We start from the raw sequence: 250,321 nt of genomic DNA, 5'->3' as shown, positions 1-250,321 counted from the left end.
AGGGACCCTGTGGTTCTGCATCACTTGAAGACTTTAAGTCAGCCCTAAAGGCCTCTTTCAAACCTATGCTCCAGTTCAGCCAAAAATTATGGGCTTGCAGCAGGAGCAACTGGACAAATCTCCACAGGTTATGCTATACCAAAGGGCCAAACTAGATAATCATTGATGGCTCCACACAGCCTTCATAAAATCAGGAATCTAGAAAAAAAGTACTCAATTGCAGTGAGACAATGACCTGATATGTTCTGTATTTTTCCAGCTCCTTGTATTTTGCCAGCCTTCTTGAGTCTTTATACCTTTAACACTGAATTTTGACAGAAAAATGTGTTTTGTTCCACATCTCTTTTCATTCAATATTTTTTCTGATTGTATTTATTAGCCCCTAATTCTGTTAGTTCTACAGGTGAGTTTATATGCAGGAAGCTGCTGGGGCTTGTGATTAGGAAAAGGGATTGTTCTTCTATGTGTGAAGGCTCCTTGATGGTTCTTACAATTCTCTAATGTGAGAGTGGCAATGAAGGCAGAGCTGAGAGAGTCTAGGGTACAAATTCTCATCACAGGTGTTCTCGCTTGGTGGAAACAATTCTTATCCATATGGTCTTTATAACAGTGTACTATGTTAGTGAGCATGAGCAATTGCTGGATTTTGAAGTTTAGTAACAGAAGTCCTGATTCTGCAAGCAAGGCGCCAGCTTCTGCTCACAGCAGCTTCTATCAAGTAGATGTGACTGATCTCATCCAAAGCCTTTCATGGTATGAGACACACTTGTTTTTTCTTGATTTGTACTTAAGGTCTATAAAAACCAATGTATGATAACACTAAGGAAGAAAATGATTTCCCATGAATAACTAAGGATGTGGTTCCACAAAAATTTTAGCTAATGAAAACCTGGCCTGCTGCAGCTTCATCTTTCTTTCTGTCTCCAGTTGCATGTTTCCCCCATTCTCGCCCTTTCTAGTGCATTAGTGCTTGTCCGGCTGCGTGGTGGGATAGATCAGGGAGCTGATTTGGCTAAAAGAAATTTGTTGTTTCAGTAAGCTTAAAACTCATCAACATCAGTTCCCTGAGCCCGTGCGCCAGGTGGTTACACAAACACTGACGCTGATGCAGGAGACAGTTGGGGAAAAGCAGGGCGCAGACTCCGGCAGTCCAAACTTATCCCTGAGCTGCTGTGGCTCAGCATCCCACCCTCCCACCCCCCTCAAGCCTGTCATTCGCTCTCCCCGAATGTGGTGTTGCTCTGAAACACGGGCTCTGCATGCTACCTGGCCTCCTGTGGGGCAGGGGTTGGCCCAGCTCTGTCCCTGACAGCCTCCTCCTCTTCTGTGGAGTGGGGAGCTGGCTGCAGGGTTAGTCTGAGCGTAATGGGAGAGGACTGCACTTCTCCCATCTCTGCAGTTTAATTTGGATAAAAAGGAGCAGTGTCCTTATCAAATCAGGATAAGAGAAAACTGTAATTTGGGGGACATTTTCAGAGCTTAATGCAGAAAATAAAGATGGATTGTACCATATCACACAGGACTTGGTCACTGTTTTCATGCAGAGTGAGATTATGAATGAAGACGAGCAGAAACTAGTCCTTCCTTATGTCTGTGACAGTAAAATTTTTCTTCTTCTTATCAGAAGGAAGGAGACATGAGTTATAAGACCTGCAAAAGGGCTTAAAAGGGCACCGAACTACATGAAGTTACGTACAGGAGAAGGAGGCAAGTGAAACTGTACCTGTGTGTATGGCAGAACCAGAAATATTGATGAACCAGCACTTGTTCAGAAACCTCTCAGGTGCTGTATAGTGGAACTGCCTGTTTTGTGGGGAAATAACGAGGGGAATGAAAAAGGACCACCTCCCCTAGCACAGAGGCTGGTGTTGGGAGTACCCCTGAGAAGCTGGTAAGACTTGCCCTTGTGATGCAGGGACGACTGATAGTTCTCACTTGGTGAACACAAGGGTGGGAGAGGGGAATCAGCCATGAGGAACCTCCTGTTTCATTCATTTTGTTCATTTGAAGAATGGATAATGTATGTTACGAATACCTAGAGACTGGCCTATGTATAAGAGCTATTATCAAAGAGTATTGCAAGAGCCAAAATGCAAGGATGAAAGCAACGGACTTTGTCCGTAGTGGGGACGATTTCGAAAGGCATGCAGTGCAGGTAGTATCTGCTGTGAAGCATGCAGAAGAGATCAGAGAAGACTGTACTTGGCAATAATAGACAAAAAAGGTTAGTGTCAGAGGAGGTTACTATGCTGGTATCAGTTACTGTAGTAGTGCCAGCAGCCATCAGCAGTGTACAGGAGAAGTCCTCCATACTCACCTCGCAGAGCCCACTCAGAGGGAGGGCTTCTCCCTGTACCCTTGAAAACATCAAAGCAATAGGAGAAGTTAGCGGTCCTACTGTCTCCAGGGAAAAAGCAAAATCGGTTAGGCAGTTACCAGTCTCAAGAACTAAAGCTGAATTAAGGGGACATGTCCAAACTAAATGGTAGAAGGGTACCAGCTTCCCAGAAGATCCCTAATGTCCAGATAGCCAGGAGGCAAGAAAGCCTAGGATTTCTGTCTATGAAGAGGTTAAGCAAAAAGACTTAATTCCCATGTCCTCAGAGGGAACTAAAATAAAATAGCCCTAACAGAGACTAAGTTAAGCTGGAATAAAGAGGGAGTTTACCAACCAGTTCAGTATTGAACTGCATTATATTAGCCATTCAGCCACATAAGACCATCTCTGCCTGCAGGGACTATAGGTCCAGGGCCTCACATCTCCATGTGACAGAGTTATTCCCTCTTGAGAGGTTTTGAAGCTGGCAATGGGTGAGAGGTCAAAAAATGAGTATCTTAAATATTTATGCTCCAGAATATGAACAGACAGCAGATCGGTAAAAAGTTTACCATTACAAACTCTCTGAAGAGTGTAACCCAACACAGAAGATGATTGACAGAGAGAGAAGGAGAGAATTGTCAGCACCTCAAGGAATTCAGAGCCATGAGGAAACTGTTGAAAGGCATGCGGTATGCATCAGCAAAGACTAAGGACATGTACATCACAGAGAGAAGCAATATTGATCCTGGGCATGGTACTTCAGAGACAGAAGGAAGCTGGATTCAAAATGTACAAAAAAGCAAATGCTTTCTTTATGAGACAAAAAATGACTTTCCTAAGACATGGAGAGGATCTTCCTGATGCAACCAATGTCATGTCAGTCGGAAAGAGCCACCTGGGCCAGAATTATAAAGTGAGTGCATCGAGATGGGAAACTTTCTTTACAGAATTTTTCTGAGGTATGATGAGTAGACTTTGCTTTTCCCTCTTACAAATACCCTTTTACAGAACCCTCTTCCCTGCACTGCGCTGGTGTCTCTCTTTGCTTCTTTCCCACGTTATAAACCATAATGTTATGATTTGTGCCCATCTTCTTGCCTTTGCTGGGAAATCCTGCTTTGGAGCAACCTGACTTTTTTTCACCTCTCCATCTGACTCCGGATCTGTCCTACAGATGTTTTAGGCTGCCTTCAACAGGGAAGGAAAAGGGTGACTCTTAAAGTGGCAACAGTGTTTTTGCCTTTGTACTCTCATCGAGCTCACTAGCACTCTGTTTTCTGATGCAAAGAACTGCCCCGGACATCTAATTCACAGCAGAGAGATGCGCGCGCTTGCAAGACTCTGCCCAGCAGTGGCAAGCGGGCTCAGGGGTGCTGCTCTGCAGGGCCAGCAGACCCATGGTTTTTCTGCTGCCTATGGTATGCTCCCTGTGCACAGCTGGATTTGATTTGCTGTGATTTGTATGTAGTGGGTTAACAGTGAGAATTTTTTTCTTCTTTGGTAATAAAATCACTAGGCTGTATGCTGTTAGTTGAAAACTGACTCCATCAGTGTTTCACTATGATGTGAAGTGTTTTAACAAGCATCCACCAATCTCATGGACTACTTATTTAAACCAAAAACTTCTCCTTTAAAAAAGATGTGTTCTGAGAAAAGGATGGGGCAAACTCTCTCTACAGCCTAAACCAAACTTCGCCTCAGCACAATCATTAAGAATTTCCTTAAAAGAAAAGAAACCTGTCCTGGCTCCTCACTTGGAGATTAAATTGTTCACAGCTTGTCTAGTGTGATCTCTCCAGGTCAAGTTTTATTTTTGTCCTTTGCCATTGGTCCTACGGGGTTTGTAAAAGCACTAGATCCAAACCTACTGTGAGAGCTAGAAGCAGCAGGCTGTTTTATAGTGTTAAGGAGAGAGGTTTTCCATGCCCATGTCATCCTAGCCATGTGTGGATAAGTAAATGCTGATTATGCAGTCATCCACATCCTGCCACTGCCTAAGCAAACAGTATTTATGTGTAGCCAGAAGACAACCCTCCAACGCCCCCTTTCCCTTTAGCCACATAAAACTGCACACTTTTATTTATGGCTACACAGATTCAAAGTGTTTCTTTGCGAGGGACTTAAAGGCTTAGGGATCATTGCTGTTTTTTTTTTTTTTTTTTCCTTCCATCCCAACATGTACGCAGTGCGTTAGCAGGCAGGATAGAGAACTGCAACAAAAAAAGTAGCATGCAGTTTGTTCTGGGTTTTGGCTAATGAGCCCTTGTTAGCGGAGTGTTATAAACCTTAGCCTTATCCAGGTGGCTGATTTACCTCCCTCCTCCTCTTTAGCTGCAGAGTCCTGGCTCTGGCTGCACAGGAAAGTCTCCAGCCTTGGGATCTCTTCAGGTGGGGCCTCAGCCTACGAATTTCTGAACCCTGAGGGGTTTGGCCAAATGCCTGGTCTTTTGGCTGATACCAGGAAGGAGGGGGCCTGTCTCTCTGGGGAAAGTGTGGAACAACTTTGCAGGCCAGGGCTGCTGCCTCTGATTGAGCATTTTGTGGTACCTGGTTTGCTTTTGTTGTATAAGCTTTGTGTTCATGTAGGAGTACCTTCACTGACGTGATGTGCAGAAGAATTTGGTCTTTAGAACCATGGTGCTCTTGTTCCTCAAAGGACGTCCCACTTGCTGATGGAGGCCCTTGTTTTAGAGGGAGTCTGGAAGGAGCACGATTGGACAGAGTTTCTCCTTGGAAAGACGTTGTGGGCAGTAATGTTTTGTCAGTACACCAGATTCTCATGAGTAACCAATTATCTGTTTGCTTTTGGAGTTATATTTGGTGGTGTTGGCAGAAAATATTTCAACTTTCACACTTTCATTCATTAATTTATGCTGTCAGCTACGTTCCATGTCAGTGATAAGGTGTAGGCTTCACCCTCAGAATCTCTAATAATAATGATTAGAATTTGGTAATTGTTTTCATTTTGTTGTTTCTTTTGATTTTTTTTTTTTTTTAATGGTGGGTAGCCATTTTCAGTTGTGCTAACCTTGTTTCTTCCTGCATGAAGCTCTTGTGTGTGAGTGTGAGATAGTATACAGCATCTGACCACTGAGGAGCTGCTGTTCACAATCTGGTTTCACTATGTTTCATGAGCTACTTTGTGCTCAATTTTCCATTTGGAAAAATTCTGCCAGAGGGACCCTGCTGTGGTACGTCTGCAATTTGAAGGTACTCGTGTGCTCTCAGCCTTGCTGCCTCAGACGCCCAAAATGCTGTGGATGGCTCAGATTTCATATAACACTGGCCAAAAAGAAAGGGTGGAGTCTGTGGTTTCATGGACCTTCTAGTCTCACTCTTCATCACTGATTGCTAGAGGAAAGTTGAGGCTCAGCACCCTGCTTGCTTCTCAGAACAACAGATAGAAATAAAATGTACTCTTGTGTTGATAGCTCCATGTACAGCTTTGCCCGGAAGTGTAAAATGGCAGCAGACTGTATCATCTCTGAAAAGGCAGGGGAGGACACAAGTTAAGTATCATAATTAGGAGAAGACTTTGTGGGACTTGGCTTTTTCCTTCTCATTCTGGATAAATAATATGTGAGTTATATATTATCATGACACATTACTGGGAATTTTATTTCAAAATTTGGGGAAAATTACTACATAGAAGTCTTTTAGATTTGATTCTGATCAACTGGAAAGAGTTGGTTGGAGCTAGAGAAGAGCAGTGTTTGTGAAAGTGACAATATATCAACATAGTTTTAGAGCGAGAAATGTGTCAGAGTAACAGAAAAAGAATGGCTGACAATCTCTGCCCACTTTTTTTGGGGGGGGGTAACTAAAGAATTTGACAACTTCTTTAATTTCCACAGATAAAACTGCATTTGACAGTTAATAATTAACACTATTGATAAATACACATATACTTCTAAACAAGAGGCTGAAGAGAAAGATTAAATCTATGATTCCCAAGCTGTTGTCTGCAATTGACTTGCGGAGCTGTATAAAGCATTAGCAATTATGAGCTACCCATCTATACCTAATGGCTGTCTGTGAGAAAAACTGACATTTGAAACTCTTTGAATGTTAAAGATTAGCTAATTGAGCGAATAAAGTTAACTATATAAGAACTTGCTGAAATGATCTGTCACTCACTGACAGCTATCATTGGGAGCTTAAGAGGATTTCTGTGATCCCAGAAATCTGGGAGAGTTAGCACTTGACTCACCTGTTGCTACAGAGATGTCAGTCAGCCTATGCTGGTGCAGAACAACCACATTTAATTTTGAATCAGCTTTTGGGCACCAAAGGGGTAATAAGGTGATCATTTACCTTTTTTTTTTTTTTTTGATAGGATAACTTGCAGAGGATCAGTTGGAAGCAACAGATGCATCTCTGGTAATAATATTGATATAGTGATGTATGTCCTTCTTGGAGCATATCAGGATTCACTAGATTATACTTCACTAATAATGTTACCACACTAGAGGTCAGGAAACCTGTTCCTAAAAAGAAATTGACAAGTTGCAGTGGCTGTTTCAAATGGTGATGCCATAAAGACCCGACTCAATTCAGTACCTCCTTTACTACTTCTGGTACTTGCTTAGAAACTGAAATAAAGAACATACTTAAGAGCTCTGTGGCTAATGGCAAAAATCAGGATTCATGTCTTAATAATGTTGATAGACTGGGAAAGCGGTCCAATACCTAGTAAAGACAAGTACGAAACATCAGATGAGAAAGAGAAATCAGACATACTGGAAGTGTATAAAGTGACCAAGTCAAAACGAGAGGCTATTGCAAGCAGAACTGTTGCTCTAAGGGGTGGTTGCAAAACATCCAAGACTAGTTCTTCCGTTCTTAGTGCTGGTTATGAGTTAAGAGTGTGTGCGTATTTTGTGCAACCAAAACAGAGAGAATGCAGCCCACCTAGAGAGCGAAAAAGGAAGGGGAGATTTAGAAAGTAAGATTTATAAAAGAAGCTGAAGGAATGAGTTCATACAGATTACAGAAGAGAAGACTAAGGACTGGGCAAGAGGGAGGGGAACAGAAGGGGTCTTCTAATACATAAAAGGCAACTGCCTTTTAGAAGAATGAACAGAAGAAGAAAGAACATGTGTTACCTTCTCTATCCACAGAGAAGAAATTAGCTTAAACAACAACAACAAAAAAAGGCTTACATTACAGCCCATATGATTTAGGCCACAGAGTAGGAAAAAAGTTTCCAAGTAAAAGTTACCTTGGAAAGCTCTGCCTATCGCTTCTATGGTTTTAAGCACAGAGTAGACATACGTGTCTGGAATGGTTTAACTGTGCTTACCTTGCCACAGAGCGCAGGACTGCATTAAATGTCCTGTTGGGAACCTTTCAGCACCGTGTTTCTGAGCTTGTTGCGCAACTGTTGAGAAGCATTTTTTTTCCTTAAGGAAAATTAGTAGGGAGGACAAAACTGAAAGCTTGCTATGAAGTCTTTTAAAGACTTTTTGCCTTGATTGGTTACTACAGCCGTATGCATAAAAAGAGAATAATTATTCTCTGGGAAACCTAACCTGACCTGCTGTTTATAAGTAACACCAACTTTCCTACTTGTTTCACTCAGAATGAATGACAGCATTCCCTCTGTCTTTAGTACAGTCAGATGGCAGTCTTGGGTCTTCTCTTTGCCTGCATTTGTGTGCGTGCACGTGTGTGTGTATATACATCTGTGAGGTATTCCTCACCTGCTGTATAGATGTTTAAAAATATAGGCAAGAAAATCATACTAGGCCTCAAAACCACTGTCCCCTTTTAAAAGAGACTTACTATTTGTCTGAAAAGGGCTACAGCAGAATAAGCTTAGTTTTCAAAACTGGATTTTGTCTTTGTTAAGAGTAAATGCATTAACTCGATTCATGCTTTGGCAGTAATTCTGATCATGACTATGCCTTCTTGTAAGTACATATTTGATGCTTCAAGGAGTTGCAAACTCCTTGAGTGAAGGCAGCAGGAACCTACAAGGAAAGACTGAAGTAACAGATGGTAGATCACGTGTACTTTGTGTAAGAGATATCTGCAGCTATTGTAACACAGAATAAAGTCAAAGGACACCACAAACTTTGCTACTTCATTTGGCTTTTGTTTTTAAGGTTAATAAAGAACACATCAGACAGCAGTAGTTAAATAAATAAGCTGCATTATCTGTACAAAAACTATATAAATACAGTTGTTGGTTTGTTTTTTTAGGGAAGGAAAGCCTCCTCCTGTATAACATTCAGTAATCCTTATGTTTCTGAGATGCTGCCAAGTCACAAATCACAGGACAAACACGTGAAATTACATTCATACTGTGCAAAGGCTACACAGTGGCCTCTCTGGATCTGGTCCCTCATGTTTATCCTAGGCACAGTTAAACAGCTAATAATTCAACATGTGATCATCTGATTATATTTTGCTATTAAACAAATATAAGTAATTCCCCATACTCCTTTTTGTTAACTACAGTACTAGAAATATCCACCACATTATTATTATTATTATTAACAAATTTGTCCTTCATTCCATGCATAACTATCATTTCACAAGTTAAAAACACTGTTCCTCCCTCCCTCATGTCATCGTTTACAAAGCACTCCGTATACAGTGAAGCAGATCCCCAGTTAAATGCAAGTGCTATTAAAAATAAGAGAAATACACTATTGCCATTGATTTTAGAGGAACAGAACTCTGAGGAGATTAAAAAAAAACCCAAAATATTTTTATCCGGACAGCATGATGTACACTTATTAATATTGCACTTTTTATACAAGAAATCCTAATAAATATACACAAAAGATATACATTTACATACATAGAAAGACATTCTTTTTTTAAATAAAAACTTACATTGATGCTTAGCAACACTAATTCTTAAAGACCCGCTTGTAGTGAGAGTGTTCATTGCCAGATGTGTTTTGGAATAGGCAAATTAGAGGCAGTTTAATATCATGAACCCGACACTGACCTCAAAAGAGGACTTTCAGGTTTGCTGAGAAATTCATGACGTGGAAGTTGTAACACAGCAACATCTTAACGTTGTTTTACTAACGTACCACAAGGGCTGAGTCTGCTGGGAGTGACAGGAGATGCGCAGCCAAGCCTTTAATTTAGAGACGATGATGAACCAAAATCCCAGATCCAGATAGCTCTCCTTTGAAATTTCATGATGCTCAAACCCCAGCCTGGAAGCCTCTTCTTATTTTAACATCCTATTCTGAAATTGGGTGTCTTTCTCTGAGAAGAGTGTGCCCAGGAACTAAAAGGATGAAACACTTCACTGTCTGATTACCACTGCAACTGGCTGGGGTCAAGACTCACAATCAGCACGCAAAGTCATATTGTGGGTGTGATGTCTGAGTCTGACTTTTTAGATCATCTCTTCAGGGTGTTATATATGCGCTTAAAAATGCACTGCTTTAGAGCACACATTTTGTTGTGGGAGACAGATAGAGAAGAGCATGTTTCTTAAAAACCACTGGCATCAGTCCTCTGGGGCTGATGCTGAATCCATCCTGTTTCTACCTAGTAGGAACAGCCAAAACAAAACAGAAATCAGCTCTTTTCTACCACTTAACTAAAAGGCTTGGCTGTCAGGAGAGAGAAATTCCATATTAGCAGGGCAGGAAAAACCACTTCCTCAAATTCCTTACTAAGCCCCAGGTCTGAAAGTACCTGAGCTCTGGCAACCAGTACTCCTCTCTGCTCCAAACAAGTGTTAGTCAGATGCGCTGTGCTAAGCAGCTTCTGCCACTACAGACATTTACTAGTCTTCCTGCCTGCGCTCGGCACAGAACAGCATTTGCAGGTTTGCATTACAACCTGTCAATAGCAGATAATTCTTTCTCTTCTCCTGGATAATACTTTACATCACCATCTCTCCTTTATGCCGGAGGCTGCCTCCCCCCAGCCCTCCCACCCACCAAGCATAACCCCCAATGAACTTTCTCAGATATATTTTAAATTCATTTGCATTGCACAGCAGTGTTCCAACTTCCTCAGCTATCAGATGCCAGGTCCTCAAATATACTAGAGGGTCTCCCACTGAAATCATGCGAAGGCTAGGGATGAGAGGGAGAGAGAGGTATCAAAAGAAAAAAGGAACTCAAACTTGGATGCAACAAGTAGATTTATAAAGCAAAGTCATACGCTTATATCCCCAAACTAGTCTATGATAAATGAAGTATCTGCACACTGCACAGTTGAATGTTTGCTTCAGTCTTTTTTTCTCCAGTACCCCATGATCTGTCAAGCTGTTTGATTCACGTCGTGGTAGTCTGATGTGATGCTAGGTTTTGACTTACATCTGCTTCCCCATCCATCTCCAGCTGTATACATAGCTTCTGAGACATCTCCACTCTTCTCAGGTCGATCTTGCTGGTGGCATGTGACGCACCTACTCTTTCTGGTCTACCCACTACTCTTTCTGGTCTACCACCAGGACTGTATTTTGCTACATTCTGTCTCCCAGATGTATAGATGGGAAAACCTGTCAAATCCCTTTATAACAATGACTTTGTAAAAGGTTTCTTTTTTTTTTTTAAAGGGAAATAAATAAATAAAATGAAAAAAAAAATTCCATCCCATTTGTGTTTTCTTGTAAGAGTCTTTGCCACAGTGAAGCAAAGGCTGTGATCCCCTTTTTCCCCCCGTTTCTTTGCTTTTGTCTTCAAGCTTTTCCACAAGTCCCACAGCAACGAGATTTGAACTGGGTGAGCTGGCAGAGTTTGAGCTGCTTAACTTTCTCGCAGTATCTTGTGGTGTCTCTGCACTCCACTGGCAAAAGGGAAACAAAAAGGAGAAACGGGGATGAAGCAATGAATGAAAGATTCCCTACCTGAGAACATTTTGCAGGGTGTCCAGGAGGAAACCAAGACAACTTTGTGTCAGAAGGTCTCCCTATGAGCCTGATCATGACTTTGCTGCAAAAACTTAGTGGGGAGTCCATGCAGCCAAAGGCTCAGAGGAGAACAGAGTGGCCAGCCATCGCTTCCAGAGCATGAGGAGAGGTTCCCAGCCTGCTTCAGCACTCCTGTCAGCTTTTCACCTATCCTGATTTTGGGGAAGCTGTCACTCCTCTGGAAAGAGTTTCATCCTCTACCTAGCTGTTCTTAAATTGAAGATGAAGTAGTAAATAAAACTGGAAACTTATTTAAATAGAGTAGACCAAAGGCACTCTGTATACTCAAGCACTTCACAAAGACAGCGCACAGGAAGGCCATCCCAGCCGACCAAGTTTTGTGCTGTGCTTTTCACAAGTACGTTACAGAACATTCAGCCCTGGGTGAAGATGTTAAGACAGTCAAACTGCTTTTGAACTTCTCTAGGCCTGAGTTTCCTGGTACTATTCAGGCAACTTTTGAGGCCCACAGCCTCCTACTGTTGAGCCCCTGGTTGGAAAACGGTCTGGTACCTCTGCAAGACCTTGGGTATGTTGTAGCCCCAGGGAGTCCCATTTCCTGTACTAAGGCATGAAAGTGGGGGCCTTCAGAGAGTAGTTGTACAGCTCTCTCCGATAGTATCCATGGCAAATAACTCCTCTCTTGACTAGATGCAGGACCCTTTTATGTAGCAGGAAGCAGCAGAGGGGCAGTAAGGGTACCTTGGTACCTTTAAACTCCCTCATTCCTTCCACTTTCATTAAGGGACCCCAGCCTCAGCTCAGTTGTTTGAACCTACTGAGTTATCATTTTCCTGTAGAGAGAGGGACCATCTCGTGTGGCAGTAGCAAAGTGCAGGCTGGTTCTGCTGCTGTTCATGGATCCCAGCTCCTGTGAAGACTGCATGGGAACTGGGTTGCAGTTATCCTTTAAAATCAGCAGTGGGAGCCATGGCAGATGAAGAGACAGTGCACACTTGCGCTGCCTGGTGTTTCCCAAGCAGATGCTGATGTAACAGTGCTTGGTTTCAAACAAGGCACATCTGTTCTGTTTTTTTTTTTGTTTTGTTTTGTTTTGTTTTCCTCTAATATGCATGACTTGTCTATTTATTTGGCAGGCCCAGTTAATTGCTTGTCACCTGAAAGCAACCTCCACTCCATGAATTCAAGGCTTTAACTTGCTCACTAGGTTTAGACTTATTTAATTTTATCTTCAGCCAACAGTTAGTTTATGTAGTTCATGTATTTTTTCTGTCTCATTAATGGAAAGTTAAGACTGCACCAGCAGTTTTTCATACTGTTAGCTACAGTTTTTCCATTTCTTTACAAAATGGAATTTGTAGAATTCCATTTCTTACAAAATACCACTGCCAACAAACAGCAATGGGCACCATTCCCTTGCAGGAATGCTGAGTTTTAGACACTGCATTCTGCATGTGATTAGGCTGGTGGCTCCCCAGCCCAGCTGTGAGGCCCAGCACTGCACTTCTCAGAGGCAGTTTTGTGTTGAAGAGCTGCACTCCTTCCCACTTTGCACCATTTCCCTTCCTCCCAGAAACATACTGTTTTCACAAGGTGTGATGTTGCAGCGTTGCCAGTTTGCAGGCCGTGGTCTCCAGGAGCAGTAGTGCTCCAGCACAGGTTTGTTGGTGTGGACATGCACACACTCCACACGCCGGGACTGGAAACCGTAATTCCCACACGTAGCCGTACACACCGTCCATAGGCTGACCCGCCAGTGCACGCCACACACTTCAGTCCAGCAGTTCTGTGTACCTAAAGGCCTGTAAGCAGAAAGGGAAGAGTGGCTCAGGATCACACTGCAGAAGAAACAAAGGCAAACCACTCTTGGGTAACATGGGAGCTTTGGGGACTGTAAGCCTTGCATGTCCAAACATAACTCATTCGGAGCACTGCTTGGGCCAGATCTTCAGTGAGTGGAAGCTGAGGAAACGCCAGTGTACTGAAAGGCAATTTTATAACTGAACTCAAGGACCAGACCCTCAGCTGGTGTAGAATGGTATTGCTCAAGTGGAGTTACATGACCATTTGAACTACTTGAGGAGTTGGCCCAAGTAAGTGCTGAACCAACACATACTGCCCAAAAGTCCACTGAAGTGGCAGCCAGTAAACCTAGCAGAGCTTTGTTACTTTTTTATGGCTTTATGAACAGGGAGAACAAGAACTAACAGTCAGAAACCCTCCTTTTTCCTTCAACACAGTCTCACAGAAGATATGCCAGGCACTCTTTGTTCCTATTTAAATGACACGGAGATAATGAAAATATATGACTGGAAGCCAAAAACATTACCATATTAAGTTTTAGTCATGATTGGGGTATGTGTGTAAGTCTCATGTAAAATAACTATATCTTTATAACATTAACAGTGGAATTCATCTGCAGGAAAGTGAAAATTATGCAGTTTCTTTTTTTTTTTTAATCAGAGTTTGTGTTTAAATGAGAGGTAATGAGACTACCGGCCTTTCAGTCAGTGTTTGACATCACCAGAAGAATTTCCAGTTGTCAGTCAGTGTATTTTTATTCTGGGGCTCATATGAATGAACACTGAAAATCTGAGCCTGTTCGGTGAGATTTTACCATGTAACTACCCTGGCTGCAGCATGGCTTCTTTGTTACACAGAGAAAACCCAAAAGATACCAAGTCACTTTGTTCATTCAAAATTTCCAAAGCATAGTGGTTTTCAGTCATAAGGGATATATCTCCTACCTTGGTAAGGCACTGCATTGATCAGAAGACACAGAAGTCCCGTCTTTGGTCTGGCAAAATATCTGTCTGTGTTGCACAGCCTGTCGAGGTCCAATGCAAGGCCCATTACACTATGAACAGAGGAAGAAAGAGGAGGAAGAAGGAAAGGCATATTTCTGTTTTCTGAGGTGGTTGATGAAGCAAAGAACACATCGTTGTGCAGTAATCATGAAGCTTTCAAGCACTTTCTGCAGCTCTGTAGGCTTAGCACACAGTCATCTTGTGTCCTTCCTGACCCTCCTCCAGCAGTATTGAAACTGCATTTTTGTAACAACTCTGCAGATTCATTCCCCTTTCCTCTTCAATAGCTCAATCTCAAATACATCTGTCAGGGCAAATAAAATGCTCTGAAGTCATTAGCCAAGAGCCTATGATCCGTACAGGAAATCTCAATATTTTCCTTTTACTGTGCATTTTGCAGCTTGCACTATCATGATTTATGAGCAAATAGTTGATAACCACGAATATACTGAACCAAGAACATAGTCTCCTCAAATTAATAATTTAAAAGCATTGCAGGACAATACACGAAAGCAGCAAGCATGACGAACATAGCAGATCTACAAGCTAGTTCCAACACTAAAGTTATCCTAAGCTATGCAAGCACATCAGTTACGTACTTGCTGTTTAACTCTTTCTGCGCCTCTCCTTAGATTAAATCGTAATTAGCTGAAGGTATGAAGCATGTGATTGTGTGGGGTTTTTTTAATTAAATTAACCAGTAGGAAACTAGTTTCTAAGTATGTGGAAATTATATTCAAGAACAGAATGAGGGTTTGAAGAAAGAGACCTTAAAGCGAGGACAGAGGATGCCCTAGCAGTGCAGAGCCGCTGAGCTGTCCCTCCTCCCCGGCCCACCAGGAGCGCTACTTCATGCTGCTGTGCCCTCCTCACACAGTACTCACTTCCTGCTGCTATTTCTTCCCTCCCTGACAACTGGAAGAGAGAAGCAAACAATTGACAGTTTTCCAGTTGCTCCCAGTCAGCCCTGGGCCAGACTCCTCATGGAGCAAGGTATATGGAAATGGCCTTTACTGAAGTACGGGGAGCCCTTCTGCAATACCTATACAGGTTAGAAATCCTCATCACCAACAAGCCCAAGTGAATATTCTTGAAGCACTATGTGATTACAAGGAAACCCAAACTTTGGAGGTCAAATAGTCCACAAAATTCACCTTACAATTAAATGAAAGAAGATGGAAGGGAAGGCAAAGGAATCTGGAGGAGTGAGAAGAGGTCATCTTTTTATTTTCTTTGTCCTCTAGAAAGTTAATCGCTAAGCCTAGGGCACTGGAGACCTCAGTGCACCCTATGCTACTACTTAACATGCCACTGACACCCAGTCAGCAATCTGTTCCTAACTATAATTTAATAATGGTCTTGTGACTTGGAGACTGAGCTGTATAGGCTCACATGAAACCTGAATTTTTTTTTAAGCCAGGTAGAAGAAATATTAGATTATTATAATTCACAAAGGTCAGGTATAACAAATGAATTCAGACCTCTTTGATCATCTCAGCTAGGTAAGCTGTCATGGGGAACAATATAACCCACAAGGATCTACAAAGCAAGGGTGAGGTTTTTCGCAAGAATAAACCAGTCCTTACCTGGAATTCCAAAGGGAGTGAAAATAGGGCAGTATGCCTCTTTCATACAAAAGATTTGTTCCACAAGATTTGTCTTGGATTGTACTAAGCCTAACTTCCTTATCTTTACCTGACTCATTATTCTGATTATATCTTTGACTACTCTGGATTCGTAAACTGTTCTTTCTTCTTCCCTTTGACAACGTTAGTTCCACCAAAAATGATGTTAAAGTAATATTAGTTATCTGGCTTTAAAATCTAGCAAAATTAGCTTCCGTGGTTTTAACCCTGCCTCTCATTTACCCTTCTGGAGTGCTTATATGTCTGTGTAAATCACCACAATGAGTATCACTAGGCTTAAATGCATAGGCTTCTACACCTAAACTGTAGCAAACTCATCATATGGGTCAGCCGTATGGGAGTGGAGACAAAAAGGAGGAAGGCACATAGCAACGACTGAGCCCATGTTATAATTCACTATGTATAGGCAAGTGTCCTTTCAGGAAATCTCACAGTGCACAGAGAGATAAAGACAGAACAAACTCTTCACTGGATTCCCTGTGATAAGAAGGTTTAACTCCAAATACTTTGGAACATTTGCTATTTATGGAGGGAAACTTTTAAAGATCTGGTCACTGGATGAAGCTGTAAGAAGAGAATTTCAAGATCTGCAAATCAGCATGAGGTAATCTTAAAATGACTTTAGCCCTCCATTCTGTATATGATCATGAAGCAAATCAAGAAAGCTCCTGCTTTAAGAGGTTCTCAGGCAACACTGGAAACTTTGTAAAACTGGGCTGTTGCAGTATCTATCACAATCAGCAGTCCAACCAAAACTGAAACAGACTAACCAGGCAGTAAAGAGCAACTCTTGACTTAGAGAAGACTATTTCCCATACACGTCACCTGCTACCATAACGAGGAACTGAAAGGACAAACTTTTCCAGTGAGGACAATACACTGGTCTGCAGTGAAGGTCCTGTTTACAGAAAGTTCTGCTAGGGAATACAGAGGAAGGTCAGTACCCAAGGATGCAGTGCATCAAATATGAGGTTCACAGAGCTGAGGAAACTAACTGCCTCCTCAAAAGCCTGCAAACCATAATGTAAATATACCAGGGTGCAAAATTATTCCTCTCATCTTCCGTCCCGCACTACAAGGCTCCCATGTCCTTGGACTGCCTGCTTGCTCCTTACCTGGCCCCAAGAGGAGGCCACCCACTCAACACAGGGCTGCCTGTTACAGTTTTGAGTATCCACAGGGTGTTTGGATCCCTGGGCACAAGCTTCATTCGACATTGGGACAGAATTGCCTTTAGCTGTCAGTCGCTGACACGTCACTCGCCGAGTCTGGATGCCTCCACCGCAACTCCGTGTGCAAGAAGACCATGACGTAACCATCCACCTATTGGAGAAAGGCAAAAAGGCCAGACAGCAGACACATGCTATAAATGCAACAGCTGCAGGAACATCAGTGTCAATACAACTTTACAGATTGGACTGAAGAAAGCCAGCCATGGCTTGCTTCATTTTGGACACAGTCCTGGAAGGTGCTGAGTGTCTCTTCCTCTTATAATAGTCACTAAAAACTGACCTCAGGGGGTGAAAGTTGAGAAAAAAACACCTTTTTCATTTAAGTGTCTCTTTCAAGTTTCTTTGGGCCCAGAATTCACTTTTTTGTTTTTTTGTTTTTGTAAGACTGTTTTTAAAAGCTCAGTAACTATTTCTAGCTCAGATACTGGGGTGGGACATGGCTGTTTTTATACCACTGTGCCATAGAAACCTTGGCCACAGGCTACAATCACAACCCCGGCAATGACCATCTTGTTTCTACTCCTTTACAGGCTATCCTTTCCCTGTAAAGAAATTGGAGTAGCCCGTAAGCCACTGTGAACCTGCTGCTGAGAGAAGAGCCAGGAGCCTGCTAGCTCGTGCTGGTCCCGGGCCTTCTCTGTTATCTCCTTGACAGCTGGGAGAATCTAGAAAAGCCTGAAGGCTGCTTAGGGGTGGGGGTTGGTGTGTCATTACCCCAGGGACAAAGGACACCTTTTTTCTTTCCTCTTAAACTGCACTATGCATTCAATAGTTGAGGCTGAGACGTGGGGCCAATATATTGAAAAAAACAGTCTAACAAGTTAAAAAGCTGTAACAACACAAAATGATAGCCCAGGTTCCTAACTTTACCATGAGTGACAACATACTTTGTATGTTTTAGGATCATTAGCCTCCTTCCCTTGGACAATACAAAAGAGCTAGGCTCTCTGGCTACCATACACTACCGCTTACTGCTGGCTGTTAAGCTTCTCTGTGAAAGAAGCAAATCCCTTGAGAACTACCATCTGTGGTTATATTCATGCACACAGGCTATCAGCAATGGTGAGGCCCGACAGTGCAAAATTTAGGTCTGCACATGGGAAGAAGCCAATATGCTCATGGCAGAAAACCCTTTCCAACGCAGTGGTGAAACATTCATATAATATCTTGAGAAAGAGATATTGGTAGGAGCAGGAGGGAGGCAAGTTATTACTAGTTTCCTAAAGAGATTTATGGTCAAGTCAGCAGTTTACTTCTTTGTAGTGTCAGGATACTCTGCAGGATTTGTGTGTTACTGGGAGGAAAATAATGCTTCTCATGTCCCAGGCCAGTAACAGTGTTTATCATTACAGTACGTAATAGACAATAGGTATTCTCTAGCCTTATGGAGAGGCAGCCATTATTCATGGAGTTCTGCAGATTAACTCCCGTGGTCACAGGAACGTGAGTATAAACAAACATACTCCTGACATGAAAAATAAAAATAATACTACTTTTTTCATGCAGTTTGATGAGGTTGAATCTGAAGCTTCTCTGGCCCTTGCCCAGCTCTGCTCTGTATTTCAATCAAGTTTTATTTCCAAGCATACATCTCAGCAGTTCCTCAGCAGCTGAGAGGCGCGTGTGGGTCGCATTACAGTTCAGGAAAGAGATAAAAAGACATAAATTCTTCCCATGGAAATACTGCCATCTCCAAGTCAAATTATAGTTAATGAAACTCTTTCGGATTCCTCCTTAATGAGTCAGCTGGCAACTCAGAAAATACATGCCTGAAAAGAGGGACAGGGGCATATTGTTGAAGGTAATTAAACAGAACCTTGCCTTATACCCAAGACACAGCCAGAGTGGTAAATCTGGCTGCTTTATTCTCATCAGACGGCTTAGCACCACTACACACATCAGATTAGACCCCGTTTTTTAATATGGGGATACAAGTCCAGAACTGCTCCGCTTTAATGAGAGAAGTTGCACTAAATTTCAAATGAGATCCTGACCATTTTCCAAGCGCCTGTATACCGAAGCACAGTATATACACAAAGGAAATAAGCTGCAGGGGGAGAAAGGAGTAAAAAAACAGAATATGGAAAGCGTTTATACCCATCTCAGCTGAGTCATCACTGAATTGCAGAACTATGGCATTTTTGACGTGCACAGGGTACAGCAGAACACTGACTCTCTGTGTAGATGCTTAGGTTAAAGTCTCTTTTGCAACAAAGAGTGGCAAAGGAGAAAAGTGTTGTGTCTGAGGAGGAAGGAAAAGAGGAAGGGAAAGATCTTAGTGCAGTCAGAAGTTTTACAGGCTATTCCGGCTCCAGGGTATTTAACTGAAAGACAGCTTTAACTTATGACAGCAGGTTACAGTCCCTAGGAAACTACAAGCTAGCAAATTCTAGAAGGAGGCAAAGCTCAGTTTGACCTCTTTCATGCACACTGGATCCAGGAGGTGTGTAGCTGCAGCTATAATCTGGCCCATTTGGCCACTACAGGAGCTCAAAAAAATGGAAGCTATCTGCTAAATCTAGCTTCTGTCTGCTATGCTGTTTGGGATAAAATGGTATGAAGCCTTGCGGAACACAAGAAAGATACGACCCTGCCGTTCTTGGGTGAGGCAACTCCCATGTATACAGAGCTCACAACCAGATACTAGGTTTATGTGCTACACAGAAAAAGGCTGGGATGTACCTGAGCAAGCTCAGCCCATACAAGTGCTTGGGGCTATGCACGGAGGTGATGAGAGAGCTGGCTGATATTCTTGCAGTTGCTGTCTATCGTCTCTGAAAGGTTGTAGTGATTGGGGAGAAATGATAGAATCTGGGGACAAGTTTTGCTTTGAGTCAAGATGTTGCTCTATGTTTTTACAATGAGTAGTATCAATTGGCATGGAAAACGCTTTGCAATATTGATGCGCTATATTTTTTTGTACTGTATTTTGACTAAATGTGAAACAAAGCTGGAAGCCAATATTCAAATGCACTTAACCTGGCAGAAAGATTTTGGCTCTCGGTTCAGATTTGGCACTTGTAGCTTAGATAGACCCATCTCTAACTTTGACTTACTTCATTATTTTGATCTCTTAAAAAGGAGCCATCACATTTTTAAGAACACATAGAGCTCAAAGGAAAACGGTGTTAGTTTAAGACATGTCTATTCTGAATGCGTTGACAGAGGCTCTATGGTGGTCAGCCATTTGCCTTATCTTTCCTAACCAGAGTCAGCTACTGGGACTGACTTGTTTCCTAGGGCCTGCGTTATTACAATTGAGGCTGAATTTCTTCTGCTCACTTTGCAATCCTCTCTACTGTATGTGGAGAATATTTAGGTTACACCAAGAAAATACATAGATATCAGGTCAGTGTTTGTTCTCTAGTGAGGAACTGACCTATAAGGGCCTGAAGGTCTGCTAATACTTAATAGGAGGAGGAGGACATCAATTTCTTCTGCTTAACAATTTCAACTTACAGTAACACAGGAAGGCTCATCCATTAGGATGAAATCTTTCCTTTCACAAAATAAATCAGTAAGGAGAAGGCACTGCCCCTCCCCCAGGTAATTTAAACTTATGGTGAAGACAAGAATAGTTTAAACAATCAGTGAGGTTTGAAATACAGACAAAAACTGAGTTTCCTACTTAACCACAAAAGTCAAAAAGCAGTCTTGGCTACTAACACTGTCTGGGAAGAATTACAAAATACTATTAGGTTGTGAAATTTGCTAACAAAGAGTGGGCAATACGTCCTCTGTGCTCCTAATTACTGAAGGAGTAGACACAGTCTCTGCCATGCATTGTCCATGTTTTCTACAAATCTCAATACAAACTCCTGTCTCTCTAGGTTAAGCACCCTCCCTTTTAGTCATGATTTTTTCCCAGACAGACATTAGAGAGCCTATGATAGCATGCTGTCCAGTGCAAACAACTACTGAGGGTATCTTAAAGGCACGTATGACATCCATCTTAACGTTAAATGGACGAACCGTGAAGGGCAGTCTCTCCTGTTACAGGCGATGGGCTGCAGGGCTGGCTTGGGCTTCCCTTTGCAGTGGGATATGTTGACTTCAGTCCCATCCAGTAAGCACCTCAGCTGGGGCAGCTGAACGCCTTTGTGGCCACAAGAAGCTGAACAAGCCATCAGCTTGTCCACTGACCATCGGTATTCTGTCAAAAAGCACAGGAGAACCGTGTTAGCACTTAAGAACAGCCAGCAGGAGACCCTTATAAAAAAAAAAGGGTGATGGATGGTCTCCATGATTAAAATTACACTAAAATATGTGTACTCAATGCCTCAGTGAAGGGGAGCTATTTATGCCTAAAAAGCCATGAAGAATGCAACAACAAAGGAATAAAATTCCAGCTCACTTAAGCCATTGACTGTCTTTGGTATAACAAACCCCATTCTTTGGAGCTAAGAAGTATCAGAGTAGGAAGTAAATGATAGGGTAAAGCTGTAAAGGCATTAGCCAGTGATGCAGGGCATTGCAAATCCCTGCATTTATGCAAATGTATTTGGGTAATTCATTAAGCCTGTGTGTCTGTAGCTACGTGTAAAAAGGAGTTAGCAGCTTCAGAGGGCCATTGTGAGCGTGCGGCTGCCAGATACCATGGCAATGGCAAGCATGTAAGCTCCTGAGATGCTGCCAAAACAGCCTTACAGTTGGTTATGTATGGTATGTGTGGTACACATATTTCTCATGGAAAAGCCTAGTAGCATTTATATGAAAATAACCACCTTTTCAAGGACTTCTGGAAAAATATAAGAAAGGGAATTTTATAGTGGCACAGAAAAGTAGAGCCTGTATTTAATATTCCTATATTAAAAGTAATATAGGAACGATTTCACAGGGTATTAAGGTCTTCATACTTTTTTTCTTAAAAAGTATCTGTAGTGCCCAGGGATTTCTTCCTATCAGTCCGATATTTCCGTTTGGCCTATGAAAAAAAGGCATTATTAATCCTTGTGGGGGTACATCTTTTCATCCCTTTGCAAAGGTCACCAATTCCAGTATTACAGGCCTCTAGATAGTTCAGAAGATATGCTCGGAGTGCTAGACCTTTAATAGATATCAAACTAGTATGGTCTGCTTAAGTCCCCAGAACTCCAATGATTCATTCCAGTTGATTTTTTTCAAGTGCTTCCACATCATGAAAACGCAGTGCAGTGTTTCAAAGGACGTCAATACAGACTTCAGTAAACATTTCACATTCCTTATTGCAAACCTACTTCTAAAACTGGCAAAATTTATTTTAAAACCAAAGTTTAAACTGAAATAGAAAAAAGCAGTGGGTAAAGATGTGGGCTAAAAGGGTGAGACAATTCCATCTTGTCTTTCCGTTTTGTTTGATAATAGCTTTGAGGCTGTGGTGGAGCTGAAGACACAAGTCCAGCACATGGCCAAGCACTTAAAAACACCCACCCTACTTTCACATGGTCTGTGAAGCGGTTTCCTGAATCTTGTATTCAGACCCTGCCATCAAGATTGGATCAGCCTGAAATAATTGAACGAAGGAAAAATTTGACAGATAAGAGCATTTCATTTTAACATCCTAAAGGCATACTTTCTACTTCTAAGTCATATATTTAAAAATAAAACGTATCACACTTTCACAGCAGTAGTGCATGGGACTCATTCTCAAGCGTTCGTATTTCTAAAGGGGCGTGATTTACTGGAGATGTGGTTAGCTGTAGTTACTAGTGTTACCTTACATCAGTGTGTTTCTCACCTGGTATATCATATAGATCATCCAGCCTCAAGGTGAACAGGGGAGTTGCAACACATTTAAAATTTTAGTGGAAAATTTAAAGAAAAGTTAAATCTCCGTCTGCTCGACCCCCCACAATTACAGCAATGAAAGCTGCATGTTCTGTGCCAACCTATCTTCACTGCTCTCTTCTGTGGCTTTATTGTTGGTACGTACATTCAGTTTGCTTCTAAGATAAATGTAACAAAGTGATGACATTTTTCCAAAGGACGGCTTTCCAAGCCATAAGAGAGTATGAAATACCGATTTAAGAAGATTAAGGGGAAGGGCTTCTGATTTTGGAGGTTTTGTTCTATGACACATTTGTCTTCAGTTTCTCGCTGGCTCAGTATACAGAGGTGCAGCTTGATTCAGTAAGTGCCATGCACTCAGCAGACCAGAAATATCAGGTGTCACTCTCAGAAAGTAAAAATCAAGATACTCCCATTTAAATACTCAGTAGGCTTGCAAAACTATCTGGGGCAGTAAAACATCATAACATCTATTTGCTACTGTGCATCACAGTCATAGCTTTAGAGCTGAGAAATCTGGAATGATAAAGGCAATGCAAGGAAGGCCATGCCAAGAGCTTCAAAGGACAGCAGGACTAAAACCAGAGAGTTACCTTGTATTGCCAGGGATGTTCTCTGTGTGAGTGAGCCAGCCTCATTCTCAGCAAGGCAGCTGAATTCACCTTGCAGAGCATCACTAACGTTGAGTATCTGAAGAATGTGACCTGCTGCCAGGATGCGATGTTTCAGATTGAGAGGCTCACCAGCAAAAAGCCAGGTGATGTTTGGAGTGGGATGACCATCCACAGCACAACCTCAAAAATACAGACATGAAATAAAGCTGTTGAGTGTGGGCAAAGTTAGATTATTTGAAATGATCAAAATTATGAAAAAAATTGCTTCCATCCAATCTTACCCTCATTTCTTCATAATTAAAAATATAAATACTGTGGTAGTGAGTACCTTCCCATCAGCTGAGAGAAAAACCCCAAAGTCACAATATCAGCCACATAAAAATCTCAGATCAAATCAGAAATATTATGTTTTCCATGGCTCCCATTAACTTAGGTCGTTCTCATCTCAGTATTGAGGAAGATAGGACAGGAAAGTTACATACCTAGCATAAGGTATAAGCATGTTTGAATGAGAGGCACAAACCTCCTACATAAACCACAGAGCTGCCTTCCTCTCTTGTTTTTTATGACAATATGTCAAAGTTCAGAAGTGACTTTTACACAAAAAGTGTACTGAAAAAACAAACAGATCATAAAATTAAGCCTTCAAAGGTTACAAAATGCCAGTAGTCCAGTAGTAAGACAACATACGCATGTCTTACCTTTCTCAGGCACACTTGCTCTTAAATGAATTTGTGTGCATGTGCAACTCTTTTAAAATAAAAACCCCAAACTGAAAAAAGTACCATCCTGAAGCATCACTTGGACATGCCTATGGATGATCAGCAAGGCTGATGAGGTTTAGGCTCACAGTTCAGCCTTTGCCCTTTGGACTAATAGAGTAAGAGTATCCATAAGTTACTATTTTCAGGGGTCCTCGCACCAGCTACACACTTTGCCAGTTTCAGTGATAAGCTGCTTACAAAAGCAGATTTGTGAGACTTGCCTGTCAAGGGAAAGGCAGGTAAATTACTTTATATAACTTATTTCCTTGTGAAAATGACAGAATTAGGGCAATTTCCACAGTGCAGCCAAGCTACACCACTTGCAGGGGCAGGGAGCCAGACAAGCCACGCTCACAGGATCCCATGTATCCCTTGGACTGCTTGTGGCCTAGGCAGGTCCTGCACCTCCATACATCACTGGTATATAAAAGGTCTGGCTAAGTTTCTCTGAGTGCAATCTGTACTGTTTGTTACTTCATCATACTGTAGATTTTTGCTTTTATTTTTAAATTAATATGTATCTGTAATGAATAGCATTCTTGTATACAGTACTTTACACACAAAGCCCTTCCCAAAGAAGCTTGCTATGTAAAGAAACATAACACAGGCACATAAGTATTCCTACTAGCACTGTTCAAACAGAAAGGGATAAAAACAAGAAAGGGAATAGGTTTACAATTCTAAAACACAGAAGACTTATCTAAGGGAATCTAAGGCATTTGGGGAATAATTTAGACAGATTCCATCAGCTGATACTATTTCATAGTCAGCTCCACGACATTTGATTATTATTTATTGCTCTCTTTGACAAATAAAGATGTGATTATGGTGCCTTTGTACCCGTTACACAATGGACTGACACTGTGATGCAACATTTGTCACTGTTCTTCCTTTTAATATAATCCTCTCAAAACTCAGTGCAACGATGTTTCAGAAGTGCCTCATTTGAGCATAACTTTTGTAAGTCAACCATACGCTACAACCCTAAGAATGAAATTAACCTTTGAGTCCATTCAGAAGTTATTTCTCACGACTGCAAATGATTCTTCTGTAACTTCTTTGTTCTGACCACTAAAAACAGTATAATCAGTCTAGGGGCGAGATTAGGTGTTACTATGGTGGACACCTATGACATGGAAGCTCTTTCACAAGTAAATTGATCACAATTCTTCATTTGAATGTTTAAGATGTGTTTTGAAATCCTCTTAACTGAAAGACGATGAGTCTACAAATGTGCCTGTCAAGCTAAATTAAAAGCAAAAACCAGGAATAATTTAGTAGAAAAAAAGAATACCTCACAATGTAGCCTTATTTGTAGCAAAGAAGGAAATCAACTCTATATATTTGCTTCACTATCAAGTGCTGCTTTTCCAGGATGCTACAGATTTTGGTCAAATTCTCACCCAATGTAAATAGCTCCACTGATCTCAAAGAAAACATGGTGATTTATGCTAGCTGATAAATAAACAAACAAACACATAAATAAATTACTACCATATATTTTGGAAATATGTCACATATGGACTAGTCAAAGTCTTATGATTTCATATAATACTACGTTCCTACTCATGCTCTTCCCAAATAGGTTCCACTTCAGAATTTTTTCCTCTTACCGTCTCTTAGCGTTGAAGGCGTTCTAAGCTACTTTTTCAACAGATGTGGACGTTGGGTGTTTTTAAGAGTTGTTGCAGTAACCATTTCTGTTACCTTCTGCTATTTAGCAGAGGAGGCTGTGTTAGACATTCACTTGTTATGACTGTTCTGCCTAACCTAGACTGATGGTACTCAAAAAAATATTTGGGGTTTTCCAGTCAGCAACCTCCTACAAAGCCAAGCCACCACTGCTATAACGCAGCACGTACTATGTAGTCTTGCAAAACCTTGCAGTGAACTGCATGTACTGCTGTCTTTCACTTTCTGATATTTCACCATACAGTGTACTAACTGCAACAAGCGATTCAAACACATGCGTGGCATTATTACTTGAAGGACCTTGACTGACACTGATGACAGAGTTAAATGCATGCTGCACAAACAGATAAGAAACTATGACTTCAAACCTAACCAACAACTCAGTCAGAAATGCTCAGGAGTATAATTAAAATCCACACACACAATTCTACTAGATGTTTCAATTCACAGAAAGAAGAGGTATTTTGTGTTTGTGTTTATTTTTCATTCTCACACTCGGAGGCAAGAGACGTTACAACCATGATCTTCTTTTTTGCCAAAAGTTCTATTCTTCAAACTGTATGTGTTTTTATCACAGGTACTTTCAGTGACATCCTGCTTCAGAATGTCATTTTACTTTTGTGGGCAAAGTTGCTACGTGGAGCAATCGCCCAGCATCATAGCTGAGAGGAATGTGCTATACAACTATGTCAGTCCATCCGGAGAGATCCTTCACTGACATAAACTGAGGAAGCATCATTGCTACAGGACTCTATTTAAATACACATTTTATACTTAAAAATTTATCTAGACCTTACTGAGGCGTATATCACTGCAAGAAGAAAACTACCATTTTCACTAATCTGCCCTGAAGGCTGAACTGGCTGATTTCCAAAACATAGTCTAGATCAAACCCTGAAGCAGACTCCAGATGCACATCACACTGTTCGCAAAGTTTCAGGGACAAAAGAGGGATATATCAGTGCAGACTCGGGCTACCCTCCTTTTGGCTTTGATTGCTCCTCTAAACTAACACCAGCAATTCAGCTGCTATAGTATTTCTTGTCTGGCTTTTGCTGCTTGTCATACCTGTATAACAGGATGATCCCACTAGGTTCAATCTCACTATTTCTGTAGCATAATATGCTGCTTTGCACACAGAAACTGAAGCTTTCTCGCCCACACAAAACAGAAGAAATTACACAACATGGAAAAAGCCATCTCTGACTTTTGGTAAGTTCCAGCCACTGGAGAGATATATGCAGGCGCAGTGGAAACCCCCTCGGCAGCTAGTGAGTGCAAATACTTGGCCATTCACAGGCACAGAAGCTACACTGGGCTTTGCACTGTCCCCGTCACTGACAAACCCTCCTAAGATCCAAAGTAGAAAGGCTGTAGGCTGGATAAAAATGCTTGTCAGGATTGGTTCACCCTGCATAAAAAATACACTGTTGAGAGGAAGGACTCCCATGTATAAGGTGAGCGACAGACACATTAGAATGTGCAGTCACAATTACAATGTTTCACTGGCAAAGAGCTAGGGAGCACAGCTAATTTAAAAAAAAAAAAAAAGAGGAGAATGAGCAAATGCATGTTGCTCACAGTGCTCCCCCTTTTTCCTTTGTTCCCCTTTTATTTATGTGGCTAAAGAACCTTTACCATTTGTTTTAATTTCCTTGGCAAGGTCTAATAACGTTTCATTCTTGGCAGTTTTCACCCTAGCTCTATGCTTCCTGACCACAAAAATATTTCTTTGCTTTCCTTGCTGAGAGAGGGAGAGACAATCACTCCTCTTCCCCATTGCGGAAAGCTCCCTATTTATTCCTGTTATGCTTCATTTTGTATTATTCCTTTTGTTCTTTCTCAGTATTGATGTATTTTTTCTCACTCTTGTTCTTCAAAACCACTCATCCAGTCTCCAAAAGACAGTCATTCTCAAGTAAATGAATGACATGAAAGATTTCAGTGTAACTTGTTTAAGGGTGCCAAAGCTAAAAGCAATAAAAAACAAAGCAATATAACAGGAAATGGATAAAGTTAAGAATAAGTGGCTATTGACTTTTGCCTATAGCATTCTAATTTACATATAGTCTGTGGGTCTTCTAAGGGACTTCCATAGGTCAGCATATAGCCATGACAACTGAGAAACACATGCTGTGTTTACAAACAGTTTTACTCTTTCTATTTGCAAAACAGACTGCACAAGATAAATGAAGAAAGCAGAAAGGTCAGTTTGATGTTAAACACAAAGGCACTGAAACTGACTTCGGTGTGCAGCTTATCCTAGTTTGTGCCCTTTTTTCTTTTAAATGTTTTAATGCCAAACAAATCAATAGTCCTCCCATCGCTATTTTGCTTGCCATATATATTATTTCTTCTTGTAAAGTATATATGTAAATATTAACAAAGGAACAGCCAGTAATCAGTAATATTAGGGAAAACAGAATCAGCCCCCTCTTCCCTTGGTATCTGTTACTAGTGAGTAATTACTACTTTTTTTCCGCATTTAACAATAAAACCTTACTGACACCGGAGACTCACATGTAATGGATATTCCTTATTTGTGTATGCAGAAGGAGCATCAACCACATTTCACAAGTGACATTTCCTACACGTTTCCCAGATGTATAGATACCTAAGGTATGGGATAACGTATTATGCATATTAAATAAGAAGCAAAGCACAATGAAAAAGTATGACGTTCCAAAAACAACCCCGTCTCATCTCTCAGGAATAATTTTAATACCATTTAAAGCAGATTACCAACACTTATTCTCTATTTCCTCCAATCTCTGTGGACACTGACTGCTTTATCCTCGCAAAGCTTAACATCTGTCCCTAGAATACAATAGACAGCTGAGGAAAGAAACTGGCTTTATTTCCAGACAACAGAGCTATTATAGAATGTTAATATATCAGGAATATATGAGGAGGTGGGAAGGGAACACTGTTCGGGATGATATCTGAGTCGTGAAGGCCCTGGCATGACAGGACCTGTCTCCATCAGTCCTTCTTGACTACTGAAAGAAAATATCGCCTTCAGCCTCCCTTTCCAGGTCTGCTGTGATTCTGAACTGATTCAAAGCCGGGGTGAGCCACAGACATGCAAAGACTGGAGAGATAAAAAAAACCTAATATAAATTGTAGTTTTTAGTAGGGAAAATGTGAATATTTCAAGGATACCTAGGGAGGTATTTGGAGGGGGTAGACCAATGTTTTACAACAATGCTAATCATTGCTTGAGAGGAAAGAATAAATTCACACTGTGAGCCAAATTCAACTCTCCACTGCGCTACATTCACTGTACGACTGTAACTGCAGAAAGGCTCTGGACTACTGTGCTAAAGCTAAAAAAAGCAAAATATGTAGCCTACGTAACTCTTCTTCCTCACCTGCAGACTTGAAGGACAGAATCAAAAGAGTATTAATGATACCGGTTAAAGGTATCATTAATACCTTTGGCAGCCTGCTACCTCAAATCAGTCTAAATGTATGATAAGCAATGGTGAAAACATTAAATATACTATACAAGCACTAAACATAATTTGGAATAAAAATTAAAAATACAGAATCGCCTTTAGATCTTTATTCTTAAAACATAGATTGTTTTCATGTGTTTAAATCTGTCTAACAAATAGTTCTTTAATGTACTTACTGACTTGCTGAGCTATCCCAGATGATCTTTCCAGTATTTATTAAAGAAGAATCCAGAGCAAAGAGTTCAGTTCCAGATGATGAGTTTTCTTTGCAAATTCTTTAAGTGAAATAGTCCTACAGTCTGAGCTCGACAGACTTGACTTTCTTTAATTTCAATCTACTTAGCTTTCCCACCTCACTTCTTAAGTTGTGTGGAAGGAAGGAAGCTCATCTTTTCCACTCTGCCAACAGCTAAGTGAAGCATATGGAGGTGCACTTTTTCTTACTGAGGGTCTGGCCACAAGCCAACAATGGAGCTGGCAGTCAAACTCTTGTCCTCTTAGTCTCAGTCTAACACTTCAATCTTTGGGAAGTACTTTCTATTTAAGAGAGAGGTCTGGGCAGCAAAGCCTAGATACAAACACATGCTATGGTACGCAGCTTGGACTCACTGGTATTAATGTTCAGCTACATGCTGGCACCTAACAGTTCAGTTTTAAACAAAGCACTGCTATTCATCAGTAATCAGTTCGTGCAGTTAAGGACAGATGCATGTGCCACATTACTTCAGAATACTTGAAATCAACTAAAATAGTCTGACTTCTTTAAGAGTAAGAATCTCATTTGGTTAGGGACTGCATGTTTCAGGACATCATAAAGTATGGTAACTGTAGTTTATTCAGCAAAAACTTCAGTTAGATTTGCTAACTAGAAAGCCTATTTCCTTATCTCTGCAACCCACAGAAATATACCAAACCAAACGTAAAACTGGGAGATGGAAGACAATTGCCAGTGATTTGCAATCCTAGTATTTTAGAAGAGGAAGGCAGTGACCTAGAAGTAGAATTAGTAGTTAAATTAAAACCGAAAGAAGACTACAGTTAAACACTTCTACAATTCTGTATATATTTTACTGAACACTGTACCAAAGCATGATACATTAGCATACACTCTGCTAAAGCAATAAAGATAATGCAGCTATAGGATATGAAATCTGACATAGTTCATCATAATCTCTATACTCAAAAGAGTTAAAGAATCCTTTTAAAATAGAAATAAGCTCAAGGATGAAATGAGGTCCTGGTAATGTTATTTGTCTTAAACAAAATGGAAATAAGTCACAGACTAATTTTAAATGAATATAAACTAGATAGTGAATTCAGTCCAACTGATGTAAATTGAGTTCTGCTGTATTTCCTGGATTCACACTACGCAAACGAGACCAGACCGGCATATACAAACGTCTCATCAATTTCTTGGTACACCTATTTTTTTCTTTAGGTGATTGAAATGAGAAGTGCATGTTAAACTTAAAGGAGGTAGTTTTAATTATTACTGCCCTCCTATATCTAACGTACTGGATAAAATTTGGCAGGTTATGTTAAACTTACAACTTTATCAAACTAAACTAAGCTGAAGTAGAATCACGTCTTAAAGTCTTAAAATCATCACAAAAAAGCTATTTTGCTGAAGCAGCAAAACTAAGAGACAAATTCTCATAGCTTTAGTTAAATTGTAAAGATTTTTCAGTGTGAAAAAGGGTAAATTTAAACAGATAGAGCTAATTCATAATGCTATGCACGCCACTTCACCTCTCACTACTTTCTTACACTGAATAACATAAAACTTTAAAGGGTATTGTGATACTTGAAACCTCCAAAAGAAAGAAGAAGCGTAAGTATAATTATAACCTTTTTCATTAGAGATAATTTGAATGAGGCCAAATGAACATGAATTTATGCTAGACAAGGAGTTATGTATTTAGGAACTCTTGAAAGAGGCCAATTCAGCTGACAACAGTAGCTTTTAAAAAAACAGTATTTTAAATAACTATTTACGGCTCCAAAGGAGCAGTTTAAGTTTATTATATTAAATATGACATGGCTTTCAAACAGTTCTCAGAGCACTTAAACCAGTTAGCCAATGCCACACATGTTGTTGCTCTTACAAGCCATTTATATAGCACTGTCAATTTACATCGTATTCGACAAACATTGAGTTAGGCCCATTCCCTGCCCCACAGAGGTTGTTAAAAAATGTTCCCAAATATGTAGCGACATGGTGGGCCCATTAAAAGAACAAGTGGGTTTTCAAACTGTAGTAGTAATACTGTTTTCAAAAATGACGTTCATTTTGAGAATCTTACATGCTCAGAATCCTCTATTACTAAGGACCGGGTGGAAAACAATTACCAATGATAAATCATGAAACCAAAGCCAAAAAGAATGGATACAGTAGGCTGAAATGCCCTCCTCAGCTAACTCTATTCAAAGAGTGGCAAAGGTTGAAAAGCAGTGTACTTCAGTCTAAACCTCTGCTCTACCACTTCTACAGCTCCGGGAGAACTGTAAAAATAAACCTTTAGAGGAAAAATAACACTCAAAACAGGCATGCTGAGCAATCACTGAGCAACACTGCAGCAGAAGGAGTTCAACAGTAAAGCGCAGGAAGAGCTAGTACACGATATTATTACCAGCCCAGGCTGTGAAGGGCATTGCTGTTGTAAAAGCACAGAAAGCATTTCTATATTTATTAAGCTGACCTAAACCTGCTACATCCTGTGACTCCAGAAGCTGAGGAAACTTCTTGTGATGCAAGGAAAATAGCGAACAAAGAGCAGAGAAGGTGGAGGACAAGTAGGTGAGGGAAAGCAGTGCTGCTTCCTGCAGAAGACGCTATAACTTCTGTCTGGTTAGCAAAGTGCTCTGGTAGTTTATGGGAGGTTTTGAAAAACGACACTTGAGAGGAAAAGGTTTTTACAACTACAGTGTCCTCAGGTCAGAAATCCCACAGTCTTTGAAAGGTCTCTTGCACTTGCTCTAGAGCAAAGCTGAGGTTGTGCAAGAAGCAGAACAGAATCTATGCTAGTGGTCCTGAAAAGCCCTGAAGTCATGAGTTCGAGGGCTGCAGTTCTTACTACAAAACCGTAATTAAACAGGTACAGCCCCAAAGGCCAGTGATACTATTCTGCGTGGCAGCGTTTTGACCGCTGCTACAGAAGGGTGGTTCTCCCACAAGTTCATTCACAGCACCAGGTTGAAACAGCAGATTGTCTTGAGGACCTTGCTCTTTTAACCATGATTTAAGAGTCTGGCAGCAATAGGAACAGTGCTTGACTCTCTGAAAAACAAGTACTATATGAGCGTGGTCAAAATGTTTGACCAGGCAAAGGTATTATTGTACTGAATGTACGCTATGAAACGTACATAACAGGCATGACCAAAAGAAAAGCCATACATTTCAATGACAATGCTAATATGTAGAAGGAAGATTGTGCAATATTATTAGAACTTTATACAATATTTTGAATGGAATCTATGTGATAGTGTCTGATTGGGGAATTAATCGCTATGATAGGGACATGCTCTGGATATGTGTCCAATATTTGCATTTGGCTTTAATTTCGATCTTTTCTAGAGACGTAACAAACATAGGAATTCTCCTAACTCCTGTAACAACACGGAGTTTTTGTAGAGATAGAAATGAATGGGATGGACAGCTAACTTAATTGGACAGATTATTCCATGAATGCACCTGGAGCTTTATCCTCACCAGAATGGAAATACTACTATTGTGTAAAACAAAGTTTCTCAAAAAACATTCTTCAGCATTAAAACTACAACTTCTAAAACACACTGATGTCCAATTTATTACACAGGGGGAGGCAGATGGGAAATACTGATGTTGTGATAAATACTTTCTCAGATAGCTGTGATTTTATCTGACTCCTACTGCACAATGTCTGCAGCTGTGTGTTTCTCTTTCCCTAGGGGAGTACAGACACTGGTTTAATCGTAATTACTCAAGAGTTTTCCCTTTGCTGACTCTTTGTGCAGACCGTAAATTATTTTGTATTTCTAATTCAAATTTTTCAACTGTAACAGTAATTCCAAAACCTAGGAAAATCTAGAGGGAGCTCATGGTACTGTGGGGAAGAGTAAATGGAATAAAGGAAAATTTCTGATGTTTCAGGCAGAAATGTTCCTGCTTCTGTCTATAACACCAAACATTGCAAGACATTCATACTGGTGGGATCAGTTATACGCAGCTGGTTCGTTTATTGCTTTCCACAATGATTTTGAACAAATACCGACCCTATATTTACAGGTGTTTCGGCTCAAGAGCAAGGCACAGAGCAAGCAATGGCAGCACTAACTTTTCTGCCTCTGCTAAGAGATTTCAGTCTTGAAACATGAGTCTGAGATGTTTCTTCTCCTAACACAGCCCATTGCATGGTACTTGTCTCAATATAATGCACTGCAGAACATCCAAAATGTTTTAGGTCAATTCTTCTGTTCAGCAACACATCTAGACAAACCTTCAGAGACATAAATACCACCAAACTGAACTGATTCACTAGACTTTGAAAACACGCATGAACTCCAGGTCTTGCCTCTAATACAGTCGACACTTTCAGAGTACGTCATTTATTCCCACTTGGAAGGCTGGCCATTGCGAGCAAGACGGCTGCACAAATTATGTTTTAACCCTCTGCCTTCTGGGGCCTCTTCTGGGCATCCAGGGTGACCCCGAGGGAAAACGAGTAGAAAATACTATTGTTGTTAAAGGGAGTCCTTCGTATCTTTCAGGTGAAAGGTTACCATAGTTGTTTTGTTTTAAGAACACCTCATCACTACCAAAGACCTCAGCTCTTTGCAGAAAAGGAAACTGTAGTCCAGCTCTTCTGTCTCCTGAATCAGTCGTGAAATTGGCAGTTAAGCTCTAACTCTGTGGTCACTGGGGATAAGATACAGAAAGAGAAAAAAGTTTGCTCTCCAGAACTGTGCTCGCAGTGCTGGCAGTTAGTAAGATCGTATTCTGATCTGTGAAGTGAGCAGATTTGTATAGAAGCTATAGGGGAGAACACAATAAATATGGTACAGCAGGACTACTTTTTATTTTTTTTTATAGTTCACAGAACTTTCCTGGTCATCAAAAAGTACACTCCATCACCTAACACTTATTTTCAGTTATTTTCAGTATCTCCTACACGTAGGTACCTTTTCTTCTTAAATATGCAGTATTTAATACATGTAGCATAGTCTGGATAAATGAAAATTGAGTCCTAAGCTGAGGATGAAAGAAGGTTCCCAATGAACAAGCTGAGGAATCTCGTAACTATATTTCCCAGTCCCAGAAGAGCTGACCACATCAGTGTCTTTCACTGTCTTCATGATCCTAATGCCTCCATGAGGTAGAGAAGTGCTACTACCCCTCTTTAGAAGTGCAAAAGTACAGCTGAAACAGACTTCAAGAAGCACCAAGAAGTCTGTGAGATAAAAGGGAATGGAAACCAGATTCCAAATGATTTGGAAATCATTTTTTCCAAAGGCTTTGGCTTTTTCTCGTGTATTCAGTTACCTCTTCAGATTCCCTGTAACAAGCACTATGCTCCAGGAGTTGCATTGCATTCATTTCATCAGAAGAATAAAAACAGAATAAAGGTCAAGAATTTACCAAACGATGGCCTTTGCTATCTTTGAATAGGTATATGCCAGTAAAAAACATTTCTGCTTTTTCTTTTCCAAAATGTGAACACTTCACTGGCATTCAGTGAGCCTTAAAAAAGAATATTTGCATGTATGCACATCAGATAGGCTGGCTACAATTACTAAAATATTACAATACTTAATTTTTCTTGAACGTCTTCCCTTTTTAAAGGCATTGCCCAAGTCTTGCATTGCGTCACGTAAAAACTAGATTCACTATTTGTTTCAGACTCTAGCTATTTCAAACGATTATGCTCCAATTTCTTTTTAAATTCACGAGCTTGTGCTGCATTCCAAAATAAGGCTGCATCCCTTCCTGTGGCTAACTCATAAATGCAGTACAAAAGCTTTATTTAATTATATACAAGGTGCAATACAGCATTCCTCCCTCTTTCAGTACACGTATCCTCAGGTGCACATTTTATTTTCAGAAATTACAGGAAGATTTCTGCTGATGTGAAAAAACATGTGGGGCTTTTAACCTGCAGCTCTGAGGAATGATTTATCAGATGTTTTCACAGCCATTTTCTGTACAGCTCAGGAGTCCATCTTTAACAAAATGCTTCAACAAAGCGGCAGATGGCAATAAACACAGTGCTGTTATAAAAGCAGTAAAAAGACATTCTCCTTCCACCTTGCTCTCTTCACTGTGACATCTTATATGTAGTCCTGCACTTCTATACTTCCATAAATATTCATTTCCAACTCATCTTCCCATGTTCTTGCAAGAATCCTCACTTAGATATTATATTTCAAGTATATAAATTGAAGTCTTTACGGCTTCAGTTTTAACAATGGCATGTAACTACACTAAACATGGTATCCTAGAGTAAGATGAAGAGATATTTTGTATCATATTTTGCATATATTTTGACAAGACTGCAGAGGTTTCAAGCACAGTCACAACAAATTTGATAGACTGTAGTGAATCCTCAGCAGTTTGCAAGACCTTCAGAGTTTCTCACTGAAACATTTTCAAATATAAGAAATAACAAGCTTGAACCTGCCAACGTGCCTTCACCTCTCCAAATGAAAACAAGAGTTCTTGATAGTCCCAAACCCTCATCTGCAGAAAGTCAGAAGTCATAAACACTGTGTCTTGCAACATACATTTTGCCAAAATGAACATGTACAAAATTTAAGACCCATGAACGTGTGTGCCCCAGTTGCCTTAAAGAAATCAATGATATTGGTACCGTAAATGAGGACATTCTGCTGAAAGTACATTAACAAAGATATTTCTTTAATTCAAAAAGATGATTCCGCAAAGTAATCAGGGCTTATAAAATTCAAATGGTCATGAATATTGTAATAAAAAATCTCATCAGGGATAAGCAATACTGGAATATTTTTCTGAGAAAAAGGCAGTGTTTCTCAGAATAGTTTCATCATCAACACTCAGAAAAACTGTACTCAAAATGAAAAAAAATCTTCAAGAGAGAAACCCTCATAAGGTTAAGATCTAACCCGAAAGCTTTCTAAAGAAATACAAACCAGTGTAACTGCAGAAATTTACTTCTGCTTTCATGTATTAAGATTTTTAGTTAGTTTTCCATGTCCTGAGATGTGCTGCTACACCTGTGGCATTTTTAAGCTCTTCTGGAGAGATAACTCAAAGAAAAGTCCATGTGGTATAAAATCTTATTGTTGCTCCTGCCATGAATCGAAGATATCAGAAAGTGTCTGTCGCTCATCACTGTACAGTAAGGACAGTAAGGACAGAAATATTCCCAAGTTAACAAGTGCTCTAGCTTTTGCTCTGAAGGAAATCCTTGTCTTTCAGATCTGTGATCTGAAGATAACACAGAAATGTCTACTATTCAGCCTGCTAATGAAACTTAGGGCTAGGGAGGAAATCAATATTATATATGCCTTTACAACAGCTGCAGAGGAGTAATATAAGTAGGAGTCTGTGTAAGCCACTATCCACGTCATGCTAACTAATCAGAAGATGGTCTGTGCCTACAAAGCCAACTGAATTCTCAACCCTTAGAAGTAAATGTAAGAAGTACATAGGACGGAAGCGTTTCCGTTAGCTCATCTGAAAAGGCATTTTACATCAGATACTGATGCATGCTTTGCCAAGTCCACTAGGCAAGGCATGTATCTTTAAGAGACCTTTCCCTCCGTTTACCAAGTGAAAGGCGCACAAGTGATTGCTGAGTCACTTGTGCTTGCTTTAATTATGAGCAAAAAAGATCTCCAGACTAGACACCCATGTTAAGGCCCTAGTCTTTCCTTTTGCAAATCTCCTAAACTTTGCGTAGAAGAAACCCACAGGAACTGACTTGGGAGAGCAAACTCATCGCTTCAAACAATTGAAAATATGATGACAGCAGTACGCAATTCCACCTATACGTAAAAGAAAACACATGACAGTCTGGAGGCTCCAGTTTTCTCATTTCAGCTCAGTCTGATTTAAAAAGCAAGTTATCGATTTCCAAGCAAAATCTTATTTGCAAATTTAATCTTCTCTTCCTGTGCTGATTTCTTCTCTTTTTTTCAAGCCACAAAAACTGCGTTTAATGAAGTTCTACTTCCCATTTTTCTTAAACCTTAGAAAACTTGTATCTGAATTTATCCAGGTTTCAAAGTTTTCTTCTTTCTCTTCTCTTCTAACTTTATTTTTCACCTCTGATGCCCTTTCACTCCTTTGAAATATAAATTTTCCCCATATCTTGCTTTTCACCCCTTTTCTTCACATTTCACTGTTTCTTCAGTCATGTCCTATTTTCTTTCTTTACTCAACAAATCCTCCTGTCTTCAAATCTTCAAGTTTCAGGTCTCGCTCAGCATCTCCTGGGTCCCAAGAGATGCTGGGGTCTGTCAGCAATGGTGCAAACAAGGGAGGATATACACAGAAATTCAGATGTGAAGCTCTTATATGTGGCATCCAGAGCACATACAGCAAATAGCCCAAGATAATGAAGGATGAAAGACTTAAAAGTAAAAAAATCCATCTGCTGTACACCGAAATGGAAAGAACTATCAGCCTGTTGAGAGGGAAAGCTGTTGAGAAGGACGACAGAGACAGACGGCTTAGTACTTCTTCCCAAATCACAGTTTGCAGCATACACATGAATCATATATATGTATTTTATTTCCAAGGTGGCAATACTTCAATTAAAGTTTGATCAAAATGTATCACAGGAATCCATGATAAATTTAGCCACTGTGTAAGATGACTGTGGAGAGAGAGAACCTGGGAGTATATATATGGCCTTTCACGGCAATCCACAGGCTACAGGTTAAAAAAAATGCTGAGATGTGGGGTTTTTTGTTTGTTTGTTTGTTTTTGTAATGGCTATGCATGAACCCAGAAGCTTTGGTACAAATACAGACAATGTATTGAGGTAGAATACATGGACACTGAATGCATTGCGTGCTTGCTTCAGCGATATGGTTAGTTACAGTGTACTGGTCTGCAGGCATTCTAGCTGATCGGATAAGCCCTTTCAGGCTGATTTTTCTTCAGAAAAACCTCTCTGGAGCTTTCCTTACGTTCTAATAACACTAGCTTCAAATTCAAGTCAGTAAAACTCCAGTGAAGTTGAAGGAACTGCCTCAAGAATGAACCAGCTTTGCTATTTTGCTATTAAGGTTCATGGAGCTTCCTCGCCCCTGAAGTGAAAAGGCAGGGTACAGGGTAACATGGCCAAATGAAATTAATTTAGAGGTGGTTATATACAGGCACTGCAAGAACACACTTTGCGGTTCCATTATTGCTTTCAAACAATAAAAAAACCCTACAACTACTCAAGATCACTCAAGATCAACTACTTTGAAAACCTGAGAGGAAATGGATGAAACAGGAGTGTGATCCAGTCTTACAACAGTGAGTCCATTAAACCATGCTCAGAATGATTTACTGAATGCTAATAAATACCTTCAGCTATTCCCCCCAACAAGGACTATTTCACTGCAGTTTTATGCAAGCAGAAATGTGACCCAAATGTAATTTGCATGCTAAAAGCCATTGCAAATGTATGCAGCTGTTGGCAGTGGGGAAAAGTAAGCCCCACAAAAGCAGAAACGTAAATAGAAAGCCTCCACTGTGAAAAGAAAACCCTGAAATTGCTACCAAGTATAAGCAAATAAGGGTTTGGAAACCTATGAAAGGTACAGATACCAGGAGTATAAACACTCAAACCAGCTACAGATCCTTTGCATCTAAAAAGGTAAAAAATTGTTCTGAAACTGCACGACTTCACAAGATTTCACCATATGCAGTGACAAGGCTGTTTGCCTATCTGAGCCTGACACCAAATAGAAGCTCAAAGTCAGTGCGGAAAATGAAATTTTAAAATAAACCTACCCTAAACTTTAGACAAGGATGAGATTCTCTTTGTAAACAAATTGTGCCCACAGACCTGAAAAGACTTCACTGTGTATATAACCGAACTTGAAGTTCGGAGAAGAGAAACTTATACGGAAGGTGGAAAACGATAAAAAGCAGAAAAACCTTCCACTGAGGATTATGGCCTTGTATGGCTCAGAGCACACACTGGTTGTGTGCATATTTCACAGAAGAATAAGATGAACAGAATGAAACAGTGTGCAAGATAAAAGCAAGTCTAGGTTGACAGGTAAAGCTATAGGAAAAGATCTAGAAGAAAAAAGACAGAACAACCCCCATTTCTTCTCTTGGATTCTTTGGCACACTACTGTGCAATATCCTGCTTTGAATGAGACTGCCGGACCATCAGAGCAGGGCTCGCTTCTTACATGGTATTATAAAGTGCGGCGTAATGGTTCTCTACTCTGTACAAAGTTTTGGGATATAACATTAATAAGAAGATGCATATTTTTTAAATGAATAAAAAAGAGTTTCTGAGTTCTGAGGACAACTTGGTGATGATTATATCTGACAGTAGAGTGTCAGTCTCATCTTCTTTGTCTCCACAGTCCGCATCCAGACAACCAGCAGGATGTAATAATGCACTTAAAATACACATTACTATAATCTAAACCCTATGAACTAAACAAATCTGTTTAATCTAAAAAAATCTTAAAGCCTTTGACTTACCTATGAGGACAGAGCTCCCAGGACTGATGGTCATTTTGGTTCCCAAAGGAGAGGTCAGCACTGAAGGAATGGTGGTCCCAGCGCTTGAGAGCACCGCTGTCAGGTCTTCTAGGTGAGGAAGGGGTTGTGGACGTTCTGGATGCAAGATTGAGAGACTTAGGTGTAAGCAACAATATAGCAGAAAACATCTCAGGGACATCACCACCACGTGCTGCATTATTTGCCGTGCCGGAACGTTACCGTTTGAAAGCGGCAGTCTAAACAACTTTGAGCTATTACTATTGGTATGCTACCTAATGGTATGCTTCTCCTGATGTTTCAGCTAGGTATGGCTCAGTATGACCACATCAAGGAAATCTGCCTGAAGGCAACCATGGCATTCTCATCGTATCGTTTTTGTTTGTGATTAGGCTACATGGTATCAGGAGGTACCGTGTACAGGTATCTGTTCCACACCTGGAACAGACAGCAAGTTTACGCTGCATAGCAGTCTCATCAAACGCCTATGGAAGTCAATGGAAAATATTTCATTATCTGCTAGAAAATGATCAGGCCCGGAATAAATACAGTTATAACACTGCCAAATCCTATCGTATATTTAGGCAGAGCTCCAAAGGACTAAGAGTTCAAAGAGCTCAAGAGGATCGGTCTGTGCTAAGAACTGCAGGATTTAGTCCTTCGCTAACTATAACGCTGTCTTTAAAACTGACTGTGTTGCGTGCTGCTCCCTATTTTGTTTGTCACAGAAATGACGGGATATTTTGATTTAAGTGAATGGTGGCATCATCCCCTTTAATTTAAAGTCAAGATACACACAGAGCAGGTTTTCTTCCGCTGAGCACATTCAGTGCCAGAAGCATGACTCACGGATGCTTGAGCTATCTCTTTCCATCAAGAAACTAAGAAAGTGATTTCCCTACAAACATAAGGAGCTTGCATAACTTACAGTAATTTCGCATTTTTAAAAATTAAGCCATTTATCAAGATCAGGAAAGGATCTAAAAGCCATGTAGGAGTTCTGATTTACAGTCTGTAACCTGGCTGATTTTTTCTGTAGAATTTTTTAGATCAAGTTTCCATAGCCAGTCTGGAGTCATAGGGGATCAGTACGAAATGCAGAGAGGGGCTTTAGTGTTGTCGGTAAAACTGTGAGACCTCTCACTTCAAAGCTTCCTCTTGAAAACAGCATCGTCCATGGGCCCTATGCTTACCCCAGTCACGAAAGCTGAGATCTGTAACGGATGCTTTAATGGCGTAGCGCTAATAACACGGACAAGGTTACAAAGTTGAGCACTTTGGTGTCAAAGGCACAGAAATATCCACATAACCTGCTTGGATTAATCATCTGCCCAGCCCTGAGAAATGATAGATACCACTTAGTAGGAAAGGAAAGCCCTTTCCTACAGGCCTAGTTAATTACCAGTGGAACTGGTAACGCTTTTCATGCATGCTTCACAGCTGACATTGTCCTTTCATAAGATCCAGCTAACCTTTCTGTCTGCTACCCAGAAACCCAAGATAAAGTAAACTTTGCTCTTCATTGAATTCACTTAGTGCTTTCTAAAAATGCATTGGGTTTATGCACCTGTAAGTGCACCTGTTAAGAGGTGTGAAACTGGTCAGATTCACACAGCTATGTACCAGAAAGGGCGCTGATCAGAAGCAGAGCATTTCATAGGGAAAAAATGTCATGATTTTCCTTTCAGGAGAGCCACCATTTAAGAGAAGGATAATAAATGAGTTTCGTGCTTTTCTTAGCCAGTAGGTCTGAATAAGTGAAACTGAAAATCTCAGGATGGGGGAAGGTTCCTATGCTTAAACAGTTTCTCATTGTCCACTGAGCTCCCTTTTTCACCACCTGGCTGGTGATGCTGCCCAAAGAACTAACATAGACAGATTTCTTTTCCAGGCAGGGTTGTCTGTATGTCGTTCCCTCTTTCTACACTCTCTAATTTGTTCTGAAGGCTAACTGCTGCATAGGCTGTGTTGCTACTGCTGCATATGTAAAACGTCATAACTTACCAAGAACCAGCAGCTGGGTGCTTTCAGTTACCTCACCACGAAGATTGGCTGCCTTGCAGGAGTATAGCCCCTGGTCTGACAGAGATACATTTGCAATCAGCAGTGACCCATCACGCAGGTGGTGAGCAGAGTACAGCTTGACTTTATTCTTAAACCAAGTAACTTCTGCTTCAGGAACACCTGGGAAAACATTGACAAAACAAAACATAAGCAGGATTAGCGGGTACTGAGTGGTGCTACGGTCACTGCAGACAAAATGGTTAAGATAGAACAATTAAAAGAAGTTTTTAACACAACTTCTGAATGACATTTTTTGCATCTCAGAAGTGCTTAGTCAGCTCTTTCACGACATCTGCCTTTATATTTATTAGCTCTCTCTGAGACAGAGCAGAAGAGTTAAAACAGAATTGAAGTCTTCCCTATTAGTATCCCAGAACTGAACAAGTGAACTCTGAACTCACCATTCTTAAAGCAAGCCCGTAGTGGATCAGAACAAAGGTTAATCTAGCCTAGTCTCCTGTCTCTGACAGCAACCATAAGCTAACGCCTAGGGAAAAGTAAGAACAGGACAAGCATATACGATGCTTTCTGCTAATACTCTCCTAACCTCCCACTACTTTCAGCTCAGGAACTTCCTGAGCCAGAAGTCATTTCTGTGAATTTAGTAACCCTCAATGAATTTTTCTTCAGTGAATTTGTCCAACCTTTCTTTGAATTTATGCAAACATCTTTAGAAAAGCAGTTTCACTAGCCTAAACAGGACTCTTCAGGCAACATGTTACAGATTTGCAACCCGCTGCATGAAGAATTGCGCCCTTTTGTGTGTTTTGAGCAAAGGTCCAACTAGCTCTGTTCGGTACCCTCCTGCAGGAATAGGCTCTGATCTGTATTCGGCAGGACTGCTCTCTCGGTAAATGGTGTTCCTTAAGTCTAGAGATTACTGCCTCGGTTTAAATGCCCACCAGGTCAGGTAACTCAGTGTTGCCTGACTGCTGAACAATTGGTTTATGGGAAATGGTATCTGGAAGTCTGAACAGACATCAAAGACCTGTGCAGCTGTGGCTGTGAGGAAACAGTTACCGTGTGGACCCATGGCTGCGAGGATTAGTACGTTGCTCATTGTGGTAACTGCTGGAGCGCATGCCCTCCCATTTGCTCTCCCACTTGTGGTACTCTCTGTAAATTGGACCCAGTCCATCTTCCACATGACTGTGCAGCTTCATTGTATTTATTGTTAGGTAAGGACCTGCTCATAGGCAGTTATTTCACTGTGACATATTCCTCTGTCCATCACCAGCACCTTTCTGATTGTATATTCACATCACAAAACAAAAGTCACTCTTTTTTGGCAATTCCGTGGCCATGGCAGCAGACATACCTCAGACTGCACTTGCTGAGAATGACCACCCGCTCTTCTGTGTTTGCACTGACTGGCTGATTGCAAATGTATCACTAAGCAAGAGCAGTTATAAGTGGAAAAAGAAATTTTTCCCTTTCTTCCAAGTCAAAGCATTCGGCTGATTTTCCACCTCCCCCAGAGCCACCTGGTGACTTTGCCCGGATGCATACATCCACGTTTGGTGGCTAGGATGGAAAACTGAAGCCTTGTAAGGGCAGAGGGTCTCATCCACATTCAGGCAGTAGCAGGAAACAGGCTATACAAAATACAAGTAGGGTTTTGTTCATTTTTTGTCCAAGGGTAAATAGAATACACTAATCTGGACCCCTCACGGCATATCTAGGGTAGTAAACACTCTTGTCTATGTTGCTATTTTCAAATACTTACCTAGCTTTTTAAAAAGAACAGGCTGTCAGCCTATTTCTGAACGCCAGCCAGGACAGGACCAGTATACTACTTTCCATCTGGCTGCTCCTCTTTGGCCTGTGTGGCTTGGGTGGGCCAGTCATCACTTAAAACCTCACTCTGATTCTTTCCATAGTGTCAAGGCATAGTCCTCAGGGGAGTTGTACCAAACAACCTAAATCCTTGAGTTCATTCAAGCCTGCATGTTTATGGTGTGTCTGTAGCAAGGAAAGCAAGTTTGAGAGGTAATTTCTAGAGGGCAAAGGAGAGAAAACGGAGACTCTTCCAGTTCCGCAGTTCTTGAGATGGCAAAATACTGGCATCTCAGTGCTTCACCTTTCAATGCCACCCTCGTGCAGGGACGATCTTCTCTCTCTTGTGACATAAGCTGCTCACAGTGCACAGATTTTCATGTTACGGTATCAACAAACTCAGGCATGAAAGTATCAGAAGTTAGATCTTAGAAAAAAATAATCCCGAGTTTATAAAATCATAAAACTGAGCTTTCTCCCACCTCCACCAGGACTCCTCTTTATTTTCTTTGAGCTTTAAGACTGAGCTTGGGTAGCACTTTCCAGTTTTTCTCGAAAATAACAGAGACTAAGTGTGACTAGTGGGAGAAGAGGAGGGATAAGCAGTGCTGAGAGGAATAAAGAAGGACGGAAAGAGACACGAAAGCTGAGGATCTTACATGACCACAGTGTCGAAGAGCTGGGACTTAAAGTAAATAAACACAGACAAACAGAATTAGTGACTATGATAGCTGACAACATTACGTTACACCAATTTGCTTCCTGCAGACACCTACTCAGGTAGTCTTAGTTCAGAGAGGCAGATTCTTCTTGTATGCACTTGTTTCAGTAGGGGAAAAACCAACAGGGAGTGAAGGGTAAGACCCACTGTTTTCAATATAGGAAAGATGCGTTAAATCTACAAGAAGTCCAGCAACTCTGCAAAGACCCTCTGCAGTATACAAGGTTTATTCTTCCCTTGTCTTTAATCGGAGGTTTCCAAAACTAAACGCAAATGATTTGAAACCAAGTATAACTGTTCCTACAGTTCAGTTTAGCAAAGATAAGCAGTGTGGTAAGTGGCAGTGAGTAGCAACTTCATTTTCCTATGTGCTTCCACCTTTAGTGACATATATAGGCCTCAAATAATTCAAGACAGGAATAGGATACAGCCAGCATAGACGTGAGCAAACCCACTATTGCGTAGCATTACCATGAGGGGTAGCAAGAGCATTTCAATTAGTTTTGCTGGACAATGGTGAATATCAGAGGACAGAAGGTTGAGCTTATTTGTTTTGCAGAAACAATCACAGACACTGAATGTCTGAGAGGTGTGAGCTGGAGACAAACCTCACTTTGCTAGGCAGGCAAGACACTAGGTGATGAACAGTTATCCAAGTCTGTTTTCTTCAGCCTTCCCCTCCACCATTGTTGTGCTGGATAAGTGCACAAAGGGTGTCTGGAATACGTAGCAAGCAGAATTGTGCATGCCAGTCAAGATAATTTTGCTAAACCAGGAGCATTTGGGAAAGGAAGAAAAGCAATACAAGGATCTATCAGTAATTACTTGTTTTTCCTACCAGAAGGTTCTGAAGTAGTAACTTGCTTGTCATAATCTGGCATAGCTGATGAACAAATATGTGTCAAAAAGCAAGGTAAGAACTTGAAAAAAGACAACCTCCAGCATATAAATGAAAGAATATATAGGAGAATTGAAGAACTGTGAAGACGGTGAAAATCAGACAAAAGGGTACACAGGGGAAAGACCACTGTAATATATATTTAGTCACTATTTCAAATTAGCTCTGAATCAATAGTGATTACTGGCATACTGGTATATGATGCTTTGCAGGCAGGTGTCTCTTTTTAGAAGTCCTGTGGCTTGAAAAATACCATGTAGGGATGACCTAAGGATCAGGTTTTTAAAACTGGTTTCCCCTTTCACATCCAACTTTTTTTTCCAATAACAACTTGATGCAGGTTGAGCAAGTGAATGTGTGTGTGAAACTATACGGTGCCAAAGAAACATACCCCAAGCACTGAACTCAACAGAAAGCTTCCTAACCATACTGATGTGATCCAAACTGTTCCCTATCTGGAAATGAAGCTGGCCACAAAAATCAAATCGCCAATACTAGAAAGGTTTCTGGCTTTCGGCAGCTCGTGCAAAATCCTCCAACTGGAAGTCACTGACACCTGCAGAGCTGCTGAGTGACAACTGGGTGGGAATTATTTTGTTTAGGCACAGCTTTGCAGAAGTCTGGGGTAGAACATACTCACCTAATCATGTTTTTAAAACATGCTTTGCCTCCACAGACAAAAAGGGTAAAGTCATATCACATGAAATGTGATGGATTTTTCCAGGTTGAACAAACCCATAGCACAGTTTTCCGCTTCAATCAGAGGAGAGTTTGATCCTGAGGCAATTCATATCAGGGCCAATTAAACTGTAATATGTCCAGGATGATTGTGCTTGCTCTTGTCTTATTACTAAGATCTACAGATTTCAGTTCACAGCACAGATTCTGACAGTGCTTATGCCTTTCATAAAAGGTTAAAGAGCTATACACGATGACTCCCTAGGCTCTGTTAATATTCTTTCATTATCGCTTATTTTTAAGAGCCCTCCTCCAGGCATATCAGCACCTGTCACCAGCAAGCGTGTACTTCTGTCTTGTGACAGTAGGAGCAGCTTTAGATAATGTCATAATTAACCCTTACACTTAATATTCTTACAAATATTCATTCTGCTGTCCTGCTGATTCTCAATAAAGGCCCTTCCTTACATGAGTCAGAATGGCAAGATCCAGCCCATGCATAGAACTGCAACACAGATTACACAGCACAGTGATAGATATGCAGCTTTGAATGATGATATAAACCGGACAAGGAAAGGCACCAAAATCTCATCCGAAACAACTCTCAATTGTCGTATTGGTTCTGAGGCATCCTGAAATAACAAGAGGGAAAGTACTAGAGGAGGAAAAGAACATGGCTTTACAAAGCTGTATGAAGAGCTTTTTTCATCTAGATGAGCCTCCAAATAATTTCTGAATCTGCCTTCTAATTATATTCTCCTGTCATTCTCACCTTCTAATTTCTTTCTGGTTATCAGATGTTATTGCATTAACCACTGCACTTTAATTTACTATGCTTTGGTAGTCATCTCATTGCTAATGCTTTCTGGGAACTCTGGCAAACTATATAGCCCTCAAGTTCATCTGTACTGAAAAAATTAATTAGAAATTTATTAATATGATACATTTACTGAAGCAATAGTGCATGTTATTCTTGTCCTTATTCTGAAGGGAATGATCAAAAACATTAAAAGGTTGGGTAATCATAATCCTGATGCAGATGATCAAAACCAAAGAATTGTGCTTACACTAGAAGCAAAACTACGCTTAATATCAGGTTCCTTAACAGCTTTTATGAGAATGTATCTTTTTCAGGCATAGGTGAGGCAGCTAATAGAATCACTCTAGTCCTGCATCTTTGCCCATGTGACATTCTTTATAATTCTTACTGATGCTGACTTATTAACACTATTTGTATGAAAGTAAGATTAGAGGGCCTCTAAAATTCTCCCACCCTAACTGCTCATTCTCTTATTCCCCATGTAACACCACAGCTTGTGGTTTATGACTGTATCATAACTTCAATAGTATTAATCTCTGGTGTCACACAATAATTAGTGTTTTCTGTGGGGCAGCAGCAAGAGATTAAAAACCCACGAAGAAAATTACGATTTAAGCAAATTTCTTCAGTATCACACATGAAAGCAGTATCCTCTGACATTGGTGATGCTGGTGAGGCAACAGTGATGTTAGTGGACAGTAAAAAAGCCTGGGCAGATAGATCACACACTCTCCCTTGGGAGAGAAGGCAGTGATTCTGCTGTGACACTGCTAAAATTTTCCATTGTGGATATACAGTCTCATGGTAGGTAGGCTTCATATATTGCTGTAGGTGATTTTCCTGTCAGAACAGGTACCGAATCGGTGTTCCTCCCTGTTGCCCTAGCCATACTGCGCTCACCACCTGTAGTTTTCTGATGCAATAAGGAGTGCGACAACTTTTTTTCTGCCGCATCCTATTCTTTTCACCATATATTTATATTACTAGAAAATGGCCACATTTCCTAAACTAGCAGTCACTATCTACAACTATAAGTCCTTTCCATCTACCACTGCTGACAGAAATCAAAGAGAGAAATCGAAAATAATTGATGTTCCTGTTAAACTTAGTCTCTTTTATACCCTATCAGTGCAGATGGCCATGCAGGGGCTTTAGGAAGAAGAATACAACTTTTCTCTCCTTCCCTGAAAAGCATTTGAAATCGATCTTCTTGCAATGGAGTGAGCGTGCTGAGAAGACAACAGGATTACTGAACACAATCCTTCATGAACCAGTAGGAAAAATGATAATGTAATTTTCTTTCATTAATCCCACTGAGTGTGATTAATTCATCAGGATCACAGTCTAATATTGAGTTCCACATGTCATGCAGATTGTCTTTATCCCCAGGGACACTCACCGTGAGTGCCTCACTAAATAAGAGATGACCAAATAGTGCAAATGTGAGTCAAATACCCACTGGTATTTGACCCTGGAAGAAGGAACCCTCACAATCACTAACTGCTTATTGGAGCAGGAAACATCCCAGGGAGCAGAAAGCTTGTCTATTTGCAGTACAGGCATCTATTTGCAGTAATCTGAAGGAGCTGCTAGAGACAAGGAGCTAATGCAAAGATAATACGGAGTTTTGTACAAGCCTCCACAGCAGAGGAGTAACACCTACATGGCTCACTTTGGGTTTTGTAAACCTCTTCCCTCCCCCTACCCCTCACACTGTGCATAAAAGTATAATGGATTTAAGATTTGGTTTTGGGTCTTTAGAAATTTCCCAGCTCACCCTCTTTCTTCCCCCGCTGTCCCCCCTCAGCTACCTACCATTATCTTTCCCACCAACAGCCTTAGGACTGCAACATGCAGAAAAGGTCAACCTTATTTTGTAGCTATTGAAAACGGGCAAGCTACCATTGTAAGAGCAAAGCGCATTAAGTCTCTGGTTGTAAAACAGAGTCAGGGAAATTCCAGTTGCCCTGGAATTTCTCTGAACTTCTGCACCTCAAGATGAAAAAAAAAAACAATCAGAAAGAGTGCACTAACATGACTTTCATTTTGAAAATAGTTTGGCAATAAAAGCAGGAACTAACTGAGGTGTACTTTCTGAGCCCGTCACTGAGGAAATGAGTCAGTCCATGCTTATGTCTTCTCAGCAGATATTCCCAATAGGTAAGAAAGCCAATTTTGTTCTAGCCTCATTGTAATGTGTCTCTGTAATAAAAACGATTGCTGTACAGTCCCAGATCAATTTTCTTAAGCCTCCATGCTTTTCTTGTTGGTGTTGATAAAAGCAGGACAATTTCTATACTAAGATTTAATGGAAGGAAGAAGGTTTGGCTGAGTCATTGAAAACTAAGACCATGGTGTTTCATCTAACCATACATGAAGACAACAATACAGAAAAGAACCTCACAGAAAGTTAGAGCTGCAGGAGCCAGTAGAACAGACAGAGTCATTTCTCACCTGCAACCTGGCAGCTAATGGTAACGTTTACTCTCTGGATTGTTTTCACTGTGCTTCCAATATCAACAGTAACAGCAGGCAATTCAGTGTTGATCACAGTAGCTCTCGATGCCTTTATCAGAGGTTTTCCTGTGTAAAAGAAGCACCACAGTTTATCAGATCAAGCACACTAGACTCCCACAGTGCATCTAGCCAACAGTACACTCTGTAAGGAAGTAGTTAAAATGGACAGCGAGGTAGCTGCACATGGGGCAATGCTGGTGTATGAGGTGACCTGCTCTTTATGATATTACAATACCACTGAAGTCCACGGGAAAGATGCCTCTGAGGAAAGAAAAAAAAAAAAAGGGTACTTAGAGCAGATTCAGAAGAGTATTAAAGCCATATGGACACACGAGAACCAGCTGAATCAATAAACAGTGGTACAAGTGGATCGTTTTCACTAGACTTCCAGCATCGGCAGTGACAGCAAGCAAGTGGGCATTGGTCAAGACGTCGCCCTACTGTTGTGCCTCTCTGCGTGAAATCAGCTATCCACCATCAGGGATGCTAGGACACTTTGGCAACTTATGATACAGCGGCATTGTACAGATATCTGTACAGAAAACGTTACAATTCAGAGACACTCAGGCTTAGCTCTGAGTGACGGGAATGAAGAAGTACCAGAGGTGCCCACGTTACATTAAGACAGTCCTCTGACTGAGCTAAAATGCTCTGCAGGCAGAATACTGGCAGAAGGAAGAGAACACGAGTGAGCCCAACATGACAGCATTGCTTTAAATGGCATGGGACTTAGGTGTTTTTGTCGCAGTGTTATATTTTCAAACTCATCTTTATCCAAAAAATCTAGGAGTAGAATTTTTTTCTCCCTTTAAATAAAGGGTCAGTTACAAAACGGGTTCAAATATCATCATTTGACTCCAGAAGCTGGAGTTTTAACCTAACGTGTACTGCTGGTTTCATTAGACTGTCAGTCTGGAAGTGGCGTATGAAGAACAGACGCAGGTGTCAAAAGGAATGTTGTTACACTGAAGTCGTAGAGAGTCCTGAAAATCTCATTTAGCCCTAACCATAAATTGCTGCACATAGCTACATTTCCAGGGCTTTTAAAATATGCTTTTCATTTGTAATCTCTACCTGATTAGTATATTTTTCTTCTTTTCTTGCTTCTACTGCTTAAGAACGGTAAAGTAAAATACTGCACCTTATTGCTGAAATTTTTCCAAAAGTTTTGATGTTTTGTGGTAATGACTAAATCACAAAGAAAGAAAAACACTTGAGCTATCAACCAGCCTTTTATTTGCCTGATTGGCTTTCACAATCTCATCATAAGATTAAAGATCCATTAGCTGTTCAGCCAATTAAAGAGTAGCAAACCATTCAGAAAAATGGAAGCATATTCCACTGTCTTTCTTCTCTCCATATGCTAAACTAATCACAAAATTCTTCAATGAAATAAGCTTTCAGCCACATTCCTGATCCCTCTAAAGATGTTCTCAGCTTTCCAGTCTTTTGGAGAAAGTATTTCCATTATGCCAAAAGGTTTGTTGCTTTGTTCCAAAAACTGCTTGGTATCTTATTTTGATGTTATAGCCTAATTTTATAAGATGTTCAGGTTGGATAGGAGATGAAAATGTAGAGCAGAGTTTAGCTTGAGTCTGGGAGGCGTGAATGTAAATTCCTCTTAAACAATTAATGTAATTTAACTATGAAGGTTACAGTTTAAAAGAGCTATTGGCTTATCTATCCCACACGTATACCTATTGCTCAGCCTATTTTTCTATAGCTTCATACCAACCTGTTTTTCACAAATTAGATTATACAAAGGCTACAATTTGACTAAGAAGATTTCCAAACCCACTGGAACTACGTGGATAGTATAGCTGCTTTGACTGACCACTTTCAAACTTTATGTTCAGATTCCTGTTGCTGCCTCACCAGAGTTATACTGTGGAACTGCTACTCATAAAGCAGTGTACCACCTTAGCAGCAGTACCACCGCCCTGCATTCAGCAGAGATACTCCTGATCTGCATTACTGTAAGAAGGGTCAGTCTCTCTATTTTTACCTACATAAATCGTACATAGCTCTCATGTAGCTCTTCCCTTTCTGCCCTAGAGATTCAGCTCAAAGGGACAGACAGGGTCTCTTTGCAATTGGTTTACTGACCGTGGGAGCTTTGCTGCTGGCCTTTCCTGCATACTTAGGTTTCCTTATGCTCCTCTGCTTGGAGATTATCTCCGTGTTTGGTGTCAAAAAAACTCAAGCTCCTCAAAATCTATTCCTCCCTCTAGTCATACATGTATGCATTGATAGCAGACGGTCACACTCTGCACACTGCAGGCATCCAAATACTTCCCCATTTTGGAGCTAGCACAGTGAACACAGCAGCCTGAACTGTCAAACACAGAACTACAAATAAGATTTTTAGTATTCCTAAAGTGTTTCCTTTAATCTTTGTAGTAAATAGGATCCTGCTTTTCGTAGACCTCCCTGCCTTATCACAGTCTTTCAGTGCTGACTGTCTTCTTTCCCTTCATCTTCTGCAACAACTTGCCATTCATCCTCTTGCTGCCTAGTGCCTCTTCTACCAGCCCTGCTGCGGCTGTCAGCCTACTGAAATTGCCTACCAGCTTACTTGGAAGAAGTTAGATTCGTGTACAACCTCCTATTTCTCTTTATTTTTTATTCGGGTGGGTTTTCTTTAGAATTGAAATCTAAACTAACAAAGGATATTTAGTCTTGTGTAAAACTGAACCATGACTAGAGGAATATAAACACAAAAGTCAATATTTTGTGAAATTCTATTTGCCAGCAACTGAGAGCGCGTCAACCGCTCTCGTGCCACAACAGATCAGACAGGGTGCCGGGCTTGATCTCACAAGGGGATAGCTCTTCAGCTCCGGTATATTTCAGGCTTGCTTAACTTACACCTGAATAATGTACTGCTCATGAGCAGCAATAACAGGGCCTGAGGGCTCATTTCGGACATGGAAAGTGAGGAAAAGCACTCAGTGCTTGCAGACTAACCCACTAATCTCATGAACTATCAGTGCAAGTTTGGACTGTGCCTCAGGGCTTTCCAGGGCACCCAAACTAAGTTTGGGCTCAGAATCTACCTCCTTCCAGACAGCTTGCACACCCTTGCTTCCAGACCCATCTGTACTCCCGTAAACTCTTTCTGGCCAGAATCACACAAGTGATAGGGACGATCCTGCAATCACATATTACAAACTATTACCTGCTAGAGTCACAGCAATGGAGACAGAGTCGGATCCCAGGGCATTAGATGCATTGCAAGCATAGAAACCCACATCAGCTTCCACAGGTGCTAGAATCTGCAAGGAGTCATCTGGCTGAAGTAGCATCCTGGAATAATTGGGAAAGAAAGAGGTAAAAGTCTCTTAGCTCATGTGAAAATGAGCATGTGTTCCAGGATCTATACATATTTAGGTCATTTTTAGGTCATCCAGGCCTATAGGTTAATTTAAAAGCCTACTGAGAAATTCAAACCCTTACATTACTGGCTTGAACTTACTTGAAGTGCATTTTAACTTCATTACCAGTTCTGCTGCTGTTGCTACCTGTATATTAGAGAAAGTACTTAGAACATTAGTCCAGAGCTTGTGAAATATCTTCCTCCGCTATGTCACTTTGTGTGTGATACTGAGCAAGTCATCCAACCTCTCTGTATCGCAGCTCTTCAGCCCCAAAGTAGACATAGTAATAGTAAAGAAAAAGACAAATTATTGCAAGGGAAAATTATAAGATGTGGCAAAGCTGGGCAGGAAGAAGTGAAGTGAATCACAGAGTCAGTGTCAGAGCCTGTAATAGACTAAAGCTCCTTGATTGCTAGAAACTATGGTTTTACGTGGTATAACTCCCTAACTTCTGATTTACACCTGTATAAGCAGAAATTTGGTCCTTGGGCTCTTATCAGTGCTCGTATACCCTCATTTTCTGCACTGTATTTTTCTTCATTATTTTCATGTATTTGATAAATTTTGGCTGAAGCTGTTGATAAGATCTAATGATAAATTGCTTTTCTCATCAGAAACTTTTGGCAGCTGTTCTACATACACTTTTTAGTTGGGGCTGTGACTGACAGTGACAAGCGTGAAAGTAGGGGAGGGAAAAGCCCATTCAAGACATCTAGTAAGTGTCTGCTCACAAATACTGGAACTGAAGAGTTACTTTTTCCTGCCTTGGAAGAAAACTGCCGTCTCATGGACCAAAAAGCTGGAGATACCTGATCTTGCTCAACACTGTGGGTGGTAGCTGTCTAAAACAAGTTAGATTAGGGCCACGCATCAGAATCTATTATGGGGGAAAAAAATGGAGTTAAATTTATTTTTTGATTTTTTAAAAAGTAATAATGATTAATAATAGGAGGAAAGAGCTGTCTTTTGTCAACCTAGACTTGCAAGTGCTTAGTAAAATGCACATTTGCAAAACAAATGCTAATCATTTTTAAACTGCATGCTTACTTGCCCAGCAAAAGAAAACAGTGGTGAAAATTCCTTCCCCACTTCTACTGTCAGAAGTTGTTGTCTCTCTTATGACTTGGACAAAAAAGGGGGTATAACTTTCTAGTTAGCCACTGCTAACAGTGCCAGCAACCAGCAAATTTATTTGCTTACAGAACACGTTAGCATGCATCAATATCTCACACATACAATTGTTAGTTTAACACTGATTGGTTTAGTCTCTACATGGAATTCATTAGAGCTTCAGATTTTGTCCTAATTTATACCAGTATACTACAGCTAAAATTGTGTATGTATTGCTTGCATGTGTGCAGATATAGTACATAGTCTGATCAGCCAGTCCTACATCAAACACATAAAAATTTTTTTTTTTTAAAAGCACAATTTAGAAATTTTTCTATCACCTTCAGATTGAGAAGTACTTCTTTAACCTAACATGCTTTATTGTTATTTCTACTTAGGAAAGAGTTTCCTTCATATTAGATGTTGTAAAACACAAGCGATCACAATTTGTTTGTTGTTAATCACCTCTGCTGATGTAAGTCTCTCTTTGTCAGTTTAAATTGCCTCAAGAGCCACCACAAATATTTTTGAGGGGAACAGAAATAGGCCAGGTAGCTAATTGCCTTAAAAAGCGAGAGGGGGGGGGGGGAAAGTGTGTCACAATTTGTCTTAGCTGCTTTTCTTGAAAGTAGATCCTTTTTTATCCTCCCTCGCTCCCTTGTAGACAATGATTTTGGCTGGGTTTCCTATTCCCTATAGATTGCTATTTTTGTTAGGTTTTTATTTGCTTGTCAGTGGTGCAAAAAAATACAAGATGTAGCAATTCTTTCCACTACCAATGTCTCTTCAGAATCTCATTTATGTATTTAAAATAACACAGCTTAATGTTTAATTAGTCTCATTTCAGTTGTTCCACACTGTGTCAGCTCCAAGATGAAAATATATTTTGCTTGACCTAGATCAGTGACTAATTCAGATAGCACCTTGCAAACACCTACCACAGACTCTGTATCACCTACAGTTTACATTCTACTTCATGTCCGTTTATAAAATATAATGCCATTTTCAGGTACCATATCCAAGTGATTCTCACCAATGGAGATTACAGCACACTTGGAAGAGAAGATACTTCTCACTGGACTTACTGAACAATGCATAAATTCCTCAAAGATTTACACTTTTAAATTTGATTCCTAAGAAAGCTAATCTGAAAGTTTTATGAAATTCTCATAATTTACAGAAGTCTCCAGACATTAGCATAGATAGTAGCAGGCTCTGAAACTGCACTGGCAATGAACATGAGAGGTAAACAGATCTGAATCCATGCTAGTATCAACCTGACAATTTAACCTTAGAAGAGAATTTGAAAACTCATGTTAAACATGTACTCAGGTTGAATACACAAACTTGAGTTAAGGGTCAGTATTTCTTTTGCTGTAATCATATAGATACTTTCAATTGCTGGAGTTTTTTGTGTCATATGTTTTCGTTCACTTTTGTTGGCCTGCGTTACATCTGACTGTGATAGTACATAAACTAAAGCTAAAGAAATTCATTTTTCCAAGTAGAGCTATGTAGTAGGAGTCATAAATTTACCTAAGTGATTTTAGGCAGATAGCACAGCTCATGGAAGTAGGTCACAGGTATAAAACCCTTCATTGCTACCTCACTGATCCAAACAAAACCCATGGCTACAGTGCATGAAAGTGAATGTCTTTACCTCTGAGGACTTATCACCTCTACGTTTGGTAATACACAAAACAGATAAACATCATCCAACCTAAAAACAGTAGTCTACTACATAATATCAAAAAACAACCCAGATGTAAGACAAATTTTAGTTCAGTGAGGGCATCAGTTGGACTTCAGCACAACTCTCTGACCCCCCTCACCTCATTGTCTTTTCAGTGCTGGTACAGGATGCAGGATCTGTATTAATTTTCAAAATCCATGTAGGACAGAGATGGGCTAGATAACTGGCTCCTTTTCTCCGTTCTGTGGTTGGCAGAGTATGAAGATGACAGACTGCGGAGCTGAAAGACAGCTCAAGCATACCATGCCCCACTGTGTGCAGATGGCTTTGCAGTTTACAGCAGTACATGAGGAGATTGCTTAACCTGTGGCTTTCATTTACACAGCTGATTGGCAGAAAGCAAGAACATCCTGAGCCAAAAAGAACAGTACTGCTGTCAACAGCCCAGTAAAACACCTGTGGTCCACTTCTGAGATGCACCATGATCACTAAACTTCCACTAACTCCAAAGTTACAGGTGCTGAGTATTTATGAAACTCAGAGGACTGCTCACTTCTTTCCCTACTTGCCAACCTAGTGGAAGCATCAGCAATTGAATGCAGAAAAAAACTTGACAGAGTGAAAGCTGTCTTGGCCTTTAAAGATGAAAGATCAATGCATAATGCTACTAACCAGCAAATAAATTGCACTTTCAGGGTTTTTGATAGAAAATTTGGGCAAATATAGTTGCCTGATATTCAGAAATACAGCACATCATTTAATACTATTTCAGCCAAGCTGACTGGGGGAAAAAAAAAAAGATTTATAAGCATTGTAAAGTTAAAAAAAAAAAATTCAAGCTAAAGTTTTAGAAATCATAAGACTGTGTTATTACCAACAAACCAGCAAACTTTCTGTTGCTACACCATGCCTCCTTATATGGGGTGGGATAAACTTGTAATTTTCTCATGAATGTAACATCCTGCATTAACCACATATGGACTTTATGTAACCTCCATTCTCTTTCAAGCATGCCACAGAAATCAATCATTTCAAATGGACAGAAAAAAAAAATAACTGAATGGCATAATTCCAACAGGATGTAGCCAGTTTCAATAAAAATATGTATACGCAACTTTTGGGGAGCCAAAAGGCCAGGAAGATGTTTTCACAGAACTACGGCCAAACAAACAGATACTCTGGGCTCGAGTCTTATCCAGGACTGAACGGGATTTCCACAAGAGATACATTCTTGCTCTCAGTGGCTTCCTTAGCCTTCTAAAGGTTCCCTTTTCTTATGAAACCTTGCTAGCTGCCAGGCACAGAAATAGAGAAAAGAATCAGGAAATTCAATACATTAAAGAAAAAAAATTCTGGAGTGATTCAGCTGCGGAAGTGAGAAAGGAGCTAGCACACTAAGTCTATAATTACACAGAAGGACCAATTGCATCTTCGCTAAATCAAGACTTCACTGGATGATCTAAAGGCCCTGCAATGGAAATTGTCTTGACTCTCTTTTAAATTTCCCAAGCTGACCTGGTGACCAAACTGAGATCAACACCTTGTGCAGAAAGAGCTGGCAGCAGATCCTCAGACTCTTGTCTTATACCATGTCAGTCACTATAACTGTGTCCATATGCATTTCTGCCTATTCTTATAGCACACCTTCTCACAAAACAGGACCAAGGCACAAAATCTTAATCATCGAGTCTCAGTTACTCAATACAAGAGGGGAAAAAAAAAAAAAGTGTGCTATCCACATGATTAAGCATGTAACTAGCACTTAGTCTATTTTGTCCGCTATTGCACTGAAGCATGTATGTAAATAATGGCCATTATGCACTCAGCTTTCATTAGACTTAGGAATTTGCTGTAAATGGGTGAGAGGGTCAGTCCAGAACTTTATAGAAACGTGCATTTCTTCTGATTTAAGATGTAACAGAAGCTGAAAGGCAGCATTCTCTGTCTGATGAACTATTTGTGACATTTTTACAGCACTTTTAAAGAAAACTTCCAGATATGTGCTAAATAATGTTTAACACATTTTTCTCACTAATTTTGTCACTTAAGGTCTTATGAAGTGAAGATCTGTTTAAAAAAAAAAAGGGGGGGGGAGAGGAAGAAAAAAAGTTGTTGGTCCCATTCAAACCTTAGAGTGGCTATCAACAAGAACAGTATTGCTACCAGTTGGTACCGATACAACAGTAATACCAGGTGCATGCATGCTGCATATGTAGGACGTATCTGAGAAATGGTTGAACTGAAAGACACTGAGCCATCTATAGGTAAAGGATACCTATAGGAAAAATGGCATCATTTTTGCAGTACATTTATGAGAACATTTTGTTGCACAAGTTCTCAAGCTATATCCAGGGGCAAATAGTGCCACACTGCGAGTCCTGCACAAGGGAGGATACAACAACTCACATCAGAAAACTAATGCTTTGAGGTCAGCATGTTCAGCTGACAGTGATAATTGCAAAAATCCATGAAAAACGGCTCCACAGTATTTAACCATTAATGTGCCCAGCATCTGTTTTCTAACAGCCGTAGCCAGCACAAGTTATGTTCTTCTGTACAGGTTCAGGTTTGCTGAAATGTCAGATTATCTGAAACCATACAGAAATACAAGAAAAAAAAATTCTTCCCTACTGTAGCTTGTGTTTCCAGCTGCTGTCAGAACATACATAAGGAATAGTGATTGTAATGCAAGCTGAGTTTTATCCCAGGACAGTTTTACATGCGGATACATGGGCTGAAGGCACAAGTCTCAGTTTGGTCATGTTCTACAGCATAACTCTGTTGGAGAAAACTGACTGAGGCACAGTTAGAAATGCAACTCAAATCTCAAACGGAGAATGAGCCTTTCCCTGGGGAACTATACTGTACGCTCCTTGACAGAAAGCTAAATTCCAGATCTCTTTTCAGGTATCTTTAAATACTGTGATCAATCATGAAAATATGTGCTGAGTGTAATTCCCTTCATGAACATCCCTCTGAATCTGGAACCAGTCTAAAAACAATACCTGAGAGAGTCACAAAAACAGCCCTATTCATGTAATGGATTAACCCTGAAACCTGAAAATGATGATCTAGATATAATCAATCTTAGTATTTCAAAGCCTATCTTTGTAGCAGAAACCTCCACCTTCAGACAGGAAAATACACTAGAACTTCCAAGCCCTCAAACATAGAGAACTCTACTGACTATCTATTTACCTACTTTAGCACCCTAAACCTTTTTTTTTTTTTTTTTATTTTATTTACTGAAATAAATGTTCTGTTTGCCCCACCAGACGGGCACATCATCCAGATTTTGCAGCAGAGGTACAGTATGCTATGCTGTTTGCCACTTCATAACTGTTTGCCCTTCTTTCTGCTATGAAGCCACACTACAGCAAAATGCGATTTTGCCAGCAGCACTGAGAGGCATTAAAAAAATGGAAACTGAAGAGTCACAATGTTAACTATTTTTTTTAAAAGTTAAATAATCTCTTTTACCTATCATTGTATTTCACCTCCTCTCCATTCTTCGCCCAGCTGATGGTGGGCTTCGGGTTTCCCACTGCTTCGCAGTGAAGCAGCACACTGAGTGTGCCACTGGCTAGGACCACTGTTTGTCCCAGGTGGGTGACAACCTCTGAGGCAGAGAGCTGTTGTGCTGCTGAAATTTTTCGGAGGATGGCAGGCTTTCGAGGAGGTCTGCGTGAACCGTTTGCCAGGTCCACAGAGGTGGGAAGAAGTGCTTCAGCAGAAGTAGTCCTCAGGGAGCTGGCAAAGCCAGAAACACGTTTGTGAAAAGGGTACTCTACTGAGGTGAAATCAACTCTTCGCCTTGGCGCTTTAAGGGCAGATTCCTGACGCTCCAAGTGGCTCTTGAAAACTTCACGAGCCAGCTGTACAATAAGTTGCTCAGTGTAGACCTCTTTAAGCTCCTCAGGCTGCTGAGACAAATTCCTTATGATATCATCCAAGTGTTTCTGCTCAGTGACCATAGTGAATGGGAGGCTGTACTCCTGGCTCTGGTCCTCTTCTGAGGATACATTTCTCTCCGTAGACTCCTGGGCTTCCCAGGACTCTGGATTTTCCCCTGGCCAGCCCTTGTGCTGTAGCAGCTTTGAGACAATTTCATCATACCAGCTACTGAGGTCAGCAAGATGTCCTCTTTTTTCAGCCTTGCTCCCATTGAAGAGAATCCCATTGAGATGTTTCTCCTGAGTTCGCAAGGCTTCATTTAAATTGGCCTTTTTCATAGCTTCTTCCTCCCTAATGCCAGCTGGTTGCCCAGCAATGAGCTTCTTGTTGCTTCCAATTAGTTTAATTACAAAATACTCCCGGGCTGGCCCTGCCGTGCAGGTGTATGTCCCAGTGTCTGAGGGCTTCAGACGATGAATTTTCATATAACCATAGGGTACAATGGTGATGTGAGCTGAGCTGATGAGTCTTTTGTCATCCTTCTCCCAAGTGATCATTGATTTCCGGATCCTTCTTGCAGGGCATCGGACAACAATGGAGGTTTTAGGCAGCAGGTAGGCATACCCACCCACAATAAAATGTAGCTTCTTCTGCTTCCTTGTCTGGATGTAAACTTTCTTTGCAGCCATAATATGGGGGCTTTGCTTATGAGCTGGCCTGTTGTGCCCTGAAATATCATTAATACTATTAGTATGCGATACTATTAAAATAAAACAAGCCGTTTACTTTGGCATGGGCAGCATTTGATCCATTAACGAGCAGTGGGAGAAAGTGGTGACCGACTGCCGGAAAATAACAGAGCACACTTTAGGAATGCCAATGTCCTGCCCAGGGTACATGCAGAAACTAAAGTGCCAGGGACAGAACTTCACGAGAAGGAAAAACTGCAGCGGAAATGCAGTTCTCGTTGTTAAAGTATCTGAATGAAGCCAGTTGCTTAATAAATACATAAAAAGGATAAAGGGAGGGAGCCTAACACTTTTATACGTTTATCATCCAAACCCTGAAAGGCAACACAGTTTTGCAGTGCACAGCCATAAGGACAAGAGAAAGCACTGTTACCTAAGGGAGTAACACTGAACAGAACAAAACTGTTTGGAATAGGTTTAAAAACCATAGGATAGATACTATTAAGCTACATTAATTCAGCATGTCCTACCAGTTTCCAGACCTCTATGATAGAGATCTTCCTTACAAAGCACAGAACAAAACAGGATAGGTGCATTATTAGTAAATAACACAAACATTTGATCCCAGCTTTGGCTCCGACCGTTAGCTGTCCTCCCTGAGGTACCCAACGTTTAGCAGGTTTTAGAGCTCACATTCTGCTTTAAGCTGAAGTCAAGTTCACTTTCTAATTTGCACATGTCCAACTGGATTACTGTAAGCCAGGGCACATAGGGAGACTACTGCTCTTGTGAAAGGCAGCATAAAGTATATGAAATCCCAACATAAAATATGTCTAACTTATGTTGCATGGTTCCGTGGCAATCTCAAGTCATACAGGGTTCTGTGTGATTTTAATGAATGAATGTATTTTTAAATCATATTGAACAAAATCCCTTACCAACTATTTTCTTTGAGGCCATTCTGGTAGAGTGCTAATTTGCACCTGCCATCAGGCTGCTGAGTTGTATCTCTGAGCCCCTATATTCCAGTTGTGAAATTTAGACCTTAGAGCTGGGTCAGAATTTTGAGCCAATTCTTCCAGAAATGAGTAGCTGCCTTCCAGCATATGGGCTTAGACCCAGTTCCAACAGTAAAATTTATAGCTTTCATCCATGGGTTGCCTTGTTGCTACACAAGACAGAAATTCTAACTCAGTAACAGCAAATACTCTGCAATACTGAACAACACTAGAGGAAGAGATTGTTATGGAGCATGCGACGGCATGAATTTCTTAGTGATGGATTTTCAAGTCCCCTTTCCCCAAACACTCTCAAATGTCTTGCCCACTTACTTGCACAAGTAGCTAGTGCACAGGGCCTGACCAAGGATGAGAATGGCAAAGGTGGGCACAGGGAGGAATTGATGATAACTGAACCACCAGTTTTCAGCATCTTTCTGCAAATGGCATTTCGAGTCTGGGTGCCCTCTCCACAGCTCACTGAACACTAGGAAGAGAGTAAGGACCATTAGGAACAAGGTATATTAAAAGAAAGGAGTGCTTCTGCCCCTTACCCCATCCCCCCATAGCATACTCATTGTCTGTACTCACTGTACAGATCTATAACAGCTTCCAAAACACAACAGTGGAAGAAAGCAGAACAGTGCCTGGCCATTCAGTTACAGATAATCACAATGCAGGCACGCTGGGGCGGTGAAACAATAAGTATTTTTTGTCTTTTGAGTGCTTGACTCTTCCTGCAGTCTCTTTAGCACTTTATTCTCTAGGGTGGTGTCCCTTGTTTTAACAGTAGTGTGCCACAGCATAAAGCTTGTCTTTGCATATTGTTTCTGTATGTCTGTGTAACTCCTGTTCACAGCCAAGAGCGGACCACATCGAGTTTTACCTCATAGATAAAATATTTTTCTGCTAAAATCATTTAGGTTGGGCCAAACAACTTTCAAGCCTCGCTGTTGTACTGCTATTACGAATAACACACGTGCATCAGATACCAAGAAGTTACTTCAGCTTGGTGGGTACCAGACATGTTCTACACAAAAGAGTATAGACCATCTCATCCTGGACTGTAGTGCTCAGCGCACATGTGTGCATTGTTCAAGGGAATTTAGCATGCCTTCTTTATTTTATATTTATGTACACAGCATCACAGTAAGTGAGAATACAGGCAGTGTTATCGCACTGGGACCCAGGCAGCAACCTGTAAAGGTGCTGGAAAGTGGCTGAGCCCTGGAAGGTTGGCAGCACAGAGCAATACACTCATTGCATTAGAACCCATGTTCATGACATTGTACACGTGTTTGTGCTACCCACAGGTGCATACATACAGAAACAGGAACCGGAGATGGAATTAGAGCGAGGAAACAAGGGTGAGTAGAGTGAAAAAAGGATAGCCTTCAAAAGAAGTGGAGAGGAAGGGGAAAGTGAAGTTAGGCTTGTTTTTAAAAAGTGCTAGCATGTAAAAATGTGAACTGTACAAATATTAACATAAATCATTTAGTAAAAATGTTAAAATCCACTTCTTGTGAAGGAGGACAGGTTGAGAATAGAATTACCATCTTTTCTGCCAGAATGGACGTGTGTCCTGGCAATAGATTTCATGAGAACATCTGTTTATTTGACTAAAACTTCAAGACAGATCAGCATATGAAGCGTCAAGGTGGAACAGCTACCCGAGGTGACTGGCGTTTCCTTCACAATTAAGTACCAGTCACCTCCTCACATGAAGAACCAGGAGAATGGTGGCAGAAAGAGCAATTAGGGGAACAGTTTTTATCCTTACAGGTATTAAAAGACTCAATTTTATTTTCAGTTATGCTGTTATAAATATAACAGACATTTTTCTCAAGTCCAGGTGGGACTAGAAAGGAAGCCTGGGGAAGTACAAATGACTCCAGTACAGTAAGTCTATTTTGCCATCCCTAAACCGAAGGAAGGAAATAACCGCAATATAGCAAAAGGAGTGTCCTAGAATGAAAGGGACTATGCTACCCTGGAGGCCTGGTGCGTGCACCCATGCTGATACACCTACAGCAGGCTGGAGTAATTTTTCCCTTCTTGTCTCTGCATCGTAGGGAAAAGCTGGAGAGGTCCCAGGCAGAAAAGGCTATCGACATCAGAATTACATCCACAGTGCCAGGCTTTGGAAAGAAAAAGCATTTAGCCTGGGAAAGTAAAACTTACTCTTTGTGGATGCCTTGGATGAACAGAAGCAAAGGACAGAGCCAGGGATGTATTGTTTGGAGCATGGCTCCTGTTTACCCCAGAAGGAAAGTCTTGATGGTTGGGCTGGAAGGCTAAAACATCTGTGGACGCAATCTCCAGAGAAGGGACAATGAGCCAGTGATCACATCCCCCACCAGGATGATTAAGAGCAGATTACAGGACAAAACTGGGCATAGCAGGTTTTCTGCAGCCCAAACATGTTTGGATCCTTTATCTCGAGTGACCAAGAACTTCATCTCCACGAACAGCACAAAACAATTCCATCAGACAAGGAGACAGACATCCAGCACTGGACACCTCATTCATACAAGTAACATACCTGTGTCCAGTCAGAGAGAAGCCACTCATTGGGACAGTCCTCAATTCTGCAGGCTTGTTGGGAAACGGGTCTTGGAGCAGAGCAGAAGGTCTCTGGAAGCTCTAGAAAGCTTCCATCTGCCAGATGCTGCTTGCAAAGTGTATCTCGTTTCTGGACACCACCTCCACATGTCTGTGAACACTGGGGGAGATGGGAGTCAGCCACTCTACATTACCCTTGCACCATGGCAACTTGCAACAAAAATTAATTTACGAATTCGGGTAGGAATTAACATGCAGTTTTAGCCAAACAGAAAATATAACCAAAAATTTCAGACATGTCAAAGCAGACTTCCCTTTAAAATGTCAAAAATATTTTGGAAAGTGAAAGCAGCTTATTCTGCTGATATTTAGAGAACTGCTTCAGCATTTCTGAAATATTTTCTTTTCAGACATTTGTACAAAAGACACAGAAACAACGGGTTAGAACTGCAAAATGGAGGTGGAAAAGTTGTCCTTTTCTATAACCAGCAGCTGGAAAATGAGCAGCTTATACACGACATGGAGGATCTAGATTCCTATGCTTCTGCTTGAAGCTGTAATTGTGCTACTGGAAGTTTTAGAGCAGGTAGAAGAGTCTTCTCCAGCAGCAGATGATTCAAGGCCTTCATTTCCAGGATTTTATTTTACCTCTTAGATCACATTAGCCAGGAATCAAATATTGAGCTTGAAACAAATATTCAAATTTAGCTTACTAAAAAGAGGGTTTAGCAAAAAACAAACAGACAAACAAACCAAATCCCAAACCAAAAAAACCAAACAAATGAAAACAAATGAGACTGTGTTAAATAAAAATTTCCTCAGTATTACTTTGCCTTTTCTTCCTTTTGTAATTTTCTAGTTGCTCATCCCTGACCTGCAGACACTAACTGTTGTTAGTGCAGCCCAAAACATAACTGTTCCGCCCTGAATTCCTAGCTTTGCAGACCTCTTGCATTATGGCATTTCTCTGTTATTTAATTCATGTGAAATCTGTATATCAGCTGTGATACGTTCACAGATGTTAGTCTCAACAACTGATTCACAAGGTTAGGGCAATAAACCATTAAGTAACCATGCAGCCCTTTTCTATTTAAGGCTGTCACGACAGCAGCGTGTGCTCTTTCCAAAAGGTAAGGAGAAAGGTTTATTTGAGTCAAAGCAAATCTGGGTGATTAATATCCAGAGAATCCAGTTCCCCTCTCTCCTTAATGTAAATATCCCCTCTGTATCCATTTTCCACACATGCAAGGCAGGAAATTTTGAACAAGCAGATATAAGTGCTTTCCCTGACTCTTTTTGTCAACATAGTGGCTCATCCCCATTTCCTGAGTAGCTTTTTCCTGAGGCTGGTAACAGGCTCCCGTTCTTCTGCTCAGTCCAGGCAGCACAACTCCACTTCTCCTCTCTTAGCAAAGTGGAAAGGGGAGCTTGCGCTACACTGAAATTAGCAGGAGCTGTTTTTAGCTTGCAACAGGGGAATTATGCCTACGAAGTGGAAAACCACATGAAGAAATGTTAAAACATACACTTAAGTAGTTAAAAAAAGGAATTATTTATAAAATCTTGCACACATGAGAGAGCACTGCATGAACTTTAATGCTAGCTTTATTTTTAGGATATATGTTTTCCTTGAAAGACAGAACACAAGGTGCAAACTTGAACATTGTGAAGAAAGAGTATCTATATTCAATTTAGTTTTCTCTCTAATGAGTAAAAATAGTTTTATTTTTAATAAAACTATTACAACTAGTTTTATTAAAATTTATTACTAGACTCATTATCCCACTTAGAATGCTACAAAGCTCAAAAGCTTTAAGAAATATTAAACTAGTAAAACAACACCCGAGTTTTCAACAAAAGAAAACATTTATCAACCTTTAATTCAAGTACAATTCATTCCCGAGGAGACAGTAAGTCAAGGGAAATACAATTAAAAGCAGTATTTCGAGGTTGCCTAAGGACTGCAGTTATATATCAGAGCCAGCATGGTTTAAGCTCTGTAGGCACACAACAAAAACATGTTCCCTGTTGCAGTCAAACAAATCCCAGCAAGTCTCTCTGCTCCTCCATCGCTACCAGATAAAACAGTAAGACAAACAGATTTTTTTTTTCTTGTCTCTTGCCCTTCAATCATTCACACAGCTTTTTTCCAGGAAGAATAATTAGCTACTCAACACTGAACTCTCTTGCCAAATACCAGAGAGAGACAAACACAGTAACAAGATTCCCTGCTGTCCACAGTAACTTTTCTAGGACAGTACTGGATTAGTGCACAAAAACGACTACTTTTTATTATCCTGGAATCGTCACTGATTTTTCTCTAACGGAAGCTCGCATTTGCTTCCAAGAAAAGGGGTAACTAATGAAAGCAATGTCTGCCTGGATCTACAGATAGTGTAAAACAGTAGTTCTGAGAAAAGCCTCCTTTGATCACATTCCATCTGAATTAACGTGCTAACTCTCCCTGCTGTTCAGAAAGATCACACAATGCTGTTTCAAGTACTGTTGTGTCTCAGAGAGGAGGTAAGTGCAGTGGTTTCATCCCACCAACCAAACTAGGTGAAGTGTCTCCTGCTATTCCTACAGCTTCTTAGCAGAGCCAAGTCCTGTATCACCCAGTGTTCCTTTAGTGGGGATCTGAGACTTTGCCAGGTTACTCACTCAGAGGGCTACATCACTCTACATTGCTACTTATTTACGCCTAGTTTAATAACTAGGTTAAGCAAATGTAAGCTAAGGCTGGGACCAAAGAAGACAATCTCTATACCCAAGTCTGCCAGCCACTCACTCCTGGTTTTGTGCTGCCCGTTCCCACATACTGGCATTTGCCCAGCTGCACAGTGAGCTAGACTGGAAAGTTAACCTAGTTTAGAGCCAGTTATATTTCTGGCTAGTTTTAACCAGGACCATTGTGTGATTGTATAGCAGTTCTGGAGATGTAAGGGAGGGGTTGCTCTAAGGGCAAGAAAGAGCTGCCCACAGCAGTTATTGTCTCCTTTAATAGAAAGGATGGCATGTGTTATCTTAAACTACTGGTGGAACTGTGGCCTTTGCTTCTCCCTCAACAGTCACTGCTTTAATTTTTTTTCCCCCCTACAAAAATCTGTAAAAAATAACTAATGCAAAGAATTGATAACCATTAGTGAAAGATGAGGGGGAAAGGGATCCACTCCACTTCAGCACAAGCTTACGGGCATCCATGCACACGCATAGGCTGCACGGGATTCAGGCAGAGCACCATTTCCATTATTTAGGAAGCAGGAAGGCTGGCTCCTTCTTAAGCTTGTGGGAAAAGGGCAGAAACTAATGGAAACTAAAGGGCTAGGCAGTTGTAGCTCTGCACCATAACTGTTAGCGGCTGGTGGAGGTAGCTGAACGTTTCAAAGCACGTCGTTGTTTGGTCAGTCCTCCTGATAACAGAGGCAGTCAAGGAAGGGGTTTCCCTACCCCTCAGTTTGGCCAGGTGTTATAATTTTGCACTACCCTCTGCTGAGCACCGTGGGATTAGCTCACCACAAGTTTTGGCTTTACTCTCAAAAACAACTTTTCTCATACCTTTTCTCTATAGTAAGCTAAAGCATTCGCAAAGGGAGTAGACATTTTTCTCTGTAGGTCTCAGCTGGTTTCTAAGGCTTGCCACCTGCAAAGGACTTTTTAATATATTGTAGAAATAGAGAAAAATAGCTAGGAAAATATCTGAAAAGGATACCAGTTTTCCCATGCTGACTATATTGCCATGTCATTGTTCTATCTTGTAACTGTCACGGATAGCACTAAACAACACGAAAAGAATACTGGGATTAGAGACTATAGCTTTTATTCAGTAATAAAACAAGCAGAGATGAAGATTCATTAATGGATGTCTCCCACTTGAGGTCTGCAGAGCAGATATCTACAGGTGCTTGTAAAAATGAAAGCTCATATCCATTTTCCTCCAAAAAATACACTACTGGGAACAAGATAAATATCCTCATGGATTTAGCTGAGAAACGGAACTATTTGAAAATAAACAGCTTCAAACCTGTAGAGAGGTACTGTAAAAACCATTTGGAAGGTTACAATACTGGTAATTATTGGGTGTTTATGTGCCAGGAACACTGGGGCTTTTAAAGGCATTTAATTCAGATAACTCTTCTTTAACCAGCATAAAGGGCCATAGAAAAGAAAACACTGGGCATTGCAATTTAAATCTTCTGTTTGTTTGTTTGTTCAAAACTATTGTGAGAGAGTGCTTGGAAAAGCACTATGAACTCCATGGATGAGAATGGAGAAATGGCTTCAGATCTGGACTTCCTGAGAACAGATTTCACCCTCTGTTCATCCTATCACTGGTGAAGCTTTGAAAGACACTTCGTAGCATGAGAAAGACACCTTCCTCCAGGGGTTCTGTTCACCCCACATGAGGGAACCCATCTCATACCTTGATGAGGGGTTCAGGAATTTGTTTGTTTTTCAGTACAGGTTCTGCAGTTTTAGCTTCTAAGCAGCCTTCTGCAGGATTTCTCCCTGGTGAAATAGTGAACAGCTGTGCTGTTCACCTCATGATTGGGCAGCTACGCTGGATAGCTTACCTTGAAGAAAAGAATCACCAAGAGTCTGAGCTACCACCGTGCAGTCTGGATTGCTTCTTCCCTAGCACATTTCATGAGCCAACCAGCTATAATAATCCCATGGTGCTACACGCTGGCCTGATGGTGCAGTTTTTCACATGGAGATCATCCACAGGTAAATCTATGTGGGGCAAAACCGTGAGGCCTAGCTTTCCTACTGATGGAAATAACAATAGAGGTTGGTGGTACAAACAAGGGAGACAGAAGTATTTAAGAATAAGTGGGTAGAAATTCATTTTGACTGGTTGCACTGCACTCTTTCCTCCTAACCTGAGGCAGAAGACAGGAGGTGGAGTACACGGTTTATGCCATTTTCTTCTGGTGAAAAGTAAGCACGCTCAGTGCCCACACAGTAAGGAGCAATGTGCTCCACGGGGAGTTCAATCCTGCAAAGCCCACAGAAGTAAGAACAGAAGAGCTACAGTCTGGCCTTTGCTAAATTATGGCTATGAATTGCACCGCTTGTGCTCTGTCTCCATCCAGTACCGAGAAGTCAGCAACTAACACAAGAGATGTGAACTGAGCAGTCGTGGCGTCATAAGACAAAATCAGCTGACTGCTGAGGAGCCCCCACAGAGCTAACATGAACTTTTAGGCTATAACAGTAGCTTTCTACTTAATGTGTTAGACATTCTCTCATAGAGAGTGTCTGTTAATAAGTTTAGTTCAGAGAACTACAAATCTCTATATAATCTCATCAAGGAATAATTTGCTAACAGCAGCAAACCTCTTACGTCCACCATGTGCTGAAATATGGAGAAAAACTAGTGTCTCTGTGTCTACTGCCCATCCTGAACGAGTCTACACTGAATCACAGAATAAATATCATATGCAAAAGTCCATGTACCCTTTAGCAGGTTTAGATTTCATAGCAGAGAAGGCACCCCTAATCCAATTGCTAAGATGAAGCATGACAAAAGCTTTACACTATCATAGAACAAAAATGAATACCAACTGAGATAAATAATTATATTTTATCTGATAGACAAAGGATAGAGGTTAATATTGTACTCTAACTCATAAACTTAGTTAACAAATCAAATCTGCTGTAAAAATTTTGATTTAATTCCTGATTAATATGCTTGTTAAAGCCTTTATGCTTCACTGAGCTCCATCTTCCATAAAATATAATATACCTTTTAACAAGACTCTGTATTTGAGCGCCCCGGAGCGGGTATAAAAAATGGCTGAACTGTTATATAGATAGGGGGAAATACCTGTGTTTACACTTTGCAGAAAATGCCTGACATGAAAAAAATCAGTCTAGAAATTACTTTAGCAGAAACTATTTAGGTAGCTTTCTAGGGTGACCTATAGTCAATGGTTACTGTTAGCATGCCGAGTGCCAATTTTTCCATGTACAGTCATGTACGCCTCTTCTGAGTGTGTTCAGATAAACTCAAACAAAATTGCTATCTTAATTATAGGCCTTTTAACTTGGATAGGCACTCCTCATTCTAGCATATCCGAACTTCGAAATGCTTGACTTTATCATGTTGTGCATTAATAGAATACTATTGGATATTTACAAACGTACCAGTGTAAACTAGAAATATTAAGAAGTTCAACTAAATCAATATGCATACATGAACCTCAGCAGATAAATTAACATTAAAGCATTAAATATCGCTGAATTATTTACAACAAGGGACTAATGCCAGAGGCTAGTCATCTGGCTTTGATAGAACATCAAGCTGGAATAAATTTTGGTTACAAGGACAGCAGCCCAAGCCCACAGCTTGCCCATGAACTATAGCTTCACAGATCTAACAATTTCATTAGGTAACTACATTAACATCTCCCTGGCTGTTAAGTAACTGGTAAATTTTACAGATGGAGACCTGCTGCGCATATTTAAGCACTGTGCCAAACGCCCATGGTTTTCTCATAGGATGGAGTGAGCCCTTTCACCCAGCAGAAAGTGGAAGTTCTACTCAAATTGCACTGTTAAGGTTTAAATCAGCCTTTTTCTGGCATCTCCACTAGACAGCAAATTTTAGCTTTCCTCTTGACAACAGAGCACAGTAATTTCTCCCTGTGCAATAGTAAATCTAACATAAGTACTCTTAAGTGTTCTGAATAGCACAGGCGTTTTCATTTGCAACCAGTTGACAGAAAATGAATTTATTTCACTTGTGATTTATAAAAATAAACATTTTCAAGTTACCTTCCAAAGACAAAAAGCCTTCTACAGATGCACCGCAGAGACAAGAACTTCCAGTGTTAGTATAATAGGACACAGAGTCCCTCATGCGAAGTGCCTAACGCTCATTTGTGACTATGGACAACGAGGAGTGTTTCTTGCCCTAAACTTAGTTATTACTTAAGAACATAAGGAGTACCTAACATGTTCTACAGATTCTCTGCTCCCTGATCTTTATAACTGCACATTTCTAGAGACGCTGGCATTGCTACATCAAACTACTGGTGGCAGCAGAACATTAGATTCAAGATCTTTTCTGCTTGGAACCTATATTCAGCGGTTAAGAGTTTTCTTTAATTTGGCGTTAGAAGTAGCAATACTGATTATTTACCTTTAATACACTTTTCATTAAAAAGGAAAAACCTCATTTTTTTTGGTTTTTTAACAAACAACTCACCAGTGCGACTAATGAACCCTCTTGGTGGGCTAACCTAAAATGTTGCACTGGTAATACAGGTAATGTCTACTTTTAACATGGGATTACTTATGCGTTCTTACCTCTTGCCATTCTGTAGGGTACCAGGAAGGTGGGCAATCAAAACGATTGCAGGCTTGCACAAGAGACGGTTTGGGTTTATAGCACAATTCATCTTCCAAAATCACCGTTTCGTTAGTTTCTCTTGATAGTAAGTGAGCACAGAAGACGTCTCTTGTCTGCAATCCAACCCCACAGGTAAGACTGCAGGTGCTCCACTTCCCAATCTCCCATCTGTGAGGGGGTCAGGAAAGAAAACTTTAAGCACAAAATAAAGTTACCTTAACCAATCTCTTTTTTATAATGACAATGGAGTGTGGGAACAGTAAATACAAAGGAGTATCCTCTCATGGCATCCCTTCTGCCAGCTGTATGATGAAACTGAGAAGAGTCTTTACTATACCTCTACATTTTCACATCAAATGCTTTTTTTCTTATCAAAAGCTCTTGGACTTCAAGTCTCTAGGAGACCTGCCATATCGTGGGAACAACTTTGTGTCTTAAATGAAAATCTACACTTGGCAAGAGACTGGCTAATGTACTTCAAGACCAAATAGACTTAACTAGATGGTTCTTTTCTGTCTTTTAAAGAAAAGGAGGAACCTAGTAACAAAACCTATCAAAGGACTATATCAGGGAAAGTCCCTAGGAAGGAAATTCTTCCAGAAGATCCTTTTGTGGAGTTCCTGACTGACTTTTTCTCACTGTGGAGGTAAGAAGTGATAAGGCCTTAAGAGACTGAACAGGGATGTGAGGGATTCCTTTTCATCTCCTGGGTGAACTCCTACTATCGAGCCAAACCTACCCCAATTTAGCTGCGCAAATCCTTGATAAACACATGGGCCAACAGAAGCATAGCCTGAATTTTGTCTTTAAAGACACCCCAATATTCATCATGTTAAAACCAGATTTCTGCCATATGGGCCATTCTGAATAAATTTTCTAATTCTGTCAGCCATACAAAGAAAATTGCATAAAATGCTAGGTCCCACTCTTGTACCTTACTAGAGAGCACTTCAGATAGATGCAGAAACATGTACACAACCACGTCCTCTATTCACAGTGAAAATATAAGGAAAAATCCCTCAACCTTACACGAAACAGTAGACTGACATGGAGACGCTTCTACACACAAAATGAATGTATGAGGGCAGATGATGTCATTTTTTCTAATACAGAAGAAGAGCTTCCTTTCTTGCACAATGCTCTGAAATTGATTGCTGCAGGAATAAATTAAACATTCAGGACATGGATGGCGCTTGAGAACACAAAGCCATACAGAAACTAAAAAGACAGATTACGGTGAAAGACACCTTTTAGAATCCAAATGCGGTAGAGCTAGACAATTAAGGAAAGTTATGAAACATAGAAGCAGCATGAAGTAGAATTTGTGGAAGGAGCAGAGGAAAAACATCCTGACAGTCTAAGAGCAAAAGTCAGTAGAAACTAATGAGCACATCTAAAATGCACAATGTTAGTAAACATATTACGGAAAAAATTATTCAAGGTCGTGACATCCTACAGTCAAACTATTCTAACTTCTTTGTTTATTTTATGAATCTGTGTCGTGCATTTGTTCCCTCTTTCTCTCTTTAACATCCACATCAAATTGAAACAGTTTTTAAGAAAGATTTTTTTTTTTCCTCCCAAGATGATAAAGTTGAGGAAACAAGCAGTGCAGGATCTCTCTCTCCCTCTCTCTCTCTATTCCTATATATTTATATATATATATATATATATACACACATAGATACACATATACATATATATACACACAAATATACACACACACACACATATATATGTATATAAAAAAATCACATTGCTCTCCTTCTGTGCTCCATCTGCTGATGGCATTCTGAGATTTTATACCAGGACAGGATGTGCCATGAGCATCACCGTAAAAGATACAGATATTGTAGTCTGCATGTAGATGACAGCATTGGTCGTGAAATACATCCTCTCTTCCCAAAATGGCATGGCACTGCTCTCCTAGGAACAACTATACACATGTGTTTAACCCTTTCCAAGGATGAAGACATACTGCATACTGAGGTAGCAGTTGTCATTGTCACTTTCCAGGCCATGATACGCTAAAGGCCAATTAAGTCCTGAAACATGTGCTGGAAGCTATTTAGCTGTGGCATAAAAATTACATTTGGCAGCCAGTGAAGCTAATCTGGAATACGTTCTCCATAGGAACGATCTTGGGAGAGAGGTCTTAAAGCAGATTTTCCCGTAAAATTGTCAGTCAGAATTAAGGTGGGTATCAGCTACCCTTTACTTCTGGCATAACCTCAACTAAGGTATTTGAGTAGGTGCAGAAAAGAAGACATTTTGATTACATAGCTAGTTATAACAGTTGCCAGAGTTTTTTTATTCAAATGAGAGTAACAGCTGTTGCCTTCAGCAACTCATTGTTTGTTATTGGTATAAACGCACAATGTTTCTGTTGGCAATTCACAACTCAGTGGCTATCACACAACAGAAACTCTTTGGAGATGTTGTCTTCTGCAGAAGAGAGTGTCCGTTTTTCCTTCTAGAAAGAAATGTTGTGTTTTAGTACAGAGAAAGGATTTGTTTTTCCAGAGTTTAGATTTTCTGTTGCAGGTTGCGTCTGCTGCCCTATCCATAACACCAGTTCATTCACAATTCCTGCTCTAAACAGGAAACTGCTTAGAGGGGCTAAGGAAATATGAAGTCAGATTCTCTCTTCCTTTTATACTTTCATAGTCCCCAGTAACTTTTATAGGGTTTCACAGATACAAAGTAGAGGAAAAATTTACTCCTCAAGAGGAAGGTGCAAGTAAGCAAAACCATAAATAATATATATATGAGCAGTAGAATTTCACAGCCCTAGAGAAAAAAAAAATACAGAGCACCTCACTGATTCCTGTGAGAATCACAGGAATGCAGAATTATTTTATAACAGCTAACATTAACTGCACCACTTTGTACTATCGCTGTTCTATTCTAGCCAATTTACAAGCTAGCTTTTCAACTTCTTTTAATGTTGCTGTACTTTAACATCAACTTTTAAAATGCTGCCTTCCTGTAGTAACGTGATTTCTACTAGGACATAGGATGGATTTTCCTAGAGGGGATTTGTTGAAAAAAAATGCTGTCACCTGAAAGATTACAGCTCCATTTGCTGGCAATAAAGAATACTGTGGAATGAACGAGACTTCGCCTTGCATGAAGACATAAGGTAAGATAGAAGAATGGCATTGTAAAATATCAGATTTATTCTTACTGTAAACTGATACGGGATGGTGGCTCAGACAATTTTTATCTTCTTTCAGATGGTCATTGACTGTGCATTCTTCTGTCTTTCGGGGGGAGGGTAAAGGGAGGCTGTTAATGAGCATTGCAAACAAAAAAGGAATACAGTCATGATAACCTGTATGCAGCTATCCATGCTGCAAGAAAAAAACTGAGCAGGATTAAATCCTATACTTAAAAAAGGTGAATTAGATAGTTACGGGATCAAGGTAAAGGAAGCTCGGGGGACTTTCCTGGCATCTTTATGAGCTGACTGTGGTTGTAGCTAAGGTATAGGCTTCAGAAAAGGCTGCATTCTTGCTAGCTGAAAATCAGGTTTGGTACTTCGTGTATTGTTTCCCAAAACCCAGGGATCCACTGATGGTTTTCATATGAAACATTCTTTTCATCCTTTCTTTTTTCTCCTCCAAAAGCGGAAAGCTATATCAATACATAGCAACAGAGAAACAATGTCCTTTCAACCTTTTCATAGAGCAAAACTGTGGAACATATGTGCACTAAACCCTTAGCTTCGCCTGGCTCTAGGTCTATCAGTTCATGAGTCACCTCTCCCACCTCCTAAATACCTAAGTGGCAGTTATTAACCACAAACTAGGCCTCTGAAAGATTTCAACCAGTGCAATTTGGGAATACCAAAATTAGCAAGTTTTCATACTTTGCAGAGACTGACACACATATATTACCCTGAATTTTTGAACTTGTTGAAGGAAAACTGTTAATATTAATACAAAAACACAGAGATATTTAGAGATGACTAACAGATAAGAATATAGAAAAAAGACAACTCACAGGGCTGGATGTGTTCAAATAAGTGAGTGTATATTAGTGATACTAATCACTAATATTGAATAGTGATGTTTGTTAGAACCAGAACACACACATATGTACACATTTCAGATGAATATAAATAAAGTTTCCTCTGGAAATGCAGAATGAACAGAGGATGGTCCTAAAATACAGCTCATTTCAGGTACCGTCACAGATTGAAAATCGAAAACTACTTACAGAAATTTCTCATCTTTCAAATGAACAATCCACTGCTTCCAGCAGACTGTTGTAGCAATCTAGTACTCTTTTTTTTAAGCACCGGGGACGTGTATGGAGACATACCATACACAAAGATGGTAAAACTAAGTAGTGAACCTGGTCGAACTGCTGAAGATAATAGTTTTGCTTTAGGTTCTTTCATATAACTATAAAGATGGATTAAAATTGGAGAGAGGTTCATGAAAAGCCCAACCAATCAGAGCAGTACATTTCTTGCACCTCCAGGAACTATAAACCGACAAAATGGAGGTACTAATGGGTAGATTCTATGAAAAGGAAAAGCACCCAGTTAGGAAATCTGTCGGTAAATTCATATTAGGAATTAGACTAATAATCTGTAATAAATTATTAATTTTATCCATTAAACTTCTATTTTCTATAGGGTCAATGAGAAATTGCAATTTTCAGGAACATACTCATCAACTAAATTGGGCTTGACTAAGCAGTGCTCATGCACGTGTTTAAGCATGCAGTAAGCATGTAATATAAGCAAGCAGTCTGCACAAGCTGTCACGTTTATTATCTTTTAGAACAGGGATATTTGCACCTCCCTCAAGTAAATCAAGGACAACAATTGTGAAGATCCACTGCACCAAAGAAGGTGAGTGACTTTGAAAAATCTTGATTTTAGTTTTTAGCACAATTAGTCTATATCTTTAATATTAGTCTAAAAATGTTAGAGATGCTTTAAAACAACAACTTGACCATGTTATTTCATAAAAAGGAGTTTCTCTTAAAATGGTTAACAGGAAACTTGCCTGCAATCTCCAAATTAAATTTTAAGATATCATGTCTTGATAGTTACTATTTTTGTGAGGGACCATACATTCAAATAGACTACAGCCTTGGCGCTTGTAACCAAATTCAAGCCAGAAGGGGGGCAAAAAAAAAAAAAAAAAAAGGAGGAAAAAGTTTATCACCTCTCTGATAGACTCTAGAGGTGACTGAGACCAAAACTGCTAAAACAGCAGCTAGCCTGTGAATATGTAAGCAATCCCTCCAAGTCCAACAGGTGCTAGGCTGGAATATATTTTGTCCCATTTGTGCCTCAGCTTCACATCTGCAAAGCCTCAACAATATTTTCTTTTCTCTTGGGTTTTGTCAGTGCTTAGGCAGTAGTCCTACAGCAGGGATGATCGCCTACCATGTCTTTATATACTGCCCAGCACAATGAGACTCAGCATGATAGCAGCCTCTGGACATTAGCATGTTACAAATAACAACCTAGATGACAATGCACTGTTGCCTCAGTTTTGAAACTTCCCTATTATTGCTACAGGAACTGGAGGCCACATAATAATTCTGCTAGCTAAACCAGAAAATTACACCAACTAGTAACCAACTACTCCTGGCAGGAGAGCCTGCCAGAATTAAAGCTGCTGTCCCAATGGAGCCATGAGTCTCCCGAACAAAGCACTCTCGCACCCGCATAGTCAGCCTGGAAAAAGTAAATGATATAGGCAGAAGTTAAAAATATATATATATATCTAGTCTTGAGCCAAAGCACTATGGAGCCAATGGCTGTGGATCAGTCCCTATATACACAAGTATATATGGTTTAAAACAAAAACGAAATACATGGAATCCCCCCAAAAAGCATTCTAAACTGTTAGGTGTTCTAAGTGAACAGTTTCTAGAGATATATGACCGTGAAACTGATGGAATCCCTTCAAGCACTGCCAAGAAAAAACAAACAGTGCATAGCAAACGTAAACAGCCTTGGGCTCTACACAAGGACCTCCCAAACTAGTGCTAAAAAATTAAACTGTTTTAAATTTTTTGTAGTTAAATCATATGAAAGTGATACAAAAGTTATTTTATTATTTCTAAAATAATCATCCATCAGTTTGGAGAGGGGTTTGTTTGGAAACATCTTATAGTTAACACCTCTGATACCTGTCTTCACAGAGATGTTCCACAGGGGCAAGGGCTAGGTGACAGCTGTGTATGTATGCACATGTGACAGACTGCATAAACTGTGCACATCAGTACTGGGCTTTCTCTTGTCCTCTCTCAACCTGTGCATCCTATACTTGACCCTGGAGACTGAGAAGTCTTTAATGTGAGTGCATATTCTCTTCCTTTTCTGTTGTAGGTCTGGAACTGTGCTTGTGGCAAATCTTCACATTTCACAGGTGGGAAGAGCATTCTTGAGGCCTTTAAAAGACCTCTCTTGGGTTGATTTTGTATCCTCAGTATCAGGTTTTAAATATCATCCAGAATGAGAGCTTAAACTTTGAACAGTAGAGAGATTTAGCATTCGTCTTTTACAGGAAGCATGTTTCCTGCTGTGAGGTTACAGTATCGAGATGAGGATTTCTGGATCCATGCCTGGCTCTATAATCAAAACTGCTTTCAAAGAAAGGGACATAAAAGGCAAGAACTTAGCTATAACACCTGAAAAAAAAGGTTAGTTAAGTTACTCCCCGTAAGATTAGGCTCCTTTGAAAATGCGTGTAAGAGCTAAGACCTCCACCTAGGTTCAAATGTGGATCTGAGTCTCTAGGAAGTCATTTAATTACTTCTACAACTCAGTTGGTACTAGAGAGAACATTACAAATTTATGCATAATATACTCAGAAAAACCTGAGATTTAACTAATCTTTGAAAATAAACCCAATACCGATGAAGAAATAAAACTGAAAAGGTAAGGTACCATTAAATTAGCAGCAGCAGCAGGAGCAACAACTTTACTCTCAGTTGTTCAATGCTATTCTGACTGAAGTCCAGGGATAAAATTTTGTAGTCTGATTTTCAGTATTACCTATCTGACAAGGGAGCAGATTACCTATCTGACAGGCAGGACAGTTTTCTGGTATCTTTGTGCACAAGGGGGAGGGATATGCTTTTCTTCAAAATAGATCTTCCTTGCAATTGAGGGGAATCCATGAAAGGAGATGCCAGTGCAGCCAACACATGCAGACATATCAAAGCCTTAACGAGAGAGCTTTAGGACTTGATAGAAGCAGCCGCTACACTGGCTCTGTAGACTTATCAGTATCAATGAACATTGCAGCCCATTAGAGCTAACCATGGCAAGGAGCCAGTATTTATATAACAAAGCCAAACAGAAAAAGGAACAGGAGGTTCTTTACAGGAGGAACTCAGAAGTTAAAAAAAAGAACAGAAGGTAAATAGATCAAGTACGCCACAACTCCAGAAATGGCAATTTTGGTTGCTGCTGTGAGGTGTCACCTTCTGACATACTTTCAGCGATACATATGGTTCCTTACAGTAAACAAGTCCTATTGCCTGCTGAGCAGAAAGCAAACACCAACTACTACAGAAGGTCAGAAAAGAAGCTTTGTGTTTTTCTGCCAACACTGAGTAGCGGGAGGTTGTCCAGTGGGTCTTTTGAGAGATTACTGCAGACATAGCATGCATGAACCACAGAGGAAGATGCAAGGACAACATAAACTAAATGAACCGTTTTTGGCTGAGAATTGTTTTGTGAGATTAAGAAACTGGCTATAAGATGTATCTCACAAGGAACTTCTGCCCTGTTTGATAATGGAGGCACCGATAAAAATGACCGCAATGGCTGGCTCTCTTTGAATACAGATATGCAAGATCAAATTAGGCTTGACAGACAGATGAGTAACATTTTGTGGCTCAAGTTTAGGTTTGGGGTCACGCACAAACTTTGTATGAGAAAGGTGTTCAATGTTTTACGTGAAATACAATAAAATAGATCCTTGATTGCCCCTTTCACTGAAAAGTCCAATGTGAAGATAGGAAATAGTTGCAGAGTAGAAGTAAATTACTGTAAAGGTGGTTAAAAAGTAGTATCAGAATGCTGGAGGAATAGGATAGAAATTTCACACACAGCACTTGAAGCAGCTTTGTTGCAACGGCAGTTGGCAGAAGCTAAATGAGAGGTACAGGAAGGAATACAAATTTGGGGAGTTACAGCAGGGTGTGATCATACCCCTTGCCACAAACCTACACCAAAATAATGTAAGAGCACCCGAGCCACCAATTTATCAAATAAATGGTGCCTACTGGTCTTTGAAGCACTTGGAAGTAGTACTTCTGGGAAGAAGCAGCGGGAGAAGTTAACACCCTGTTCCCCACGCCAGAGCTGCTTTGTGCTTCAACGCTCTCTGGCACTTTTCACATTGGTATACTCCATGCTAGGCTCTGCCTTACAAGCCAACACTTCTTCTTAGGCCTAAGTTTATGTCATGTGTCAAATGGAAAAAAATAAAATAAAACAAAACCAAAAAAACAGCTGTTCCCTCAGAAGAAATTGACAAAAAGCTTACAAAATGAAAGAATGAAAAAGCTCAGTGGGTGAAAGACACCTGCAATAAACTGATTATTTATTACTTGTAATAGAGTCTAAAACAAAGCACTTTTAAAGTAAGATCGTTAGAAATTCATGTAAGTAACTTGAAATATGCAAGGAGCCTGACTTCACAGCCTGTAAGATCAGTATGCATGAACATGTGATATTGTTCCACTCTGTAGCAAGACTCTCCTCAAGTCAAAGGCTGCCTTTGCTGAAACGATCGGTGAGGGAAAGGAAGGAAGGAGATGTCACTAGATTGACTGACAAAGAAAGCAGAATCAGGAATGAAATGATGTTCAGATAACAGTGAGTGGGCTTAAGTAATTCTCTAGCAAGTCCACGTTTTATAACCAGTGCTGCCACAGAAACAGCAGATAACACAAGCTTCTTGCTGATCTGGCTGGCAGAATTACAGGGATAATATTTTCACAAGGATGAACTGTTCCTGAACTGTTTCCCCCAAGCAGGAGGTACAAACAGGCTGTTTCTCAAAATCAGGCATATAAGGTTTTCCTTCACTTTTTTGTGGTGGGAGGGGAGAATACATAAGCATAGGTATGTATTTATGGTATTGTAGCTGAGCTCAGGAAAATCCCAGTTCCTGCTTATGCCTGAGCTCTCTTCAATGTCTCTTCCTGCCAACATGCTGACAGTAAGGGAGTGCAAACACGTTGTTCCAAAGGCACGTCCACACCCAGTATTTTGTCTCTAATTCATCCTTTGAAAACTTAAAACCATAACTGGTAATCTATTTAGTAACCAGTTCACGCTTCTGGAATAGAAGTTATTTTTCCTCTTACTGACATGCAGCGATCCAAACACATGCAGTAGCTTCTCACACACAGGGAGACATTTGAAACTTGTGTTACACCAAAATGAATTGAAAACAACTGTGGTAAAGTCTTCAGATTAATGAAGGTATTTACCAAAATCTGAAGCTGACTCAAAAGGTATGAAAGTAAAAAGTTAGAATTATATTCAAAGTGATAGTGTCAAAAAGTTACTATATCTATAAGCAGACTTGTACTAAAGCAGACTTGTACTACAGAACTTTGTATCTCCATCCAAATAGCTGTAGCAACACAGATTTGAGCACAGAGTCAAGAGACTAAGGAATGGCAGTTAAGTACACTTCTCCCCTATAATGAAAAACGAGCTTCTTAGACTTTGGAGAAAATAATGGCTTTAGATAGTACAGCTTCCATCCTCACAAGAGAGGGAGTAAACTTGCCTGACATACAACAACAACTGTGTTCAGACCAAGAGCTGTGACAGTGTAGCTATTACAATTAAAAAAAATAAAAACAAAAACTCTATCCAATATGGTTGTAACAATATAAATCCGTGGACTGATCAGGCAGTAATTACATATATTGCTGTTCACTGCTGTGTTAGTGACTCAAATCCTTCCCAAGGCTATTAATGATTAAAAATTCATTAATAGCTGGTGACTGCCTGGAGTAAGCCAGTTCAGTGATGCTCCTAATGGGTAACAGTGCACATTGCAAACTCTGCTTTGTCACTGAGAATGTTATGTTCAGCAGTGTTAGCAGAGAGACCAAGAAGTTAAGAGGAATAGAGATCACATTCCCCAGCTTTTTAAAACAAATTATGATGAACAGCCAGATAAAACAAATACTAGACCCTGTGAATGACTGCATAGGATAAAGCTGCACTGAAGAAATTAACCCTGGTTATCACGCTACAAAATATGTGACTTAACTTCATATTTGGCTTCATATATGTCTTTGGCAAAGACATACTCTTTATCATTACTGCTGTGAAATCTTTTTTTTTTTTTTTTTTTTTTTGGAAAATCCTGCTACTGAGACAGTAAATCAATACTCAAGAAAACCCAGAATATTCAGAGAGAAAACCAAGATTAAGATGTTAATGTAAGAGATGTGGAAGTGAGAGCATATTTTTTCCAAATGATGAAAATATTAAGTAGCAGTGAATATTAAGTTCTCACTAATGCAGGCATTGGAGAAGACAAGGGCAGAGAGAAGTAGACTGGAGTAAGTTGACTGCAACCATAAAATTAATACTATCAGGAAAAAAAAAAAAGAGGGGAAATTGTCCTCTCTAGAACTAAGTCACTGCCATGGCTATAAGCACACACTCATCACAAACCAGGCTATAAAAACCTGTGGTAGGCCATGGTCAAATTAGGCTTCAAATCAAGGGTGTACTGACTTGACAAGACTTGTCACCTCAAGATTTGCAAAAAGGAAAATTATCTGTCTAGGTATATAGGTGTGATCTGGCATCCTTTGAAATAAGATGGAAATATGGTATGCCCAGAAGTCACTAAAACAGTATTATTTACACATGCTCTAATATTCTATGAATGTAGTGATCTATGAATCGACTATGAGCTGAAGTGGAAGAAAATATCTACGGATGAAGTCCTATCTAATAAAGGAACTATCACATTATTAAAAAAAAAAATCAAAATGGCAGAGGAAAAGCTTTGAGATTTTAAACCAGATGAGCTCAATTTGAAGAAATAGACTGTAATGGAGACTCTAGAGCTGCTTCATTGACCCTAGCGACTTGGAAGGTGCTTCACTATTCACATTTAAATGTGACACTCTACTGCAAAATGAGCACTCCATATGGGTACACACGGCTACTTTGCAGTGATGGCCACCAAACAAGACATGCCAAGGAACAAGCAGTTACTGCTCCATCACAGCTAATGCATCCAGCAAGGACAGGGAAGGGTGGGCAGTTAGGCACATCTTGGGCAGTCCCTTAACTACTGGGGAAATGACATGAAGTCGAAAGAGATTATATTATAAAAAAAGGAAAGAAAGAGAAATGGTTTTAGGTGACAGACCAGTATATTTTAAGGCCAGAGAATTTATTATGATAATACAAGAGTATGTTTGCACCACAGAATATCACCTAGGGACAGCAGCCAAGTTAAATGTCTCTGTATGGCACAATCTTAAAAAAAGTAGGATTACTTCCTAAAGTTAAGTATTCTTGCACTGAGCCCACAACTCCAGTTTGAGCTGCTTGTTGACCTAAAGTCTTCGAATAAGGGTGAATCTACTGTACCAAGCAATATATTTTCTTCTAATATCTGATTCTCCAACCTACTTTGCAAATGGTTCAAGCTGTGGTCTTCAGATCCCAGGAAGCTCTCTGGACTGCTTCTTAGGAGTACACATTCTCAATACACTTAATTTTTAAAATACATTTTAATCTACCTGAGTGGAAGAAAAATTAGGGGTACCGGAAAAGGTGAAAATCTTTCAGTGGAACAAAGAGTAAGACTACTACCGCCAACTGTAAGTCACATTTTCTTTGAAAAAAGACCACAACAAAACAAGAACTAAAGCTATACTGCAGTAAAGCAGTAAAGCTGTACTGCAGTATCTATTAACATAATGACCCATAAATGCTCTTCATGAACTATCCGGAAATGCTCTAATATTTCACATGGGTAATGCAAAACGCATGCATTTGACACCTATCCACGCACAGAGGTCATCTGTAATGGATCAGAGAAAGTTCTGACTCTTCTACACATACTGGATTCATTTCAGATTCTGGTTTGGGAGCACAGCTTCCACCACGTCTGACTCACCATCAACCTAACCTCTCCCATCTTCAAATACACAGAAAAACCATGTTGATTTTTTTCTTTATAGTTTGACCTCATCTTGGAAATGAGATAGAACAAAACAGATGGGCAATACAGCACCCACTAAAGAAAAATTCAAATAATAACAGGTAATATATTACATAAAGACAGAAGAAGCAGATGCCGGGTTAAAAAAGAAAAGAAAAGAAAGATACTGGGAAATCATTTAGAGTCCAGGCTAACTCAACTTATCTTAACCTTCAGTCAGGTAGCAGGACCACTCAGATGGTTTACAGTCTGTTCTTACTAACAAAAAAGGCTTGAAGAAGTAGAGGGAGAGCGCTGAGGTGAAATCTTGTGCTATTCCTGGAACAGTCTACTTTTTCTTCACTGTTTATCAGTTCTGTAGCATTCAGCTGTTCTTTGTCGCACAGGAATAAAAGTTCAGCTTTGAAAATATGCAAGAACAAAGCCATAGAAATTGCCTGGAATTTCCTCCATTCTCAGCCATCTGGCTTTCATTGCTTTGCCTCTCTCCCCACTCCTCCATACGTGTTTACTGAATCTTTTCAGCACGCATTGACCAAGCTATTGAGCAGCTATAATTAATAACACAGTTATGCCATTCTTTTTCTCCCCTTACCTTGTTGGCTTACCGTGAACTGCTCATGCTGCTGCTGTTATAAATAAGAGCAATTATATCTGATTAGATGATGACTGCCACCGTATTTTGGGTTGTGGAGGCTAAGGAAGAGACACTTTGGATGTGAGTCATTTTGTTGTCCAGACAGTGAAATCAATACTGAAACAGGTTTTTTCTGGCTATTTTTAGAATAATTTAGAATGCAAAAAGCAATCAACAAAACTAAGTGATTTGCCCTCTCATTTCAGAGCTCAGAGAAGAAACTTTTAAACACTGAACAGCCAATCTATGTTTACTTCTGGGAAGACCGATGCTGTTTTCAAGTACTGCTATGTGATTTTGAAAGTAGTACATCTTCATTGACACAAATCAAATGACTGAATTACAGTGGCCATACTCTTCGTTCTTTTCTGTGTGTGACACAGTATGCTGTCTCCCAATTTATCAAAGCAAAGGATACCCTGTTTACAGAAATTTCAAACAAGGTTATACCATCTTAATGATAGGAAATGTTATTTTATACCTACTGTGCTGAAAACTAGTTACTAACTACAAACTTAGCAACCAGCTCTGTAGCGCTTCACTATTTCTGCGTTCAATTTGCAATGAGAAATTTTGTTTTACTGTATTCAAGGATAAAAGGGACTGAGCTCTTTTTCTGCCATTGTTCTTGTTACAACAAATAAAAAAAAAAATCTCTCAAAGTCTAAAATCACAGGAGACTCAGCAGCTGTGGAGATTGAATATGGATGAAATCAGCCAATTTTTTGTGCAACTTTTCTTAGTTCTAAAAATCTTATGTAAGAATTCACAGCATTAGATTTTGCTGAATCCATATAGCTGTGAATCTGAAAACAGACTTCTGTTTTGTTTTTGTATCTCCTACTCAAACGTACTCAGAACAGTAATGTACTAACACTTTAAGTCAGAATTTCAATATAAATTATAAAGTTATCTCAGGTGCTCTACAAGCACATATTTTAGGGTGTTTATAATAATTCTGAAGTGTTGCCAGTATATTCTAATTTTTGCCATATGCTGTTGCAGGAGGGACCAGAATAAACTGGGGGAGGGGGGGGATAGGGAGGGGAAGACAGTGACACCACAGACTAATTTCAAAGTGAAGTGTTAAGTGGGTATTGGAGCCTACCCACCTTTATTCTTGGCAGGGAGCAGAGAGGACAGCAACAGTGGAGACCCTTTAGCATCATTTATCTTAAATGTCCAGTACAAAAGATGAAACAAAACCAAAATAAAACTACTTTTCATCAGTTCCTCCTATGGTGTCCGTCTTCAGGTGTGCTGGTTCTCCAGAAAAGCTGACTAGATTCTATTGTTCAATATTTTTATTTATCTGTAGGTAATTAAACCAACTGCTGCCCAGGAAAGATTAACCCTTTGAGAGGCTATGGAGAAGGCCGCATGTAACAAAGAGTGCCTGGAACAAAAGCAACATCTTTATGCTTGGAAGTTCTAATTCTTAAAGTCAAAGAATTCTCACCCTTAAACTAAACAATATCTTAAAGTGTATTAAATTCTAGACATAGCCATGCTCTGCTGTTTTGGCATCAGCAGCTTCATTGGAATAATTTCTCTAAATATATCAGGAGAGAATTTTCATTCTCTTAGGTAAGATTTCTTCATGGTGTGGACAACGTTCCCGCATCCTCTGAGACATTCATCACTGTCTTGGTTTCCCTCTCATCCAAATAGATGGCCTCCCCCACTCTCCACCGCTGTATACTCCAAGTTACTTACATGCCACAAACATTTTAGGAAAGTGCTTTTTATATTTCTAGCTGCTGTTAATGCACTTCAGCAGCTGGAAAATAGAGGGAAGAGCAGCTAGCTCTCTCTAGGCCGTCAGCAAAAGCTCTGGGAACCATCAGTGGTTAATAGACTTCATTTCGGGAACTTCTGTCATAGAGTCATTAAGTTCATAGCTACAATGTATTACATGTCAAGTTTTGCACTTGTTAGTGTGTAAGAGCAATTCTTTCATCAACGTCATCTTGAATTAGAATCCTGAAGCATCTTCTTATGATTAAAAAGAAAATCTAAAAGCCTTCTAAATGTTCTCTTTTTGCTTCTTTGCAAGTCTTAAGATTGTTGTAAATAATAACTGTAAAATATTAATCTTTACATACTAAGTGACATCAGTTTAGTGAGTATGAATAAATATATTTAATATAATACCATTAGCATAGAGCATGCTTCAGAAGCTTTTAGGAAATAAGGAACTTGACTTGTTACACCTTGCCTGTAGCTATATGGCAAATATATCAATTTTCCTTTTTGCCTCCTTTTCCATTAGTCATGCTGCCTGCTGGCTTGACTTTTAGGCCTCCTTGCTCTTACCAAGGGAGCCATTTTGCAAGCCATTTACTGTTCTTCATCCTGTGCCACTTAAATCTCTGCAGATAGGCAATTTCTTCCAGACTATGGGGGGTTGGAGGGAGAGGAGATGTATATTCAGGGAATGGAGTCATTTCTCCTTTTCTCAAAGGCAACATTACAGGTGTACAAGAGCTTCTTAGTTGCCCCCCGCCTGACTCTCATCTACAGTATGATTACCTTGTAGTTTGTTGGAGGGCTGACACAACTGTGTAGTTGGGCCCACTGTAGCTTTAAACTAGCTCCATTCTAATAGCAAAGGTACCACAGTGGTATGGGTCACCATGCAGGCTAGTTCAAAAAGTATACAGCCAAATTCTCAGGCAACTTTTGTAACAAAACTCACATAAATACTGGCCTACATGAGTGTATTTTAGTTTTTTTTTTTTTTTTAAACTGCGAATATTTATTTTCTCTGTCAGAACTACTGATAGGTGGTCAGTCTCCCACCACACACATCTAGCTCCAGGAGTGCTGGTACCTATCAATTACAGAGAGATTTCCATCTACAAAGTTATTTTCAAGCATTAAGAAAAAATTTGTGTGTTAGCACTAGCGACACAGATGGTTTAACAAAGTCATAAAGGCTTGTAGTACATTGATAAGTAATTCTTGTAATGTTTTGGTGAACAGCATCAGCCTATTTGGCTCTTCTTGCCATAAAACTCAAAATCCTTACTGCACAATCAAATCAGTATTTCTATCCTTATCATACTTCAGCGTTTGACATATATGATTTTTAACGTCATCTTCCTCTGTGTACCCCACACCTATAAATACAGGTGTCCATTTAACTCTTAATAGCCTGCTATCATACAAAGTGTATATACGCTTATCAATATACCCTCTAAGGAAATCTACCACTTAGGCAACACTGAGTGTCCTAAATGATCCAAAGTTATAAATAAATCTGTTTCAGATCTGCTGTGCTACCACAAGAGAGTAAATGTACTTGCATATAGCTGAGAAAAAAGAGAATACATATAAACTTCAACTACCTTGAAGACGTGAAAGGTGTAGTTCTGTCTAAGTAAACCAAGGGAACCTCATAACAGCTGTATTCTGTTATAGAAGATACAGATGTGAATCTCTGCACATAAAGAATTCTGCTATCTTTAGGGTCAGGATTTTGGAAGCTTTCTGAGACCAGGGAGGAACAAGTTCTGCAAGCTTTTTGTGAAGGGGAAAGTTGTAGAATTCTCCTTACACTTCAGGTAAGTCTAGATAAAGTTAAGCTGATCCATAAAATATCTGGCTGCAGGACCTGAATAGCCAAGCAGCATGACATTTGCCCCTTGGTTTTACCACTGCTTTGTACTACTCAATCAACAACATTGCAGCCTGAAGAGGCTGTAAACCCCTGCAATCTGAGAAAAAGTGTATGTAAGAGAGTGAAGACATTTAGACTGCAAGCCCATTGAGTCTGGGATTCCAGCTTATTTAAAGGTCTTTTTTCATATCACTAGTGTTGTTTAAATGGCTCTGGACAATATACCAGACTACAGTCACCTCCCACTTCTTCAGTTGTTTTGCTTTTGTCATGGAAACGTCTAGATCCATTAAAAGATTTCTAAACAAGAACTAACATTGTTATCTGCATTAATAAAGCTGCCCTGACTGCACTATACAGGTTTTAAGACCACTATGGGTTTCCTCCTCTAAATCTTTATATTGCAAAGCAGCAGAAGTTCACTCACATATCTTTGCTCGCTTCATATCAATTAAAAGGAATCCCAAGGGGACATAAAGAGAGGATCTGTTGAGTCCAAACTACTGAGTCTGCAGAAGTCCGAGTCTGCAGTCTACTAACCTGGCTAATCATCTCGGGCCTTCAGATTTACTTACATGCTCCAGGAGAAATTTCAGTAGTGCCCAGACCCAAACTTCCTATCCAGACAGGATCCAAACATCCCAGCTTCATGGGGCATTTGAAGATAATTTTCTAAACTGCACACAGTGATTACACCTATCCTAGATCTGGAAGGAAAATATATGCCCTTGAGATAAGATTTAAGAATCCTACCTTGCGGGGCAGGGCTGCAGGTTACAGGCTTTCAATAGCTGTGGAGGACGGCGACTGATTACACACAGTGTCTCATCTGCCATCTCTCTGGTTTGTTTGTTCAGGCAGGTCACCACAGCCTCCTGGACACCTGTACAAAACAATACAGAGTCAGAAGCCAGCTTACAACACCCAGAGAGGCAGTGAAGGGTAGGCAAGGTGCCAGCAGGGATCCAGCTGGGCTGCTGCAGGGATTGCTGCACACCAGAAAATCAGGGTTGCCAGTTCAGACACTGCAGCCAATGCGGCAAATAGGGAAGAGGCTATTTCCCAAACGTTAACGGGATGCTTGCTGTTTATATCCAAGCGCTCTAAACAAGATGATCTTTGACGTCTCTGAGGACTTCCTGGCACACCTTTTTTGACTAACTAGGGAAAAACCTTAGCTCCTTTCTTCTCCTTTGTTTGAAAAAAACCAAAACAAACGAACAAAAACAGCTTCATCTGTAATTCCTGTAGTTTCCCAGCCACAGTCGTACACTGCTCACTGCACCTTTTGTATCTGGCTTCCCAGGGAAGGCCTAATCAATTTACTGTTCTGGAAGCTGGGTTTCTACCTGTCCTTGCTCTCAGTCTCATCAGCTTTTTCAGTTAGGGTGAAAAGTCTCTAGGCTCATTCACCACATACCTTTTATTGTCAGAAAAAGGTCACTTAAAAGTAATAATGTTCTCTAGTTACTTATCCTTTTGCTATGAATGCAACTAGGTTGTTCATTTGTCAGCCAAGCGGGTTAGGGTGTGAAGATGGTCTTGACATGGGCATGTTATATTTTAAGCAACGGTATGACTGCTATAAGTGCAAAAGAAAAGTAAAATAAGGTCAGACAATTCAGCTGCTCTCCATTCATCTCCTGCATCCACAGTCCAGAGACTAAACTGGATAAGCAAAACTGCAGGGTATATCTAAGAGCTGGAATAGAACAGGGGTAGCTGCTGGGAGCAAGTAACAAGTTGGAAGATTTGGCACTTATGCTATAATTTAGGAAGTGCCTGGTGATACCAAATTTCTCCTGCACTCTCGGGTACGCCAGTGACTTATCTCACATTTCCTATGTGTGAAATAGGACTGTTACAATCTTTTGGATCACAAGGTTAGACAACTAGATCAGGCATTTTGACACTACACATACCATGTGCGTAGCAGATATCCCTTATCCCCAGGGGGTCCAAGGATATTGGACCTGAATATTTTACCTGAACTGCCCAAAAATCTACAGTGCTTCAAGCAAGGTGGAAGCGTGCTCTCTACATTCATTCTGACTTTCTGAGGTAGGAGAAGATTAGCCTAACTTGTAGCAATTGCATCATCTACTTAAAACCAAGTTTTCCAAAATATCTCACAATCTTTTGAAGACATTAGTGTTTATATTATATGTAAATATGTGTGTGTATATATATGTGTGTGTGTGTGTGTGTGTATGTATACACACACACATACATATATAGAATCATAGAATGGTTTAGGTTGGAAGGGACCTCTGGAGATCATCTAGTCCAACCTGTCCTCTAGAGCATATTGCCCAGGATCACATCCAGACGGGTTTTGAATATCTCCAGGGAAGGAGACTCCACTACCTCTCTGGGCAACCTGTTCCAATGCTCTGTCACCCTCACAGTAAAGAAGTTTTTTCTCAGGTTCAGGTGGAACTTCCTGTGGTTCAGTTTCTGCCCATTGCCTCTTGTCCTGTTGCTGGGCACCACAGAGAAGAGGCTGGCCCCGTCCTCTGGACACCCTCCCCTTCAGATTCTTGTACACGTTGATCAGATCTTCAATCTTCTCTTCTCCAGGCTGAACAGGCCCAGCTCTTGCAGTCTTTCTTCATAGGAGAGGTGCTCCAGCCCTCTAATCATCTTGGTAGCCCTCCGCTGGACTCTCTCCAGGAGTGCCATGTCTCTCTTGTACTGGGGAGCCCAGCACGGGACGCAGTACTCCAGGTGAGGCCTCCCCAGGGCTGAGTAGAGGGGCAGGATCACCTCCCTCGACCTGCTGGCAACACTTTTCCTAATGCAGCCCAGGATACCCTTGGCCTTCTTGGCCACAAGGGCCAATATATAAAAGTGTATATATATAAAGTGTGTGTGTGTGAATATACACACACACACATATACATATAAAGTTTTGGAAAAGCTTGAATAGCTCCAAGAGCAGTGTAATAGAACTATCAATACCTTTTTCTGTTTCTAAAGCCAAAGTGCGTGCCATTAGGCAAACAAAGATATCATATTATTTTACAGGACTGAAGCGCTGCAGCTCATGATAGGTCCAATACTGTAGCCTGTCCAATAGCACAGACCTCTATATTCTTCATTCATGGACCCACTTACTCATTCTCCCACAGGCTGAGGAGAGCCTCACAGCAAAGTGGCATATTGAGCAATTCATTGGTTCCTTTGCAGCTGTGCAAACTTGTTCAGGGCATAAGCACTGAACGTAAGCACTATCTTTAATATATTTAGGTGTCAAGGAGAAAATATATTTAGGTGTCAAGGAGAAAGAGAAATAAATTGGATATGGACATTGATGTGTAAGTTAAAGTCCGTGAAGTCAGCCAGTACAGCTGTGGGTTTCCATACGTTTTAGCCATTTTGCTATTCAAATAACGTCCCAAGATACTTTTTGAAAAAATTTGAAAGGGATAGCCCATTGAAAGAATAAAACAAGTACCAGTGACTCTTTTCTAGGAGAGGAAACCAAAGATATATTTCCATATAAACAATGTGTTCTCCATCCCTTCATGTTCAATATATTCCAACTCAGTCAGTTCTCTGTTTGGTATGTATTCAAGCTACCCTAGACCACTCAGTATGTTCATTCCCCATGCTCACTCATAACACTTCAATCACCTCTAACGCGGTTGCCCATAATTTTAGTCTATTCTATTAGTATTTTGCTTTACTCATTACAATTCCCTCTAAGCAACTCTTATAATTCTTCTACCTTTTAAAGAGACCAGTACAGCCTATAATCTTGTTTGATACTATGGGTAATCCAGCAAAAGGTGCCAGGCTACATTTAACTAGTCTGTGGTTGCTAGACTGCCTGTTGACAGAGATGAATCCTCCAATAGGTTGTGCTGGGGACTAAGATAACTGGCTTCCTCCAGCAGCAAACAAGTGTGCTCAAAAATCACTTTCTTCAGCTTCTCCTTGACCTGAATAATCTTGCACTGAGTATGTTTCAACACACCGATAACATTTTCCCCTTCTGTTTTTGATAGGCCAATGCAGCAAGCTTTAAATCAATGGATGGGTCACTGAATATTTACATCCTTTAAAGACTTTCTGTTATCTGTCAGAAACTTCACAATACAGACATGACCAAAAAAGGAGGAGACATTTCTCCAGTAACTGAATTCTAAGCTCTATTTACTGCACAATATTATCAGAACAAAAAGTTTTAAAATTGCTTTTCCTAAAAAAATAAAATAAAATAAAAAAGTCTGTTCTTAATGGGAAATTACAATGCAAAAGAGTGCAAGGGTGGAACAAAAATCTAAGCAGTTTAGGTTCACTTTCAAAATACCATCAAATGAGATTATCTGTGTTTATATCTACCAGAATAGAATTATTGTTGCATGATATTTGACGACAGCTCTGGGAAATGCAGCCACTAACAGCAGACTAAATGACTAACTAATTCCTTCTGGTTGCTACTTTTAGGAGGTGAAAGGTTATTTCTGCATCTATCCAATTTCTTCTCTTGAGACTACAAAAACAATAAAATTAGTTTGACCTGTCTTACACCTATGGTTTCAAAAATATCTGACTTAGCATCTAGTAGTCTGGAAGATTTGGAGTTGATGTCAGGCAAAGAGGAATCTTGGCTAACAATTTTTGCTGACAACAGACTAAAGGTTAAGTTTATAAAGCAAAATGTGTCTGTCCTTTCAGACAATCTATTTGAGTTATATTTGAAGAATATACAGAGGGTCACTCTAGTCACAGCAATGATTTCATTTCAAGAAGCTGTTTATAGAAGCTATTCAGGTTTCACTCTACACAGTGCAAACATGACAAGTCACTCTCAGACTCAAAATACGACAGACACTCCTATAAAGTCAGTGTTTGTCATCACTTACCATACATTATTAGTGTATTTGAAGCAATTGTGATAATGGTCTGACTGTGACAACTGTATGTGAGCTGCTATAAATACTGACTACCATCCAGCAAGACAGAAGTAAGCTATGAAACCCTTTGCATTATTTTCTATCAGTTATATTTAAGCTTGCATTTGATTACTGGTAAATCTATACGGATCAAACTATTAAACATTCACAAATCACTGTGAAGTTTCCAGTTCTACAGTAACTGCTCTGTATTTAGACAGAACAAACCTTTTTTTAAAAGGCCTGAAACTTGTCATGTAAAGAGATAGCAGCTGCAGGAGTCTAGGTTTAGTTTAAAAATATTGGAGTGGGAACATTTTTTACAGCCAGCTACACAAAAGGATGGGAAGAAGTGAACATGAGAGAATGGTGTATTAATACTCCATTATGCAGAACGTATGACCTTGAATAATTTTGAGAAACTCCAAGTGCCAAGCCTGCTAACTTCAAGCAATCACATGATTAGTGCTTTTTCAATATAGGCTTTCTTTTGCTTTAGGATCCAGGCTAATATCACTTGGTAATATTAGCTAGGGAGACCAGCTGAGCCCTTAGAATTCCAACAAGCGAATGCAGTGGCAATGGCAGGGCCATTTGCTACCACATGTTTATGCTTACGGAGCGTACATCAAGAGATAAAAACTAAAAGTGACACCTCACTCTAGCCTGTATCACAAGACCACTTTAAGCTTCACTTTCCTGTGTGTGAGTGCATATCAGAGCGATCAGCTGATACATGGAAAGGATAATTTGAGATTCATTGATTCTTCATAGCTAACAGTCTGAGTATGGAGACTGAAAGTCCTGGGCCAAAATAGGAAACGCACAGAGGAATTGTTAGGGTTTTCATCGATGCCTTTTCAAATAGACGTAGCAAAGCAGCATTTCCAAGAGCGTTCACTGCAAAACACACACTTAAACAAGGAAAGCAAATTCAGCACAAAATCATTTTGCACTTACCTCCTCCACAGGACTCTGAACACTGCGTAAAGCCCTCATATTCCCAATCATAGAGCTCATCAAATTCTTGCAAGCTGCCATACAGCTGATCAGTTTCCTCTGGGTTATACTCAGTCGCTGCCCCACTACAGGGACCACTGTAACAGGCTCGCTGAGACACAGGTTTGGGGCCTTCACATTCATCAATGGGCAGGTCAGCCACAGACTGGGAGAAAGACAGGAGCACCTGACATTTCACAAGCCGCACCTGGCTGCCCACTCCACAGGTGACACTACAGGTGGACCAAGCCTCAGGAATAAACCTGTGAGAGGAAGAGCAAGAGCAAGGTAAGTTACATCCATGAATAACTGAGTAAGCAAAAGCAGTATAGTTCTGTCCAAGAGTTACAAGCTAAAATTACATTTAATGAGAAACAAACACTTCACCGCAACATACTGCTAATAGGAAATACTCATGAAAGCCATGACATCTTGTTGCCAAACCACTGCCACAGTGAATGGGCTCTCAAGTTCTCATGTGGAATATATGCTTATATCCTTGACACATCACATATACTTAGAATGCCTAACTTGATCTCAAAAACTCTCAGCGCAAAGCATCCTGCAAACTCCTCATCAGCATCATGATCCTTCTAGTTACTTATTTCTAGCATCTAATCTGAATCATCTTGTCCTAAGTAGATATTGTAGGTTTGCTATTAGTAAATATTGAAGAGACTGTTGTTATCAACTAGTTGCAATATTCTAGGACAAATAATTTTAGTCATTGTTCCTGTATTGCAGTAATTATCTTTGGGTCTTCATTTAGAGTCATGAAAAGATAAAGAACACAATTCCTTCAGCTCTTTGTTCTAACACATTTCATTTCCCTTCCCATTAAAAACATTGTGTTTCATTTTTATCCTGGGTTTTCTCTTTTTAAATTCTGGCTGTTGCTTTTGTCTTTCAGATTTGGAGCTCTTATTTACCCAATTTTTTTGCCTGTGAAGGTCCTTATATTCTTTAACCAAATTGCCTTGCAACCCTCCTTATGATAAGCAAAACAGACCGAGTTCTGAGTCTCTTGGTGCTGAGTATTTTCCTCAAAAGTATAATACTATCTGCATTTTTCTGCATTGTTACCACTTTTCCAGCACGTTAAAAATATGGTACTGGAAACTGGCCTAGAATTTTACTAAAAGTAGTATCAAACAGATAGGTCACATTCACGTCTATACTACTTTATTACCCACTTTTTAAACTTACCACACCTCATACTGAGAAGCTCCTGTTCATGGGGAGCTCATATTGATGCATGATGTTTCCTAAATCTTTTGGGAAACAGTGCCTCCAGGTACTCCATGGCCTGCATTATTTTTACCTACATGCCTGATGGTGGTAGTACTAAAACACTGCAGTAATGAACCCATGCTACAGAGTGGTTCACATCAGACTGTCCTGTCTTCATTATTAGCCATTCTGCCAAACTTTCTGCCATGAGCAAATTCTACAGGCAGTGATTGTCTATGTACTTCAAGGACAAAACCATAAAAATGCATAGCTAGGTTTGGCACAGGTCCCTCAAGAGCCTCACAGGGAACTACCCTTATTAATAAAGTTTTCCCATTAACAGTAAGTGTTTGGGATCTGTTAGCCACCTCAAACGGAATGAGTTCTTTACTGGTATTTTGTAATGTTAATCTGGTGGGCAGAATGTTTTTTGTGACAGAGTCAACTGCCTGAAATAAATTTAGGTGTTTCACCTCCAGATCATTTGTATTAGCTAAGTTGGTCATGTAAACCAGAGTTTACAAGACCTATTTTTGTTTAAAATATCATGGGTATCACTAGAAGTATCTCCCTCCCTTTGGTTTTCATTTACATAGGCCATACCAGAGTTCCACTACTCTACCCAGGACTGAGGGCAATACACACATTTGTCTCTTTTATGGACTAGGGTTACTCGTAGTTATAGGAAACTGACGCACAATTCTCACCTTGCATATCCCACGCGCAATCTGATAGGAAGAAACAGAAAAATCAGTTTTGGGGTCAGCATTTTCAGAAGTGTTTTTAAGCACTTCCTTTTTAATCCACTGCCTTTCTCTAGATGACATAAGGGCTTTGCCATCATTTAGAGGGGGAAAAAAAGTCCAAAACCAATCAAGAAAGCCTGTTGTACATCCCCACCCCTACCCCTAAATGCCAAGATCCCTGACTGGAGCAGCACAGTCAGCTAGAACAGGCACTACGCATTTCTTTACCCACAAAAGATCTGTCATCTTGTTATAAACCCCGTCTACTGCTAGTACTATACACAGGAAGTAACAGAAAGGAAAGAAATGGATTGTATGTGTTACTGGAAAATTTGAAACTCTTCATCAGGCTGCTACAAAGACCACAGGATTTCTCTCTGGTGCAAAGCCTTTGAGAAACTGATGATGCAAAGTGATTCCATTTCCCTACTCTGAAACACCTTATCTTATTAATGCAAACAAAAAACTCAGTCTTCTTTCAGATTAGGTATCTTTCACTTTGAAAGGGTTATAGTCTTTAAAAGTAAAGGTTGGCCACTCATTTTTTCTAAGATTGTGCTACTGCTGTAATACTGTTCTGATGCAGAAAACTTCCTGTCAGAGATTGAAGAGTCCATATCAACTACAGCAGCTTAGATATTTTGATGGTTTAAACGCATAGCTTCTTGAGCTGATGACCTAAAAAGTAGATACCTAGTCAAGTTATAAAAAGAGACACTGGACATGTTCATTAGACATTGTATCCCTCCTATTTTTTAATATCATGAATTGTGGTGCAACTTCATTTTTTGAAGAGCTGCTATATTACAATCCAAAAGGAATTATATTTTCCCAGTGATTAAACCTACTCATATGGAAAAACACAGAGACTTCACATAACACACAATATTTACACATTATGTGTATCACACATACAAAAATACAAGAATAAAAGAGAGAAGGAGCAAAAAAGAAGTAAGAGCATTAATAAAGCGGTTTGGATTCTTTTTGAAATAAGAGTTGATCTATAAATACCACATATTATTATTATATTATTTCACCCTAGTCAGCAACCTATAATGAAAACATTGGAACACCTTCAGGAAATTATATTTTATTCAGCTTTCTAGGCCCATTCTCTACATTTTAAAGTGATAAATTTGGAAGGGTAATTTAATTGTAATATAACTGTTGGCTGCTAAAGCACACAGAGAATTGGTAGAGTCAACAGAGTTGAAAGCATAAAAAAACTAAAAAGAAGACAAAAAGAAAAATTGAACAAAATCTCCATATAGAAGTGCCATTACAAACTGAACATTTATATAATGTGAATGTATAACAAAAATATACGCTAGTTCTGAATTTTCCATCATTCTAAAACCAGGAAATTACAAAGGCTTTCAAATATCTTTGTGTGGTCATTAATGGCAAATGTTGCCAAATGGCTAGCACAAAATATAAAAAGTATAGTAATAATAAGTAGTCAGTTCCATGGGTTTAAAGTTAGTTATTCCACATATAATATATCTTCTGCTATGTGACACTGTCCTTTTCTGAACGCTAACAACTGAGCCTTCTTTGAAGACAGAAGTGGTGGAGAGCAGCAGATATTTTAGAAAACAGGAAATGATTGAGTTGTTTCAGATGGCATTGCACAGTGTTTAATAAAATACTGCTTTTATAGTAATCCCCATATTAACAACCATAATAAATAAGACAAAGGAGTTACTGGTTGTGGTAATGTTGCAGAGGCAGCTATGTGTCAGAGCCCAAATGTGCTAGTTACTGCACAAATGAAAAAGAGATGACTCCCGCCTCAAAGAAATTATACTGAAATATCTTAAAGCTCTTAATCTACCTCTCAGTGATTAGCATATTCCTATTGCACCAAAGGTAACCTAATTTTGTTCCTCTGCACAGCAAAAATGACAGTGCTTACTCCCCGAAAGAAAATTACAGACAGTAAGCGTGTTCCGAGAGCTCTGCTGAACATATCAAAGAGGGCTCTTTGCTCTCATTTTAAAGAGACGACTATTACATGGAGAAGTGAAAACTGGAAGGAGGGAAAATCAAGACCTTGCTCCGTTATGACTGACGTAACAGTGCCTGCTGCTACTGAGCTGCTGGGGCACTGCAGATATTATGGAGCCCAGCCTGGGGAAGGCTGAAATGTGACTGTGCCTGGAGGCAGCAACACCGACATGTGGGGAAAAGAAAAGTGTTGGGATGGTTATGGTAGTTTCCTTGACCGGCGGGCACTTACTGTGATGGACCAGCAACCTTTTCCTACTACAGGACAGCCTTGCAAAATAGTGAGTACTAGATTTAAAGGAGGCATGGTATTTTTCAGTAGCATTTGTTGGCTGTTGCTATTTGACAAAGTACACAAATACGCTCACTTGCTCAGTTCAACTTCATGAGGACAATTCACATATGTAGGTACTAGTATTCACATTTACACATGAAAACACCTCCTTTTTCAGATAACAATTTCTCTAACATTTTGTAAAATTGCCTCTGCTTAAATTATACAAAGGGAATGTAATTAAAAATCCAGCTCTTGTAGTCTAAAATGTGCGATGCAATGAACACTTGCTTAAAAGAAGCAACCAAAATGATGTCAAAATTTAAACTGTGAACAGTGATGACAAATTCAGTACTTAGTGTTAGCATTACAGTAATTTGTCCTTCAAAGTCTGGATACAGCTGAGGGTTGCTGTATATTCTACTCCATGAAGCAACATAAAGAAAAGTGCAAAAGAGAGAAGAAGAGAAACACAAAGATTCAAGACTCAATAATGGGAGACCTTCCATCGACTCCAGTGGGTTCAGGACAAGATGCATACAGAGCCCTGCTGAGTTTTATAAAGATCTCCAGAACCTTTGATGTACATTCCCACAAACTCAGGTTGGGACTTGGGTTCCTGCATGTGTGTTATTAAAAAAAAAAGTGTATGCAGACTGATATAATTCAGCTATCAGTCTGTTAGAGAAAAAAAACTTGTTTCCTCACTACAACTAAATTACATGTTGTCTTTTCTTTTTATTGCTTAATGTTATTTTTTAAATCCATCATTGGGTAAATCCATGGTTCAGTGAAAGCCTGAGGTTCTAAGAACCACACATACCAGTTAAGATCTGAGGTTCAGGGCCACAGACACCCCAATATTAAGGCATCTACAATTAGATACTAGTGGAAAGAAACAATGTGTTAAGTTGCTTGTCCAAAGGCTTAGAAATTTTCTGAGATAGAACCAGGAGCTGAACTCCTGTCTCCAGCCTCCTCGTGCTGAGCTGAAACACAAGCCCTCCCTCTCCTGGAGAGGCCACCATTCTCCTAGATTTAGTGTGAGGATAACACCACAGGATGCTCCCAAACAGAAGTGGATAGCTTCTGGTACCATTGTTCACAGAAGTGAACCACTTGTCAATAAAATCTCAAGCCTCCATCTGTCCAAGTAATGGCACCAAAGCCAGCTGCATAGGTCAAGTTATAATCTGAGTGATTACACCTAGAGTTTCCTTTCACTTTCATTTGAATATGATCTTTTCCTTCACCTTTGCATTAAAACATCTTCCCTACTGGTTCTCTCCTTTAATTCATCGTTGGTTTTCTTCCTAGGGAAAGATAAACTGATTCTGTTCTGCACAGACAATACATATAAATCCTAAGTAATGGCAACTCTCTGAAGGGATTATTTGAATGAAAAGATAGAAATCATTACCTAATATTAGGCTGCCACACTTTCGATCTTTCCTGTGACTGACCATACTGATATTCTTTTTGTATGCAAATAGAGCTTGATATGGAAAAAACATTTTGTAGGTAGTTTTAAAATCACTTTTTAACCTGTGAATTAGGTACAAAGATCAACATGGAAACTATTTACTAGGAAAAAAAAGAATGAAATACCTTACACATCTTTGTTAACACAAATACCTACTGAAAAGTAAGAAGCAGATATTGGGCGACTCTGACACACTGGCCTCTCTGTCTATATCCAGATCCCGGAGGGCACCATTCCCACTGATGCATGTCAGGAATTTCCTTCTGTTTCTTCCTGTATCATCCCCATCACTAAGATGGTGCCATCTGGCATCCAGATATTGTCTGCCTTCTTTTTTTCCTCTTTTTATGGCTTGCACCAGGGTTATTCATGGTAATATGTTAAAAGCTGGGCATGACACAAAAGCAAACATACAAAAGCATTTTCCAAGAGTTGGAGACATTTCTTTTAAACAACCTCCCCTCTATGCATGAAACCTATTTCGCTACACACAGGAAAGCTCCACGCCTTTCTAATCATGACTGCTGCTCTTTCTGACTCTTCCTTTCATGTTGTGCTGGTGTAATGACCTCCAGTCAAAGAGGTCAGACAGAACGCTGTGGCTTCTCCCTTACATAATATATGTCTAAGGAATGGTGAATGGTCATTTCAGAGGCGGATCACAATAGCAGCACAACACATAGGACAACATAGGACAACAAGGAATTCTCACCTTATACCTTTGTCCTACCAAAGATCACAATACTTTCTTTCCAGTGTAGAATATTTCATACTAGTTCTGCCAAAAGTTAACACTTAATGGAATTTATCATAATTTGTGCAGCAAACCAGACAACACAATCATAACAGTTGCCTCTAGCCTTCAAGTGCCTGAATCACTTATGAATAATTCTTTGAGCAGCAGAACTAATGAGAACTGATTTAACATGGATTTATTTTTGAAGATTAAGCACTGAAGTGGATTCTCTGGTGATTCTTAAGGACTGAGATCACTTAGGAGTCATTTGGGGATTTAATAGTTTATCATTTTTCTACCTAGCCATCTAGTTCTATGAAATATGTGGTAAGCAACTACCACTGAATTTCCTGGTGAATATTAACCTTATTTGACAGATGGGTAAAGTTCTCAGTGACAACTTTATTCCTCTGACAAATTCAGTTAATAACAATAAATTCAGAAATTACTGAGGGGAGAGGAAGGCAACTGACAGACAGACATATACAGACAAAATTAAACCTTCAGACTTGCTTCCTTTGGAAATTCCTTAAGAAATAAATAATGGACAGCACTAGATGCAGATGAAATAAACACGAGGCAATTGCTGTCCTTGCACCACATATTAGAGATTATAAATTATTATGATTATAAATTGCAGGTAGATGGACAATGTGACAAAAATGTTTAAGTTCATAACTCACAGTATGCAATTTCGTACCAAAAATCTCAATCAATAGAAAGTTACAAAAGTCACAAGACTAGATATTCACAAATATGGGATCTCAATATGTTCCAGAAATTTGGCAAGAATATTTAGCTTTGGCTTTTAGACATCTGATCAAAAGTAAACAAAGGACAAAGAGTTGCTTGTAGATGGGGACTGCTGATCCAAAGAATGATAAGGAAGAAAGCTTGACAGTGCAAGGGAAAAAAGTCTCATCTACCAGCTGTGAAGAATGAAACTGTTTGCAGAAGAGAGTGGAGGCAATGATTTGATGGCTTAAGACAGCTCTGCAAGGGTATCAGACAAAGTATCAAAAATGAATCCTTACTGACAATTGCTTGTGTGCAGCCATAAAATAAGTAAATGTTGCATCAATACAGAGTGATGAAGAAAATCACGTAAGCATAGCTTCTCTGAAGAAATTTCCAGCATCTTGCGTCATATTCAAGCAAACACTGAACAACACAACACTGCCTCTTCAACAAATAGCTTACCATACTATAGGAGGCCCTCCAATAAGCAGAAGGACCTCCAGCTTTACGACTGTCTCCCTTTTGCCTCTGTTCCACTTCTTTTCCCCTCCTCCCGGGCAACTAGCCTGTCCTGCCCTGCTGAGCTGGTAAGTGGGGTTTCAAAGAAAACATCTTGCTCCCTGAGCGCAATTCCCTCCTGAAACCTTGCTCAGCCAGCTGCAAACTAGTGAATTAGAGAAAAGAAGAGCCATGCGAGAGGAGGGAAAACAAGCATTTAAATATGATTTTTACAAAGTCTGATACTTTTTCTGAAAATATTTACAGATAAGTAATACACTATAAAAGAAGTATATACTTAGGAAGATAAACAGTAAGAAGTAGATGGTCACGCTCTAGAGATTCAAAATCACCACTGGCATAAAAATTGGCAGGATCACACACACTTATACCAGCTAGTACTTGATCCAACATCTGAAAACACTCACCAGTTCTGACCCTTAAATTAGCCACGCACCTATCATCCAGACTGACCATCGTCAGGCAAAATATGTGGGTGACAGCATAACATATATGGGTACGGTGAGCTAGGGGGTGCTACCTCGTGTAGCTAAAGAAATACAACCTAGAAGATCCATTATCACATAATATACATTACTTTTCAACGAACTGGTGTGTTTGTAACTCTTAAATAGCTGAAGAAGAACACGTGATGCTCTAAAACTGGTAACAAAACTGTTTGTTGATTGCATCTTGGTGAGTTCTGAAGGTTTTCTCTCTGTCTTTTACGTCATAATAGATAGTTCTGTCAATTATCAATCTAACTGTTTCTACCAAGACCTAATATTAGTTTGTGATGCAGTTTAGACATTAACAAAAAATGTTAGTAGTGAGACACTGAAATAGATTGTGTATGGAAGTTCACTACTCAATGTTGCTATTAAAAGATTAGATATTCCCTGGACAATATACATATGGCTGTTACTGCTTAGAGGTGGGTATTGCATTGATAGCCTTTCGGCACTTTTTTTTTAAGTTTTTATTTACCGCTTCTGGCTCAGGCATTATCACTAGAAGTGATTCCAAATCAGCCTAAGACCTGGATAGCTCCAAGCTTTGGAAGAGTTTGAACAAAGACCCTGACTTTTTAGCCTTTTGTTTTAGCTATTAGTCATCATGCATAAAAACTGATAGCTGAACTTAATTTAACACTGAGTTCATTTCACACGAACTTAAAATTCATGCTCCCAGGGTTGAGCCTGGCAAGGAGGAAAAAAAAGTAGAAAACGTCACCCCATGACAGAATGAACTTCGCCGGGATAGTGCGGATAGTGCCCTAACTGTATTAGTATTCCACTGGTATGACCAAAGTGCTTGCCTAAGGTGGGGCAAATAGATAAGGGGGTCTGAATAAAATGGGGTAAATGGATAAGGATGTCTGAATAAAGAGGCAGAATGAGGCCTTTATTTCAACACAGTGATAAGACTGTTAACTGAGGAGGTGTCACAGCTGCTGTTTAGATATTCTAAAATACCTAAGCTCTTTTACTTTTATATCACTCAAAGTATGCTTTAATATCATGAATAATATACTCATGGGTTTTCTAGAATACTTTAATAAAATACATTTCATGAGATAAAAAACTTCTTCAGCATTCTCTGCAGCTTCTCTTTGTTTCTTAAGGGACCCTGTCCTCTATGAATCCTTTGCTGCTAATATTTACGGCTACATACAGTAATATATACATTACTATACTCTTTTTCTATAGCAATGTCAACATTCATTAACAAAAACCATCTTAAGTATTTTGTCATTCTACAAAATTCCTGTTTTTTCCCTGATTTCAGCCAAAATGCAGGCTGCCTTTCCATACATGACCATTATTTTAGTGTAACTCCTTTTGATATACCTCATATTCTTTACGCCTCCGGGGTCAATTATAGTTTGCCAAATGCACATTCAGATAAGTGGCTTAATATAGTGTGTTAGAAGTCTCAAGAAAAAATATTGCACTTAACAAATGAAAAATGAATAGTTTCAGAATCATAAGATTTTCTAGACTTTGCCTGTGAGTGAATGAATTTGTGAAGTCTGTAGGACTCCGAAAAGAGTAACACATCCCATTGTACTATGTGCTATACCTGCTACTAATATATATATACACATACGAACACGTGTGTATGTAAGTATATGTATATTTGTATGCATGTGTATATATGTATTTAGGTATAAATACATATATATAATGGGAGAGGAATTAAAAATTATTGTTAACTTGAGGATGCTTTTATATATCTCTTTTGTTCCAATGTTCCAATTCCAAACTACTTCAGTTCAGATTAACCACGCCAAAATTCCAATTCTATTGCATAAAGAATAATGTTTGTTAGTTTAATACACAGCTGTATTTGCAATGAAATATGCAAGTTCCTTCATTTCAGGTAGCCCTAATATGACTGATAATGTCTATACGTAGGCCACTGCCATCCAAATGGGTCTGCAGCAGAATGAAGAGACACTAGTGGGGGAACAAGACGCTGACTGAAATCAATCTTGCAGAGGTGATTGGGCAAAGACCATTACGCGGTTAGAAACAATAAGGTAAGTGATGATAAAGCAATCTAAACCACAGGGCTGAGGCTTCTAGTTTATTTTCTGTTAAAAGTAATTTGTTTCATTTGCTATTATTATACTATTCTTTGAGGGGGATGGGGATGGGAAATCCTTGCTGGCTGCCCTATATTTTACCTCTTACTACATATGACTGCTGTGAGAGTAAGAAAAGATGCAGAGCTGCTCAGATACAGCGGCAATGTGGATCATATAACTACCTTAGACAGACTCTCACTACAACATTATTATAAGTGAGCTGAAATAAAATATGCATCTATTTGTTCAAATTCAGTCTGCATTTGTCCTCTTGAACTCAGTTTCTCCATACCTGAGCCTGGCACAACCATCACTTAAACAAACTGACTTCCACAGATTTGGCCCTTATACTCTAACGAAAGCCAAATACAATTTCAAGACACCGTGTTAGTTCAGCACAAGCCTCACATCCCCATGTTATAGCAGCCTGTTTTGATCAAATGTTTAAGACTTACGATGGTTCTTCAGACACCACTGCTCCTTCTTCCAGCTCTTGAGCCTGCTTATACCATGGCAACTTTGCTTCCACTGGAAGTTTCTCTATGGAATATATACAAGCACATGAAAACAGAAACCATGCAATAACACTGATATATATGTCAGCCTCCTTTCTCTCACTGCATAGACCTGTAATGTACATCTGTGTCCATTCATATGCAGGCTGAGCACAAAAAGAGAAAAGGGAGCAGGAGAGAGAGAAAGAAACTCTGTTATTGCCTGGATTATAGAGTTTATAAAGTTATAAGGCTAGATAGTTTATTGCTACAGCTAGAAAGGCCACGGTATTCTAATACTAGAAAGGCATATTAAGTAACTTTGTAGAATATCCAACTGGGCTACAGAAGTAGTCACTTTGGTAACTGTTTTTCAAAGGGAAACTTGAAAGTGTAATGGCCCTCCACTGCACACTGCAATGGCAAAAGGTATAAAAACCCTGTGGTTACCCTTAAATTTTAGAGCTTCAGAAGAGACATTAAACTTGTTTTTGATGGATTGCAAAAATGAAGAAAATCTTGATTTCATGAGTGATACCACATAAAACAGAGAAACTCTAATAAAATGGCTCAGTTATACTTTTCAACCTTAAGCTTATCAGTTCATCAGCCCTGTGGATTTAAAAAATGAGCTGAATACTTTTTCTGTCATTTCTGATGGAAAACAGTAGAAATGCTTCCCCCCCCCCCCCCCCCCCCCAGGATATGCAAAGAACATAATGAGTTGCTCTTTTCTGGGGAGTGCAGAGGCATTTCATTTTGTGAGCCAAATTCCGCTTACACGCCGTGTCAGTGTGGATGGAGTACTGGAGCTGAAGGCAGTGAAGCTGTTTTAGCTCTACAGGCATATAAAAGAGTGAGCAAATCTGGCACTAAAATTCCAGAATGAGCTCTGCAATTCAACAGAAAATTCTGGGCCAGCATCGGGGAAAAAAATGAATAAAACACAGTGAAACTCAGACCACTGAGGAGAATCAGGGCCAGGCCTATTTGCCACTCAGAACCCACCTAAGCCTTTTAGGTTTAGGCTGTGCATAGATTTATACTAGTCAATGGGAGTAGATTAATGACATTCAAAAACAACTGAGAATTTTCTGTACCTGTGTCGTGCACAATACTGAACATTTTATATAAGCACAAAAACTTTCCAGAATGTCAGTAATACCATAGAAGAATCATAGCTTGCAACTTGATTTGACAGCTACTGCAACTTCAATCAAGCAAATTTCCTTGGAGTAAGTTATTAGCTAGGAGAGAAAGGAACAGTAATATAGTTACAACGCCTCTCTCCCAGAAATAGCTTGCCAAGTTCTTACTCTGACATATTTGTTAGTGCCATTTAAGAATGAATATTTGCCAGTACAGCTCTTAGTTTAATCTATATTTTACAGCATTTGTTATCCAAAATATGTAGGAGATGTTTCTATTTATATGCCCTGCAGCTTATTTTATGAGTTTTGGAAAGCCAGATCTTACTACTTTTTCCTTAGATGTAAATAGTTGTAACAAGCAAAAGGTCTCCTGTGAGGTTGCTATGTAACTTTTAAAATAACTTTTCTTTTTCAGAGGTGCATGTTCAACAAGAAACACAGGTAAAGTCAATTGTCATCATCTACACTCTAAAATAAATTGGAGGATTAGAACTGTTAATGTTGTGCAGTGTTCTTTGACAAAAAAAAAATCCTAACACAAACTAAAGAAGAAATTTTAATTTTACAGATTAATGGAAAATCTCTCCTTTTGTAAGACAGTTCCAGGGAAAATAACTTAAGTGCTATGCTATGTAGGAAGTTGCATTAGATGAATACACATCCCCTTTTAAAATCAAAAGTCATTACTTAATCCAGGGACGTCCTATATTTTCCCATTATTGGTGTAAGATTAAGTGCCTCAGTGCTCAAACAAAGTAAAACTGAAGTAAATGACAGCAGGTATTTCATGTTGTTTTTGTTTAGCATAGTGTATTAAAAGAAAGGGGTTTTCTGTATTCTTGTCTTGCTACTTCCGTCAGCTAGGACCACTGGTAATTTGCTTTATGGTAATTCAGCTCCATAATGAAACTGCAGGCTACATTAAAATGTTGAACAGAAGAGAGATACTTTCCTGCCTTTAATTTATGATGTCAGAGTCAGCAACTAGAAGGACAACCTTCCAGCATAGAATCAGAATAATTTGAATTGGAAGAGACCTCTGGAGGTCATCTGGTCCAATTCCTCACTGAAAGCATGATTCAGCCAGCCATGCAGGTACATGTGTCTTCGAATATTATCCCTTGCTTTATAGAGGGAGAGCTGTGAGAGAACTGCAGAGCCAAACCGAGGAGTAAAACTAAACAAAAAACTAATCCAAGAAAGACAGTGTGTGTCATGTGCAACTTCGGAGAAGATGGAAGAAAGAAATAGGCATCTACAGTCAGAAGTGAATGGCATATTTACAGCTAAGGGCAGTATAAGAACTTAACCAGGGTAAAGCTACCATTGCAAGAATCTGCTTCCAACAAACAGCCACTAACTTTGCTCCCAGATAAGTCCTATTGGAAGAGGTTTCTTGACAGATGCAGACAAATAAAGTGCTCTCAGATGATCTTGCAACCTTCTTGAGTTTCCTTGGCAGAAGCCAGTTGTAGGTGGTTTGCACTACTACCTCATTTTTGATGTCTTACTGCATTATGCTCACACTATATACAGCAGGCAGACAGCAGCTTGCTGTATCTGTGCTCTGAACACAGTAAACAAATAAAGCCCCATAAATGCAGCAGACTGACTGAGCCCAAGCCCACTAAATGTGCGGAAGAGGCTCAGAATCATGCTAACACATCCATCCGGCTTTTTTCAGCTCAGAACATGGATGCAGTGAGCTCATGCTGGCAATATACAGTGTAAACATACCCATTACTCCCCAGAGGCCAAGTGTCTGGGTTTCACTACTCTGGTAGCTGGCATGTACGGTGAATTCTCATGTTCCAGATTAACTGGAATCTTTAAACTTGGCAAATTTGTTCATCATTCTGAGTACAGAAAATAAAATTCCAAATTTGACTTTTCTGTCTTGAATCAGCAAGAGGTCACAAGTTACTCTTATTTTATTGGATGTCATAATAAATACTATTAATATACATCCATTAATGCAATACCATTAATATGCATAGTGATTCTTTTTCGCAAAAAGGCATTAAGTTCTTCTTATGATGAGTTTCAAGTCTCCAGTGTGGAGAAACTACAGTCACCCGCATTATTGTAGCCCAGAAATTTCCATAAATTAGTTAACTTTTAAGTAACAGAAGTTATATCCACACAGATATATATGCCCACAAACATACACGCACTTACACCCATGGAACCAAGTGATAACAGAAACATCGATACCTCTGATTGCTGCAACTGGTCTCTGCCCATTAATCCACTCTTCAGGACCTTTTCTAACATTCCTACCCTACGAGAAACTCCAAATAGGAGCCATGCAGAAATGCTGCAAAACTGTTTTCTCCTTCTCTCAGCAAAATGTAGGATATTTTTACCACAATGTTAACCTCTGCCTGAGGTCTAAGTCAAGAAACGTTCAATTCTGTATCCAAGATGAGTACTTCTTATTATAAACTGCTTCAAGTCTGAAAGTCTGACAAACTTTGCAGCCTTGCAGGGAAGAACTTGCTGGGTTACAGTGCTTGACTTATTTCAAGCCTCCAGCTTGTGAGCAGGCTCTTTAAACCTATAGTTACATTTACCTACAATAAATATTAGCTATACATTAAATTATTTTAGAAAAATGGGCCAGATTTAGTCAATGAGGTTAAACCTGCTTACACGAAAGTCAAATTTAGACATCGCTTAGACTGCTGGATCACAGATTAACAGTTTAAATCCTAGTGTTGATAAAAAAGAGGAAAGGGCTAGCATTCACTCTGTCTTGCTAACAGGCAAACTGGGAAAGGAATGGCAGGCCTTAAAGGTACAAATTCAGAATTCAGTGAGCATGGAAACAGTGCTAATAAACAAAAATTTCTGATACTCCTTCTATCTCATTACCTTTAGGTTTGTAGCAAGGAGTGGGTATGATGCATTCTTCTTTTATATGTGGCTTTGTTTTAGGGCTACAACCTCCTGTATGCATCCCCCTGTGATCAATGCAAAGAACCACACGGTATCTGAGCCCCTGTCCACAGGTCACAGTGCACTGAAAGAAAAAAAAAGAAGGAACGAGCACATTATGTCACAAGTGGAAAATAAAAAGGGTATATGCAACAGAAATATGTGAACGTTGTGAGACAAAACAAGATGCAGAAACACCTGACCCTGATCACAAATCATTCATAATATTACGTAGTTTTGGGTAAGGTATAAAACTGACACATATTTTTGCCTTTTCGCTTTGCGTATTTGTTTGGTTTGGACATTTTGCTGTTGCATTTCTCTCGTAGTGCCACTCCCTCAGCATTAGCTGCTTGGGTGGTAGTCATCTGTCCCATATTGAACATGCTCAGTAACACCTTCTCAGTTTCACCTAGAGCCACTCTGCTCTGCTTGTACAAAGTACTGGGGCTTATGGGTTAACAGGGGTGACATTCAGCTATTTTGGAATGTGGCACCAAACAAAACGGAAAATATTTGGGCTTTCTTCCTTCAGACACTTTCTTTCTTTTTTCCCCCACCCATTTATTTTTGGTAAGGTACATCACTTTTTCCCCTGTTCAGAAAGTTTCAGAAATGCTTGGATGGGAGGGAATCAAAACTACCAGCAAGTATGGAAAGCCAGGGATACTACCAAAGTCACTTTGCTCTTAGATAGCAGCTTTCATCTAGAAATCATTAAACACTTTGCAATCAATAAGAACACCTCAGCTGTGGGTGAGCTATCTTTTTTTTTTTTTAAAATGATTTTACTTGTTGAGAAACTGAGGTGGTGAGAAACTAGGTTCAGGATCAAGTCTTTATGAACAAAATTACAGTACTTTGCTACCAGACATCTACTTTCACACACACACACAAAAAAACATAGTCAGGAACAGATAAGCTAGCAGAGACAAAAAGCATCGAAAGAAAAGTCAGTTCTGGCTTTATACATGCCTAGCCAATTCTCAGTAATTCATGATATTCCATTTATGGCTGAAGAGATGTAATAAAGATATACAGTTACATGCCCGTGAACAACTTATTCCTTTTGTTTGTGCATTTCATTTATGTTCCCAGTTTATTGTTTCTAGAGGATCAGTAATTAACACGACAGATTTGAATTGTTTTTCCATCATTCTCTTTAATCTTGTTAATCCTATTAATATTAATCCTGAATATTTACTTTGTAGTTAGACAAATAAAATCATTTAAAACAGAGGTCATAATAACGAGGAAGGAAAACTGAGCTACAGATAACGTTTCTACATTGGCAGGCTCATTAAACTATTGGCATTATTCTCTGAATTTAAGATGTATTCTTAATGCATTAAATACAAAATCAACAAAGCTAAACTGATTACCGGAGACCACTCCTGAGCGAGCCACTTTGGGCAGTCAAATATATTGCAAGGCTGGACAACAGGCATCTTGGGAGTGTACATGCATTTCCACTCTTCCACGGGGCTGATATGCCCTTGAATATCTTCCTCCACACATGAGACACTGCGGCTTTGAATACCCCCTCCACAGGATGACGAACAGGCAGTCCAGGGTGTACTTTCCCAGCTGGGAACAAAACAAAACAGAGCGAAGGCTTCAGAAAAACAATTCCTCCTCAACCCCCACACCTCCCCCTACCCTCAGTTGCATAACCCGTTATCTAAAGGAGTTTTTTTCTGATTAATCTGAGTAAAAGTTATTCATATATTTTTATAAATGGCCGTAACAACAAAGCATTCTGTTGGCTCTTGTCTTTAAGTTAAAGACTAGTAATATGAAATCTCTTCTTTCTCACTAACCCAGTGACTACTGCCATAGAAATTCTAATTACTTTTAACTTAATTCCTTCTAATTAATCAATGGGATTATCGTGTCTTCAACAGTTTGCCACACTCTGAGACATCTTTGTCCCAAATTGCTAGAAGTTCAGTGTGCTCTGAAACTGATGTCTCTTTTGCTAAAACATAGTGGAAAATAGTACTCCTTCCTTCTGGTGACATAACTGAATAAGAAAAAAAAATGGGAGGAAATTCTCCAAGAAGAGAAGAAGAGGCTATGACTGATAGGCTACATGGCCTCCGACGGAGAAACCATGCAGGCATTGTTTGATTACAATTGAGACATGAGAGGAATTCAGAAACAATTTTTCTCAACAGGTGCCATTAGAAAATGTAATGAAAAACCAACAGAACAATGCATATGCTCTGACAAGTCATGAATACTTATGAGAATTTTTTTTACAATGATGCATATACAACCATGTATGTATCCTTCTATATGTGTACATGCGCATGTGCATAAAATATAGATTGGTATTTCCTCTCTTATTTAGTGGTTGTTGTCATAGAAAGAGTATGAGACTGCTGTCATGATGTATCTTCTAGCTACTTGGAAACATCTGAAAAATCTCTTATTTCAAGAAAATATTCTTTTGACAACAATTTTTGTCTGAAGTAGTGGACATTTTCGAATTGAAAAAAATCAATTTCATGGAAACCTCCTTACTTCTTTCCTCATTCAGGCAAGAGGGAAAAAAAAGCCAAAGGTGAGGATTTTCTCTCTCAGTCTTAGTAAAAGAATTATTTTTTTTAAGCAATTCCAGCAGGATCACAAAAAAATTAAGCAATACGAATAATGTTTATCTTTCCCTCTGATTTTTCTCCATATCCACCTATCTGATTCTGACCAGCTCCAGTACATCTAGGTACTACACATTCTTGGCTAATAGTTGAGAGTGCCATAAAACTCATTGTGAAATGGCAGATGTTAATAGCTGTTTATGGGTGGTAAAGGCCACCAATTAATCATATAACTCATCACAAAGCAGAACTGAAACCATTTTTACACCATGATGCAAAAACAAATAAGCACTCTGCATAAGCTACAGATGTCACAAATGGGTACTTCTAGCAATGTCTTTCATTCAAATATGTTACTTGTGACTCTTGTGAACAAGCTTCCTAGCATGCAGCTAAGGTTTCTAATTACCATGAATCTAAATATAGAAACTTCACATTGGAACATATTAACAGTAGGAACTGCTAAACCAGCCTCGGCTAGCTTTTCCCATGCATAAAAAGTATCGTGTCTAGAAACCCCTGAAGCCTTTGTGACAAGTTTCTAGACACCTTATGCTACCTCAGCAATATAAAGCAGCTTAAACCTAGGCAAGCAATTTGGTGCTCTCTTTTCATGTTGGTGTAAGATAAGAAAGTAAAAAGTTTCTCTGTCACACTGCTCTTAAAGTAGAAGTCATAGCTCCTTGTGGTGTACGAAGGGTGTAACGTTGACTGAGAATTTGTGAAAGGAAATGGAATACTTCAAGAATCAGGATTTGTAAGAGTGCGCTTAAGTAAGCACTGTAACCAATGACCCCTATCTTTTCCTCTTCGAGATAAGTTTCAGTGCAGAGCATCACATTAGGAAAATCTTGCAAGGACGCCTTCTCAGATTTCCTTTCCACTTCTGGAAAGTTTCTCACTACCCTCTGTCCTTCGTGTTCGGAGCTAGACTCACCAAACAGGTACCGCAGCCAGGGCCTGCTTAGTTTGCTTTTATTTGGTTTGGAATTTTTTGCTTAAATTCTGCAGGGCCAGAGGAAATACAGTTTTTATCCCCCTGACCTGGCCCTGTCTTGTGCCAGCCTCACGGTCTGCTGTTTCTGCTGTCTCCACCAATGAGGTTTGGAGGTGAATATATGGCTGCCTCTCCCCTTCTGGGGTGAGAGAGGAAGACCTGAGCTCCATTTATGGATTCACAGAAGCACACCTGAGAGTGGGCAGAGAGGAGTAAGAGACACAGCAGCAGGGGAACCACAGAGAGAAAGAGGTGGACCGAGGTCCCAGCCAGCAGTTGCAGCCTGAGCTTCTGATAAGAGTCTTTTAAGGAAAATAATGTGCCTAGGAGAGCAGATGTAAAGAGACTGTTACAGGGTGAGACTGTAACCCAGACTAGCTTGAGAATCAGTCTCAGGCCTTTGATCATTTCCAAGGAATGGTATTTTTTTTTGCTTTCAGTTTTGCTGAAGCCAAATACCTCAGGGCATTTTGATCCTTTATTTTGGATTTTCTTCAACTGTGAAAAAGCCTCTGTCCACTGGCCAGTGCAGGATACTTTTTGCTTAAATACAGTCCTTCCACTGCTGAGCACTGCTGATTCATACTCTGATCTACAATTGTTCTCCTGGATGAATTGTTCTCCTGGATGACCTGGATGAAGGGAGAGAGTGCACCCTCGACAAGTTTGCTGATAATACAAAACTGGGATGAGTGGCTGATATACCAGGGGGCTGTGCTGCCATTCGGAGGGACATGGAGAGGGTGGAGAGCTGGGCAGAGAAGGACTTCACAAAGTTCAACAAAGGGCAGTGCCGCGTCCTGACCCTGGGGAGGAATAGCCCCATGGCCCAGGCTGGGGGCTGACTTGCTGGAAAGCAGCTCTGCAGACCTGAGGGTGCTAGTGGACAACAAGTTGGACACGGGCCAGCAATGTGCCCTTGTGGCCAAGAAGGCTGGGCTGTATCCTGGGCTGCATCAGGTCAAGGGAGGTAATCCTCCCCCTCTACTCAGCCCTGGGGAGGCCTCACCTGGAGTACTGCGTCCAGTTCTGGGCTGCCCACTACAAGAGAAATACCAAGCTACTGGAGCGAGTCCAGTGAAGGGCTACAAAGATGATGAGGGGACTGGAGCATCTCTCCTATGAAGAAAGGCTGCGAGAGCTGGGCCTGTTCAGCCTGGAGAAGAGAAGATTGAAGATCTGATCAACGTGTACAAGAATCTGAAGGGGAGGGTGTCCAGAGGACGGGGCCAGACTCTTCTCCGTGGTGCCCAGCGACAGGACAAGAGGCAACGGACAGAAATTCCACCTAAACCAGAGGAAAAACTTCTTTCCTGTGAGCGTGACAGAGCACTGGACGGGGTTGCTCAGAGAGGTAGTGGAGTCTCCTTCCCTGGAGATATTCAGAAGCTGTTAGGACCAAATCCTGGGCAATGTGCTCTAAGTGAACCAGTCTGAGCAGGGGGTTGGATGATCTCCAGAGGTCCCTTCCCACTTCAGTCATTCTGTGATTCTGTGATTCCATCTCCTTCTCTTTTGTCAGTGTACATGCCCTCTGCACATAACTGAAATAAAATCTGGTTAACTCAAAGATAGACTCTTAAATTCCACACTAATATTCTAGCTTCTCTATTCCTCATCAGCTGAGCTTTAATTGTTGAGGTTAGGAGGTGTGTATGCGTTCTTTTTTTTTTAATAAAAAATAGAGAAAGAAAAGTTTTCCAGAAACAAGTAACGAGAGGCAAGGGTATATTTTAGGAGTGTATTTTATGAGTATTTAAAGAGATAACGACTGTGTATATAACCCAAGCATTTATACAGGAAGAGAAAAACCTAATCCACAGAAAATATAAACAGAACATCACCGGAAGTTAAGCATATCTACTTGATGTATATATACAAATGACATGAAAAATAGATAGCAGGTGCCAAGATGAAAAGCAGCCACAATGTTTGCCAAGTAGGTTGCTCTCTTCCTCGTCTTCTTACTCATAGTTTGAGATGGGTCCATGATTTGGCTGGAGATCCTGTATCAAATCTGAATGCACTGTGCTTGTTTACTCAAACACAGAGAGCTCACTGCATTAGGCCTCACCATGGTTTGAGAGAGCTCATTTCCTTAGCAACATGAGATTAACATATTAACTGGAAGGTTCTTTCGGTCATATGAAACTCATTGATACAATAGATTAATGAAGAAGGAAACAAAGCACAATGCATATCCAGGCAGTGTTTCAAAGCCAAATGGTTATTATCCTTCATCTTCCAAATATTTTTTATCAGCATCTGTCTTATCCACAGGTGTTTGAGTAATTACTCATATAGTTACTTCAATGAGAATCTCAAGTGGATCCTCTTACATTAAAGACATTAATTGTGAGATAATGAATAACACACATCAGGTCCTGATCCTATTCCTTCTCCAGATCTCTGAATTCTTAAGAGAAGCCAAAGGAGTAAGGCACCTGGGGAAGGTGTTAACATGGGTTTTCAAGGATCAGGCCTCAACACTAATACTTTCTAAAACCAAAAACTCATGATTTAGAAGCATGTGATTTGTTTGTAAGAGAAACTAATGCACAAAACAGAAGGGTAGTGTCTGGAATTCTACATCCAAAGCCATATAGGGTAGAGTAAGAAGAGAAACACCACTGGACAGACTGAAAGACCCTAACAGCTCATTACAAGTCTCAGGTTTTGGTCTTGCTCAGACATGAGGGAAGTGAGGGAGAAGGAAAGGCAAGAGAGAGAAAGGGGGGAGAAAAAAGGCAGAGAAAGAGAAAGGGACTATGCACTCAGTGAAGCTGCATTACTGCTGCAGCTAAGGTATAATTTTGGTTCTGCACCAGCAGAATTTATAACAACAGGTTAGCACTTGAGCATCTCAGGGTTAATCTGCAAGACAGTTTAGTGCAAGAGAAAAGAAGCATGTGTTAGCCTTGTTTTAGAGCAAAGCAGCAATGTGGAGATGAGGGAAAAAGCAATAAATGCCTGTTAATCCTAGCAGCTGCTTGATTGTTTTACGTACCGAGGAAGGGGATGGTAGAGGTCATAGGGCATGATCTGCTTGTATCCATCACTGTTAGGAACAATAATGCCAACCCTCTGAGTAGAAGGTACACATAATAAAATAAACACTAGATGATTACATTATACAATTTTTTTTTCACATAGCTTCACGAAACAAACAAAGACATTTTACCTAAACTGCTAATACCTTTAAAATAAAACATATGCTTCCATCCTACTGTTTGCAAGTCATTTCAAGAACAAATCACCAGTTAATACTTATGATGATAATACTGTCTGACTAAGAAGCAATCCCCTGTTACAAACTATCCCAATGAACTGCCCAAATATTATTTAAATTGACAAAGTGGTTATCTTCCATAAAAATAAGCTTTCCTACACATAATATTTTCTCTTTTAGAGTCACTGAAAACAATAAGAGAACTTCTGTCAACTTCAGAGAGCTCTGGATAAAACTTTTTTTAGACTATAAGATGGTTGTTTCTGCCCTTTGGATGCAACGTCTGCTTTTACAGGGGCTGGGATTAGAAACTGAGGTCATCCCAGCGCAAGAATTCAAATCTGCAATTCATGTCTCACCATCTTAAAGCAGTCAAATTTCATTAATCTTCAGAGCCTGTCTCTTCATTTGGGGTCCACTGGAAAAGGACTTGGACAGAAAATGTTTCTTTGGCATTGTAGTGACTAATTGGCTTGGCTTGATATGATGCTATTATTATAACAACTACGGGATGTAACATCTAAAATTATAACAGGCAATAGTGAAGATCATAATTAGTAATTTTTTAATGAGTAGTATGCCAGTTATGGATGAAATGGCTATCACTCAACATATTGGCAACCACATGGTCTCACTAAAATGCTAGCCTGGGATTTCATACAGTGTGGGTGGTTAGTTTTGATGCATTCTGACCCAGAATAACCCCCTATAGCCCTCCCCAATAACCCCCTATAACTCTCCCAATTATCGGCCATGTCGATTAGTGTCAAACGGATGATCCCAGAGCACCTTATATATCACCTTCAACAGCACCACTGTGTGACAGAGAACTTCAAGGGGGCAGAGGGAAAGACCAGGAAAGGATTAATATCAATTACACTAAAAAAAAAAAGTGTCTCCCAACTCATGCAATGGACAGAGGAAACCAGCTGAAAAGGATGAAGGTGGCTGTTGAGAGGCCTTGTGCAGATGAGAGGTGCAAGGTGTCCCGTTGAGGGTTTCTGTAAGGAGGAAAAAGCAAAAGAGGGGGAAGGGAGAAAGTATTCTCCATCCTCAATGCAGTTCACTGAACAGTGCTCTAAGCATTCAAAGGAGTGCTGTCATGCCTAGGCTAAAGGGATCTATTCTCCTTTCAGTCAGCAGGATTTTTATGTGCATAATTCTTCCATGATAAGATAATAGATCCCATTGTGTTTTCAGAGTGAAGAGTCAGTGCTAGGTCAACATGCTGGAATTTTCCAGCTAATGCATTAGAAGATGCTGAAGCCATGAGAGTGGTGTGTGATGGGGACAGGACTGCTTCCAGTCAGGTTAGCAACCTCTGCAGTCACAGAAGCCCTGTGCTCGGCTGTGTATATCTGCATGTACACAGAGCTGCCTGTCTCTGCAAAAATCTAAAAATGCAAAAAAGACAGTTCTGGTACTGGCAAACTTTTGAAAAGAAGACAAATGGGTCACTTAGAGTGTGATCAGTGAGCAAGACTTTCCAGACTTAGCTTGACTGACAAATGGCTGCAGAGGTTTGAAAAACTCTGCAGTAATATTTGAAGAAGTCAGAAGGGGACTTTTTTGAGGCTTTTTTTGCTCATGCTTTTGGAAATAGCTGCTCTTTTCCTGACTCTTCTACCATGGATGCTGAAGTTCTACTCTAAAGCTGTTCACACTTTCCATCTCATCAGCTTGCTGAGGAAGGGATGTGAAAGGGATTAATATACCTAGCTTAGAAATAAAATAACTGTATTACAAAAGCTCCTACTGCCTAGGAAAGGAAAAGATTTTAAAACCTATTTTTCACTGAAAGTGAGAAATATTTCTTTTCTAATAAGCAAGGTCGGTATGCATAACCAAGATCTGCTGCTGCTACATGTATTAGAATGCAGAAAATTCAAGGCCGTTCCAACGGAAATAACTGACCCATATCCAGACACTGTTATCAAGATTAAATAACATCTGCAAAGCACTAAAAAGGGACCAAATTAATATTGCCATTGGAAAGGTCTGACTCTCAAAGAATTTTGCATCCATAAATTGCATATCTGTAAACAGTACAAAGCTCCATGGAATTATTGATATCATCCTTGCACATGTGTGAAAGTCTGCCAAAGACCGATTCTGCCACAGTAAGATAATGGTCCCCAGAAAGGTAAGTCCTATCGATATGGAGAGAAAAAGGACCCCTCAACCCAAGATCCTCAGCATGTTCTTTTAAAATGAAAGTATTTACTTCAGGTAATATTTCACTTTGACTTTTGCTAGTGATGAATAACGATTAAATTTCTGACTATCAAAAATCTACTTGATTTCCACAGAAAAAAAAGCAAACCTAACTGAATCATTTAAAAATCAACTTTGAGAAGACTCTGGTTAATCTTGTACTTTCTAATTGATCAGAAAGACTTAAATTCCATGTGCCTATCAATCCATCATAATCTTACAAAAGAATGGAGGAGATACAGGATTTGGGCTTTGTTCACTGCACATTGCTCAGAGAATGCAAAGAAGATGATGTAAGATCATGTGCTAAATGGAGAGGGCAAATAACGATTCCCTTACTACACTGAAATTCCTGGCTGTTGCGGGAGTAACAAACGACTTATTCACACAACACCCAGAATAAACCTGCTTTGGCAGGAGCAGGCGGCACAAAGCAGATTATTTTGAAGAGTTTTTTTTCTCTTGCGTCCGAAATCTCTCACGTCTCTCAAATCAACAAGCTGTTTTATACACCCTGCAGATGGATTTGTTTTCCTCCTGAACGCTGGCAGCTTCAGCACAACTGCTCTTCCAAGGCATACGTTCAGCTGGAGTGGGAACTGCAGATGCCAGAGTTAGGTGTGCCACATGGCAGTCTGCTGTCTCTTCATATGTTCTGATTCCTCCGGGACTGGTGCACGCAGCAACTTTTGTTGTTGTCTTCCTTTGTAGTTCCTTTTCCTTCATAAACTACTCCCTTAACTGCAACTGATCATCTAGGCCAGCTTTCTCCGTTAGCTCCCTGATGACTCTCCCTCAGACAATGTACTAGCTCTTCACAACTCTTGCTGTTCATGGCTTATCTCCAGTGGGACCCAAGTATGGCCTCAAAGTGGCACCTGCTCTCTGCAGTCCTGATCCCCAGCCTCCATAGGCCACTAGCACCCTTTGGGCTTCACTTCACTTTACCCTTCACTTTTGTTCTTTTTGTTTCCTTGGGGGTGGTTCTACTTGTTGTGCTGTAGGCTGCATGGCTGCACACAGTCCCAGGTAGCTGGAGCTGTTAAATCTCTTTCCTGTCAAGGACTTGCACAGCAAACGCTTAGGCCTTCACTGAAATCTGTGTGACCTGAGAAAAAACAACCTGCAGAGCAGAGACTATGTCTTCTAAGCAATGATATGAAGTACATCTAAGACACTAATAACAATTGGCTAATATAATAATAATAAATAAAAAGTTGAAACAGCTTAAGTTGGCTGTGGACAGTTAATTCATTGACTGAAAGAAAATGCTCAGAAGACTGGAAAAGTTCATCACATAAGACATACACATATGAGCCAGAATTCTCCAGAGAGCCATAGTTATCACTGAACAGAGGACGTACTTATGAGAAAGTCTACGATTTATGACTGCAAATCCTGACACAAAGACAGGATGACACAGCGTGTGATACTGCACTCTCATCTCACACAGCTTTACGAAGACACCGTTGTGTGACATTATCTATCACCTTTCACTCCAAGAACACCTTCTGCCCTGAAAAACAGATACCCAGATCCTTCAGTATACTTCTAGGTAACATTGCCTACTACTGCATACAGAGACATCCTAATTCTAAACTACGCTAGCAGTATGAATTCTATTTGTGGTTTTTGGATCATCATACTTAATCCTGAAATACACACAGTCATATGACGTATCCCTTTACACTCCATCAGCATGGAATCTGACTTGAAGAACTATTACGCACTTTGTATTTAGTGCTTTTATATATTCATAGAGCTTTACAAATCAGTAAAAGCCCATGTCTCCTATCTAAAATGTTTCAAAATGGACTGTCATGGACTGTCAGTGGGTACTGTAATGACCTCCTTAACCAACACAAAAGATTGAGAAAGTAATATTTCTGTGTCAGCCTCCAGAAAGCTTCATACATTTAAACAGCTTTAGCATGACAATATCTCGTCTTTATAGTAAATGACATTGACTTTGTTAGCGTACTGATTTCAAAGTCTAGCAAATGTATGGCTTACTTATTACTATAGACTGTTAAAAGATTAATCTCAGAAACTGAAGACGTAAATTTTTTAAGGAAACATATCTGAAATAGTGAACGAGTGAGCTAGATTGACTGTTTATTTATAAGACTTGAAATAAGTGGTCTAAGTTTAAAGTAGTAAAACTACTCTCTTCCTGTAGCATAGCTGTAATGTTTCTGAAAATTTATTAGAAAGGAAGACACAGAAGTTTCCCATTTTCATTCAGTTTAATATTTTATTGTGGTCTGGATAACTAATGATGGATACAAGGACTAAAACTTGTTGTTATTTTCTAGTACTAAATGTTTACAGCTGAATATCCACTGCAAATCTCAACAGTGAAATATCTGGGTGACACATCATCTTACTGGCTACAGTTTTGGTCTGGTATAGGATTTAATAAAAATAGACTGCCATTATCTTCCCTATAATTTCATTCTGGACAGAAAAATATCTGTATTTGATGCACGTTGCGGTAGAAAATGTACTTTCCTAGCTTACAGCCTATTATCTGAAGCACCTCAAAAGCTCCTTTTTGGCTTTATCTCTTTCTTTAATAGAAATTATACCTTTAAAGATGAAGTTATTCAGCTGTTCATATCTTTTAACATTCTGACTCATGTTTCCTGGCCCATCCTCCCTACCTCTTCTGATAAAATCATTTTTTTAACTTAATTTAAATGCCTTTTGCCCTACCCAACTGTTCTAGTTCTTGCCTATTTGTCTTGAGAAGAAAATTGCCTCTTCAAGCATTAGCAGTGTTTGCAGCTGAACTTTAGTCTGTTCTTGAACTCAGATTTTCTGTGATACAACAACCAGAATGTCATTGCTATCAGCTCCGTCTCTGTCTACTTTTCCAGTATTTCCAGATATATGTACTGCCATTTCTATGCAAATATATGACTATTTCTGAGTCATCCTTCTTGAAAAATTCCCTGATGATTCCTTTCCTGCTGCTCTGGATTCTTTTTGACCTTTCAAATTTCTTCCCCCTTTCTCATGCACAATGCATTGTTTTAGCTCATTCTTCCAACAGCCTTAGTAGCTCCTCCGTCACATCTGAACTGTAGAAAAATTACCCTCCACCAATTTACAGCTGGAACAACTGATGTGACTTGACTGAGTTTTTTTAGCTGCAGGCAGTATACTTTTCACTTATATCAGTCTCACTTTTCTAGCACACACAGCTTCAGCCACGCTGGTGCAAAAGCCTTTCCTTCACTTGGGTTTTGATGACTAAAGAAGTCCACTGTTTCATCTCCCCATGGAATTGCTAACTCTTGCTTATGATCCTTCCTGCTTTTAGGATCATTCCTATGGATGGAATTGGCTGTGGAAACTGAGATCAGATCCTGGCTATCAGAGGAAACCAAGGTTCAGAGAATGCCACAAGGCAGAAAACCTTTCTTAATACCCTGTAACAAATTAAGAATTTAAGTAAAATACGACCAAAGCCACAAAAATGACCATTTGCCTGAGGCAGAGATGAGGAAAGGCTGGTAGAATGACCAGTGCCCTACATCCATTCAAAAAGCTGCGCAGTTGTAAAAAAAGCTGAGCATCTGCAGTAACTATGGGATATTTTACAGGAAAGAGTATTCAAAACAAAGTTTAAATCTATCATATGTCCCACTGGAGGGCAATAACAATAAAAGAGCCGTTGTGTCCCAAGACCCTCTCGTCACTGCAGATTTATGGCTGCTACTGCGTGAATAAGACCATCTTTCAGAAACTTACCAGCACTCTTACCACCACTCTAATTCTATTCATCTTTCAAGAAAGCATGTAGTGAAAATAGAAACAGAGCTCTACTGTGATACTTGTCTGATAATTTCTATCAACTTTAATACCTTTAAAGAAGTTGATAACAAGCTAAAAAGTATGCATTGGGCAATTTCCCAGGTCAGCTGAAATGAAGTGAGGAGACTTCTGTTACTAATTAAGATTTTCTAGGTTGTCATTTTAATTATACAGATTTACTAACTACTTTCTCTTGAATGAAACGTACACAAGTTCATCATGCACATATCTTGCACTGTGGCCCAGAAAATGGTATTGACTTTCATATCACTAAGTGTATTGAACTTTAAAATCACTTAAAACTCCTGCTGTGAAGCGAGTTCTCAGTCCTCAGGATTACTCTGAATAGCCATGCCATCCTACCAGTCTTTCGTGCATTTTGACCTGAACTGCATCGCTGATGTTAGATTAGCTAAAAATTAACAACAAAAAAGGGACAATTTCATCTGATGTTAAATTTTGTTTTGCTCATGTTTCCCTCCACCATTACCCAGAACGGATAGTATACCAGAACGCCAAAGGAAAATTTTTGATGGGGAGGAAGAAGGGATTGCAATTTTCCTGGAGGACTCAATAAACCATGCATGTCTGCAAATTCTTTCAGGTATCTGGGTGTTGAAAGCCTTGCTTGAACTAGGGAATTTTTCTGAAAACTTTCCATAGGAACCAACATCATTTCTGGTGGCAGGCATGCACATAAAGCTTTAGGCAAATTCCAGGATTTTTGCCAGTGTAGATTGAACTGGCATTATTGGCAAAGTGATAAAAAGAACCCACATGTTAGAAGCTTGCTAGTTTTCGAGACAGTTTAAACAAGGTTGCTGGGTGAAGTTAAAACTTTTGCTGAAGATACACTTAGAAGTCTTTACATAGCACTGAAATCTGGTAAAAGCATCACTAGAGCTTTTGTGACTCAGAGAACCCCACAGTAATATACTACAGAGAAAGGTATTGCATAAAAAATAGATGAGATTCATAGAGGACACAGAACAGTGCAGCTGGGAATGAAGAACTCCAAACGAAATCTAGATGCAATGATGGGTGGAGAAAAAGCTTTCAATATGTTTGTAAAAATTGTTTTTAGAGGAATGCCTTTGAATTATGAAAGTATGAAAGCATGAATAGTATGTTCAGTTTGTATTGCCTCACAGATGTCCTATGTAAGTGCTTAGCACATCCAGTTAAGTCAAGTCTAAGCAGACTTCTTTTCTCAAAGCAGAAAAAAATGCTATTCACCTTTCATTAGAAGGTATTAGGCAGGGGGGTACTGATGACAGCTAAAATCCTCCCGCTAAACCCCTACCCTGTGAAGTTTTGGATAGTTCAAAGATTTGTAATTAATTTAATACTTCAAATCTGAATGTTAGATTTTGCCAGCTAGAAGATTTGGACCAGACACTCAGCATGCAACCTTCCACACACTGCTTCTCCTGCGAATGTGTGAGAAACTGCATTTGCAAAAAGTTGATTCATTTTCCACATTCATTCAGTCCAAACAGTCCTTCTGCTACTCAAAATGCCAACAATACTGCTAACTATTGCCAGAACGAGGGAAATAAATAGATAAAAAGTTTCCATGCGCTAAGCCTAAAGAGGCAACTAATTGCAGGCCCTCATTATACTTCTGGTATTCATTTTATCTTTTCTTTCAGGCTGATATTTGCCCTTTGCCAAAAATTTTGATGTAAATACTCCTGGAGTAATTCCTCTTGGTGTGCTCTTGTACAATTATTTCTAGTGGCATTCACTGTCATATAGTAAGGACAGTCATCAACCATTAATCAGCTATGCTTCACTGAAAGCGGTTTTGTCAGGAAAAAATTATAATCTTCATTTTATACTGGAGAAGCAGAGCAGCTCACACACAGCACACACACTGCACAGCTGAGACGACATCCTCACGCTCCTAACCACTATTGTTCTGTTTCACCTACCCTTTTCCTGACCAAAAGAAAATATAAAGATTCCAGAAGTTACCACAGATTTCCTTTGGTTTTGTGTCTGGGTTGTTGATTTTTGTATTCTTTAACAAAGACACTTTTGAAAGTAATCATTTGTTATTTGGCTTTCTGTGAAGATACTTCCAAAAAGCCAATCCCTTTCTGTTACTGCCTGTACCCTGGGACAGCATAGCTGTACTTTTAAATGACTCTCCCTCCCCTCAAGGTCTTTATATCAACAACTTTGCCTTGTTATGTCTTATATAAAACAGAAATTACTTCCTGACATCTGTCCAGCAGTTATTTTTTTCTCTCTTCCCTCCCATGTGCCATGGAGCCATCTGTCTTAACATTTATGCATATGCCATTTAAAATCATTGGGGAAAATATGGAAAATATACATAGTATAAATTCCAGAGACAAATTACATATTTGACCCAGAACTGTATTAAAAAAAGAAAACAGCTTAGGCTAAAAAAAAAGCAGCTACATAGAGCTTCTTTCTCATCGGTAACATGAGAGATGAAACTAAAAGACAGGATCCATTGCATCTTGCATTTTTCAGTGATCTGTGGCTCCGAGACATTAATATTTATGTCTCTTGTTTGATCGCCTAGCCCCTGCTTCACTGACTTTTGTTTTGAAATATGCAAACAAAAATTCAAAGAAACAGATTTTGTGATTTGAGCAAATCACTGAGGAAAAAATGCAAGATTTTTATTATAGTAAAGTTTCTAACCCAATTGTTAATACATTTAAGTAACCAAAGCAATTAAACATGTTCTGTTTATTGTATTTACTGGATGCATTTAGTGGAGCAAAGCAAAATATAAACTGCCATACACTTCTACATTCTAGAAATTTGAGTGTTAGCTGCAGGTACAAATAGTCAAAGAACAATTATGAGAACTTTTCAGAAGCTAAAGAGGTGAAAACCATCTCGAACATGGACTGTTTTGTTCTGCTCTGATAATGCTTACCTAGCCTAAAGCCAGTACTCCTGGTTTGTAAAGTGATTACCCTTGGCAAGAGATACATAGTCCCATAGCTCCTTAAACCATCCTTTTTCTCTTGGCTAGGACAACTTTTTCTCTGGTGCTCTCGAGCAATCTGAAAGCCTACAATAATTTTTAGGTGACACTTACTTGAACTTGCTTGATCAAATTTGGCACAAGACCACTCCAGAGGCAAAGGAACAAGTAAATAAATTGGCTTTAGGGCACCTTTCTATGCATGCTTGCTGGGCTGCCCTCAAAAGCTTTTTTTTTTGGCAAGGCCACATAAGAGGCTCAAGAGGTTCAGAATACTCAAATAAATGTTTCTCATTTATGAGCGGCTATGGCCTGATTTCTGCTGCTGTGCAGGGGAATCAGTGAAACACAGGACTGGTCCTTTCTGTGGTTATATTTGCTCCTTCTCTGATATGCTGGAGATCTAGCTCTGTGATCTTGCTGTTTTTATCCTTAATCTTCTGAGGAAGAACGTTTGGCAGGGCAGTAGAGAGGGATCTTCTATGCAAAGTCAAAGGCTATTGACAATTAGAACAAACTCCTGTGTCATATCTTTATAATGTGCCATGATTGCAAGTAAGCTTTTTATCAAGGGAAAAACATAAAAATCATAAAAATAAGGCCTCTAGTTGGGATGACAACCAATTTTTCCAGCAACATTTTTCCCCCCAGGAAAATTTTTCCCATCTCACTAACACTTAAGAGACATGTGTTGATCACGGGATGTTATCAAGGGCAACTTGTTTTCTCAACTTTATAATGCTTAATGAGGCAAAATGCAATCTGGAGGGAAGAAACAACCATTTCAAATCCAGTTATTTGCAATATGCAGGGGCTAAGCATAAACTCTTTTCCACACCGTACATCCTCATTATGAGAAAAAGTCTAAATTACACTATAAGCTGAATTACAGAATAAGAAATAGTGCGAGGAATATTTACCCACTCTATTTTACTCATTTAGAGCCTGGTCTCTTTTAAAGTTAGAACTGACTGACCTTGCAGGACAAGGATCCAGATTACACTCCTGAAGTTTTGGCTTTGGCTTGATATTTTCAGGATAATAGTGACAGTATTGATCAGCTACTACCCGGTTGCTTCTCAGATCAAAACATTCAGCAGATGTCAGTTGATAACCTGCAATAGCCAATGGGAGAAAAAATATGGGATTTGTTGTTCTTCCTCTCTCTCTTTGGAATACATTTAAGTCCTGGTTTTATAGAAAGCTTACTGAAAACATCAGTACCTTTGGACATAACAGCATTGTTTTATAGCCCAGGTTAAAACAGTAATTTACAAAAGAACTGGATGCCCTATAAATCTTCAGAACTGACTCACCACCAGCTCTACAAAATATGTCTAAATGTGATCAGCAGGCTTGAAGAGTCTGCATATATACTGGTAACCAACAAAAGTATCTATGCAGCAGAAATTTTTGAACATTGCAGTGACACAGGAGCATATAATTCAGAATTCACATAGCTGTTGCTAGTACTTAACATACTTAACAGCATCATAATAGATGCTGCATATTAACACAGTAAAAGGGAGTCCCGACCTGATAGGATTACAATTGAATCACATGACTCAGGAAAAAAATGATTACATGTTAGGACTAATCTTCTAAGGCCACGTTCACAAAAAAACGTGTCCAGAGAATTCACAGATCCACGCAGGACACATCATTAGATATCAGAAGCCCTGCCTCTGTGTGTGTGGTGGAGAATGAAATCTCTCACACTTCAAGCTTCTAACATGTAAATGTTTATCCTGCCTTTCGGCTAGAAAGAATCTTTCTTTATCTACCTCTCCTACCACGGTCCATCACAAGAGCAATGCCTGTGCCCACACCCTCTCTTTCATAAAAGAAAGGCTTCTCCAAAAGGGTCTGTCACACTTTTTTTCACAGCTTTACCAGCACAGATTTATTCCCTCTTGTATCGCATTAAATTACCATTGCCCAGATGAGAGGTAGGAAAAAATAAGTAGAAAGTCAAAGTAGTAAATTTGCTTGATTTCCCAGGAAAAATCATCACACACAAAACTAAGTCACAGTAACATCGTTATGTACTATTACCTTTTGCTGGCAAAAGCAGCTTTTCTTTCCCCTTTTTATACACGTTCTTGCCATTAATGGAACTTAAATTGGTAATACTGAAGAAAAAGATGAGCAGTCACTGATTTTTATGACTTCTGCATTTCATGAGCGTCAGTAAAACAATATCTGCCCTGACCCAGCCTGTCAGAAGTGGGCTAAAATTTAATGCAAAATCTTGCATGTATCCTAGTAAGTGGTATCTTCTTCAGACACCCTCAAAATGCTAAACAGGAACTAGCAGACATTTAAGAAACATGACTTTTCCTGTCTTAAATCAGATGTAGTAAGAAACAAAAGATAATCAATATGGTCAAACACAAACTTAGGCGCCTAAAGGAGAAAAAGAAACCAAAGGCCAGGATTTATTAGATAGCGAGACTCTCACACAGCTTCATTTCCGAAGAGTAAAATTACTGATTGGGAGCATGGTGGAACGGAGAAGGGAGACATTTTGTGATGCCAAAACAGGCCCAAATCCCATCACGCCCAGGGCTGAAAGTCCTTGTGTTTACTAGCTATAGCATTAAATGCAGCCATGCATATTTCAGACACTAAGTACAAAATTTGCTAGGCTGTTAAAAAAACCACAGGCAACACCACTGTTACTACATCCCTCCTCTCATTTAGATGTAGCTATGCTCATGTTCAAATTTTGCCCATATTAAAGGCCCAAATCCCAACTCTAGGAGTTGAGACAGATCCTTTATGCAGATGACTGCTTATGGAATACAGTGGTAATTCATTACCTCCTCCACAGGATGCTGAACAAGGAAAAAAATCAGTTTCCCTCCATCGGTGAATGATTGGCTGATAGAAGATAAACTGAACTGAACTGTCGGCAGCACCAGCGTAACGAATCTGAAAAAGATGTAATGCCAAAGGATGAACCTGACATAAATACCAGGTAGAAACATTCTGCCATAAGCATCCTGCAGATACCAGACACTACATGAAATTCCAGAGGTAGACTGTAACAGGAAAATGAGACGCACATAACACAGCATAGGCTGGTGGCAGTAATACCAAAACCCTCACTAGAAATCACAGTGCAATAAATTGCTGGGGGCATGGTCACTGGTGTTTTACAGATGGTGTTCTGAAACAATGATGAGATGAATACTGAATAATTTTATGGAGACCAAGGATATGGGCTAGTTTTTGTTCCATCAGAAGACCACCTACCTACTGTCTCTCCCTGCTGCATTCAAATGGATGTTAGATCCTTAACATTCCCCAAGCACCATGTATACTATTAGACAGGCAAGGATAAAAAATAGGAGGCTGTGCTGTAAGAAATATAAAGTACAAAAGTTCTAATTCAAGATTTTCTTATTTCTGAGGTGAGGTCTCTCCCTCATTCTTCTCTGTGGTACCCAGAGCCTTTGTTCACTTCGTTTTGGCTCCAAAACACCTTTCTTTCAGAGGCCTGGACTCTTCTTGGCTGCAGTTAAGGGAATGTACAGAAAGTGCCCTTGAGAGTGAGTAAATGCCAGTCATTTTTAAGCCATTTGAGCTTCACTACACTTTGGGTACTCTGCACGCTGAATGGATTTCCTAGTCTAAGTTAGACTTTGTAGTGCAAGCAGCGCTATATGGAGAGACCTTTGCTCTTCTAAAGTAGGTCCATTTACACCTGGCCCAAGAAGAAAAGCCCTCCTGTTTGTACCTGGCCCCGGAAAAAAGCTCTACCGTTTAATATAGTTATGGAGACTTCAAAATCTCCATGAGGGGGGAGTCCTTGTTCTTACTCCAACCCCTTCCACGAGCACCTGCCAAGGGAAGATCAAGAATGCTGCTATAAGCCTCTCCTTGTTGATTGTTCTTCCTAGGGCATGACGCATTGGTGTTGCCTCGGCATCTCTGCATCGGTGCCATGATGCACATGACAGAATGGAAAATTGAAAAGTCACAACCAGGAAAGATGCACCCTTCTCCAAGTCCTACTCCAAGTACTACTACCATGAAACCAAGTACTCCTGCTGTGAAAAGTGATTGTCCCTGCCCTTTTTTCAGACCAGCTTAAAGTGTTTCAATACTGCCTTCTTCTTCCCTTCCCACATTTTCAAAAAGATGCCCCTGTTTTAGAAATACCATTTTTCAACCTGTCCTTCCTTTTCTCTTTCTCAACACTGGGAGACACCATCAAAGAGGAAATCCTAGACCAAAAAACAGAAACAAAAATAAGACAAATTGAGTTGAACAGAGCAATCTGATTGTTTGTTGTGTTTTCCCCAGTATATAGACAAGAAACATGATTACAAATCATAGAAAATCTTGAAGAGGAGGAGGAAGGCAAAGATGTCAGCGGATATGTTCAAGTCTGTAAGAGATCTGGCCCTCCGAGACTAAGGCTGCCTTTCTCTAATTAGAGTAAGCAGTGATGTAAATTCCCAAAAGGAAAAAAAGTACAGCTGTAGAAATACAGCTTCTTCAGCAAATGGGAGGCCTCTTGCACGGATTAGTATCATTTGGGTCTATGTGTCAGAAACAGGATATCTAATTCCTCATGCAGGGATGGTGCATTAATCATACATTTCAGAAAGATCTTTCTTAGCTCATGAAAGCCTCACACACTCCTGGGAAAATGTTCTATTGTGCTGGAAGCCATTCAGGGAGTTGTCCGATTGGAACGTGCAGAAAAAGAATTCACTCGGGAGAAATCTGCTTTTCCTCTTTAGTTTTAAAAGGACTATTAGTGATTCTGAAAACCAAAAGATCTACTCAGCACTGTAGTCTTTGGTGAATCATGATGAACACATCAAGAGCTCACACAGAGCCTACTATAAAAGGAAGGAGAGGAAAAAGAATTCACATTAAAAATCAGGAAGACACAAGAACTCCTCTCCCTACAGACAATTCCTGTGTGTCTGCAGAATTATCTGTCTGTTTCGACAGAGAGAAAAGACAGATGCAGATCTTCTCCAGCCTAAAGCGGAAGTAACTCATATAGCCATGAAAACATCATAGGTGCAGAAGAATAACAAGGAGCCACCGCCATGAGCTAATATGATACAAAACAAGTAGAGCGAAATAAGCAGGCACAGTACTGTTTATTTTTTTAAGGACTACTCTAAGCACAGGAAGAACCAATACACGGTGATTCCATCCAGCAAAAATGTTTTTCTGATTTTGTTTGACAGTTTGTTAAAGCTAAGATCTTGATCCAGGAGATCATCAGCAGCTGCTTGAGCCTTGCAAGATTCAGAAAGGGAGGCATGATACCTAAATACTTAAAGAAATATACTAGTTTTGCTGCATAGGGCCAACTTACACCTACAGAAATATTCACATCTGCAGTGTGGTGAAATTTCTGACCCTTGCAGCGCTTGGCAATCTCCTCTCCAACATTCTGCTAGCTATGAGAAATGCCAGCGCTTCAAAGACATAGTCAATACTTGACAGTCTTTCACAATAGTCCCTAGAAGAGGTCCTCTAACTAATATTGAGTTTTGCATCCTTAGGTCACCAAAATGGAGAAAATAGCAATTGTTCACTTTCCTCGTAGGTAAAATCCTATCTATGTATGTGTAACAAGAGATGGCAATGACAGTTCAGCCCTGCTCTGCGCAACCCCCCAGGGAGCATCCCTGAGTTCCTCTAGGTCTCTGTGGAGTTTGGAGCATTCAGAACAGCAGAGCAGTACTCCCCATTTTGTAGCTAAAAAAAGGCCCAAAAGGAGATCTACAGGCTCACAAAGAGTTGTTTAAAATCAGAGTCCTCAGACTATCCACCAAAGATTAACTGTCCTGTCAAAAGTGACCGCTGCCTGGAGATTTCTTTCTTTATTGTTTTTTTTTTTTTGGTTAGAAAGACAAAATTGACAAATTGTATCTTACAGACTGCTTTTTTAAAGGTGCTTTTACAAATGGCTGTCTAGAATGGTGCAGATGTGATGAAGGCACAGGTTGGTGTTCAGCTGCGGTTTGGTATTGGGTAAAATACAATGCTGATGCTGGGAATATCCACAGACAGTTGAATGAAAACAACAAACCTGATAACTGGAATATAAAAGCAGCATATTGTTTTTGAATGATCTGATCTGTTCTGGGGCCATTAGATTGCAACATCCAATTTCCCCTTAGCACTGTACTAAGCTTTTCCTATGGCCCTTAGATTGAATATGTTCACATTAGAAAAAACAACAAAAAACAAAAAAACAACTCTGCTTGATTTTGGCAGCATGTGCTTGAACCTTTTGTGACTGCTAAAGAGCACAATAGCCTAGCCTACCAAACTGCACTAAGTTTACTTTGACAGTTGTAGAAGTTAAGCACCAGTCTGTATTCATCCATTTTTTTCCTGTACACCAAGGAGTTATCAATGTTAATCATAGGGTTAAATTACAATAGGCGTACGAAATAAAATGTTCTTATTTTATGAAACTACCTTGGGTTGGAAGAGGAGGACAGAACTCATTTCTTTTGCATGTGTGTGTTTATAATACCAACTAGGGGAGAGGGAAAGAGAATCTTTACTGCATGCTATCATTTGTCTTACGAAGTTTTGCTGGTATGTTATGATCTAACGCAGTCACTACTATGCCTATTAAAAAAGTTCTAACAGTTTTTCTACATCATTTTTATAGATGCTTTCGACAAGTGCTAAATTTTGAATCATCAGGTTTGATTTATTAATGCTAAGTTCAATGTTAAAGCCTTATACTAAGTAATACAAAAAGAAATTGGGGATGACACTGTAGGCAACTATCCTCATGTGGCATATGTAATTTTGTGCTTTCCATTTCATGTCAGTAAAAACAAAGTTTTTGTAAAATGTTTTTCTTCCTCTACTTAGAGTGTTTTACTATCCCTATTTGTATGTAGTGATGCCTTACATTGAAAGAGAACAAGGATGTGCAAGAAGTTTGCTGCTGTTTGTAATTTGTTCATGAAGCAGAAGTAGGAGGAAGATATGTTGTGCAAAATTAATTTTACAGGTTTGTTTCAACGAACAAAGAAATATAAGAAATTGTAAACCACTAGAGAGGCTGACGGCTTCCAAGTGTACTGTCTAAACCAGAACCATGCTATGATTCCTTTGAATTTGCCTTTTAATTCCCTTGCAGCTCTGGGGGGAGCTTTGCCTTTGAGCTCGAGGCAACATGTCTACTGTTCGCTGTTGGATTCATATCTCTTGAACGTTACAGTCCTATGTTGGGTCAGCAGGCTTCTAGGATTATTTTTAAATGAAAGACAGAGGCACGTCCTCCATCCAACCTCTAAATCAGCCAGAGAAATCATGAGGAAATTACACTGTATATCACCAGTTTACCAGGGACTATGCAAAACGTCCCTGAATTAAACCTGCTCACCAACAAACAAGACCAAATTTTGATAGAGCTGTGTTCCTTTAGATCACCAGAATGACTACCAAAGTAATTAGACTAAATTTCTCACAAGGTCAAAACAGAAAGCTAGAAGGTTCCAATCTTTTCTTAAGTCCCATTACTCTCCCCAAAGGAAGAACCGTACTGAAAATCAGTGCAATGAATTGGCTGGGACAGCTGGCAGCAGAGAAACCCGTTATATCAACTACAAGAGGTATTATAAACTGCACAAAGCCAACTATTAAAGGCAACAGAAGCAGAAGCTTCTGAAACCAGGAGGATAGCCACAGAACCAAACGCAATCCCAAATACAACAATGAACAGTGAACAACAGTGAAACGCCACGCTGCATCTGTTCTACAGACACCACCCATTAATACCCTCCTCATCTACAGAGAGACAATTTCACCATCAGTGACGTGCTTCCAAAATAAGAGAATGTACCTCTGAGCAAGCTGCGCTAGTCCTTTGTACAGACTTACTACCACACAAAAAGCAATAGCCCTGACTGTGCATCTCTGGTATCAGACACCTTTCCCTACTTGAATCTATACAAATATATGTACAAAATCTTTGAACCATTGCCATCTATACAGAATATTATACCCTGAAAGAATTTTCCTAGAATCTTCTGTCCTAGTCTTCAAACGATTCCTTACCCTTACAAACTCAGATACCAACTTACTATGACCCACTAAATGGTAAAAATGTGAAACTCATCAATACATTTTCACAGTCATCATGAACAATACCTCTCCCTTCCACCTGAGGGAACAATCATCATGCTTGTCCCAGGTGGTAATGCCCTCATCCTATGCCCTAAATGCATTCCTGAAAGTGATGCAACTGAAACAACACAACCCCAGAAGTACTCAGTTACTGCAGAAGAATATTTGTCACAAAACACGAACACTGTACTTCCGATCTCTCATCCTGATCTTCAGAGGATGCCTTCAGAAGATGAATAAATACTCTGAACGCAAAGCAATAGCAAACTCAATAGACTTTTATTTCATGGATTATTAAGCCTTCCTTTTGCCCCATTTTCTTCTACAGTTATTACCTTCCAAATGCTCTGCATTCCACAGAGGGCAATGGCCTGTCATCTCTCAGTTGATAATTTCATTTTGCGTTTTTCTTGGAGTTTATTGCTTCTATTTCAGACATCAGTAAGGTACTACATCTTTTTACAACTGTATCCAGTGATCGCACAATTATTGAAATACAATTTAAACATGGAAAAATGGCATTCTGCATTTATATCATAGAAACAAGATTTCTGCTGTTTTTCACTCACAAACAATTTAATGAATAAAAAGGAAAATGTCTGAGAATTTTTAACAAATTCCTTGCTGCTGTACATTAATACTGTTGCTTTTTCCACATCTCAGTTATCTATATTTAATTAAAGCAGTTAAAAATTATTAGAAGTGAAATTCAGTCCTCTTCAAATGCCTTGAGATTCACTTTGCTAAAGGCTTAAATTCTTTATCAGACTGTAAAATGTAAACTCAGCCAAGTTACTTGCTGAGTTTCAACATGCTGAACATTATAAAATTGTAAATATAAACAGAATACCATGACTAAATTTACTTCTTTTCCTTTTCAAAAATAAGCATTATTTAACTGTAATTTAACTGTAAAGTGATAAAATACTATTAAATGTAGGCAAATATTTACTATCATTTGAATTATGGCAATACCTAAGAAAGTCATTAAACAAGTCAGGATCCTATTGTGATAGATGTTGTATAAGAATAAATGGACAAAATTAAAGGGCAACATTTGCCACAAAAACGTTGTGGATAATGAAGCAAACCGAACAAAGCTGGCACTAAAGCACTAAAGCACTAAAGCAGTATACTGACTGAAGCTGATTTTTGAAGCAGATGATAAATTTTGGAAACTTACATATATTAACAGAATAAAGTTAGAGAAAAGGAAAAGTAACAACTGCAAGAGACAAATTGTTAAAGAAATAGAAACTAACCTGTCTAAGAAAGTGTTGTAGTTGTCTCAAATTAAAAACTCACAGTAAAAGTGATTTTAGAGAAGCAGTACTTTAAACAAATATATAAGATTATGGGAGCAAATCTCCAGATCCAAAGAGTATGCACCTAACCGCTTCCAATCATGTACTATTTGAAGAATTCAAGAATATGAGTCATGTGATACCATTTAACTTGCTGTCAAGGAACAGCTAGTATTTAAACCACAGGAAAAAAAGAGTAACATGTTATAACAGCAACTTTCAGAAGGGATTTCATGAGCAATCTATGAAATTACAAATAAGCTCGACCTCTGTACAGGGTCAATAGGTAGAATGAAAATAAAGAATGGAACGCAGGGATGCCCCCATGAGAAGGGTGTTGCCCTCCAAGCTTAGTGGTTTCCCTTGTCAAAGAATCATGATGGGCGCTAATAAAGGTGGCTTAGGCGTCTCTGTTCTCAGAAAAGTTTTTTGTAGGTTCCTCACCAAAGATCCTAAAGGAATTTAGTTTAAGAGGATTCTCTCATGGAGTAATGACTGGTTAAAAGATAAAGGTCCTATAAATAGCTTTCCCAGTAAATGATGATCACTTGTGGAACCCTGTAGGGATTCTAGGACATATGTCATCAGCCAGATCAGGAGAACTAGCCAACAGTGAGCTGACCAAGTTTGCTTATGAAAAAATTACGGACGGTAGCCAAAAAGTGAAATAGGCTATGAAAATTCCCCAAAGATTTTGCAGACTAAATTCAAATTCAATAAAAAAGAAATAATGCCTATGGGAAAAAACAACCCGAATTATACATGGTAATTATATACGAAATGGCCTCTATATTAGCTATTACTATTCAGGAATAAAAATGAAGAATTGCTGCAGGCATTCCTCTGAAAATGTCAGCTCAGCGTGCAGCAGCAATGAAATAGATTAATAGAACATTATGAATTCACAGAGAAGGAAGAAAGAACAGGCCATGATACCACCAAGTAGAATACACTTGTTTCCTGAACACCATGTGTAGTTCTAGTCACTTATTCTCAAAAATATAGATTGTGTTCATATTAAATAAATTTTAAACTACTTTTTATTAAGTCATATATTTATTTAATGTAAATATACTTACATAAAATTGATATACTAACATAATAGTTATATATTATGTATTTAGTTATATTATAAGATATTATCTTTATAGAAATGTACAGCGGAACTAGAAAAGGTACAGAGAAGGGAAATAAGGATACCCCTTGTATGGACATACTTTGACGAAAGGAGAGATTAAATGCAATAGGACTCTTCAGATTAGGAAAGTGGCAACAGATGGTATGATAGAGGTCTCTAAAATTATAAACTTCATGGAGAAAGGGGATGAGCAGTGATCATTTACCATTTCTCATAGTGGAAGAACCAGAAGGAATCTGTGGAATTACTACACTGAAGGCTAAAAAATGAGTACTCCTTTTTTTATGGAATGCACAATTCTCTGTGGAACTTGTCCCACAACGTAAGTGTAGTCAAAGAGCAAACACAGTACAAATATGCGTACATTTGAAATAAAAATAGTCAGTTTGGAACAGAAACTTGGGTGAAGCACACTATTTGTTTGACCTAGTACAGCAATGTAGCTACAGATGGAATACACAATATTCAAATAATTTATGTTAAATAGAAAAAAAAGGTGGATATGAAATAGAATTTGTATAGCATTTTCAAAAGAATACCACATGCCTTCTACTGTTTATGCTAATTTTTGCCAAATTTGCCATAATAGTAGGAGAAGGACTTTTTTCTTCAGAAAATAATTTTTCTGAACTTGCTGCAGAGATCTGGTGAAGCTAAATAAAGATTAGGCCTCTTTTCAGAATGGCCTTTAATTGTGGGTTTGATGTAGAAAATATTGCAGAAGTGTATCCTTTTGTTATTTTAATGGCTATTACTGCAAAAAAAAGTATTAAATGCAAATGTAGGTTGATGCTACAACCACCAAACATTGGTGAAGACCACTTCATAGACGTGCTCCTGGCTGGATCCAGGCTTCACTCTATAGAAGTGACCTTAGCAAGTCACGTGACTCAAGAGGTAATAGTTTTATGGCCAAGGGACGATATTTGACTGGTCTCCTCTAGATTCAGCAAAATGCTTAGGTCATTGTGTTGAGTGCCACCAATTTGACATAATCGCAATTAAACTTCAAGTCTTACTAATTACTTTTGCCAGCCCAGCCCTAATTCTAGCTCATCTACTCCTAAGAGCACCATCCTAGCCCTGGCCTACCAGGACTTGCAGGATTAGACCCTTTGCCACTTCCCATCTGACCGGTAACCATCTCCCAAATCTCAGGCATAGCCACTTCTGAAAAACTTTGCCGGCATCAGAACTAACCTACACAGAAGTCCCTTACTGCCATGACCCCTTGCTCTCACACAGAAACAGCTTTAAAATCCAGTAATAAGCCAGCCATAAGCAGTAAGTCCTTGCTGCTAGAGCAAATACGCACCTCTTGGCCTCTACTCTAAAGCAAGCATAGAAGCCATTTCTTACTGTGATACAGGAGGTAAATCACTGTGTGCTCCTGCTTCAGAATTGATTATTTAACCTCAGAATTTTAGTAGTAAGATTCCAATGGAATTTAAGCATTGCTGGGTCTTTTTCTGCCCTTCTGCACTAAGGACATTAATAATTTATACAGGAGATTTCTAGCTCTCAAATTATGAATATAAAAAATAGAACATGGAAAAATCCGGTTTTTCTCCTATTCTGTGCCAAGACCTTGATTTTTCAAAAACAGTGCCTGTACTTTACTGAATTGTTTTTACCATTTATATGCCTTGTGAAAAGATTGCCAAATGTATTGCTAAATAAAATAGGCATGCACACTGTGAACCTACCACTCACTGGTATGAAGTAAAAGAAACATTAACAATTATACAATTCAGCTCTTGCAGAAACAGCATGAAGTTGCTTCTTGCAATTTAAAGCATTCCATATCACCAATAAATAAACTCAAACATCAACTCCCCATTGACTTTTTACTTCTGATCAGTAACTTTTCAGCCAGTGATTCTATCAAGTCATTTAACTTGACTTTACTGAATGAAACCATTCACAGTCAACTGAAAAGGACTCTAGCAGCAATTCCGGAGACAATCATCCAGTAACTGGAATTACGTTATATTTACAAATTCATTCAGATGAGTTTGCTTTAGATTTGCTTTTTTTCCAGGAAGGCAAATCTGGACACCCAAAAGAGACCCCGCTTTCTAAGGAAATCTTGCTACCACCACAGCAAAGCCTTTCATCTGCTTTTCAGAAAAGTGTATTAACTTCATAAACTGAAGGTAAAATAGTCATGGCTGTAGTAAGTAAGAAAAGCAGTTGTCAGGTCTGACATGCCTGAGAAGTAAGCCTGCATTTGGGTACTCCTGTCATAGCTCTCCTCGTGTGTACACTCCTGTATCTAACAAAGTATAACAAATGAAAAATCCAGATACTAAAAAAGTTTGTTAAATGAGTAATTACATAGTCTGGAAGAATGTCATTGCTATACCAAGCAACAGCTAAAGTATCTTCTATTTTTGCTATCAAAAAAAAAATGATTCAAATAAAAGGAATTTTTAGGGCCTGATACAAGGCAAATCCTAAGGATATCCTTAGAAAAGACCCTATAAATTTCAATGGGGGTGAGGGATTGTCTGTGCATTTTTCGTATTTTAGCTTAGATCATGGATATGTGGATAAATTAACACCTATTGAGTCATGCTGTCCTGACTTTCCAAAGGTGCAAACACATGGCAGAACTATTGGAATAGTTCAATCTCTACTAGAAAGCAGCAATTTTATTCCTAGGTGAACTTGGATGGAATTTTTCATAGATTTAAAACTTGTCTTTCAGTGAGTAACCTGCTCATTTGTACCTAGCTAGCATGTAATTTATGCTTCAAACTTTGTCTCCCTTCAGGAGTGTGTGGCCTAAACAGGAATATATTAAAGCTCATCATAAATTTTTCTGTACGAGACAAGGGAATTTTCTGCTTTTTTAGCCCGGTTTCCTACGGAAACAAGAGGTATGAAACCAGCCAGTCTGCTAACTCACCCTAATTACTTTCAAGCATTGTTTTATTCCAACCATGTTTGACTGAGGGGTAGACTTCTCAATGACATCATGTTCTCCCAACTACATCTGTGTACCAGCAGTCACGACTGATGGAAAGGCAGTGCTGATTCTGCCTCCAGCTTGTGCACTCATACTGTCCATATAGCATACAAGTACAGTACTGTAGTTTAACCAGAACATCTCACCTGCTTTGACACAGAGGGAAATGCAAGCACAAAGAGGTAAAGGTGTTTTTTCCATCATAGCAAAACCAGGAACACATTCAGCCCTCCCGATATCCACTTCAGAGCTTATCCATTGGTCTACTTGACTATCTGCCCCTAGCTGGTATGTCTGAATTAACCAAGCTGACTTAAATCCATAACCAGCATTAAAAATGCAAAGTGAGCCATAATATTTAAGTCATTCTGATTTTCATTAACTGGATGTCATCTGTAATACAAACAAAGATTTTACAGAGTGTTCCAGTCATTTTGAACTGACCAGCATGTATCTTTTTTGGGATATAGTCATTCTGACCTGCAAAGAGAAAAGAACTTGTTCAGGTCAAACTTCAGGTCAAACTTCTCTTTCTGAACCAGCCCTGATAATTTAATCTCCCTTCCTGTGGCTCTGTTCCCCAGGCACTTTTGCTGATATGCCTGGTTTGGATTAGAAGTTGCTAACATACTGCTAGGGCAGCGGAGAGTCTACAGGGCACTGCTCCAAATCCATCTCACCTAGTCCAACCCAACTCAATCCAATCACCAACTGTGTTTTCCAGTTTACCATTCAAACTTCTAGCTGCCATTAGCTCTAGGTTAAATTAAATGTACTCTGTCTCTAGGGCCTCTGTCTTTATGGTGAAAAACTTATGTAGCCCTGGACATGATATAGGTTTTACAATTTCACAACTGAAATCTTTCGAGTTCCTTGACCCTACTGAAAAAGGATTTATTTTACTGTAATTCCCAAACGTTCATTTTTGTATGTGTGTTTTCCTATAGAATGTGTGTATTGCTTCCAGCAATGTGTTTTATATTACCTGGAAGAATAGAAATACTCTAACGGGAGGAAACAATTTGATACTTGTTGCCAGTGCAACACAAAGCAGAACTTCAAAATGATACCACGATTTCTCAAGCAAAGCCATCCCACTTATTTTGAAGCTTGGGGACCTCACTCTCCACTCCATTTCAGTCTTTTGTGCAGTTACACTAGTAAAAATCCCACAAATTACAGAGTGAAAGGACAGACTCTTTCTTTTTGCTTGTCACAAACTAAACAAACTGCATGGCCTTTGATTTATACCTACTTCAGACAGCATCTACAGAAAGTAACCTGCCTTTTCTTGTAATGAGTTCATCTTTTCTCTTTAGGGCCCACATTGGATATTCCTTCCCTGACATAAACTCAGTCTCTTTTCCAAGGAGTGTCCAATGAAGATACTTGTTTATGAAGAATTTCATGCGGAGTTCAAGTACTAGCCTGGACAAGGCTCTGTGGTAACTGTCTAATGGGGAATTAAACTCTTAAAAAATGTGTCTCTCATTTCTAATGCATTGACCTTGTCTCCTTTTTTATTTTGCTACAAGAAGTGTACTTGATCAATGCCCTCACCTTGACAGTGAAGTCCGCAGTGAGAGGCCCAGATATTCTCAGTATCTCCTTGTCAGGAAACTTCTGGAAGTCAATGCTAGAATTGTCCATGAGGAAGGAGCCTGTGGAGCTCAGGCTGTTTTCACTCTTCACACCTTGCAGAGTCTTGGTTTCCAAATCTGACAAATACAAATAAATTAACAGGGAAGTAAAGCATTACAATTTGAAATAACAGTAAGTGAGAGTGGAAAAACAATGGTGGAGATGCAGATTTGCCTCTCAAATTAGAAATAATGAAACCCTTCTGTTCTTTTCCACAGTTTATTCACATTCCCATACATTCCTTCTCTTCCTTCTCTTCCCTCCCCCTTTTGGACTTGTTCAACCCTCAGATTTCTAGGTCTGTGTTCACTTCCTCACCCATGGGACATGCTTTTATTCTCTCCCAGACACATTAATCCATTCTAAGTTGGGTATATTTACTTTCATTTAACTCACTCTCAGTAAGTCACGCTCCTATGCGGAGCATGACTTAGACCTTCCCCCAAGAGTTAGTTAGCTTTGTTAGTTCCTGTTCCCATTCTTAGTTCAAAGGTGGGTCACTAAGCACATGCTGCAATGACAGGTAATTAACTGAAAGCAGGATGTCCAGGAAAGGAATATCAGTATGATAGCAATCTTGCCTTCTCTCCACAAGTAGTCTGATTCATTTCAACTAAGTAAGAAATGAAGGGGGAGTGTCAAACTCTCCTGAGCTCGCTCTTCGGTTCTCAGTATGTTCACAGCTCCAAAGTGGGCAATAATTCAGGTACAGTTTTGTAGTGACACAATCTTTACTGCTGATTATTAAAGCATATTAATCATATTGAGTCACGGATTGAATGGAAATCAAAAATCAAAAAGCAGACTCACTACATCATCCAGCTAGTATCCCTGCCAGATCTAGACTATGCCTTACAATACGTTTACCAGTAAGCTGTTTCATGTAGTTATTTCAAAGTAACAAATGCAAAGTAACAATGCATTTCATCATAAAGGACTACAAAGCTGTTCACAAATGTATTTGTGAGATTATACAGAATTTCTTCTCTCACATAGAAAGGTAACTAAGAGAAATCTGAACGAGGATGGGGACATACTATTATTCTGTGACGGTAATATATTTTCAAGAGGGTAAATGGGAGAAATGGTTTTATTAGCATGTATTAAGTTTTTAATTAGGAAAAGAGAGATAATTATAGCAATTAGAATGTTTTCCAGGAGGGGTCATGGGAATTAATTCAAGAAGGAAGGTGCCGAAGCCGTACATGGAGACTTTGCTCTGCATTAATGAATTGCTTGGTTTTCAGTAAGACTACCTCCTCCTTTGTGATGTATAAGGCCATACATTTATTTCTGAATGGGACTGCATACAGCAAAGATAAATATGTTTTAAGACCTCTGTTTAAGACTATCGTCAGCCTCCTGTTGACTTCTACCACAATCAAAGTTCACATGGCAAAATACTCCCCACTCCAAACTCATTGTAGCTCATATATGTATATAAGCTTTTGGTGGGTGAACAAAAAGATTCATGGGTAACCTGAAATAGGAAAGAGATGTACTTGAATTTACTCATGTTTACATAGCACAGTTAATCTGAGTCCCAAACAGTGAATCTGGCAGACCTTGCTGACTTAATTCTTTTTTTTGTTCTGAAACGTGATATTGCCTGACTGAACACAGCTTCAGATCAGCCTCTCTTGCTAAAAACTCACTTCTCCCTAAGCAGCCTCACAGCTCAATTTCTCTGCAAAAAGAAAAAAAAGAACGAAAACGTTTGCTACCTTGGAAAGGAAAACGTATACTGGGAGAGCAGGCAAGAGAGAAGGGAAGAGTTCAAATCATTTACAGGCAAAGAAATAACAGCTATACTGGAGCAGCTCAGGAATACTCAAAGGGCCACTTAAAACTGAAGCACAGGGAGAATTCAAACTTTTAGGAAAACATTACACATTTTTTCTTAGTTTTCAACCTGTAATTGGCTTGTCATTTTTCACAGGTTTTCTATACCTAAACAATCATAAAAAGGTTATGACACCGCTTTCTTCAACATAAGCGGTGGACTACAGAACAGGATTCATAATCCACCCTTTATTTTGCCATTCAATACAAGTACTTTCGGAAGAGAAGTCTGGAGAGAAGGAGAATGATGTTGTGTTTCACCTCTCTGCTGAACTAATGATTGTATTTACACTGACAAACATAGAGGGCTCTAACTGGATCTGTGCTGCAGGAAACTTGTATTAGCTTTTGGAAAAGGAGGAGGGGAGGCTTACTTACTCGGCAATAATTTGTGCTTCTGACATTTTATGCAGGCAGTACTGTCTAGAAGCACTTGCTTGTATTTTTATGACAGCAGACCCAGTTTGCCGGCATTCCTCCGCTCAACGCTGTCGATGAAAAAGGAGCAGCGTGTGAATAGTGACTGCATCGGAAGGTAGGAGGGAAAGATGTAAGAAGCCTTCTATTCAAGAAAGAAATGAGTTTGGCTACAACTCTCTCTGCATATTCTCAAATGCAGAGACTGTTTTCCCAGACAGGCTGCTAGGATGCATAGCTCCCTTTCAGGCAAAGGAGGGAAGTGTTGTAGCCAGTAAGTTATGGGTTAGCAACAATCAATGGGCTTAACTCCCTCGAGCTATATCACTCCAAAAGAGCATAGCTTGATATGTGCATGCTCTTCTTGTTTTTCTCATTGTGATCTCCTATGAGTGCATATGTGTGTTTTTGTATGTCTATGGGAGTAAGAGAGATTATCGTAACAGAAATGTGTTACAGTTACGAGCAGCTTGGTGGCTAAGCTCAGTTGTAGGGAAGCTTTTACTTTACTGTCCTGAATATTATTTCACTCAGTGGGATCTACTTTATTAATTTTAAAGAAAAGCACTTAGCATCAGGTGAGCCAACCAAAGGATAAACAAAAAGAAATGTCTGAAAAATTATGGAGAGGCAAAAGCTTCTGCAACACTGGCCAAGATCTGGTCTGAAACGAGCATGTACCGCTAAGGTAACGGGGGCTGATGAGAGCTTCTGAGGGCACAGCTCATCCCCTTTGTCAAAATCAGCGATCTGAGAGAGGGAAACCAGACCCCACACTGTAAACAGAGCGCTGTGGGTTAGTAAGGCTTTCTTAAACAAGTGTACACTAGCTTTTTCTACTTACACAAATGATCTGGTCCTTTCAACACGAGACGAACATGCCTACTTCCATAGGGAATAGCAACGACCGTATCATCCACTGGGGGAAAGATAAAAATGCACGGAATCAACAAGCAAAGAAATTCCCATCTGTTTTCAAATAAGCAGTGAAGTAAGTGCTCACAAGAAAATCAAAAGAAAAGCTTCTGGAGCTATTAAAAAAGCTCATCTGAGTTATGAGAGAACTTAAAAAGAACTCTCTTGTTAAACTTGGTTAAGAACCCTGTTCTTAAAAGAACCCAAACCTGCTGTTTTTTTTATTCTCAATTCCTTCCAAGCCATTTCTGGGTTTGGAGAATAACTGGTAGCTTTCTACTTCATCATTGCTCCTATTAAAACCCTTTCAAATTACTTCAACTGGTATGTTTTTTCTGAAGAAGAGATTTTGATATTTAACCAGAACCACCCACTTCTTTAACTTTACCTGACCGGTTTCCAGCTGAACCCTACAGCTTCTCCACATCCCTGGCCATGCTATGTGATGGTCTCCGGCTGCCCTCAGAAATGCACTCCTATTTGTAACTTATATTAGAATGACCTTGGCTAGGAGTGCTATGAATCTGTTTCCTGTTCTGCATTACTGACAAAAAACCTTTAGCAAAACAGGGGTCCATTACACTGTCACTTAAACAGGTCTTAGAGTAGGATCTTGCACAAGTAATCTGCTTGATGAGCTGGAGCTAAACTGAGAACGTGAGTTAACATCTGGGTCACATGCTGCTGTCAAAGTCAGTTAGATCAGCACTTCTAAAGAGCCAGGAACTTCAGTAATGTCCTAAAGCGAGACAAGAAGGAAAGGTGTGAAATGACACTAGAAAACACTCCAAACTCTACATTTGGTTAAAGGAGGGCATGGCCAGAAAACATCAACCTGCATCAACCAGAATGCTTAGGCTGTTCATTCACCTTTCCCTGTCCTTTCTGCCTCCTTCTCCTATACCTACAAGCTGGGAGAGGAAAAACATGTATGCTAAACAGTTTTTGGGGGCAGGTGGTAGACGTGACAGGAATGAAGACTCTTTCACTATTTATTCATTAGAACAGTGCGTGTATCTCTGTCATGCAGTTCCTGCTAACAAGAGCTGTAGCTCTGCATTCAAAACAATGCGTGCATTACTTTGTGAGGTAGGATGAACTCAGCCACCAAAAGCATACTATCTTTCATCCAGAGATACAAACTGTGACCACAACTTTCTGAACAGAGTTCAGACCCAAGTGGGAAAAGCATTCCAACCTAGTAAAATCGGCTAAAATAGTTAATAATGCTGACATTGTAATGGACATAATATCTCTGACTCAGAACCCTGTTGCAGTGACTGGGAGAGCTGGTCCTCCCATTTTCTACTTCTAAACTACAGCATCTACTAACTTATCTACCACATGACAATGCATCCAAATGACTTTCTAAAAAGGAAATGTTGTTGCTTCACAGATGCATTAAAAATGTAGGCTGGAAAGAAGTTAATGTTACAAGATGGAAATAAGTTATTTTTAAAATAAATGCCTGTTCTTGAAAGCTAGTGCGTAAACAGTGTTGCAAAAACAAAAGTCTCTGCTTATTCACAAGGCCGGTAAAGCAAAAGAAGGGGATGGCCTCTCCAGTTAGACAGTAGCATGCTCAGCTTCTCCTAGCCTTCCTTTTCTACTAGAAAATATGTTTATGTATCTATATTACAGTAGCTCAGTCATGATCCTCTGCTGAACAGAAATTTGTACTTGTTATATTTTGTGCAATGGTTGCAAGGTAGGGTTTTAAGCCAGGTTAGAGTCTCACAATTCAGTAAGTAAACAGAATCATGCTACTGTCTACGCTTTTAAGTGTAATACCTGTACTGCATTTACAATATTTTCTATCTAGCTAGCTGCGGAATGAATGGTTCATAAATCTTGTCTGTTCCAGGTAAAATTCACTCACACTATAAAACTATTCCCCTTTTCAACATGGTGCAGCTTTCATGGGATGTGTGAAAGTCCGAGCACAAGACACAGTCTGGTTTTATTATTGCTTGGAAAGTAAGAAAAAAGTTCACTTACTACAGAAACTATCCAGGAGTTTCTGTGTCATTTTAGGACTGTCAGGGCTGGGATAAAGATCAAAGAGTTGCCCTGTTCTAGAAGGTCCTGCAGCAGCTTGCACAAATGTGTTTATGTTCAGAAGAAACAGAAGAAAGTTGGTGGCAGAAGAAAGTAAAAGGTACGTGCATATTGAAGAGTGAATAGATGCAACAGAAACAGACGAAAAGCTACAAGATGGAAAATAGGGACTTCTTTCAAACAAGCTTATTCATCCAAACCTATAATATCTTAAATTCATGAACAAGAACTCTTTTTAATTTTAAATGCAGTCATGAGCTATAGGAATTTCTCTTATACTGGAAAGCTTTATGAGATGAAATTTCCATATTTTTGTAGCCTCCTAACATCTGAGAAGGGAAAGGGCAAATGCAGCCGGTCTGATAAACTGCCTAGTGCCACAGGAGTTGCCTGGAGGTAATGCCTGTATTTGTGCCCAGGCTTTTCTGAACCTGATCTCCATTTTCACAATTTCATGTGGTATATTTCCTCAGGCTATCCAGGAATTTCAGTGTCTCCTGAGATTTCTGGAACACTGTGATGAAACTGTGCTCAACACATACTTTGCTCACACATGTCTTTGGTAACACTTATACTAACAAACACAAACATCTTCCATTGCTAGACAGAATTCAAATTTTCTGTCAGAAAGGCAAATATTTGAGTCTATTACAGCCTTCATTAAACACTGATATTCTAATATCAGTTTCTTTGTTACCATTCTGACAGTTAATGTTCGAGATAGGCTAAATACCTCTAACTCATTTTTGGATCTGTATGATTATGACATACCATTTTGCTGTATGTATGACATTTATTGGAGTGAGTCTGGGAAAACAATAACTTCACATTTTCAAAGAATGTTAATCTCCTTTTATAAATCTTATTTAAAACAGTCCCTAGACCTCCCCGTGTCCTTATTACACTTGACTGCCTGCAATGTCTCTCAGCTATGAGCTCTGTGCTGGATAGTTGACAACCCACTGGTATGTCACAAAGTAATTTGAAAATCATACAGTTTAAAGATTATGCAAGCTTATAAATTATATATTCTTTGTATGCCTCTCCTGCTGCAGGCTATTACTGGGACTGTATTTCACCTGATCTTGTTGTTGCTCTCCATTTGAAATCCTCGTGCACTTTATGGGAAATGCAAAGCTCAGTGAGACTTCTGCTTATCACAGTGCTTCCTGCTTTCACAAAGCAGAGGTAGTAATGGCTGAAGGACAATTTCCTAAGGCTAGAAGTGATAAGACTGGGCAGTTTTTATTGTGCAGACACATGTAAAAGTTGGGATGGGAGTATTTTGTCACAACTTCCTCAGACAAATAACAGGCAGAGAGGCAGAGTAAGCCGCAGTCCCATGGGGTGCCCTGAAGAAAAGGTGCAAAGTGGTTAACAGGTAGTCGGTTTTCTCCAGAAAAGACGCAAAGGAAACTAAGAGGGCGTCCCATAACTGAGAGAACAGTGGACCAAGACTGTGGAAAAGATGAAAGGACTTAACCAAAGTTTGTATGTCAGGTACTTCTATCAGAGAGATAATTTTATTCTGGTTTTGGATTTTGATACAATGTCCATACAGTCCAGCCATTAATCCCCATGATGAAAAACTGAGCTGCTTCTATTTCCTCACTACTATTGACATTAAACTGAAATCAGGAACTGCATCTATTTTTGGCATCAATGGCAAGAGTAATCATACAGACACCTATTACATAGATATTTTCAGGACAGCAATTTCTATTATTTGCTTTTACAGTAACCTACTCAGACCTAAATCATTCACTAGTAGAGGTCTTCTTCCCTTTTAGAGAAATACCAGCAGCCTTAACTTTGCATAAGGTGGCCAGCAGAATTCTTTCACCACTTTAAGGGAGCAGTTCTCTAAGTACTTGGTGAAGACAAAGAAGCTAGCTTGAATTCATCTGTTCAGTCCATCTATACTCTTTCCAAACAGAGATATGATTAAAAAAAAATCACTTCATGCAAAGTCAGAAAGTCTGACCTACCTAAAGTCTGACCTACCTAAGCTCAGGACTAAGAGCAAAGGATATTTCTGGAACGAAAGAAGTCTTCTGTACCATTCTTTCAAATTTTTAATAGAAAAACAGAGCATAGACACAGGTGCTTCCTTTTTCATAAAACACAGGAGAGAATTCAAGGACACACTGCCTCCTGCCCTGCTGTGCTTTCATTTCAGAGGCCTCTCTCTGGGGGATGTATACTATCCCTATAAACACTGAGGAAGTAGTTTCTGCGGCAAGCGCTAACTGTTTAAAAGCTCCACGAATTTCTTTCTAGTACTATCCTTCTCCTACACCTCTGCATGGTATAAACAGCAAGGAGAAGGGAACTGGGTATGAACACTAAAAGAGAACGAATTCAATATCATGAGCTCAACACTATGTTTGGGCTGGTTTTGAGATAATAAACAACTTCTAGACGGTTTTGGGACAACACTGCAATAAAGATCACTGCCTGGTTCCCCTAGCAGAGTCCTAAAAATTGAATGCTCTGCTATGTTAGGGAAATAAGAATCCCAGGCCCACAGAAAAACTCTGCTGATGACAGGTCACTGCGTATGTTCCTTCCGATTTTTCTTATGTCACATAGCAGTATAGCTCACATACGCTCTTAATATCTTCTTCACACTGAGGAAGAATTAGATATCATTATTGACAAAAAGGAATTCTTTTAAAGAGATCATCTGGAATTAAGATATTGACTAGTCAAATGTAATACAGCCATCTGAGGAACTAAATCAGGCTCCCGATCACAGAAATGTTTACGTATCTGCGCTCACAGTGGCAAATAAGCAAGACGCTAAGAGACAAACCACAAGGCCAATATGACAGATATTTCAATAGTGCTGAGGAGGATAAGGGAGAAAATAAGCAGAGGGTAGATGTTTCAAAGCTCTTCAGAACTTTCATCCTTCTCCTTTTCACAGATAGTACATATTTTTGGGAGTGAACACTCATGAAGTATACTAAATCACATGTGAATCTGAAGCAATTACGGCATTACATTTGTGAAAAATCAGTTTGAAGAGGCATACATTTTTGTTATATTCAAAATTCATACCTGTGTTGCATAACAAAATGTATTTCTAAAGCTGGAGAAAGAAATAATATCAAATGGCTTATAAAGAGTGCTTATAAAATTTGATTATCATCGTCGGTTCCGTAAAACAATTATTTGCAAGCAAATGTGTCTAAATAATTTGTTCTCTAACATTCTTTTCACATTTGTCTCTCTCTAAGACTATGCTTTCTGCCATCTGCTCCTCTGCCTATACTCTTTATTCTATATTTAATAGCAAACCACTGGGAGTAGGAACTGTATCTTAGTAGCATATTAGTGTGCCTATCATATTAGTGCCCTGATCCTCAGGGGAAAAGAGAGGAACAACATTTTACCAGAACAGAACTGAAAAACAATAAACTATTCCTACAGGAAAAGACATTTGCCAAAATAGTTCACAAATATCAAGTCTTAAGCAGCCATTCCCAATCTTTGTGAACCATTTCCTGTGCTCTCTAACATGCTGGTCTGCCTCAGTAGTGAAACTCATATAAGGATTATTTCTTTCCTTCTTCCCTACAGAAGAGTATTTTCCTTCCTCCTCTTTGACAAGAGAGAGAGGACTCTGTAAAAAGCGTGTATCTGCTCCTTGCAGAAACTGAATGTTGTCTATATATGAATCCACAAGCGTACACACACACTACTTAGCGGATACTACACTGACATTAGAAACTTTTAGGTCATGTACCATTTGGCTTTGAAAAAATGCTCAAAAATTGTAAATCTTGTATGATTAAATTCTACTGCAACTGAGTAGAGCTGGGGGCAGGTTTGTAGGGTAACATGCATGGTTCCTTACGTATGTCTACACAGGTGTAAGGACCAACAAACTTTGCCCATCCTTCAGACTGGCCAGACATGCCCTATCTTTAATTCCAAAACTGTCACAGCTCCACTCATGGTACTGCCACCCAACTAACAAGTCTACCTAGGAGTTAGAATAAACTAACCCGGTCACTGCGCCACAATGATGTTACGATACAGCTCTGAAGTTGACGCTTGCTTAAGGCTGGCTCAGGGTCTATGCCAGAAAGTCGACATCTGTCTGTAGTTACCACGTAAGAATGTCCTGGAGGTCAGAACTGAGTCTCCCACCGGAGAGTGCAAGCAGCTGTGCACTGAGTGCCACTGCAGGCACAGCTCTGGGGCGGAGTGCTGTGCCAGGACAGTGCCAAAGTTCCCTCTGATTGCTCCTCCGTGTTCTGGGGGCAGCATGAACCACTCTATTGTCAGTGCAGCATGGAATGGATCATACGCCTAGCTGTCTAACCTGGCCTGAACAGCATAGGTAGAGCCAATGCTCTTCTTATCCCACAGCTCTTCCTAAATGGCCAGCTAGCTCGGACTGGGGGAATATACTGAGTGGCAATTCTCTGCATTCCTCTGTCTGCCCATAACCTGTGCAAACCTGATTTAACCTAAGAGGGAAGAAACAATGGGAGGATTCACTTAACTGTGCTCATTCAACTGCCTGTGTGAGAAAGAGCGAGGTTGTCTACCTGACAAGAAATGTAATTGCACTAAGAGGGGTATATGGCACTTTACTCACCAATGGCCCTGTGATATCATAATCTCTGTCAGTTAGGACTGCTACCCTCTCTAGGGTGGAAAATGGACAGCTTACGTTTATTTGCTGAGAGCTGGGACTTATACTGGCCTCGAACGAGCCGGCAGGTGGACCCATCGCCATTGCAGACTCCACAGTTATCTTCCTTGACAGTGCTTCCCAGCTGGCGGTCACAGCCAACAATCTGGCAAGAAAGAAAGATGTGCAGTTTAACATGAGCACCTACTGACTGACTGCTTGATCCGTCTCTGCAACTAATTACTGCCAAATTTCTCTCACATCATCTCTAGAGGGGCATAAAGTACATTAGCAAGGAAAGAGGCTGAACAAATCTGGCTGGAAATTTGAACTGAATTTAGACTTGAGATAGTGAGAAGGTTAGTATTCGATGGCTTTTGCAGTCCAGAGAATGAAAACAGTGTTGTTGGAGGGTTTTTTTTAGGCTACTGTGAATTTTAGGCTACTTGGTCAGAGTCCTGTGAGAAATTATACTTCACGCTGCACAAAAAAAAAATGCCTGAAATAGGTAGGAAGACAGATAATCAGGCATTAAATAAAAGCAGAGGAGTACAGACAAACAAGGAGTATGTCTGTGATCTCAGGAAAGTCTTACCTGCTATGCCCTCGGGAAAACCATGTTTTTTTAATTACGTTTGACAATAATCCCAGTCCACACAATCAAAGCCTGTGTTCAGATATTGTTAAAGGTCTGATAAAGAAGGAGTAAATGGTTAAAACAAAAAAACTGAGAGTCAGGAGTGCAATTTCATGCTCTGAAACTGGCTTTATGCTTACGGGTAAAATGTTTTGTTCGAAATTTTAAAACCTGAATAGGTAAACTAGGCTTCTAAGTTCACAAACAACCCACAGTTCCCAGGAGAATCAACGGAATATACATTTATTCAGTACAGTGCTAATGTAGGCCTTTTGTTTGAACTTTGAATTCTGGACCCAAGTTATGAATTTTATGCACAAATAACTTAAATCCAAGAAATTAAGCAAGTCTATTCAATGTTACAAGTATCTTTATATATATTAGACAATGAAAGGCCTTCTAGCATTCCGGCATGCAAAGCAAGCAATGAAAAAAAGATTTTTGCATAAATTCTGCTTCTAAAGGGTTTGTGCTCGGACTTTTAGCCAAATACAGAGTATATATAAACACAGAATATTTTGAATAAAGGGCTTATTTCAGCTCTGCATTTTCCTGCATTAAAATCAGAGAGCTGAGTCTTAAAAAGTGATACAGCAGGTAGGGCAGGATGAATGTATCATCCAGGCTCATAAAAGCTGCATATGTGACTTGACCACTTACACAAACTTTTGGACTTGTATATCTTCTGAGTGTAAACCTTTTTCCATACAATTTCAGACCTCTGTTAGGGTAAGATGTACTTATGATTTTGACAGTTCCTCTGCATTTTCCTGTGCAAATGTCAGCATTGATTAATACTCTGTATTTACTTGTAGTAATTTAATTCCCATTCCTAACCCTATTTTTTTTATTAGTGACATAATAACAGTTTATTTGGTTATTTGTAAAATTGATATCGTAATTAATTTAATTTAAAACAGAGTAGGTTAGAATCAGGTTTGATGACCAAACCAAATTTCTTTGACTTTACCTGTTTCTGCTAGGTCAGAACTGGTTCAGTCTCATGTGCTTCTCCAACATTTTATAATGACCCCATGGGAAGTAATGAAGGCTGCGGAGTAATATTTAACCCAAAATGATAAATCTCCCTAAAAACCTGATCACAGTGAGACTGCAAGAGATATTCTATCACATTAGAACCACCATGCCAAATAATGTAAATGAATGTAAACTGAATGAAAAAGTTAAGATTATCTTGAATGTGGCTACTCCATAGAAGGCTCCAAAGTAAAGATTTATGAATCCTGTTAGTGGTACCATATTAAATTTAGATCCTTTTTATTTCTGAATAAGAACATCCATACAGGGGCTTAACCAGCTTCAATATGAGCAGATTGACTTGCTTTAACTTTAAAGAATGTCTCTTGTGTAGATAAGATCTAAAAGAATCCCATGATTATCTGAAAACTGTGTGATATAGTGACTATAGATCAGATGAATCCATTTCATGTACACTATAGCTCATAAGCACACATAGTGAAAAGGATCCTGCTAAAGAAACTTGATATCAGAGAAAGGACTGGAATTCCCTTCTGCGCATGAATGAATTTCTATTCATTCAAAGGTTCAGTCTATAATGGAATCCAAATCTGCATACATTCACCTATTCTGGAAAGAACATGTCAACTCCTTGTATGTGAAAGGGCTGGACCTGAAATCCAGGTATGAGCCAACCAATTTCAAAATCAGCCTTTACTACTTTAAAGCCTTTTTAACTCAGTGAATCATCAGCTTTCACATCGCCATGGGCTCCACTCTGATTAAAGTCAATTTATAAATTGAGCAATCTTGGGCTAGGTCACAACTCGTAGAGGAAACTGCTAGGAAAATTTCAGGTGTGAAAGGAAGCTAAACTGAGATTTGCTGCTCTTTTTGATAAGGACAGCCATTGCCTGTACATAGTATAAAAATACAGAGACAAACAAAATGGACACCTCTCATGAACACTTAAAGCTCTATGATGCTGTATACAGGACAGTTACATGGTACTGCATATGGTACCATATATGTGTTTTAAATCTAGTGGTCTGGTTAAATTCTCTCAGACAATTTTATGATTTTAGAAATGTGATGAAATGAAATAAATTTCCTATTTTTCCTTATTTCCAGGCAGATTATTTTTAATTCCATTAGATTATTTATCCTAATAGTCATTTAAAGCTCCAGGAATACTTATGGAATCTTCATTAAAATCCTTATGAATCAACTGAACTAATGGCTGAATTAAATTTTCCCCAACTTACTTAAAAAATTCTCTACTGTTTCATCTTTTACTCCCTAGGAAAATCCAGGAAAAACAGCTAAGTCTATCTGCATGTTAAACAGCTGTTGTTGCCATCTTCCATCTCTCATGTTGGTAGTCTTTGCAGTGGAGCCACTGATGCTTTAAAATGAAAAACACTCCCCCAAATCTATTATATTACCTTTTAGTACCTCTTACATGAAAGCAGTACATGGGCTGGGCTCTTACGAAAGCAAAAGGTCAGACATGGAAATATTAAAGGGTTCCTGAAATAAATTACAGTTCATCAGCAGAATAAGCATTCTTCTCTCCATGAGCAGAAGAAACTTAGGTTTGGATGAGTTGGGATGAGAATATGTCATTTCCATAACATTATTTTACAAGGCTGCAGAGAATGCACTATAAAAGATCGAGGTACTGTTCAGAACACTTTTCTGAGTATTTCTCACACTAGTGTCCCTACCCCTGCAGAAATTTGCAGAGAGTTAGCAAGGAATGCAGAATTCTATCTTTCAGCATCCGCCGATAAAACGAACAAAACCCTGAGGTGAATTTTTGGAACGGCAGTTATCAGGGGTGACCGAGATGCAACACTCAGGAAAAATAAGCTTAGGCTGCAGAGCTAAAAAAGCCTGCTGAAACACTGACCTATGGACATCTTGATCCGACTAGGGCTGGCTGAGGACTCATCACTAAAATAAGCACTGAGGAAGATACTATTGGACCAGGCTGTTAAGCAAAAGAGTGAATAGGGGCACTGATCTGAAACTCAGAGCGGTGGTTCAGCAGACACAGTTTGACACTGACATTTGTGAATTAAAGGTCTGGAGAATGTTTCACTCTCTGAAAAGCTTTGAAATGTCAACTTTTCACCTCAGTTTGAAACTAGAACCAATATTGAAATTTTGGAGCTTCTATGGGATGGAATCTTTCTTTTTTAGTGCATTCTAGTTTTGTTCTTAATATATCCTGGGGCGTTCAGGGAGATGAAGTCTTTTTCAATTCATAAAGGGCTGCGAAGGAAGTCCCCACCAGCAACAAAAATTAATCACTGTGACAGGCTGTGCCTGGAAATGATCTGAAGTAAGCAGTTTTCATATGCATTTCCACTATACATTAAGCTCCCTTTGCTTAAAGCATGGTAATGAAGCACAGATTTTCCACACTGAAATCCTTGGAGTTTCAAATTGCTGAAGCAAGTTCAGAGACTTGAACTGCAAACTGTACAAAATGTCAGAAGCAGCTCCATTCCGTTCCCTCTCAGGCTAACCCAAATCTCATTAAAATCAAGAAAATGTACCTATATCTTAAAAGGCTTTGGATGAAGCTCTCACGTATTTTTAAAGGTATTCTGATGAAGTTCATTACTATCACAGTTAAATGCCTTATAGCACTAGAGACAGATCATGCAGAGGTTTGAGATCTCTCAGGCTTTGTACAGTATATGGAAGACGTCAGCTACACAGCACCAAAGTGAGGAAATCCTCAGTTAGGTCAGTATCAGCTCCCTGCCCAGTTCTTTGCCATCGCACCCTGTAAGAGCGTTCATCCTTAACTGGCCTGCCTTTTCATTTTCCTTATGGGCTTGGTGAAGAAAATGTTAGCAACAAAAAGTCAGAATAATAACAGCTAATCCCTATTTGGACAAGTCTGTATTGTTTTCTGGCTTGAGATACAACGGTTCTGCTCAGAAGTAAAGATTCCATATTACATTTTAGGCTGAAGTCCCACACTTCACGCTGAGTTTGATTCTCCCCCACTCTCAGGTTTTCTCTATTGACAAGAAGTGAGTTGGCAAAACAAAAAAAAAGGGATATTCCTGACACTGAGACACATGCATAAAATACTTTTTTAAGACACTGCAAGAGGAAGAAAAGTCATAGAGTTAGCAGAATAACCGCTTATGTATAGTTTAAAAGCATCAGACTGAAAGTTCAACAGCAGGAGTTGGAACTAACTAAGTGCCTGCACGAATGTTATGCCTGTATGCAGTTGCTTTGTGGACTTGAATTCTGGCTCAGTTTAGTAGATTTTTCCAGAAATAAAACTGGACCAGCAATGACAGGTTTTGCTTCAGTCCTGCTTGCCTGGAAATGCCCTGAAGTAAGAAGTTTTCATAATCATTTCTATTCAGTATTAAGAAACCCTGGGCAGGAAATAATGTAATAAAGCAAGCTTGCAAATCTAGCCAATTATAAATAAATCTCTCTGTTTTTCAAAGGTCATGTCTGCAGTTCAGATACAAGTAGTTCTGAGAACCTGAGAAAAACAAAGTTGCCCTTCAGATGGATGCTAATGTGGGGCTCAATCTGGGACTTATGCAGATTGTCACTACTCAGCTGAAGACAGTTTTGGATGCAAGCTCTGTTTCAACTGGGTCCAAAATTCTGTTTTACAATCAGGATGAAGAGCTGCTGTGCCCTTTAAACTACTGTGGACAGAACAAGCCGTACAGCAAACTAGAAGCTGGCTGGTTACAGGGACTTGCAGCCCCTGGTAGATGGTATCTGCCATTCAGTTCACTGACATTTTACACTAACAGTTGCAGCCTCAGCATCTATTTAGTACAACCTGACTGCAGACCCAATATTATTCTGTGATCGGCACTGTCTTGTGCAACACCAAGCACTGTGTGGGATCTTCCTACATCCCTAGGAATTTAAGTGTAGCTGCATGACAAGCAGTAACTAAAATTGAAGACTGTAAGATCATTTTTACAATGGCTAGGCGATCTGTAGCAATGCTGGCAAAAGCAGGCACGGTGCCACATGCAATTAATGTACTTGCTCAGCGCTGGAGACAAGCACCACTTGAAACTGTTCAGGCAGTGTAAATAGACTTTAGTCGCTCAACAGCAGCCAAGTTGTTAATACTAACTACTTACTTCAGTGACTCTGAGCCACCATCCAACATGCTAAGCATGTGGCTGGCCATCTCCGTATTAAATGTTGTCTGCTGCGTTATCTGCCACTGATCTGCTGGAACTGATTTGCAGATCCTGTTTCATAGCTGCCTCAGCAGACTAACATTCAAGGCTTAGCCATGCTTCTCTACTATTATGATTTTTAAACATGGACCACAACCCGTAAGGAACCTCAACCTACCAGCATGGCTCATAAAACATCCTGAGTCAACGCTTCAGTCAAAACCCTAGAGACAAACAGCAAACACCTAGCAGCAGAAGGAACTCAATAGAAATTCCTTTCTTGTGCTTCCCTCAGGGAAAAGAATAAATGTAACTTCATTCTATAATCACCCTTGATTTATAAAGAGGTAATTAAATTAATTTAATAGCTGCAATTTCTAAATGAGGATTTATAGGTACATCAAAATCCTGGATATAGGAAAAAGGTAACTCCCATCCTCATAGGTAAATTTCATTAGAAGCAATCTTCCTAAAAAAAAGAAAAAACCAATGAGTCGGCCCACATAAGAGATTTGGAAACAAAGCTGTATCTAGTTCATCCTCTGATGATACAGAAATTCAAAGGCTGCCTTTCTGTAAGAAGCAACATATAAACAGAATTCAGTTCCCACAGTTGATGGACATGAGACAAGAGGAAACCTGCCACAGAAGAAGAGAGTTCTTTGTGATTTTTCATCTTCCCTGATTCATTTCATTCATACTTTTCTTTGGTTTTGCTGGAGTTTGGTGCATGTGCCTATATTCTGGCAGAGTAAGAATCAGTTTCTGCTTTACTCCTTCATGCTTGTGCTATCATTGATGAACGGGAACAGAAAACCTTAACTGTTCTAGGCAGTGCGCTGTAACAGGTTATTACTGAAATACTTGATTTTCTCCAGAAGAGGCCCACATATCTTCTGCATAGACCATTTATTCAGCTTTTCCAGGGGAAATTTTTGTAAGATTTTGCAAAAGTGTGTGAAAATACTCCAATAAAAGATCATTGCAAACACCAATACAAGTCAAAACTCACCGTGGAAACTGTTCTTCAGAACAATGCGCTTGATAAACCGAAAGTAAATTCTGCCAAGTCTGCCCTCTGGACCCATGCTCTTCTCCTAAACTGTGAAGCACTAAACTGTAAGAGCCTTTCATTTCCCCTTGTGACACATTACATTTGACTGTGATCCTTTGTCAGCTCTGGTGACTTCATGGCATGCCTGAACTCACTACACAGACCTCTCTTCTGCTCTATATACCAGCTTCCCCCTCACAGACAGGCCTCTTTTGTTGATTGGAGCCAGTTCTCTGTCAGCCTGAATAATGGGAATCCTTCTGAAGTGTGTCCATACTGAGAGAGCGCCAGCGCAGTTTTTCTGATGCTTCAGGCAGACATGTAATCTGCGTTATCAAGGGAAAAACTTCACCTGCAGTTCAAACGCTTAAGAGAGATGCAGTTCCCTGAGCCATTGACGAAACTCCTTGGGCTAGATTTGCTTAGAAATACGGTATTCCAACCTACCCTCCAGGCTATAAGAGAATGAGCGCATGTGGGCTGTACAAGAAGATAATAGTGGGATGAGAGAGGAAATGACTTAAAAGGACTACAGCCCCCATCCTGAATCCTCACAGTAAACGGAAACCTTGCCCTGGTCTTCAGTGTGAACCACACAGGTCTGTTTCTGCGAGGACTCTCAAAACTGCCATCCAGCATAGATGTGTTGATGTGTTCACACAGCACTAAACCATCTGAGTCACTCCAGAATCTGACAGCATTCTTTACACACCTCAGGTTTGGTAAGGAGACACATGTTTACCTCAGGTTTGGTAAGGAGACACATGGACACAGCTTACTTCACGATAACCATAGACGTATAATTTAGGGCCAGTTAACTCTCCGGAGTCTCCCAAATCATAATTTTAAATTTCTTGTTTGGTAAACACCCAAATCACAATGTACTGCCTCCAGCAAAGTGAGGCACTCCATGTGCTGCTGGCGTTCACCAAAGACACTACCCACAGCAGATAAGATAAGCAGCTACCGTTTCTGCTGAAAGACCAGAACACAATGTCTCCACATTGATACCAATCTCCACTGGACCATAAGGTGGAAAAATGACAGCTCAGGGCTTGGGAGTAAAGGTCTAATAGTGCACATGCAGCTTCTTTGACCTTTGAAAGGTCCTGGAGATCAGGAGAGGTGCCTGAGGACTGGAAGAAAGCCAATGTCACCCCAGTCTTCAAAAAGGACAAGGAGGAGGAGCCAGGAAACTACAGGCCTGTCAGCCTCACCTCCATCCCGGGAAAGGTGATGGAACAGCTCATCCTGGAGGTCCTCACTAAGCATCTGGAGGACAAGAAGGTGATCAGGAGTAGTCAGCATGGATTCACCAAAGGGAAATCATGCTTGACCAACCTGATAGCCTTCTATGACGGGATGACTGGCTGGGTAGATGAGGGCAGAGCAGTGGATGTTGTCTACCTGGACTTGAGCAAGGCTTTTGACACTGTCTCCCATCACATCCTCCTAGGTAAGCTCAGGAAGTGTGGGCTAGATGAGTGGACAGTGAGGTGGCTTGAGAACTGGCTGGATGGCCGAGCTCAGAGGGTTGTGGTCAGCGGCACAAAGTCTAGTTGGAGGCCTGTGGCTAGTGGTGTCCCCCAGGGGTCAGTGCTGGGTCCAGTCTTGTTCAATATATTCATCAATGACCTGGAGGAAGGCACAGAGTGCACCCTCAGCAAGTTTGCTGATGATACTAAACTGGGGGGAGAGGCTAACACACCAGGGGTCTGTGCTGCTCTTCAGAGGGAGCTGGACAGGCTGGAGAGGTGGGCGGAGAGGAACCTCCTGAAGTTCAACAAAGGCAAGTGCAAGGTCCTGCACCTAGGCAGGAATAATCCCATGCACCAGTACAGGCTGGGGGTTGACCTGTTGGAAAGTAGCTCTGCCGAGAAGGACCTGGGAGTGCTGGTGGACAACAAGTTAAACATGAGCCAGCAGTGTGCCCTTGTGGCCAAGAAGGCCAATGGTCTCCTGGGGTGCATTAGGCAGTGTTGCCAGCAGGTCGAGGGAGGTGATCCTGCCCCTCTGCTCAGCCCTGGTGAGGCCTCACCTAGAGTACTGCGTCCAGTTCTGGGCTCCCCAGTCCAAGAGAGACATAGCACTCCTGGAGAGAGTCCAGCGGAAGGCTACCAAGATGATTAGAGGGCTGGAGCATCTCTCCTCTGAAGAAAGACTGCAAGAGCTGGGCCTGTTCAGCCTGGAGAAGAGAAGATTGAAGATCTGATCAACGTGTACAAGAATCTGAAGGGGAGGGTGTCCAGAGGACGGGGCCAGACTCTCCTCTGTGGTGCCCAGCGACAGGACAAGAGGCAATGGGCAGAAACTGAACCACAGGAAGTTCCACCTAAACCTGAGAAAAAACTTCTTTACTGTGAGGGTGACAGAGCATTGGAACAGGTTGCCCAGAGAGGTAGTGGAGTCTCCTTCGCTGGAGATATTCAAAACCCGTCTGGATGTGATCCTGGGCAATATGCTCTAGAGGACCCTGCTTGAGCAGGGAGGGAGGTTGGACTAGATGATCTCCAGAGGTCCCTTCCAACCTAAACGATTCTGTGATTCTTTCACACAATAAACATACCACAATTTCCTTACCACTCTCTGCCACAAAAATGTTTGGATACTACACTTAGGAAGTCATTAGGTTTTCTATCTCACTTCTTTTTGGGTTCTGAAACCATGCCACGCTGCACAAAAAGCTACTTATTTCTTAGCAGAACAGTGCTATCTATTAACAACAAAAACAAAGTTAAGACTCACTATTCACACAAGAGATCATTATGAACATGAAGCAGTTGAGGATAGAGAATATTAGAGAAAAAGTTCAAACAGCAATTGGTGACTTCAGCTGTTTAGCCTGACACACTTTAAAAGCATATGACGAACAGAAATAAGAATTCAACACCTTCTGAAACACTTTCTCCCTATTGGGCACCTAGGTATCAACAGACTCTAAAAAAAGGATTCTTCTTGAACATTCAGGCCCGGGAGTTTAGTGCAGTCTTCAAGTAGTTATAATCTGCAAAGTAGTTATAATCATTACGCTAGAAGGCTGGGCTAAACTAAAAAATAACTTAGAACCAATCCTGTTATATTGCTTTCTACGCATGGGGGGGAAGATAAGTCGCTCTCATGTCTAGATACTAGAGTTACTATTACACCTTTTGCATTTTATTTCTGGTGTTTCCAGCTCAGAAAAAATAATCAAACTATAAACAGGAGCCAGAAGTAGCTCAACTACAGAAGATTGAAACCTCAGCAACACGTTAATTACCTAGTCGATATTTCCTCAGTGCTTGCCTTTATTTCAACCTGACTTCTGTCATAGCCTTGATAGAAGAAAAAGATCACTAGTAGAAGCTGTCATGCGGGAGTGAATGGCCCCCAGAATGAATACACAGTCACCGAAACACAAATGATGCCTGCTTGTAAAGAATTAGCCAAACACAGGCTGTTCCTTTCTACTCTGCCACCAAATGAGTAAATGAGGAGCTCATTTAGTTTTCTTGTATGAAAGGAGAGCAGCAACACAGGTAAAAATCTTATGCTGGAAACTACTCTCACTGAATAGACAATATGCCAAATTAATGTTTAGAAAAACAGAACCTTGTCAAAGTCAGCAAATTATCCCCACTGCTAGTGCACGGGTGAGATAGTTGCAACAATCATAGCAAGTCAGCCAGGGCAGAAAGAGTCGTGGCCTTTTCCATTCTCAGCCCAGGAAGCTGGTCTGGAGCACCTCTGGATGGTGTGCAAAGGAATCCGGTCCCAAACTAAGGAGTAAGCAGGAATAGCCCACAGGGACAGCTGGGGCCAGAGGCAGCTTTGCGAGCTGCCGACATGATCACCTAATCAAAATTCTTCAAAATCCACGTTTTAACTGTAGCATGCAGGCTTATCATGCCGACGACTACAATATCCATGCACCAAACATAAAAGTGGTCAAGTGACGCTGTTACCCTGATTATCTTTTGAACTGGGCTGGACACAGAACAGGATTAGCGCAACAAGGCTCTGTAGATGAGGTATATGGGAGAAAGGGAAACTGTCCATCCTTAAATCATCATTTGTTTAAAAGATGGACAAGTAATATAGCACAAACACCTCTGTAAAGAAAGGACAGTAGCCACAGTTTGGTTCGGAGACCAGTCAGTGTGGCCTCTGTCCATGATAAAACAAATTATAAATATATATGCATGCACATACACGTATATGTATACACATACAAGTTTGTATATACATAGGACATAACAATGTGTAGTAAATATAGTGTAAACGTAGAACCTTAGTGAAGAAAAATATTTAATTTAACAATATCTTCACTGTGGAAAAGTCTGCAAGGTATGACAAAAGACCAAGTCTATACTTTTAACCCCCTGTATAACCACAGTCATTCCCATTTCTCACACTTTTGTACAAAAATATTATTAACTCATCTATTAAGTCCCCAAACCTTACCAAACAAAACAATACATAATCATATAGAAAGTCATTTTTCACTTATATTAACATTATTTTTACAATTAGCAAATCTCACATTCTTTGTTGCTTCACAATCATTGTCAATTTCTTCACCTATCACAGATTTTTTATCATCAGATTTTGACAAATAAGGAATGTCAAAATAGTTAACATTAATACTTAATGCTAACACTTAATATAAATGGCTGTTATTTGTGAAGAAGCAGTATGGAACGATACACAATACATTTCCAACAAGATATGCATAACCCAGTGCATCTGATGCCTGAATCTGAGAAGAACTATAGCTCTGGAAATACAACTGAATCTTCTTTGCTACAATTCCATTGCAATACTGACTTAAGTAACATAAAAGCTATTTGTTATTCTATGCCTTAACAATTTATTAAATCACCTTTTAAATGTTTTTTAAAATCAGTGTTTTTCAGCCTGTGTCCATAACATCCTGGGGTCCACAGACCACTTTTGTCAAAGGTAATTTTTACAGTCTGTGAAAGGCAACTACGGAAAGTAAGCTTACTGACAGCTGACTCAAATTCACTATGCAGCTAAAGGTCTCCACCATGGGAAAAAGTAGTAGGAATTAATAAATCAGAAAAGGTTAAACCCTACTGATTTTTGCATTTAGTAGCAGATCTTTAAAGAAAAGTTTAATACCATCATAAATACTAAGCACCAAGACAAGCATTTTGGAGATGCAGCATTTTTTAACTGACAACCTGCAAAATAGGAAGAATGTCGTGGAAAAGACTGACAGTTTTGGAAGGAGAATGAAAACTACTCTGTCTAGTCCTGGACAATCTTTCTTTGGTAACTATCAAAATTTCCCAAAGACCTGCTTAGAAATCACCAGCTTTCAAATTGTTGGGTCTAATCCTGCTATTAGAGCAGGAACCACACTGCAGGACCATACAGGAACCATATGGTTCATTCTCTTATTCCAGCATAAATATGAAACAATTTCTTATTTTTTAATGTTAATAACAATCAGTCTATTAGCATCAGCATTGAACTGTCAACACCAAGACAATCCTAGACTACTGTAAAATTATTCCAGGTTCATATTAAAGTAACTGAAGGCTACACTTAGCCTCTTTTATCTTGATGTTTATGTTAGAACTATTCAAAGCATCCTTTAAAAAATATTTTGCAAGCACATTTACACTGTCTTTCAGAGACAGTGGGTAAATTTTTCTCCTCTTTTAGGAGAACTTACATAGTTGTATGCCTTTAGGTATTAGCCAAAACAAAGTGTTCTGGTTATGCACATTTTCAAAGTCTAACCTTTTAATTTGAAAATGCTGTAAGCTTTGTCGTGGCTGTCATGATTTTTCACACAGAATAGACACTGTTGTCCTGAGCTGTGGCTAAAATGTTTAAATCAAGACCCCAGATTACATACTTCACCATGGCTTGCATTGCAAACTTCGCTTTTCTCTATTAAAAAACTGAGAAAGGTAAGTGTGTGTGTGAAAAGAGTGTGTGCCTGTGCCAATACAGGGGAGGCGGTGAGTTCTGAAGGACTACCCACGTACCTTTGAGCTTTTTTAATTTCTGTGAAGCTGGATCTTTAGGATAGCAGATTAAGAGGGTCATTCCATATTTGTAAATAAAAGAAACAGCCCAGATTGCAAGCATCTGGTTCATGAATATGACCTCAAGGTAGCAATACTCATTTACCTCAGGTAAGGACTTGGCTATGATATTGATGGGACCTATTTTTTGGAAACACTGTGGAGCAACTAACTGTCTAGCAACACATTTAATAGCATAGTAATAAAGATTTTCACCCTAATCTCATGCCACATAGCAACATGTAGATTCTTCCATTCACACTAGAGGCAGAAGAACCCCCTAATAACCTTTGATAACTCATCTGAGAAAGGAAAAGCTGATTGTCTTGCTGTTCCTTGCCAGAGTTAACAAAATGAATATTTCTGGTATACGCACAAGCAGAAGACAAAAATTAAACTGTGAGAAAACCAAGTATGAAAACTACGATAACAAGAAGAACAAGTGAAAGGGATAAAGAAAATAGAGAAGGCCAAAAATGAAAATGAAATACTTTCCCTTCTGCAAAAACAGAGAGAGAAATCCAAAGTTTCTGGACTGTGGCAGGGAAATGTTAGAAAAAATGGATAACAGGAAATATATTTTCTTCTCATTAGTAAAAGTCCCAACAGGAAATATATTTTGTTCTTATTAGTAAAAGTCCCAGTGGATTTTATGGATAATTGGTGTTAAGAGCACAGGCCTTTCAGAGCATGAGAAGCCATTGTGCTTCAGTGCTGCATCCTAGCTGGGGTTAGTTTACCAGACAAAGTATGAAACTGTGAGGGAAGGAAGAGCTGCATATACAGGCAGCTGCTTGAGTGAATAAGCAAGGGAAAACACCCAATTAGGGACAAGTGGCATGGCAGAAAAGGGCACAGACACTGTCACGTAAATTTATGAGACAAAAAAGGATTAAAAATGTGAGGTGAATTGCAAAACAAAATAGATCAACTGGCAATCACAGAAATAGAAGAGAAGTACCCACATTTTACAAACTACAGTATGACTTTGGAGAGCACTATATGGGGCTGGCTCTTCATCAGAATGTAAGATAATGGAAATACAACAGAAAATTTCCTCAGGTGAATGTTAAACAATTCACTGATCTTTGGAAGAAAATGTTTGGAGGAGGGAAACATCCAGAAAAGAGAAGGTGGTTGCAGTTGCTTGTCTATTTGACTATCCCATAAATGACGGAGAAATGGAGACTCCAGAAATATTAGACCAATTCCATTTAACTGTCCCATCTTTTGCCTGGAAACATCCACCCATCCACATTATTTTTGCTAGAAGTTTTAGTAGAATTTATTACAACTGGAAGAAATTAGAGGGGGAAAGAGTCTATTGCCACTCAGTTTAGTTCCTGTCAGCATTTGACAGCAATTTGCATTCTTCTTCCTGAAAAGCCAGTTTCTTCTGCTTGTGCACACAGAGAAAAAGGGCAAAACCCACAAGTATATCTTTTAAACCTGTAAAAAAATTGAGGGGGCAGGTGCAAAATCTTCAGTTATTTTGAGCTAACTCTTCTGAAAATAAAGAAATTAAAAAAAAAGAAAGCACTGATGGTGTTTCCATTTAAGGGAGGTTTAACATTAGGTGTGAGCTGCATAAAACAGAGTGAAGGAGTAAGTACTCTAACACATGCTTAGTGCCGCTGACTCCATCTCTTTGCTGCTGCTGTTGATGATGATATAAAGTGTGAATAAAAATGATAAATTTGCTTTTAAATAAAAGCACAATACAAGCTATTACAAGAAAAACAAGACTGAAACAAAGACCCTTCTTATACATTCAACTCAACCCTTGGGCAGCCAGGGGAAATTTTTTACATATATTGAAATCTAAATTTTTCCCATATAGAAATGTATTCTCAAGATAGCTTGACTGACAATGCACTTTTAGTTCTAAAAAATGGATATAGAGAGTTAAAGTTGTTGTCACCAGTGAACTTGACGGTAAGCAGGAAACTCTTGTCTGTCCTTCAGTGCCAGAATTCATTACCAGCTACTGGTAATTATAAAAAAGGCTAAACAATGCTCAAATTAAGGGATAAAGAGAAAAGAAAGATCTTGCATACTCCACACGCAGTATTTTGCGAACAAATGCATATTTGCCTTTGAGAGTGGAAGATGTGGAGAAGCATCAGGGAAGAGAAATCAGGGAAGAGTAGTTAGGGGAACAGAAGGTAATTCAACTAAGTGTTCATTTCTACCACTAATAGTTTTGGGAAAAGCTTGGAGGCACACAACAGGCCACATCTTATATGCTAAGGAACAGCCCCGTGGTTAGATCAAAGAACTGACCCATTGTTTGAACCACTGGGAAAAACACAGTGTCTACATAAGTATTCACTGATATTAGCATCACCTATATAAATGCATGATTCTTTTGCAGACTCTGTAATTGAACAGGCATGTTTATATGGTTTGTAAAATGTTCTAGCTGAACCACATTCACTTCCTACTCTGTTGCCAACAAGAGCAGTAGAAAATTATACCTAGGGGTATAATCAGAAGTACATACTAGAACAGTTTACATACACCTCTGTAAGACCCAGTTCAAACAATACTTGGATCAATGCAAGCCCACTAGGAAGGCAAATTTAAGGTCGGTGGTTTTACTCTGAACAATCTAGAAAATATACCTCTGCATCTCTGACATAATGAAATTACATCTTGCAAAGAACCTGTTAATAAAGTCATTTTTGAGTCTCCAAGACCTCAGAATTCAAGGCTCAGTAGGCTCCATTTTTTGCAGCCATGAGAAATCCATGCCTTTATATTACTGCTGCTGTCAGCTGCAGTGCTCTGAATCACACAGTTCTGGAGTTAGTTATCTTATATGAAAATGTCATTGAACATGCAAAGATCACTGTGAACCCTCAGGCACTATTAAGACCCATAACCATTACATTTAGCGTGTTAACCATTTAAGATAAACGGTAGTCTGTAGCTGCCACTTCAAGTGCATCGAATTAACTTTTAAGAACACAGTCTTTATTCTCTAAAATTTACATGATTTCACTATGCTTACAGAAATAGCTCATTCAAACAAATGTTATATACCAAAATTTTTCCATATTTCAGGTTCTAAAAGGGACTGAAGACTTTTCCACTTTTTCCATTCTTTTAAGAGAACTTCAGAGAAGCCAGAGGAGAATTTTACTTCATTAATGCGGTGAACTTTCACAATGCTTACTTTTTTTGACTGCTTAGGTAATATTAGATATTACTACAATACACAGTACAGCAACTGCTGTCCTAAAACATACAGTTTTGGCAAATCGTAACCTAATTAGGAACTTTCTAATGGAGAATCTTCACTATCATAAAGATATGACTGGCCAGCAAGGGAATTGCTGTGATAAGCCTCTGAGTTGCTTTATATATAACACATGCAGAAATTTAAAATTAATTAATTGTGAGGAAAGTAGCATTTGCATTTATCTATTTGTTGGCCACCTTTAAAAATGACGCAGTACTTGTACACTGCATGGAAAATATTAAGAAAGAAACTGAGGCTGATCTACTTTTAAAGCAACGCTGAAAAGTATTTTTCGCATTTGAAAAAATGTAGTGATTGCATTTATTCATTAAAAATTATTCTCTCTCTCCATTTTTACATATCTAAGAAAAAGGTTAGTTTAGCTTAAGCTCCTCAAGCACAATAGTGCTAGAGTACTTGTCTGTCTGTCTTCAAAACACCTGTACCTGAACCTCTGTTTGCCACAGAGACAGGTAAGAAGTAGTATCAGAGAAAAACCGAGAGCAATATTGAGTATTTCTACTGGTGTATCTCTATGCATTGTGAAGCGAAAGGTTAAGAAAGTATTCTAATCCCACCTTTTAACAGAAAGGGAAACTGAGGCCTAAGGAGATTTAGCAACTTTCTCAGTTCTGCAGCAAGTCTGGCAGAGTTCCCGGTTTGGTGCCTCATCTATTAGATCGCTACGAGGTATATTGAGCAATAATCCTCAAAGGCAAGGTAATTTCCTCGACTTGCAAAATTTCAAAATTAAAAGTTAAAATATTACTTTCTTAGGACACTTTGAATTGGGATCTGCTAGTGGAGCTAACTATAGAGCAGTAAGAATGTATCCCTCCAAGAAAAATGGAAGTAGCATAAAGTGAGAAACAACCTCTGTTGCTTGAATTTGTCCACCTTTTCCTAGACAATATAACAGAAAGCAGCATAAAAAACACAAACAGACAATTAGAAAGAAACATTATAATGGTACAAGTATGGAGGAGAACAGAGTGAGCGTATGGCAGGTATCTGAGGTAAGAAATCATTAGGAAAGACATCAGAGTAAGACTCTTCTTACTTGGCACAAGCCACTGATGCACATATCCAGCGACTCAGTGTAACATCGGGTGCCATCTAGAACCTTAGGCGCCAGCTCTACAACAAGAGTCGTTCCTTTGGCCTGGCACTTTAGCGAACACGGATTGTCAGGATCATTAGAGACAGGAAGCCACTCATAAAACTGTCCCTGGTACTTGACGTCATTATGAGCAGAGCACTGCTGGGCACGAAAATCACCTGCTTCTGGAGGGCAGTCCTAGACAAAAGAAAGAGAAAAAGGTCAGTAAGTTTGTTTAGGACAGGTAGTTACAGTATTGCAAAGCTGGTTGCACTTTATAGCATTTGGATGCAAGGACTTTGTCTATTTAGACAAACGCACTTACTGAAATAGCAGAGATCATTCCAACCACACATAGGTCAACCAGATATTTATACCTTTCTTTCCTTCTTTCCAAAGAAGTAATGGAAAACATGAAGACCATGGATAAATGGGCTTGGGACATAAGAAACGTGTTTACACATCTGTGGCTTAACCACAGAACCTGGCAGCCCTGAAACATACTTACTGAATCACTACCCACTTGTGCATGCATGTGGATATGCGTGTGCGCACACCCACCCTCCTCCAGCCATCTAGTCCTTTTTTGTTTGGAGAGAAGAGTAAAAAATCACTTCATTCAATTGTTTGTTTATTTAAGCATTCTTCACAAGCTTTTTCCCCCAGTGACCTAAATCAGATAGTAGAGCAACAAGACAACAGAAAATGCAACAAAAATGGTGTATTTCTTCAACCTATGAGAGGCAAGGTTTCGTAACTCACATAATCAGGTACGTATGATTTTGCTGGGTAAACCTCTAAAAAAACCATGTTGTTAATCTTCTGGGAGGTTTCTGAGACATATATACCCTACGCTGCATCAAATACAAATACAAACACCTTACTCCGTGCCATTCTCTGATAAAAAAGACAAAGACCACTCATGCTACTTGTTAATTTCTCTCACTGAGATGAGAATATAAGGCTTTTTTACCCACGGATACTTTCTTGCCATGATTTAGCATTGACAATCATGAGTCAAGTTCTCAAGAAAATAAACCTTCCAAATCATGCAATTTCAGACACAACAAACCTAAGTGCTCTTTTTATTTCCTTTTCAGTTTTTGATCCTTGAAGACTGGTATTTTCAGGTTTTTCAAGTTTTCCTCTGCAACCAACCACAAAGGCTAGAGGTTCATTGTTTTTTCAGAAGTAACCTGAATTTCCCACATAATTATAGGAATGCAGCTTTAGGAAAAGTGTTAGATATCCTGAGAACTGTGATAAAACAGCAAGTGTTGGCAACATGACTGTGTTAGATTATCAAGGCTCCACAGTCCTCCGTTTTGCTGCTGTAAGGAAATCTGCCCTTCATGGGAGCATTACGCTGTATTTATGGATGGGCATAAATGCGGATTATAGAATTGAGGGGAAAGTATTTTGCCATATATTAACACTACATAATCAGAGAATATTCTTGTAAGATTTTTGAATTCTCTGCTTGTCCTCAAAATAGCTCTTTTATCCTATAGAAATTTTAACAACTTAACAACCTAATTCACAGACTTATCTTCCCTGCTAGGAAAGCTGTGCTGCTATTGAAGCAAAATACCTCTGCTCTGTTTTAAAGGATGACCTCCGTTTCCCAGATCTTTCTCTACATCTTAATTCACTAACTCTTTGATGCTTCTTTTAAACAGGGCAGATTATTACACCTTTCAATAAGAACGCTGTGGGGTTTGCATGTCACTTTATGATATTAAAGCATCATTGTTTAATAATAAGGTCTAAAATAAAATCTCTCTTTAAAGTCAAACTTTCAAATCTCTTCTTGAAGCAAACTGGAAGAATCTTGGCTATAAACTTACTGTTTATATACTCTTGCCTGCAACCCGGCCTCCCATTGACTCTGTTGTAGCAACGTGGTCATGCCCATTATATTTGAATGGTGAATGATGTTGCATCATCCACTCCAAAAATTTCTTATGCTGTGCACAAATACAAGACATGGCCTGAAGCTATAGATTTGAAGTTAATTTGCTTTCTACTGTGAGAGCAAATTTTCAGTTAATTTGCTTTAGTGTTTGACTGTGATGCTGCCCAAGCATAATATGGGTCAAGCTATAGCTAAATGGATTAAGGCCCATCAGGAAAAAAGGAATTAGACCAAAACTGCTTTAGAATAATGTATACCAAAGGGTATACAATAAAGTATAAAAATAAATACAAAGGGTATACAATAAAGCATAGCTCATTCACTCTCTTTGGAAGCAAGGGTTGAAAGTCCAAGCTCGTAACTGGAATTTAACTGCGGGAGGGCTCAGACAACATAGAGCTTTTCTGTTCGTACGTTATGGAAGATAAAAGAAAAAGTAAATATTGGATGCATTTCAGTTTTATTTTAAAATCTCCAGAAGAAATTATAGGTAAATCAAGCCATCTTGTCATCTGGGCAAATTGCTGACACAGAGCAAAGTCTGGGCAACAGAATAGAGTGAAAAAACCAGAAAAATATTTGGGAGTTTCATTATTCCTCCATAGCTATGTAATTCAAACAAAAAAATGGACTTTCTGTTCTCCTTTTAAACAGAAGATGAAGGTGGCAGTTATAGCTTGACCCAAGACCTGGTTTAGCTCTATTTTCACTATGGAAGTGCAAGCAATAAGGAACACTGTGGCCTTGCTTCCTGCCACAAAATCTTCTGGTGCATATACTCTTCTCTGAATTTTTCTCTGTAAGCAAATACAGTCAGGTCTAATGGCTTGGCTTATACTTGTCTCAGAGGTTCAAGCCAGCTCACTTGTTTGGTTCAAGCTTGGCTCTGCCTTCCAAACTTCCTGGCTTGCAAGAGCTTTATTTTTACAAAGACAGAAAGGCCCAATAAAGTACACAACATACAGAGTTCATAATCCTGCTTTGTACAGTATTCAATACCATGTTTGTTTCGTAGGATTTTATTTTTAAATCAAAGAAATGAAAAATGTATGGTCAACATAATAAGCTTTCAGGACACGGCAGGTGACAAGGACCAAATGTTAAATACTTCCAGTCTTTAATATGATGATCAAAATAAAACAATGGATTTAAATAACAGACTTAGCGTTTAAAAAAGTTTTCATGTGAAACTTGAAGCCATTGAAAGAATACATTCAAGCAGTCACGAAGTCAGACGTGCATACTTATCTTGGCGCACAGATATGAAAAGGGGAGAGAGTCTGGCCCACCACTTTGCTGCTACTCAAATTCTAAATCCTACCTCAGGGCCTTGTAGATCCCTTTTCCTTAGGAAATTCTTTAGTGAACTTTTCTTTCGGTTAGCAAATCACAGGTACCAGCACCCACACACATAACACCTGTATGACCTATGCAATGTTTTTTATATTGAAATGAACAATGTTAAGAAATGTTACGGCACAAATATTACCATTCATTACACACAGCTTATTGACACTGAAAAAGTGAAAACAGTACAGAACTTGGCTCTATTTTTTTAGTCTCTTGTCTATGTTTTCTTTGGCTTTTTAAACTTACTATTTATTGTTTGTAATGTATGTCAGTGGGGACCAGAGCCTCTTCGTGCTGGGCTTTATGCAATCATGTAATGAAATACAGATATAAGCTTGCAGCTTGTAAATGACTCTTCTAGTTGCTGAAATAGCAGATACGGCAAAGTCACAGTGATTTAATGTATATTTGTTCAAGCTGTAAATTGTTATTTTGTTCTAAACACTTCTCACACCTTTATATGAGAGCGTATGACCTTTTGTCATAGTCCTTCTGTGCCTCATTTCTCCAGTGGTGGCTCCTGGTCAGGAGAAACTATAGACTCCAACTTCACAAAGTCTTCTCCCTTTTGAAAATCAGACCACTTTCAGCACGTTTGTGGGGGCTTGGTGGTAGAGGATCTTCTGCAGCTGTCAGTTAGCGTTGCTTCAGTGGCTTGAGTGAAGTTATCCTTTACTCCACCTGAGGGTCTGATTCTGGAAGTATGTAGTATCTAACAGCATGCAGTATGCCTACCTGTGGAATAAAGAGCTAGACAGACACAAGTGTGCCAATATTTTGTGCCTACCAGAAGTCAAGGGCCAAGTCTGAGTACTGCTGAGCCCAAGGTAGCGTATCTTGATATGGGCTCCTAGGAGAACTGGTTGAAGTTCTGGCTAGGAGGTCTGGCTTGCAGTATGAGGCTTCACTGGTATCTGACTGCAAAAGCAGTATAGTTGTGCTTCAGGTTACTCTTGCTTGGTTATATATTCAAATTATACTGTTCCAGTTTTCTTTTGGAAATTATGCACGGGCACCTACACACATGAGGAAACACTGCCATCTTACTTCTTAAAGAATCAGAAAAAAACAATAAATTGAGAGACTCATGTTAGTCTAGTCTTGTTCAAGGTTCCTACTTATTATGGCTTTTTAGGGAAGAAAATTTCTAATGAATGACAAACAACTGTTCCCCCACTAACTCCGTGAGTCCTAGATGGGTGTTTCATGAGCTTCAAGCTGTGAAGGCTCAAGGGATACTTCTGAAACATTAAGCCTGTGCTGGACACCTGCAATCTCAGTTTATCCTATCAGGTCATGATTTCCTCCATTTTGAAGAAAATACACATCATTTTAAAGATGGTCCGAAATCCCTTTGAGGTATGAAATCTATTTTAAAATAAACATAGAAGTTTCATCTTCACCTCTTAGACACCACCTAATCCTGGCCATATTATTATGGCTTCATTCACTTCCTCAGGTCCAAGAAAATTTTTTAATCTGACCTCCTATTTGACCCTTTCATAATTCATAAGGTCCATGGAGTTCTGCCATGCTTGAATCCTATTCAAAACAATTTCTATTAATCAAAAAACCAATGGAAAAGATAAGATGAATCACAGATGTCCCTCGATGGTGACAGGTAGATCAGATTTCATAGGAGAAAAGAGGATCAGGCTTTTTAAAGTTTACTTAGTGGGTGAAATGTAAAAGATCATATCTAGGCTTCAATAGGTGGAAACAGTCGAGGAACCTTAAAACAGCTTGTGATACATATGCTTGCATATTTGCAGAGGCCGAGAATGATTTACTGTACCTGGAGCTTTTCCTATGTGCAAAAAAATGACTAACAACTTGACTAGTCTGTGCAGCATCTGACAGAACAGTTTACTGAACCAGTTTCATGAAGTATGTACTGTATTTCAGCTGCTCATATTTCTTTGCTGAGAAAGAAATGCTAAGGTCCTCCAGAAGGGGTTTGCCCAAGACTAAATAAGAATTTCAGATGCAAGTACAGAGATTTAGGAGATTTAGGGATTTAATGGAAGCTCCACTTCCTTGAAGACTTGTCAAACAACCTGCTTGTATTAAAGTTTCTTACAGCCAGATTTTTCACTGGTCTACTCTTGTGAGCTTCTAAGTAGGTTAGGCACAGGCTTAACTGTTTAGATCAAGTGGGACCAATATTATAGCCTTCTGTGACAATCCCAAGACACTGCCTTATCTGACAGAGAATAGCACGGGCTGATTAATATGAACTAGGTAAATGAGCAGTATCAGCATACACTTCTACTCTGTGTTAAATGAACATGGATTGGAGATTGATGTGATGGCTATAACAGTCAGTGAAATATCAACCCAACCCTCCAAGAACGTTTGCTGTGAGAAATTATTGTAAAATCAATGTTGACAGATAATAGAAGAAATTATATGTTCCCATTTTTGGCAAATAACTCATTATGAAACTTGTGTTTCAGCTTTAAAAACTTTCAAATATTTCAGTCAAAAACAAATACAAGCATAAAATGCTACAGTGCACTTTCGTACTAGCACCATGGATGCCACATAGATAAAAATAGATATGCAAATTAAGAGCTTATTACTATAAGAAATATTACAGTTAAATCATATGAATTAACCAGAGTGAGCAATCCTAAAGTTCCACTGTGATGGAAGTGGTTCTGGTTATCTGGTCTACAAATATTCTTGATACATTTACAGTATGACAACAATTTAATAGTCAAAAACTCACAAGTCTTCTTGCTTACGAGGAAGCATATCCAGAAACCAAAGCTACTATTATTAACAACACATTAAAAACATTTGTTTCTAAGTATGAAGAAATAATTCCTGAACAAGACTTAGTGACACTGAGGTTTTAGAATACACCTGTTCAAAAATAAGGTGGTAGTTATTAAAATCCAGCTTTTTGAAAATCAATCTGTAGTCACAATAAATGATCCACGTGTGCAAGACATTTCACTTAAAGAGTAAGCTGAATATGAAGTTAATCTGATGTTAGTAAGGAGATATGTGTAGTACTTATAGTTGCTCTTTTCCCTGGAATAGGACCACAAAACAAGTTTTCACACTGCAGATCATTCAAGTATAGGAAACATCAAATTGTATTGCAAAATCCAAACCCAGAACTTTAAATGCAAAAGACTTCATATAGCATTTCTGATGAGGCACTGTTAGAAAAACTGAATCATACGCATCGCTTGTGTCAGTTTGATGGAATTCCACCTGGTAATGATGCTTTTCAAACACACAAACCAACATAATGCATCTGGGAACAGCAACACATCTATTTGGAAGTTTAGGTTTGACACTTTCCAACAGGCTGGGCTTTGGTGCATGGCAAGAAAAGAGTGTCATTTCACCAAAAGTGGGATGGATATTATTGGCATTGGTATGTACAAAAAGCAGCATGAAATGATAAGAAACAGGGATGGAAGTAGCTTGTCTGAATGCAAGCCAAAGAATGGGGAATGTCACTATAATTCAGAGTTGGCATTCCAGCCAAGTTAAGACAGTGAGGTATATATAAAAAGAACTGTATGTGATATTTACAAGTTTTGGTGGTCTGATCAGTGGGGTCTATCATCTCCAGATTACATCTTAGACTTATAGAACTGCTCTAAATCGTGTACATAGAACCTCAGTCAGATAGAATTCAGGGTAGATGAGGGAAGAGAATGCACAAAATGTTAACAGTAGCAGCAGCCGGACTGAAAACCAGATGGCAAATAAGGTAGCATGATAGCCTTATACAAAAGTCGAAGAGAACCTGACAACTCAGAGTACACCCAGTAGAAAGAACTGAGATGGTGAGAGCTAAAAAAGAAAAAAAAAGTCCACTCTAAAAATTCTGCTCACAGTTTGCAAATTTTTTATTTTGTATAGTGTTTAGTATAGCAACCCAGCTACATATAAAAACATATTTTTGTTGCATTCAGAGTAATTCTCCAATGAAAAAATCCTCCCTCCCTGCATGATTACATTCTAAAATCATTGGAAACATACTTGGAATCGGTATTAATAGTAAGAAGAAGAAAGACTGATGCAATTCAATCCTAAATCATCTTCAGATTCCCTCATTCCTTCTTTCACTGTTTACACACGTGGCTTCATACCCAAAATCTTTCCATTTTCTGATCACCACCAGGCAATACAAGCAGCAAACATACCAAATCAGATGTACTCTTTTAGGAACTGCTCAGAAGCTTTATAGACAGAAATAGCAATCCTTCTTACAGTGTCTACTGTGCAAAAGGGTTCAGCATCCCTAGAAAAATACAAGTCACTGAAGAAATGGATGCACCCCTCTCTCCCCTTTCCTCTCTTTTTTTTTTTTATCCTATTCCCTTTTTTTCCTGTAATTTAATTTCAGGATAAATTAAAACTAGCTGTAGCAAAATCTTGCAAATGATAATGCCTATGAAAATGTGTTCATTGCCAAACTCCAAGAAGTATTCTTCCCTTTCTCTAATTTCACCTTCCAAATAAAGAGTTTGCTTTTAGTTTATGTGACTATCCATCTTTTTCTGCAAGAAGACAATCGCATCAGGCATGTCAGTTCAGAGAAAGATGGTTTGTAGAAAATAAAAGGACCAGTTATTTTACAAATAACAAGAGCACTCAGTGCATAAGCTAGTGGTAACGAAAGCTCCTAATTCAGGACACACTGAGTCCTTCAGGAAACAAAAAGTAATTTCCGCAACGTGTGATAGGCTAGCTTCATTTGGAAGGGTAAAACGGAGAGTTTACTCTCACTTTCCTTGAAAGCAACAGACTGTGGTCCAGCAGAGATGTAAATGTAGGTCACACTGGGCCTTGCCTCTTGATTTTCAAATGCCTTTGTGAATGGAATCTTAAATACGAAAGTCTAAGTAAACAAAAATGCACACCCGATGATTGTGTCTTTTCCAGTGCAGAATTCTACAATAAGCCATAAAACTAATTAACTGCTTCCAAGATCTGATTTGTGTGTGTGCATCCTTGGATTTTTGAAGGCAAATACAGAGGATTTCATCAAAAAGAGGATTGTTTTTATTATTCTGAATTCTAAAGAGACTAACAATATTTGCAGTACAGCTACACAGTTCAGCAACAGAGAGAATTTCAGAACAGAGATGCATATCAAGGGCTCACAAACTTTTAGGTTTCCACTGGCTCTGCACAAAGTACTTCAGAGTGGTACCAAACACAGGGCTAAGGGCCACCACTGCCCATGGCAGGATCCTGCCACATCTTCTGAGGCTGATCACAGAAGCAGTGCCACTGCAGTGCTTGAGAGTGGGAATACTGGTGTACAGCACCCAGAATAGTAGAGATGGTAACTGGAAGGTTATAACATCTGAATCAAAGATTCAGCACACTTTAAAAACGGAAAATGTTTCCCCTGAAATCAGATGCCTACAAAGTGAGTATGGCCAAGCATTTTCCTAACGGCATAAAGCCATATTTGAATGACCTGATGGAAGCCTAATGCAGTGAAAAGCTTGAGGATATAGTCTGAATTATTTCTAGTTTCGCAAGTCTAGCAAAAACAACTAAATGAAAACTCATTGCATTCTTTTGTTAAGAGAACAATGTAACACCATCCATCCTTTATAGTCTCCAATAAAAGGGATTACAAATTATAAACGCAGTCCTGGTTCTTCATAACTCAGTGGCAAATATGCCACTGACTTCAGCAAAGTAAAGCACCTTGAAAATTTCAGTTTGGATTGTTTAGTGACATTAAGAGAGTTCTGCAGCTGAATGCCTCACTGATTTGCTACGAAGTCTGGAGCCAGTATTGTCAAATACAAGGTAAGTTAAAGAATTTCCTGGCAAAACTATGCAAGGTTTAATTTGAAGGAAAACTGTCCAGATTCACAGACCCAAAAAAGAACCTAAGCTAAAAATAATATTAACAAAATTTCTTTGTCTTGGAAAGTTCAGCTCAACAATTCCAAAACAAGGGTTGCACGATAGGTAAAATCCTAGCCTCTCAGCAGGGTGATCCAGCAATAACAAATGCCAGGAAAGCAGTATGCTACTGTATTTCACTTCTCTCAGTGTACTCAAGTACAGGTCAGCATCAGAAGGGAACTGTTAAAATGTGCATGCACTCACAAAGCAAAATAAAACTCATGAGTTTCATTTAAGCCAAATTAGCTTTAAACATTGTCTCTTTTTTTCTTTCTGTGTCATATTCAATAGTGTCATAGGATGCAACTTCACTAACACAAACTGACCTTCCCATTTTCTTAAAGGTGGTGGTGGTGTAGCCTAAGTGCCTCACAGCTGGAAATTTAAAGGTGAAATCACCCAACAGGCCTATTTACTGATTGTCATTGTTAGTTATTGAAGCAGATGTTTAGCGTGATGGGAGGTTTCAGTGACCCAAAGGATAGACCCCAGAACCAACTTCTGAGGCAGAAGTGTGAGAAAGAAGGTCGTAATTCTTTTTAACTTTTGCAGAGAAAGCACCTATTGAAAGGCTTCTGCATTTGTCCCTATCAGACATAAGAAAGACTGGTTCTGTGCAAGTTTGACTTCATCTTCCATCTTTACTGATGGAACTGACGTTGCTCTGTGTAATTTGAGAGCTTTTACAGTTCTTGGCACACAACAGAACTTTCCATATTAAAGTTTTTACTTCCACTTTCACCAGTGAAAACATACTTTCACTTTGGTGAGAACAGACCTTAAAGCTTCTTACTTTATTGTATTTAAAAAAAAAAAAGAAAAAAGAAAAAGCCGTTGGCAAGACCAAAATGCTAGAGTACGCCATCTAAATCTACTTCACTAAAACATTCTACTTAATTCCCGCGGGGAGCGGTCATAGGTGAATATTAACCTATAGGTGAATATTAATATTAATATTATCTCTTACTAATTTGCCTTCAACAAGGTTTAATCTTCAAGCCTGACAGACTGTCCATTGTGAACCAGACGGTTACCACAGCAATACTTAGAATATGAGTGGTCTTTGACTCTGCCAGGGTCATTACAGAGCCAGTCTGAAGCTTCACCGACATTCTGTTTAGAAAGGCAATCCCATCCAAACAGCTTTAGCATCATGCTATGCCATAACCACTTCAGCCTTTCAAGAAACAGAGACAGATTTGCCAGCAGTCCTGTGATATGAAAGTAGTTTAGATAGTTATGGTATTACTGTTATCACGCTACTGAAATGTTTTACGTTATATGGACATCACTGTCGTATGTGATGATTTGTATTATATCATAGCTATACTTCACTTACCACGTTGCTGCATGTCCTGTATCGGATGTTTCGCCCTTCACAGGTCCTGTGTCCAAAAATTAAAAACAAAACCAAAAGCATTAATAGCTGAATACAAAAATCAAATATATAACGTTTACCGTATCAATATTTTTCTCCCAAGATCGCTGAGTGCTCAGTCCCCCTCTGGCCTTTTCTCCCAAAGCAAAAGATTCTCTGTCCACATATGAAAATTGAGGTATGGATTCCACTACTCCCCATTTGCCTATCTTTGCTTAAAAATGGGTTTCTTGAAGGTAGGATCACTTTGTAAATGAGGTACAGGTCAGAGTACAGAGTTTAGCTGGAAGTTAACATCTTAATCACATTAATGATATCTTGTGTCTTCCAGCTAACCACAATTATTTCACAACTGTACAGCTTGGTGCATACCTAGGCGTCTATCTGAGCACTGACAAAAAATAGGAGCAGCTGGGTTTTGTCTGCTGAGGAGCAACCTGTGTGGTGGGAGGAAGGAAAACTTTCTAAAGAGGTGAGAAACAACAGGATAGCTACCCAGTGTCCACACTGCTTCTTCCCCCTTTAATATGGAGGAGGAGACTATACAGTTTTCTACCAATCCACCAGCCCTACTCTACTCCCAAATCCCCGCTACAGAACAGTATCCAAAAAGCCACCGGGCAGCTGGGCCCTGCAGATGTCAAGGACTACATGTGCCTTTGCATGTGCTTGCCAAGGCTTTGCTCCTCTTCCCACAAAGCAGACCCATACCAGTTCTGGTGCCAACAGACCTCCCAGAAGGTCAAATCTAGATATCTTTTCAGCACACAGTGGTGTATATTTTGACTATCTGACCTTAGCTGGAGTTTCATATGTTTTATGAGTTCAGAGAGAATACCCAGTGGAGGTCAGAATGCAGGATTTGGCTTTTAAAAATTAGCCTTCAACAGAATAGAATTCCTTACATTTTTAATTTCTTAATTTCACAGCTTTTTTCAGAATTTAACCAAGCTCACATTCCTTGAGGACTAAATGCCTGCCAAGACAAAAGTTTTAAATCCAAAACATTTTTGAACTATCCAAGAGAAAGGACAGCATCTGCATGCATTTGTGTGAGTTCTTTCTCTCTTTTTTTAAAGACTGAAGAACATCTTCCATATTGAGTTAACTTCAGAATAAGCTGATTTGATTTCCTTTAAGTTACTGAAACCATCCTTCCTCCTGCCCTTTTCCACATACCTGAAAACAGATATGACCTAATTGTGAAATTTCTCCAATAGTCACTTACATTTGTGCGAGTACAAAATATGGGCAAAAAGTCATTTTGCAAAGATATCACAGTAGTGTAAATGACTGCAAGAGAAAACATACAAGAAAATAAAACCTATAATTTTTTCAGAAGAAGAGCAGCAGAAAAAGCTCCGCTCCATAGCATTTTTAGCAGTGCAATAGCAAAAGTAGGCTACGAACGAGTATAGTAATATTGGCATTAAAAATCAAACCAAATCACACCACTCTATCTCCCTTCCAGGCATTCCTGAGTAACGTTCGCAGACTGGTAAAGATATGCTGGCACAGACTGAACCTATAGCTATTCACATTGCACTGCATTCAGAAGAGGTACTCTTGATTTACTCCAATAGATAGCAGAGAAAAAGTATATTATGACACATGCAGGCGGTCCTAGTGCAGGCCTTGCACCATGAATCAACTACACGGAATAGCTTATTCAGTGACCTTGACACATACCCCATCTGTCTCTCACAAATGCCATACAACCCATCAAACATGTCTTTGCTTCACACAGACCTGCTGTTATTGCCATTTTAATTACTGTATTTTATTAACCTCAGAACCACTGAACAGCTTTGCAAATTTTAAACTTCCTTTCTATCAGCTGCCCCACATGTATTTTCACAGTTTCTTTGCATTGCCTGTTTTAAAGCAAAAGACCACTTATCTTTTGCTTATTCTTTGCACTAGGGAAAAGAATAGATACTTTCATTAGATATATGCCACAGTACTACTCAGATTTTTCTTCCAATTTCCCTCTTCTGGCTAATGGCCAGAGTTGTTCAGAACAAATGTGCCATTCTGGATGTAGATCGTGCTGTGATGATTCATGAATACTAGGAATGAATCTTGCAAAAAAACCCACTTGTCTATCCTCCATGATCAAGTTTTTTGGTTTTATATTTTAAGCTCATTAGTTTGCCAGTTATCACCCATCAATCAAAAACAGGCAAATTGCTTTCAGCCCAGTCAATTCTATTTCTGAACATGTCTATGCTTAAAATAGGGAAGCTGAAACCATCTGGGGAACTTAATCCTGCCAGAGAGAGATACACAACACCTTGCATGACACTAGACTAGACTAGATTTTCTCCTCTAGGCAGGGTCCAAATTAATGGTACAGATCCTATGTCTCGATGTGGATACCTTGCAGTATGTCACAGTATGTAGCATGCAATCCTGCAGGGAAGGATCACAGCCAACTAGGGAGATCATGTTAATGCACAGAGCCATCACACTCTCTGATCTCTGCAGGATACAAATAAGAATTCTTTATGCCAAGCAATCAACAGGGCCACCGGGAAAAGGCAGAAATCATCCAGAGGGGCAAGTCAGTGGATACAAAACAAATGGAAGCAGTAAGACATATTTCTACAGTCTTCTGCTTTATCAGGCATACGTGACAGTGGATTTTGCAGAGGAAAGAGGTAGCTGGGGGGGTTGGCTTGACATGCAATTATTATCAGGTGTCTATGAAAGAAAAACAAGCTATTGGGAATCAAGTTTCGTCCTTCAAACTTAGTCATTTGCTTCCAGTAACATTTTTGAGAGGTTAACAACTTTGACTATATTAAAATATTCACTGTGCTTAATGTAAACAACCCAGACCCTGTTATTTGTTTCTTCAGGCTCCAGTTCGTAGAGGGATTTAGTTGACATCCCCCCCCTTAAAGGTCTACACTAGATGTGTATTTGTGCTCAGCTAGAATTAGAAGCCTTTCAATAATCCATGCTGGAATGAATAACAACCCCAAGCCTAAGCTGCCTTTAACTGTAATTACCAAAGGTGATAAAAGAGGTTTGTGGAGTGGGACCTCCTCAGTGGTCATGAAAGTCTGCAATGCTTTTCTTAAAAAACAAGGCTTCACATAAGCAAGCAACTAGGAGCCAGAGGTGGGTTATTCTGATGGATTTCAATTTGGATGCAACTGTCCACTACAGGGGCTTGAAAGTTAATGTAATTTTGGACAACCCTCACTCTCCTTTATTTTCACACCCCTTAAGAACTTTTCTTGCAGGACAGATTTTGGTTCCTACACTGTATCCATGAGAAAAAATACACTGGGCCTTTTTCCTCCCGTGGTATGTAACAGAGGCTTTCTCAGCTCTCTCCTCCCTCCAGTGCCCATAGGCAGGTGGCAATGCTTCACACATGTTAACAGTCTTGCATCTCTCTTTCATCATCTTGCTGCTCTTACCTGTCTTCCAAGAGTTGAACAGTATTATCACCCCCTCTCATCCTGAGGTTTCTCTATTTCTCCTTCTCTGGGGAAGAGAGAGTCTGGTTTATTCAGTCAGTATACCCCTTTTCCTACAAAAGAAACTTAGCTACAGGGCAGGCCTTGGGCACCAAATCATGAAAAAGGAAGACGCATCATAACTGTCTGAACATACGAGCTCACTTTTTCAAACCCTGGTACAGTATGCCCAACTTCCTGTTCAAACCACTCAACTGACAGCAAGAGAAAAAGCTGTGTAAAAATATTACCATTTCCTTTTGTTGATTTACTACTTGTCTGTCACAATGTGTTGTACAGGCCCGTGTGTTTTGACCTGCAGATGAGCCTGCACGTAAAAATCTCTGATTCTTTAGGTTTACCAGATCAGGAGTCTCCTATAGACTTCTGCACCTTGCTGAAGTAAATAAATACTAGAAATGCTACAAGAATAGTTAACTTCAAGATGAGAAAAGTGGGCACAGATAGACAAGCCAACTTGCCCTGGCAAATTTAATTATAGATCTTATGAATATCCTTTCTGTAGGTGTAGCAAAATAATGACCAGGGGGCAACATATCACCTTCAGTCACTACAGGAAGCAAATCAGCTAGGAAAATCAAAACATGAGTCCTAGGTTTCTGGCTGTCAATGTCCCACATATGGGACACAGCATACAATACTGACCTAAAATGACAGTGAGATTACAAAGTAATAACATCGGAGACTTAGAGTGATTAGAGATCATACTGTTTGCATAAATAGTATTTTCCACAATCCTGGCATCAGAGAATCAGTATTCCTGATGTAAATAATTTATCTTAATTAAAATTAATTAAACATTGACACCTGTGTATGTGATGGACATGCGCATGGGACTAGCATAAACAAACACCATGCCAGGCTTTACTCTACGAGACCTTGCTGTGAATCTAGAATAAACTCACTGGGACCAACAGAATTGCTGAAGATTGTTTCAAGGATCACACTATGAAATCAGACCATGTATATTATCAAAGACATGGTGTTAGAAAAACAGTAAGAAAAAACAGCTTTATTCAACACTAAGCTTGAACGAAAATCTGAGTAGTAGTAGATAGTGTTTCAGAATTTGAATGACACGTGATCAGCCTGTTTCTCAAAGGTAAAATCCTTTTAATGCTGATGTTAGTACAAAACAACTATTTGTTTCTGGCTACCTGACGCTTCTTGACGCTGAGTGTTGAATGTTTCCTACAGAAAGTCATTCAACTTCCGCTAATGTTTTTTTTATACTGCAGGTAATCATGCAAGAGATAACTAAGGTAAACGAAAGCTAGCTAGCCTGGCTAATGATATACTAACCTTACTACTATTAGCAGTATAGCCAGATTAGCATAGAGCCCAGAGGAAGATAATTCATCTATTGCCTTGTAAAGATAAACCTTTCCATGCTAAAGGCAAGATTAGGCTCAAGTCACAATTTCATTTTAAATTCTAGAAGTTTGGTTAGGGGAACGGTTCAACTTTGACAATTTCATTGTGAATGCTACAAAAATAGCAATAAGCTGCAAGTCCAACAGAGCTTACCTAATGAGCATTCTTACTCTGGATAGCTTCTATGTATTCTTGGAATTTAAGTTTGGCATCAAATTTACTCAAGAGTAATGCAGACCTTGGAGTTGCGCTCTACAAATTGCTGAGTGGAATGGACAGCATGGCAGTTTTTACTTTTAAAGTCTGCTTTGCATTATTGTGGGATTACTAGCTGGATTACCCCTACGTAATAGCTCTTAATAAATAATACTCTCTAAACCCTCAGTAAAACCCGACTAGCCAACACAATTAAAATACCAAAAATTACATTTGATAAAAATAAGGGAAGAAAAGGAAAAAAAATGGGTCGGAGTGCTTTCAGATGACTGTTTATTTTCAGATATTTAATCTCTCTGGTTTGATTGTCACTGCAGTATTCTTGCTTTTCTTAAGAATTTTTAGATGGTGTCTTTAGCTTTTAGACTTACACATATAATGCATATTGTATATATACAGAAAGCCATTACAGTTCCAAATACTTCTCAGTTGCTCACTAGCCAAGAAGGGCAGAAAATGAAAAAGGAAGAATTAAAAGAAACGCTTTTCAGCAAAATAATGATAATCTCTCCAGAGTTCCAGTGGGGGGGAAAAAAGCCATACGATACTAAACCTCACCTGACCTTCTGTAGCACAAAGATAGCATTGAAAATGCATTGGACCCCAAAATAACTAACACCCCAGATCCGAACAGGCTTGAGCTCAGATCCGGATCCAAGTTTTGCAGCTGGTCTTTACAAAACAAATGTGCTGAAAAGAAATCCAAGTTCCCCACGCTTTGAGGAAGTTTGAACCTTAGTCTGAACCATGTGTGTTAGCCCAAAGGTGCTAAAAGGCTCATGCTCTCTCAAGTACAGTCTATTGCTTGAGGCTTTACAAAATCACAGCTTAACTCTTTGATAGGTAGTAAGGCTTACAAAAACTCTACATCAAGCAAAGACCTGGCTGATTTAATTCTTTTTCACTTACATGTCAAAATAGATTTATTGAAAGAACTATGAATATACAAAAACTTTCAAGAGAAGCTGGATTTATAAACCATATATTATCTAAATGAAGGCTTCTCAGACTTTTTTTTTAAAGGTAGGTTACATCTCAAAAGATAGACAGGTTTATGGAGATCACAGCTATCACTTACAACTGTAGGAACAACTCCGACTACCATTCATGCTGGCACAGTCCAGTTTCTCACCCAGAACACCAGCTGTGGCAACTCTAGTAATGGATCACATGGGAAAGCAGTTTACGTATATTTTAGCAACTTTTATTGTGGCACAGAAGCTGAAAGTTAGGAAAGCCAGCACAGTGTAACTACCTGGCTTTTCTAAGACCACCAGCAATCTCTCCACAGACCACAGTGCTGCTCTAAATTGTATGAAATTTGCATTGACTCAAATTTAAGAGTGGAGCTTGTTGCTTCTGAAATTGGAATCGTAAACTCTCTGGAAAAACGGAATTGCGTCTCCATCAGAAGAAAGCAAGAAAAGTTGTACTATTTACAGATTTGACTAATCCCACAGTAAATAAAAAACAATTTTTTTTTCATGGTGATACATGGCAAGCCTTTATCCAGAAACATCTATAAAGTAAATATACTCACAAATTTGTTCCAAATGCTTAAAAATACTCACTATGGCACAGAAAAGATATCCCTGATAAAGTGGAGTAAAACTGGCTACAGAGTTATCAGCTGAGGCAGAAAAAGGAGAGCTGTTGAGATACCCTGAAGGTCACTTGCAGGAAATAATATACTATACATTACCCTAACATACAGAAATAGTTCGTGATAATATCTTAGTTTGACGAGGATTATGAGAACCATCTCCTTAAATCATTTGGTGGCACAAGTGACCTAAGAATTTTATGACATTGATTTTACTTCCATTCAGTGACGTGGTATGCTTCATCAGAACACATTTGTGGATATATCTAGTAGCTATGATAGCATTTATGTAAAATGTTTCTGCTGCTTACTCTACAGAATTTGTAAAACTAGTACCAGAGGGTGCAAATTAATAAATTAAACAGTTCCTGTGGGCATAGGAATGTTCTATAAATTAGCATTACTTTGTCTTACTTAGTGGCACCAGGATTAGAACAAACTGCACTGATATCACTGCACAATGAAAGGTAATGTATATTAACACAATTAGCTGACAAAGAAGCCACCCAAAAACTAGAGTAGTTATTTCATTCACAATGTTTAAAGGATCGTACCTGCATGCTTATAGCACATTTATTATTGTTAAATGGACAGGAAATACTGTCGATGCCCTTCTGATCTAAGCCCCTGACACAGAAGAGTCTGTGGTTGTACCTTAAAATTAGGGACCACAGCCACACGGTGTAATAAATTCTAAATTCATTAGTAAAGCAGCAACACAACAGTGGGCAATGCTTTGGTATCAAAGGTATATAAAACTGAAACTGTAAACGATATTTTTTAGATACATAGTATTGGATACATCCCCTTTTCAGTGCTAGTCAGTGTTGTGGCAATGGGTTCTTTTATCATTTAATTTTAAATTAACACAAATAACATGCCATTGCAGCTATTCTGTCAGTTCGGCAGCCACTGAACTATTTGATGCTTGATTCTTAAACTGATAATCTGTGTGATGAAAATCAGAAAGCATTAATCTTTGATGAAATAAATCTATCATATTCTAGGCTATATCCTGTTCAATAAAAATTGTCACATACTATAAAACTGAGCTAATTTTAACTAATTCAGCTCATCACTAAACCTAATCTCCAAAGCTATCTATCTCAGTGACTGTTTTACTGAGCGACTGAGTCAAACTGCAATAGAATCTGCATCAATTATGCAGATATACTCTTTTCATCCTGCAATATGCAACAGCAGTGGGCTTAGCATCCAATCTATAGAATCTCTTACTTCAGCTAATGTAGCAAGCAGAGTGGGTAGAAACACTCATTCACACTGCCATTTGGTTTGCATTACTACAGGCCAGCCATTAGAGCTGAAGGAAGGAAGGGAAGAAGTTGAAAAAAGAGGAAAAAATTCCAGCAAGTAACAAAATTAGCATAAAGCATCTAAACAAAGCTAGGACTACGTCTCTCTCATGTGAGTTCCCTATTTTTTTTTTTTTACCTCTGTCACTTCTATTGCTGAGGAAAACTTGTAAGTAAGATGTTAACGTTAACTTTCTTCCCCTACTGAACATGTATCAGTCATCTCACGGCAAAAAACCTCCACTCTGGTCAACAGTTTACACCGCATTTCCCAGAGATAAGAGCTACGGTCATCATGGATTTTGACCCTTAAACTTAGATTCAGTATCCACGCAACTTCACGTCTAGCTTAGTGCCGTACATTTATACAACCTGTTTCCTGCTTCATGGTTTAGCCAGAAACAGCCGCAACAATAACGGATAGGATTTCTAAGCAGACTGAAAAACTGGCTATTTATCTATTATCTGCCAAAATCATTCCCATAGCTCTAAGACATCCTGCTTTTTTGCTCTCTACAGCCTTATTTTATTAGAAATTGATGATAAATCTGGAAGATAGGAAAAAAAATCACAATTACCATCCTGCCAAGCCTAGAAGTGGTAAAACAATTTTAATATTTAGTGCAACATCTGCTAATATGTAAAACAGAATTCCAAAACACATGGCATATTTTTGGCACCAGGATCTTTTAGGTTTGAAAATATATTACGATATAAAGAAAAGAAATAAATTCGCATGAACTTCAGGTTCCTAAAGAACATTCAGTTATTTACCATTCTGTTTGAGTCTCTTGAACCATCATACACACTTTTTAAACACCTCGACTGAACAAAAGACTACTATCAATCACTATCCTGGATGACATACTAGTATTTTCAATACAACTGGGCAGTGCAATAGAGGACAGCAATACATAAAAGCCACTTCTGAGGAACAAGGTAATGACCATATCCCAATGACCTACTCTGCCTATATATTTCCAGGGTGCCTGTAGGCGAGGTATCCAGTAGTTAATAAAACTTTACAGAAGCACAACAGTTGCTAGCTTGGGCCTCAGGGAAAAAAAAAAAAAAACAGTGGCCTTTGGTTCTCCTTTCTACAGGTTTTGGCCAGTGAGGCAGTGCCATCTGGCAACCCTCTATTCATGGTAGGAGCTGGAGCATGCCAGCACACCCCACAGCCCTTGTCCTGGCACAGCTCGGGCTTTCCTAGTGCAGATGATTCTCGCCAGCGTTCGTGGAACCACCCCGCACAGTCTCCTTTTCTGCTCCAGCCACACCTACCACCAACTTGCTGTGAAGAGCCTTCAGCCTTTCCTGGGGTCATTCCACCCTTCCTCTTTGCTATCAGTCTGAAGAAGGATGGCAGTCATTCCCCTTCCTTATCCATGGTTTCCTACTTTGACATTCTCTGGTATTAGTTAAAAAAATAAAAAGCACACTGCTTATCACATGACAAGTCATGATAGAGAGGAGACAGCTGAGGAGTTTCTCTTTTCTGAGCTTTGTACCAAAAAACATTGAAACTCAAGGGCAAAACACTCTGAACTGATAAAAATAAATACTTTGTGCAACAGATAGGTAGTATGAGAGGTCCACTTTCACAAGTGAGTTGAGGCAAACAGCTCTGTGAGATTCAAAGCGGGTCTGGCCCTTTATGTGAATAACAAGATGTAAATAGTTAACGCCAACAAAGAGGATTAGAAAGTATGAAAAGTTTCAGGCTTTGAGATTTAGCCTAGTCACTAATCAGTAATTATCTCAGTGTTACCTTTCTGGGGATGACTGTAACATCTGAGAAAGGCAGTGCCAGTCCCTGTTCAAACAGGATACTAGGCCTCATGACTGACTCAGGCGGACAACTCCCATGTTCCTATGTGACTGGCCTATTTTTTATTTATATGACTATCATTAAATCTTCTATGCGTAATCAGGACCAGCTGCTCTAAGTACGAGTACTATTCAACAGCCCCTACTCTGAAGTATTTGTCAACTAAAATAGTAGAAAATAGGATTTCACACTAGCACTTTCCATTCTTTTCATTGTATCTGCAAAACACTAACACAAAGCATGTTCCTAGGACAAACAACAGAAGCACTGTCATAACTTTGGCAAATAAAAGTTGGAAATAAAACTGGTTTCCTTTATTTAATCTTAATGGTGTTTAAGAATGGGCAATTGGTCTTTGTATTTCTTCAGAGCTGAGGCACTCCCTTTTCCAAATTGTCCCAAAGAGCAAGTTGTCCCAAAGAGCTGGACATTTTTTCCTACCCTTGCCGAATTTGGAATTCTTGTGCATTTAGGCTTATTTCCAAACCCGTAAGGTTTGGATGGCTTGCTTTCCTCTGCTGCCTCCTGCCTTTCCCACTTTTTTTTTTTTTTAAGCATCCTAAAATCCTTGCCCAGCACAAAAATTATTATTTAGAACTCTTCTTTTTCATTAGTAATTGCATTCAGACCAGAAAAAAAGGAAAAATAATCACACACTGGATACTCTGCTAATTCAGGTTCCAGTTTAAGCATTTATAAGTTACTGCTATTGGCTGGTGGAAGTTGTGCACCTAATTAAACCTCTGTATCCTATCCCGGAAACAGAGGGCTTCCATCTCTGAATGGGCCAAAATCTGCATTTTGTTTTGTATGGCAGGAAGCATTGCTGATGTACTGAAGGGACAGCAGAAAGTTATTGCATGAAAGACAGGTACTTTATGATTTATGACTTTATTCCCTATTTCCCTGGGGTAGCCTCAGGGACCTGAACAGCGCTAGAATCAAAGAGAAACTGGACAGTCTGCCCAGAAGGAACGCCATATGCTTACATACTACAGAGCCCTATGACTACTACTGTTACGAAGCTCCAACACTTCTCTTCTCTAGGAGGCAGTTTTCAGTGAGGGAACAGAGGTGTAATCACGAAGCCGTCATATTACACAGATGTCCCACACCTCCTGATATGTCTGGGGCATGTTGCTTACAAAAAGAAACTTTTGCAAGATCATTTATTTTTCTAAGTCTAAAAAGGGCAGCTATGATCCGCGCTGTGACTGACAACAAGGCGTTCCTATCTCTGCAATTCCTGATTGCTAGGTCTCTGCAGAACGCCTGTTTGCTACAGACCTACCAAGACATGGGAATTTGGCCCTAAGTTTAAAAGCCAAATTATTTTGATACTTCTCCCATGGGAATGGAACAGAAGAGTACTGTCTTCCTACTGATTTCAGTCTTTTCAGCCTTTACTTATCTTTTCCTTCCCAGCAGACTGTTGTACACTACCAACCCAGTAATTACTGGCACTAGGAGACTGAATTGTCCACAGATAAAGCTAAAATGCACAATCTTCTATTCTGACCTTATAATTCAATATCTTGTGCTGTTTCTTGTCATCACCAAACAGAATCATAAATTAAATGTTAGACAAAAGAAACAATTTTGGAGTGTACGGTTCTGATTTGTTTTATTAACATTAGTTTTATAAGAACATGAAAGAAAATACAGGAAAATACATACGCAAGATGGAAAATTACATTACGTATTTTATACTACAATATCCAAGGTCTCAAAGATGGCAATAAGCCACAAAATTTGGGTCTGTAGTTTTCCTTCATATCCTTTATAAGGAATCTGTTAATATTTATCATTTATATTCTGTTTTTTGCAGGTAATTTTACTAATGTAAATAGAAATAATATTTGCTAGAAATATTTTGCAAATTAAACTTACATATAACATAGAGTGGAAATGATGTCAAGTGACCTGTCTTCATTCCATTGCAATTTAGTAACCAGGCAGGATTAAAATCCAGGGTACCTGATTCTGGTTAATTGCACCTTTGCACCGGGGCATGCTGCCTCTTACTGCTGGGGAATATTTGATGATACGGAAGCTTTCTTACCTGAAATTTAATTTGTAGGATTACCCTCAGCACAATTGTCATTCTTATTTATATAGTTCAGGATATTTTGGGTCAATGTAATACTTTTTTTTCTCAATACGGCTGAGATTGTAGGCCATTAAACCTAATGAATTAGCTGTAGTCTCGTATATGTGCAGGAAAAGGATTACTGTGGAAAAGGTGACAGTGTATAGAGGCTTCACTTTGCAGTAGCTGACAGCATTTGGCATGCTTAAGTAAACTGTGCAGGAAACTTTTGTATCTCCATAAGTTCTCACTATATTTTAAAGCGGTGCTGGCTTATCAAAACATGTTGGCTGGCTGCCTCAATTATGAAAACACAACCCATTATTTTCTAACAGTGAGGCTGAAATTTCAGCATAGTTCAAGATCTCTACTGATTGCTTCTTATGGTCTGATATCCGATATATACTGGCTGGTTGAATTCTCCCATTAGTAAAGTAAAACGCATTCACCAACTTACTTGCTGCTCAGGCATCGTCTCAATGAATATGAAGCGCCTCCTCCACAAGTGCGTGAACATTCACTCCACGAACCCCAGGCATCCCACAGTGAGTCTCGGTCTTCCTCAGAGCGAGCTGTTCTGGAGCTCTGAGGAGAGGGAGAAAAAGAAAATCAGGAAAAAGTATTTATAGACGAAAAACTATTGCTTAGCTTAACTTTATAATGTCTATCATCTTGGTCTTTGAAAGCACCAGACAAATCTATTATCCAATGATGCTCCTACTGACTGGCAACAAATGGATCTTGTAGTTAGCGGTGTTGTACAGGCTACTTTCATTCTTTGACTATCATGCTCTGCCTCAGTTTGAAACTGGTGATGATTATTACAGCAGAGCACTTTGAATAACAGTGAGACAAGGGTCTTTTCCTGATTACAAGGAAGGAGAGTATTGTAAAACCTTAGAAATTGTGCTTTGATGTTTTGTTGCTGTATTAGAAATGAAGAAAGGGCATATTAGAAAGCACTTTCCAAGATACCCTTGAGGAGAGAAGGAATCACAAAATAATGAAATAATATGGAATACAGACAGCGAACACATGATCTTCACGCACTTGGCATGAGAAACTGGAGCCGTCACTGTTCGAAGATCTCCTATGAAGCTCTCTGGATAGAGATTCCCAAATTGTTTTATATAATTTATAATTGTTTGCTATCCTAAAACAGAAAGTGCACACTACCTGAAGAACTGGACTCCTTCTCATATGCCAGGCACAGACCCAGACGCTGTTGCTGTTAGTGACAGCAGTAGGACTCAAATTATAAAGAAGTGGCACTGATTAACAGACTCAGAAGAGCTCAGATCTTCCAGGATTAACTCATAAAAGTAAAGCAGTACTTACCTCAAATCATACAGTTACACAAATTTTCAACAGTTCATTTTCATATATGCTATTGCACCTCACAAGCACTGGTCAGTAAGAACACAAATAATTAAACCATTTGGACAGATACTGTCCATCACGAACAAGGTCATTTTGCTGGAGGAACCTGAATAACCTACAGAGGCACGCAAGACTGTATGGAAAATGCCTGTGTCTGATGGAGACCAGGCCATGCCTTCATTTAAAATCTGGCTTATGCTGTGGGCCACAATCTAGTGAATATTGCAGTTTTAATTATATTTGGAATAAAAGAGAAGATGAGACAAGTATATGAGGATAGCTTTTGCGGTACACATTCTGCAGAGAAAAATCAGCAGGCATCACTGCTAACCTGTGCTGGAGGAATCAGTCAGCTGTCAACACTGAGGAATTACAGAGAGATAGTTCAACAGAGAAATAATTTTTTCTTCAGTGGAGCTGAGTAAAACTTTTGTTATGAAATTTGAAACCCAGTAAAATATTTCAGTGTTGAATACTGTTATTCACAGGCAAAAAAGGAAAAGTTGATGATGGTTTAGGATTATGAACCGTTTCAATATGTATCTGTTTATGGAAGGTACTGAATTTCTCACAGACAGCCAAGATCCAGTCCATGTAGAGTGAAGCACTTAGTCTAGCACTTTAGCATATAAAATGTGTGTTTAATCAGGATTTATCACGGTAAGAGGTAATTATTCAGTTTATTTTTAGGAACCAAGAATGTATTATATGTTCTAACTATTAATGCTGAGAGAATTTTTTAATATGGAAATCATTTAATTCTAAAAATTTTGCAAGAGGATTGCAGTTCATCCACTAGCGTTATCTATGATGCTGAATAAATGGCCAGGAACAAGACTGGCTGAAGTGAAGGCCCATCTCTTTTATAAGCTGTCCTTGCACTCAGCTCAGATCAGCTCATGGATCAGCTTACTCAAGTTGACAGAGTAATTATATGGTTATAGTCATTCCAAAAGCCTAATACTACTCTCAGATACACTGGCACAACAAATTGCGAGTGTCAACACTAAATTTGATGCCTAAGTGAGATCAGAACCTTACAGCAAACTGGTAAACTTCTAAGGAGAAATTATTTTAAGAAGAGATATTAAGATTTGCAAGTCACCTGTCCAGCCAGTTCGTCTTCCTTCCCTGTCTTCCCATTACTTCCTTTATTATAGCACAGTCCAAGCCTAATACTGAAAAATGAGCCAGTCTGTTCAGATGTAAAGGGGGAGATAGGAAATGATATCCCTCTCTGCAGATACACCAAATATGGCTATTTCTTTTGAAAAGAAGAGCTTGGTGAGTGGCCAAGGTCAGGTGCAGCTCTAATGCACAACAGCACACCACCACTGTCCACACAACTGCTGCTTGCTGGCGTTTCACAATGGGTGTCTGCTCCATTCCTCATGCTGTTGCTCATGGACCCTTCAAAGGCAAGAGTGTTCCTTTTTCAAACCAGGGGATGCATTTTAAAAGGTAAATACACAAATGCCACGTAAATAGAGTTGAGTCTGTTTGTCCTTCTGACACAAAAAAGGGCCAACCCTTCTGAAAGACCTTTAGGATCTAGTCCAGAGCACGCTAAGGTCAAATGAAAATTCCTAGTGAATTAAAGGGGTTCAGGGCTAGAACATTAAATGAAAGGCTGAAAAGGCCCAGAACAATTCTCAGAGTTTTTTTCTTAATTAATCAAATAAATCCTGTGAACGAGAAGGAACTTAAGCCAAGTACATAGAAGGTAAGCTTTCCTCAAGCAGCTTTGCTGAAGCATCTCCACTGACCGTATCACCCTATCTTTGCACCTTCACCAAGTGGAGATTGCCAGCCATGACAAATAGCGTGGTGAACCTACAGTGACTCCATTTTAAGTCTGCTTCACCGTATGCAGTTTGGAATGGCATTTTAAACACATGCAGGACTTCCTTCTGCGGACGAGCTTTTGGAAGATTACAGCATAGTTTAGATGTTAACTGAGTCAGTTTTAACATTTAATAACATTTAATATGATGTAATTTTGCTTTGGATCTACTGATAGAAAAAAATAGGCCGAACTAATTTAGTCTAGTGAGAGATAACACTGGATTGTATCATCAGTGTATCACAATGACTTGACACTCAGATTCTTTCTTATATACATTAAAATGTAACATGATTTAATTTCAATTCAACACTATAATTGCAAGGGTAAATTTAAAAATTTAAGTGAGATAAGTGATCAAACTGTGACTATGGCCAATCCCCACAGCTGCAAAAGATCACACGTAACAACAGTTTCACAGATGTGTTCCATTCTCTAGATACAATCTTATTAGCATTTACACGTGAGATAAGAGTAGTGACATGCCAATTTACTGAGGTTATTTCAACTGGCTGCTTTCTGAAGGGTATTTTTATAAAATGAAAATGTGTGTCTGCACTTTTAGTCTGCTGAAATGCAAATGTGTGTCCGTGCTCTTCGTTTACAAGGAAACAAGTATTTTCAAACTGTAAATGGATGCATGTCCTGATCTTTCAGTATTGGTTGAAAGCCCAGTCAAAAGCATAATTAAAAAGGGTTGCAAGGTAAAGTCAAATGAACCAAGTGCTCTTACCTCATCACAAACCGTAACATCAGCCCAGCGAGACATTCTAAAGGGTCCAAATTTTCTGAGATAAATTGTACTCCCACCCAGAGGAGAGCCATGTGCCTGTTATTTGCATTCCAAGATTTGTTATAAGACCTATATATTCCCAGAAAGCATGTGATCTCAAGCTAGAACAGGCTCCAAGTTTTCTTTTAACAACTGGAATAAACATAATTCATTTCAACTCCATTCGTGTTTAATGTTAAAGAAAGTAGAGTGTTTTTCCCTTCTATGAACTACACAGTTAAGACTGAGCCTGAAACTCTAGTAATGCCTGAAAGGCTGTTTTAAATCTGAAAGACATTGTAAGTCTATTGCAGGTTTAAAGAATACATGCAGTTAATAGCTAAGAATTCACTGGGTAGCACAAAATTTTCAAAAATAGCTTACATTACTAACTAATAATTCCTACCCATTTTCGCCAAGGTGAACTAAACTGAAGAACCTACATATAAAAATACTTGCACACTGAACAGTGCAGTACTCTGCAGTACAAGAACTCCTACAGTAGTCTTTAAAGCCCTCCAGGTCCTGCCATAAAGACTCCAAAACAGCAAGTGCCACAAGCTGAGGCTTCCTTTAACTAATACTAACTTACCTTAGAAATAGTCTTTAAATCCCTGCCAGCTGCTCTGCTCCGGGTTGGTACTTCTCTAAACAGCAGCATATGCCAAATGATCAGGAGGCAGAGGGGCATCCTGGCTCATTACACCACGCCACTGATCGCAAAAGAACTCCTCTCATTCTGTCTGTCCCAGGTAGATCTCAGTTTGAGCTTCTCAGGAAACACCCACTGCTTCATCCATACAAAAGTCACCATGTCCTGACATCTACAGCCTTAATGGCAGAAATTTCACTTCATGCATGCAATAAGGTTAAAAATGGCAAACCTAAAAAACTCTGCTAGCACTAATCAAATTCAACACTATCTTTATACCTCATTACACACAGTACCTCAGGCTGATCCCATAACTACCACCCAGCACAGCTGCTCCAGAAGAAAGGGGGATGAGTACTTCTGAATGAGAAAGAGAAACAAACCCCTATGCGTTTGAACAGAAAATGAAGAAGGTCACGTGTATGCAGGACAAAAAAAGGTGAAATCACTGCTGGGGGATATGGTATTCAGCTGAAGATGCTTACAAAGGAAAAATAGGTTTTAAACTATGAACTGAGCAAAAGTCACCCTCAAAGAGAAATAAAAATAGTTTGAAATTGTCAAAGAAGCCTAGAAGAGTGAGGTATCCTTTTTATCCTCAAAAAATTCCAGTTTCAGTGTTTAACAGTAATTTCTGAATTTATCAAAGAGTTCTCAGGCATTCATGTCATAGTCAGACTATGAGCCTGTCAGACTATGAACGGATCCTTCTTAGCCTCTCCCCTAACGCACAGAACACAGAAATCATTTAAACCATCTGGAATAGTATGTGAAAAACACAACAAGTGTCACACATCCTTAAATCACAACAGCTGCCTGGCCATATAGGAGCTGCGTCCCTGATGAGAGAACCAAGTTTCTTTTAAGCGCGTGTGCGTACACAAAGGGAGAAACAGGAAAAGTAGCAGGACCTCTGTTCATGTCCTGAGAGCTATAAAAGAAGTTCTGCCCTAAAAAATAAGTGTCTTAGTAACGTACTGGAATTCAATTTAAAGTTTTGTTTTGAACTAAAGTCTTTCTACAACTATTCCTAATCTAACTATTTGCCAGGATTATACAGAGAAGAACATGTGTAAACACAGATTATGTCATTTAACTACTCAGTCTCCAAGGGTTCCAGTCTTCCTCCACCTTCTGTAGAATGTTGCTAGAATCCTATTCTTCAAGAAACCAACGTGTTTCCTAGATTGACCAGCAACACAGGCAATGAAAAATGCAGTTAACCCGATGCTGGACTAAGGCACTGACACAGAGTATAAACCACAGCCATTTAGCAGATGATATTCACTGCTGGTTTTGGTTAAGAAATTCAAATCATCTGGTTCTTATCACATCCCAACTGTTTAGGGGTATGATGTATTGTCAGTGACAAATGCAAGACTCCTTTGAGGCCATTGCCTAAACTTGTCTTTTGCTACTGTGAAAATGATATTAAGGGTAGAAAAAACTTCAATGTTATTTTGTCATCGAGATTAAATATATGCTTTAAACAGCACCGGAATTCTGGCTATAGTGAACCAGGAAGAAATTGCACTCGCATAGGTGTGTAATGGCAGGAGACAAGACCAGTGATCTCATCTTAGAAAGCCAAGAAACATATATCTCAAAACTTGACCCAATGTAAATATACGGTTTATAAGATTTAATTGGCTCAGTGTTGTGTATCTTTGTTGCATTCCACCCAACGTAACACCTGGATTACAGCTGAGATAAGAAATTGCTTGGAAATCTCTGGCTTTTAAAGGAAGGCAAAGCAAAAAAAAATCACAGCCAGTTGAATTAATATTGGTAATTGCTGTCAAATAAAATGTTAAAACGCCAGATATTTCTGATTAGCTGTTGAAACTCTTCTGAGCTATTATCTTGGAAATATCATGAGTAAAATATCCTAACATGGCCAGTTTCCAGTGTACAAAAACATGTTTAATGTATCTAGGTATGAAGAGCTGCACATCATTTTAAATACTACTGTATAACTGAAGCACATCAACTCTTCCAGAATAAATGTACCACACTGAAGATAAGCCTCACCCTTGTGAGCAATTCCTTTGAAGCACTAGGATTTACCATGGTAATAGGTGCCCTCCAACTCCCAGTAGACACCCTCCCATTCCATACACTTCATACAAGCAGAGCTCTTCTCAAGGGTAGCTTTGCCAAAATGTTCAAGAACTGATGGGAACAAACACTGACTTATATTTTTTTCCCAAGGGGGCTGCTTCAAGGTCAGAATGGATGAACATTGTTAAGCTGGTGTGGTAGACTGCTTGTGTTTCCACTGTCCCAACTATATCCCATGTAAGATTGAAGAGGACTTCAGCTGTCAGACCTGCCAACCAGCCAGCCTCCAGCAATACCACACAAACCAGCAGAACCTGAATTCTCAGCGGAAACATGCTTACCAAGGTGACGGGAGTTCTGCTCTCACACGGACGGTAAGTTAAAAGAACATCAGGATAACGAAAGCCTTTGTGCTCAGGACCCTTGAACTGTTTGCTGCAACTGAGAGGCTGAGCAACAACAGGTACAACTGCTGTATGCATATGGCCTTATCAAAAGGATTTGTACGGAACGGTTCACACCACTGCTAAAACGCTTGTCTTCTCTTGCAAACAACCTGGAATGAAAAGTAGCTGCAGTGAGCATCAGTCCTCTCGAGTTAGAAGTGACTATACTTTCTGTGCTGGCTACTCTGTTCTCCAGAGGGCAGCAGCTCCCTCCTGGAGTGGGGTTCTGAGCTGAATACCACCAGACCACCTGACCCTTGGCTTCCACAATCTCAGAAATTAACTGAGGTATTTTTGCCTCTTTGCAGATGCAAGACCAGGCAAAAGGCCTGCAATGGGATCATGAGAGTATTTCCTATGGAAAATCCCTGGCGCTGGAAACCCTTGATCTAAGTGTCTGCATGCCCCAACAAAGGTGCTGGCACTAGAGCACACACATGTGGGTATGCACTTCAGGTAATTATTTTATGCTCATACTTTGGTTGTACAGACAAACAAGCCAGGAGTTATCTTCTCATTTTGGCCTCTTAACAAGGAATAAAAAAAAGTTCCAAATCTCCTTCTGGGTTATTTTTAATTTACTCTTTCTTCTGGATCAAAATCATCCATCACTTAGAAGATACAAGGGAAGACACATTGACGGGGAGAGAAAATCTCACTGAGATCTTGCAGCTTTCCACTACTTATTCTGTTATTGTGAACAGAGGCAAGGGGAAGAGCAAGAGGTGGACAGTCTTTCTTTCCTCTGAAGGAAGCCACCTGATAAACATATTGCTAGCGCAGTATTCAGGGACAAAAGTATAACGTTGCTACTGGAGTCCTTGTCAATGCTGAATTCTGCCTCTTCGGATCTCCATAGTCAAATAGCTTTATGGAAAAGGTATCTATCTGACCTCCAGAATACATTATCTTCCCCTTTGAAAGGGAGAAATATGCCTTCTTTTACTCAGCACAGTCATGCAAGGCAGACCCATTACTACAGAAACAGAAATACGGGAAACGATGGCACCTTTTTCCTTCAGCACAGGAAAGCAAAGGTCAATCCAGGAGGAATTAATCGTTTGCCCCCTCCTAGCCATATATATGCTGATCTGGTTATTGCATAAGTAATAAGGAGAAAATCTCACACTGAACTCTCTTTGTCCTTAAAACAGGATCTTAGTGTTGTATACATGTGCATTCTCTGACAGTCATTAGCTCCATACATCGAGGGGTCTCTTGAAAGGAGGAAAGCACTGCCAGTGCTGTTCCCGTAGTCCCACGGGGAACTTGCTTCCTGCCCTGAAGCAAGTCATATAGCTGTTTACATGCAGTCTTTTAAAACATATCCCCATGAGCCATTGTAAGGAGCACATAGCCTCTAGCTGCAACAAAACAAGGAAGAAGAAATAAACAGCCATCTTAGTTATTTAGCAGAAAAACATCCATTCCAAAGGCGGAACTGGAAGTTGTATCCCAGGAGAAATGTGCCAAACATGAACTCATTTCTTCTCCTAACGGGCAGCAGCCAGCTAGGGGGGCTGCTGGCGGAGGATGGAGCTGACACCATACCACTTCAACACGTTCCATGCTGTGCTCCCTATAACATTTTATAACAGTGCCTTGTAAAACTCAAATCAGTCCTATTTCTCACTCCACTTACCCACATGAAAATATACACCAGGGGAGCAACGTGAATACAAGATCTCTCTCTCTTGCTCTCACAGACCCAAGTTGCAACACCCTGTTGTATTTAAATCCTGCCGTGCTGGTGTAAACACCAGACATGGGTGATCCAATACAGAGCAGGTCCAAGCTGGCTCAGCCTCAGACTTGTCGCGTAATCGAGTCAGAACTGCTTTTAAGGCTAGGACTAGTTCAGATGCACGATGGGTGAAATTACTTGACAGAATTCAGAACCCACGCAACAGCGCAGGTTCAAAAGTGCACCTTACGCTCAAGTACTTTGGGTTTGCATTCCACTTAGGAAAGACTGTGCATGGGGAAAGACAGGTCAGGGGTGCATAAAAAGGAAGAGAGAGAAAAGTAACATGATTTGTGACAATGCCTATTTCATGCTAAATATTTTCTGAGTGGCAAGAAGTGAAAGCTGAGTGGTATGGCTAGTCTCTATTCATTGACTTAAAGAAAAATGGCCAAGGTACCACAGGCTCCCAAAGCTCCACAGGTGAACCACTGTCTCCTTGAAAGAGGCAGTAATATATTGAAGAAGTACGGGTCACACACCTACCCATTGGCTAAGTAAACTGACTTTGAGCTTCATCCATCCTAAACCTCTGTACAGGCCACCATGTCTAATGGTGAGTCCCTTTATGTGCATCAACTTCTGTGCAGACTGGATTTAGGAACTCTGGTTCTTAAAGTATGAGACAGAAGACATTCTGCTGTTCATCTAGGTTTTAACAGGCTCATCACCCCCAGGGTGGCTTTGCCTCCACTGGAGTGGGTCATAGCATTAAGACAAGTAACAATAGGTTACAACAGAAAGATGTCACTCTCTGGTCAGGAGGCATTTCAGAGAAGGAAAGAGAGCAAAGATTTTATACAAAGATTTGTATAATTTCAGATAAGCATCCGCAGTTTTGAGGTTTATCCAAAATAAATGAAGCCTCCCATTCTTCTGTGGGTTTGCCATCTCCCTCAGTTACCTCACTGAGTTGAATATGTATTTATTTTAATAACAAGGGGCCACACAGAGGGCTGACAACTTTAGCTTTGGTGGAGAAAGAAAAACTGAAAGGGTAGTGTTTATGCAAAAAAAGAGTAAGAGAGATGAGAAAGAGAATGAAAAAGAGCATGAGAGCAAGAAAGGAAGGAAAGAAAGAAAAAGAAAATAAGAAGGAAGAAAAGAAAGGAAGGAAGGAAGAAAGGAGGAGGGAAGCAAGCAAGCAAGTGACCATGAGGAAAGCTATGGATTCCATGTCACAATAGAAAAAGGAAGGCAGAAACAAAATAATGCTCACAGGACCCTTAGGCACTACTGTAAATCTCAAAGTTTATCTAACGCATTTGTTCCACCTTAATCACTAAGCTCTGATCTCAAATCAATGTATGTTTCTTTAAAGGAAAATACACCTTATTGTCCTTATTGTTAGGATTTTTGAGGTACCAAAGTGGAGGAGATTTTTAGGAGCATCAGGACTTCTTTCTAATTACTTTATATTGAATTATAAAGATGTAAGGACAAAACACTGCCAGCATATAAGCTGCTGCTGCTCTCATGCTGCCCTCTCATATCATATATGATGAAAAATTTATGTTTTCATTACTCTCTCCAAATAAAATTATAGACATATCCACACATTGGCCCCAGCATGCTGCACAGCAGAAGCTGTTCCATGCTATTCCACTCCACGTCAGTAGATATCTTTGGAAAGAACTGATAACCCACTCCTGCTTGTCCTGCTGCTCACCAGCACCTATGGGTGGCTGAGACCCTCAGAGACTGAGAGGACTGCTGCAATTTGGATTAGCAAAGTCTCAGGCAGTGGCAGCTGTTGTTTTTAGTTCCAGAGCCTTCTCTATTCAATTACTTCCCACTCTCCTTTCTGCTAATTCGAATTTTTTGTCTTTAAAATGTGGCCCTGGCTAGCCCTTTAAGGAAAACACTGCTGATATCACAGTAACTTGAAAATCTCCCACTCCCCTTATTTAAAAGTTACAGGAACTAGGAAAATGTAATATCCAAAACACATTTAAAAACATAATCCATCTACATACTGAAATGAAAAAAAAAAAAAAAAGGGAAAACAGTACTGGGGTTGTTAAGGGCAGTTATATTAGCCCTTCACAGCAGATGCTGTTAATAGTCCAGGCTGAAAGAAATGGAAAGATTTTAATAAGTTAGTAAGTAAGTAAGTAAGTAAATAAATAAATAGTGCACCAATCTGATGCCTGTACCAGAACGGTAGGACACCTTATTGCTTCCTTTATTCCTTTCCATTTCTGGGTCTACTGATAAAAGCACAAGATTTGAACAACGTACTAGCAACCTTCAAACAGGGACAAAGATTATATCCGACAAAGCAAGAAAGGGAAATCTGACACCCCTGCAGTACATTCATATGGAAACACAATGACCTATATTTATTTTATGGGAGAGTTTAAATTTATTATATGTTGCATATAATTTCCTGTCTCATTTCTTGAGCACTCTTGGAATTTATTTCAGGATGTCTTACTCTATCACAACCCCCCCCCCCTTCCCTCCGCCCTGACACCCTCTGTTAAACTTGTTGTGAAAGAAGTCCCTGAAAGGCAGAAATCCCAGGGCAATCCCTAATGGGTTGAAGCTCTGGAAGAAATTCTATAAAGGTAATGAAGATGACAGTAGAAGCAGTGTGAAAATTAATGTACTGTAGAATCAGTGAATATATCACTTATTTTTCTACACAAATAGAAAAAGAAACGCTCTTATGAGAGGTATCCAAATAATTCACAGGTGGCAAAACTAGCAATATTTCTGCATATGCCTGCCTTGGAAGCCGAATAAATCTCACAAGGCATATATACTGCTTTCCCTCCCCTCGTCACTTGTCTATATCGCCTTCCAATTTCACCACGACTTTGGCTATTGTTAGAAGTAATTTGGAGAAAGTTGGGTTCTGGCAGGAAAAAAATAACTTGTTCACATCTGAAATGAAATTCACATCAAGGCATTTGAAAGGGGACAAGAAGATAGAAATGCACGTCTACTTGGGGACAGCAATCTCTGATACAGTGATACTTCACTGTCAGTGAAGCACAGAGAAGGTCCTGGACTGCAGTAGTCTTCAACATACACGCTCAGATTCAGGCTAAAACACATCTACAACCACCAGCAAAGTTGTTCTGTAAAAAATTAAGTAAGTTGGCCACTCGGAACTTCACAAAAGAATATTTAAGAGCAATACTCCTTTGGGGGTATTTTTTATTACTCCTATGCATGACTTTTAAATACCATGTAAAAAAGCTCACAAGAAAAACAGCAATTAAATAAAATTAAATAAAATACTTTAATAGAAAGTCTAAGCAGGTGGCATTCAGTGTAGCAGTTAGTATTGCATTTGACAGAGGCAATCAATATATATAGCTGAGAATCTTGCTCTCAATTGTTAGCTAATACTGTGCTTACAAACCCTTCAATTCATATTAAGAACTACTATTCTGAGAATAGTATTTTCCACTTCCAGAAAGATAGGGGGAAAGTTAAATGCTGATGACCCTATCCAATTATGGGACAGCCTTCAACAGGGACAGACAAAATACTGCACACAATTAGCTTTCTTGAAAGACAAGCAAAATGTTTGAGAATGGCATCTTTAAAACCATGATACTGATCTTTAAATCTGTCTAGTATCTACAGTCATAAAGAGACAATCCTCCCTCTCTTTCCTTTCTGCATAAGGGAAACTTTTTGCTGATAAAGAAACAAGTCTCAACAGCAAGGCTCACCATGCATGGCAGCAAACCTCAGGCATTTCTTGACAAGGACATCTGAAATGGCCAAATTACCCTAAGCGTTGACCACTATTTGTCTGTGTCCAACACTACACATAGCTAAAGTCCTAGGAAGACATCTCTTCACTCACAGTGGACTTCACAATGTTTACTTCTTGTTTACCTTCCCCATTTCACCTGAATATACACTTAAGGGCTAGGAGATGTTTTAAGACCTTCAACAGCCAGAGCTGGTCAGGTATCTGGTAGACAAGTCAAGTCTACTGTCCAACCACTGATATGAATAGAAGGGAATGCCAAGAGCAGAAGGCAACCAGTTCTGTACAGCAGCTAGAGAGAAGTAGTGCTTCATACCAGAGTATTATGGCATACAAGTCTGAGAGAGTCCAACACTTCATACCAGTTTTTGACCAGTTCTTCCACCACATCAGAAGACTTCTTTCATAACTTCCCCATTCTTGGGGTAGAAAAAGAAACCATTTTTTCTCGCTCTCCTGCTCCCAGTCCTGATATCATAGCATGAGGTAGATTATATGTTTTCACTGTTCTGTCACCTCACTATCACTACTTTCAACCTGCTGATTGTTGCTGTGGGGATGATTTTGTTATTCTGCTTTCCTTCCTCATCAGTACAACCTCCGGCTCTGCAGCAAGAGATCAGAAATTCCCAGTTTTTATCAGTTTAATTGCTGCCCACACAGGTCTGATTTTTCTTACCAGCAATGAGAAACAATAGTGATAACAATAGAGGTGACAGGGCTTTCCATAGATTCAGGAAGACAACTCTGCCCTAAACCATGAGGTTATATCTGCATGGCCAACAACCCAGGATAGAGTTTCTGCCTTTTCAAAGAAAATTCAGACTATGCAGAAATTGACAGAGCTCTCCTAAAAAGTTATTTGCCCTGATGTGTGGACTATTCAAGCTTTATATGAACTGCTTAGCCTACAGAATTGCTCATAGATGAGTTCATTCACCAAATGAATCCATAACTACAGGTAACTATGTTCTAATCTTCAGATTCTCTAGTGTTCAATCTCATAGTTGCTTTTATTTTGCTTTGGCAGACCTATGAACCCAACAAAAGTCATTAAAACAAAACATGCTCATCTTTACTGACACTAACGAACCAGACCAATAGCTCAACAGCCTTTATGAACTACTGACTATACCTTCACTTAAGGCCTAAAGAAAAAATTTCCATCACACCACCTTAGCTCATCTTATACCAGCAGTCTGACCTAAACTCCCAGAACCCTTTGCACCTGCTAGAGGAAGGATAAATAAATGAGAAATCAAAAAAATCAGGTCAGTAAACTAAGTCCAGACACAATATTCTAGAGCAATCTATGAAGAAAGTGATGAGTATACTTACTGGCATCCAGACGTTCACTTAGGAAATTGTTTTCTGTTAGGGACGTGAGATATTCAGAGTATGGCACCACTGGCCAGAAACCATAACAGCGAGAATTTTTTTACTCATTTATATGAATAAATCCTAGCTTTGTATAGTTGAATATCCATTCAACTGCTTGAACTGCATGTGCTGAAGCACATCCCTACCCAACTGGTGTGATGGAATGGCAGTCTGCACATAGACATGACTATTCATGAAAATATATGTGTGCACTTTGGACCTTGCATTGGAAAATCCTCCTCTGCGCAGCTATACATGTAGAAACAGATGAGCAAGATATACAACAGTAGATAGACCTATCTGCATATGAAGAGGAAAAACCATCAAGCTTTGTACATTCAGATATAAACAAGAAACGTAATAGTCATTACACTGGCTAATTGTGCCTGTGGTCATCCAAGACAGACTTGGTTAGATAACAGGGAAATATAATGTCAAAGAGCCTGGAAGAAATAGACTGTTGTGTTTGACTATTTTCCATGTACAAATTAGCACAGTGAAAAAAATAAATGCTGCAGAAAAACACATGTACTTTGTTACAATTGCTAGTGCTAAGTAAGTAAGTAGTGTTCTGTAAGTACCTTAACAACATGCAAGAGAGCTAAAAACCACTGAAAAGATGCAAACAGAAAACGTAAATGTGATTAAATGCCTTTCTGACATGAAATGTTTTGACTTCAAGTTTGGATGAGCACATTATGGTTTTAGTCGCATTTTCTTTGAGTTAGACAGTCATGATTTGTTTGTGATAGGCTTTTATTTTTAAATCAATAAAAATGGAAATCTTTCTTTGGAACAGAATTCCTGCTCTCTTTTGTTTCTTTTAAAATTGGTGTGTTAATACTTCCTTAGCATGCAAACAGTCACAGAGCAATGAACAAAATCCTCCAAATTCCTGGTCTTAGTCTGGAAAGTGAGAAACTATCTTAAAAAGTTACTTTCAGTTTGATTTTACTTTCTGAAGATTTGCACTAAGTGTTATAGCTCACTGTCTCAGAAGTACCTATGAAGGTACCTAACTCTCATTTATGCCAGGGAACTTGGATGGCTGAGTATGCAGCAAGTTCTGTGGCAGTAAAAAAGTGAAGACATTGCTCAAGTAACCTCTTTGCCACCATCCAAGGGAAAAACAGTAGTATTTCTTCCTAACAAAGGCTAAGAACCCTGGCAGACTGCTACAGTCACTGCTACACCCCTCCAAAGAGTCTGCCTTGAAATACACTATATTTGCTGGCTAATGGAGGGAACAGAAGAGAGAGGTTATTGCTGATGCTGGCTCTGGACTCGTTCATCGTTTTAGCATTATCAGCACAAGAGCTGGATTTATGTGTGGGCTTCTTACTTGTGCAACTATGCAGAATAAAGCACTGAAGATGCTACTTTTGTCTACAGTGTCTTACTGCAAATATAGCAGGCTGTGATAAATCATTGTGAGACTAATTCCATGAGCATTTGCTACCTAGCCTTAGCACTTACAGCCGTGAACACTTCTACCGCCATACTAGAAAACTACAGGTCTACAGCCTGCTCATGTTGCTAAGTGTTGGCAAAACAGTGGTTTCAGAGGCATATAAAGTTAAAGAAAAACATAAATCCAAATGTAGATTTTCATACTTCTCAACTTATTCCACCCACCTGACTAGAGGCTACTATCTATGAGGCTAATAGCCAGTCGTCACAGGCCAGATCCAATGCCTTTTTCAGTCAATGAAAATCTCAAAAGCTTCAGTGTGTTTTCTACCCTGTCCTGCACGAACTCGCTCCACAATAAACTGCAGTAGTAACATGTATATCAAGGTATCTCACAACTAATCCCTATCTCTGTCCAAGTTAGAAGCCAAATTCTTGCATGTTTATCTAATCTCCGGCTGAAACTAAGTAAGAGATTTTCCTGCGTAAGGAGGGAGTAAAAGAACGCCCCAATTCAACAAATAAAATTAAGTTTGCTTCACATCACTGTTCTTAAGACACACAGAGATCTGAGGGGTGATAGGGTCTTTCAGGACTGAGGAAGGCATGCAAATACAAACTAGTCTAGTATGGAACATAATGTATAATAGTTGGCAAAAGAATTCACTATTTATTTTCATGAATTAGGGACTGAGAACTTAATTCACAAGCAGCAGAGAGAGGTATAAATGTTATGAGTTTAACATAGAGACAAATCCTGCAGTTCTTACACAGTCTTGTTCAGTCATATATCCTGTTGATCTTCCCCAAAGTAGTACTGCAGGATTTGCTTGCAGTATATTATAGTCATCAGGTAATAAACTTCTCATTTGCATATGTGAAAGAGAACCTAAGCCTGTCTTTAGGCCATTTTATATGAATTCTATATTTTATATTGAAAATAGATCTTTAAATAATCCTGACTTTTCATTCCAGATGGCATTCTTATATCCAGTGATCTATTGCTAGTGATTATATATCAAAATTTTTTACAAAAAAAAATACAATAATTTTTAATAAGTATTTTGAATAGGGTTATCCTACTGGTTTAGGTCCTCATAATGCTACTAAATAATGTGGTAAGTTTAATTTACAGTGACTAGCATAGATTGTTTCATACAGATAAACAAGAAGAAGCAAGCTGCTATAAAGTTAATTTTTTTTTAAGTTTCTTTGCTATTTGACTGTATGCCTTCAGTCAAATCTTCAGAAAAGTTTCATTCACATGTATGGCAAGAACACTGTGCTATTAAAAGTGTGTGTATTAATATTCTCCCTACAGATTTTCTGACAGTAAACCCGCAGCTCATATCTATGAAATTAAGTATGAGTCACAATGGAACATTTATTTTCAATCAAGCAGCACAGCTACAGTACTCAGCAGCAGAGCATCTTATCAGCTAATTGGTGGAAGTGTGCAGGAAAATCACATCCTAACAATCAGTTTTATAGCCCTGAAATATACCAGATATCACATAACATATCTTCCAAAAGTTAGCATTAAACTTGTTTCTCTAATGAGTTGCAGCGATAATGAGAGCTAATTTAAACTGGCTGCAGAAAAAATGTTCAGTATATGCTGTACCTGCAGAAAAAATGTTCAGTATATGCTGTACCTGGTTTCTCTGCATGTGCACAGGAAAAAATACTTTCTCTTTTCTTTTTTTAGAAAGGAATAAAATTCCAGGAACGTTACAGCATGATATAGTTTGCTTTAAAGGGGGGGAGACACAGCTCTTATCCAAATTCCAAGCATTCAAATCACCACTCACAGGTCCTTGCACACCAAGTTTATAAAAGTGATGCCAACATCAACCTTTTGATTCTACCTGCAGCAACCTACCATAGCAAGCCTTGACGCTTTCAATACTTTAGAGAGGGTAAGATTTATGTAATTTATTTAAAACATTTTCTTTCTACTTGCAGTCGTAGAGATTAAAAACATACGCACTTGCGCACACAAATCTGCAAGCATATATACATACAAATAAAATAACAGCTACAAGGGACATGTATTTTCATGAAAGAAATGCCATTTACCAGGACAAGGGAAGCCAGAAGCACAGTGCCAGCAGTTGCCCAATTGCAGCCCTTCATGGTTGCGTCCGTGGTGGAACTGGAATCGGACACTGAGCAAGCTGCGAAGTTCTCCTCTGCCTGGTGTCACATCCAGTGCTTGTGTGAGCACTTCAGCCCTGCTTCTCCGCCTCCATCAGCCCTGCTCACATTTCCTGATCCAGGGGTGGGTGGGTGGATTTGGGGGAGCTGTGTGGAAGCACTCCTTGAGCCGCAAGCAGCCAATCCCCCTCCTGCTAATCACACACGTAGCATAACAAAGCCAAGCGAAATAGAGAAAGTGTAACAGTGAAAGACAGAGGGGAAGGAAAAAAGAGACAGAGGAGGAGGAGGAGAAGGAGGAGGAGAGAGGCAGACTAACACAGCTGAAGGGAGTGCTCTGCCTTCAGCAAACTGCTCCAGGAGCTCTGTTCTACCACTTGCCAGGAGCTGTTATGCTTGTTGCTAGTTCAGTAGTTCTCCTTCTGAACATGCATTGTTCCATTCAGGAGGGAAACTTAATCTGTGTAAATATTTAACGTATGTCATAAAAAGCACCAATCATAAAATGCTGAAATCTTCCAGAGAGAATGTATGCTTTACTTAAGTCTTGTATTCTTTACAGGAAAACGCTCACTTTTATACTATTTATTCAACAATAAAGAACACCGTCTCTGCCCTCAATTTGTAAAGCAGGCATATTTTTAAGAGGACTGAGTGACAATCTTGCTGTCATGATTTTTGGGGGGGTGGGCTGAAAAAACACCTTATTCTGCATTAGAATGAAAGTAAGTTTAGGGGAGGGAGATTTTTGCTTTGGAAAGCAAAGATCCACACAACTCAGGAAAGCTAGGATATCTGCCTTTGAGGTATTAACCTGACAGATCGGAGTTTCAAATCCCTGCTCTGACTTGGTTCAGGATTCATCCAGTTTGCATATCCTTGCCTCTGCATTGCCTGAAGTCTCTTTCTTGCCTTTTTTTTTTTTTTTGGATTGTTTGTTTGTTTTATTTTCTAAAGCGGAAACTGAAAACTGGATCCAAGAACTTTCTCAATGCAGTAGGCATTCTCTCATGTGAGGCTGAGCTGGGCTTCTCTTGCAAGAGCAACATAACAGTACTGCAGGGGATGCTAGGGCCAGATGTGCATGTAGAAAGCCTCGTCTTCCCTAAGCTCTTGTCTGTGGTCCCTCAGTAAGCTCGGACACAATGGAGGAGAAACGTAAGCTACGTGCGCTTTAGGATGGAGAAGAACAGGCTAACATAATGAGCCTGAAAAGGCACTGGAATAGGAAAATAGCAGAGGAGAGTGAAATGCACCAGGGCTGAGGTTAGAGAGGAAAAGGGAGCAAGTGTAGACCACAGATGATTAAAGACAACTGGCCATCAGTCTGGAGGAAGAGCTGGATAAGCAGATGGGGAATGAGATCTAGTTTGCAAGAGGGAAGGAACTGAGAGGAAAAACGGATTACAGCTGTTGAGAAGTCAGATGGGAAGAAAGAAAAGGGTCAGGCTTGGCAGAACAGGAACATAAATACTGAGGATGTCTGAAGGCCAAAACAGAAAAGAGAGAACCTTCACAGACCCGAGCTTGGGAAATTACAACTGGCTGAAGAGAAAGACTAGGAACAAAAAGTAATGGGAATTAGGAATACTGGGAGAAACTAGTGTGTGACTTCAGCTCACACTAGCTAAAGGCAGCCTCATTGGGGACTTTTGGCCTTGTTGGTCAACGAAACGAGAGAGAATGAAAAGGCTCAGAGGGGAAAGGGCTATGATGAAAAGCTGGGAATGAGGGGTGAGAAAAGACCTAAAATGGATCCTAAGATTCCTGTGTCATCAGGAAGTCCATTACATGGCCAGATCCGCACACAGGGCAACTTCACAGACCACCTCCTGGGGCGAAGTGGAGGGAGCAACCACCTCATAACACCCTGAGGTCCAATAGTGGAGATACTGAAGTCTGAACCACCAGGGTCTGACCCAGGGTCCAGAGTCTGACCCACCAGCATATCAGTGTGATGACACCATGGTAGAATTCTCATCTTCTCAGATTGCCTTTGAAAAAAACAGGAAACTGAACATACCAATCAACTAAAAGTCTAGTGTATCTTTCGGAAAAAAAAATCCTTTGCTTCATCAGCAGTGTTAACCCCACAACTAAGAGCCATACAAATGGAATTTTTCTGTAGAGCTCCTTGGCCACCTCTGTCTTTTATCTCCCCTCCTCTTGTTCCCTTACCTCAAGAAGCCTACCATGATCTGAAAAGTCAACAGCAGCTAGTCTCTGGAATTTCTGTATGCTAAATTTTCAAAGCCAGAGTGATATGGTAAACAACAAGGTTTGTTATATTGAAATCACAAGATGATCATCATTTTATTTTTAAGAACCAAACTGTTCCAATTATGATTACATAGATTATGAAGGATGAAACAACTGAGAAAGATATACGCATTACCATATGTTTCCTTTTTGTTCTCCCAACTTTAAATTGGAAATGTTATACTAACACTGCACTAGCCCATCCCAGAATTTCTCATTTCTTGTTCAGCTTTGGAAAATATGAAAATATGGGTTTTCGAAATTCTTTTTACCAGTTCAGAAGTCTCAGATGGCAACTAACTCATTTAAGTTAGAGTAATATAGACTACTTGCAGTGTATAGTTCTGCCATCATTCTGCTCATGGAACTCCCATTGAAGCTGATGGGACTTCTGCATGCACAATAATAGCAAGAGAAGTAAATTCGTGTTACCAAATGATGTGGCCTGCAATGCTCAAATGCCTAAAAAATGTGAATTGGCTATAAATAGCTTTTTTATTTAGGATTTTTATTTAATCAATAGCAGAGCAGCAAAACTTTCATAAATAAAATTTTAATTGGTATGAAATTCACCTGACGATATTTTGTTGCACAGTGAAAATTCAGACCAGATTCCTGAATAAGGCTTCATTTTTATTTTCAAAACAAACTCAGGAAAACCCTGTGATTTTTTTCATGAAACCATGAGAATACCATCCTTCCAACAGTTTGACTTTGGGTTTTCTGCACATATTTGAATGTAGAAGTCAAAGTGAAATTCAAAGAATGCAAACTCACATGAATCAAATCCAAAGGAAAGGTCTACTCGAATTCTTGCATACAGCTTTAATGAGGAGTCATGCCCCATTCTTGCCAATTTCTACATAGCAATGTTGCATCTACCTAAAGGCTCAGTTTCTTTCAATTATTCTTAATTGAAAAAAATGAACTAATAAAAAAGTGTAGATTTTTTGAAAAATGACTTTAAGACATGAATTGCCTGGAAGTGTTCTGGAGTTGAACTTCTCCATACCCTGCTATTCAGATACAGGATTTTGTTCTAATGCATGTATGTATTTTGTATCGCATTCATTTATTTATCCTGCTGAGTACTAGTTTGGTGGGTGGGGTGTTTTTGCATAGCTACTTACAAATAAAGCTTGTAATCGGATGGAAAGTATGTCCCATACATATAATACGGTCTAAGAGGTACACAGCCTCAGGCCCTGTTCATCTCTTAGACTTTCTCTGTCATGCACCTCAAATGAATGCAAGAATTCAGAGCAATACAAGACCTCTACCTGTGGCAAAGGTAATAGCTGAAATCTCAAGGGACATGTTAGCCAATTTGAATGGTAACCAGTAAGAGGGAGGTTTTCTCAGCATGACAAAATCTTAATGCTATAGATGAGGTTCTGGCTCCCTTGAGATCAGTGACAAAACTGATGTTGGAGATCAGGAAGTTTAGGATTGCATAGAGGGCTAATTTGCTGAATGCAGACGCACAAATAAATCATCTAAAAATCCTAAAATTTGAACACAAACCCTTCACCAACTTAAAGGGAGAATGGACACACAAACACAAGCTACTCCACACTCTGAAATGACCCCTTCCACTTTCTGTATTGGCCATTAGCCCCCCTCCTCCTCCATTTGTGCCAGGTGTTTAAGTTAAACCAGTTTGCATCTATTCATGAGAAGCAGAGCTGGATATTAGCACTGCACACTTACAGCAGGTTGTATGAAATGAAAGCAGAGGCAAAGGAGGGTGTCTGAAGCATTATTTAAAACTACACAGATTTAATGATACTTAATTTGAAAAACACACGTACAGGCAGGAGAAAACTCTTAACATCAATATGCTTTACAGCAGGAAAGAGTGAATCAGCTTTGAAGCTGATCTCCCTGGGGAGAGTATGTTACAGTTTTCACTCAGAAGCCACCTGTCTCCTCCTGGAGGCTGGACCTCCTTTTTGCCATCAGGTGTGGAGCAAGCTGGATTTTTTCTTCCCTTTCACTTTTTCAGTTAACAGTTATTCTTAGATTGCCTCTTATTAGCCTGGATTGGTTTCTGGGAACCTGGAAGCTTGCATAAGTATGGAAAGTGAGAAGTGGGAAGAAGCCAGTGCTTTATAAACAGCTTCTGATAGGATTTGCATTTATATGTGCGGGTGCCTATGCGTGCCTTTAGTAGCTGTGAAAGACGCTACAATGAAAGCTGTAAGGGCTGTAATATTCTGGACTGCCAAAGTGAAGCTCATCCAAATGCACAAGGCCTGTGAATATTAAAGCACTTTCCTGAAAGATTAAGTTATTGATTAATGAAAAGCTTCTGTCCAGACCTCTGATTTGAGAGGAATTCAAACCTACAATAGCAGGAACAGCGTAGTTCTGAGGAGTACAATCATCCTCACCTCTACCTAGCAGGACAGTGTATAGATAGTTAAGCCTTTAAACTCATCCAGTCTTTTTCCCGTCAGCTGATACTGGCTGCCAAGAGTGCCAATAACTCATTGCTAGATAACCTGCAATGAGGACACCTAGGAACGGGTTAGACATGACCTTTGTGTCTTAGGCACTTACATGACCCACTGCATCTAATGTGAAGAAAAGTCTCAAGAAAAAAGTGATAGATAAGGCTGTTTCATCCATTTGTTTTACTGGACAGAAGTCAGACTGATGAGATGCTTCCACATGAAACAGGCATTTTGAACTTTCAACACTGAAACAGAACAGTCGCTTCCTCTTTGGGAATTCTGGGAACACCAGGAGTGAAATCACATGTGGGGAGTGCTTCTTTCTAGAAATTTCATTCACTCATTGAACGGATGAGCTACAATGACCTCCCACGTTATATTTTGTCACCATATACCCTGTGAATTAATAAAGATGCCCAGTACTGTGTTTCAGCAGCAGCCCTTAACCTTTGGCAACAGAAAAAACTGCTAACTAAAAAAATCTCAGAAGTGTATAAAATCTTACACTATGTTTTTCACAACAATCTTAACGCTGTATTCACAGTTATTCACTGAAAGGGTGTGGTAATTTAGTGGATGAGCCAAACATCTTGAACTGACATGCTTGAGATCTGAGTTACAACATCAAAATAGGGGAATTCTGCAACAGCAGACGGACGCAAACTTTGCTTCCTCATTCTGTTTTGTTGGAGAATCCTAGATAAAAAGACAAGCATATATTCATCACTGCATTAACACTGTTTCTCTTTTAGGATTATTCCTTTGCCAGGATGCCACACAGACCCTTAGTACCTCCCCTCAATTTATGCTCCTTGTGGGCAGACTACAATGGATTTCTGTTTTTAGAGTGATCCTAGTGCCATTCTGTGAGCAGGCTCCCACACAGCCCTAGATCATTCAGACTCTCCTTCTAACAAATAAGCCTCTATCTTCTACTCTTATTTCCCCACACGAGATGGCTTTCCCTTGTGCTGCATTGCTGCATGCTCCTTTTTAAGCCTACTTTCAGAAACACTTGCGATTTATTTATCTCCACTCTTTCCATGCCTCCTGCCCCCTGTTCGCGCAGCATCTAAGCTTGTTATAACAGTTCTTTACAGGTATTATTCTCTGAACAGCCCAGGAAATACAGGAAATACTGTTTTCACATTTTGCAAACAGAGCACTGCAGGTATAAAAAGATTAACTTATGTATTCATGGTTTTACAGGAAGTCAGTGATAGAGCACAGAATTTTACAAGAGCTGCAAAGGTGCAAACTAGTAATCTTAGCTGCGTGGACGGATACTTGGTTATCTCCAGGAGTAATCGCCTTCAAATACGATTTAACTATGCGTAGTAACAAGCAATACACTGTGAGCAAAACGTCAGTGTATTGACTAACGACAGGACATGAGACGCAGATCATGCAGTGAGCTTCAAACAAGCAGGCACCTATGCTACACTGAAAACCCTTGCAAATCTATGACCAGTTTCATAGCTCTTAGAGTTTTTTTTTTTACCTCACACCAGCTTCAGAGTTCATGTCAATATGTGAGTTTTACCTTTCACAAAAAAAAGTTTCAAGGCTCACTGGTGGCAAAAAATAATCTGAAAACATGAACTTGAAAGGCTCAGATACCAGACAGCAGATACAAACAAACAGATTTGCAGGCAATTATTAAAAGTCTCATCATTTTAGCTATTAAGCTTATGATTTTAGGGACATTATACAGCAATGCTTGAGGCTGATCATATTGCTTTTGAGTACTGTAGGAACAGGGCCTATATTCTTGTAAACTACCCCAGCTGGAATTCAATTTGAGCTTTATAAGTTATAAATTACTTTTCTGAAGAAACAAAACCAAACCAAACAGAAAACCTCACACACTTTTGAACCTTTTTGGATCTCTAACTTACAAGGCTTTTTGCCTTGTATTATTTTCCTTCTATGGCAGTAGAGTTTAGGCAATTCTTTATGTGGCTTTTTGCTTTTCTAAGGCAAATGGGTTTCAGTTCCACTTTCATTTTTCTCTTATCAAAAATCAGATTCTAAAACATAGACTTAGACCCTCATGAGCAAACTTCAAATAAATCAAGTGAAACTGTCAAAGTACAATCAAGTAAAGAATATGCAAGTTTTAAGAATGTTAGAAAGAAAAGAAGAATGAAAGGAGACTAGGGTGTACATTTTGGATCAGGATTTGGAAAATCCCTAAGGTGGGGGAGGTGTGATTGGGGTTTGGCCAATTTGTGATACTCAGCTCTGTGCCTATATTCAGCTTTCCAAAGTTTTCCAAAAGAGTGGGAAGGAAAGAGAGGAGTTGGACACAAAGTTCTTGGGTTTTGGCCCATCTCTTGTGCTAACAATTAATGAAAATGCCTGGACAGCACAAAGCATACTTTGAAATGTTGAGCCAGCAACATATTTAAGCAGAGGAGCCATACTAAAGAAACCCTTCTTTCTTAGTGAGAGTTTTGAATATCAGAACACCAGCAAAGATGCCACGTGCACGGCATGCAGGAGACACAGTACTTGTCCCCAGGTTGGCCAAGTTAATGAAGATGATCAGTGCAAACAAATAATAGGAATTACTGCACAAAAGTGCCTCATGACCTATTTAAAAGCTGGAATCAATATTGTTCCTGTGACGTTCACAGAGATGGAAAAGGATCAGGGGTTAGACCTGAGAAAAAAAAAGCCTTCAATTTAAAGCACAAAGCACATTACAAATATATAGAGATAGAGAATATGTCATAAAAAATAAGAGTAAGTGGTAGGATTTTGAAATAGAATGGGGCTAACTGCTGCAACACACACACAGAAGTGGAAAAAGGTATTCAGTGAAATATTTGAAACATATGGTTTTTGTTTGTGTTTCTTGCAAATATTTGAGAAGTGAACAACTCTTACCTGTATACAATCATGACCATGAATGCACTATTATGTTGTAACAAAAATGTATTTATAAGCAACCAGTAAAATCCTGGAAGAAATTATAATGTTAATAACTAAAAGGCTATCGTGTTCCATATTAAATTTCTCAGCACTGCAGCTCACTGTGCAAAGAGCAGCAATTTTTACTTGATGGATTAAACAGCTTCAATATGGTAGAAATACAGGAAACAGTGAAATAAGACAGATAGTATTCTCCTTTAGAGCTAAGCAGAAAATATTCTCACCATCAGCAAAACAGGTGAAAATGTGAATGATTTTTGTTTCCTACATTTACATCTGATGAGAGCCAAACTGAAACCCTATTTTGAATTCATAAAGGTAGAGAACTCAAAATTCAAATCCATATGTGGATTGAATCTTCACAGAGAAGGCTTTTTAAAAAACATTTAAAGAATGATTGTGGCTGGTAAATACATGAGTAGTTTACCCTAAGCCAGGCATGTGGCCAGATGATATAAGCTTAAAGAGCCTGACCTTCTCTTATTCACAGAAGAAATCAACAATATGAAAATGAACTCACTTGGATCTTCTACAGACTTAAGCAGGTAAAAATTGGAGGAAAATTCTTAATTTATATTATTTTTAGTCTTCATTATAAATTTTTTCATCATGCAATTGAATGTGTGCTCGCATCACCTCAATTTCAAAAATAAAAGCCTTTCAAAAATGTGGTAATCAAGTATCAAGAAGTTAAAGGCAATGTGACAAAGAACCACTGAGGAATCAACCTATTAAAGAAAACTGTCTTGACTCAGTTCTCTAAAACTTCACTTTCTATAAGAATCAGTCATGTGACTCTCCAATCAAATCAATTACTGCAATAAACACAAATTTTTGAACAATGTAAGATAACTAAACTCTAAACAACTAAACCTTACCAGGTGTAAGTAACTCTCTCAGCCATATAAGAACAATTTAGTATCTGTCCCTAAACTCCATGCACAGTATGTTTTGGTCAAGCTGGGCAACACATATTATTAAAACATATTAAAGGAAACAAAAGTGGTAGCAGATAGTGCTGCACAGATAATCCTGCAGGACCTGGCTGGCAGAAGTTACTCACAGACAGAAGCTAAATGGTATGGTTCTATGACATTCCTGATTTCCAGTAGCTTGGTGAGTAAATAAGGTAACAATTGTTCTTTAACTGAATTTCAAGACTTGATTCTTTTTAGAACTTTCATCTATTCACTTACTCAATGGTACAAAGCCTGCTGTGCCAACATTTTTTTCCTGGGAAAAGCACATAAGATTGAATCTTGCATCCTACTGTGATTTAGTGCTTTAACCTTCAAGGCCATTCTTTAGATAAATCCTCATGAGAATCTGCCACTGTCAGGTATCTTGTTGCATCATGCACCTCTTACTCACGAAGCACAACAGAATTATGAGAAACATAAAGGAACAAAAAGGCTTTCCCTTATCTATGCAAAAGAAACTTACAGCCCTATCACCTTTGTATGTCACAGATGCTCTGAGAGCTTTTTGACTACTCTTTTAAGCTACTTCCTATGACACTGTTTTCTGAACGGCATTTATTTTTCCAACATCTAGCATCTTAACTGAAGTTTTAACTACAGAAACATCTTCATACATATTCAAAAAAATCTTGGACCTGTCATTGTAATTTTTCCTTCACCTTATCTGTTGTTTTATACTGGGGCCATTTGCTTTATTTGAGCAGTTTATTCACTGACAGTTTTGTATAACATGCATATTTCTTTTCAGAAGTAACCTCTCCATGATATGCCACATAATCTGTTCTACATTTTACTTATGAGCACTTTTATGGAGCTGTCTTAATGCAGTTTTTGGCTTTATTTTCTTGCATTTGAGTCCTGGCTTATAAAATTTGCTTATATATATCTTTGACACTAACAATTGTTCTGACCATGTAGGTTATTTGCCTGCACAGCAGTGCTAGAGCTGCTAAGATGTATTCTTGTGCTCAAATAGGTCTGTATTCAGAGACAGAGCATAACAAGATTACGGGCTAAAAGTCATCTTTCTGCAAAAGCTCTGATGTAATAGGACAGAACTGTATCTGAACCGTGAAAAACCATGATGCAAATCGCCTAGGTAATCCTAACTGCTTAGTGTACATTAATAATATAACTTATATGTACAGATTTACATTTCCCCACTGTATGTGTTACTTCTGCCTTCTCCCTCTCTTCCTGACTTTGACCACACACATATAGTCTTATTCTCCTCTCAAAGTTCAGAGTAAAAGATAACGCACTGCAGACACGTTTGTATTGCAGGCCTTTATTGTAACTTGTCTGAATTGCTACAGGATTTTAGTTTCCTTTGCTTATAATTCTTTAACATTTACAGCCACAGACCTTCACTACACAAAGAAAGAAATTATATGCCACTGGATCATAAAAGGCTGCCAGGTCATCGATAATTTCCCATGATGACATCATCAATTCTGAAGCTAATGCAGGTAAGCTGTAAGAAGCTAGAGATGAGGTAACAGCTTTGATATTGACCCAACAATACACTTCAATAAGACTAAGAATGTACTCTTTAATATATATGTCCTTGTCCATATGAAGTATGCCAAAGGATCAACACTCTAAGGCCTAAGCATAACTGGACACTCAGAAAGATGTATACTGACTAAAAGTCTTTATTTGGGGAGGAGAGTAAAACCGCTCAGAAATGCAGTGCAACAGCGGAAGGAAAGGCTTAAGAACTGCAGTTTTGTAATATCACTTAGGAGCAGAGGTTTTAACACCACGAGTTTTAAGGGTCTTTAATATATCTCCAGTGCCATCTATAATCACTAGGCTTTATATTCCTAAGGCCTTTCTACCCAAGATGAAATGGGCTTTGATTCCATTAATTGACATAGGTATTTACAGGCAAGCTTTTATTGTAATCTTTAAGATGCAAGCTGAGAGGACAGCTGTATCCCACTAATCCCACTGTCCCACTAACATTCATGGTTAGGAGCAGCACTTCTGAGGAAATTCCCACAAGATGTAACAAAACAAATGAGGCATCTCTCATGAACGAAATGCACATCTCTGGCCTCACTGTCCGGCAATCTATGAATTTACCCAGGGTTTTCAGTGTGAGCCACATACAGCTGAGGTTTTGAAATCTACAGGTATGCCTGTTCTGCCACAGTAAAACATTAACATAGTTACTACCACATGATTGAGAAGTAGCTTTTATTTTCTGCATTCAAGTGTGAGAATATGAAACACAGACAAATTAGGTGACTGGTATGCTTAAAATTAAGTGAATACTCTCTAGCAGAGTCAACATCCTGGTTCACGATCACAAAACTGCTCTGCTCTCTCCCTACTTGGCTGACTGGTAGTTAAAGAAACTTACTTTTAAGAATAGGCTGATGTATAGTGTGCTTTCTGTTCAAAGTAACGGTGCTTAAGGCTACTTTAATTAAACTGCAGCTTTGATTATCTATTATCTGATAGCCAGGAAAGTAAAATCCACCATTAAACCCTCAACAGTGATGGACTAAGGTGAGATGAAATAAAACGAATGAATTTTGAACAAACCTATGTAACAGGAAGATAAACACTTTTGCTTTTGAAGGTAAACCCAGGGCTCCCTTTAGGAATCTGGTACACCCATCCAAGGACAGCATTCAATGCTGACCCAATAGTTAAGTTACTGGTTAGAATTTTCTCAGCCTTTATTTTCCTCTCCAAAATTGTAAATATAGCAGCAGCAGCACCATATTAATTGTGGGAGAGACAGAGGTGAATTAAGGTCCCCCTCTGCATTTTAAGTAGGTTTGAAGAAAATGACATGGAAAATGAAGCACTTTTTACTGCACAGTGAAAAATAGCAGGCTTATTCTGGCTTGACATGTAGCCCAAAGATTCCAGTCAGTATCTAGTGGGTGTTGGTCAGGGTAGAGTGAAACTCTACCACTTATATTCAACAGCTCAGGAAAAAGACATCCCTTTTCACCTACATTTTTGTTCCACTCACTGTATGTTTTCTTTTACTCTTCTGGGAAACACTGAGTCTGAATATTGTACCACTGCATCACCATGCAACATGTAGACTGTACTGCCACTATTCAGCAAAACACTGGCAGGCCTGCACATAGAGAAAGCTTGCCATTTCCCCAGTTTTATATATTTCTGCACTGCACATGAAAAAAACCTTACATTTTGTTCAAGGCTATAGCAAGAAGGAAAAGCAATTAAAGTGAAGCTTTATTAGGAACTAATAAGTAGGAGTTTAATTAAACTGCATATTTTTGGATTCCAGATAATATTTTGCTCAGAGAAAGTTTAATATCCTAATATTCCATCCTTTTTTCTTTTTTCTCTTTCCATCGCAATCAGCATTTTCAAAGTTCAGTATGAACCTGCAGTGCAGGAACATGAATAGTCGATTGTATCACGTTGAGGAGCATTGCAGAGAATCATTTCTTATTCTTTGGAAAGAACAAGAAATAGGACTCCCTATCAAGAATAATCAGCTGAAAATCAGAGGTAAGGTTCTACTGGCCGACCCCCTTCTGATCACACTAGTATGAGGAAGACGACACAGGTGGTACAGCAGTACAGAAATGGATTCAGTAGATCTATGTGGCAACCATACAACAATGCATCTTGGAATAAATAGTGCCAGATTTTGCAATATTAGACACGCAGTTACCAGCTTGTGCATCACAAGATTTTTTAAGTGCCTTGTGTGACTGAAAACTTTTCACGATATTTTTGAAAGCACAAGAATACATGCTTCCTCAGTGCGTGTGGATGTCACCTCCTGCTGTGATTTATCGTGATTCCTTCCTGTGTATCGTGACTGGAGCAACTGAGACAGTTGCAGGGAATATAATAGGCCACATTCCTCAAAAATCTCCTGGGCAAAAGATGTCAGCCACTTGCATGACTAATGACAAGTGCTGGTAACTGACCTACAGAATTTGCAGTACTATGTTCATTGGTACTGGAGTGCTTCTGTAGAAAGCAGCTTTTTTACAAGTGGAGGCCTATTTCTGCCTAGTTCATTCTCTGCACAGCTGCCTAGTAGCCCGAATATGAGTTACTGAACTCATCTGGCAGCCTTCTGAACAGCATCAAATCAGCTTTATGTACTTGTTATACCCTCTGCTACCTATCTCCAGTTTCCATGGAAAGAATGCCTCATCTTCAAAATGCAGACCCAGAGACTAATGGAAAAGTTGCCCCTTTCATAAACAGCACAAACTAGGCATTTGCATGACAACAGACACACAAAACACAACTAGTTATTGGCAGACCAAACCATCAGCATTTCTAAGGTCATTGAGTCTTACACATAAAGTTTGGTGAGAAGCCCTGTTTAAGCACAGTCACGGTACTTAATGGCATGCCTTCAGAAACAGCGTTCCTCACGGACAGAGGAGGGCCTGGAGCAGGGGGCAGAGCTGCAGCAAGCAGTCATCACCCTGACCCTTTCCTTTCTTCTCCAGTGTTTGTTTCCTGCTAGGAAATACCTGGGCGATATCACGCCATGTTAGCGCACATTCCCTCATAGGGGCTGCACACACTTTTAAGCAGAAACGTTGATTTATAAAGAGGTCGATACACGTGGAAATTTTGAATTTGGCTAGGGCAGGGGGGCCAGCCGCACTCTGACTCCGCTCAGTCGCTGAAAAGGGGAAGGGGTGATGGCATGAGGGGCGCCCGGGCCTTGCTTCTCAGGTGGGCTGGGCCAGCCCTTGGATTCACTGCCAGCGGGGAGGAGGCCAGCAGGGCGGCAGCCCCCTCTAGGGTATGCCAGAAAGATCGGGCAGAAGACAGCAGCAAGACCAGGAAAAGAGGGAGAACGATGGCGGGCAGGGAGGGAAAGCACCTGCGGTGAATGAACCCCCCAGTCCTGCCAGACAGAAAAAAGACTCCCCCCCCACCCCCCTCAGGCACGCTGGCAGTCAAGCTTGGAAACCGCCCTGATATGCATGTGTTGGGCGTAAACGGCAGGGTGTTGGGCATAAACGGCAGGGTTTTGGGGACGGGGGGCTGCAGGGGGGAGCTGGGCGGGGGGAGGCCGTGAACCGCCCTGCGCCGGTCGCAGCCGGTTCCAGCCGGCTCCCCAGGGGGTGAAAACAGCCCAAGGCACCAAAACTGCCGCCATCAGGGGAGCGCCTGGTGCCGCGGCGGCTCCGACATTTAAGAAGCGGCGGGAGCTGCTGTGAGAGGGAGACGAAGGCGGTTGAAGGGGAGATGAAAGGAGACAAAGGGGAGGTGAAGGGAGGCGAAGGGGAGACGCAGGAGGGGACATGTGAGGGCACAGGTGAGGCCACGCAAAGGGAAAGCCGTGAGGAGACGCAGAAAGCGGGCGCAGGAGGTACCTCTGAGGGCCTGCGGCCGTGGGGGACCCGCCGGGGCAGGGACGCCCCGCAGGGCGGCAGAGGGAGGCGGCTGGGTGCTGCCCCAACCCCCTGCGCCCCCATCGCCTCGCTGGAGGAGGGAGCGCGACGTAGGGCGAAAGCCTGGGGAGCCGCGACTAGGACCAGGGAGGAGAGCTGCTGGACCAGCGCTGAGTCTTGGGGGGGCGGAAGGAAAGGCACTTCCTAAGTGTTTGTTTAATTGTATATGTCTTTTTTGTTCCTTAATACCCGAATCAATAATTAAATGTTTGTTAATTGGCAATAAATTAAATTAGTTCAGATTCTCTGATTCAAGACTACTTTGCCAGCAATAATGTGCCATTGGTACCCACAGGAATGGCCAGAGCCGTTACAGAGTGAAAACAAGATTTCCTCCAGATTAGGTAGGAGAAATACCACATGCAGTAGACAAAAGTGTCCCTGCTGTCATGAGCTTGAAAATATTTGTATTTATTAGTTTAATTTGACTCAGCTGGGCTAGCCCCAAATATTTGAAAGGAGTAGCAAGCTGCTGTGCCAGCCCAAGTAAGATCAGCACCTCTGTTTCCCCAGCTCAAAAGAGCAGTAGTGCTCAAGGTACGAAGGGGACGGTATGACTGCTCAAATGGGCTCCCCAGTGAGCCCTTTTGCTCCTTTCCTCATCTCTTCTCAAGGAATTCAAGAATTGAGAGGAGATGGTGAAGTGCCCTGGAAATGTGGTCTGGTGTGCCCTGCTGTGTGAGGGTAGGAAAAATAACAGCTGGGAGCATATCATTTTCAAAAAGAGATGCAGTGGCAATTTTTAGTGCTCACATTGGCCTGTGTTTCATATGGCTGCTAGTTTCTAAGCACCAGTGAGCAGCAGAAATGTCACAGGGTCCCCTGGTATTTCTTAAACTATTATAACATGCGTCTTAATGACAATTGTGGGTCAGTGACTGTGTTTCTAATTAAAAGATTGCTTCGGTGAATAACAATGAGAAATAGTACCATGTGCCACCTTACTGACCTTTCAGCATAGGCTACTCACTTTTGTTCACAAATAGACATGTCAATAATCCTGGAAAAAATAACTGGGCCAGATTCTCAGTACAGCCCTACTGATGACGTTTCTTCAACTGGATGATGCTTGCATTCAGTGTGTTTTTAAAAAACAAGTAGGTAAGGTATTCACTCACACAAAGTTATAATGGCACAAGTGAAAGCATCTCTTCAGGTGTCCTTTAAATCTATTCAAAGGGTATATCTCATTCTTCTGCAGTAAAGGAATATGCAATGCCAGTGTGATATGCATTCGGCCAAATTTTCCCTTTACATGAACCTAAACTGCAAATGAAGTCGATAGTCACAGGAATCCTACACACAGGTTTTGTCCCAGTCGATAAAATCTTTTGCCTTTTCAGAGCTCCCTCCTTTGTTGTAGAGCTAAGAGCAAGAAAATGCCTGCAAAAGATCAGAAAAAGCCTCATAGACATTTTGTCAACTCAGATGACTGACAAACGATAATTCACTTGAGATCTAACACCCCGGATACCGGAAGTTCTTTGGAACAGAGCACATTTTGTTCTCTGTCTGCAACACCAAGTACACAGAGCTGCAAGTTTACATCTGGTAGGTGTTAACTACAAAGAACAATAATAATGATATCGTGTTGTTTGGAAGTTCACCTAAGAGGTCTTATACTTTCTCCAACATGTTTTTTTTCCTCTGCTCAGAAGAACATAAACAAAATACAAACTAAGATAAACATAAACGGAGAGAGAATATTCAATACAACCCTCTCAGCTCAGGAAGAATCTTCACAACTAGTTAAGAAATACATACACAGGAATATTGTCATACGATAATGACTTACTGCTGTTTGACTAATGCTGTAATAAGCCAGGGATGTCTGTACAGCAGCAGACAGGGATCTTGTAACAGCAGTCAGTTAAAATAACACTCTTCCTCTTGTATAATATGATTGATGCAGAGAGTGCCATTCCTCTCACATATTGTCAGTGCTGATACTGTACAGAGTATCATTTTACTATGACTAGTTCCTCTTGTATAATGTGATTGATGCAGAGAGTGCCATTCTTCTCACATATTGTCAGTGCTGATGCTGTACAGAGTATCATTTTACTATGACTAATTTCTAACTGAGGACCATGCAGTGCACACACAGGTAACAGGCCAGCAGAGGAAGCAGAACAGGATCGAGAGGAAGCTTGGCCTTGGGATGCAAGCGGCTGGCACTAGCAATGGACAGTAGGAGCGCTTCTAAAATCATGACTTGTGCCTGGTCCATGTGCTTCTGCCAGCATGACAGAAACATGGCTTCTTTCTGTCTTCCAGTCATAGGGAGCGGATGCCCTATCTAGATTGCAAAAATCCCACAGTTAATGCTGTCCAGGTACTTGTTTTGCTTTCAGTACTGCACTTGTTTTGGTGCCTAAGACATAAACATGTTGTAGTGATTACCCTGATAGCTTCTGATGTCAAATCTACTTGAAGCTGTAAATGCCAGCTCAGGCTGTTTTATTCTCTGGAGAGAAAAGATGCTTCACATCAAGGATTTTGTAATACCTAAGAGTCATTTTTATAATTCAAAAGATTTGAAAATTCACATGATACTAAACAGTCAATCAGGCATAAAGGAGTTATGAAAATGAGTAGATCTAGAATTATATTTTATATTTGTACAGAAAGCTCATATATGTTAGCAGTGACGAAATATTTTTCCAAAGTTACAGAAAATGCCTTTTTTTAAACCATGAAAATCCTTATCTCCAGGGCTTATTCCATCTTCCTTAGTTATTTCTGTTGTTGTGCTTACAGCTAATTTTTCTACTCACAGAACAGATCTGAAACTTTCTATTGCACTTCTGCTGTGTTTATTTAGTGGAAGGGAAGGCAAGAAGAGGGGGAAAGGCAGTCAGGTTTTAATTCTCTAATGAAAAGGAACAGCAAACAAAATGCTAGTAAGAAGTAGAAAAATAATTCTGTATATATGTCCACTTCTGAAAGAAGAAATGCTTTCTGTCCTTTTAACCATATATGTTTTTTTCAAGAATGTAACCTTGGCTCAGATCGAGAGTTCAGTAAGGAAAAAAACATTCTATTTTAATGTCATCCAAAGATTATAATACATACAACTGATACAAATTGGACTTTTGCTGTGTGGATAAGAGCCTGATGATTGTTTAATAATTAGACATTAACAAAAATCAAACTTCTTAAAAGATAAATTATTTTAAAATTTATTCATATAAGGTAGTAACTCTTCAGAAGCAAAATGATTCTCATTTCAACAAAATATCCCAGCATCAGTATTCCCCCCCCCCAAAAAAAAAGAGTCCAAAGACCATCATCTTCAGTGTTGCTACTGATACTCAAGTATAAGCAAATGAAAATTAAGATAACGTTCAAATAGTCATTTATTTCCTCTATTTTTGTTTTTTAGTTAGAGTTCAGGAGAACGCATATGCCTGCTTTATTGAGTTTATTGTTTTTTTATGGATCAATTTGCTATATCTTACAGATCACAGCCTAAGTAAAGTTGCATTGCACAGTATTTCTACTGCACCCGTCCTGGAGCTTTCACATTTTATGTTTTTTCTTCATAGGCACAGGAGAGGTTACTTCAGCCACCCAGCAAAAATCTTGCCATCATCTTGGATCACCTCAGAGGTGGAATCATTTCAATGCCTTGTGGTAAGCTGACCTTTTTCTGCAACCCTAAATGGAGACAAGATCCTCACCAATGTTTGACATTAGAACAGGCATGCCTGGTCTTTAGCTTTGCATGCACAAATGTATGTCAACTTTGGAAATTAAAATGAAATCTTTGGCCCAAAAAGTTGCCTTAAAAATTGCAGCTACCAAGGCATTGCAGGATATACAACAAGGAAAGTCTCATGCTTCTGTATAATATCATGTTCAGCAAACAGCTGGGTCACACTGCTCCACGTTGCTTTTATAGAGTATATGATCCACAGGACTGGGCCTATCAAAAAAATTTAAGATCAATTTTATCATAATCCCAATATCTTTAGAAGGTGCATCTGTTATCCCAAAACAGCACATCAAGGGCTGATCATTTCTTTTACTAGTAGGAAGAAAGGCATTGCTTGTAGAGTCACACCTCTTTGATTCTTTCTTTACACCCTCCAACTCTTTAAGTCTCCCTTGCAATGCTCCTCTTGTGCTATTTTTATTTTTTTCCTCCAAAGACAGGGATGCAGGACAGAAGAGAGACAGAGACACAGGACAGAAAGAAAAATGTAAAACTAGATGGGATCATTTGTGTCACCAGAATCCACTGTCCCAGAATAGTGGGCAGACCTATCACAGATTTAGACCAGACAGTTTCACAGGATACCTACTCTACGTTCCTCCAAATAACACAAGCAAAAGCTCCATGTATACTGTTAAAAAAAAAAAAAAACAAAACAAAACAAACAAAAAAATCCCCAAAACAAAAAAAAACCCTCCCAGAGCAGTGTGCCTCAGAATGAAAGGTCAAAGGCAAGGGCAGTATCTTAGCTCTTAGCAAATCCAGGTCTTCTGATGGCAAGCAAATAATTTATTAAAGTTTCAGAAGATAGGATCTCCTCTGGTCTACTCGTCTCAACAGCTTGATATCAGTGAAGCCAGCTCCTCACTATTCCTCTCTGCCCTCTAGACAGATTTGCAAGGTAAAAGTGAAAGAGCGATGAAACCCAGTGAGCATCAGAGAACTGCCATCTGGCTGGAGCAGACTAGAAGGGATCTCAGCTGCCAGACTTCTCCATAGGGATAAAACAGCGTGGAATGAAATAGAAATTTGGCCCCTTGTACTTTAAAAAAAAATATGGTTGGTGGACATCAAAAGTCAGAGATTTGAGCAACAGGCAAAAGAGGGAATTAAAGCATGAGGCAGAAGACCTGTGACTCCAGTCTAAAAGCAAAGATGTCAATGGTTTGTGTAAGCAGCAACCAGAGGGCAAGGGTCTCCTACCTAGTTTCTAATGCTGCTATAGACAAACTTAGATGACATCCTTGAGAAAATAATAGCTAATGATAAAAAATTAATGACTTAAAAAGCACCACAAAAATGTGGGAGACAGAAAACCCTTTCGTTTTTGATAACTGGAGAGCTAGTTACAGCTGGTTTGCCTGCTCTTGCTGCTTAGATCAAAGCAGTGATTTTCAAAAAAGATTGATAGATTTTTTTAAAAAGAAATACAGAGTGTAAATGTATTAAAAACACGTTCTGCTTTTCTGCATATTTTGTTAAACCCTTGAGACCCTAGAAGAAAGCCTGATTCTCCTCTTGGCTTAAAACAACATAAGTTCATTGGCTTCTGCAAAACTCGATCAGAGCATGGGGAGTCAGTGGTGCTCATCAGCAGGCAGAACTGAGTCCCAAAAATACACATTTAGGAAATAGGATCCTGTTTGCAGTATGTAGCTGGTATTAATAGAAATGAGAAACTTACTGCTCACAGGATCTGCAGTTCTTGGATATATCATCCATTTAAAAAATCTACTAAATATTAATATATGGAACATACTCATTTGTTATTGTGCTTTCAGTGTACAGTATGTATCAGTGGGCTTCTAAATCAACCTATTGGATAAAATAATCTGTGAGGTTTATCTTCTTTTGCCAACAGCGCAAAAATTAAATTAAGACCCATCCTAGTGGGGGTATGTTAACCCTAACAGATTGGTTGGCCACAGCTAGGGACAACGGGATATACCCCTTATTAGACTAACGTGAACCTAACATTTTAGATACTCTAATCCCTGTTCACTGGTTTTGAGTCAGGGGAAAATGTTTCATAGATTATTATTCAGAAGTTAACCAAAGCATTATGATTTGCGAAAGCGATTGTCAAATTACTCCAGACTGTTATTTTATCTTTGTCCAGAGCCTAAAGAAGGTAAAAAGAAAAGGAATCACAAGTAAAAAATTTAAAACTCAGAGTTAGAGTGGAGGGACATGTAGGCCATTTTTTCAGGCTTCTGCATGAACATAATTCTTTACAGTCCTACTACTTTCCAGCTGTTTCGAAGACATCTGTTGATGATACATTGCAGCCTACAACGGAGGTAAAAGTTGGCAGTGTCATTCAGAAGTCGGCCTACTATATTCTTGTTCTGGAGACCCAGTGGGAATTAGTATATACGTAGCCTCTTTAAATGACCTGTAACTTTCCCATCTCATGACAGCTCACATCCTATAGTTTAAGATTTATTTTAAATGATAATTTTTGTGTTGAGCTGGCGTGATCTGCAACTCAAGGAATATTCATAATTTCATATACTTACACCCTTGAAAAGGAAAATTCTTCTTGACAGCATACTTATGAGAAAATTTGGTGGGAATCTTTCTAAAAGATTTCAGAGGCATTACTACAAAAAACATATCTTTTTAAAAAAAAAAAAGCAAACAAGAGATACATATACTGCTTGTCTAAACTATCTGGCATTGAACTGTGTAACTGTGTAACTGTGTAACAAAAGATGAGGAAATAGGATCCAGAAAACCCTTAAAAAAATTAATGTCCATGACTTCAAGGATGTGCAAGCCAACAATATTATCTCTTTCTGGCTCTTACACACCAGTCCTATGATACCATCATTCTCCAATACTTTTTTCTGAATACCCATTTTAAGGTGAATGCTCTCTCTCCCCATATCTACAGGATTTCCCCTCTTGCAGCCATCCAAAAGAAGTATCCAAAATGAGAAAATGAGATAATTTTTTTCCCCCTTCTATACAGTTAACAGTTCTCCATATATCTTCAAAAAAAAAAAAAAAGAAAGAATTTTATTGTTTTATGATAAATGAATCCACTTATTAGGGGGCTTCTTTAACCCAAACACTTTTATGACTTTGCTTTCCTTGCATATCTCACTGCTTCTCAAATTATAGAAAATTCCTATTTCATTTTTGCAAATATCAAAGAATTGACTAAGGAGACAGAGAAGGGAAGGTTTCTGAGGGTGAGAGTATGAGAGCGAGAGAAAGAAAGTGGGAAAGAGAGGCAGTCCCCTGGCCCACTGACCACCAAACCTTGCTGCAGCCCCTTGCCCCCTCACTGACCCCAGCTGGTTGTCATCCTCCTCCCCCTGCCTCCTCTTTCCCCCTCTCTCCAGAACCTACTCAGATGCCACAGCATAATCAAATTTTACTGACCTAAGAATGAGAATAAAGTCATTCTGCCTTTATCCGTGAGGGATAGAGAGGAGCCTTTTCTGCTGGGAAGTCTGAAGCTGGCTCTGGAAATAGTCATAAAATTTATAAAACACCAGTACAATGCACGCATTCCTGCATATTTGAAAGAGAAAGAAAAGCCTGTGAAAAGCAAGGGTCTGATTCTCCAGGCCCTCCATATGTGGAATTTCTATCCACATCACTTGAAGTTCCGTATATGAAAGGCTTGCAGAAGCAAACCCAAGAGGATATGCAAAACCAGTATGGATTTTTTTTTCTTTTTCTTTTTTTTTTTTTTCCTCTTGTGAAACCTGAAGCGTTTAGCCTGCTTCACAGAACAGAGAAAGCTACCCTGAAGGCTTCTGTAAGTGTGATTCAACTTTAATCAAATTAGTAGCTAGAGAACTAGGAAAGCTGAAATGTCATTTAATTTAAATACAACACGGCCCATCCACCATCCATTTTACCTAGCCCCACCACATACAAATTCCTCCGAAAGAAAGATATAAAGTACATTTTTGAAGATGGTAAAGATTTCCATTATACTTAATAAATGACTGCATTGAGGTAAGGAAAACAAAGTTTTTGCAAACAGTAGTACAATATGTGGTGGAAGCTGCAAAAGACATTAAGTCAAATTTAGAAAGTCTAAACTTGTGAATTCCAAGCACAGTTGTGTAATATTGCCCAAAATAGTTCCGGCTTTCTAATAGGAATGAACACAGAATTTATTTACTTTTATACATATGGAAAACTTATTTCAGTAAACTTCTGTTCCTTTTTATGAGATCAGAAGTTGGTATGTGACGTATACCACTGAAAAAAATATTTGCAAGCCACTGAAATCAGTAGATTGCTTTTTATTTATTGTCACAGAGTTCTGAGTCTCAGAAGTAATGCACGTTACAGAGGTAACAGAGAGAAGAGCAGTAGCGGAACTATGAAGCCTTTGAACTATTGAAACTATGTTTTTACTTATATGTAGAGGATTAACTACAGGCACAGTGAGATTTTGCATGTTACATGCAATTACGAAGTCCGAGAAAATAGAACTAAATGTAATTTAGCATAAGATAATATAAAATAACCAGCTGGACCTGAGCACTGAAGACTGTAGATTTCTGAAAGGCTGTTGCAGTGCTGTCAGACGTTGCCCCCCAGAAGCAGACTTCTATTTCAAGACAAAATACTTTGTATCATCTTTTATTTAAGGAAATATGACAGTTATAACAAGATGTCCCAAAGTGTAAAGCTTAAAAAATAACGTTAGAATTTCCTGAAGAAGTTCCGATTACCTTGTCACTTCAAAATTGTGCACCAATATGCTCAGACATGTGGTGCTGAGGGAAGGGACTATTACCTAAAAATTTTAATATATTATTCTCCCTTAATGAAAGATTTTGTGGGTGCCACTTACTTCATTGTGACATATCATCTCTAATGTGGAAGTTACATGCAATACATGTCATAACATTTGGGAAATTAATCTCCTACTTTCAATAAGTAAATCTCTGCCTAAGTTTTTTGCTCACACATGGTGCTGTGAAATCATAAATACAAAACAGCACTCATTCTGCTCTTCCTAGAAACTTTAAAAGATTATGTCAGATTAAGTGTCATTAAAGCAGACATAAACTAAGAAATATTCAAGTGCTTTTTATTGCTTGAAATATTGAAGGGCTTCTTGTAAAATGAGTATGATTTTCTTTGACATAATAAGACAGTTAATCTGTCACAGAGAAAAATGTTATAGTCATATCTCTAAGTAATCCATTTATTGCTTTATAGGTCTAAAGTCTTCCAAGGAGTGTTACAAACCCAGATAATGCTCCTGCATGATGTGCTTTATGTTTACTCCCATGATTCAGCTGACAGATGTGAGACTGCAAAACAACTGCCTCTTAAATAAATATATACATAGACAGAAAAATAAGTTGAACTAATCAATGGTTGATGTTAGTTTTATATCAAAATTTCTCTTGCAAATAGTATAACAGAGCTTAATGTGCTTTCTTCCATACTAATTCTACCTACTGTAGTAATCCTTCCCTGTTCTATCTGGGGCTCCAATGATATGAATGTCAAAAACACTGAGATGTGGGATACCGGGAAATCATATTAGAGCATAATATTATATATCCAGTCATCTCCCAATAGGGATAAAAAAGGAGCAAATACTGCTCTAACAAGAGTGAGCTATTTTTTCTAAGGAGCAACACAAACTGAGAGTATTTAAATTACTGCATTCAAATGGTAGTGTTCCTTTTATTTTTTGTAGTTGCCCAAAAGTCATAAATGCCTACCTGATTTCATAACAGTTATAAAGTCTTTTCTTAAAATGTCAGCATTATGTATCTAAAACCTATTCTTTAAAGATTATGTCCATTCATTACATCCTGAAAAATAACTCAGCTACATAGGCACAGCAATTTTTAAATGAGGATACTGAACCTGAATAGCGCAATAGGTTTGTGCACACACATTGTAAATGCAAAGAGATTTCACACTCCCGATGCTAAAAGGCAACTCACAGAGAACTATTGTATGGTTCTGAAGTTTACCTGTCATCAGTTAAACATGATCCTACTGAAAACTTCTGAACTGTACTGAAAGTTTTTGAAACAGCTAGGCTGATGTAGATTTCTTGTTATTCTCTACTTCTTACCAACTCCAGAAAAAAGAAGGATATACTCACTGGAGAATCAACTGCTACATGCAAAATAAGGAAGACAGTAAAAGAGAGGAACAAGGATTACTCCTTAGCCATCTGGGGGATCTGTAAGTTTTAGTAAAATTACAAAGTTTTAATTAAATGTTTGGTTGTAACAGAAGAGAAGATGCTGTGACATAACTGTAGAGAAGTCATAAGCCTGAGTTATAACTGTTTTATGAAATGTGCTGGGTAACAGAGCAGGAAACGCCAATAAAACCAAAGCCACAAATGATACAATGACTTTCCAGGTAAAGAATATTTACACAGATAGAAAAATACAGTGGTGCATGGAGTTGTTTCAGAGGCTCCAAATGACATCCCTGACAGATTGTGAAGCCTTTTTCTGTAGAGCTGGACTCTCCCTGGCAAAGCCAATGGAGCACCAGGAGGCTGCATGCATGGGCAAAGCTCTCACACTCCTCTTTTGTAGCCTGTCCTCACTTCTCCACCCTGTATACTGCATTTTGGCTTTGGAGCTCTGTTACAAGTTCCTTGCTTAGCCAAGCTGGTCTCCTGATCCATCAGAGTATGCAGATGGACTGCTCTTGTGCTTGGAGGATGTTGTCCTAATAGCCCTGCCAGCTTTCCTAAGCTCTGTTGTGCTTCAGAGCTGCTTCCCATAGGATCCCATCTACCCAGAGAGCCCAGATCTGCTCTGTCTGAGTGTGGGGTCTGTACTCTGCTACTCACCTTTCTCATGCTCTGCAGGATCTACTTTTTCATAGCTGCTGCAGTCAAAGCCACATCATCATATCCCTGACTTGCTCATTGCTTCAGAGCAGCAGATCCAGGTTACACAGGTGGGCCCATCTCTCCCATAGACTGTGATCTGGGGACTCCCTTGGGTTGCTTAAAGAAGACTTTGGCAATTTCCCCACCCTGATCAGGTGGTCTGTAGTGCACTCTAACCACCGAGTCACCCTTCCCAGCCTCTAGAGATCATACAGAGTTGTATTCAGGCTGCCATTCAGGCTGCCTGTGAATAAGATGCACACACAGTACTCCTTTTTTTTTTTTTTTTTTTTAACAATGATTTCTTTTAGAAATGCTTTCTGTTTCTAATAAATGCTATTTTATTTTAAGGAAGCTCTTCAGCTGTGGATTATCACTGTCATTAATCTGGAGATGGTGGAAATGCAAGGCTCTTGATACTAATATAGACCAGCTGAGATCACAGTGTTTTACAACAGGGACTGTAACCCACATTTTATATGCAGCTGGGAAAATCACTGATTCTGTTTAGAAAAACAAGTGATGGCTAGAAGCAAGACAGTTAATAGGAGTGCATGGAGAGAAATTGACAGAGAGAGAGGTGGAAGGAGAAGGCAGACCCCTGTGTTGTTCACGTGTCACAGCAATGCACCTCATCAAATGATATCAGCATGCAAAGAAAGGAGCTCTGAACCTCTAAGTAAAGTCAAGGTTGGTCCAGTTCAAAAACCTTTGCTCTTTTTCTGGCTCCTGCAAGAGAAATCATGCCTTAATACCCTGGTCTCCCTTCTCCAAAGGAGAGGAAAAGCATCCCCAGGCTAGGGAGCCACCAAAGAAAAGGTGATGATACCAAAGAGAAAAGCATGTTACTGACTCCACTTGTGCAACCATTTAAAAGCTTTTATTTCTTTTGTATATTTTATATTTTATCCAGGACCAAAGCAGAAAAGTGAATTCCTGTATAAACTGAGCAGAAAGTAATTTCTCTCCATGAAGCAATAAACCACTGAAAGGAATGGGAATGTGGCTGGGTTTGTTCCTGAATATGAAACCCCTATGGGCCTTTTGGACACCAGTGAAACACCCTGGAAAAACTAATTAAACTGGGTCCCAGGAAAAACCAAGGGGCTGATACAGTTAGCCAGCACTAAATAAGAACCAGAGTTCATACTTAAACATGTTAAAAGTATGATATGCCCGGGAATGCAGGCTGAATAGTTCAGTGACCCTTCTACAATACAAGTAATATTGCAACCAGATGACAATTAGCTTAACTCCTAGTTATCCTTGGATGTAGCTTTCTTCCCCTAAAATGTTCCCTTTTTTTTCTCAGAGGAAACATTTTAATTATTGTACCAATAATAAAAAAATTGAAGACACATAAAGTACTGTATTCTCTCAGAGTTGAATTGTAAGGAACTCTTCAATACTACTGAATTCAGCTGAGCTTACTTTCCCCTTCTAAATGGGCAAGACTCCAAAATACTTAAGAGTCAAATTTTTTCCTAAAAATACAGGACATTTAGTTCAAACTGTTTTATATATGTACATTTTATATATAACTATATTATGTAACAACATCATTTGTTTCCTGTAACTGTTTATTTTATATAAACAATAGTTTTATCCTCGTTATTGAAATGTGAGAGTAGCAGTGAGTAAGGAGAAGAGATAACATTCCTGGAACCTATGATGATATCAATAATTATGTAATAAGTCTACTGCAGGCAACTCATTTCTGTAGAGGAGGACAGAAAATTGCAAGATGTTTCTTTGTCTGCTGGTAGTATTTTCCCTTGCTGGAAAGTGTGATGTGAAGAAGCTAGCCACAGGTGCGTGGTATATATATCACCATTAATGTTTACTCAGTTTACAGAGATGGGTATCTGGGCTAAGGCTTTTTTTCTTGTTTTAAGAGTGGGAAATTATTGTGCTGATCTAGTTACCCAGTGGTAACTCTGAGAAAATTGCTATTAACTATGATCAATTTAAGATTTAAGTTTATAATTCAAAAGTCAAAACACATCTTTGTCTTGAGTAAATAAAAAACGCGTGATCAAATAGGAGCTTTCGGAGGCTGCACTCAAATTAGGCTGTCATAATGAAGCACCACTTACAATATGTTAAAGGTGAACCTGGCAGAGTTGCAAACTATAAATTACAATTTGCTGTTTATCTTCTAACACAATCCAGAACTCTTGGGAGTACTTTTTTCTAAAAGTATATTTAAACATGCAAAATAGGAAATCATCAGTCTATTTGCAGTACTATAATACACACACATGTTCGTGAGCCTGCCTGTCCCTGCCCTCAGAATATGATTATCAAATTTAAAAAAGAATCTGGTTAAACATACAGTATTTTCTCAGATTTTTTCCCATAAAAGCATATTAACAGCTAGCTGTTCCAGGTCAGAACAAAGGTCTCCTTCAATAGCCTGCCTCCATCAATGGCCAATAGTAGATACTAGGAAAGGGGATAAACACAGGAGCAAGTGTACAAATTTTACCCTAACAATTAGCTATGTATACGTATTTATAATATTTAATTTTGTATTAATAAATTTTCCTTATTGTTCTCAGCAACACAAAACTAAAACATAGTAAAAATGTGTTTAAACTGTCACTTGATGAGATCAGATCTTCTATTTCCAGCTACAGAACAGACACAGATCTTAGTGGAAGATTCATATTTAGAGCTTTTCAAAGAGGTACCAAAAACAAGAATGTTTTCCAGTTTTAATCCATGTACTGTAGAGGGGGGCCAACTCATTTAGTCTGGCGCTGAAGCAGAATTTCCCCAAAGATTGTATCTGGTGTTGTGCTCTCAGCCTGTCTCTCTATTTTTGATTTATTCCTTCAGATGTAACAACCTAGAACACTTCTCAAAATGCCTATGCATGTGATCATTTAGGAGTGCAAAAGCTGAAATAAACGAAAAAAAGACTTGTACATTTTAAATTAGATATTTAATTAGATGTTTGGCAGTGTTCTCTACTTTAATATATTTCTAAAGGATGTGGTTTATAAAAGAAATGCACACTATATTTCTCTACATAAAGTAAAGCGTTGAAAACTTCTAAGTGTATTCATAAAGGAAGCAAATCCTAAATGGCAGCTGCAAACCTGTCTATTTAAGGTCTAAACCATATCTGAAGTTTAGGGCAAATTAGCAGATCTGCGTTTTGCCTGAGGCTCAAGCAAGGTAATTGTCAAAACTAAAGGTTAGACTCTCAGCTGAGGTAAATCTATCTAGTTGTCTTCCAACTGATACGTGATTACACCAGTCGGTGGTGATTGGCTCTGATTCTTGATCCTTAGTTACTGGCTGCTGCACAAGACAAAGTTACATAGGAAGCAGGCTTGGTAGAAGACAAGGTACAATGCTTTTATTAGCCACATGAATATTCAAATCCACTGGTCTTTGCTTACACTTACACAAGCACATAGAGTGCAAGCAAGAGGTTCAGCATTTACGTTAGCCAACTTAACACCATGCTAATATTAAATCCATCTTACTCTAGCACATATATCTTCCTCTCAAAATATCGGTGCCTACTTTCCATCAGCTTTGAGTGGGATTGGCTCCTAAGCACCAAAATTACTGGAGACTCCTGTGTATCCCAGGGTATACAGGAGCATTGCTCAATCTACAGTGAGTGCAATTCCACTTTTGCTTTACAAATTTCTTTTTGGTTCTTCAACATACAAATCTTCAATATGGTTTGCCAGAGTTTAATTGGAAGGTCAGAGGACTCACATTGGCTGAAGTTTGATGATGTGTGGTGTCAGTGTACAAGTGTACAAGACTCCAGTCATCAGCAAGAATAAGGATTGAAAAGTTTTGAACATGCAATTATCTTCCCAGAAATGAGATCCCCAGAAATGGGACCCCCAGAAAGGGGGAAGCATTCTAGCTTGCCTTGTTACGTCTTATAGATAATGAAACGGATTTGTTGTGCTGTCAAGCTCTAACTTTCTCCAAATATCAAAAGATACTTTCCTCAAGGGTCATAAAAATCATTGATCAAGTTTAATATTATGTAAAATACAGAAAATAGACCAGTATAAAAAGCGCAGAGAGCACTAAACCTGCTGTCTGGACAACTGAGTGGTACTCCTGGCTTTTCAGCTGATATATTAGATCAAATCATATAATCTCTCCATGATTCAATTTCTCTTTTTAAAAATAAGGGTGAAGTTATCCATCTTATTTTGTGAGAAGCTAAAATATTTGTATGTCAGTTCAAGGACCCTGAGCAATAAATAGAGATGACCTGGAATTCTCAGGCAGAAAACAAAGGAGATGTCAGAAGAATATTAAGAGACAAAATAAAACAGTAGACATGCTTGTAAACAAAGGAACTAGTAAAAGTTATTTAAGACTGGGAGAAATAAAGGCAGAGGCAATGAGGCAGCACTGTCTGCTGGGAAGAGTGTTTCTCACTGATGTTTTCTGGTGCAACAGTGGCTGTTCTGTGAATCCTTTTTCATTAGGCATCTTTCCTATGGTTGCCTACAGTTGCATGGGACTGGACTTATAACTCAGGTTATTTTATCTTGACCTTGGTTCCAAATATGTGCTATTTGTATATTTTGAAAGTCTCAGGTCAGGAAGAAAAAAATCTATCTGGCATACATACTACCTCGCCTTATAGAAAACATTTAACAGTGACATGTATACCATAAGAGCTGGAAGAATTATTTTGGTTCAATCAGATAAAGTTTAACATAAGCAAAGGGAAATATAAAACCCCCAAGGAATAGATATTCCTTTGCTTAGAGGTTTTCAATTATTCCTGGCTTCCCATTTTTGTTTATTCGTTTAAAATGTATGAATTCTGGTTACTGGTTGGAAGAAAAAGACTAGCTGGCGATCTTTTTTCAGTCATGAAGAAAAAAAAGCCTGTTGTGACAGCAAAGCATGAGTAGATCTTTGTATGCCTATGAGTGTTTGATTTGAAGTTTGGCTGCTTTTATTTGAAAAGTGTTAAGAAGATCCTGGAAGGCCGGGGATCCATTACCAGCTTTGCAAAATACAAAAAGGGGTGGGTGTGGGTGTGTGCATGTGTGTGGAGTTATTCTACATATATGGTGGGATGCATGCGTGTAGGTACTTTCTACTACCCTGCCATTTAAACCTATGTACACTTTGCTAAGTTTTGAGCAATCTATACCTCCCAAATGTAACAGCAGTGTCATAGATTTTATGCTGATAAAGGTGTACCTGCAGTGCACTCAGAAATGCACAAATAGCTCACATATGTGAAGAGTAACATTGGTTTCTTTAATTCCTGGGGGAAAGAGGGGGAGAAATTGTATTTTACACGTGTAGACCATTGCTATACCCTTTCCTTTAGTGCTGAATACTAATAAATTCTGCTTACAGAATGCCTAAAGGTAACATCTGAAAATTTATAAATATTAAAAAAAATACATTTGCCTGAAAGGTTAGACAAGTATACTTAGTACTACAAGTATACTTATTTTACCTGTACTCAGATGATGTGGCATCCCCGCTTCAGCAAGTCTTCTCTTTAGATTTTTCAAAGTGAAGTTTGTGTTTATTGTTCCTCTCACCTGTTATAGCCTGTCATCCTAGAATGACCATGCACTCTCCGATTTGTATAGACTTACCATTATTTACCAAATGCAGTCCAAATTCTTGTTCATTTCTAGTCTATGATTACGACATAGTTCTCAGGTGCCTTTTTAGGAAGCCTGTAAGCCTTACTTCTCTGCTATGTAAGTTGTCTTTTCAGAAGAGAGCGACCACTGAAAGAAATGAATGCCACAGAAATCAGAAGCAGGATACCTTTCACAACTTTTAGCCATTTGGTTTTGATAGTATCTTGGTCCAGACCTATGACAGTCTGAATGTTTTCTCTTTAGAGCATGAGGTCTGTAGTGTGGAGTCAAAGGTTAGATCCTCAGCTGGAGTAAATCAGTAAGTTCCATTAGTGTAATAAAATTATCAAAGTTAATACAGCTGAATATCTGTCTTATAATTGTTTGCTACAGAAAATTTAGCACACTTTTTGCGCAGAGTAGATGTATACTAGTAGATTGTATACTACAATAGAAGCACTTTTGGATAAAACAAGGGATAATAGTCAGCACTACATGCTGCGTGTGAGTCTCTGAAGACAAATGCTGGCTCTGAATGTGGCAAAATACAATTTTCCACTTATTCAGCCTCCTTGCGGCAAAGCAGATTTGGGAAGGTCTAGATAAACTTACATATGCTAAGATCTAGAACAGATTTATATTAAACCTCTCATGCAGACTTAATGTGAGCTTTCTTTTGAAACCAGCTTCGCAGGACAATGTTTCTTATTTTCCATGAGGTAATACATGCTGGATGAAATAACAGCAAACCTGGAAAAGGCTCAGCAAGAGAGTAAGAGAGAGGGCTGACTGACAGAACTCTTTGGAGAATTGCTTGAGCTATTTACAAAATCGGAAAGTTAAACCTCCTTGTACACACAGCTCTAGTGAAATGTGTGTTTTCCAGTATTAACCTTCATTCAGCCCTTTGTGCCTGAGACTAGCATACAGAAGAACCACGGATAGTATATTCACTATCGTAACACTTCAGTTTCCGTTTGTGTTTTTCTTCTGTCATAATTTTTATAACTTGAGTATAATGGGAAGCTTTCTATTGGCAAAAAAGCTGATTAAGTGTTCCATTTAATAGTGTCATGCAAAGAAAGCTTTCTTCGGTCAAGGCCCTTGTTCCTTTTCTGACCAAATCAAGCTCTGTCTACTCTTCTGTATGTTCAGCCGACATTGAATGAAATTGAATAATATAATTATGCAACTCTGAGCCCTTCTGCTGCTAATATTGTAAGAGCTAAACACTTTTTTCTTCCAGCTTTACCATCCCCTAATTGCCAGTTATCAGTGACACACTAATCACACTGTCTTAAACTCTGTCTCTTTTGAAACCCATTTCTGCCTCCACGGAAGGTAATCAAAGAAACAAAGACCAAGGTAGGTGAGAATCTGAGATACTTGAATCCATACATAGATATCGCGCATATTTTGATCCTGAGATGATGAAGCAGTGTGGGTACAGTTAGGGTCAGACCATGTAGGTTCATTTCAACCCAGAGGTTTATGTTGTAGAGCCACAAAATATGTGAAATCAAAAATATATTTTTTTCAGGAAAAACTATTGATTGATAATAAAAGAAGTTTGTCTAACTCTAGACAAACAGTTTTGCTCCAAATACAAAGCAGCCTGTTAAGGTGTAATACTAGAGTCAGCCAGTTTTGCGATGATGTTGTAAATGATCCTAGAAGAGATGGTTCTAATCTAAAGGACAAATTTCTCCCTCATGAGCCAATTAGCGCTTTGTAACAGGTGGACTATAGGATCGTTGAACACCTCTTGTTCTATGCAGAGGATGATACTTGTGTCCAAATGTGCTAAGCCAGTGCATCAAACAGTGTACATAGTTTGGAAAAGGCAACCAAAATTATCTAAAAGTGTTGAGCCAATAATTCCTGAGAAACTTGTTCCTTGACACCAACTCTGTCAAGGTAGAGGCAACTGAGTTTGCTTGTTCACTGGGTCTTGACATCAGTTGAATAAAACGAAGTTACTGAGCCAGTAATCCTACAAAGAGAGGCCTAGGCATAGAAATCAAAGTGACATGCTGGAAATGCTGAGCCAGTAACACCACAGAACTCCGGACTCTCGCACAAAACCAGCCAGCTTGAGTAGACGAGGCAGTAATCCCATTAAAAAAAAGAAGAAGAAGAAAAGAAGACAGAAGTGCTCTAATAGCATTAGAGCTACGCTCATTTTTGAGACAGGAACCTGTATAGCAGTCTGGCCATTGACATCAAACTAGCATAGCAATGCAAAGCCAGTTCCCATGCTTATACGACCTGTCCCTTGACATCAATGCATAAAAAAGAGGCTCTGATGATCCAGTGAGTGAAAGAGGTCATGACATCGGCCCAGTTAGGAATTACTTAGCCAAAACTTCGTAAAGAAGAGCCTGTGCCTTCACGTCAAGCCAACAAGACAGAGACATTGGCTGAGAAACAATAAGACTTGGACATTGACCTCAGACAAACAAGACAGAGTTTCTGAGCTAAGAATTTCAAAGGGGTTTGTGTCTTAGCATTATCACAGCAAGGTAGCTGTATTTACAGAATAACTACACAAAAAGCCTGTACTTTGGCGTCAGCCCAGCAATTGAGAAATGCTAAGTCAATGAGCTCAGAGAGGCCTGTTATTTGTCCAGCCAGAAATACCCAGTAGGAGCAATGAGAGGAAAATGGACTGCGCACAGCTCTCTCTCCACCCTCTAACACAGGGGATAGTGTAGTTTTTAAAACTCTCTCATCACTTCACTGACTAGTGAAATAAAAGATTCAGAAAGATTCAAGGTAAAAGAATCTCAGATAGGAACAGAAAAAGAAGCAGTTTCTTGACTGCAGGTTTACCCCAACATCAGGGCTTTTTGCTAGTAAAGGGAAGACAAATATCTGATTTGTTAAAACTGGAAATCCTCTAATTCTAACCTTTCATGGGAAGTTTTCCTTCTTATATTCCCCCTTCCTCCAACTCTCTCTTTTCTCCTGCATAAAAAGAGACCCTGCCGTTAGCTGGAGTTAGTTGGCCAGAGGAAGACTTTGTCAGTCTTCTATCTTCATCCACAACAGAGTAGTAAACTGCTGACTGAAGTTAAGAGGGCAGCAGAAGAACATGGGAATCAGAAACATGTCTCTATACAACTTCATTCTGCAGATGTGCGTACAAGCACACATGCACACACAAACACACAGATTTGAATGTTCTTTTGCACCTGGAAGTCTATGACATACATTTACTTCCTTCACTCTATAAATCATGCCCTATCCTAACAGAATATGATGCAGAGCACTACACCACCTTATGCAAGGTAATATTTATTGAGTGCTCCTTCTGTGGCTGATGTACTTTAAACTCTGAAATCCTGCTATACTTATATTGTTTCTTTACTCTCTGATGTTTTCTGGACATTTGCTGAACCTATCTTTACCTTACTTGCTTTGGAATCCAAGAAAATAGGTAATGTGGCTAACGCCTGAATGCCAGAAGTGTTATCTTTGCCCATCAAGGCAAAAAGTTATAAAACAGAGCATAAGATATTCTCCTTTAGAGGACATGGGCTTGTGTGTAACTGAAGCTAAATTTCAAAGATCTTAACATGCTATTTTGTTTAATATTTCAACAATATCACTTTAGCATGAAAAAACAAACCAAGGAAAAAAAGTTTCAGTATTTTCAGTGCCATTGAAAATGTGATTTTAAAAATGAGCTAATGCTGTTCTTTCCCATACTGCTACCTAGCCCAGTGACTGGAATGAAAAATAGGGTAAATAGGAATACATGGTATATCCAATATTTTGGTGACCTCAAAATTGCACTTTCTTTGCCTCCACCTTGTAGCACAAGGCACTAATACTTAATACCAACCCATCCGCAAGTAATCAAGTTCATAGCTAAAAAAACATACAGTGTTTTCAATAATAAAATTTATTGGTACACTCTAAATCCAACAGTGCGGAAAACTCTGCTGACTTAACTGGTTTCACATCAGATGCCACCCAGTGAAGGTTCCGGGTGGCAGCCGCAGACCAATACACATCTCTGAGAGAAACACACTAGAGCCCAAGAGAGGGTTTATTGTAGAAAAAACTTTCTCATAACTACTTGAAGGCTGACATGCTCCAGAAAAATATTTAGTGCTTCATCTTGCAATAGGGATCTGAAAGATAGAAACTCAGTGAATGCCTTGTTCAACCAAAGTAACATACATACAAGTAATTACACCTTCACCTTCTGTCTGATATTTAATCATCCCAAATTTGTGCATTGTCCTTCCAGCACACCTAAGAAAAATGATGTCTAAGAACTTTACAGTACTTTTACTGTAAAACTACTTTTACAAGTGAGGGGAACAACCAACATATTTGCACCTGTAGCATTAGTGATAATTTGTTTTAGTTTGCTATTGCAGTCCTTTATTTTCGGTTCACGCTCACTAGTCCCAGCACTGCAATCAGATTCATTCTGATCCCCCACTTATATGAAGTGGGGCTTCATACAGATATTCTTGCATAGGAAGGAAGGTCATACAGAATCATTATAGATGCCTTCTCTATGTTCTATGAAGAACATATAGACACATATAGAAGCAACAAGGAAGCAGGTCCATTACCCCTATAAAAATGAGGCACTATATCGGTCTGGTATTTTACTCAAGTACACTGATTTGTACTATATCAGAGAATACTGATTCCTTTATTTCAGCACAGGAGTATGCACATTTGTGGGAGAGAGGAAGACAGAGGAGGACTAACAGAAAAAGTTAAGGTCGAAGGTAACTGAAGCGACAGACATTCTCAAGTCATTAAGACAAAAGCCCTGCCATTGTTTTCTTAGAACTTCTTTCCTGTGTCATTTGTTGCTGGTTAGCAGCTCTAAATGTGGCAAGCATCAGAAAGAAGGAAATGTCAGCCAAGTTCTGCTTAGTGGCAAAGTCAAAAGAAGAGCCAAAATGGCATTCTTAAAAGCTAGGAACCTCTTTTTTTGGAGAGGAAGGGGGGAAGTGTAATTAATAGTGTTCTTGTTACTGCAAGAATTGCAACTGGTGATTAAAAAATCCAGTTATGCTTAATTAAAAAGACTGTCAACCCTAGATCTATTTTAATTATAATCATTTTTAGCAGTTCATCTTTGCTTCTGAAGTATCCTGGGGTGCTTCAGTAAAGAAGCTGATATACATAAGGAGCGTCTCTTTTATCATACTAAAATAATGGGGCAAAGTGCATAGGGCTAATCTGCTGCCTTTACTTTGGCAAAACTGTTCTTGCTATGTCTAAGAGATTTATCTGCTGGATATGGCTTATTCAACACTTACTAATTTCATTAAACTAACTAGGATTTGCATCGTTATTTTAGAGGACTGAATGACTGAATTCTCTTAAAACTTTATGAGAAGAAGGATCATGTCCTCTACATGACTGTAAGATCACACTTCCTAAATGAGCCTAAATGGCCTCTAAAAATTGCACCTGCTATTTCCTGATATATTCAAAACCTAGTATAGTAAGCAGGAAGTACACTATGAGAAACTTAGATTAAAAAAAAAAGTGTCTATTTGCAAAGAAGTTTGGACTTTAACAAGAACGGGGCACGACAATTAATAATAATTAAAAACATAGAGAAAACACAGAGATGCACTGGTCTCTCCAAATACACGTCAGCATGAAAGTTACTCAGAACAAGAGCCTCCTCTTACCCATTCTTTCTTCCTTACTTCAAAAACTCGCAGAAGTTACCATCCAAACAAACAGAAATAAAAAACCTCTATAACACTAATTAAAATATGAGTTTGAATGATACCATTCAAAGAAATTATGCCTTTGACTAACGTTACTCACTTGCTGCCATGTGCATAATCAGCACCACAGAACAAGACATGCTTTCTTACGCAGTGAGCTCCTCCCTCCTGGACACTGGTTCAAATACTCCTTGGCAGTGGTGGTTACCAAGATGACCCTGATCACTGATTTTTTTATGCGATTGAATTTTATTTGAATCAAAACAAAAAGAGAAATTTAAATAAAAAACAGAAGAACAAAAGCAACTCATACAGGGAGAAAAAAGATGAAAGCATTTCATGTTTATTAATTTTGGGTTTTTGTATTAAAATTCTTTATGTGATTCACCTGATTAAAAATATATCATGAGTTTGAACTTGATATAAGGACAGTAATTTATTGTAATTTCCATTTTAAATTAATTTCCTTTATGCCTCTAGAATTCCTCTGGAATTCCCTCCTTTATTAACTTGGTAAAAGATACATTTAGTACAAGAATGTTTAAACTCAAAACACTCTCATAAAACATGAAGCAAAACCGTCCCACAGAAACATTGATTCTTAAGTGCCATAAAGTATTCTTTTGTTTAGCAGGATATATTAACCAAATAAAGTTACTGGCCCTCAGACATAAAATAAGGGTCATTTGCTATGGGACTCAATCTGTTGCCATTGATTACAGTGCTGTAAGGGCTCCACATGCACTACATTTTCTCTTTCTCATTTTTGTACAGATTCTGACTTTTTTTCTGTAAGAGTGAAAAAGAAGTCGGGCCTGCATTTATAAATTAGCAGTCTCCTCCTGCAAAACAACATAGAAACATGTCTAATTTGTTTTTGCTTGACAATTGTTTTTTAAACTTCCAAATAGAAATAGGTCAAGCTTGTTTGAGTCAAGAGACACTGATGCTTTAAGTGCCCAGGGTAAGTAAAAATAGAATAATTTAGATTTGGTCTGGATTTTGGATGCAGATCCCATGCCTTCCACCCCCCAAAACTGGAATTTTGAATTCCAAATTGATACTAAGCTTGAAGACAATGCACGGGGGGAGGTGAGGGGAGTGTGTGTACAAGCAATGTGCAGCAGTGGACTTGGCAAACAGAAATATTAACATCTCGGAGTTGGGGACAATTGTTTTTTCTATTCACTCTTAAAACATTCAGATGTCTTTAATCACTAGCCCTTCTTTACACCCACGATAACCCAGAAAACATGCCCATTGCCACTGCAGAGCCTGCGGCTTTTGAAAGCAGCACTGATCAGCTCTTGAGTCTTGGCAGCAAAGAGAGCTGCTGAATGCAGGATGTTTTTAATACTCCCCACTCACTCCTGTAGTGAAGAACAATCTCTTCAACACTTGCCAGCGGTGAAGAAAGATGGGGGCTCACTGTCTTAATATGGTCATTGGCTCGAATTTAAAGAAAGACCTGACATGAAGAAGGTGCAGAAAGGAGGTGCACATGCCACCAAAAAAGAATAAAATAAGCCACACTTTGTTAACATATATAGTAAACAGCTGAGGGGAGATAGCCTACAATGGCAGCATCATCATAGCTTACAGAGACACCATAAGGCTCTCATAAAGCTGATGGGAGGTCAGCACCAAAGAGAACAGATGGCTCAAAATTAATGAGAAAGCCTATTTCTGAACTAGTTTGAAAGGGAAAAATGGCTCAAAGAACTGGACAATATATGGAAGGCATCTGAACACTCCCATTTGTCAGAGTGGGGTGAAACCTTTGCTCTGTTTCAGTCTCTACTAAATTTATATAATTAATGTGAAAAATCATTTTTCTCTCACCTCTTTTTTTTTTTTTTTTAAACTAAAACTCACCTCGTCTAACCCTGTTGCAAAGTTCTTTCAAATCCTGTTCTACTGACTCCTCTATGGAAGTTAGTTAACCTCCCAAGCTGGAGGTGCTGAGGCTGTAACTCCAAACATTTAAGATGTGCTAAGGTTGCAGAGAAAACGTTCTCCCAGAATACTGTATTCTGTTAAAGATGAGTGAGCAGCAATACCAAGCCAATTACCAATAAGCTTATGAGCACTGTTGGTGTCCTGAAGCAAAGTAACAAAGCAGAGAGAGTTACTGAGCCATCATCTCTCAAAGGTGGTATTCTGGCTCCTCTTCCCACCACAGAGATAATCAAAACATTAAGTTCTCTAAAATGTGCCTCATAAAAGTTCATGCTGTACCTGTTTATAATACCGGGTCTTCTGCAGAAGGTAGGCTTTAAAATAGATGGAAAATATTAAATGTGGCTGGTGACAATGCAAACGATAATGCAAAAACTTACACGTCTTGATTTTTGACTTCACTACTGATTCTATAGGGTACAATGTTCTACTAATTGGTCTCCAATCCTGTAAATGTCACATTAGTCAACTTCTATTATTCCAGAAGGATGGCAGAGTATATCCTTTAATGCATTAAAAAACTACTTAAAATAGAATGCAAGCCCTAATACATCTTCCAGTATTGTGCAAAATGATGTCTTTGACTACACAGGCACAGCCCTCAGACAAGAAAAAAATGGTAATGCCCTCTCCAAGCTTGTTCCACATACTTCATATCATTGATTTGATGTTATGTCCTTGGTTTCCTTTGACTTCGCTTCTTCTAAGGAGCAAAGGACAGAACTGGAACTTGCCAATCTAAACTGAAAAGCAGCAGCTGAATGAGAAATATCATAAGAAGAGTGGCCTCTGCTCTGCAGCTCCCAGTACAATACAGTAATAGTGAGTGTGCGGGAGGTTGTACATATTTTGATGGAATAAATGTACACTGTACTTCTGGCCAGGGCAGTTGATTGAGCAGTATTTTCTCATCTGAGGCTTTCCCTACTTATCTCAGGCTATACTCATGTGAACAGAAGAATATTTTATGCACTGGGAATTTCCTATACAAAATGAAATGGAAAATAAACATTTTGAAACATATGACCCTTGCATAAGCTCACGTACGGCACCTCCCAGGAACCTCTTCCCATGTGAAGCCACCAGCTACAAGGGTCAGGGCACCTCATATGAAATGCTGTGTATCAGGAGCGGAGTATTGGTAACACACTCCCTAAGCACCAGCAACAGTGGAACGCATGGTAGGGAGAACCCTCCCTTCATCTGCCCTCCAAAACCTGCCCTGTTCTTTTCATTGCCTCTCTTCTCCTTTCTTGAAAAAGTCCCAGGCACTATTCCCTTGATCCCTTAGGCACACCCACCATTCTGGAATACAGTCTTCAAAGAGTTAAAAAGTATAATACTTGCTATAGCTGACTCAGCTTTAAGGAGCCACTTCAAAACCAGTAGCAATGAGAAAGCTTTCCTGAGATCAATCCCAGTTGTGTGATATCGTGAGCAAGCCTATAGGATGGCATATTTCCTACTGTAGAAACGTTTTTCTTCCTACATACTGTACACTAGTCTGCTGCCAAGTCAGCAGCAGAGATGATTTGCCACAACATAGGGCCATTCATTTTTAAAGCAGCTTTCAATTTCTTACTCTTGATATAGGTTGTGTTCTTATTTGCTTATATTTGGTTACACGCTGTTATACCACTGCTTCAGTATTATTTACAGACTCTGGGTTTGCACTTGCAGTTCATTGAGAAAGTTACATTCAGTCAATACAGCTGAAGGCTGCCAAAGTTTAGGAAAACAAAACCATTCTTTTGCCTCCTACAAAGCACAGCTTTCTCAGACTTAGCATAAGACTGAGAATAGTGCATTAGCCTCTCAGAAGACTTGTATTTTTAGCATAGAGCATTTTCACCTGCAAAGGGTAATGTTTTAAGGGTAATTTACCCATTTTCTAACACAAAAATGTATCAGGGCACCAACAGAGACTGCCCTGATCTGTGGCATTTGACTGGATCTTGGAGCAGTTTCAGGATCTGACTAAAGTTCAGTCTATTCACATGAAGTTTCTGTCAACTGATGAAGACACAACAGGGAATACTCACTTAGACAAAGTTAGTGCCAAATTCAAATAAAATTTTAATGAAATGGATTTAGCTGCATTGCAAATCTTTACAGGGAAATCAAAACATATTTAGGAATGACTTCTGTGTGCACAGATAAGGCAGAAAATGACTGAATATTCAGTCCTCATAACTAGCCCAATAAAAATGAAAAGAGTTTCAACTTTCAGTCCCAGCTATACTTAAAATGCTGTCATCCAAATGCCAAGAAATTATCTCCATGTCCAATTTATTTTGAAAAGCAGTGGTGCCTTTACAGCTGTTTTGAAACAGAAGTGGGATTGTAACGAAAAAACTAACTCCATTTAAACATGTCAGGAGTAATTTTGACTTTAAATTGTGAAGCGTGTTTTGTCAGGCCCTCATGGAAAAAAAAAACAACAAAAAAAATCAAGCTAATAAAGAAAATTCTCTTTCAAGTGCAGGAGTGACGTGATAGCTGTCTCATTCTTTAGGTTTTATGTATGTATTCTAATCAGAGCCAATTAATGAATACTTACATGAAGCTGAATATATATATGATTTTTTTGGCATGACAAATTCAGTCTAGTTGCTAAGCAAATCTGTTTCAACAAATACATCTCAAGCACAAAATCCTGTTTTATTCACCTGATGCTACTGTCTCAACACGGATCAGAGAAGAAAATTTTCATCACAAATAAGTATGGGTTTCTGTAGTCATACAGTGTGACATCCAGAAAAGTAATTAATTTCAGTATGTGCATCTTGCCATGATGCATAAAAGCTTGTATGTATTATGTTTTATTTATTGCTTGTATGCAAGTACAGCTTTAATTGTCAAAAGGTTTTTACTGAACTATGTACATCAAGCATGTGTTGTTTTAATTAATGTGTACTAATAAGCAAATAAAAATACTCAAAAAATCTAAGATCAACAAATGACTAAATTTCTATTTCTGTTACAAAGTGGTGGTATTTAAGGTTTGGCATTGTAAGTAGTTTGCAACATGATAAATTTCAGATAAATTTCAGATAAATTTCACCCTTGTTAAAACACCACTGTTATGAGACAGGGATTTTTTTATGTTATCATAAAGTGTTATTCTAACGATGGTATGTATGATAGCTCCAGTGGAGCTTTACACCAAACAGTGCGCTCAAACAGAGACTGCTTCACAATGAAGGGAGACTGTGTGTATGTGAGAGATTATACAAACCATTGGCTTGTAAACGCACTTTATTTGAGAACTGAACAGAATTGAGCAGGGTATGATGGGAACGTATTATTTAAAACCACAAACTAACTTCTGGATTATGAATAAGATTTTCCATCCTTTTACGAATTTATGAAATAATCAGGAGCCAATTCTCCTGTTATCTTAGCTTTGGTCATATTTAAAATAAATAAATATAGTTTATCATGTAGATAGAATATTATTTTAATACTAAATTTCAAAAAATTGCAACACTCTCAACTAAAGATCCAATCTTGTTTGACTTTTGTAACCTGCACAGAACTGTCCTTCTAGCTATTTCCTGGCAACCTACCCCTTCTTCACAGTTCTCAAATACTTGATATAAAAGATAAAGAGAAATACCGATTTTTAAAATAACATCCTGATTTACCTCAATAAATAATTTGAAAATACTCTGAAATCTGATCTTTGAGTATGCTTTGGAAGCCTGTGTGACTTCCATTTCTTTTTCAGCCCCTATTCAGAAACATTGACTAAAGTACCTGCACCACAGTCTGAAAACTCACAACCCTCAGAAACTTCCAAAACTTCCTGTATCTTTGATACGGTATATCACAAAGTATAATTGATCTATAACGAGAGATCTTCAGGAAAAATACTTTTGCTCAAGTCTTTTCAATAAGACAAGAGAACTCTGAAATTAGCACCCCTAAACTTTCCTGATTCTGTTTTTTGTAGATGACTACACAAACAAGAGAAGAAAAATCATGATATAACTTGATGACAGTAAGTTGATAGCACTGACTTCCCAGCTCTGTGTTAGCATGTCTTCCACTGCATAGCTAGATATCTCAGAGAATAAAAAAACACAGAAGAAGTAGTAGCCAGATAAAGCTGAATTCTGGACGTACCAAAATGGTTCCACACAGAAAGAAAACATTTTTAATAGTTGCTGGTAGCAGTGAATTTTACGGGCTCTCAGAAAACAAATTTTGTAAATATTGGAGCAAATAATTAGTGTGTAACTTCCAGATGAGTTCATTATCCTGTATTGCACCACCAATAGGTATATTTTTCTACCAGCTGGCCAGGGGTAGAATGGGGGAGGATAACGGCAATCTCCATTGCTAATGAGCTACAAATCAGCTGAAGGCTGTTATGAACTCTCTTAAATAAAAATAAATAATGAAGGAAATCCACAGCAAATTACAGTACTTGGAATGATTTCACTCTCCTTTCAAGAAGCAACTGCATGCAGAAGTGCAGTGAAACTTAGTCCTCTGATCCTCCCCTTGGCCTTACTTGATCTGCAGTATTTCCCTGTTCACTTTGAAACTGATGCTTTTTGGCACCAAGGCTGCTCCTGCTTTAGAAAACAATATCTTAAACATATGATTTAAATTCTAGAACCAAGATTAACCCTGGCTCCAAAATTTAAAAGGAGAAAAATAAAGTACTAAAGATTATTTTCTTCATTCTGAAAACGCATCCATTTCAAAGCAGAAGGGAAAACATGGCTCAAATTGGGCTTGATCGCAGATCAAAGAAGCGGCACTACTCACCCCCAACATTCAAACACCTCTCAAAATATGCTTAAGTCAACAACAAACTGTACTGCACAACTGAGGAGCTTATTTTTGCACGTTAATATGTTAAGGCAAGAGCCAAGTGTAGCAGTCAGATCAAAACTTGACTGAATCAAAAAATTACTGCTTTTAGTATACAAGCAATATACTGAAGCAGAAACTCAACATTTTAACTCTGCTGGTTATACCACGAAAGGATGAGACAAGATGAAACTACAGCTGCCATGAAATACACGAGAACCAAAGAATCAGAGTTGTTACTAAAAACAGCACAGAATACTAGATACAATCATCAAAGAAAAATTAACAATGTTCATCATGATGATTACAATACAGTTTTTAAACATAATACACTATGCATACTTTGAAATGTCTCTTTTTACAGATGTCTCTCGTAAAAATAAAGCCATATAGAAGGTATTTAAAAGCTCTGCTTTTATCCAGGAAAGATTTCTCTCAGTTTAGACACCAGGAACAGCCTAAAGGCTTTTCATTACCTTCTACATAAGGGGTGTGCCAAACAAAGCAGAGAAGACCATCCCGGGAGGGAGACTGCAAAACACACATAGATAACTAGGCCTCATCGCTCCACACATGATCCAGAATCAGGAGGCACAAAAAGCCATCTAAGCTCATCCTTATCTCCTCTTTCCCTGGCACACGAATCCCAGGCTTTAGCAGTCCGGGAGAGGCTCTCCACTCGCTTTGTTGGAAGGGCTCCAACTCAAATGCTGGCAGCCGCACAAATGACTGGTTTAAGAATTATACAGGGGAACTGACAGTGGCTGTGGAACCTAAAACTAATAGCTCTTGCATCTCTCCTTAGTCTCGCGAGTCCTTATCCAGTGCTATAAGCCTGAAACATGCAGACGTATATAAGGTAAATGTCAAAAGTCAAAAATGAAACACAACCTAAGAAGCAGACTCTTTTAAAAAAGTCTAGTTGGTCATGGAAACTTGGTCAAGCTTTTTGAGAGTCTTGCCTTGGTATTCAGCAGAGGACAATACTGAAGAGAAAAGTTAAGTGAGGCATAGTAGTAACTGCACACTCCGAAACAGGAGGGAAGAAAAAGAAAATGAGAAAGAACCAAAGAAAATACTAAAAGGGAACTGTTTTTAATGGGACACTAGTGTGTTGTGCTGTCTCCCAAGAACTGTGCACTTGGCCAGACAATGTCAATGGAGCTCACTCAGCCA

General features: G+C 39.4%; 1 protein-coding gene across 4 annotated transcripts; it reads right to left on the bottom strand.

The window, feature by feature from the left end:
- Positions 1-8,406: 8,406 nt before the first annotated feature.
- On the bottom strand, positions 8,407-206,522 carry ADAMTSL1 (ADAMTS like 1). Of its 4 annotated transcripts, XM_009677001.2 has the most exons (30): positions 206,333-206,521; positions 189,290-189,417; positions 176,877-176,922; positions 166,336-166,572; positions 149,171-149,297; positions 142,355-142,429; positions 139,171-139,328; positions 126,890-127,001; positions 125,044-125,182; positions 114,842-114,892; positions 109,620-109,824; positions 108,175-108,322; positions 104,111-104,195; positions 95,288-95,308; positions 93,312-93,613; positions 88,204-88,333; positions 70,952-71,162; positions 63,621-63,800; positions 61,412-61,565; positions 58,978-60,118; positions 52,496-52,623; positions 49,255-49,383; positions 41,848-42,027; positions 39,826-39,960; positions 23,219-23,419; positions 20,832-21,012; positions 16,743-16,950; positions 13,922-14,031; positions 12,756-12,976; positions 8,407-11,089 (listed from the first exon to the last, which is right to left on the bottom strand). In XM_009677001.2, exons 1-30 carry the CDS (start codon positions 206,387-206,389, stop codon positions 10,983-10,985), a joined length of 5,307 nt encoding a protein of 1,768 aa, XP_009675296.1. In that variant the 5' UTR covers positions 206,390-206,521; the 3' UTR covers positions 8,407-10,982. The 4 variants fall into 4 exon arrangements, with proteins under 4 accessions (XP_009675296.1, XP_009675299.1, XP_009675298.1 ...); XM_009677004.2 differs by lacking the exon at positions 114,842-114,892 and having other exon boundaries at positions 206,333-206,522; XM_009677003.2 differs by lacking the exon at positions 95,288-95,308.
- Between the last annotated feature and the right edge of the window lie 43,799 nt (positions 206,523-250,321).

The sequence above is a fragment of the Struthio camelus genome, chromosome Z (genome assembly GCF_040807025.1).
Source record: "Struthio camelus isolate bStrCam1 chromosome Z, bStrCam1.hap1, whole genome shotgun sequence".
NCBI classification, from domain to species: Eukaryota; Metazoa; Chordata; class Aves; order Struthioniformes; family Struthionidae; genus Struthio; species Struthio camelus.
Note: the sequence above shows the minus strand (reverse complement) of the source record. Positions and strands in the feature narration are given on the sequence as shown.

Bases quoted from the DNA above. Each gene is read 5' to 3' on its own strand.
- ADAMTSL1 (XM_009677001.2), bottom strand. From the start codon at position 206,389: ATGAAGGGCTGCAATTGGGCAACTGCTGGCACTGTGCTTCTGGCTTCC. The intron at 125,183-126,889 runs GTAATGAATTAC...TGGCTATTGCAG, and splicing joins TTCAGCATCCTGTGGAGGAG to GTTATCAACTGACATCTGCT. The intron at 71,163-88,203 runs GTAGGATTCTTA...ACCCCCTCACAG, and splicing joins CTGCAGCCCTGCCCCGCAAG to ATGGGAGATTGGGAAGTGGA.